This window comes from Lepus europaeus, chromosome 16 (genome assembly GCF_033115175.1).
Source record: "Lepus europaeus isolate LE1 chromosome 16, mLepTim1.pri, whole genome shotgun sequence".
In the NCBI taxonomy this organism is placed as follows: Eukaryota; Metazoa; Chordata; class Mammalia; order Lagomorpha; family Leporidae; genus Lepus; species Lepus europaeus.
The window spans coordinates 91,247,506-91,519,546 of NC_084842.1; the positions used below are offsets into that span (position 1 = coordinate 91,247,506).

General features: G+C 63.2%; 12 protein-coding genes across 27 annotated transcripts in view; 8 read left to right on the forward strand and 4 right to left on the reverse strand.

The window, feature by feature from the left end:
- Nucleotides 1-5,937: 5,937 nt before the first annotated feature.
- Nucleotides 5,938-10,162, forward strand: SPON2 (spondin 2). The gene is made up of 6 exons (XM_062212930.1): nt 5,938-5,960; nt 6,185-6,407; nt 6,710-6,933; nt 7,015-7,206; nt 7,359-7,533; nt 9,168-10,162. The coding sequence occupies exons 2-6, from the start codon at nt 6,188-6,190 to the stop codon at nt 9,350-9,352; spliced, it is 996 nt and encodes a 331-aa protein (XP_062068914.1). The 5' UTR covers nt 5,938-5,960; nt 6,185-6,187; the 3' UTR covers nt 9,353-10,162.
- A 3,784-nt stretch (nt 10,163-13,946) lies between these two features.
- LOC133775126 (transmembrane emp24 domain-containing protein 11-like) lies at nt 13,947-24,306 on the forward strand. Its single transcript, XM_062213193.1, has 5 exons — nt 13,947-14,070; nt 20,016-20,116; nt 22,309-22,434; nt 22,917-23,063; nt 24,157-24,306. The coding sequence occupies exons 1-5, from the start codon at nt 13,947-13,949 to the stop codon at nt 24,304-24,306; spliced, it is 648 nt and encodes a 215-aa protein (XP_062069177.1).
- A 1,159-nt stretch (nt 24,307-25,465) lies between these two features.
- RNF212 (ring finger protein 212) lies at nt 25,466-57,784 on the forward strand. Of its 10 annotated transcripts, XM_062212994.1 has the most exons (13): nt 25,466-25,610; nt 29,008-29,069; nt 35,784-35,858; nt 38,623-38,679; nt 39,470-39,528; nt 42,433-42,485; nt 42,571-42,631; nt 43,911-43,956; nt 47,575-47,644; nt 51,442-51,514; nt 52,684-52,756; nt 53,884-54,047; nt 54,215-56,422. In XM_062212994.1, the coding sequence occupies exons 1-12, from the start codon at nt 25,502-25,504 to the stop codon at nt 54,034-54,036; spliced, it is 891 nt and encodes a 296-aa protein (XP_062068978.1). In that variant the 5' UTR covers nt 25,466-25,501; the 3' UTR covers nt 54,037-54,047; nt 54,215-56,422. The 10 variants fall into 10 exon arrangements, with proteins under 10 accessions (XP_062068978.1, XP_062068982.1, XP_062068986.1 ...); XM_062212998.1 differs by lacking the exon at nt 52,684-52,756; XM_062213002.1 differs by lacking the exons at nt 52,684-52,756; nt 53,884-54,047; nt 54,215-56,422 and adding an exon at nt 57,224-57,784.
- Nucleotides 57,785-66,872: 9,088 nt separating this feature from the next.
- On the reverse strand, nt 66,873-75,300 carry FGFRL1 (fibroblast growth factor receptor like 1). The gene is given in 8 exon segments (XM_062212908.1): nt 66,873-67,166; nt 67,168-67,394; nt 67,510-67,600; nt 67,602-67,864; nt 68,130-68,414; nt 68,496-68,576; nt 69,771-70,043; nt 75,158-75,300. Coding segments are annotated over 8 exon segments (1,509 nt in total). The 5' UTR covers nt 75,252-75,300; the 3' UTR covers nt 66,873-66,971.
- An 8,510-nt stretch (nt 75,301-83,810) lies between these two features.
- Nucleotides 83,811-95,584, reverse strand: IDUA (alpha-L-iduronidase). The gene is made up of 14 exons (XM_062212958.1): nt 95,428-95,584; nt 95,142-95,282; nt 87,004-87,089; nt 86,783-86,890; nt 86,594-86,689; nt 86,310-86,512; nt 86,043-86,222; nt 85,754-85,970; nt 85,163-85,375; nt 84,937-85,058; nt 84,720-84,845; nt 84,567-84,643; nt 84,198-84,298; nt 83,811-84,038 (listed from the first exon to the last, which is right to left on the reverse strand). Exons 1-14 carry the CDS (start codon nt 95,574-95,576, stop codon nt 83,917-83,919), a joined length of 1,941 nt encoding a protein of 646 aa, XP_062068942.1. The 5' UTR covers nt 95,577-95,584; the 3' UTR covers nt 83,811-83,916.
- On the forward strand, nt 91,555-94,917 carry SLC26A1 (solute carrier family 26 member 1). The gene is made up of 3 exons (XM_062212957.1): nt 91,555-91,659; nt 92,455-93,063; nt 93,365-94,917. Exons 2-3 carry the CDS (start codon nt 92,482-92,484, stop codon nt 94,829-94,831), a joined length of 2,049 nt encoding a protein of 682 aa, XP_062068941.1. The 5' UTR covers nt 91,555-91,659; nt 92,455-92,481; the 3' UTR covers nt 94,832-94,917.
- Nucleotides 95,585-102,442: 6,858 nt separating the features above from the next.
- On the forward strand, nt 102,443-112,013 carry DGKQ (diacylglycerol kinase theta). The gene is made up of 23 exons (XM_062213235.1): nt 102,443-102,692; nt 103,670-103,749; nt 105,419-105,518; nt 105,624-105,709; nt 105,778-105,903; nt 106,003-106,150; nt 106,222-106,281; nt 106,375-106,475; nt 106,556-106,761; nt 106,836-106,926; nt 107,006-107,060; nt 107,204-107,265; nt 107,452-107,602; nt 107,830-107,865; nt 108,099-108,214; nt 109,067-109,218; nt 109,346-109,494; nt 109,587-109,765; nt 109,907-110,007; nt 110,227-110,373; nt 110,467-110,578; nt 110,659-110,811; nt 110,938-112,013. Exons 1-23 carry the CDS (start codon nt 102,443-102,445, stop codon nt 111,037-111,039), a joined length of 2,763 nt encoding a protein of 920 aa, XP_062069219.1. The 3' UTR covers nt 111,040-112,013.
- A 302-nt stretch (nt 112,014-112,315) lies between these two features.
- Nucleotides 112,316-133,866, reverse strand: TMEM175 (transmembrane protein 175). 4 transcript variants are annotated; one of them, XM_062212696.1, is made up of 12 exons: nt 133,792-133,866; nt 126,195-126,374; nt 121,552-121,735; nt 121,408-121,446; nt 118,994-119,088; nt 118,245-118,296; nt 117,799-117,834; nt 117,271-117,354; nt 116,859-117,023; nt 114,049-114,127; nt 113,763-113,898; nt 112,318-113,138 (listed from the first exon to the last, which is right to left on the reverse strand). In XM_062212696.1, exons 3-12 carry the CDS (start codon nt 121,702-121,704, stop codon nt 112,454-112,456), a joined length of 1,524 nt encoding a protein of 507 aa, XP_062068680.1. In that variant the 5' UTR covers nt 121,705-121,735; nt 126,195-126,374; nt 133,792-133,866; the 3' UTR covers nt 112,318-112,453. The 4 variants fall into 4 exon arrangements, with proteins under 4 accessions (XP_062068682.1, XP_062068681.1, XP_062068680.1 ...); XM_062212695.1 differs by having other exon boundaries at nt 118,994-119,091; XM_062212697.1 differs by lacking the exon at nt 116,859-117,023 and having other exon boundaries at nt 112,317-113,138; nt 118,994-119,091.
- A 139-nt stretch (nt 133,867-134,005) lies between these two features.
- On the forward strand, nt 134,006-188,597 carry GAK (cyclin G associated kinase). 3 transcript variants are annotated; one of them, XM_062213450.1, is made up of 28 exons: nt 134,006-134,240; nt 150,225-150,286; nt 150,727-150,786; nt 151,249-151,363; nt 159,336-159,478; nt 162,672-162,797; nt 164,995-165,084; nt 165,332-165,467; nt 165,684-165,796; nt 167,531-167,621; nt 168,386-168,509; nt 170,516-170,565; nt 170,962-171,110; nt 171,404-171,526; nt 173,140-173,273; nt 175,349-175,543; nt 175,747-175,864; nt 176,627-176,706; nt 180,757-180,950; nt 181,407-181,553; nt 182,256-182,666; nt 182,868-183,038; nt 183,793-183,915; nt 184,718-184,825; nt 186,792-186,986; nt 187,111-187,259; nt 187,345-187,521; nt 188,272-188,597. In XM_062213450.1, exons 1-28 carry the CDS (start codon nt 134,102-134,104, stop codon nt 188,371-188,373), a joined length of 3,825 nt encoding a protein of 1,274 aa, XP_062069434.1. In that variant the 5' UTR covers nt 134,006-134,101; the 3' UTR covers nt 188,374-188,597. The 3 variants fall into 3 exon arrangements, with proteins under 3 accessions (XP_062069434.1, XP_062069435.1, XP_062069436.1); XM_062213451.1 differs by lacking the exon at nt 134,006-134,240 and adding an exon at nt 141,925-141,929; XM_062213452.1 differs by lacking the exons at nt 134,006-134,240; nt 150,727-150,786 and having other exon boundaries at nt 150,262-150,286; nt 151,295-151,363.
- Nucleotides 188,598-197,081: 8,484 nt separating this feature from the next.
- On the forward strand, nt 197,082-216,234 carry CPLX1 (complexin 1). Its single transcript, XM_062213688.1, has 4 exons — nt 197,082-197,135; nt 198,294-198,390; nt 213,202-213,377; nt 216,037-216,234. Exons 2-4 carry the CDS (start codon nt 198,360-198,362, stop codon nt 216,232-216,234), a joined length of 405 nt encoding a protein of 134 aa, XP_062069672.1. The 5' UTR covers nt 197,082-197,135; nt 198,294-198,359.
- Nucleotides 216,235-222,729: 6,495 nt separating this feature from the next.
- On the reverse strand, nt 222,730-265,310 carry PCGF3 (polycomb group ring finger 3). 2 transcript variants are annotated; one of them, XM_062213681.1, is made up of 12 exons: nt 265,143-265,310; nt 259,748-259,898; nt 254,243-254,280; nt 253,883-254,020; nt 248,005-248,122; nt 246,859-246,955; nt 242,452-242,507; nt 235,874-235,984; nt 234,678-234,766; nt 228,435-228,572; nt 226,977-227,057; nt 222,730-226,507 (listed from the first exon to the last, which is right to left on the reverse strand). In XM_062213681.1, the coding sequence occupies exons 5-12, from the start codon at nt 248,111-248,113 to the stop codon at nt 226,460-226,462; spliced, it is 729 nt and encodes a 242-aa protein (XP_062069665.1). In that variant the 5' UTR covers nt 248,114-248,122; nt 253,883-254,020; nt 254,243-254,280; nt 259,748-259,898; nt 265,143-265,310; the 3' UTR covers nt 222,730-226,459. The 2 variants fall into 2 exon arrangements, with proteins under 2 accessions (XP_062069665.1, XP_062069664.1); XM_062213680.1 differs by lacking the exon at nt 259,748-259,898.
- Nucleotides 265,311-270,228: 4,918 nt separating this feature from the next.
- The window catches only part of SLC49A3 (solute carrier family 49 member 3), a 6,365-nt gene continuing 4,552 nt past the window's right edge, over nt 270,229-272,041 (forward strand). Inside the window, exons 1-2 of the mRNA XM_062213194.1 lie at nt 270,229-270,366; nt 271,599-271,757. Coding sequence (XP_062069178.1) covers nt 270,229-270,366; nt 271,599-271,757 — 297 coding nt within the window. The remainder of the gene's footprint in view (nt 270,367-271,598; nt 271,758-272,041) is intronic.

Sequence of the window (272,041 nt, forward strand, 5' to 3'; positions counted from 1 at the left end):
AGGTTTGTTTGGGGAAGTGGCGAGCTCTTGGAGGCCCCTGCCCTGTGATCCTGGGGTCTGAGGGTGGACAAGAGACCCCGTGGGCCTGCTCCTGAGGGGCCGGGCACTGCTACACGGAGGAGAGAACATCTGTGTCCAGAGCTGGCCCCCCAGCTCACCAGGCACAGCTGGGGCCCCCCTGTGAGTCGGTCAGGGGCAGGCGCTGGGTTTGCTGGCCAGGCCGCAGCGGCCACACTCATGGAGGCCAGGCCAGTGGGCAAGGGCCCCACACTGCTGGGCGAGCTGAGAGCGGGTGGGGACGGGCGCTCGGGACCCTGCTTCCTGCAGCCCGCCAGGCTCGGCTGGAGAGAAGCCTGGGTCCAGCGTGGGGGCAGGGTTGGGGCCGGGGCCTGTGGGGCAGCTGTGGACGTCCCCTGGAAGTGGTCCAGCGCCTGCCCTCAGCCCTGACGGCCCCGTGCACCGCGGCGGCTGTGGCGACTCCCGGCGGCGTCACCCGCAGCCGTAGCTGCCCCATCACAGCCAAAACTAGGACGTGGCAGGGCTGGCGTGGGCTGGGGGCCGGGCCGTGGAGGCTGGGGCCACGAAGCCTTCGAGGGCAGAGGCAGCTTCTGGGGAGCACGCGTGTGTAGCAGCCATGAGGCCACTGAGGCCTGTGGGGTGAGCCGGGGAGCAGAGGGGTGGGTGCCCGTGTGGGCAGCCCCGGGAGGGGCCCCAGAGGGCTGCCTTTGCAGCCGAGCAAGGCTCTGCACCCCCTGGGCTCACATGGACCCCTCGCCCACGCCCTGCTCTGCACCCTGGGCAGCATAAGCCCCAGCACGCCGTCCCCTCTGTGTCCACCCCTGTCCCGTCCGCCACTCATACTGTGCTCGCCCAACAGGGCAGGGGCAGGGACGGGGCTGCAGGCCGGGGCCCCGGGGCAGACGGCGAGCTCAGGGCTGGCAGCCGCCCTTCCCTGGAAACCGCCTGGGCACAGAGGCCAGGGAGTGACCTCCAGGAAGGCCCCGTCCTCAGAGGACCCTGGCAGCAGCGTCGGCGAGTTAAACAACCGCCCATTCAACGGCAGACTCCTGCCTGCAAAGCGCACCCTGCACCGAGTGCTGCCGCTGGGGTGGGGGTGGGGCACGACCTCTCGGCACCCTCAGTGGGGCCGGGCCGTCCTGGCGTACAGAACAGGAGCTGGGGCCATGAAAGCACGGGTCATCCGAGGTCAGCCAGGCTCCTCCCGAGACCCCCAGCTCAGCCCAAGGGACCGCAGACCCCAAAACTAAGCCCACCTGTCCTCACCCCAGGCCTCCCCAGTGCCCCTCTCCGTGGTCCACTTTGCCTAACCACTTGGCAACCCCAGACAGATGGACCCCCTGCATCTGCCAACTCCCTGAGGCCACGCAGGCCGCTGGACACAGGGTGGGCCGGGCCTGGGCAGCCCCCAGTGAGGGATCCCCCATCTCCACTCCAGTGGGGTCCATCTCCTGCCGCCTTTCTCCGGCTGGGGCCCGCACCTCTGTGGCCTCCACGGCCAAGCAGGCACCCGAGGCCCAGCTCAGACAGCTCGGAGCGGCCGGGCTGCGGCCCCTCTCTGGCTCTCCAGAGAGCACCCCTGGCTCTGGGTCTCTGCTGGGCTGCTGTGGGGCTGAGGCCCCCTCCCCGCCCCGCAGGCAAGGGCGGACACCATCTGTCTTCTGTTAAGCGAGACGCCAGGATTCCTAAGACGTGCGGCTGTGCCACTTCTGCCTGCATTTTCATTCTGAAAACAGCTGCTCTGCGCCTGTTGTGAGAGACACGGGGAGACCGAGAGCACGGGGAGCCCCGGGCCCACACCCGGGAGGACTCAGCACACGGGGAGCACGGGGAGCCCTGACCCACACCAGGGAGGGCTCAGCACACGGGGAGCACGGGGAGCCCTGACCCACACCAGGGAGGGCTCAGCACACGGGGAGCACGGGGAGCCCTGACCCACACCCTGGGAGGATTCAGTACGGGGAGCATGGGGAGCCCCGGGCCCACACCCGGGAGGACTCAGCACACGGGGAGCACGGGGAGCCCTGACCCACACCCTGGGAGGACTCAGCACACGGGGAGCACGGGGAGCCCTGACCCACACCAGGGAGGGCTCAGCACACGGGGAGCACGGGGAACCCTGACCCACACCCGGGAGGGCTCAGCACACGGCGAGCACGGGGAACCCTGACCCACACCCGGGAGGACTCAGCACGGGGAGCCCCGGACCCACACCTGGGAGGACTCACACGAGGAGCACGGGGAGCCCCGGACCCACACCCGGGAGGACTCAGCACACGGGGAGCACGGGGAGCCCTGACCCACACCAGGGAGGGCTCAGCACACGGGGAGCCCTGGACCCACACCCGGGAGGACTCAGCACGGGGAGCCCTGACCCACACCCGGGAGGACTCAGCACACGGGGAGCACGGGGAGCCCTGACCCACACCCGGGAGGACTCAGCACGGGGAGCCCCGGACCCACACCTGGGAGGACTCAGCACGGGGAGCCCCGGACCCACACCCGGGAGGACTCAGCACAGGGAGCACGGGGAGCCCCGGACCCACACCCGGGAGGACTCAGCACACGGGGAGCCCCGGACCCACACCCGGGAGGACTCAGCACACGGGGAGCCCTGGACCCACACCTGGGAGGACTCAGCACAGGGAGCACGGGGAGCCCCGGACCCACACCCGGGAGGACTCAGCACACGGGGAGCCCTGGACCCATACCCGGGAGGACTCAGCACAGGGAGCACGGGGAGCCCCGGACCCACACCCGGGAGGACTCACACGGGGAGCCCCAGACCCACACCTGGGAGGACTCAGCACACGGGGAGCCCCGGACCCACACCCGGGAGGACTCAGCATGGGGAGCACGAGGAGCCCCGGACCCACACCCAGGAGGGCTCAGCACGGGGAGCACGAGGAGCCCCGGACCCACACCCTGGGAGGATTCAGTACGGGGAGCATGGGGAGCCCCGGACCAACACCCGGGAGGACTCACACAGGGAGCACGGGGATCCCCGGACCCACACCCGGGAGGACTCAGCACACGGGGAGCATGGGGAGCCCCGGACCCACACCCGGGAGGACTCAGCACACGGGGAGCATGGGGAGCCCCGGACCCACACCTGGGAGGACTCAGCACACGGGGAGCACAGGGAGCCCTGGACCCACACCCGGGAGGACTCACACAGGGAGCACGAGGATCCCCGGACCCACACCCGGGAGGACTCAGCACGGGGAGCACGAGGAGCCCCGGACCCACACCCTGGGAGGATTCAGTACGGGGAGCATGGGGAGCCCCGGACCAACACCCGGGAGGACTCACACAGGGAGCACGGGGATCCCCGGACCCACACCCGGGAGGACTCAGCACACGGGGAGCATGGGGAGCCCCGGACCCACACCCGGGAGGACTCAGCACACGGGGAGCACAGGCACCCACACCCGGGAGGACTCAGCACGCCTGGACTCAGCACGGGGAGCACAGACACCCACACTCCCGGGAGGACTCAGCACACGGGGAGCACAGGCACCCACACCCGGGAGGACTCAGCACGCCTGGACTCAGCACGGGGAGCACAGACACCCACACTCCCGGGAGGACTCAGCACACGGGGAGCCCCGGACCCCCACCTGGGAGGACTCACATGGGGAGCACAGGTGTCCACACTCCCAGGAGGACTCAGCACACGGGGAGCCCCGGACCCCCACCTGGGAGGACTCACATGGGGAGCACAGGTGTCCACACTCCCGGGAGGACTCAGCACACGGGGAGCCCCGGACCCCCACCTGGGAGGACTCACACGGGGAGCCCCGGACCCACTCCCGGGAGGACTCACACGGGGAGCCCCGGACCCACACCCGGGAGGGCTCAGCACGGGGAGCCCCGGACCCACACTCGGGAGGACTCACACAGGGAGCACGGGGAGCCCTGGACCCACACCCGGGAGGACTCACACGGGGAGCCCCGGACCCACACCCCATGAGGACTCAGCACGGGGAGCCCCGGACCCACACCCGGGAGGACTCAGCACACGGGGAGACCCGGACCCACACCCGGGAGGACTCAGCACGGGGAGCCCCGGACCCACACCCGGGAGGACTCAGCACACGGGGAGCCCCGGACCCACACCCGGGAGGACTCACACGGGGAGCCCTGGACCCACACCCGGGAGGACTCACACGGGGAGCCCTGGACCCACACCCGGGAGGACTCACACGGGGAGCCCTGGACCCACACCCGGGAGGACTCACACGGGGAGCCCTGGACCCACACCCGGGAGGACTCACACGGGGAGCCCTGGACCCACACCCGGGAGGACTCACACGGGGAGCCCTGGACCCACACCCCGGGAGGACTCAGCACGAGGAGCCCCGGACCCACACCCGGGAGGACTCAGCACGGGGAGCCCCGGACCCACACCCGGGAGGACTCAGCACGGGGAGCCCCGGACCCACACCCGGGAGGACTCAGCACGGGGAGCCCCGGACCCACACCCGGGAGGACTCAGCACACGGGGAGCACGGGGAGCCCTGACCCACACCCGGGAGGACTCAGCACGGGGAGCCCCGGACCCACACCCGGGAGGACTCAGCACGGGGAGCCCCGGACCCACACCCGGGAGGACTCACACGGGGAGCCCCGGACCCACACCCGGGAGGACTCAGCACGAGGAGCCCCGGACCCACACCCCGGGAGGACTCAGCACGAGGAGCCCCGGACCCACACCCGGGAGGACTCACACAGGGAGCCCTGGACCCACACCCGGGAGGACTCAGCACGGGGAGCACAGGCACCCACACCCGGGAGGACTCACACGGGGAGCCCCGGACCCACACCCGGGAGGACTCAGCACGAGGAGCCCCGGACCCACACCCGGGAGGACTCAGCACGGGGAGCCCCGGACCCACACCCGGGAGGACTCAGCACGGGGAGCCCCGGACCCACACCCGGGAGGACTCACACGGGGAGCCCCGGACCCACACCCGGGAGGACTCAGCACGAGGAGCCCCGGACCCACACCCCGGGAGGACTCAGCACGAGGAGCCCCGGACCCACACCCGGGAGGACTCACACGGGGAGCCCTGGACCCACACCCGGGAGGACTCAGCACGGGGAGCACAGGCACCCACACCCGGGAGGACTCACACGGGGAGCCCTGGACCCACACCCCGGGAGGACTCAGCACGAGGAGCCCCGGACCCACCCCCGGGAGGGCTCAGCACACCTGGAGTGCTCTCCCCAGTCCTCCCGGGCCCATGAGCATGCAGGCTCCAGCTCCGGCCTCGGGTCCTGAGTCTACAAGGGTGTCGTGCGTTTGTTTGCAATACGGGTTAGATCATCTGTGCTGTCTGCGCTCTGCCCTGGCGGCCGCCTCCTCTGAACACACAGAGCACGCACGGTCAGGATGTGCTTTGTTTAGACTTGAAGGGTCTTGGATTGAGCAAGGCTCCCCCACCCGCGCCGGGGACTCCGCCAACTCCAGCCTGGGTCGCCTGACCCAGGGGAGGGGCTGGGGGAGCCGGGCCGGCCTCCCCGCCTGGGCCCTGGGGGCCCTGCCCTCCCATGTGTCCCCCCCCCCCCCCCGTAGCTGCTCCCGCGCTGTAGGTCAGGCCTATAGGCAGAGGTCAAGCAGACACCCAGCGCCCCCCAAGTCCAGGGGGGCGGAGCCGGCGGCCCCGGGCTCAGTGCAGCTCACGGGAGACCCTGGCAGGGCGCGGAGGAGCTGCGGGCGCAAGGGGCGGCGCCGGCAGAGCGGGGTGCGGCGGCGCCCCGGGGCAGTGAGCTCAACCCGAGCGCCTGTCTCCTCCCTTCTCGGCGCTGACAGCTCCGCAGGCCCCGCGGACAGGGCGGGCTGCAGCCTCATTGGCCAGCGCGGGCGGCAGCTCCGGCATATATAGGACCTCCGGGCGCTCGCGGGCCCGCCGCCGCCCTCCGCCCGCCGCTCCTGCCGGGTGAGTACGGCGCCTCCGCCCGCGACGCGCAGGGAGACCCCGCAGGCTGCCCCCGGCGCCCGGGACTTGCAGGCGGTACCGCCTGGGCGGCGCCCATTGGTCCCCGCAGCCTCGCGGGGTCGGCGTCCGGGGAGCCGCTTGGGGAGTGCGGGCGCCTCCCAGCTCCGCAGCCCCAGTGCGCTGGGGGCCCCTGGTTGGTGCCAACCCCGCGCTCTCTGCTGCAGGCGATGGCAACTCCGCGGCCCGCCGCGCTGGGCACGGCTCTCTGGGCGCTTCTCCTGGCCACGCTCGGCCCCACCTCCGGCCAGCCTCTGGGGGCAGAGTCCCTCTGCACTGCCCGGTCACTGGCCAGATACAGCCTCACCTTCACGGGCAAGTGGAGCCAGACAGCGTTCCCCAAGCAGTATCCCCTGTTCCGGCCTCCGGCACAGTGGTCCTCCCTGCTGGGTAAGGGCCGCCCCCCTACCCGACCTCAGGGCATCTGGGCGGTGATTCACGCCCCGGGGGGGCGGGGTAGGGGCTAGATGCTCACAGCACCGTCCCAGCGCGGCACTTCACAGTTTGGAGGTGCTCCTGCTAAGCACCTACTGTGCGCTGGCCCTGAAGGGGTGGACGGCCAGCTGCCAGGCCAGGTGCAGCCGCAGGAGGCCACCCTGGCGGCTCCCCGCCCTGTGGGGGGGGGGAGCCACGGCATCTGGTATGGGCGCTGGGGTAGCCCCGCCTCTGCTCACGGCGCCCCTGTCCCACAGGGGCCGCTCACAGCTCGGACTACAGCATGTGGAGGAAGGGCCAGCACGCCAGCAACGGGCTGCGGGAGTTTGCGGAGCGTGGCGAGGCCTGGGCCCTGATGCGGGAGGTGGAGGCCGCGGGGGAGCGGCTGCAGAGTGTGCACGCCGTGTTCTCGGCCCCCGCCGTCCCCAGCGGCACCGGGCAGAGCACCACGGAACTGGAGGTGCATTCCCGGCACTCGCTGGTGAGCCGCGCCCGGGGGGCTGGGCGGGGGTCGGGGGGCACCCGGGGCCCGCGGGCCTCACCCGGCGCCCACCGCTCCCAGGTGTCTTTCGTGGTACGCATCGTCCCCAGCCCCGACTGGTTCGTGGGCGTCGACAGCCTGGACCTGTGTGAAGGGAGCCGCTGGCGGGAGCAGGTGGCCGTGGACCTGTACCCCTACGACGCCGGCACAGACAGCGGCTTCACCTTCTCCTCCCCCAACTTCGCCACCATCCCCCAGGACGCGGTGACTGAGGCGAGTGACCGGGCGAGGCCCTGAGCCCTCTTCCCAGGGTCCCCTGCACAGGGCCAAGGCCGGGCTCTGTTTTCCGCCCCCATCCCTCGGGCCGCACAGGCTGGCACGAGCCGGCCTCTTGGACCCCGGCCGACGCTCTGCTCTCTCCCCAGATCACGTCCTCCTCGCCCAGCCACCCGGCCAACTCCTTCTACTACCCGCGGCTGAAGGCGCTGCCTCCCATCGCCACAGTGACCCTGGTGCGGCTGCGGCAGAGCCCCAGGGCCTTCGTCCCACCTGCCCCGGACCTGGCCAGCAGGGGCAACGAGATCGTGGACAGCCTGTCAGGTAAGCCCAGGTGCTCGCTGGTGTCACGCAGAGGCCCAGGGCCCCCAGCCCCTGCATCGTCATCCTGGCTCAACCGGAGGGACATGGCACAGGAGCCGGCGCCCAAGCGACCGCCCACGGTGACGCCGGCGCTGGCGGCCAGGTGGCGCTGGCTTTGAAAGGTGTGGTGTTGGGCTGCCCCACCGGAGCCCGAGCCCGAGCAGTCTCCCGAACATGCAGAGGGCCGGCATGTGCCGGGGCAGAGCCCTGCACCCGAGAGTTTGCTGAGCCCAGCGCCAGCCGGGGCCTCGCTGGGGCAGGCATGGTGTCCCCGTCTGCCGGGTGCAGCCATGTCAGGGCTGCTCCCAGGGTTCAGGCTCAGAGTCGATGACAGAGTCCGGTATACCTGGGAGGGGCAGACCCCCATGTTGGCACTGCCGTCTGCACAGCTGCGGAGCCGTGGCTGGCGCCCCCCCCCCCCAAGGAGCACCTGCTGTGCACCTCCTGGACCCTGCCCTGGGTCCTGGGACAGCGCCGGGCAGCGCCGTGTGTGGGGAGGGCAGACGGAGCCATCGGGTGGGTTTGAGGCCCGGTGTGTCAGGAGGGCTGGGCCGGGCCAGGGCTGGGCTCAGTACCCCCCCCCCCCCACCGAGGAGCTGGCTTCCACCAGATCCGGCCTCTCTGGGGGCCTCTGCCTGGCCCTCGAGTCAGGTCAGGGTCCGACGGGAAGGGGGAGCTCATGTGGCTGATGGAAACCTGCTCCTGGCCAGAGGCCGCGCCCAGCCTCCCCTGGCCCAGCCCTTGTCCTGCGGCTCTCACAGGGCAGCCCTGTGGCACTGGGCAGCGGCACCGCCCCCACGCCAGCTCGGGTGGGGCTTGGTGCTCTCGTGTGTTTGCCCGAGTGGACGCCCCATTCCAGATGCCCGGCACAGGCTGTCGCTCAGTGGACGCCACCACAGCAGTCTGGGGTGGAGGTGGGGGACTCAGCAGGGGGCAGGAGGTGCTGTGAGCTGAGCCCGAGGCCTGGGGAGGGGGGCAGGGGGCGGGGGTGTTGCGGGGGACAGGCCGAGGGGGGAGGGGGCAGGAGGCAGATGGAGCGCCATGTTCAGAGTCCCTTCTCCAGCAGACGCCACAGCTGCCTGACCTCCGTGTGCTGACCGCTCGGCTACGGCCACCCCCATCCCCGCCCCCGCCCCAGCCCCTACACTCAGGCCCGGAGCCCTCCAGGCTCTCTGCCGGCTCCCACCGCACTGCCCCACGCTGGCCTCTCCCAAGGCTGGGCCTGCGACCCCAGGCAAGCCCCTGGCTTCCTGCTCCTCTGCTGGCCGCCGCTTGTCACCGGGACCCCAGGTCCATCTGTGAGCCCCGCCCTTGCCGCCCGTGAGTGCGGCCCTGACCCCGGCCAGGGCTGGGGTGGTGTGCGGTGCACCCAGCCGGCACTCGTACAGTCTAGAAGGTGATCTACCCCAAACCGACACCGCTGACTTATGGCACCCGCAATGCTCGCAGCCGCCCGGGTCTGACCCCCTCCGTTCACAGGGCCCCAGGGGCTCCCGCAGCCTTGGGTGGGTGCCTGCTTCTCAGCACCTCGCCCCGAGCTGGGCACCCTGGGGCGGTGCGCCCACGCCTCCGTGTCTCCCCTGTGCTTGGCCCAGTTCCAGAAACGCCGCTGGACTGCGAGGTGTCCCTGTGGTCATCCTGGGGCCTGTGCGGAGGTCCCTGTGGGAAGCTGGGCTCCAAGAACAGAACCCGCTATGTGCGCGTGCAGCCCGCCAACCACGGGGACCCCTGCCCCGAGCTGCAGGAGGAGGCCGACTGTGTCCCCGACAACTGTGTCTAGGACCCTCGACCCGGGTGACAGCTGGCGACCTGCAGGGGCCCCGTCCCTGCCCACAGAGCAGGCCCTCTGCGGGCAGGACTGGGGGTCTGTGGACAGGCCCTCGGCACCCTGGTCCACCCCGGGTTAAGACCCTGTAATTTATTGCTGTCCTGGAGGCTGTCTTGGATGCAGGAGCCCCTGCCAGCACCTGGGCAAGATGACGACCCCCTCGCACCCTGGCCAGGAGCCAGCACCCACATGGTGGTCAAATACCTCAGACCTGGCGCCCACGCCACCCTGGGGCCCACCCCGGGGTGAGGCTTCACCAAGCACGACTGCCGGCATCCAAGCAGGGACAAGAAATGAGCAGTGCCAGAACCTTCCCTCACGTTCTCACGTTCCAGGACCTTGTAGCAGGTCCTCATGTTCCAGCTCTCCTATGTCAATGCCATTAAGAATAAAGATTTTGGAGGCCGGCCTTGTGCTTAGCACGTGAGCCGCCACCTGCAATGCCAGTAACGGGTGCCGGTTCAAGTCCCGGCTGCTCCACTTCCAACCCAGCTCCCTGCTGATGGCCTGGGAAACCAGTGAAAGACGGCCTGGGTCCTTGGGCCCCTGCACCTGTGTGGGGGACCTGGGTGAAGCTCCTGGCTCCTGGCTTCTGCCTGGCCCAGCCCTGGCTGTTGTGGCCATTTGGGGAGTGACCCAGTGGATGGAAGACCTCTCTCTCTGTTACTCTTTCAAATAAATCAATCTTTTTAAAAAAGAATAAAGATCTTTAGCACAGAAGAGATACAGATCTATAATCAAAGGAGTTAAATAAAACTTGAGCCTCACATTTCCATACACATAGAATGTCTGACTTCCAACACGCAAAGGAAGAAGTATTGCCCACCCTGTCCTCCGGGAGCGCTCACGCAGCCGCAGCCCGTGGAGGGGACACCGTGCACTAGTGCCTCCCCACTCAGGGCCAGGGTGCCTTGCCGAAGGGACATGGGGGCCCAGCTAGAGGGGCTGCCGCTGGCCACGGGCATCACAGATCGCCAAATACAGAGCAGGTCATGAAGCATGGAGACACATGAGACGCCAGAGGTGGCTCGAAAGCACAGCCTGGGGGGGCGCACCCTGGGGGACGCGAGACAGGCGCAGCCTGGGGGGGCGCACCCTGGGGGACGAGACAGCAGGGGGAGACAGGTGCAGCCTGGGGGGGCGCACACCCTGGGGGATGAGACAGCAGGGGGAGACAGGCGCAGCCTGGGGGGGCGCACACCCTGGGGGATGAGACAGGCGTAGCCTGGGGGGCGCACACCCTGGGGGACGAGACAGCAGGGGAGACAGGCGCAGCCTGGGGGTGCGCACACCCTGGGGGACGAGACAGGCGTAGCCTGGGGGGCACACACCCTGGGGGACGAGACAGGCGTAGCCTGGGGGGCACACACCCTGGGGGACGAGACAGCAGGGGAGACAGGCGCAGCCTGGGGGTGCGCACACCCTGGGGGACGAGACAGGCGTAGCCTGGGGGGCACACACCCTGGGGGACGAGACAGCAGGGGAGACAGGCGCAGCCTGGGGGGGCGCACACCCTGGGGGACGAGACAGGCGTAGCCTGGGGGGCACACACCCTGGGGGACGAGACAGCAGGGGAGACAGGCGCAGCCTGGGGGGGCGCACACCCTGGGGGACGAGACAGGCGTAGCCTGGGGGGCACACACCCTGGGGGACGAGACAGCAGGGGAGACAGGCGCAGCCTGGGGGGGCGCACACCCTGGGGGACGAGACAGGCGTAGCCTGGGGGGCACACACCCTGGGGGACGAGACAGCAGGGGAGACAGGCGCAGCCTGGGGGGGCGCACACCCTGGGGGACGAGACAGGCGTAGCCTGGGGGGCACACACCCTGGGGGACGAGACAGCAGGGGAGACAGGCGCAGCCTGGGGGGGCGCACACCCTGGGGGACGAGACAGCAGGGGGGAGACAGGCGTAGCCTGGGGGGGCGCACACCCTGGGGGACGAGACAGGCGTAGCCTGGGGGGGCGCACACCCTGGGGGACGAGACAGGCGTAGCCTGGGGGGCGCACACCCTGGGGGACGAGACAGCAGGGGGAGACAGGCGCAGCCTGGGGGGGGCGCACACCCTGGTGGATGAGACAGGCGCAGCCTGGGGGGGCGCACACCCTGGGGGACGAGACAGGCGCAGCCTGGGGGGGCGCACACCCTGGGGGACGAGACAGGCGTAGCCTGGGGGGGCGCACACCCTGGTGGATGAGACAGGCGCAGCCTGGGGGGGCGCACACCCTGGGGGATGAGACAGGCGTAGCCTGGGGGGGCGCACACCCTGGGGGATGAGACAGCAGGGGGAGACAGGCGCAGCCTGGGGGGGGTGCACACCCTGGGGGACGAGACAGGCGTAGCCTGGGGGGGCGCACACCCTGGGGGACGAGACAGGCGTAGCCTGGGGGGGCGCACACCCTGGGGGACGAGACAGGCGTAGCCTGGGGGGCGCACACCCTGGGGGACGAGACAGCAGGGGGAGACAGGCGCAGCCTGGGGGGGGCGCACACCCTGGTGGATGAGACAGGCGCAGCCTGGGGGGGCGCACACCCTGGTGGATGAGACAGGCGCAGCCTGGGGGGGCGCACACCCTGGTGGATGAGACAGGCGCAGCCTGGGGGGGCGCACACCCTGGTGGATGAGACAGGCGCAGCCTGGGGGGGCGCACACCCTGGGGGACGAGACAGGCGTAGCCTGGGGGGGCGCACACCCTGGGGGATGAGACAGCAGGCGGAGACAGGCGCAGCCTGGGGGGCGGGCGCACATGCAGCCCCCGTGTCCTGCATGCGCTCCAGTGCTGGGGGACAAGACTGCAGGCGGAGGACAGGCACGGGCTAGCAGGGGCCCAGCCGTGGGTCTCCTGTCACTCAAAGCAGGACCCCTGGACCCCTGAGCTCTGGGGTGAGCAGCGGCTGCTCCAGCTCAGACGTGTGCACCCAGGGCCAGCCACACTTATTCCTTGCCACTCGGTGGGCCCGGAGCCCCGCAGACCCAGGTGCACCTGCAGGCGCTGACGACCACGCCCGAGGGAGGTCCCTGCAAACCGAGGCACCAGGGACGGTGGGGAGGGGAGACCGGACAGAACAGCAGCAGAGTGAATACCCGCCAGACCAAGCCGCGGGGACAGGCAGGCGGGGCTGTGCAGGGGGCTTGGCGCCAGCCGCCCCTGTCCTGTCGGGCGTCCCTCTGGCACGGCGGCTGTGAGTTGGAGACGCACACTGAGCTGCCCATGGCTTCTCATCTGGGGGTTCCCCCGCACACCCCGGGCGCCGTCTGTGTGTGTCTGTCTGTCTGGGGCTCCGCACACAATCCCTTTGTTTTGCTTGCTTAAAATTCTGCGTGGCACAACGTCTTCTTCAGCAGCGAGCGGCAATGCAGAGGTGCAGCCTCACGCCTGAGCGCCAGCGCCAGGCTGGGCAGCAACGGGGCGGAGGCCAGGCTGTCCCTCGCCCGCCCCTCCAGGCCGCGCACTGCCCCCGCGCCGGCCCACCAGCTCATTGCCCTGACCGCAAGGAGGCCAGCTTCACAGGACGGCTCCGGGGTCAAGGCCGCGGCTCAGCTGTCCGCAGCCTGCGTGTGTACAGCCGAGACGGGGTCGCCGTGCAGTCCCACGGCTCGCCGGAGCGTGTCCATGCATTCCCCTAGACGCGGGGCCCCGCGGTGGGCAGCGAGCCGGGGAGGCGAGCGGGGAGCCCCTCCCGGGAGCCCTGACCCGCGCCCCTGTCCGTGATGCACCGGGAACAAGCCCGGTGTGTGAGGCGCCGAGGCTGCCGTGGCCCCCGGGGCGGCACGGGGGACGCCCTGCCGGCCTTGCCCACTCGCCGGAGTTGCTGTCCCGCATCGGGGGCCGCAGTTACCTCAGCAGAGAGGTTCGGCGCGCACAGGCCCTCCGGACCCTTCGGGGCCTAAAGACGTTTCACAAAGCTTCAAGATGGAAACAGCGGCCGGGGAACTGAAGTGACCGGAGGGGTCGCGAAGCGACTTCCAACTCCTTTAAAAAGATTTATTTATTTATTTGAAAGTCGGAGTTACACAGAGAGAGGAGAGGCAGAGACAGAGAGAGAGAGAGGTCTTCCATCCGCTGGTTCACTCCCCAGATGGCCACAACGGCTGGAGCGTTGCTGATCCGAAGCCAGGAGCCAGGAGCTTCTTCTGGGTCTCCCACATGGGTGCAGGGGCCCAAGCACTTGGGCCATCTTCCACTGCTTTCCCAGGCCACAGCAGAGAGCTGCGTTGGAAGAAGAGCAGCAGGACCCGAACCAGCTCCCTTACGGGATGCCAGCGCTTCAGGCCAGGGCGTGAACCCGCTGTGCCCCAGCGCCGCCCCTTAACTCCTTTATCAAGGAGGAAAGGGAGCCTGGCAGCCCTGGCCTGCGCTGGGCCTCCGCCGCCCCCAACCGCAGCCCGGCTCCTCCCGCCCGGGGCTCCTCCCTCGTCGCCCACCTGCTGGGGCGCTGGGGGTGGAGGTGTGCGGCTCGGCTTCCCTGGGCTCCGCCCCGCCCTGCCGCCCAGGTGCAGGCCCCACTGCGGCTTCTCACGGAAATCGATTCCCCAGAGCCGCCGCCATGCCAGCCGTGGCGCTCCTGCTGTGTCTCTGCGTTCCGCTGTCCACTGCGTTTTATTTCCACGCAGGGGAGCGGGAGGAGAAGTGCATAATAGAGGACATCCCGAGCGACACGCTGATCACAGGTGGGTGAGGCGTGGCCTTCCCGGCCAGCCAGCCCCGGGCTGAGCCGTGCTAACAGCTGGCGGCCCCCTGCCTGCTGCACCAAGTTGTGCAAATCTGGCCGGAAACAGCCTGAGCGGTGGGTTGCATGGCTCCTGGGCAGGCAGCCGGAATCCAGGCGCCTGGGCGGCTGCGGTGGTCCCGCGCCCTTTGTGCCCATGGTGGCCAGGCCTTGAAGCGGCCCAGCAGAGCCGGCCCTCGGTGTGGCGAGGGTGGGGGAGATTCAGCACGCAGGCCGGAACCATCACCGAATGTCCTGGCTGCACGCCGGTGGTCGCGGGGTCTCCCTCCCGTCTGCCCCAGCGTCACAGCTTCATTCTCTGCAGCCTGAGTGGAGGGGCAGAGGGGCCTGTGTGGCCCCCGGGGCCTCGCTGCTGGGGCCGCTGTGGGCAGAAGCCGCGTCTGAACCGGACCCAGGCTCTGCGCCTCACAACCGTGTGCCCGGGGCCAGCTGCTTACTCTCTGTGGTTGTGCATTTGTAAAACGGGACAACGACGGGCATGGTGGCGGCTGTTTCTTTCGGCTGTAATGGTGATGAGGCGAAGTTTACGAAGCTTCAGACCCTGGCCCAGCACCCAGAAGGCACCATCCCCTGCATCCCCTCGGCCCAGCTGGGCCCAGCTGTCTCATCCTGTGCGTGCTCCACCTCCTGGCTGGACAGCCCTGTTTTTCTAGTAACCCGTGAAGGGCAGAGGAGGGGCGGGAGGACACGGTGCCCTTCCTGGCTGCCCCGTGGCATCTGGGGTGGAGGGGCAGAGGCAGCAGGCTGCGTGCCTCCAGGCCCTGTCTCCACCATGCTGGCTCCGAGTGCCGGAGTGGAGAGCCTCTTCAGTCCCGTCCCCCGGGACACCAGCCCGAGCCCCTGCTCCCCGGCTCTGTCGTCCCCCTGGCCGGCCCCACACAGCTGTCTCCGCTCAGAGCTCTGCGGAACACCCAGTGCAGCCACAGGAAGAAGCAGGATCGTGTCAGGTCCCGCGGGGGAACTTGGCCCGAGAGAGACCAGGGAGCCTTTCAGGACAGAACAGGCCCTGAAAGCAGCTGTGGCACTGGCAAGAACGTGAAGCCGAGGGGCTGGGGCTGTGACCATGGAGAAGAGAAGGCAGCAGGTGGCCCGCGGTGAGGGGGGAGCGGCCCCTAGGAAAGGGGGGGAGCGGGACCTGGAAGCCGAAACAGCTGCACAAATCCTCCTGAAGCGCTGGCTGAATTCCTGAGCCCCACGAGTCCAGCGGAGCTCGGAACCAAGACAGCCAGAGCGCCTGTGGCCTGGGCCAGAGCCACGTCCCGGGGAGAGGAGACCAGACTGCCCCGAGCAGCCCGTGTGCTGGGGAAAGCAGCCCGTGGCATTCAGGGCCGAAAGTGACAAGCGTTGGTTAAAACTAGACTGGGAGAAGGCAGCAGAGAGAGGCACACAGGCGCGTGGACAGAGAAACAGGGACAAACTCCCAAAAATGGGTACTTGGGGCCAGTTGTGGTGTGTAAATTCAAGCGGGTGCTCCTGGGAGGCCGCAGCCATGGCTCCAGGGCCTCAGCGGGGCGGGTAGTCAACCACCTTCCCCAGCGTGTCTCCTCCGGGCTCGGCTTGCACTGCCCCATCGTCCCCGGGGGCGGGGGAGAACAGGTGGCAGCCTTGGGGGCAGAGAGACCTGCTCTTGCTTCTCGACCTGCGCCTGGGGAGCAGGCCCTGGCCCGGCCCTGGCGCCAGCTCCATCGCTGCCCCTTCCCACCCGCCTGGCCGCCATTCCAGCCTTGCTGACCGGACTCAAACCCCTCGGTGAGAGGAGGAGAAGCTGCCTGCCCACGGCGCAGGCGTGAGAACCCCGATACTTCTGTGCGTGGTTGCGTCTCTACTGGTTCTAACCAATGTTTTCTCATTGTAAATGCCTAACCTGGAGAGGAGGGGGAGCCCTTGGGGGACCTAGAGGAGAAGCAGAGCAGGGGCTCCTGGTCCCCCGCACTTCTAGATTTCTGCTCATTTCCATTTTATTTGAAACACAGAGACACAGAGCTTCCATGAGCTGGTTCATTCCCCAAATGGCCCCGACAGCGAGGACTGGGCCAGACCTGGCTCAGCTCCAGCCAGGAGCTCGCCCACGTGAGCAGCTGGGGCCCAAGGCCTTAACCCATCGCCTGCTGCCTCCCAGGTCTGCAGTAGTAGGAAGCTGGACTCGGAAGTGGAGCTGGAACTCAAACCAGGCGCTTAGATATGGCTGCATGTGTCCCAAGTGGCATCTAACTGCTGCATTACATGTCTGTCCTGTGTGATCATTTTTTAAAGATTTATTTATTTATTTGAAAGGCAGAGAGTTCTTCCATCAACTGGGTCACTCCCCAGATGGCTGCAATGGCCAGGTCTGGGCCAATCGGAAGCCAGGAGCCAGGAGCTTCTTCTGGGTCTCCCACGCGGGTGCAGGGGCCCAAGGACTTGGGCCATCTTCTACTGCTTTCCCAGGCCACAGCAGGGAGCTGGATTGGAAGTGGAGCAGTTGGGACCTACACCGGCACCCATATGGGATGCCGCCACCAGCCACACCACAGCTCCGGCCCCCTATGTGATCATTTTAAAAATACTGTCCCTCAGGGAGTGACAGTGGAAGTGCTGTGGAGTACGGTGACCAGAATGTGTGAGCCAGTGCTGAAGAGAGAAGACTCGATTCAGCAGGCGAGCGGCACAGTGGTTAAGGCGCCCCGTGGGGCGCCTGCATTCCAGGTGGCTCCAATCCGGGCACCCTGCACGCTCTCTGGTTGCTACACGGGATACTCGGGGAGGGGCCCTGGGGCGAGTTCTGTGCCCACAGGCTCTGCAGGCACTCCGGGGCGCTGGTCTGAAGCGCACAGGCAGGCCCCCAGCCCAGCCAGTGTGGTGAGAGGTGGCGGCCAAGGTGCCTGACACCTGCGAGGTGAGGGGAGTCCCTTCTCGGGGCTCAGGCTTCTGCTTGTGACGCTGAGCTGTTGGACTGGAGGGGACGGCGCTTTGCGCAGTGACACTGCCAGCCACACAAGACAGGGCAGGTGCTACTGCCCTGCAGGCAGCAGCGGTCAGCACCTGTGTCCCGTGCCTGCCAGGACCCCCTTGGCCTCTTGGTCAGGGGAGAAGCCCCACCTGCAGCCGCTCCTCCTGTGGGGGTTCCTGGTCTCCGCCTGTGACCAGTGCTTCTCTTCTGCCATCTGCTGGCAGCCTTGGGGATGACAGCTATCGCTGTCACTTCCTGCCCTGGGGGTGGCGGGGTGGCGGGGGGGGGTTTTGGATGCAGATAGCCCCAAAAGTAAGACCCCCCCTCCCCTGGCCCCTGGTCCAGAGGACCCAGGGCAGGGTTGTCCGAGAGCGCAGCTGGCACTCATCCCTCAGCTCCTGTCGCCAAGCACGTGCTGTGGGCACCTTTCCCAACACACATGCGGGGAACCTTCAAAAAGTTTGTGGAAACCTAAGAAACATCTGTGCATGGATCCCAAATATTTGCACCAAAGTGAAGTATTTGTTTAAAAGATTTGTTTATTTACTTATTTGAAAGGCAGAAAGAATGAGCGAGAGCGAGTGAGCTTTCATCCGCTGGTTCAGTCCTCAGATGGCCACAAACGGCCGGGGCTGGGCCAGGCTGAAGCCAGGAGCCAGCAGCTTCTTCCGGATCTCCCACGGCGGGTGTCAGGAGTGCAAGTACTGGGCCTCCCAGGTGCGCTCGCAGGCACTGGGTCGGACGCAGAGCGAGGATTCGCTCCCGGCACTGTGAGTCCGGACGCCAGCTTAACCTGTGCCACAAGCCAGCCAAACCTGCCTTCTAATTCCATTTTCCACAAACGTTAGCGAGCCCACTCCACCTGCTCCGTTCCTCAGCCAGAGGCAGCGTGTCCCAGGCCCTCCGGACCGACGAGCAGGGGACGGGTCTCCCCTCAGCCAGAGGCAGCGTGTCCCAGGCCCTCCGGACCGACGAGCAGGGGACGGGTCTCCCCTCAGCCAGAGGCAGCGTGTCCCAGGCCCTCCGGACCGACGAGCAGGGGACGGGTCTCCCCTCAGCCAGAGGCAGCGTGTCCCAGGCCCTCCGGACCGACGAGCAGGGGACGGGTCTCCCCTCAGCCAGAGGCAGCGTGTCCCAGGCCCTCCGGACCGACGAGCAGGGGACGGGTCTCCCCTCAGCCAGAGGCAGCGTGTCCCAGGCCCTCCGGACCGACGAGCAGGGGACGGGTCTCCCCTCAGCCAGAGGCAGCGTGTCCCAGGCCCTCCGGACCGACGAGCAGGGGACGGGTCTCCCCTCAGCCAGAGGCAGCGTGTCCCAGGCCCTCCGGACCGACGAGCAGGGGACGGGTCTCCCCTCAGCCAGAGGCAGCGTGTCCCAGGCCCTCCGGACCGACGAGCAGGGGACGGGTCTCCCCTCAGCCAGAGGCAGCGTGTCCCAGGCCCTCCGGACCGACGAGCAGGGGGACGGGTCTCCCCTCAGCCAGAGGCAGCGTGTCCCAGGCCCTCCGGACCGACGAGCAGGGGACGGGTCTCCCCTCAGCCAGAGGCAGCGTGTCCCAGGACCTCCGGACCGACGAGCAGGGGACGGGTCTCCCCTCAGCCAGAGGCAGCGTGTCCCAGGACCTCCGGACCGACGAGCAGGGGGACGGGTCTCCCCTCAGCCAGAGGCAGCGTGTCCCAGGACCTCCGGACCGACGAGCAGGGGACGGGTCTCCCCTCAGCCAGAGGCAGCGTGTCCCAGGACCTCCGGACCGACGAGCAGGGGGACGGGTCTCCCCTCAGCCAGAGGCAGCGTGTCCCAGGCCCTCCGGACCGACGAGCAGGGGACGGGTCTCCCCTCAGCCAGAGCAAACTCCTGTCCCAGGACCTCCGGACCGACGAGCAGGGGACTGGTCTCCCCTCAGCCAGAGGCAGCGTGTCCCAGGCCCTCCGGACCGACGAGCAGGGGGACGGGTCTTCCCTCAGCCAGAGGCAGCGTGTCCCAGCAAGGGGAAGGCACCAGTGTGCCAGTGTGCGTGTGTGCGTGTGGCTGTCAGCTGGGTGTAGCGACTTATGTTAGCGGTGTGGGTGTGATATTTGTATGTTTGTGTGTGATATCTATGTGAGTGTTGCATGTGCTAGCGGTGTGTGTCTATGTTAGTGTGTGTGCTAGTTACATGCTAGTACCTGTGTACATTTATATTTATGTTAGCAATGTGTGTATTTTCATGTTAGCAGTGGGCATTTATATGTTAGTACGGTGTGTATGATATCTACATGTGTCTATGATACGTACATGCGTGTTTGTGTATATTTGTATGTTATATGTGTCTCACCTGTATCTACACACAGCACATTCCCTGCTGTGTGCCAAGCACCCCCCAGGGCAGCGGCCCACACAGGCACGAATCTTCCAGACAACCCCGTGTGGGTGGATACAGTTCTCAGGCAAGACGCCGAAGCCTGGAAGGCCAGCTCGCCCAGCGCCTAGTGGGCTGTGTCCACTGGCCCAGGGGCACTCCCATTCCTCAGATGTGCTCCTTCCTCTGTTCCCCTGCGGGGAGTCCCCTGAGGCCCCCCATACCACGGCACAGCTCCCGGGCCCCTGGCTCGCTCTTAGCCAGCGCGTCCTGCGTGCGCGTGCCCGTTTCCTGCTGCTGCCTGTGAGAAGGAGCCCCGCCTGTCTCGCTGGCTGTGCCCTCGGCCCCCAGGACAGCGCCCAGGGAAGGTGGTCTTGGCGCCCTAGGTAAATTCCTGCTTCGGGGACTCACACGGACGCCGCCAGACGTCATGGCGCCTCGGGGAGAGCCGGCCCTGCGGGTGCTGCCGCCTGGGACAGGCGAGGTGGGCTGCAGCGGGGATCCAGGCTTTGCAAGGGGGTCTCTGGGGACAAGGCTGCTCGGGTGTTGGAGACTCCGTTACCGGCAGACTCGTTCGGCTCCTCGGTTCGGTTGCCTAACAGAAGTCTTGGTTTTCTAGGCACTTTCAAGCTTCAGCTGTGGGACCTGCACAGACAGGCCTTCCTGGAGTCGGCCCCCGGTCTGGGGTTGTTTGTGACTGTCACAACCTACAACGAGGAGGTAGTGTGAGCTCTGGGGTCCCGCTGCTTGGCGATTTCATTTGCTTGAACCTGATGGGCCCCATTTCCCCAAAAAGCAGCGTTTGCCACTTTAACATCTACACAGCACAGGCCACTCACCTGCAGCCTTCCTCACACAGAAGAGGGTCCGGATCTCACTGTGGCAGGCAGTGTGGCCACTCGGGATCCCTGCACCCGAGGGCCTGGGTTCAAGTCCTGATGCTGTTTCCGGCTTCAGGCTGATTCACATCCCTGGAGGCCACAGGTGGTGGCTCAAACATTCAGGCCCCTGCCACCCACAGGGGAGACCTGGATGGAGTTTCTGTTCCCAGCTTTGATACTGGGTGTTCCAGGCATTCGGGCGCGTGACCCAGGAGGTGGCGCGCCTCACACTCGCTCTCTTGCAGAAGGACAGAGAGAAGGGGGTGGTATCTTTCATCCACTGGTTCGCTCCCCAAATGCCTGCAAGAGCCAAGGCTGAGCCAGGCGAAGCCAGGAGCCAGGAACTGCACCGGGTCTCCCACGTGGTGGCAGGAACCCATGTCCTTGGGCCACCTTGCACGGCCTTCCCAGGCGCGCTAGCAGGAAGCTGGGTGGGGAGCAGAGCAGAGCAGCCGGGGCTTGACCCAGCGCTGCAGACCGAGGTGCCGGCAGCAGCCGCGGCGGCTTTCCCCACTGTGCCGCGCTGGCGGCCTCTTCCTGCCGGCGTCGGTGGAGGCCTGTGGAGTCTGTTGCTTCCACTGGCGTTCCTGTGCCCAGCAGTGTCACTGATTCTTGATCATTTCTTTTCCTTCTGATTACTTTGCACTTGACTCGCTCTTCCCCAGTTTCCTAAAGCTGGAGCACAGACTGCTGACTGTGGATCTCTTTTGTACTATGGATGCTGAATGTCTTCACGTTCTCTCTCATCACTGCAGGCCACAAATTTTGATAAACTGTTCTCATTTGTCTAAATATTTTTAAAATTTCTCTTGGGGTTCTTCTCGCCCCATGTGTTAATTAGAATTCTATGTTGTTTTCAAGTATTGGGAGATTTTCCAGCAGCCTCTCCATTATCGATCCTAATTTAATTACACTGTGGTCTAGCAGCATACAATGTATTATTTCATTCTTTTAAATTTTTTTAAAAATTTTTAAAAGATTTTTAAAATGTATTAATTTGAGAGGAATAGTTACAGACAGAGAGAGGGAGAGACAGAGAGAAAGGTCTTCCGTCCACTGGCTCACTGCCCAAATGGCTGCAATGGCCAGAGTTGGGCTGATCCGAAGCCAGGAGCCAGGAGCTTCTTCTGGGTCTCCCACACGGGTGCAGGGGCCCAAGCACTTGGGCCATCTTCTACAGGGAGCTGGACGGGAAGTGGAGCAACCAGGACTAGAACTGGTGCCCATATGGGATGCCGGCACTGCAGGCAGAAGCTTAGCCCACTACACCACAGCGCTAGCCCCTTCACTTATTTTTCACTTTACTTGAAAGCTAGAGACAGATGGACAGAGAGCCCTTCTGCTCAGTCCCCATGCCCAGGAGCCCAGAACTTTGTCCAGGTGTCCCGCCCGAGTCGCTGGGACCCGAGGACTTGGGCCGTCACAGGTGTCCCGCCCGAGTGGCCGGGACCTGAGGACTTGGGCCATCACCTGCTGTCTCCCAGGGTGCACATCAGTAGGGTGCTGGACCCCAGGCGCTCCCCTATGGGGTGTGGGCGTCGCAAGTGGCATCTGCTGCACCCGACACCTGACTGCTGGCACTGAGTCTTCCCCGCCCAGCACGGAATCCACAAAGGAATTTTCTCTGTGACTAGCGAGGCTGAACTCTTCGTGTGTTCATCAACCGCTTGATTTCTTTAGGAACTGCCGCATTTTTGGATAGATCACTAGGGAAGCAGGGTGGGCGCTGTCCCGCAGGCTAAGCCACTGTCGGATGCGCACGGCCACAGATGGGGTCCAATCCAGCTTCCTGCTGTGCGCATCCAAGCACCTGGGGCCTTGCTACCCCTCACCCTAATCTAGACGGAGTTCCCGGCTCCCGGCTTCCTCCTCTGGCTGTTGCCGGCATTTGGAGAGCGAACCAGTGGAATCATTTCTTTCTCTCTCCCACTCTGCCTTTCAAATAAATAAAACATTTTTTTTAAAAAAATTAAAAGCAAAAGCATGAAAACAGAATGTCCTGAGCATGAACGGTGGAAATCCGCGCCCTAGGTGTTGCTGTCCGCGCTCTATGGCCCACAAGGAACGTTCTACTTCACTTCCCACTCGCCTGGGGAACACATCATTTGCTTGGTGTCCAATTCGACACGGCTCCTGTCGTTCGGAGGCAGCAAACTGGTGAGGCCACGCCCCCTGCCCTTGACCGCGGCCGCGGCATCAGCACGCACGGAGCCTGGCATCGGCACGCAGAACCCGCGCGCTCAGCCCGTGCCCAGACCCTGGTGCTGCAGAGAGGCCGCAGGGCTTGGGAGGCGCTCCAAGGAGAGCCCCAAGGTTGCCTGCAGGGCTGCGCGGGAGGGGAGAGAACTGTGCTCCCTCAGGCTTGAAAGCGAAAGCCGCAGGGTGAATTGGTAATGGGATTTAATAAATAAGAAAGCTCTTCACGGCAGGAAGTGGAGACAGACAAGGAGAACTGTACTTCAGCGTGGCCTGCGGGGGCCGTTCAGGCCAGCAGGCCCTCACTTGGTGCGAGTAGAACGGGGACCAGGGCCGCAGTGAGGAGGAGGGGAGGCTGGGAAGGAAGTGCAGAGCTGGGGCGGGCGGTGGGAGCGCACAGAGCCGGCTCACGGCGGGCTCCTCCCTGGTTGCCGTTTGCACAGCGGATCCACCTGGATATTCGAGTAGGGGAACACAACCTGGACGAAGTCATCACTCAAGCAAAGGACCGGGTTAATGAAGTCACCTTCAAGCTGGAGCATCTGATGGAGCAAATCGAGCAGATACTCAAGGAGCAGAACTATCAAAGGGTCAGCCTGCCCCCCGCCAGCTGCCGGCCCAGCCGGCCTCAGAGCTGGGGGTGGGGGAGGGCAACCTCTGCTCCCCACTGCTGCTGGCCAGGAGCTCCTCCAGGACGGGGCGGGGGGTGGCACGTGGCTCCTTCCCGCGTCCAGTGAAGTGCCCAGAGCAGAGGGTGCGCACGGGTGACACGTGTCCAGACGTACCCCGTACGCTGGAGCCTGAGACGTTCATGGAAAGGCACATGATGAAAAAAACTATGCGTGGAGGTCCACTTTTTTGCACAAAAATACTCCTCTCACTTCCATTTCCCACGGATTTTGAGTGCCTGTATTTGCAGAGGCTCAAGTATATCCACTTTCTGAACCACAGAGACGTTCCGTGGATCGTGTTTTCTGAGGCAGTGTCCATGGGCGCTGGCCAGACACGGACGTAGCCCTGTGCAGCCGCTCACCGGCCTGTGTAAAACATGGTGGCAGGTGTGATAGCCAGGGAAGGCAGGCGAGTGCTGGGACAAAGCCAGGACTCAAATCAGCAAATTTTCACTACTAGGTAGTGTTGCTTGCCAGGTAAAACACAAAACACTTTTTTTTTTTAATATGACAGGTAGAGTTATAGACAGAGAGAGACAGAGACAGAGAGAAAGGTCTTCCTTCTGTTGGTTCACCCCCCAGTGGCCACTACGGCCGGCGCTGTGCTGATCCGAAGCCAGGAGCCAGGTGCTTCCTCCTGGTCTCCCATGGGGTGCAGGGCCCAAGCACGTGGGCCATCCTCCACTGCACTCCCGGGCCACAGCAGAGAGCTGGCCTGGAAGAGGAGCAACCGGGACAGAACTGGCGCCCATATGGGATGCCGGCGCCGCAGGCAGGGGATTAACCAAGTGAGCCATGGCGCTGGTCCCACAAAACACTGTAACAGATCAAATTCCTGGTATTTTAAACCAGCATACAAAAATGCGTTTGGTGAGGCCTGGCTGAGCGACTCCAGCTTGGGAAGTCCCATGTTGCCCCTGGAAATCACCGCGGGCGTCCCGGGACCCTTCCCTGAGACCAGCCGCCACCGCTCGGTCCCGCAAGAAACTAAAGCTGCTGCTTCTCCCCGCAGGACCGCGAGGAGAGCTTCCGCGTGACCAGCGAGGGCACACACAGCCACGTGCTGTGGTGGGCCTTCGCGCAGACGCTGGTGCTGCTCTCGGTGGGCGTCTTCCAGATGAAGCACCTGAAGGACTTCTTCATCGCCAAGAAACTGCTGTAAAGTCTTGGCCGAGGGCCGGCACCTGCAGGCGTCCGCGCCAATAAAGCCCCGTGCCTGCGGGAGGGCGTCTGCGGCCTGCGTGAGCCTGCGTGAGCGGCTCCGCCAGACCCGCACCTGCTCTCCCAGCGCAGCCTTTGCTTTTTTAAATACAGGGTTGGGTGTTTTTTTTTTTTTTAAGGTTTATTTATTTGTGATTTGAAAGGCAGAGTTACAGAGAGGCAGAGGCAGAGACGGAGAAGGAGGGAGGGAGAGAGAGACAGCCAGAGAGAGGTCTTCCATCCGCTGGCTCACTGCCCAGATGGCCGCAAGGGCCGGAGCTGTGCCGATCGGAAGCCAGGAGCTCCTTCCGGGCCTCCCACGCGGGTGCAGGGCCCAAGGGCCTGGGCCACGTCCACGGCAGAGCTGCACGGGAAGTGGGGCAGCGCCCGCTGGCCGCTGACACCCCAGGCGGCGGCTCCAGCTCTCACACGTGGGCACGGGGTGTGAGCCCGTGTGGCGCGTTCCCCACGCCGGGCAGCCCTGACCCCGGTGGCTGCTACCCAACACGCCGGGACCTGGGCGGTCCGGGGGGCGAGGCCCGCGTCTGCGCGCTGCTGACCTGGGAGCCCGCGCGGCCTCCCGCGCTCCTCGGAGTCGCGCGGCGTGGCGTGTAGCTTCCCGCGCCCCCCTGCAGTTCTGAAGTCCTCAGAGGAGCCCCTTCCCCGCCAGGACTCCCGTGCACCGCGGACGCGCGTCCACAGCGCCCGCAGGGGGACAGGCTGGGGGCGGGGCGGCCCGGACCCCGCATTTCTGAGGAGGGGGTAGCCCGCTAGGTCCAGCGCCCCTGCCCGCGGGTCTCCGGGCGCCCGCGGCCCTCTCGGTGAGCCTACACCGGGTGGGCCGTCGCCCGGACCACGGAGGACGCCGGAGCCGGCAGCGCCGAGTCGAGGGCGCCCCCACTGCTCCGCGCGGGTCCACCCCGGCGAGGCGGGAAAGCCGGGCAGGCGCCATGTGCGCAGGCGCAGAGTGCTGCCGAGCGCTGAGGGGGCGGCGCCGTGTGCGCAGGCGCAGAGTGCTGCCGAGGGCTGGGGGGGCGGCGCCGTGTGCGCAGGCGCAGAGTGCCGCCGAGCGCTGGGGGGGGCGCGGCGCCGTGTGCGCAGGCGCAGGGCCGCTGCGCCAGGCTCGCGAACGCGCGTGGAGCCGGGCGGCGCGAGGCATGGCCGGGTGGGTGTTCTGTAACCGCTGCTTCCAGCCGCCTCGCAGCAAGTCGCGCTTCAGCCTGACCAACTGCGGCCACGTGTACTGCGACGGCTGCCGGGGCCAAGGTAGGGGCGGGGCGCGGCGGCGCTGACGGCGGGCGGCAGAGGGGGCTGAGGCGCGGGACCGGCGTGCGGGACCGGCGTGCGGGGCTGACGTGCGGGGCTGAGGCGGGGGCGGCCGTGCGGGACCGGCGTGCGGGGCTGACGTGCGGGGGCGGCGTGCGGGGCTGACGTGCGGGACCGGCGTGCGGGGCTGACGTGCGGGACCGGCGTGCGGGGCTGAGGCGCGGGACCGGCGTGCGGGGCTGACGTGCGGGGCTGAGGCGCGGGACCGGCGTGCGGGGCTGACGTGCGGGGCAGACGTGCGGGGCTGAGGCGGGGGCGGCCTGGGGCTGACGTGCGGGACCGGCGTGCGGGGCTGAGGCGCGGGACCGGCGTGCGGGGCTGACGTGCGGGGCCGACGTGCGGGGCTGAGGCGCGGGTCCGGCGTGCGGGGCTGACGTGCGGGGCTGAGGCGGGGGCGGCCGGGGCCGATGTGCGGGGCTGAGGCGCGGACGGCCGGGGGCTGACTTGCAGGGCTGAGGCGGGGGCGGCCGTGCGGGACCGGCGTGCGGGGCTGAGGCGCGGGTCCGGCGTGCGGGGCTGACGTGCGGGGCTGAGGCGGGGGCGGCCGGGGGCTGAGGCGCAGGACCGCGTGCGGGGCTGACGTGCGGGACCGACGTGCGGGGCTGAGGCGCGGGAGCGGCGTGCGGGGCTGACGTGCGGGACCGGCGTGCAGGGCTGAGGCGGGGGCGGCCGGGGCTGACGTGCGGGGCTGAGGCGGGGGCGGCCGGGGCTGACGTGCGGGGCTGAGGCGCGGGGCGGCGGGGCGGGGCTGAGGCGGGGCGGCGGTGCGGGGCTGAGGCTCGGACGGCCGGGGCCGACGTGCGGGGGCCGACGTGCGGGGCTGAGGCGCGGGGCGGCCGTGCGGGGCGGCTGCGGGGGCAGGGGCTTGGCGCCTTCCCGTCCCGCCGAGCGCGTGGCTGCGGCCCCGCTCCCGCGTGGACGTGGCGGGCGCCGCGTGGTGAGAAGCGTGCTTTCTGTCGGTGGGCTCGTGTCTGCCGCGGTGCGCGAGCGAGCCCGGGGGGACGCAGAGAGGGGGTCCGCCGGGGCGGGGACGGGGCGGCGGCGGCGTCTCCACGGCTCGCGGGCGGTGAGCGCCCTGACCGGGGCCGGGGCCGAGGGCGGGAGCGCGGCGGGCCGAGCCCTGGAGGCGGCGGGCCGAGGGCGGGAGCGCACTGAGGAGCGCGGAGGGGAAGGTGCCGCTGCCCGGGAGGGGGCTTTGGCAGCTTCCCCTGGGCCGGCGGCGGCACAGGCACACTGATGGGCCCAGAGTGCCGGGGCTCTTGGCGCCAGCAGCACCCAGCGTTGGCAGGTGCCTGACTGGGGCAGGGGCGGCTTCTCAGATGCTTCTGGCTCTTTTTTTTTTTTTTTTTGGACAGGCAGAGTTAGTGAGAGAGACAGAGAGAAAGGTCTTCTTTCCGTTGGTTCACTCCCCAAATGGCCGTTATGGCTGGCGCTGCGCCGATCCGAAGCCAGGAACCAGGTGCTTCTCCTGGTCTCCCATGCGGGTGCAGGGCCCAAGCACTTGGGCCATCCTCCACTGCCTTCCCGGGCCACAGCAGAGAACTGGACTGGAAGAGGGGCAGCCGGGACAGAACCGGCGCCCCAACTGGGACTAGAATTCAGGGTGCCGGCGCCGCAGGCTGAGCCGCGGCGCCAGGCACTTCTGGCTCTTTAAGCCCGAGTCCAACGTTGACTTCTGTAGCCTGAGGCCACGCCCCCATGATGCCCCAGGTGCTGCATTGGCGGGTGTGTGTGTGTGTGTGTGTGTGTGGTGGATCCAGGAACCGTGGAAGGAGGAAGGAGATGAGGGCTTTGGGAAAACCCTGGCATTAGCTGTTCACAACCCCGCTGTCAAAAGCTGCTGCCCAGTCTGCCCCGGGAGGCCACTGTGTGCTCAGTGCTATAGACCTGGAGGCCGGCTGGCCTTGAGGAGGGAGGCTGAACTGGGCTGCCCTTGTAGTCAAGTCTAGAAGAGAGGGCCAGGCAGTTGTGGCGAGCCACGAAAGGGGCTGCTTTCCTTTGGCAGGCGATAGAGGAAGGCTTTTTTGAACAAACATGGTGGAGAATGGGGGAAGGCTGCCCACAGACTCAGCGGCACCAGATCCTCCATCCGTGGGTGCCTCCTAGGCGGAGGGATTCTCCCCCAGTCTTTGTTGCAGGGTCATAGTGGGCCAGGAAAGGGTTAGGAATGTGGAGACCACAGCACTGGTGCATGGACCCTGGGCTCTGAGCCAGCCCACAAAGGAAAGGGCAGGGCTTGGAGCGAGGGGCTTTGCTGCTCTCAGAAGGTGCTGAAGAGGATGGCAAGGACTTGTGGTTCTTTTTTTTTTTTTTTTTTTACAGGCAGAGTGGATAGTGAGAGAGAGAGACAGAGAGAAAGGTCTTCCTTTTTGCCGTTGGTTCACCCTCCCATGGCCACTGCGGCCGGCGCATCTCGCTGATCCGAAGCCAGGAGCTTCTCCTGGTCTCCCTTGCGGGTGCAGGGCCCAAGGACTTGGGCCATCCTCCACTGCACTCCCGGGCCATAGCAGAGAGCTGGCCTGGAAGAGGGGCAACCGGGATAGAGTCTGGCGCCCCAACCGGGACTAGAACCCGGTGTGCCGGCGCCACGAGGCAGAGGACTAGCCTGTTAAGCCACGGCGCTGGCCCAGGACTTGTGGTTCTTGTGACAACACTCTGGGTGCAGTGAAGTGCAGGTGTGGGGTGGCAGGGGTGCCCACATGGCACAGCACTGTCACTGGGGAGTTTGTGGGAGTGGGGTGGGGGAAGAGCAAGACTGATGCTGAGGCACATGGAGGTATAGGTTTCCAGGTTGGTGACTAGAATCCCACATAGAGGACGATAGTGAGATGGGGTGGAGCCAAGTGAGCCTGGGACATGGCCCAGAGGGTGAGCAGTGAGTTAGCTGGATGCCAGCACCAGACCCACTAACCTGCATTTCTAGAATACAGCGCTGGCTTACAGAGAGCAGGAGCTCAATAAAACATGAGTAGGGGTGGTCTGCCCAGCACCTATGGACACCTGAGTGTGTTGTAGAGGGGAGACTCGGAGAGGCAGAGAAAAACTCATTTCAACTTTTGGATGGGGTGGGAGGTGTTTTCATTTTGAGTAGTTAGAAATTTTAAATTGATTTTACCATAAAATCTAATTATAATAAATATTTGGGGTAGACTTAACCTGGAGTTTTTATTTTTTGGTCCCTATTTTGGAGCAGTTGGTCCAGCAGTGTGCACACCTGCAGCCTTGTAGCCTGTGTGAGCCGTGTGCTGGAGTCCTGTACTTGTTGAAGCACCATTGTCATTTGAAGGCCGCCTTTGTGTGTGTGTGTAATGTAATGAATTCTGTTTTTATTTTATAGGTAAAAAGGATGAATGCTTGATTTGTAAAGTTCCTTGTCGTACAGTTTTTCTTTCAAAAAATGTAAGTTCAAATTTGTAGAATCTGAAAATCGTGATTTCCTTTTAAATTTGAGATTTAATTTTAGTCATCTGTGGTATCTAAACTTTTTATTCATTTTGCTTGGTTAATTAGAGCTTGTAAGAGTTGCAAGTGACAGAAGCACTGTTGGACTTGGCTGTCAGACTGGCGTGACCTCAGCCTTGTGCTGGCCTCGTGCTTAGTGGACTGGAGTGGGCTGTGCTGGAAACAGCGCGGGCTGCTTCAGAGGGTGGTGTAATTTAGTCATCATAGGGGTCACAGGTGAGCCTACTTCAAAGTTGGTGGGAAAATGGAATGAAAAGATAAGCTTATTTTGTTGCCCCAAATTCTGAAATCCATGCATAATCTTTTCAAATACACAGATTTTCATGAACATTTTGAAGGTCCCTGTTATACATTTTTTTAAAGAATTGTTTATTTTTTTATTTGAAAATCACAGCTACAGAGAGGGAGAGACAGAGAGAGATCTTCCATCCACTGGTTCACTCCCCACATGGCTGCAGTGGCCAGGTCTGGGCCAATCAGGAGCCAGGAGATTCGTCCGGGTCGCTCACGTGGGTACAGTGGGCCATCTGCTGCTGCTTTTCCCAGGCACATTAGCAGGGAGCTGGATCGGAAGTAGAGCAGCTGAGGCTTGAACTGGAGCCCATGTGGGGTGCAGGCACGAGGTAGCTTTACCTGCTATGCCACAACTCCGGGCCCCAGTTTTTTTGGGGAAGGAGGCACCAAAATTATCTTAATCTCCTTTTCCACAAACCTTTTGAAATGCTCTCATATACATAATTAAGAGAGTTAAAGTAAGTTTAAAGTTGATGATTGCTGACATTGGCTTAAAACACTACATTTTGTTCTCTCTATAAATATACACATGTAATTTGTTCTTTGGTCTAAACTTAGTTAAGAATGATGATTCTACACCTGTTCTCCAGAATGTTTGTTTAAATATTGCCGTTTTCTTCTGATTACAAATGGGATACAAAGTTACACAGCAATTCAGAGAATTCTGGAAGTCGTAATGGGGGCTGTGAAAGCCTCCATTTCATTTTCCTGAAGCTGACAGTGGTTAAGAGTTGATACCTGTTTTATATGTGCTGTGATGGATCCTCATGCAAAAATGCTGCATTTTGGGCACACCTTCACTTTTTTTTTTTTTTTTTTTTTTTAGAAAAGGTTTATTTATTTAGTTAGTTAGTTACAGACAGAGAGTGGGAGAGACAGAGAGGTCTTCTATCTGCTGGTTCACTCCGCAATGGCCACAACAGCCGGAGCTGGGCCAATCCAAAGCCAGGGACAGGACCTACTTCCGGGCCTCCTGTGTGAGTTAAAGGGCCCAAGCACTTGCGCCATCCTCTCCTGCTTTCCCAGGCCAGCAGCAAGGAGCTGGATTGGAGTTGGACCAGCTGGGACTCAAACCAGCACCCAATTGGGATGCTGGTGCCAGGGGCGGAGGCTTAAACTGCTGTGCTACAGTGCCAGCCCCAACACCCTCACTTTTTTTTTTTTAAACTTTTATTTAATAAATGCAAATTTCATAGGTGGAGCTTTAGGAATATAGTGGTTCTTCCCCTCATACCCTCCCTCCCACCCCCAACACCCTCACTTTTTTTTTTTTAAAGATTTATTTATTTATTTGAAAGGCAGAGGGAGGTCCTCCATCTGCTGGTTCACTCCCCAGACAGTTGCAATGGCTGGAGCTGCGCTGATCTGAAGCCAGGAGCCAGGAGCTTCTTCCAGGTCTCTCACGCGGATGCAGGGGCCCAAGCACTTGGGCCATCCTGTACTGCTTTCCCAGGCCATGAGAGAGCTGGATTGGAAGTGGAGCAGCCGGAACTCTGAACTGGCACCCATATGGGATGCCGGCACTGCAGGTGGCGGCTTTACCTACTGTGTCACAGCGCCAGCCCCATGCTCTCAGTCTTAAGATGACTGCACAAATGTCAGCCTTGGCTTGGTGAAGAGCTTTGGGTTTTGTTCCTTTTCCACTACCGAACAACCTTAGGGGGAATATTTTTAGTAGTAGCTCACAATACTGGTAAGACTGTTTCTGTGGCATAAATTTATAGAAGACTTAACAGAAAGTGCCTTGTTTTTCTCCCTGTGTGTGGCAGTTCACACTCTCAACGACAATGCCTGCTTGTGTTGCTTTCTGTGGCACCGATCCCTGCCCTGTGCTTGGGGTGGGGGTGGCGGGAAGAGCAATTTGCACATCTTGGGTTGAACATTTGGATCCTTTCCTTTTGTGTTTCCTGATGACCATGTCTGAGTGAGTGCTGCTTCTCTATATCAGTTAAAAATAATCTTTATTTTGTTTTTTAATTTTTTTTAATTCAAGAATTATTTGAGTTTTTTTTTTAAATGATATATTCGTTTGAATGTCAGAGTATAGGAAGAGAGAGATGGATAGAGAAAGAGAGCTCTCCTATCCAGTGGTTCATTCCCCGAATGGCTGCATGGCCAGGGCAGGCCAGGCCAAAGTCAGGAGCCTGGAACTCCATCTGGGTCTCCCCCATGGGTGACAGGGGCTCAAGCACTTGAGCCATCATCCACTGCTGTCAGGTACATTAGCAGGAAGCTGGGTCAGAAGCAGAACATGGGGCCAGTGCTGTGGCACAGTAGGTTAAAGCCCCAGCCTGCAGCGCCTGCGTCCCATATGGATACCAGTTTGAGTCCCAGCTGCTCCACTTCCAATCCAGCTTCCTGCTTGTGTGCCTGGGAAAACAGTGGAGGATGGCCCAAGTCCTTGGGTCCTGCACCCACAGCAGGGACCTGGAGGAGGCTCCTGGCTTCAGATCAGCTCAGCTACAGCCATTGCAGCCATCTGGGGAGTGAACCGGCAGATGGAAGACCTCTGTCTGTCTCTACCTCTCTCTGTAACTCTGCTTTTCAAATTATTATTTTTATTATAATTTGAAAGGCAGAGTTACACAGAGAGAGAGGGATCTTCTACCCGCTGGTTCACTCCCCAATTGACCACAACGGCTTGAGCTGTGCCAATTTGAAGCCAGGAGCAAAGAGCTTCTTCTGGGTCTCACGTGGGTGCAGGGGCCCAAGCACTCGGGCCATCTTCTACTGCTATCTCAGGCCATAGCAGGGAGCTGGATTGGAAGTGGAGCAGCTGGGACTCAAACCGGCACCCATTTGGGATGCCGGCACTGCAGGCAGTGACTTACCCACTATACCACAGCGCCAGCCCCTAAAATAAATCTTTAAAAAAAAAAAGAAAAAGAAAAAAGAAATCTTTAAAAAAAAAAAGAAAAAAGAAAGAAAGATCTCATCTAGAGTTATAAAAGCAGCAGCAGCAGAGCAGCTGGAACACGCATCTGCGCTCTGCAGTGGAATGCTAATGGCGCTGTCGGCCCGGCTTCACCCCTGCACCACGATGCCCACACCTGAATGGATTTTGTTTAGTTTTTAAGTGGTTATAGTGTAGATCCACTGTGATTTTCATAGTTGATTTTTAATCTTCGGTGGGTGTCTGAAAAAAATGTGTACAAGGTAACTTCCAAAAGTTCATGGAAAATGGAATTTTGTTTTTAAGATTTATTTTATTTATTTGAAAGGCAGAGTTACAAAGAGAGAGGGAGAGACAGAGAGAGACAGAGAGATCTCCCATCCATTGATTCATTCCTCAGATGGCTGCAAAGGCCAGGGCTAGGCTAGGCCAGGGCCAGGAGCTTCTTCCAGGTCTCCCACATGGATGCAGGGGCCTAAACACTTGGGCCATCTTCCGCTGTTTTCCCAGGCCATAGCAGGGATCTGGATCGGAAGTGGAGCAGCTGGGACTCAAACTGGCACGCATATGGGATGCCGGGGCTTTAACCCACTGAGCCACAGTGCCAGTCCCTGGATTTAATTTTTTTAAAGATGGGGTGTGTAGAGTCAGGTTTCAACCTTTCCTTTCTGATATTTGTGTTGTAGGGTTTATCTTTCAGTTTTGAAATTCTTCTCAGTTTCTCCCGTGACCCTGGTGTTACCTAGAAATATTTTAGTTCCTAAAATCTGGTAATTTCTGGCAATAATTTTTTTTTGACAGGCAGAGTGGACAGTGAGAGAGAGAGAGAGACAGAGAGAAAGGTCTTCCTTTTGCCGTTGGTTCACCCTCCAATGGCCATTGCAGCTGGTGGGCTGCGGCCGGTGCACCGCACTGATCCGAAGGCAGGAGCCAGGTGCTTCTCCTGGTCTCCCATGCGGGTGCAGGGCCCAAGCACTTGGGCCATTCTCCACAGCACTCTCGGGCCACAGCAGAGAGCTGTCCTGGAAGAGGGGCAACCGGGACAGAATCCAGCGCCCCGACCGGGACTAGAACCCAGTGTGCCGGCGCCGCTAGGCGGAGGATTAGCCTGTTGAGCCGCGGAGCCGGCCCACTGGCAATAATTTTAATTAATTTTTTATTGAGGTGTAACACATAGGCCAGTACACAGGTTGTCAGTGTGATTGATGCTCAGTGAGCTTTTCCAGAGGATATAACCGAGGCTCAGGTGAACAGTTGGTTTGTGGTGTGTGCGTGTGTCGCCCAGCAGAGGGCAGCAGTGCTGGAGTTGCTGAGCCTGGAGGGCTGCCCTCCTGCTGCTGACCGGACTGGGGCTGCAGACCCAGGTGCCTCTCCCACTGGGGGACACCTTGATCTTGCACTTCCGAGCCTCTGGAAGTGTGATAAATAAAATCCTTTTTCTCTATAAAAGTTTTCAGTCTATGGTGTCCTGTTACAGCGACACAAGAGAGACTGAGACGGGTCACCCCCGGCACCTTGGCTGTGTAATGTGTACTAGGTTTTCCTGGTGTGGGCGGCACAGGGCACCCTCCCCATGCTCACTGCACTCATTCCGTTCTCTGCTGACCCGCAGTGTGCACAGTGTGCAGTCGGTGTGCATTTAGGTTTTCCCACAGTTCTCTGTCTTCTGGCTCGGGTCTGCTGGCCACGAATTCTCTGTTTTTGCCTGAAAAATGACGCCTCTCCTGAATTTTTGCCTTCATTTTGGAGGCACATTTCAATGGGTTTCGAATTCCTTGTTGGAAATTCATGCTTTTTAGGACTTTGAAAGCATCACTGTCTTGTCTGTTTTTGGTTTTCCACAGCAGCTATTGTGTGTGTGTGTATGTGTGTGTGTGTGATTATATACCAGCTGCTTGTGTGTGTGGTTATCTAGAGGCTGTTGTGTGTGTGGTTATTCAGCGGCTGTGTGTGTGTGTGCATGTGTGGTTATCTAGCGGCTGTTAAGCGGTTATCTAGTGGCTGTGTGTGTGTGTGTGTTTATCTAGAAGCTGTTTGTGTGTGTGGTTATCTACCAGCTGTTGTGTGTGGTTATCTAGCGGCTGGTGTGTGTGTGGCTATCTTTGTAGCCCTCCTGTGCAGGCTTCCTCAGCCAGCCTGTCTCCATGTTAATCTCCTGCCCATGTCTGGGGTCTCTGCTGTGAGTGGAAGGCTGGGATCTGGGTGGTCTGACAGCTCCTTCAGTGGCTGCTGTTCCTGGCACGTGGAGCTGTGTGTCTGTTGTGAGTGCATCTGCGTGTTTGTGTCCTTGGGTGATGTATGTATGTATGTGTATATATATACCATACATATATACACATATATGTATATATATGTGTGTATACACACACACACACACACATACATCATCGTCTCTGCGCTCTGAGCACCCAGCATGTGCCAAGCTCTGCTCAGTGCCCTTTTCGCATATCCTGTTGCCTGTTGCACACTGAGGCCTGGGGCTGGAGACACTGTTTCTACTCCTGTTTTCTACATGGGGAGACCAGGGTGCTGGGGTACGTTGAAGACCGAGTGTGCTGGACCCTGAGCTTCTGACCCTGTCCTGCAGGGCTGTGGTGCCTTTGTAGCATCCATGTATATAGATGGCTCTATGCTGAGCCCCACCTCATCCTGGAGGAGCCACCTCTGTGACTCCCTCCGCTAAACTGGTCTGGACTCTGTCTCCCCCAGTTCTTCAAAGACCCTGGGCCATTCGAGCTACCACTTCCTGTTTTCTCCTGTGAATGTAGGATTTTCCCCCTGGATTTAATTTTACTGTCATTTCTGTGGGGTTTGGGGAGCAAAAGTAGGTGAGTGAGGTGGCCATCATGGCACTGCCCTGCGCATGGCGCTGTCCCTCTCTGCATTGTCCAGGCTACTGTGGGAGGGGAGGTGGGAGGCGGGAGGCAGGTGTGGTGCGGATACAGTACAGCAATGGTTGGGAGTCACAGTGTGCAGACGTGTCTCCTTCACCCCCAGGTCAGCTTTTCAGACTGCTTGGTGTGTCTGGGAGGAGTTGTCGGTTTCATGCCTCTGCCTGTGTCCATCCTCTAATGGTCAAAGGCCAGGCCTTTGCTCGTGGTGACCTTTAACCCTCACCAAGGGCCCTTTGCAGTCGGATGTGTGCTTTTGCCTCAGAGGAGGACATGTGACCCAGGAGGGCTCAGCCCTGCCAGCCCACTCTGCCTCCTAGCTCTTGACCCTGCCCTGCTGGGTCCTTAGAGGGGGCCACACCCCTCACCGGCCTGGATGGCCCAGGGTAGCAGGCTGTGTGGCTGTGGCTGGTGGCTGGTGGCGGCTCCCTCTCGGCACCCTCCTTAGGGCTGCTCTTGACATGCAGGGATTTTATCAGCTGTGATTAGTTCTCGACCTTGGTCCAGTTTCTAGCTGGTGGCCAGAGCATTCTCTGTTAACACAAACGGGAAGCCTTTTGTTTTCTCTTTCAGACCGATGCCGAGATTCAGGCGTTCTTCATGGGCATAGACAGTCTGTGTAGGAAATACTCCCAGGAAACCTCCCAGGTGAGTGGCAGGCCCTGCACAGAGGCTGGCCACAGTGCTCTGCCCTGTGTCCTTGCCTGACGGTGACGGTGACAGTGACTTGCGTGCAGCACAGGAGCCTTAGTTCTGACGGAGTCCGAGTCCAGCTGGTCTGCGGCGGTGTTTGTGTTCTCACTGTCACAGTTCAGCTGGGGGTCAACCCACCTCCCGGAGGCTGTGTCACGTGATACGTTGTGGCACATCACGTATGGTAACATGAACAGTGTGCTTAATGCTGTTTTAAAGTGAATTAATAAAGATCTGAAAATTTCTCTCAGTCTTGATTTCTAGTAGGTGAATACTGACAGACAGTCTGCCTACACAGAGCTCTCTGGGCTCCTCAGGAACTTGCAGCTCTGCTTCCCAGAGCAGGTGCTGTGGTGCAGTGGGTTAGGCTGCCAACGGCGACACTGGCATCCCATATTGGAGCACCAGTTGAATCTTGTCTCTTTCACTTCTGATCCATCTCTCTGCTAATGTTCCTGGGAAGGCAGTAGAAGATGGCCCAGGTGTCTGGGGCCCTGCCACATCTGTGGGGACTTGGATGGAATGCCAGGTTCCTGGGTTCGGCCTGGCAGATTTGGCTGTTATAGCCCTTTGGGGAAGGAACCAGTGGTTGGGATTTATCTCTGCCCTCCCCCTCTGCTTCCCTCCCCCCAACGCCTTCTGTAGCTCTTCCTTTCAAATAGTTAGTTTAAAAGAGAAAAAAATAAAGCTCCCTCTGGCTCTGGCCCAGAAACCTGCCCTAGGGAAGCAGCGGCCCACTCAAGGCCTTCAGGCCTGGTCACCTCACCCCGGTCAGATCACTAACAGCTTCGTTTTCCTGGTGACTACCCAAAGACGCCTCTGTTTCTTAGAGCCTGGTCAGTTCCGTAATCGGTCACAGCCCCAGAACTAACGCCCCTGGCCGCCTGTGCACCTATGAGACTGCCTTTTCCTCCAGGCTGTCCATGTTCACGGCCTGTGCCAGTCTGTAGGCCGCGTACAAGACATGAGAGCGCTGGGTAACCCTCCCCTGGCTCTCTGGGGTCCAGGTCCAGCACAGCCTCTGGTTTTGCAGTCATTTCATTAGCCTGCTCCCACGTCGGGGTGGGAGGTATAACTTCTTTAAGATGAAGACAGTCTTGTTAACAAAACCTGCCCACTTCTTTTTTTTTTTTTTTTTTAAGATTTATTTTATTTATTTGAAAGGCAGAGTTACAGAGAGGCACAGAGAGAGAGAGAGAGAGAGAGAGGGAGGTCTTCCATCCGCTGGTTCACTTCCCATATGGCCAAAATGGCTGGAGCTGTGCTTATCTGAAACCAGGAGCCAGGAGCTTCTTCCAGGTTTCCCAGGTAGGTGCAGGGGCCCAAGTGTCTGGGCCATCTTCTACTGTTTTCCCAGGCCATAGCAGAGAGCTGGATTGGAAGTGGAGCAGCTGGGACTCAAACCAGTGCCCATATGGGATGCCGGCAAGTGGAGGCCTTGCCCGCTACGCCACAGCGTCAGCCCCAGTGCCCACTTCTGAGGCCACAGAGGCGGAATGGCCCCCAGGCCTGGTGCAGAAGACTCCCGGACTCAGGCTCAGCAGGACTGGTCCTCAGCCCCACGCCTCATCTAATCAGGGTCAGCCGTGGGTAGGCCGCTGCCGGCCGCAGAGACCCACACGCTGCTCTCACTGCGGTCCTTCATGCCCTCCACCCACCGCGGGCCTGGCTGGCTGTGAGGCCTCTTCCAACTCTGAGAACCTCTGAACCCCAGGCCCTGCACCGGCAGAGCGTGGGTGTTGTCTTCCAGCTGTGGTTTGGGACCACAAAGGAGATAGGCCAGCCACTGTGCACATCTTTGCCAGCAGGGCTGGGGGCGTGAATTCTGGGTCTGGATGGAGTCTGAGTTGGGAAGGGGTCAGGGGTGCTGTCCCTGCCCTGACCCGGAGCTCTGCTGAAGCTGCAGGACAAAGCGTGGCTGAGAGGAGCTTTGACCTGGTGAGGTGACAGTGGCCGGCTTGGCTGTGTGGGGCTGTCCTTTGAGAGTGGCTGTGGAGTCCCTGGTCCCACTCCTCTCTGTGGTCCTCGTCTCCTAGAGTACAGAGCTCTGGGTTCTGAGTTCATGTAGCTCAGTGGCCGTGAAGTGCCTTTCCTCCTAGCTGGAGTTGGGTTCCTGCCACAGCCCAGTCCCAGACTGTGGGGCTGGGGAGAAGCGGGAGAAGATTCTGAGATGCAGCTCCGTCAGCCCTGTGGTGGGTGGGCCATGGGAGGCTGACACAGGGGTGGGTGGGCCACGGGAGGCGGACACAGGGCAGGCTGGCGTCTGAGGGCTGTGCTGGTGGGAGGGGCATCAACCCCACTTTCTCAGCCGCATTCCAGCCGCACAGCAAGCAGAGTTGGCTCCCGTTGGTCGGAAGGCTGGGGAGGGTTCTGGCCTGGCACTTGGGCGGCTCTGTTGGTCTCCCTGGGCCTCATTCTTCAGGTCAGCCCTGCCCCACCCTCTGCCAGTGTGCACACTGGGTTCTCAGTGCCCACTCCTGGGGTCAGCCCCATTGTCAGTCCCGTCCCGTGAAGACAGTGTCGAGACCTGCGTCGCCTCGTGCCTGTCTGCGGTCCTGGGCAGCGCTGGCCTCAGGCGGCAGCCAGCAGCCCTCAGTCAGTGGAGACCGTGCCTGGAGAGGAGACAGGACTGTGGGAGAGACAGCTCCTGCCCCCGCCCCCCAGCATTGTTTGCTGAGCCCTGGGAAGTATCAGCAGCTGAGATACGTTGTCTTCTCAGATTTCAGAGTTTCAAGAAAAACACAGGAGGAGATTGTTAGCCTTCTACAGAGAAAAGGTAAATCGCACTGATTCATCCCCTCTTGAATTTTCTGACCTTTTGACTTAAATGTCAGACTTGTGAGCCAAGCAGTGCTCTTCAAGGGCATGGGTGCCTGGACGTAAGACCTGTTTTTCCTGGCATTTCCAGCGATGGACACGTTGTCATTGTCCTCCGCCCCTCCCTGCCATCACCTGTTCTGCACTCCTGGCTGTGATTGGCAGAGTAGCCTCTGTAGTACTCAGGACCTCCAGCTTGGGTGTCCATGGTGCCTTCAGGTGGCCTGGGCAAGGTTGGGGACCCCAGAGCAGGCCACACAGAAGACAGGTGGCACAGAGCCTGAGCCTGCTCCACTCCTTGTGTTTAAATAGGAGTTCCTTGTCGAAAAACTAGAGATTGTTGAGCTAACAAAGGGAGAAGTCTAGCTTTAGAGCCAGAGAGACTCCCTTCCCTGAGTCCAAAAGCCAGCCCACCACTGGCAGGTCCTTTCACCTGGACCTCAGGGTTGGGCAGGGGCGGTGGCTCAATTTCCAGGGCCAAGTGCAAATCCCAACTTTTCACAGAGTGCCGCTCTCAGGAAGCACCTGTGGAGGGTGAGCACCTGCAGGGCTGGTGGCCGAGGACTTCTGCTCGCCAGTCTGAGCACCATGCTTGCGTGTGGGTACTGGGCAGAAGTGGGCCTCCGCACTGAGGCCTGCAGTGCCAGTGTCCTGAGTGCCCGCTGGCTTCCCTGGAAGGGTGTGAGGGTCGTCTCTTGGCTGTCACTTGGTGCTGTGTGTCCCACTAGGATGTGTCTGGTTATATCTAGATTTCTAAGCTGGAAGAATCCCTCAGGAAGCTGGTGCTACAGATAGAACAGCTGCAGAGGTGAGGTTCCCCTCAGTGCACAGCAGGGCTGCCTCTGTGGCCGCCGTCTCTCTGCAGGTAGGACCTTGGGCGTACGTACCTGTTCTAGAGACTTCTGTCCAACCAGAAATGGTGAAATGGTGTGGGAAAGCCTTGGGGATGGCAGAGACCAAAAAAAAAAAAAAGGGGGGGGGGGACAAGAGATGAGTGGTTGTCCTGGGACAGGTTGAGGGTGGGGGTGGAGGGGAAGGCGAGTGACCACAGCCTGAGAGCCACTGAAAGGTGAGTCTGCATGTTCTGCTTGGTAGGGCTCCATGGTGTGGAGGCAATGGATTATGGGAAGACACCAAAATTGCCAGAATTAACCTAACACGGTGGCCAACAAAGTATTGCATGTCAGTGCTGGGCAGTATAGCCTGTGGCTCCACTCACCTTGTTCCCGTCCGTTCCAGCTCAGCAAGCTCAGCAGTTGTTTCTCTGGTCCTCCATTCTGGACGTGTCTGTGGTCCTGGACTGTGTGGTCGCTACCACACCACAGCTCAGTCAGCAGTGATGCACAGAGACTGTGTCTGACACCGAGCAGCGTCCTTACGTTGAAGCCACAAACCCCAGCGTGGTGGTTGCACGTGGACACAAAGGCCGAGAGGCCCACGGCCCTGACTGCTGCTGTTCCCCCAGGTTGCACATCAGGGGTGCCTGCTTCCCTGTTCCTCCTGGCCGCTCAGTGTGGCTGGGTTGGTGCTGCAGGCCTGGGCCACGCTGGTTGGTGGCCCTGCTGTTGACATGTCGGGGTGAGAAGGCCCCTTCCGGCTGCCACGTGTCTGTTGTGTGACCAGGTCCTCCAGTAGTCAGTGGGCCCCAGGCCACATCCAGCCTGGGGTACACCCTCTTCTGGGCCCTAGCTCAGCAGGTGTTTACGGTGGTCAGGGACACAGCAGCCACCGAGCATACGTGGTGAGTGGAGCCACAGCACCCACAGGTGCGCAGGGTACGTAGCAGTGTGGAGTTGCTTTTGTGTGTTATTCTTAGTTTGCTCACTTTCTATGGACTCATGTATCTTTCATTTCATTTACCATTTCTAGAATGTTCCTGCTAAATTTCTGCGACAACGCCATTGCTTGTTGTTGTGTCTCCATCTTTATTTAGGCTTTTCACTGGCAGTGTCTCTACTTTCCACATCTGACACCCTTAGGAATCTGGTCTGACTTCTGCCCTCCGCTGTCCCTGAGGAAAGGGTCCTTTCTCATGGGGTCAGCGACCGCGGTGAGGCCCAGGAAGGAGCTCAGTGCACCCCAGTTCTCCTCAGGGGGCCCATGTGCTGTGTGTCCCAGTCACCCAGTCCTCAGGGGCCCATGTGCTGTGTGTCCCAGTCACCCAGTCCTCAGGGGCCCATGTGCTGTGTGTCCCAGTCACCCAGTTCTCCTCGGGGGGCCCATGTGCTATGTGTCCCAGTCACCCAGTTCTCCTCAGGGGGCCCATGTGCTGTGTGTCCCAGTCACCCAGTCCTCAGGGGCCCATGTGCTATGTGTCCCAGTCACCCAGTCCTCAGGGGCCCATGTGCTGTGTGTCCCAGTCACCCAGTTCTCCTCGGGGAGCCCATGTGCTGTGTGTCCCAGTCACCCAGTTCTCCTCGGGGGGCCCATGTGCTGTGTGTCCCAGTCACCCAGTTCTCGGGGGGCCCATGTGCTGTGTGTCCCAGTCACCCAGTCCTCAGGTAGCCCATGTGCTATGTGTCCCACTTACCCAGTTCTCCTCGGGGGGCCCATGTGCTGTATGTCCCAGTCACCCAGTTCTCAGGGGGCCCATGTGCTGTGTGTCCCAGTCAGACACTGTTTCTCTTTGGGGGAACCCATGTACTGTGTGCACCCAGTCAGTCATCCACTTAATCTCGGGGGGCCCACGTGCTCTGTGCACCCAGTTACCCAGTTCTTGGGGGTGACCCTTGTGCTCTGCCCACTGGGCTCACTCACTCTGCACTGTTGTCCACCCCACCCTGTCTTGGTAAGGCTGGGTTTTCAGAGCAGCATTTGCTGTGCTGTGGTCAGTCCCACCCATTTCTCATTGATGTCTTGGAGCAAAAGGGCTTGGAGACTGATGCTGCCCCTGAGCCCAGCGTGGAAGGACATGTGTGCCAACCTGCATGGGCAGGTGTATGTGGCCTCCATGGTCAGCCGCTGGCTCTGGACTCTGGCATGTGGCCAAGTTCCTGTCCTCGGGGAACTTCTGTGTGCTGGGAGACAGATAGAGATTGAGCTTAATGCTGGGCAGGGACACTTGCTGTGGAAGCTGAGGAGAGCCCTGGGAGGGTGGCTTGAGAGCAGGCCTGGATCTCGGAGCTATGGCACAGTCACCTGTGTGCAGCCAGCATGAGCCACCCCAGATATGCTGAGGGCCGGCTCTTTCTGTACTGAGGACACCCGTGTCCACCCCATAGGTGGTGCCCAGCACCGCAGCCCTCACCACACCATCAAGCCCTTCATGTGTGTTGGTGAAAACGGAGATGCTTTGTCCATGTTTGCGTGCCCAGCCCAGCATACCTGTCGTGCCTGTGCTGGGGTCCGGTCCTCAGGCCCTGGGCATTGCCAGCCTGGCTACCTGCTGTTGTAGAGACAATCCTGGGGCTTTGCTGGACCAGGAGAAATGATCAAGCAACGTGTCCCCATCTGTCTTGTCCTTTAATGCCCATGTGTGGTGGCCCCGTCTTCCTGTCTTCATTCCACACCCCGACAGCGCAGCTGTGCTGTGGCTCCAGGAACCACATGCTGTTTCAGAGTCGGGCAGGACAGGGCCATTGCATGCTGGAGGCTTTTGGGAACTGGATGTCAGGGATTGCCCTCTCGTGAACGCAGTAAGGCCATCTCAGGTGGAATGCAATGGGAAGGCTGTTTTTCTGTTTAAGTCAGTACCTTTTCTCCATTCATTTAGTGTGAGATCTTCACAGCAAACAGCTTTCGGCACAGTTAGGACGTCAGTGCCCCGTAAGTAGACCTGTGCTGCCTAGGGGCTGTGGGTGCGGGAGCAGCCACGCCCACACCAGCTCACTAACACCCAGCTCTGTTGCAGCCGCTCCAGCCCGGCCCAGGGGGTGTCTGCTGCTGCCCACGGGCTCATCGGCCCCTGACAGGTGTGTGGGTCTGGGGGTGGCCTAAGGGTGTGAACACCACAGCACCCTCAAGTCCTTCCCTTGCACGTTCCTCCTCCCATCCCGTTCCGCCTCCAGACCCATTTCCCACAATGAAGACCTGGCTCCCTTTGGTGCTTACGTCCCCGTGAGGCGTGGGAGTTTAGGCTGGCAAGCCCGACCAGTCCATTCCCATGGCCACAGTGACTGACTCCGGAATATTATGTGGCCCAGTGTCTCTAGAGCCCCAGCTAAGTTGGGGTTCAAGTGCAGGAGCAGCCAGCAACCCTGCCCTACCAGGGAAGGAAGGACGTGGCACAGGTGTGCACAGTGTGCCTTTCCCAGGGTGTCTCACCTGGCGGCAGCTTACCTGTGTCCTCCCAGCATCCCAGGCTGTGTGAGTGAGCCTGGGGCAGCCCTGCTTGCTCACAGGGAAGCACACATTCACTGAATCCTGCAGCAGGAAACCAGGTCAAGGACTTGGAACCCTCAGGTCCTGGCTGGAGGCTGGACTGAACCCTCAGCAGGACCTGGGGCCAGTGCCTTTGTCAGGCCCCGGTGTTAGCCAGGTGGATTTCCCACAGGGAGTTTTGCTGGTGGGTGCAGAACACGCACAAGTTCCTCGGCCGTGCAAGAGGTGGTCCTTCACACACACGTGCAGTCCACATGGGGATGGGGCCGGGGGCCAGTCCAGCGGCCACTGTGCCTGTCCCATAGGGAGGTCGTGGACAGGAGGCAGTGCTGTAAGACAAGGGCCGAGTCAGTCCCCCCGAGGATCCGGGAGGAGGCAGAACTGTGTCAGAGGGGACTGAGCCTGCTTCTAGTGCAAGAAGGCTGAGCTCATACTCAGAGTGCCAGCTGAGACGGCACAAAGCTGCAGCGTTCTCTGTGCGGTCCCAGAACTGGGGCTCTCCTGTGACGTCCCTGGCACAAGGATGGCCGCCGGGTCCACAAGGTGTTTCCCTGCCAGCTTCTGCTGATGCCCGGGTCAGTGCGTGGGGGCCTTGCTGGTGCCACAGATGTGTGTTGACAGAGCAAGGCATGCCACACTCAGGAGGCGTAGCCCAGCGGCTCCAGGCAGGAGCTAGGAGAGCTGAGCGGTAGCAGGCAGACGGGGTCTGCGGGAGCAGATGGGGCATGGGAACAGCCCTGGGAAGTGGGCAGAGGGAGAAGTGTTTGGGAGGGGAAGTGGCAGTAGCTGGGGCTGAAACCAGGAAGTTCTGACAGTGCCACAGGCAGGCCCAGAGGAGGGCATGACGCAAGTCTCACTTTGTGTTTGCAGGGTGGAGTCCATGGAGGTTGACCTTACTCCTTCTCCAGTGAGAAGAGTAAGTGCTTTTCCATACACTGGGTGCTTGTATGATGGGTGCAGCTCCTGGGGGTGGGGAATGGATCTGAACAAGACTCCATCACTGCCTGATGCTGGGCGAGTGCAAGCAGAGGGCTGGGGAGGGTGTCCTGTGGTGTCCTCTGCCTTGGCTGTGGTTCGGAGAAGGCCCAGAAATGATGCTGTCCCATGAGAGCATTTCAGGCATGGAAAGCAAAGATGTAGTGGCAAAAACTGTTTTGCAGGAGAGATCTCTGTGAGTGAGATTCCATTGGAAATAAGGGGCCATCAGAGAAGGAGGTACCTTTCTCTGAAGGGAGAAGAGAACTTCTACTTTGATTATGGCCCTATCTAAATAAGGTTGGAGTTTGTGAACTCAAGAGGCTTCCAGAGCCTTGGCAGCTCACGACAAGGTGCCTCTGGTGATCACTGACATCATAAATAAGAGTGCCAATTGTTAAATCAACAGCAGGAGTCACTGTGCACTTGCTCCCCATGCAGGACCTCTGTCCTTAATGAGTTGTACTATGAGAATTAATGGTAAAACTAGTCTTCAAACTGTACTTTATACTTTGTGTGTCTGTGCGGGTGTAAACTGTTGAAATCTACTTAGTGTAGAGCTGGTCTTCTGTATATAAAGACAATTAAAAATGAACCTTAATGAAGAATGGAATGGGAGAGTAGGAGGTAGGATGGGAGTGAGGGTGGGAATAGGGGGAAGAACCACTATATTCCTAAAAGCCACTATATTCCTAAAAATACATATGAAATTTGTATTCATTAAATAAAAACCTCCTAAGAAAAAAAGAAACAATACTGAAGAAAGAGCCGGTGGCCCCGGTTAGCCCAGGAAAAGGAACTGGGCAGAGATGGGATGGCAGAGAAACAGCATAATGCCTTCATGTGGGAGAGCACCTGTCCTGGAGGAAGGATGGTCAAAACCCAGGGACCCCAGCCCAGGCCTGGCACCGGCCCAGTGCTCACAGGGTAGAGGGCACCCAGGATGCCCTGGACCCCGGGGAGGGGAGTTCAGAGACTGTGGGAATGTGGTGCCTGTTTGTGTCGGTTATTTAATGAATGGTGCATGTGTCCGTGCGAGTTGAATGTGGTGCGTGTGTGTGTGTCCGTGTGAGTTATATAAGGGGTGTGTTGTACATGTGTGTTTCCATGTTATATAAGGGGTGGTGTGTGTGTGTGTGTGTCCATGTGAGTTGAGGTGTATGCATGTGTGGTGTGTGTGTGTGTGTGTGTGAGTTGAGTGTGGTACAAGTGTATTAAGGAATGTGTGTGTGTGAGTTGAGTGTGGTGCATGTGTGTCCGTGTAAGTTGAGCATGGTACATGTGTAAGAGTTGAGTGTGGTGTGTGAGTTGAGCATGGTACATGTGTGAAAGTTGAGTGTGGTGTGTGAGTTGAGTGTGGTGCATGTGTGTGTGAGTTGAGAGTGGTGCGTGTGAGTTGAGTGTGGTGCGTGTGAGTTGAGTGTGATGTGTGTGTCCGTGTGAGTGTGGTGTGTGTGTGAGTTGAATGTGGGGTGTGTGTGTGAGTTGAGTGTGGTGCGTGTGTGTGAGTTGAGTGTGGTGTGTCCACGGGAGTTGAGTGCGGTGTGTCCATGGGAGTTGAGTGTGGTGTGTGTGTGTGAGTTGAGTGTTTTGTATGTTTGTGAGTTGAGTGTGGTGCGTGTGTGTCCGTGAGTTGATGCTCACACCCTGTAGTGTACCTGTTTGTGAGCTGTGTATGCACTTGGCATTCTTGGCTCAGTCCTTGGGTCCCGATGAGGCAGACCCTGCCCGTGGCTGTGTCAGTGAGGAGCCGTGCCCCCCTCCGGGTTCCCAGGAACCTGGAGTCTGAGATGAGAAGGCAGTGACAGCTGCTCCCCGCTCCCCGGGAGGAGAAACCCGAGTTCTGAGCTCCTCCCCCTGCCCACAGCCCCACGGTGTGGCAGAGGTGGAGATGCTGGGCTGTCAGACCGGGCTGGGTGATTTCTAGAGCAGGGGGCTTCTGTACCAGGTGGGCGCATGGCTCGAAGACAAGGTGTCTGGGGCCTGGCTTGGCCCATCCTCCTGCAGGAGGCCAGGTGACGCAGGGCCAGATGGGTACAGAGTGCTGGTGGCTCCTGACTAGGACCCACCCCGGCCCGCTGCCTTTGGCGTGGTCCCCTGTCCTGGGCAGTCAGCCTCTTGGAATCTTTTTGCTTCGGCTGTTGCTAGATTCTCCTCTAGACAAGGGACTGGAAAACTGACCCAACAAATAAAACCTCTGTGAGAAGCTGGGTTAGAGGTGATTTACCTTGCCCAGCCATGCTTGTTTTCTCCTTCAAGTTTTTTTTTTTTTTTTAAAGATCTATTTATTTGAAAGTCAGAGTTACACAGATAGAGGAGAGGCAGAGAGAGAGAGAGAGAGAGAGAGAGAGAGAGAGAGAGAGAGAGAGAGGTCTTCCATCTGCTGGTTCACTCCCCAGTTGGCCTCAACAGCCAGAGCTGCACCAGTCAGGAGCCAGGAGCCTATTCTGGGTCTCCCACATGGGTGCAGAGGCCCAAGCACTTGGGCCATCTTCCACTGCTTTTCCAGGCCACAGCAGAGAGCTGGATCAGAAGTGGGGCAGCTGGGACTCGAACTGGCACCCATATGGGATGCTGGCACTGCAGGCGGCAGCTTTACCCGTTACGCCACAGCACTAGCCCCACTCCTTCAGGTTTTAAGTAAAGTGTCGACTGGTTGTGGTTCACAGAATCTTATCTGCCCGGCAGTGGTCTCTGGAACAGCAGGAGGTGGGAGTTGGGCTGGAGAGGAGCCGGTCTGAACCCCAGCTTTCCACAGGGGCCTGTAGCTCAAGGCCACCTGTGGTCACTTCCATTGCCATGGTGAACCAACCCCGGCAGGGCAGGGGCACAGGCCAGGGTGCGTGGACGTGGGAGGACTGCCTGCTCTTGAGGTGTGAGACGTGGCTCAGAGGGGAGGGTGCTTCTGGTGAGCTATGTGCAGTGAGGGCTTGTTGGGGAGAGGCAGCTGTGGAACCAGTCCCAGCTGGCGGGGACAGCAGGGGCTGCGGGGTGTGTGAGTGGACGTATCTGTTTCAGGTGGACGGGCAGGAGTTGAGACAGATGGGAAGTGTGCTTGGGCGACCTATAGGGAGCAGCCTTCCTGGCAGCGCCAGGCCGTGTGCATCTCAGCAGCTGCGGGAGTCAACTCGGGAGAGCAGCCCGTCCCTCTGGGGGCAGAGCTGAGGACAGACAGGGCTGGGTCAAGGGCAGCACAGGGGTGCCCTGGAGTGAGTGGAGAGGCCTCAGGGACATGGTCCCATGGTGTGCCCTTCCTGGTGAGCCTGCCCGTGGGAGTGGGGGAAGGGCACTGGGAAGACAGGCCAGTGACGGAAAGGCGAGGCCCAGAGGACTCCAAAAGGGGTGGTGGCCACAGACTCCCGGACCGCACCGAGCAGTGAGAGGAGCGGCCGTGGCCCCGGCCTCATGACCTGGGAGCAGGACAGCTGTGCTGGTCCATCTGGCACTGAGGTGAGGGTTTCCTCGTGACCCCCCGAGGTTCTTAGCCCCTCCGGGGGCCTTCGCCTGTGCATGTTTGGGCCCAGTGGGATCCTGACCCATCTGCTCTTTCTTCTTGCAGCCTCAGCCCGAGGTGGCAGCCGGCCCCACGCGGATGTCTCTGATTAGCCCACCTCAAGATGGACGCATGGGTGAGTTCAGCACACGTTAAATACACCCTCCGAGACAGCCTGTTCCCGAGTGTCCTCCAGCCAGGCCGGGGCAGGAAGCTGCATGGTTACCCAGGGATGCAGCTGGGGTCACAGGTCATGGAGGAAGCAGCCGTTCATTGTGCCCGCCCCCCCCCCCCCCCCCGGCTTTAACAAGGTGATACCGGCTTTGCCGGGGCATTTGCAAAGGGAGTGCCCAGCGCTTGCTGTCCCTGCTGCCTCTCCTGAAGCCCACAGCTTCCAGCTCTCCCCAGGTGGATGTGACAGACTGCTGCCTCGGCCCGAGGTACTCAGAGGGCACAGCCCTGGGGGTGGGTGGGAGCACTGGGAACACCCTGCCGTCCCCCCGCACTCCGCATGTCCTCGCTGGCTCGCCCGGCTGTGTTTCTGGAAGGTCCCAAGACGGTGTGAGCCGTTGACAGGCTCAGTGTGTGCTGATGAGTCCCCCAGGGGCTGTCCTCCCCCACGTGTGTCACAGGCAGAGTGTGTTCTCACCAGCTGGGGGGGAAGGGCGATCACAGACTGTAACCCTATGGCATGTGCATGAGCGTTTTGGCTGTGCCCGTGCCGAGTCTCTCCTTCTCTGTTATTCATCTTTACCTAGCTTTCTTGGTGCTTTGCATTCTTTTCTTTAAAAAAAAGAAAGATTTATTTATTTGAGAGGCAGAGTTACAGAGAGAAAGAGAGAGGGAGAGACAGAGAGGTCTCCATCTGCTGGTTCACGCTTTAAATGGCTGCAACAGCTGGAGCTGGGCAAATCTGAAGCCAGGGGTCAGGAGCGTCTTCCGGGTCTCCCACTCCCTTTGCAGTGGGTTAATCTGTGGGTTAAGACGCCTTCAGCCCACGTGGGAGACGCGCATACAACGGCTCTGGCTCCTGGCACCAGCTCCCTGCTAATGCAGACCCTGGGGGCCGCTCAGTCCAGCCCTGGCCTTCGCAGGCATTGGGGGGCAAGCCAGTGGATGGGGCCTCCTGTGCATGCGTGTGTGCGTCCTCTGTCTCTCTCTCTCTCTCAAATCAGTTTAAATTCTAAGCTCCCATAGCTCCCTCAGCCACCCCCCAAAATAACAAGGTCATGCTCTGCACAGTACTTGGGTTCAGCGTCTGCCAGGGACACAGTCTGCTCCCACCACGCAGAGCCTACGTGTGGACGAGCCATGTCTATGTTGTCCCCCAGTCGCCTTCAGACGGCACTAGCCCCACACACTCTACTTCTCGTCCTTGGGAGTTGTCATGAACATTGACCTTGGGTTCCCAAGAGTGACCCGCAGCCAGAACTCCCGGGCAGAGACACGCTTTGCTCGGTGTGGCTCCGTTCTCTGTTCAGATTGTCCAGATGTGGTCCTGGGTGACGTGCTTTTAAAAACGTCAGCCGTGAGTTCTGTACACAGGGGGTTAGCATTTTAAGATGAGGACAGAGATACTCGCCGAGTCACAGAAGCAGAGCAGTCCCACCCACAAGAGATGCCGCGGGGGACCATGCGGCCGCCACACCCCCGGCCTCGCTGGGAGCGGCCAGTGTGCAGGCCACAGAGCACGGCCACTTACCCTGTCCTCCTCTCTACGTTACGAACGGCTACAGCCCTGTCTGCTCAGGCTGAAAGTTGAGGCGAGCAGGAGCGGGCAGAGGCGTCGCCTCCACTGGAGAGCTTTGCTCTGAGCAGTCGCAGCAGCTGCTCTCCTAAACCTCAGCTGAGAAAACAGGCACTGAACACTCACGCTGACGGACAGGCGTGTGGCGCCACCTGTGACACCCATGCCCCACATTGGAGCATCAGGGCCGGAGTCCTGGTGGCTCTGCTCGCTCCCCGCTCCCTGCTCAGGGCCTGGAAAGCAGCAGAAATGGCCAAGCACTTGGGTCCCTGCACCCACGCGAGAGACCCGGCTGGAGTTTTAGGCTCCTGCTGTGGCCTGGCCCTGCCCTAGCCTTTGAAGCCATGTTGAGTGTGTCTCTCCCCCCAACTCTGCCTCTCTGCCTTTCAAATAAGTAAGTCTTTTTAGATAGGGCCTCTGGAGATACCCAAGTTAAGGCGGCCATGAGGGTGTCCTCCTAAGAGATTTGTGGGGGTGGTTTGCTGGCTTCTGTGTCGTGCCCAGTGGCCTTCTCTCCATAGGTGCTCACTGTCAGGCCACACGCAGCTGCATGGCCCATCGATGGTGGGCTCCCTCTCCCTCTAGGCAGTCTCCTGGGTTGGTAGCCTTTGGGGAAGGAGCTGCTCTGTATTCCAGACCGCAAAACAGACCCCGTGGAAAATCATGATGTTTCCAGGTGGAAGCGTAGCCGATGTGCTGCCCTTACTGAAGGGGTCCTGGCCATTGGCTGCCCTGTCGCCTGCTGCTGACCCGGGCTGGCACAGGGCCCCTGGTCTGTACTACTGCTCTTCAGAATGGTGTCCTCCTGGGACTTGACCCTGCTGTCCGTGGGGCTCAACCTTTGGGTCCGGAGAGCCCTGGGGCACGCTTGGCCTTCAGGCTGCTGCCACCCACATGGGCCTCAGTGACCTCACTCTGCTGTCGGCGGGTCTCACCAAGCTTGAAAGGAGAGCTGGAGAAGCCGCCAGCCGACTCTCCCGGCCCCGGGCCGGCCCTCAGCAGAGCCCTGCCACTGCTGCCACTGTGGGTCTGTGCATTCAGACATGCCTGCGGTTTGGTTTAAGATTTATTAAAGAGACAGGAAAAGATAGAGAGAGAGAAAGATCTTCATCGTCTGCTTCACTCCCCCAAATGGCCAGAACAGCCAGGCCTGGGCCAGGCCAAAGCCAGGAGCCAGGAGCTCCATCTGGGTCTCCCACATGGGTACAGGGGCCCAAGCACGTGGACCTTCTTCCGCTGCTTTTGCAGGTGCATTAGCAGGGAGCTGGATCAAAAGCGGAGCAGCCAGGACTTGCTGGTGCTTGTATGGGACACCGTTGTCGCAGGCGGCTGCTAACCTGCTGGGCCACAGCACCTGCCACGAGAGAGGGCGCTTTCCCCCATGCTTCCCCTGTGGTGGAGGCCAGCTGGGTGGGTGCCAGCTCAGGGCAGAGGGCAGGGGGTCTGTGGAGAGGCAGGTGCGCAGGCCAGTCCTTTGGGATTCTGTGTGTGAACCCCACACCGGTCCTGGGTGATGAGGCAGAGAGTGCTGCCCCCGAAGCCTGAGACGGGTGCATGTGCAGGTACAGCTTGGGGTCAGGATGTGGCAGGCACTGGTTCGCCCCAAAGGCCAGCTCACGGATACCTTGTCTGGGGACAAGCTCTCCCCGGTGGGCAGGACCAGCAAGGCCCTCGCACAACAGTCATCCAGGATTAATGCAGCCTGGGAGCAGGCGCTTGACCCCTCTGCAGTGTCTTCAGAGGGTCCGTGCAGGCTCAGGGCCACACGAGGCTCTGCCCACACCCCACACCAGCACCAGAAGCCCAGGGCTGGGGAAATGCCGTCGGAGTCCCACGTGGAAGGAGCTGGAATAGCTTGTCCAGCCCTCCCAGCGTTCAGGGAAGCCATGCTCCAAGTACAGCGCCTGCTGCTGACCACAGTGCCCAGGGCCGCAGGAGGGTGGCCACAGCTCCAGCACCCTGTGGGGCCGGAACTCAGCCTCCCTGACCCTTCCAGGTGTCCTCCGAGTGGCAGCGATGCACATGGACACCGCTGTGCTCCTTGGGCTGTGGGGGTAGGGGAGTGGACTGGTGGGTCAGGGTCCTCCCTGTCATTGGCTTAGCAGGGGGAGTGCACATAGCAGGTACACTAGGTCGTTCTTAGCACCACAGAGGGTTAATGCAAAGGATGGGTTTGTGCCCCACAGGCAGCGTCTCCTACCGGGGCCCTCAGCATCTTGGCCTGACACCACATCAGACACACCTGTCAAAGGCACTCAGGTAATGTACTGTGTTCACCTTTAAGGAAAGGCAGGGGTGGGGGTGGCCTGAAACGCCCCTGTCCCATGTGGGCCCTGATCTGCTTCTGATCCAGCTCCCTGCTGGTGGCCTGGGAAGGGCAGTGCAGCAGTTGGGGTGTGTGTGGTCTGAGTGTTTGGGCTGCTACCACCCATGTGAGAGACCAGAAAGAAAAGACTTCAGGCCGGCCCAGCCCTGGCTGCTGCAGCCATCTGGGGAGTGGGCCAGTGGATGGAGAATCAGTCAATCAGTCAGTCAATCTCTCGCTCCCTGACTCAAATAGATAAATTATTCTTAGAAAAGAAAATGCCAAGTTCAACCACACTGCAATTTCACATCACAGCCAGCCTTTAAAAACAATTATTGGAAAGAGTCTCAGAGAGCTGTTGGCACCTGCTGCTTCACTCCCCAAATGGCCACAATGACCAGGGCTGGGCCAGGCCAGAGCCAGGAGCCAGGGGCTTTGTGCAGGTATCGCACGTGGGTGCAGGGGCCCAAAGACTGAAGCCCCTGTCTGCTGCCCCGAGGTGCATTGGCAGGGAGCTGGGTCAGAAGTGGAGCTGCCGGGACTCCCTCCCTGGCACTCCATACCCCTGTGCCACAGCCCCTGCCCAGCACAGCGTCAGGACACACCAGCTCACTGGTAACCTGACACCAGAAGCTACCAGTGTGAGCGTGTGGGGGTGTCGCTTCCTCATCCTACTTTTAGGTGTTTAGGTGAGTTCATATAAACCACTTTATATTTTGTTTTTTTGATCCAAAAGTTTCTGCGAACTCTGGAAGAACCTTTCATTGGCTCTGTGGCACCTTAGGACAGGAACAGGTTTCTGTGGAGGTGCTGCTGGGCTGTGCGTGGCACAAAGGAGGCAGGCAGTGTGCCTCACTAGGCAAGCATGGCCCAGCCTCGGCAGCCCTCGCTCGCTGCTCCCCGCTGACCACTGACCGCTGTGCACAGCCAGCAGAGCTCCTCAGCTTTCTCCAGAGCAGAAGGCAGACTCTGCCCCCATGAGCTTCTGCCTGGAGCCAGGTGTGGCCACCCCACTCCACTCACCCAGCCCCTGCCAATCCTACCACCTGCCATGGCCAGGAGCCTTTTCTGGGCCCCCCGGAGGGGACAGCCCCACTCCCTTCACTGCCCTCTCTGGCCCCAGGCACCCTCTGTTTCCTCTGCCAACCGCATGGACCCACACTGGGAGCCTGCGGCTGAGTCTCGGCAAGGCAGAGGTGAGTGGCATGTGCAGGGCTAGGTGCCTGGGGTTGTGCAGTCAGGTACGTGGACCTGAGCTGAGATGGCTGGCATGGGGGGTACAGGAGGGAGGGCCGTGCGGAGGCAGGAACACAGAAGCCTGGGCACAAACCCGCACCTTGCTCCCTGAGGGCAGTGCAGTCACTGCCTCCCTAGGTAGCTCCAAGCCCTGGCTCCAGGGCAGTAGGGGTGGGTGGGGCAGGGGCAGGAACACGGTGTCTGCACGTGGAAGGCATCATCACAGACGGCCGTGGGGAGCAGCGCAGCCAGCATCAGCCAGGCCATTGCAGGACAGAAAAGAAAGACTGGTTTACTGAGGGACGACACAGAGTCCTCGAGGAAGGGAACTGGAGGAACGTCCACTTTGAGGCTGAAGCTGCCGGGTGTTTGCCTGAGCTTCCTTTAGACACCCTTAAGCACATGCACTTGAAAATGATTTTGCACCAGGATAAACCTAGCTTTACTTCCTTTTTACCAGCCCTTTAAGTCCCCTGGTGTAGTGGTCACTGGTGCTGTGGCCCCTGGTGCAGTGGCCCCTGTTGCTGTGGCCCCTGGTGCTGTGGTCCCTGGTGCAGTAGACAAGTTAGCCAGCTGGTGAGCCATGGCCCTGGGTGAGCCTACACCTGGTGGCTTTGTTGCCCGTGGGGGTTGGTGAGGCCACCACACAGTCTCCAGGCCCTTCCTGGTGCCAAGGACAAAGGTAGACCAGCTATGGTTGGAGCAAGGGGCCCTTGGGGTCGGATTAAGCCAAGCAGCAGGTCCCATACACTGGGTCAAAAGGTCAGCAGAGACCCTGGACGCCCCCATTATTCCCCCTCAGCTGCTGCTCAGTGCTGACCCTAGGGAGAGGTGCAGGTGGGAGTCATGGCTTGGTCAGCTCCACACAGAGGCAGGATCCAGCGGGCAGTGCTGACCAGAACAGGCAGCACCCTTGTGGGGTCGTGCTAGCCCCAGTCCCAGCCCAGGGTCGGGCAGCACTGGGCACACAGCTGCTGCCCTCCCTGGCCCTGGGCACTGGGAATGTGCATCTGACTGGACAGGCCCGCAGACCCCACGGGCAGTGTGTGAGCCGTGGGGCCTTTGACTTCCTGTTGTTGCGCCCCAGGATCCCACCATTGCAGATCCCCCAGAAGGGACCCGCACAGACCCCAGCACCCCAGGCAGCAGGCAGAGCAGCGAGAGGAGGCTCCCCTGGCCTCGGTGGCTCCCAGGCGGCAGCGCCCAGGCCGCCCATCAGCATCTCCGGCCTGCTGCATAGGCCGTGCCCAGGCAAGTGTCCGAGGCCCAGCCGCGCGTCCAGTGTCCATACTCGTCTAAGCTAATGAACTCCCCCCGGCGTATGCTTTTAATTTGGCATTTGTGCTCTCACCGTCCTCCCAGTGTGAAATTCTGGAGCCTTCTGGAAGACAGAACTAACACCCCCATGCTTCCCGCAGGGTCTGCTCGCCGTGGGGGAGTCACACACAGATGAGCGGGGCCCGTGGCCCCCACCAGCCCCAGCAGGTGTACCCTGGATGATTTCCTCCAGGTGCCACTAAGTCATGTGACCAAATAGTTACTTCTCGGGTTACCTGGGGCAGCACAAGCGTGATATGCTTGAAACTGCTCCTCTTACTGCCTTACAATGAGTGCCCACACGGAGCTGGCGCTGTGGCCTGCAGCACCTGCATCCCAATGGGTGCCGGTTCAAGTCCTGGCTGTTCCTCTTCCAATCCAGCTCTCTGCTGTGGCCTGGGAAAGCGGTAGAAGCTCCTGGCTTTGGCCTGGCCCAGCACCGGTCATTGTGGCCATTTGGGGAGTGAACCAGCAGGTGGAAGATTCTGTCTCCTGCTCTCTCTCTTTAACTCTGCCTTTCAAATGAATAAGTAAATCGTTTTAAAAAATGAGTGCCAAATGCTGATTCCTGCTGTGGGGGGAGATAGGCCTGTTGCATGGGTGAGCGCTGGCATGACCACCATGGCAGGAGGATTTCCCCCGAGACAGGCTGCACCTGAGCACACCTCACAGGTGTGGAGCGGCTCCTCAGGCAGGAGCATTAGCAGGGAGCAGAGCAGATGGGACCCCCATGGGGGGCACAGGGGCCCCAGGCGGCAGCCTAACCAGCTGCGCTACAGCACTCATCCCTCACCTTGCTTTCTCAAACGGGGTTTATTGGGGCTGGCACTGTGGGATAGTGGGATAAGCCTCCACGTATGGTGCTGGCATCCCATATGGGTGCTGGTTTGTGTCCTGGCTGCTCCACTTCCCATCCAGCTCTCTGCTCTGGCCTGGGAAAGCAGTAGAAGATGTCCCAAGTCCTTGGGCCCCTGCACCCATGTGGGAGACCCGGAAGAAGCTCCTGGCTCCTGGCTTTGGATTGGCCCAGCTCCGGCTGTTGTGGCCATCTGGGGAGTGAACCATTGGATGAAAGACCTCTCTCTCTCTCTGCGTCCGCCTCTTAAATAAATCAATCTTTAGTATATGTGCTGCTGAAGTGAGCACAATAAATCAAGCTTTTGAAAAAAACCGACATTGATTTATTTACTTGAAAAGGCACAGAGAGACATCTTTCATCCACTGGTTCACTCCACAAATGGCCACGACAGCCAGGGCTGGGCCAGGCCGAAGCCAGGCACTCCCATCAGGGTCTCCCACGTGGGTGCAGGTGCGCAGGGAGCCGCACTGGAAGTGGAGCAGCCGAGGGGTTGGGGGGAACTGGCTGATGGGGACGCGGTGTCACAGGTGGTGGCTTAGCCGGGCACGGCACACAGCCCTTGCCTGCCTTCCTAACGTAAGCTTTGATGCCGTGGTTTTCGTATCTCTTGCTCTGAATTTTATTGTTTTTTCACACCTGAGCTTGCCCTTGGCCATGTGTGTGCCGGGCGTCTGGCAGAGCCGGCGTTTGCCGCGCTCGGCCCCTTTTCCAGTGGCTGTGTTGAGCATCCAGGTTGCACAAACCCCGCTCAGCAGAGGCAGCCAGGGCAGAGCTCCCCACCCATCGGTGGTCGCCGGAACCCTGGAGTCAGCCTCAGAACGAGCGCAGGCCCTGGCATGGAGTGGGGTGCAGCGAGGGGTGAGGGCCAGTGGGCAGCAGTCCCCAGTGCCAGGGCACCAGCGGCAGGACCTGCTGCCCTGGGTCAGGAGTGCGCTGAGGGCTGCAGAGTTCACACCCGCTCACTGCACTGGTGGGAGGAGGTGCCGGCCACGGCTGGCAGGGAGAAGTCCCCGCGTGGCCCAGAGGCCAGGGAGTGGACGCGTTCCGCGCGGGAGTTCTGACTTTAGAGGAGGAGCTTTGAGGAGTGGCTGTTGTGGCGCAGGCTGAGCCGCCGCTGGGGTCGCCGGCACTGAGTGCCAGAGCGCCTGGTTCCAGTCCCAGCTCCCTGCTACTGTGCCTGGGAGCCAGCCGTGACGGCTCAAATACGGGGACTCCTGCCACCCACCTGGAGGCCTGGATGGAGTTCTGGCTCCTGGCTGCTGCAGAAGTTTGAGGAAAGAGCCAGAGGATGGCAGCTCCCCTCTCCCCGGCACACAGGGATGGCTGATGCTGATGGACAGCTGTCACTGGGGCGTGTGGGTGGGGAGGGCCGCAGCTCAGCAGTGATGGCTCTCACCACCGAGGCTCCTGTGCGTGTTACTGGAACGTTCTTTGGGAAAGTCATGAAATTCCCTTCCAACTGACAGCACGTGCTTCCTTCGGGACATCTGTGTGGACCTGCAGGGCCAGCAGTGAGGTGTCACGGGCTGGCGGGGAGACATGCTTGGGGTCAGCAGTGGGGCCTCAGACCACGTCCTCCCCTCTCCTGGAGCCCACCGTGGCCCAGTTCCCATCGGGTGCAAAGGAACTGCCGAGGATCCCTGCTGGGCAGTGAAGGCCCTGCCCTTCCCATCTTCCCCTGTGCCATTCCAGTTTCCACTCGCGACCCCCGCCCTCCAGGGGTGCCAAGTGCGGGCCCCTCCTTAGCCTCGCCAGCCCTGCACCCCTGCGTCGGGCAGCAGCTTCGCTGTGGGCTCTGAAGCACCCGGTGTGTGCCTGGCATGGAGGCAGCCTGGGTTCACGGAACTGAAGAGCAGACGCCTGGCGTGAGCTGCTAGACACACAAAACCCAGCCCGGCCGGTGCCCCAGGCCACAGCTGCCCTCCGTCCACTGTTGCTGCCACGGACTCGGCTCCGAGCACCAAGAGCCCTTGAGTCCGGCCTGGGTGCTGGGGAGATGGCAAGGGGGCCCCTATGAGCCCCCCCACACGCCCTTCAGAATGAGCTGGGCCGGAGAATGACCCAGCAAGCCCACAGAACCACGGAGACAAGAAGGAGCCTGACTCAAAGTGGGCAGGTGGATGGAGTGGGGCCACTTCCACTGACCTGTCGCCCCAAGGTGCCCACTGCAGCCCAGGCTGACCTATTCAGCCCTGTCCCTCCCCTGGCCTGAGCCCCCTGACTGTGCCCTGCCTCTGTGTCCATCCCCTAGATGAGAGCATCCAGCCTTGCTGGCCAGGGCCCTGCCGAGCCCACCACCAGGCCCATATCCTGGAGATACCAGCACTTCCTGGGGCCGTGTCCTGGCACCGACCCAACCTGGACCCGACGCAGGGCCGAACCCCGCGAGGCGCCCCCACGGCCTGAGGGCTTGGGGTGAGAGAAAGGGCCACGAAGAGGTGGTGAGAACGGGTGCGTCGGAGAGCCCCCGGTGGGAGCTGGCACCGGCCGGCTCTGCCCGCCTCTGAGCAGGAGAGGGGCACGGGCAGGCCGCCGTCCCCTGTGCAGGCACCCTGCACGTCCGAGTGACTCCTCAGGCCCTGGGCACCCTGGGGACCTGGCGGCAGCAGCGGAACGGGCTTGTCCTTGCTGGGAAAGCAGCTGCTGCCCCGGGAGACCCGCGCCCTCGCAAACGCCGGGCCGGGCCGTGGCAGCTTTGCAGACCAAGAGGAAATTCCTGAGATTCTTAGGTGGTGAACCCCAGACTGCACACCGCCTCCACGCCGTGCTGACGCTGCCAGGTGGGGCACGTCGGGGGAGCGGGGTGCCTGAGAGCCGGCCCCCTACGGGGCTCCCCATGCCAGGCCGAGCCACGCCTGGGCCACGCCTGGGCCGGGGCAAGGTGGGGAGCGTGCGGCCGGCGCCCTGGGGACAGAGGCTCTGTGTGCTGAGGCTGTGGCTCCCGGACAAGGCCACCTGGGCCCCATGGCCCGACCCTTCACACCTGCCGCTGGTGTCAGCAGGAGCTGTCCCTGGGGGTGGCTGTGGCTTCGCAGGCCACACTGGGGTAACGCGGGGTGCATGGTGGACGAGGGCAGGAGATGTGTCTGCCATCAGACCCTCCCAGGGCTTGTCTGCTGGGTTCCTGCTTCATTTGTAAAACTGATTTCACTGGAAACAGTGGTCAGCCCTGAGAGCGCCTCTGGGAGGCCCCCTGCTGCCCAGCCCCCAGGACACGAGGCAGCCGCCGCTGCATCCTGGGCCAGCACCCGTGACTCCCACCGGCTCTGCAAAGGGCCCTTAGCCGGCAACACCGGGCTCCACGGCACAAGGCTGAGAGGCAACCAGAGTCGCCTCAGGCCCACTGTCCCAGGACGCCGGGGCCTGGTGGGAACATGTGTGGCCACCCATGGGGCGGGCAGCTGCAGGTCCGGCACACTCGAGCTGGGCATGGGGATGGTGGACAGCCCTGGACCTGGCTGAGCAGCTCCAGCGGCTGGGGCTGCAGAGCTGCCGAGGGTGTGATGCCCACAGCCACCTTTGTCACCGTGAAATCCTGGCGCCACTGCCACACGCGCGGCACACCCCTCACCCTCATTTGGGGAGCTGCTCCTGGGAGACCCAGCATAGCCGGGGGCCGTGGTGGCCACACAGGGCCCAAGGTGTAGGACTCACCGGCACCTGTGCCTACAGCCGCTGTCCCCTCGCTGAGGACACACGGTGGGGCAGAGGCCTGGTGCTGGCAGCCTGGGGAGGGGCACTTGCTTCCCCAAGGCGAGGGGCTGTGGCGAGAATTCGGTGACTGGCCATCGGCTTGTGGCACAGTGGGATAAACCGCGTCGGCATCCGTGAGGGCGCTGCTTCCAGTCCAGCCCTGCTAATGTGCACCAGAAGATGACCCTGTGCTCGGGGCCCTGCACCCGCGTGGGAGACCTGATGGAGCTCCTGGCTTCAGATCGGTGCAGCGCCAGCCGTTGTGGCCAACTGGGGAGTGAACCAGCGGATGGAAGACTCTCTGCCTCTCCTCTGTGTAACTCTGACTTTCAAATAAATGGATACATCTTTTTTAAAAATGCAGTGATTGGAGTTAGGAACCTCAGGAATCCTTTTGTGGGCCCCAGGAAGCCTCGCGTCTCAGGGCTGCACAGGGCGGGGGCTGTTGGGGAGGGAGGGGCTGGTTCCTGAGGGAGCACAGGGGGCTGGACGCCTCTCCCCGCCCTGCCCACTCCCTCACCACCTGCTCCTCGGTCCCCGCAGCTCAAGGGTGCGCACGGTGCTCAAGCAGGGGCTCCTTCAAGAGGGACCCGGGACAGCCAGGAGCCCCCACCTCGTCTCAGCCCAACACAGACCCCCAGGGATGGACACCCTCAGCCTGTGGCTGCAGTCAGGAAACAGGCCACGGCCATGCAGGGCGCCCCCAGGAAGGCCCCGACCTCTGAGGCAGCTGCACAAGTGGCCATGTCCTAGTGTCCAGCTGTGTGTGTGTTCATGCACACATGTGTACATCGGGGTGGGAGGGGAACTGCTGCCTGGCCCCTGGGGGGGTCCCCAGAGGTGGGGCTGTGCTCTGTCACTCGGCCCTCAGCCCCTGGACATGTCCCACCCCAGGGCCAGCAGGTGGGCGGGCTAGGCCACACCCACACAGGAGGCCAGGACCTCCTCCCCGGTGTCCTCACTGGAGTCCTGACCTCCCTGAGGTCCAAGGGGCACTGGGGTCATGAGCCTGCCCTGACCCCACGCAGTGGGGGAGGTGCACAATCATGCACACATGCACACTGCTCACACACCGCACACACACTGCTCATACATATTGCACACATGCACACTCACACCGCTCTCACTGCACGCACTCACACTGCACACACACACTGCTCACACTGCACACACTCACACTGCACACACACTGCTCTCACACTGCTCATACATACTGCACACATGCACACTCACACCGCTCTCACTGCACGCACTCACACTGCACACATACTGCTCTCACTGCACACACACACTGCTCATACATACTGCACACATGCACACTCACACTGCTCTCACTGCACGCACTCACACTGCACACTCACACCGCTCTCACTGCACGCACTCACACTGCACACACACTGCTCTCACTGCACACACACACTGTTCTCACACACCGCACACACACTGCTCATACATACTGCACACATACACACTCACCGCTCTCACTGCACACACTGCACACACACACTGCTCTCACACACCGCACTCACACTGCTCATACATACTGCACACATGCACACACCACTCACTGCACACTCACACTGCACACACTCACACTGCACACACACTGCTCATACATACTGCACACATGCACACTCACACCGCTCTCACTGCACACACTGCACACACACTGCTCTCACTGCACACACACTGCACACACACTACTCTCACTGCACACACACTGCACACACACTGCTCTCACTGCACACACACTGCTCTCACACTGCTCATACATACTGCACACATGCACACTGCACACACACTGCTCTCACGCTGCACACATGCTCGCATACTGCTCATACATACTGCACACATACACATGTACGCTGCACACATGTACACTTCATACACCATGTGCAAGCACACACATGCACTGCTCACTCACACTGCACACATGCACACACTGCACACACACATACTGCTCTCACACACTGCACACACTGTACACATGCACACTGCTCACACACTGCACACTGCTCACACACCACACACACACTGCTCTCACACTGCACACATGCACACACTGCACACACACATACTGCTCTCACACACTGCACACACTGTACACATGCACACTGCTCACACCACACACACACTGCTCTCACACTGCACCCATGCACACACTGCACACACACGCATACACTGTGCACAGACCAGGGGGTCTGCTGGGGGCTCTGGGCTGACAACGTGGCCATGGCTGCTGCTAGGAGGCTGCCCCTGAGCCCGGCCTCGGGCTGGGGGTGGGACCAGGACCGCACGGTGACAAAGGCGGCTGTGGGCCTCGCCCTTTATCCCCACACAGGCAAGACTGTGGACCTGCTGGGCCTGCTCCGGCCCTGCCCAGTCCTGACCCTGGAGACCTCGGCCTGGGGTGGGGCCCAGGGCACAGACCCCAGGAGCATCAGTGGCCCTGGGCAGACAAGAGGTCCTCCGAGGCCCCCACACACACACTTGAGCACGCACATACGTGACCACATGTGCTCACATCGGCACACACTCACACTGCAGGGCCATGGGCGAGGTGTGTGCCCCCTCCAGGGCCGGGGTGTGATCTGGGAGCGGGGGTGGTGCCTAGGGAGGAGCTTCCTGGGGCTGAGTCTCGGCGTCAGAAGCCTGATGGGAGCTGGAGTGTCCACCGGCGGTTCTATGCTAATGACACCGGAGCAGGCTCTGGGCTGGGTGTGTGTGGCTGGTTCTGGGCTGGGGCTTTGCCACAGCAGGCGATTCAGATGGTGGGAGAGTTGCAGAGGCAGTGGGGGGTGGGAATGCCAGGTGGACCTGCCCCAGGCTCCGTGCTGCACCAGGTGGGTGGTGGCTCCTTCAGGGCGTCTGGGCCCCGGGGAGTGGACAGACCACTGGGCGGGCAGCCCCTGACCTGCCAAACCCATGCTCTGCCAGCAGACTGGGGTGCTGGTCTGGGGCCTCGGCCCCCAGCCCTGCAGGTGCAGCCCAGGGATACGCCTCCCCCTCCACTGTGCACTGGGCGAGGGGGAGGGGCCTGGCCAGGGTGTGGGCGTGCCCTCCAGATGGATCGCACCGCACCCTCGAGGAGGGGCTGGGGAGAGCCCCGGCTTCCAGTCCCAGGACCCTCCCCAGCGCCCCCAGGACCTGGCACCCCTGGGGACGGCAGCCAGGGCGAGCCCTGCTGGGAAGCGGGGCAGCCTCTCCTCCCTGGAGCAGGCCCCTGCGGCTCCTAGGCTGGGCTGGGCCCTGGCAGCCAGGGCCTGCCTGGCCGGCCGTGCTGCTGGCTGGCGCCCCCCCCCCCCATTTCCTCTTGGCCCGCAGGCCCCGGCTGCCCGGGAACAAAGAGTGGATTGTGTCTCGCTCTGGGCCCGCTCACCGGCCCTGGGCCTGAGGCATTCCCAGGCTGGCCGCTGCCCCTGCCAGGGCCTGTGGGCCACGTCTGTGATTCCAGCCAAACACGCCTCGGCTCTGCCCGGGGCCTCCACCTCCAGGGACGGCAGCCGGTCTGCGAGGGACCTACCCTGTGCAGCTACTTCCTGTCCCTTGCCCCAGCCCTGCCCAGCTCCGGCCCCTCTGGTCCCAGACTACCCACTGCCCCCATGGCCCTGCTGGGCCAGGCGCATGGCAGCCCCGACGTCCATCCCTGGCTGGGCCTTCCTGGCCTCAGGCCTCTGGGGCTCCGCGTGGGCACTGGGTGCTGCCAGGAGCCTGAAGTGGCCACAACCCACGCACACTGTGCACCACACTCCCAGAGCTCCTTCCCCGTCCAAGCAAATAATGAGCACCACTGTGTGCACGTCTGCACAAGCCCAGCGTCGCGGACATCTGGCCAACACCACCCTCTTCCCAGCTGGGCACCCACGCTCAGGGCTGTCCCCCAGGGGGGTCAGGGGCACTGCCCAGCTGCTCACATGGGGCCGGGCAGGCTGGGCTCGGGCACCGGGCACCAGACATGAGACCTGGCCCAGGCAGAGCTGGGGGCGGGTTCTGGGTGGGACCAGCGTCCTGGGGGACCCCCGCCTGGTCCTTCCACTATCCCGGCTGAAGCCGCTGCAGGAGACAGCAGAGGCCTGTGCCTCGGGGACTGCCCTCCTGCCAGCCCCTCCCCCCACGGCCTCGCAGTCAAAGGGGCTTTGTGGGCGGCTGAGCCCAGCGGTGCCGACGGTCTTGGAGCGGCTCCAGGAAGGACGCAGAGGACGGCTTTTGGAAGAAAGAGGAAGAAAAGGGAGGGAGGGGAGAACTGTGAACTGGGGGAGGAATTTGCTCTGCGGCCGCCCCCTCCCCCGCTGCTCCCCGGCTCCCGTCCTGTCCCTGCGGTCCAGCCAAGAGTCACAGGGGCTGGTCAGACACCTAGGTTCTCTCGGCTTGTGTACACTGTGTGTGTGTGTGGGGGCTCCCCACCCTCTCCGTGCCCGGCCGGACGCTGTCCAGGCCACACAGAGCCGTGAGGGGAAGGCCCTGGCCAGGAGGTGCTGGGGGAGAGGACCCCACACTGGCATGGACCGTGGGTCACAGGGTTGGCCACCAAGCCCACACCACAGGAGGCTCCCAGGTGGACCTGATGGCTCATCACTGGGTCCTGCCCACGGCCAGGGGCCCTGGAGATGCAGCCCTCCGCCTGGGCAGGGGGAAGGGTACCAGGAAGGCCAAGGAAGCCAGCCGGCAGGGGTCGCTCTGTTCAGCCGCCGTGGCCACGCTGCCTTTGCCGTCTCCCCCCCTCCCCGCCGTGGCTCTGTTCAGCCGCCATGGCCACGCTGCCTTTGCCGTCTCCCCCCCTCCCCGCCTTGGCTCTGTTCAGCCGCCGTGGCCACGCTGCCTTTGCCGTCTCCCGGGGGCCACGTGAGACCCCCCCACATGCTTCCCATGTCCCCTGGATGTCCCCCTTGGGCCCAAGGAGTAGTCACTCAGAGGCCCGTCCTGGGAGCCCCTCAAAGGGAGCTGTGGAGGTTGGGATGTGGCTGCCAGACCCACACCCACCACTAGACAAGTGGCCACTGCTGCCTTGGCCAGCTGTTGGCAGCTGTTACCACCTGCTGGCCTGCGGCCACACGGCCTGCGTGTGGGTGTGTGTGCGTGCAGCCTGGGGGCGTGGCTGCCCCACCCCACCCTCACCTGGGGCTGTGGCCCAGCCAGGTGCCCCCCCCACCCCAACCCGGGCACCTGGTCCCCCTGGGCATGGGGTGGGGGGTGGACATCCCGCCCCAGGCTGGCCTGCTCTGCCCTCCTCAGCTCTCCCACCCCACCCGCCCTGTGTGGTCTGCGTGGTGGGTGCCCCCCACCCTTGCCCCCCAAGCCCTGTGCTGACAGCGGGGCTGGGGGCCGGGGTCCCCGCCCTTGAGAGGTAGGTGCTGGGCCGGGGCTGGCAAGGGGAGGATGAGACACAGGCCAGCAGCTCCTGGGCCCTTTGCTGAGTCCTTGGGGGCCGGTGGGTGCTGGGGGTCCCAGGGTCAGCAGAACCAGAGTGAGCACTGCCCGGGGCTGGGGAGCCCACCCCCCCCCACCCTGAGAGGGTCACCAAGGACGGCACGGAGCCTGTACAGCACCCAGGATGGAGCACCTGGGACCCACAGGGCTGAGCCTCAGGTGCAACCGCCCCTTCCCCCCGCCCTGGGCCCTGGGCCGTGGCGGGACCCGGCTCTGATCTCCAGCCAGACCTCTGAGGCCGCCCCCCCACAGCCAGAACAGCTGTGGGAGGCTCAGAGACACCCTTTGAAGCCAGAAGTGACCCGAGGGTGTCACCCACGGCACACGCTCAGCAGGAGGCGGGCCTGCCCTTCCCAGGCCGGCCCGGGGGTCACCCTGAGGACACAACCCGTCCCCTCCTCACAGAGTGCCCTGTGCATGGCTGGGGACCCGTGGCCACCCTGACCTTCCAGCCGGGCCCACAGGAAGGGCCAGGCCAGGCCCAGAGCGCAGAACCACTCCTCGGGCTCCTCCCCGCCGGCCGCAGCCCCCAGCACCCTCATGCTGGGGTGGGGGGACCTGGAGGCCCGGGCCCTCCCCAAGTAGCTCCCGGAAGCAGGCCTGGGGCCTGGGCCTCCCTCAGCTCTGGGGGTGTGCCGGGGGCCCCCTGCCCCTGCCCACAGCCCCAGACAAGCCCGGCCCGCCTGGCTGGGGACACCCTGGCCAGCTCCACTCTTGGGGCTGCCTCCTTGGGGACAGCATGAGGTCCCCGTCCCCCACGTGGGGCTCCTGCAGCAGGGCCCCCTGGGGGGCCGGATGGGACACGCTGCGACCCAGCCTCTCTCAGGGGGCCCGAGCCCCCGCCCCTCGTAAACGACAGAGGGCGTGGCCATCAGACTCGGGCGGACGCCGGCACACAGCAAGGGACACACGCTGCCTTGTTTAACAAAATAAATTAAATATACGAGGCTTCAGCTCAGACTGTATAGAACGAGGCCCGGGCTGCCGGTGCTGGGCCGCGAGGACCCCGGCCCTCCCATCCTCAATATTATCTTCATTTTTAAATATAAATATCAAGGCCCTGCTCTCTGCCAGGCACCTCCCCACCGCGGCCTGGGCGCTGGCAGGCTCCGGACAGGCTGCGGGCAGGGTGGGGGAGAGCGGCTGCGGGGTGGCGGATTCCTTCATCAACCAGCCGTCTCCACGCCACCCACATGCCACTGCGCGTCACCCACACGCCACTGCAGAGCCTCCAGCAGCTTCTGTCCGTGTGTGTGTCCGTGTGTCCCACAGTGTGTGTGTCCCATGGTGTGTGTGTTCATGTTTCCCATGATGTGTGTACATGTGGATGTGTGTCCCACAGTGTGTGTGTCCATGTGTGTCCCACAGTGTGTGTGCCCGTGTATGTCCCACAGTGTGTGTGCCCGTGTGTGTCCCATGGTGTGTATGTTCATGTTTCCCATGATGTGTGTACAAGTGGATGTGTGTCCCACCGTGTGTGTGCCCGTGTGTGTCCCATGGTATGTGTGTCTGTGTGTGTCTCACAGTGTGTGTGTGCCCGTGTGTGTCCCATGGTGTGTATGTTCATGTTTCCCATGATGTGTGTACATGTGGATGTGTGTCCCACAGTGTGTGTGTCCATGTGTGTCCCACAGTGTGTGTGTCCGTGTGTGTGTCCCATGGTGTGTGTGTTCATGTTTCCCATGATGTGTGTACATGTGGATGTGTGTCCCACAGTGTGTGTGTCCATGTGTGTCCCACAGTGTGTGTGTCCGTGTGTGTGTCCCATGGTGTGTGTGTTCATGTTTCCCATGATGTGTGTACATGTGGATGTGTGTCCCACAGTGTGTGTGTCCATGTGTGTCCCACAGTGTGTGTGTCCGTGTGTGTGTCCCATGGTGTGTGTGTTCATGTTTCCCATGATGTGTGTACATGTGGATGTGTGTCCCACAGTGTGTGTGTCCATGTGTGTCCCATGGTGTGTGTGTCTGTGTGTCTCTCACAGTGTGTGTGTGCCCGTGTGTGTCCCATGGTGTGTATGTTCGTGTTTCCCACAATGTGTGTTCATGTGGATGTGTATCCGTGTGTGTGTCCCACAGTGTGTGTGTGCCCGTGTGTGTCCCATGGTGTGTGTGTTCATGTTTCCCATGATGTGTATACATGTGGATATGTGTCCCACAGTATGTGTGTCCGTGTGTGTCCCACAGTGTGTGTGTGCCCGTGTGTGTCCCATGGTGTGTATGTTCATGTTTTCCATGATGTGTGTACATGTGGGTGTGTGTGCCTGTGTGTGTCCCACAGTGTGTGTGTTCATGTTTCCCATGATGTGTGTACATGTGGATGTATGTCCCACAGTGTGTGTGTGCCCGTGTGTGTGTCCCACAGTGTGTGTGTGCCCGTGTGTGTCCCATGGTGTGTATGTTCATGTTTTCCATGATGTGTGTACATGTGGGTGTGTGTCCCACAGTGTGTGTGTCCATGTGTGTCCCACAGTGTGTGTGTACCCGTGTGTGTCCCATGGTGTGTGTGTGCCCGTGTGTGTCCCACAGTGTGTGTGTTCATGTTTCCCATGATGTGTGTACATGTGGATGTATGTCCCACAGTGTGTGTGTCCGTGTGTGTGTCCCACAGGGTGTGTGTCCCATGGTGTGTATGTTCGTGTGTTTCCCACAATGTGTGTTCATGTGGATGTGTGTCCGTGTGTGTGTCCCACAGGGTGTATGTTCACGTGTGTGTGTTCATGTGGATGAGTTGGTTCCACAGCTTGTGTGTGTGTGTTCCCCACGGTGTGTGTGGCCAGGTGTGGTGCCACACACAGGGTGCCCCAGGGTCCCCGCCCCGCCCCGGGCTGGGCCTGGCACCCACACACCTGCCCATAGCACCTGGCGCCGAGAGGCCACCTAGCACTGATAGTGGACCTTGCCCTCCACGTGGGCGTGCGTGTGGCAGTGGGTGTGTGTGTGTGTGTGCACGTCTGCATATAGCTTGGGGTACAGCTTGGGGCCCGCAGCCGGGCCTGAGCCCAGCAGGTGCTGGGAGGCGGCTGGGGGCCCGAGGTCCTCACACAGCCCCCCAGCAGGGGCTGCACCCAGGGGGGGCCAGCGCGGGCAGGTCCTTGTCCCCGCCGCGGTCCCGGGCAGCGCCGGGCGGGCGCGGGCCGGGGACGGGGCCAGGGGCACAGGGCTTCTTCCTGGCCTGACACAGCCACAGCAGCACGGTGCCCAGGATGAAGACGGCGCCCGCTGGGATGCCGATGACCACGGGCCAGGGCAGGCTTGTGGCCGGGGCCGAGGGCGCCACGTGCGGCCCTGGCGGCTTGGGGTCTGCGAGAGAAAGAGGGAGTGCGAGCGCCCACGGCTCAGAGCCGGCGAGCGCCCGTGGACCCCGCGAGGCGCCCCGCCCCCGCCCGCCCCCGCCCGCCCGCGCGCGCCCACGCACCTGGCCGCACGGTGAGGAAGGCGCTGCGGAAGCTGTAGCCCATGGTGTTGGCGCCCAGACAGATGTACATGCCTGCGTCGTCCTGGCGCGCAGCGCGCGATGAGCAGCTTGTTGAGGTAGGAGCCGTCAGGCCGCGACCACACCTCGCCCGTGGGCAGCACCACGAACTTCTGGCCGCCCACGTCGATGGTGGAGTTGTGGCGGCCCTCGGCGCCGTACTCCACGCGCTTCAGCCACTGGATCACCGGCTTCACGTCGCTGCGCACCTTGCACTGGAACGACGTGGTCCCGCCGAAGTCCACCGTGGTGTTCACGGGGTGCGTGCCCGTCAGCACGGGCTTGGAGCGGGTGCGCTCTGCGGCAGAGTGGCGAGTCGGCAAGGCACCTGCACCCACCGGGCCCCCGCCCCGCCAGGCTCCACCCAGCCCCGCCCTTCCAGGCTCCACCCAGCCCCGCCCCTCCAGGCTCCTGCACCCACCAGGCCCCGCCTCGCCACAACCCTCCTGGACCCTACTCCCACCAGGCCCCACCACACCCCTCCAGATTCCACCCAGCCCCACCAGGCCCTGCCCACCTAGGTCCCTGCGCCCACCAGGCCCTGCCCTGCCCCCCGCACTCACGGATCACATCCACCTTATAGGTGGCGTTGATGGCGCCCACGCGGTTCGACACGCGGCAGGTGTATTTGCCGCTGTCCTCGGGCCGCAGGTTCTTCAGGCTCAGCGTCCACTTCTTCTTCCGGTGCTCGCCAGCCTCCGCGTGCATCAAGGCCTGATCGTCCTTTGTCCACGTGATGTCGGGCCGTGGATGGCCGCTGGCCACGCACTTGAGCCGCACAGAGCTGCCCACGGGCCGCGCAATCACCCGGCGCCTCATCTTGGAGGGCTGTGTGAAGCGGGGCCGTGCTGCGGGTGGGGACGCGGAGGTCAGCGGCCAGGGTCACCTCCGCGGCCCACGGACGGGGCACCCAGCCAGCCCTCACTTACCCCACTGCTGACCAGCTGGATCCTCCGGGCCCCCTGAGGAGCCGTCCAGGCCTGGGCTCTGCTTCTCTGGACCCACGTCATCTGCAGAGACAGGGGCCATGGCGGGCAGTGAGAGGGCCCCAAGAGGGAGGCCATGGGGCTCAGAACCCGGGACAGCTGGGCAGGTGATCCTGACAGGCTTGGGCGGGGGAAGCCCCCTCCCCCGCCCCAGTTCCGGGGTCTCTGCAGCGGCCGGGAGGGGAGGGGCAGGGCCAGCAGCAGCTGCGGTAACCCTAGCCCACATCAAGGGAGCCGCAGGCTTGGCCAGCAGACGGCTCACATGCCTCCCGGTCACCACGCCTGCCTCAGCCGCGGGGCAGCGGGTTCCCTCTGAGACCCAGACCCCGGGGGCAGCTGGGGTTCCCGTCCATGGCCTGGCGTTGTGCTGGACCAGGGAGGAGTGTGGCAGCCAGGCTCCGCCGTGGACCAGGCCGGCCTGGCCCCGGGGCCCCACGCCTGGCAGCAGGCAGCCACGGGCACCGGCGTGCAGAGGGTGTGTTTGAAGGACACCTGTCCACTCCCCAGTGCCCAGGCCCCAGGGGCAGGAGAGAACAGAGAGGCCATTTGCTTCCCGCGGCCCCTCTGAAGTCCGAAACTCGAGCCTCAAGTGGCGCGGCACAGGGCGCCCCAGCCAAGGCCAGCGGGACCCCCTGGGGACCCCCCACTGCCGCTGCCCCTGGGGAAGGGGGGGCGCCATGGGGAGGAGGAGAGGAGGGGTTCCATGCGGCACAGGGTGCCCCAGCCAAGGCCAGCGGGACCCCCCACTGCCGCTGCCCCTGGGGAAGGGGGAGGGGGCACCATGGTGAGGGGAGAGAGGGAGAGCCATGGCAGGGGGAGGGGAGGGGGCGCCATGGGGCGGGGGAGAGGAGGGGTTCCATGCGGCACAGGGTGCCCCAGCCAAGGCCAGCGGGACCCCCCCAAAGCCGCTGCCCCTGGGGAAGGGGGAGGGGGCACCATGGTGAAGGGAGAGAGGGAGAGCCATGGCAAGGGGAGGGGAGGGGGCGCCATGGGGAGGGAGGGGAGGGGGCGCCATGGGGAGGGGAGATGGGTGCCATGGTGAGGGAAGAGGGGGAGCCATGGGGAAGGAGGGGAGGGGGCGCCATGGGGAGGGAGGAGAGGGGTTCCATGGCACAGGGCACCCCAGCCAAGGCCAGCGGGACCCCCTCGGACCCTCCCCACCTACTGGCGCTGCCCGCGGAGGGGAGGGGAGGGCCCAGTGGCCGCTGCCCGACTGACCCAGCACGACGAGCGTGTAGTTGAGGCTGAGGCTGCCGAAGCCGTTGGTGGCCTTGCACACGTACACGCCTGCGTCCTCGGCCTCCACCTCCTTCACCTTCAGCCCCTGGGGCAGCATGCGGAAGCGGCTCCAGCCGCTGTGGATGGTGCGGCCATCCTTGGTCCACATGGTCAGGGGTGGCGGGTCCCCTTCCACCGGGCACTGCAGCCGCACAGTGCGGCCCAGCCGGGCCACCTGCCGGGAGACCACCTTGTCTGCCATCCACGGGGGCCCTGTGGGGGTCGGGAGGAAGCCAGAGGGTGAGGGACCCCCACACACCCAGGAGGACCGCAGAGGAGGCACAGGGCACACAGCAGCCGCCCCCACCAGCAGATACTCAGCACACCTCTGCCCACCCCAGCAGCGGTGACCCCAGGTGGGCGGTGATCTGCTGGCTGGGCAGGCATCAGAGGTTTGGGGGCCACAGGGCCTGAGGGATCAAGGCCACCGCTTCAGCCTCAGGAACCCCCCATCACCCACCCACTGTGCACCAGCCCCCCCCCCCCCCGGTGCCAGGAAGTCCCCCAGGCACTGGAACCCGGCCGCGTGTGCATGGCAACTGTGGGTGACAGCGCTGCCTCGGCAGCTACTTCCACACCAAACCCCATGCTAGGGTCAGGGACCCTCAGAGACCCCACGGGGGCGGCAGCAGTCAGGGAGGGGGCTGGGTGCCGTGTGGGAGGGGCGCCCCCCAGCTCCCAACTGCCCAGGTGTCTGGGACCCTCTCCTCTGTCCAGGGCTGTCCCCTGCAGTGGAGCCCTGCCTCAGGGACCCCTGAGCCTCCCACCCGCCCCCGCCCAGAGTCCTCTCCTCACAGCGTCTCCAGACTGAAGGAGAGGGGCCCCGTGCACCCAGGGGTGGGGGGAGAGCAGTGCCTGTCTTGCACACACATGTGTGTCCACTCACACACATGTGCCGATGGGAGCAGTACTTGTGCTGGGAGGCGTGCCTGGCTCAGCACCCACACCTGCCTGGGCTTCAGGCTGCCCCGCGCCCTGTGGGACAGCAGCTCCGGGCAGCATCCGTGGAGAGGCGGGAGCCTGACAGGGCCACGGAGGCTGAGAGCACACCCCCGACATGAGTGCGGCTGGGGACACGCACCCGCCAGGGCCAGCCTTAGCCAAAAGCAAGCCTGCTCCCACCTCATGGGCTCCACTGAGCCCCACTGCTGTGGGTGCCCCAAGCCCCCAGGCCTGCCCAGAGGGAAACCCACCCTCCAATTCCCGGGAATTCTGGCTGCCGGCCCTGTGTGGGGCCTCAGAACAGAAGCCTTCCCGTTTCTACTGGAAAAGCACCCAGGGAAACTGAGGCAGGACCCAGCATCCATGGGCACTGGTGAGGGACCAGCTGCCCTCGCCCCAGCCAGATGCCCAGAGCAGGCAGCAGCACCTGGACCTCCCCATCTCCCTGGGGCCACCCCATCCAGGAAGCCCCAACCCTGCACACAGGCAGGAGGCAGACAAAGGCTGAGGCTGGGACAGGGTCTCCAGACTCCACAGTGGGGAGCTAGGAACGGGGGAAGGGGCAGGCGTTGTCCAGAGAGGTGGAGCCCAGGCCCGGGGCATGGGCAAGTCACAGTCAGACCCCACCCCCCCTCCGATGGCCAGTGAGAGCAACGCTGACCCCAAGGTGCACAGGTGCACTCTGTCCCCCAGGACCAGGGAACGAGGGCCTGGCATGAGGGTAAGGGACAGCCCCGCTCCGCCCTCAGAGCCCCGCACCTGCCCCAGACGAGAGCGTGGACGTGCATGGTGGTGCAGAAGGCGTGCACACACGCGCACAGCAGCACGGCCACCAGGACAGAGGTCAGGCCCAGGAAATGGGCTGGGGAGGTCCAGTCCCACTCCCCAGAACTGCTCTGCACCACCCCCAGGGTGCCCCGGCCAGCCCAGCTGTATCTGCCCAGTCCTGGCAGAGACCGGGCCCCAGGCACTGTCCCTCCCCGCAGCTGCCCAGTGTCTGGCTCAGGTGCCCCCTCGGGGGCTGGGCAGGGGCTCTCGAAGGGCAGGACCTCACCCCGCCCCACCCCACCCCACCCCGGCCCTGAGCCGCCAAGCCTGAGCTCCACGCCACAGCGGCAGAGGTGTGTGGGGACCTCCCGGCCAGCCCAGGGCCAGTCCCGTCCCCAGGGAGCCCTGCACGGCCTCCAGCAACTTCCCGCCTGGAAGGCCCATCCTGTGGGGGGGCATCCAGGGTGTCAGGCAGGGGGGACACAGCCCCCAACAGCCCCACCCACTTCCCAAGAAGCAGAGGCCCAGGGGAGGGGACACCCCCAGGAGGAAGGCACAGGGACCTCCACAGGCCCCCACTGTTGGCCCTGCCCCAGCCTGGGACGCCCAGACACTTGCACACGCACGCCTGTGTCACACACGTGTGCACAGCTCGTCCAGGGCAGCCCCCAGGGGCGGGACCCTCGAGGCGGAGGGTGAAGGGAGGCCAACATCCTGGCCCAAGATGCCGCCTGGGCACTGGGTCACCGCTTGGTGCCACTGCCTGAGGCCACACCGCAGCAGACGGTGGTCATTAGGGCACCAGCCAGCGGCTCAGCTGGACACCTCTTCCCATGTCCAGAGGTCACCGCTCTCCCAGACACTCCCCGTCCCCAGGACCCCCAGGCCAGAGACCAAGTGTTTAGCTGATGCTGTGTCCACTGTGGGGCTCGGCACCCAGGGGAACAGCTGACCCACTGAGAAGCCCAGCTCAGGGAGCCCCTGGGTCCTGAGAGCACTAGGCAGGGCCAACTACCCAGGCTGGGCCTTCCTGGACCCCTGGAGGCTGCAGGGACAGCCTCCAGCCCCGCGGCCACCCTGGGCAGCCGGCAGGTGAGCTGCGGGACAGCAGAGGGCAGCTGTGGCCATCAACCCAAGCTCCGTGGGGGCCTCCCCAAGCGGACCCTGAGCCCAGGCTAGGGCGGACAGAACCCTGCTCCCGCCCCGACACTGTGCCTGTGCCTCTGTGCCAGCCCCAGGGGTCTTGCTCCCCCACACCACCCACTCTCCCACCCAGAGGCTTGGGCAGGCGGCGTGGGGACGGGGGCAGGACGGGCGTCCGTAGGGGCTGGGGGCAGTGGCCAGGGCAGGACTGTCCCTCCGTGTGCGCTGACCACGCCTGCTGGGCCCTCGTCACCTGGACACGCCAGAGCTGAGTCACAGAACTGGGCAGAGCAGCCCAAAGCCGCGGAGCACAGGGGCGAGCGGCCGGCAGCAGGGGTCCAGTCTGCAGGGCCACGGCCCACCTCCCCTGCACGGCCAGCAGAGCCCGGGCCAAGGGAGGCCTCGGCTGGGGAAAAACCAACATTTCCCCTGGCGAGGGCGGCGGCACCGGCGGCCAGGCCCACGGGCGCCCGCACAATGGATAAAGAGCCGCGGCCCAGCAAAGGCGACTTTGTTCCCGGCCGCCCCCTGCCCGGGGATGGTGATTTATTTTCCCTTCCAGCAGCGGGGGCCCCAGGCCTTGCACGGGGCAGCTGGCCCACATCCTCGGCTCCCGCACACCCACCGGAGGCGGGCGGGAGGAGGCCCCGGAGCCCAGCTGCGACTGCGGCCGGCGTCACGCACACACGAGTGACATGGCACCCTGGGCCATTCCTGCAGAGGTTCGGAAGTGGCACTGGCACTGCCTCTCTCAAGGGGGTCCCTGCAGGAGCCCAGAGCCCCTCTTCCAGGAGACAAACACGGGGCAAAGGGCGCCCGTCGGCAGCCCCGCGGCAGACGCGTCCAGCAGGGGCGCCTCGGCCAGGAGCAACGCCCCTGCCCACCCCCACCCCCACCTGACCACAGAGGCCTGGCCTGGAACGCCAGTCCCTCCCAGCTCCCCAGAGCTGCCAGGGCCGGATACGAGGTGTGGCACCAGGGCTGCTGCCAGAGGAGACAAGGGGGGTGGGCTCCACGGAGCCCCCCGGCGAGGAGCAGGCTCTGCCCGCGCCCAGCCACCCACCCATCGGTCAGTGGCACTGTGGCCAGCGGCTGGGGCAGTAGAGGCCTCCGGGCGTCCCCAGCCAGGCAGGTGGTGGGATGGGGCAGTCCCGGCAGATCAAAGAGGGATCAGAGTCCAAGCTGAAGGCCACCGGGGTCGCCTGGCGTGGCCCAAGTGCCCGCGGTGCCCGGGACACCGCCTGGGCCCTCAGAATGGCCTCCTGGCCCAGCCTGCCTGGACAGCCCCCACGCTCCGGCCAGCCAGTCCCGGGCGGGCACCGGGCGAGGCGGGGGGGTACTGTGGCATAAGGCCCACCTGGGCCGCCGCCCGCTGCCCGCCACCCGCCACCCAACACCCAAACGTGGCCATATAAGGCCAGGCTGGGCTCGGTGCGCCGGCCGGGCGGCGGGGGAGGGGCGCGAGGGCTCACAGGACTGGTGGACAGGGCAGGCACGGGCCTGAGTGGTCGGCCTGGCCATAGGTCCCGCCTAGCCAGGGAAGAGGCCAGCATGGTGCCCTCCTGATCCTGGGACATGGCGGGCAGCAGCCAAGATGCCCTTGCTGGGCTGGACCCGGCGCAGGGCTGCGCTCATGGACACCAGGTGTGACGGGACACACCTAGGCCTCCGCGCGGTGTCGGCCCGAAGCACCTGATCCTTGGGTGTCTGCGCCTCTGGGGACCTGTTTCTTGTTTGTGAGGGTGGGCCCAGGCCCCAGGGCTGGGGTGGGGCTCAGACCCAGAGCATCAGCGATGTCCTCCAAACCACAGCCTGGACCCCGGGGGTGGGGGCTCTGCCCACTGTGCAAAATCCAGGTGAGCTGCCCTGCAGCCTAGGTGTGCAGGAAGCGTGTGTGTGTGTGTGCGTGTGTGTGACGCACATGCATGCCTCAGGTCACAGAAAATCCTGGGGGAGAAGCCGGGCCTGACCCTGTGATGCCAGGAGACCTCAGGGCCTTGGGGATGGTGCGAGGGGCCCCAAGATGACCGCAGACCCCGTGGGAAGGCAGGGGCCCCAGTGGGTGGGCAGGGGCCCTGTGAATGGGGGCCCTGTGGAAGGGCAGGGATGCTGTGGATGGGAGTGGGGGACCCCAGGATGACTGTAAGCCCCCACGGATGGCAGGGAACCCTGTGGAAGGCAGGGACACTGGTGGGAGAGCAGGGACCCTGTGAGTGGGGGCAGGGGACCCCCACAGTTGGGTGCCAGGGATCCTGGGATGACCGCAGACCCCCATGGGTGGGGGTAGGGGACCCCAGGATGACCGCAGACCCCCGTGGAAGGGCAGGGACCCTGCGGGAGGGGGCGAGGTATACCGGGATGATCGCGGGCCCCCGTCGGTGGGCAGGGACCCCACGGAGGCAGGGCCTGGCGCCGCGCTGCCGGGCTCGGGCTGGGGCGGCCCTCCCAGGCCAGGCTGCTGCACCAGGACTCACCTCTGGCGGCGGCGGCTGGCGGGGGGGCCCCCAGCAGCAGCGGCAGCAGCAGCAGCAGCAGCGGCGGCAGCAACAGCGCGGGGCGCGGCGTCATCGCGGCCGTCGGGCCGGGGGCGTGCGTGGGGGGCGCGGTCACCGGCTCGGGGTCCGGCCCTGCCCCGCCCGCCGCGCTCCTCGGGGGCAGCCGCGGGGAGAAGCTGTGCGGGGCGAAGAGACAAAGGCTCCCGCTGAGCGCCGGCCCGGCCCGATCGCCGTCGCCCGCAGCGCCGCCTGCGCCATCGGGCACGGACCTGCGCCGGGGGCCGGCGGGGCGGGGGCGGGGCGGCGCCAGAGGGGCGGCGGCGGCGCGTGCCCGGGCCCCCGATCCCGGCCCCGGCCCCCGGCCCGACCGCTGGGGTTTCGCGCGCGCGCGCGCCGCGGAGCTCACCTCGGCGGGTTCCGGGCCGGGCCCTCGAGGCGCGCTCCGCGGTCACCGTCGCCCCGGGCGCCGCATCCCGGCCCCGCGCCCCCGGGCCCGGCCTCGGGGCGGGGCGGCGCTACCTGGCGCGGGCGGCTCGGGCCGGGGCCGGGGCGGGCGCGGGGCGCGGGGCGCGGCGGGGCGCGCGGCGGCCGGGGCGGGGCCGGGGTCCCGGCGGCGGGGAGGGCCCGGGGCGCCGCGCCGCGAGCCGTCGTTCCCTGCGGGGCTTTGTCAACTCTCCCGGAGCGAGCGCCGAGCCCGCCGCGCGCCCCGCCCCGCGCCGCTGCTGACCAATCCGCTCGCCGCGCTCCGCCCCGGGCCCCGCCCCGTGGGCCCAGCCGGCCAACCCGTGCGCGCCGCCCCGCCCCGCGCCCCGCCCCGCCGCAAAACTTTCCTCCAATTCCCGCGCAGCTCTGGCCTTAACCCTCGCGGCGCGGGCGGCCCCGGCGGGCGGGCGGCTCCCCGGGGTGTGACCCGCCCACCGCCCCTCCCGCGCCCTGCTCCGACCCTGACCCGCCCCGGCCCGCCCTCGCGGGCGCGGGCCCCAGCCTTCACCCTGGCGGTGCCTGCGGCTCGCCCGGGCGCGTCCCGCACGCGCGCACCTGCGCCCGCGCCCGCCCCGCTGCCCAGGCGTGGGCGCCCAGCAGCTCCCCGCCCCGCCACTGGCCAGCCCCCAGGGGCCAGGGACCGCCCGGCGCGCGGCTCACCTGGAGCTCCTGGTGGGGGGCAGGTGAGGTGCTGTTCAAGGCGTCCTGGAGCGCGCCGCCCCGCGCGGGCCCCCCTCCCGCTGGCCGCGGGTGCTCGCGGACTCACGCCGCCCTTCGCGGGCCGCTGCACCTTTCAGGCCCCTGCGCCCGGTGCCCCAGCGCCGCCAGCACAGACCTCGAGGCCTCCAGGCGCAGGGCGCCCCGCCTCGCCGGCCAGGTGGCCGGCCCCCCACTCGACCCTCGCCAGGGCCCTCGGAAGCCTGCCCGGGACGGCCTGGGTCCTCTCTGAGCTCGGAAACCCCTTCTTCCAGGAAACTCTGCAGGGGTCTGGGGACCCCCGGAGCCCACGTGCCCACCTCTGCCAGGCAGGTTCCAGCCCGGAGCCCTCTCCCCGTCCCGCCCCTGTGGGCTCAGGTGCCTGCCCTGCGGGCAAGGCCCGGGTCCCGCGCTCGCCCAGCCTCGGGGCCACCGACAGGCGCTCGGGGCGCGCGCGCTCGGGAAAGCACGGAGGCCACGGCAGCCGCGGGGACAGGTGTGCTGGCGCGCCGGGCTCTGACAGGTGCGCAGGTGCGTCCAGGTGGCCCTGCAGCGCGGGGAGCTTGGAGCAGGAAGTGGGCCGCGGTGGCCCAGTGCTGCAGGCGGGCGAGCCGGGCCCCGGTGCAGACAGCGCCGGCCCGCAGGTGGGCACGGAGGCGTGGTCAGTCGTCCCCTAGCGGCAGGGGCGCAGGTCCCGCACGCGCTGCCCCCTGGCGGGAGCTCGTGACACAACAACTCCCGGGCGCTCCAGGCCGGCGCCGCCCCGCCACGTGGAGCCCGCGGCCCCTCGCCCGTCCCGGTCCCCCGTCGCCGCGGCGACAGCTGGCCCGGAGCGGGTGGACGGTGACGTTGGACGATGACGTCACCCCGCGTCGCGGCGGCCCGAGGTCGGGCGCGCGCGGGGCCGCGGAGGAGCAGGTGCCGGGGCTGCGGGGCTGGAACCCTCACAAGGGATGAGTGCGGTCTGGTGGTTGGTCCACAAGCGGCCAGGAGGACATGGGGGGGCGCAGGACATGTGGACACCATCGAGGCCGGGCGGAGCCTGCGGGCTGCTCGCGGGCACGGGCAGAGTGGCCGTGTGGAATCCCTCCCACGTAGGCCGTATTAGAACTCAGCAGCCGGACGCTGCGTGGGGGCCTCCGCCGGTCCCCACGTATTGAAGAAGAAACCAAAAGGCAAAATACAAATGACTTTGAACTGAGTGAAAATGACAAAAAGATTTAAAAACCAGCGATCTAAAGAAACGGGAAGGGCGCGCAGGCTCAGACCAAGTCCTGGCCCGCGAATGCCCGGGGAGGTAGCAGTGGCGGTGGAGGGCCTGGGTCCTGCACCCACCTGGGAGACCCCGATGGAGCTCCTGGCTCCTGGCTCTGGCCTGGCCCAGCCCTGGCTGCTGTGGCCGTCTGGGGAGTGAACCAGCAGGTGGAAGATCTCCCCGTCTGCCTTTGAAATAAGTGAATCAAGCTAAAAACAAAACCAAAATAGTTGCCGGGTTAGAGACCGAGGGGGAGGAGACCACGTAGAGGAAGCGAATTCTTGTCGCTTTTTATTTGCAACCACAGCGAGAGCTCTCCCTTCGCACTCCCCAGATGCCCAGCCAGAGGGGCTGGGAACTCAGCGCAGGTTTCCCACACAGGCGACAGCCTCACCTGCTGCTCCCAGGTGCCACCAGCGGGAGGCTCGAACCCAGGCCTGCCGTGTGGGCACCGGTGTCCCTGCACCCCTGTAGGTGCCTCGGTGCAGAAGCCCTGCCCCCCAGACCTCCCCTCGTCCTTGCGCCTGCCCGGGGGGCCAGAAGCTGGCCCAGCGCTGTCTTCATGGGGCGCTTGGGCACAGCGAGCCACTCTCGGTCACCGACACGCTAGGGGAATGGGCCTGCTCGGGGGCATGGCCATTTCCAACCCTTGACCCAAAGGCCTGGAGCCCAACCAAACGTTGGAGTCCCCAGTTTCTTGTGTTGAAGCCCTAACCCCCCGTGTGAGGGCCGGTGGGGACCTTGGGAGTCGGCAGGGGGAGGTGAGGTTGCGAGGGCGGGGCCTAGACTGTGGGGATGGGGTCCCTGTGAGTCTGCACCAGCAGGAGCCGGGGTGCCACTGACCGTGGACTGGAGCGCCAGCCGGCTGTGTAGCAGCGGGAGCCCCTCCTGAGCCGCAGAGTGTGGGTGGGCGGCCCCAGCGCCGCCCCACGGCCGGCGTCACTGCCCTGAGCCCTGGCAGTCCTGCCCCAGCGAAGGACCCACACGCCCGAACCCCAGCCCATCCCCGGCCAGTGTGGACACGGGGCTGAGGGTGGACACTGAGCTGAGGGTGGACACTGGGGCTGAGGGTGGACATTAGGGGTGAGAGAGGACACTGGGGGTGAGAGGACACTGGGGCTAAAGTGGACACTGGGGGCTGAGTGTGGACACTGGGGGTGAGGGTGGACATTGGGGGTGAGAGAGGACACTGGGAGTGAGAGGACACTGGGGCTAAAAGTGGACACTGAGGGTCTGAGTGTGGACACTGGGGGCTGAGGGTGGACACTCAGGGGCTGAGTGTAGACACTGAGGCTGAGGGTAGACACTGAGGGTCTGAGTGTAGACAGTTGGGGCTGAGGGAGGAAACTGGGAGCTGAGGGTAGACACTGGGGGCTGAGGGTAGACACTGGGGACTGAGGATGGACACTGGGGGCTAAGTGTGGACACTGGGGGCTGAGGTTGGACACTGGTTGCTGAGGGTGGACACTGGGGGCTGAGGGTAGACACTGGGGACTGAGGGTGGACACTGGGGACTGAGGATGGACATTGGGGCTAAGTGTGGACACTGGGGGCTGAGGTTGGACACTGGGGACTGAGGGTGGACACTGGGGACTGAGGATGGACACTGGGGGCTAAGTGTGGACACTGGGGACTGAGGTTGGACACTGGTTGCTGAGGGTGGACACTGGGGACTGAGGGTAGACACTGGGGACTGAGGATGGACACTGGGGGCTAAGTGTGGACACTGGGGGCTGAGGTTGGACACTGGGGACTGAGGATGGACACTGGGGCTAAGTGTGGACACTGGGGACTGAGGATGGACACTGGGGCTAAGTGTGGACACTGGGGCTAAGTGTGGACACTGGGGGCTGAGGGTGGACACTGGGGCTAAGTGTGGACACTGGGGACTGAGGATGGACACTGGGGCTAAGTGTGGACACTGGGGGCTGAGGTTGGACACTGGTTGCTGAGGGTGGACACTGGGGGCTGAGGGTAGACACTGGGGACTGAGGGTGGACACTGGGGGCTAAGTGTGGACACTGGGGGCTGAGGGTAGACACTGGGGACTGAGGGTGGACACTGGGGGCTAAGTGTGGACACTGGGGGCTGAGGTTGGACACTGGCAGCTGAGGGTGGACACTGGGGACTATGGGTGGGCACTGGCGGCTAAGGGTGTACACTGGGGGCTGAGGGTGAACACTGGGGTCTGGCATTGACACTGAGCTGAGGGTGGGCACTGGGGCTGAGGGTGGACACTGGGGGCTGAGGGTAGACACTGGGGAGTCTGAGGGTGGACACTGGGGGCTGAGCCTGAACACTGGGGGCTGAGAGTGGACACTGGCAGCTGAAGGTGGACACTGGGGTCTGAGTGTGAACACTGGAAGCTGAGGGTGGACACTGGGGGGTGGGAGTGGACACTGGGGGGTCTGAAGGTGGACACTGGGGGGCTGAGCATGGACACTGGCAGCTGAGGGTGGACACGGGCTGAGGGTGACACTGAGTGCTGAGGGTGGACACTGGTGGCTGAGGGTGGACACTAGGGTCTAAGCATGGACACTAGGGCCTAGCATGGACACTGGTAGGGCTGGATCATCTCCACAGTCCCTCTGGATGTGAAAGCCTGGCTGCCTGGCTTGTCATTGTGCCCCACCCCATCTGCTCTCAGCCAGGACAGTGGCCTGGGGCTGGGCCCGGGTGAGTGCTGGGCCCTGTGGCACCCACTGCCTGGCCTTCCCTGGCACGGGAGCTCACCTGCAGGAATCCTGGGCCTCGGGGAGCTGGGGCTGGGGCTGGGAGTGGGGTGGAAGGACATGGGGCCAGGACCCTGGGGCTGCTGGGGGGGGGGGGGAGGTCAGCCTTGGCTTGGCGGGGAGGGGACGTGGGCATCTGGGAGCATTTCTGGCTGGTTCCCCAGTTAGAACCAGCAGGGGTTTCTGCCCTGGGGTTGGGGTGCTTGGGGTGTGCACGTGAAGGCCAGTCTCATGCTGAGTGTGGACGTCGAGGCCAAAGGCCCAGAGAGGGAGCCTGGGCAGGCTGTGCACCCACGTGGCGCCCACTGTCGGACGGTCATGCCAGGGCCGGACCCCATCCACTGCCCAGAAGGTGCCTCTGTGGGCACGGCCAAGGCACGCCGGCCATCTGGAACGTGAGCCCCAGGACACAGGCCCTCCAGAGGGGTTCTGGGACCAGCTGGCTCCAGGTGGAGGCCCCAGGGCAGCTGCAAGAGTGCCAGGGCTGCAGCCCTTGTCCCTGCCCTCAAAGGAAAAGGTGACAAAGGGAGGGGACAGGCAGTGGAGGGCAGGGGCACAGCAGAGGCCAGCTCAGAGGGGCAGCTGAGGCCCAGGATTCCTGGGACCACGGGTAGCAGGTGTGAGGGCGAGCAAGCAGCAGCCCGTGCCCCCATGTGGACGGCCTGTGTGACTGCACCTGGAAAACCCCAGCCAGCTCCCCTCCCCTCAGCCCCCTGCCCGGGACCCCAGCTCCCTGTGGTGTCCCAGGTCTGGACCCGACCTGCAGTCGTCCCTGCTGTGTGCTCCTGGTGAGCAGCCACAGGAAATGCGGAACTTTTACACATTTCTTCACAGATTCGTTCATTTATTTGAAGCACAGAGTGACAAAGAGGTCTTCCATCCGCAGCAGGCTGGACGGGGCCGACTGAAGCCAGGTCCCCCACAGGTGGCAGGGCTCCAGCACTAAGGCCAACACCAACCCCCCCCAGGAGCAGTAGCAGGGAGCTGGGTCAGAAGCGGGTGCCCACATGGGATGCGGCATCAGAAGCAGTAGGTTTAACCTGCTGCACCCCAGCGCTGGCTGCCCCGAAATGGTTTTGCACCAAAGGAGCCCTACCTTTGCATTCCACTTCCCAGGAGCTCATGTGCCAAGACCTGAGCCCGTCTCCAGGAGACACTGGACACTGTCCTGGAGAGGGACGCAGGAACCCTGCATGCTGGGAGGAGACTCTGAACAGCCGCTCGGCCCGACCCTGTGACCTGGGACAGGTCAGGAGGGGCCGGGGGGCTGCAGCTCCTCCCGTGCCCAGCTGGCTCTTGGCCACTGGGTCGACCCCCCATGCTGGGGCCCAGTCCTGCAGACGGGAGCCCCTGGGCCTGCTGCCCGGCACCCCAAACCCACGGCAACACCGCCCTCAGTGGGGAGGAAACCGTGGGGAACCTGGGAGGGGCTCTCAGCCCCGTGCGGGCAGTGGCAGGCACGGTAGTGGGGAGCCTGGCCCGAGCATCCTTCCCGCGCAGCCCCATGACCCCTGCCCCTTGCCTCCAGGACGGCAGCTGCCCGCTGTCAGCATGGCCGAGTGCTGGTTAGACTGGGGGCGCAGGAGATGAGGGCTCTTGGGCGGCAGGAGAAAACCGTGCGCGTGGGGACTGCAGGCTGTCTGGCCACACACCCCCTTCTGGAGGCTCAGCCCACGGGGGAAGCCGCAAGACACAGCTCTGTGGCCGGCAGATGCGGTACAGCAAGGCCACCACACATCTGTGCCGGGGACCCTGCCCCCAGCAGTCTGAGCTCACTCTGGAGCCGCGGCAGGGGCTGAGCGGCCCACCCGCAATGGGGACGGCTGCTGTCACAGCCCGGGGCTGACCCTGGGAGAGGGAGGGGGCCTCCAGCGGGTGGCACAGCTGGGTTCTCCCCTGCAGCCCCGTGCCTTGTGTCACCGTATCCCCCATCAGAGCGCGGCTTCAGGTCCTGGCCTGTGATCGGGCCCCCGGCAATGCACCTGAAGGCGGCCAATGAAGACCTGAACATGGGGCCCTGGGGGAGACCCAGATGCAGCTCCAGGCTCCTGCTCAGCCTGGCCCAGACCTGGCTGTTACGACCACTTGGGGAGTGAACCAGGAGATGGAACACCTCTCGGGGCTGGCCCTGTGGCCGGGTTAAGTCACTGCCTGGTTCACCAGCGTCCCATGTGGGCAACAGTTTGAGTCCCGGCTGCTCCTCTTCCGATCCAGCTCCCTGCTGATGGCCTGGGAAGGCAGCGGAAGATGGCCCACGTGCTTGGGCCCTGCACCCACGTGGGAGACCCACAGGGAGCTCCTGGCTCTGACCCGGCCCAGCCACTGTGGCCACTTTGGGAGCAAAGCAGCAGATGCAAGGTTCTTCTCTGTCTCTCGCCCTCTTTGCTTTGCAAATAAATAAATAAATCTTTTAAGAGAGGAAATTCTTTCCATTCACCCTCAAAGGTGGGGCCCCAGCACCCCAGGCAGCCACGGGGCCATGAGCCCAGGGCTGCTGGTGCTGCCCTGGGGGCCCCCAGGCCCAGTGACGAGGTGCCGGCCTTCAGGGGGTCGCTGGCCCACTCCAACCTCGGCTCGGAACGAGCACAGCTCCTGGTCCACCCCCTCCTTTGAAGCTGAAGTGGCCCAGACCACCGGGGGTCCTCAGGCCAGAGCCAGCTGGTGGGGAAGGGGGACATTCAGCTTGGGTGCACGATCCTGACCCGTGTTCCCCCAAACCCACAGTGCCAGAGGAGTCCACATGTGCGGCTCAGGTCTTCACGGCTTCAGGTCACGAGGGGGTGCGCTCATCCAGTGACGGGCAGTACGAACTCGGCAGGAGGCCGCCCACACCAGACCCGGCCTTGCCACCGCCTCCCGCGCCCAGAGACCCACAGCACCGGCCAGACACCGGAGAACACGAGCCGGCCGGGGGCCAGGTGGAGGTGTGGTGGCACAGCAGGTGCGCTCAGTGGCCTGGGACACAGGCTCTCCCCAGACCAAGGGCCGGCTGGAGGGGGAGTGTGCCGGGCAGTTCTCTGCACCAGCTGCTGGCCCCTCCCCAACCTTCCTGTCTGGACAGGGGTGGGGTGGGGGGGTCCGGTTCCACTTCATCCTGCAGCTCCCCTGGCCCCCTGCATGGAGTCACCACCTGGGCTCATCCAGGCTCCCCCCCAGCCCAGGTTCAGAGCCGAGATGACTGGGCCAAGGGAGCAGGCCACAGTGGACACGCCGGCCTTCTGTCTGCTGCCCACGGTCTGGGCCAGGTGGGGGAGGCCCCGTGCCACCCCCGTGGTGGCATGGCACAGTGCAGAGTGCCACTCTGAGGGGCATGGGGAGGCGGAGCCCCTGGGTGGGCAGTGCCAGGCTGGGATCCCCACGGGGCATGACCGCCCCTCGGCCCTTCCAGCAGGTTCAGCTGGACCCATGCCACCTCCCTCCACATCTGCCCAGGGCCCGTCCACAAAGGCTGACCCCAAGACCGACCTGTGGAAAGGCACTTTAAGGCGGGGTTGGGGATGGGAACCACAGTGTGTGCAGTGCAGCCTGGGCCCTGGCTCCCTGCCTCAGTGGGCGGCACAGGCTTGGGGTCACTAGGCGCCCGGGCCATCACGAGGTGGGGCCTCTAGGTACAGCACAGGGTCGGAGAAGGGGCCTGTCCGGGCCCAGTAGTCCACTGCTCGAACTCGGTACAGGCCGGAGACAACAGCTGTGTCTGGGGACACGTGTGTGTCCTGAGCCCCTCCTGGGCGCCCAGGAGCCCCCTGAGCCCACCCCAGACTCCCGGCTTCACCAGGCCCTGGACCCCCCTGGACCCTACCCTGCCCAGGGCTGTGCTGAGTGGCCAAACCGGGGCAGTGGGTGGTGGGCCTACCTGGGCTGAACACGAAGAGGTTAAAGGTCGATGGCGTCCTGCTGACCGCTGTGTACACCTCACCGTCCCGGGAGAACTGGACCTCGTAAGTCCACAGGCACCTGCAGCGGTCAGTGAGGCCAAGGCTGGGCCGGGGCGCGAAGGCCTGCCCCTTTCCCTGCAGCCCCTCAGGGTTCCCGGGCACCCCAGGGGCGGTGACAGGCCGCACAGAAGGTGCGCGGGGCCGGGGCTGGGGCTGGTGCACACGGCGCCCCAGGGACGCAGGAAGGGAATCCAGAGGCCGCCAAGGGGCGCCCCCAGGAGCCGGCGGCCCAAGAGTGGGAGAGGCGTGGGGGTGCCGCAGGGGGCAGTGCGGCCGCACTCACGCACTTGGAGCCCACACGTTCGTCCGACCAGACCAGAGCCAGCTGACCACGGGTCAGGGGCAGAGCGCGGAGCCGGGTGACCTGGGGAAGGGGCGGCAGTGGGTGAGGGGCTGTGCCCGGGCTTCGGGGGCGAGCGCGCACGCGGGGCAGCACTTGCCTGGCCGGGTGGGACCTCGGGACGCGCGCACACGTGCACCAGCAGCAGCGCGGGCAGCGCGAGCTCCTGGCGGAGCGTCAGGCGTCCGCCGACGGGGAGGGCGCGCGGCGCTGTGACCACTGGGTCCTGCGGGCGATCGAGGGTCCTCAGGGCCTCAGCCCGCCAGGCGACCCCCGCCCCGGGCGCTCCGCAGCCCCCCACCCCCGCGCGCACGCACCTCGGCGGCGCGCATACGCCGGAACTGCTCGGCTGTGGGGAAGACCGGGCGGCCCAGGCGCTGCCACTCGCCGTGGGGGCTGCAGAACTGGTTGTCCAGGTAGCGCGTGACATAGACCAGGCCTGCGGAGCCGGACGCTGGGTCCTCACTGCACCGCAGGCGCCCCGGGGCCCGCCCCGCCAGGGGCCCCGCGGGCACAGAGACCTCCCTGGGACCCCTAGCTTACCGGGGCCAGGGGGCACCCCGCGCAGGCGCAGTGTCACGGGGATGCTGCGGTTGGCGTGGGCGTGGGTGTCGTCGCTGGAGTAGACCAGCACCGTGGCGCGCCAGGCGTCGGCGGGGCCCTTGGGGCGGTGGGCGCTGGCCAAGACGCCCACCGTGTGGTTGCTGTCCAGCACAGCGCCGGCCTGTGACACCTCGGCCCAGAGCTGCTGTCTGTCTGCAGGGGCCAGGGGCGTGGAGGCGGCTGTCGCCACGTGGGGTAGCCGCCCCCCGCCCCACGGTGAGGGGGTCCGGATCACAGGGGGCAGGGACAAGCCCTGGACCAGGTGCAGGTGGAGGGCGTGTCCACGCTGCCCGGCCTGGGGCCTCTGTGTCACCTTCTCCTAGGCCTGGAAGACAGCGCTGCCTGGTTGAGGCCCCGGCCCCTCCCTGGGCCAGGCCGCAGGAGCCCCCAGCTCACCCAGCAGGGCCAGCATCTGCTGAGCCCCGGGCCCACCCGGCAAGGCCAGTATCCGGACCCAGGACACGCAGGAGCCAGCCCCCCCATCACCCGCTGCCCGCAGCCGGGCCGGCTCACGCAGGGCCCTCGGCTCACCCAGCAGGGCCAGCAGCCCCATTGCGGTGAGCACCGGCTTGCGCAGCAGCTGCACGTGCGGCGGGCGGGTGTTGTTGACCTGGAAGCGGGCGGTGAGTGTGCGCTGCGAGAAGGGGTGCGGGTGGTAGCTGAGGAAGGCGTTGTCGTTGCTTAGCAGCGCGTAGTGGACCGAGGAGCTGGCGTTGGCCACCAGCAGGTTCTGGTGCTGCGCGATGACCTGCGGGCGGCGGGGAATGAGAACCCGGCGGCGGCCCGGGGCGGCGCGGGAGCCGGGACGGGGCGTGCGCACCTTCACCACCATGGCCGCGTAGGTGACGTCGGCCCTCCAGGGGCGCGGCAGGGCCCAGCCCACCAGCGGGTCCGCCTCGTCGTTGTACACCGGCGTGTCGGCTAACTCGGGGAAGAGCTGCCGGATCTGCCTCGCGACCGCCGCCTCCCGCTCCAGGATGAAGATGGAGCTGCCCGCGCCCTGCGCGCAGCGCCCGCCTCAGCGCGCCGGGCCGGGCCGGGCCGCGCGGGCCGCGGGCGGGGCGGGCGGGGCGGGCGGGGGCCGCACCTTCTTGTGCAGGGAGATGTAGTCCAGCCGCACGCCCCGCTCGCCCGTGAAGAAGTTGGTGCCGCGGGCGCAGTGTTCCAGGAGGGCCCAGCTCCGCGGGGAGCGCGGCGGCGGCAGGAACGAGTCGCCGGGGCCGCCCAGCCGCAGCGCGGGGCTGGCGGCGCGCAGCCCCTCGGAGCAGGCGTCGTAGTAGTTCAGGAAGCCTGGGGCGGGGCGAGGGCTCGCTGAGGCACCCCGCCCGCCTCCCCCCGCCCCTCGCGGCCCGCGGGGGCCCCGGCGCACACCTTGAGTGGTCATGGACACGTTGTCAAAGTCTTGATGGTCCGGCTCGTTCCACGTCTCGAAGTTCCACCGAGAAACGTGCTCCAGCCCGTAGCGGCCTGGGTGGGACAGCCGCGCCCCGGGTGTCCGGCTCCAGCCGAGCCCCCACCCCCACCCCAGGAGCCCACGGGCAGACCCGCCCAGCTGCCTACCGATGTATCTCCTGGCCAGCAGGGAGACCAGGGCCCTCCAGCCGATCACCTGGTGCTTGTCCTCGAAGTCGGTGAAGCGCCCCGAGGGGCTGCCCATCAGCTCAAAGCCTGCAACACAGGAGCAGGGTGGCTGCCCCGCTGCCCACCTGCACCAGCTGCGCCTGCCCGTCCTGGGCCAACAGCAGGCTGAGGCCTGGAGGCGGACAGGGCCAGCTGCTCACCTGGGAGGAGCTGGTTCTCTCTGAGCAGGTCCAGGTACCTGTCCAGGTACGTGAAGTTGTAGCTCAGGCCCTGCTCCAACGACCCCCTGTGGAAGGAGAGTCAAGTGGAAAAGCTTGGAGGCGTCAGCCCCTGGCTAGACCTGTGGCCACATTCGGGCAGGCAGGAGGAGCCCACAGGGCACCAGGCAGGACCCAGGTCCAGACCCCATGGTGGGCCCACCGGCCGCTCACCACCCGGGGTGAACCAGCATGTCTGCCCGTGGCACCTCCCCCACACCTGGAAGAGATGGAAGACATGGGGTGGGGCCCGGGTGGGGGATGGGCGGGCATGTGCTGACCCCATCTTGCTTTCCCCGCGCCGAGCTCGTGACCTGCTGGAGTGTGTGCCCAGATAAATGGTGCTCACTCATGGGCTCTGGAGACCGGCCTCGGGAAGCCAGCCAAGGTTGCAAAGGAATTGGCTCCCCCTGCTCCACGTGACCAGAGGCTGGACTTCACCAGGGCAGAGGGTAAGGGGTGCAGCAGGCAGGGGCTCCGGGCTGCGGGGGCTTCGTTCTGCCCAACAAACCCTGGACTCCGCTCCCGGCCAACCTGGCTGCACAGAGCACCCGCTGAAGCCACGCCATGGAGCAGGGCTGCCGTCCGAGGCGCTGGCCCTGGCACCTGCCCGTGGCTCCCGACATGCCATCGGTCACCTCCTCAGCGGCCAGGCCCGGCCACGCTCACTGAGCAGGACAGAAGTCTCACTGCCCCCTCGCACTGCTGTGGGTCAGCTTCCTCTTCCCTTCAACCTCACTGTTGACAAGCACCAGGCTTTCGGGAACAAGTGCAACAGGACGCCGGGCACCTGACCCGGCAGCAGAGGGGGGGCCAGTCCGGGAGGGAACGGGCGTCCTCTGGCGGCTAGCCATCAGATGAAGGGGAAGGGGCCGGAATGGTGGGCCTCTCTGAGGAGGTGACGGGGAAGGCCTGCAAGGTTGGCTCGCCCAGGACAGCACAGGCGAGGGCCCGGGGCAGGGCAGCTGGTGGCCCGCCTCGTGGGTCTTGTGATGGTGTGAGGACGATGACGGCCCTGCACGAGCAGCCTCTCTGAGCTCCCTGCGGAAGACCCAGGGCTGGCACCACTGGACGCTGCATCCCATGGAGCGTGGATTCGAGTCCCGCTGCTCTGCCTCCCACCCAGCTTCCTGCTGACGCACTTGGGAAAGCAGCAGATGACACAGGTGCCCGGGCCCTGCCACCACGTGGGACACTCGGATGGCACGCCGGGCCCCTCACTCCAGCCTGGCCCAGCCCTGGCTCTTTTGAGCATTTGGGGAGGGAACCAGGAGATGGAGCTCTGTTTCTGTCAATCTGCCTTTCTTTCCATTTTTCTTTAAGATTGACTCATTTGAGAGGCGGCGTTACAGAGAGGGCGAGAGACAGAGAGATCCTCCATCTGTTGGTTCACTCCTCACATGGCTCCAAGGCTGAAGCCAGGAGCCTGGGGCTCCTCCTGGGTCTCCCACGTGCGTGCAGGGGCCCCAGTACTTGGGTCATTGTCCGCTGCTTTCCCAGGCCACCATTTTAACAGGGAGCTGGAGCAGACGTGGAGCAGCCGGGACTTGAACCAGCACCCACATGGGATGTCGGCATTGCAGGGAGTGGTTTAACCCACTGCACCACAGCACTGGCCCTCATTCTGCCTTTAAATAAACCATATAGGGGCCGGCGCTGTGGTGCAGTGAGTTAAAGCCCCAGCCTGTGGCGCCAACATCCCATGTGGGCACTGGTTCAAGTCCCAGCTGCTCCACTTCTGATCCAGCTCTGTGCTATAGCCTGAGAAAGCAGTAGAAGGTGGCCCAGGGCCGGCGCCGCGGCTTAACAGGCTAATCCTCCGCCTTGTGGCGCCGGCACACTGGGTTCTAGTCTCGGTTGGGGCGCCGGATTCTATCCCGGTTGCCCCTCTTCCAGGCCAGCTCTCTGCTGTGGCCCGAGAAGGCAGTGGAGGATGGCCCAAGTGCTTGGGCCCTGCACCCCATGGGAGACCAGGAGAAGCACCTGGCTCCTAGCTTCGGATCGGCGTGGTATGCTGGCCACAGCGGCCATTGGAGGGTGAACCAACGGCAAAAAGGAAGACCTTTCTCTCTGTCTCTCTCTCTCTCTCTCACTATCCACTCTGCCTGTCAAAAAAAAAAAAAAAAAAAAAAAAAGAAGGTGGCCCAGGCCCCTGGGTCTCTGCACCCACATGGGAGACCTGGAAGAAGCTCCTGGCTGCTGGCTTCGGATCAGCTCAGCTCTGGCCATTGCAGCCATCTGGGGAGTGAACCAGCACATGGAAGAGCGCTCTCTCTCTCTGTAACTTTGTCTTTCAAATAAAATAATTCTTTAAAAAATGAAATAAATCATATATAGTTATATATATATAAATAACATATATATAGGTGGTGTGTTTGGTGTGCTGTGGCACAGTGGGGCCAGCTCTCTGCTCACCACTGCCGCGGCTCCCTGGGAGAGGCAGTGAGTGGGGCCCTGGAGGCCATGGCATTTGCTGATGACCTGGGCTGAGCTGGAGACGGAGGGGTGGCTATCTCTGCGAGAGCAGCTGGTCAGGCTCAGGGAAGGGCAAGCTTGCAGGGGGACTGGACTCAGCTCTGTCCGGGTGGATGGGAGCCTGGTACAGGGGTCTGGGGCTGGGCACGCTGCTACCCCGGGCTCCCAGAGGGTGCACAGCAGCCGTGGGTGTGATGTGGCCAGTGTAGTGACCAGTGCTGCCCCTGGGCCAGCCGGCAGTCTCCCACCTGCCCCACCCTTGCCACCTCCGCTCTTGTACAAAGGCCACAACCAGGAGCAAAGGAAAAAAAAAAAGGATAAAAATTAAACGCGCCGCCCTCGGGGCGCAGGCGCCCTCCGAAGACCCCGGAGGACCCCCGCCCGCACCCTGCACTAGAGTCGGCTACAGAGGCTCGGGCCCGGCTGGGAGGGGAACAAGACCGCACCCGGGGAGGGGCAGAGCCCGCGGTGCGCATCGCAGCCCGAGCCCGCGGAGACGCGGGGGTCGGAACGCGCGGACCCTGGCCGGGGCGGAGCGCGTGCGCGGCGCGGACGGAGGCACCGCTGGCCCGGTGGTGAGTGCGCGGGGCGGCTGGGGGTTGGGCGCCGCGGGGTGCAGACCGCACCAGGGAGAACCTGCCGCCCCTCACCGAGCCCCCGCCCCCGGCCGTGGGCACCGCTTCCCGCCGCTGGCGGCAGGGATGCGGCGTTTCCTTCCCAGATACACGGACTGCCATTCAGGCTGCGGGCTGAACGGGACGATGGGGCCGGAGGCGGCCGGCGAGGTGCCGCGGCACCAGGACCCCAGCCCAGGGGCCCTAGGGGCCGGCCACACCGGCCTCGGCGCGCACGCGCGGAGAAACTGAAGCACGGCAGGAAGTGCCTCTGCCTGAGGCTGGCGCCCCCTAGCCGGGCTCTGCACCCCAGCATCCTCCCAGGAAAACCCTGGCCGCCACCCCCGCCACCCCCAGGGACCAGCGGGCCTTGTGCTGGACCCTCCTGGAGCGGCGGGATTTGGAGAGGGGGAGGGTGCAGGGCGCCTGGCCCTCAGTCCCACTCCCCCCCCGCACTCCGGTGCCCCCAGATCTATGCCAGGAGCCCCGCTGGGGAGAACAGGACGGGGCGGCAGACTGCCCACAGGAGGCCCCAAGCACTGACCCGAATTCCCCTCAGGAGCTGCCATCATCACGGCCCCCAGCACAAGCCTGGCCGTCCCAGGTGCAGGGGACTCCAGGGACCGCCAACAGCCAGCAGGGGAGAGCACAAGTGGGCTGGGTGCACACGGCCTCCCTCTAAAGTCTGCTGCTCCCCTGCCCTCACACCTGGGCCCCAGGGTGGCCCACGCCCCCTCCTGCCAGCCCTGCCAGCCGGCTGCTGGGGCATCAGCGCCGGCCCAGGATCCGGTCCCCAGGTGCCTGTCTTAATGAGTGGCAGCTCCCCACCCCAGTCACGCCAGTGCAGGTGCACACGCTCCAGGGACACACATCCTCCTGACAGCCTCCCGCTGGCCGGCCGCACAAGGACCGGACAGAGGCTGGGGTCGTGGCCATCCAGTGGCCACCTGCCGCAGCCTGGACCGACCTGTCTCCTTGCGGGACCAGGAGGGGAGCTGGTGACTGAACGGGAGACCAGCGCCCTCCTCAGTCCCCTCCTGGGGGTGGGGGTGGGGGTGGGGGCCTCCCGCTTCCCCTGAGCACAGTAATCTTCAGGTCTGGGGTCTGCAGCCCAGCTCCCAGGCCCACTCCTGCACCCCTGTGCACCCCCCGCACCCTGGCAAGGCCACTGTTCCACTGTTCCTGGGAGCTGACCGCGCCCACCCTGGCGAGGCCACTGCTCCCGGGGTGGGGCGGGGGGAGCTGCCTGTGTCTGCATGGCTGTACCCCCCTGTGCGTCTGATTACTGTACAGCTCGCTGGATTAGCCATGCAGGTAGCGCTCACTCGTCCAGGCAAACCCATGACTCAGCTGTCCTGTAAATAATTTAACTGCAGGCCCTGCTCCCCCAGGGTCACCACCAGACCTGTGGCCGCTCCTGCTTTCCTGCCCGCCACCGAAGCCAGCCGGGCCGCACACCCAGCCCCGCCCGGCACCCCGTGGCCTGCCGAGCTCGCAAGGGGCTCCCCAGGTAAGAAGCCGCCCCTGGCCCTGAGCACAGTACAGCCTTGGCGCTGGCCGGCCAGGGACAGAACGGTTTGCTGGGCAATGGGGGCAACAGGAGCTGAGCCTGGCTGGCCACATCGCAATTCCTAGGTTTTCTCTGGGGACCTCAGGCACAGAGCAGGTGACGCTCGTGGGGTCCCCAGGATCCAGGACCAGTGAGGTGGGGTCCTCGCGTGAAGGGAACACCACTCCCGTGTCCCCCAACACAATCCCCCGCAACGGGAAGGGGCTGCAGAAGCAGGTGACGGCCCGGTCAGCCCCACGGCCGCCCGCAGGATCAGCGAGGCTGGCACAGAGCAGCAGCCGAGCCGTGCACCTCCGGTCTGGGAGGCAGTGCCCTCGGCACACACTCAGAACTCCGCGGACACAGGCCTGGGGCTACTGCCCCACAGGAGTGGCGAGGAGGCCCTCTCAGCCCTGGCCTGGGGCACCCACAGAGGGAAAGCAGGCAGTGGTTTGGGTGGGAGGACACGGACAGGGTTCCCACCCCTCCCCCGAGAAGAGAAGCTTCAAGAGCCTCAGGGGGCTCCAGGCAGCTGCCCCTGAGCACCCCTGGCCCGCACGGGAGACACACGCCTGTCACTGTCGCAACCACAGAACTTTGGAGCTTGGGGCTGTCGGCCCACACAGGGCAGCGGCTCTGGGCCCCGGGAGCAGGTGACCTCCGACCTCTGTCCCGGGTGGCAGGCAGCGTCCATCCCCGCCTGGCCCGGACTCTGGGCTGGGGGTGGGGGCTGGGAGTGGGCTCTGCTTCTTGCAGGTTGGCGTGTGGGCCTGGCGCTGCGTGATGGAGACGTGCCCTGAGCCCGGGAAGCGGGGTGCAGGCTCGGGGCTGGTCCGCCGACAGCCCCCTGCGCCCCGGGGCCTGCTGGAGACGCTGAAGGGCAGGCTGGGGCGGAGCTGTGCGTGCAGCATGCCGTGTGCCCGGGCGCTGCTACAGGACCTGGTGCCTGCCACGCGCTGGCTGCGCCACTACCGCCCGCGGGAGGACCTGGCCGGCGATGTCATGTCGGGGCTGGTCATCGGCGTCATCCTGGTCCCGCAGGCCATCGCCTACGCGCTGCTGGCCGGGCTGCAGCCCATCTACAGCCTCTACACCTCCTTCTATGCGAACGTCATCTACTTCCTGCTCGGCACCTCGCACCACGTCTCTGTGGGCATCTTCAGCCTGCTGTGCCTCATGGTGGGGCAGGTGGTGGACCGGGAGCTCCAGCTGGCCGGCTTCGACCCCTCCCAGGACGGCCTGGGGCCCGGGGCCAACAGCAGTGTCCTCAACAGCTCGGCGTCTGTGCTGGGGCGGGACTGTGGGCGGGACTGCCACGCCATCCGTGTTGCCACCGCCCTCACGCTGGTGGCTGGGGTGTACCAGGTGAGGAGCTGGCTGGGCAGGGGCAGCCATGGGGGATGCCTCTTCAGCACTCCCCACCCACGGGGCAGGCGCAGGAGGCGGCGCGGGCAGAGGTGGCCCTGGGGGCGGCTGGACACAGCCCACCTGCGCCCCTGCCCAGGCCCAGCCGCATGGCAGGCTGGGGGCAGCACGGGGCAAGGGGCTGAAATAAAACTGCTTGTGCCCATGAGGGGGTGAGGCGGCACCTGCGGCTGGCCGTGTGAACATGCAAGGGTCATGCGTGTGTCCGAGCTGCGACAGCCCGCCCGCTCTCTGTCCGCAGGTTCTGATGGGTGTCCTCCAGCTGGGCTTCGTGTCCACCTACCTCTCGCAGCCACTGCTGGACGGCTTCGCCATGGGGGCCTCCGTGACCATCCTGACCTCGCAGCTCAGGCACCTGCTGGGCGTGCAGGTCCCTCGGCACCAGGGCCCGGGCATGGTGCTCAGGACCTGGCTGAGCCTGCTGCGCAGCACCGGGCAGGCCAACGTGTGCGACGTGCTCACCAGCGCCGTGTGCCTGGCGGTGCTGCTGGCCGCAAAGGCGCTCTCGGAACGCTGCCGGCACCGGCTGAAGGTGCCGCTGCCCACGGAGCTGCTGGTGATCGTGGCGGCCACGCTGGTGTCCCACTTCGGCCGGCTCCATGAGCGCTTCGGCTCCCGGGTGGCTGGCGACATCCCCACTGGGTTCATGGCCCCACGCGTGCCAGACGCCTGGCTGATGCAGCGCGTGGCCCTGGACGCGGTGCCCCTGGCCCTGGTGAGCTCTGCCTTCTCCCTCTCACTGGCCGAGATGTTCGCCCGCAGCCACGGCTACTCCGTCCGCGCCAACCAGGAGCTGCTGGCCGTGGGCTGCTGCAACGTGCTGCCCGCCTTCTTCCACAGCTTCGCCACCAGCGCCGCCCTGGCCAAAACCCTGGTGAAGACGGCCACCGGCTGCCGGACGCAGCTGTCCAGCGTGGTCAGCGCCGCCGTGGTGCTGCTGGTGCTGCTGGCGCTGGCCCCGCTGTTCCGGGACTTGCAGCGCAGCGTGCTGGCCTGTATCATCGTGGTCAGCTTGCGGGGCGCCCTGGGCAAGGCGAGGGACCTCCCGCGGCTCTGGCGGCTGAGCCCGGCCGACGCGCTGGTCTGGGTGGCCACCGCGGCCACCTGCGTGCTGGTCACCACTGAGGCCGGGCTGCTGGCCGGAGTGCTGCTGTCCCTGCTCAGCCTGGCAGGCCGCACGCGGCAGCCACGGGCCACGCTGCTGGCCCGCATCGGCGACTCCGGCTTCTACGAGGACGCTGCGGAGTTTGAGGGCCTGGTCCCCGAGCCGGGGGTGCAGGTGTTTCGCTTCGGGGGACCGCTGTACTGCGCCAACAAGGACTTCTTCCTGCGCTCCCTGTACAGCCTCACGGGGCTAGACGCCGGGCGCTGGGCCGCCAGGAGAACGCGGCGGGGCGTGGGCCTGGACGCGGGCGCAGGGCTGGTGCCCCAGCCGGCCGGCTTCCACACGGTGGTCATCGACTGCGCCCCGCTGCTGTTCCTGGACGCGGCGGGCTTGGCCACGCTGCAGCAGCTGCGCGGGGACTATGGGGCCCTGGGCGTGGCCCTGCTGCTGGCCTGCTGCAGCCCCTCGGTGCGGGAGACCCTGCGGAGGGGCGGCTTCCTCGGGGAGGCGGCCGAGGACGAGCAGCTGTTCCACAGCGTGCACGCCGCCGTGCAGGCCGCCCTGGCCCGCCACTGCCCCCAGGAGGCCAACTGCAGCGTCTAGCGGGCGGCCCCTCCCGCGTGAGCCCAGCAGGCGAAGGGACTCCCGCTGCCCGAGCTCGGAGGCGCCCGGGGCCCTCCCAAGCAGGCGCGCACGCACACACACACAAGGGCAGCGGCCCCCACTAAGCCGCCCAGGGCAGTCTCCGGGCCACCCGAGTGCTCCCACACCTGTGCCTCACCCCTGCTGGAACTCGCAAGGCCAGGGCAGCAGCCACCAGCCCAGCCTTGGCCTCTAAGGTGTCCTCGGGTGGAGGCAGCCCCGGCACAGCCAGCGGCCCCCCAGGGGCCCCTCCCCGCCGGCACACACCCACCTGGCTGTGACGAGCTCCAGCAGCCAGTGGGTCCGCACCTGCTGGATGCCACCGTGCGGGACGGCGCCCACGTAGGCCAGGTTGAGCTGCTGGTCCCAGCTGAGGTCGAAGCGGGCGGCCTGGCTGTGCGGCAGCGGGGGGCTGGGGCAGACCGGGGCTGCGTGAGGTTGGGCCCGGCGTGCGGCTCAGGGACAATAAAGCGACCCCCGAGGCCAGGACGCCGAGGCCTCGTCTCTAGGGCGGGGGTGGGGTCCGGCCCCCCTCCGCTTCCCCGCGTGGCGCTCACCAGAAGCCGGTGCTCCTCCAGAAAGGCCGCAGGGGCCCCAGCGCGCGGGCCGCGTCCACGCGCACCAGGTGCGGGGCCTCGGCCCGGGCGGCCGGGGCCGCGGCCAGGAGCGCAGCCACGAGCGCGAGCAGAGCGGCTGGGGGGCGCATGGCCGGGCGCTGCGGGGCTCGCCGCTGGCGGAGTCTCCCGGGCGCCCCAGCGTGACCGCCGCCAGAGGCAGGACGCTCCCGGGAGGGGCGGGGCCGGAGGCCTGGGCGGGGCGCGGACGCTCCCGGGAGGGGCGGGGCCGGCGGCCTGGGCGGGGCTCGGGCGCTCCCGGGAGGGGCGGGGCCGGCGGTCTGGGCGGGGCTCGGGCGCTCCCGGGAGGGGCGGGGCCGGCGGCCTGGGCGGGGCGCGGACGCTCCCGGGAGGGGCGGGGCCGGCGGCCTGGGCGGGGCCTGCGGCCGTGGGCGGGACAGGACGCGAGGGAGACGCGTGGGGCCGGAGGCCTGGACGCGCTGCGGCCCCGCCCCTTCCTGCAAGGCCCTCCCGGTGCCCTGCGGTCCCTGCTGGACCCGACGCTCCGCACCCTGGGCTGTTGGGCGGCCCGGGCGGCTGACCTCGCGGGCTTGGAGCGGGCCAGGGTCCGGGATCCGAGCGACCAGAGGTTCCTGCTGGGGGGCTGGACTTGAGGGGGGCACCGGTGTGGCCAAGAGGCCGGTCCGAGGGGGCCGGGCCTGGGTGTCAGGATGTGCACGTACTCTCAGTGGGTTACCACCTCGCGGAGACGATTCCCAGCGGATGGGAAGCCCCCCGGGACCCTCAGCCCCGGGGTCGGCAGCCCCCGAAAGCCCCTCCCTCGCGGGGTCGCCGTCCTGAGGTGGGGGCCGCAGCTAGGCGGCCAGTTTACTGCAGTGGGAGGTGAGCTGTTCGCTCAGGGTTGGGGCCGGCCGGGAGGCGCAGAGGCTGGCCAGCTGCAGCGGCGGCCGGGATAGTGAGGGCCGGAGCCCTGCCGGGCTGCACTTGCTCCACTGGGGGAGTCGTCCTCACCTGCTCCCAGCAGAGACCTCAAGGCGGAGAAACTGGGAACAGTGGGAGCCTCCACTGTGAGCAGAGAAGGGCCCGAAACTAGCACAGGTTTGACAGATGCACGTGCACAACACGGCAGACCCAGGGCCCCCAGGTGAGCAACACGCCCACAAAGCACGGGGTCCCCCAGGTGAACAACACGCCCACACAGCACGGGGTCCCCCAGGTGAGCAACACGCCCACACAGCACGGGGTCCCCCAGGTGAGCAACACGCCCACACTGCACGGGAGAGCTGGGCCCCCAGGTGAGCAACACGCCCACACAGCACGGGAGAGCCGGCCCCCAGGTGAGCAACACGCCCACACTGCACGGGAGAGCTGGGCCCCCAGGTGAGCAACACGCCCACACAGCACGGGGTCCCCCAGGTGAGCAACACGCCCACACTGCACGGGAGAGCTGGGCCCCCAGGTGAGCAACACACCCACACAGCACGGGGTCCCCCAGGTGAGCAACACGCCCACACCGCACGGGAGAGCGGCCCCCAGGCTGCCCACACCAAGGGGACTTCTGAAGCACATTCTTAGAGGCTGGAGCACCCCGGGAAGACCCCACGTGCAGCAGGGGTGAACTCAGAGTCACTGTAAAATCATCCTCACCACCACAGTCGTGCAGAAAGGAACGAGACACTGGGCCGTAGTGGGCTGGAAACTGGGTGCTGGAACTAAATGGTTGATTGGGGGGGGATGTGTTCAGATGCTATTTAAAATTAGGTCCCCTTGTGCTGAAATTGCAAGACAGGGGCCAGCGCTGTGGCGCAGCGGGCAAAGCGGCTGCCTGTGGCACCGGCATCCCGTGTGGGTGCTGGTTCAGGTCCTGGCTGCTCCAGCTCCCTGCTAACGCACCTGGGAAAGCAGCAGAGGATGGCCCAGGGGCTCGGGTCCCTGCACACACGTGGGAGACCTGGAAAAAGCTCCTGGCTCCTGGCTCCGGATAGGCACAGCTCCGGCTGTTGTGGCCGTTTGGGGTGTGAACCAGAGGACATAAGACTGTCTCTTTCTCCCTGTAACTTTGCCTTTCAAGTGAATAAATAAATCTTTAAGCAAAATGGAAACCTAAAGTGGGAAGAAAAGCGTGGGATGCAGGAGAAAACTGCTGACCCTGGGAGTCTCCTCAGGAAGAGCTGGCTGCAACACTCGGCCCGAACGCCCGCGGAAGCCATGGACGAGATGATGCTGGAGAGCCGTCGAGACGTCCGTGGAGCCTCTGTGCCAGGGACGTGGTGCTCAGCGGGGCCAACACTTGGCTGAGAGCACAGGAGCGGGCGTCCCGGCTCCCCGGCCGCTGTGAGGCCCTCGCCGGAGCAGTGCACGCTGGCCATGCCCTTGGGCCTCCCAACTCCTCCTCTGTGCGCCGTCTAGCTTGGGGCATCTGTGTGGCAACAGGACGCTGGAGGGGGAAGGCGGTGAGACCGGCATCCTGAGATCTGACGCAGCTGGCCAGAGTCCTGGTCCTCTTCCTCCGAGCACCGTGGGGCAGGCCTGGCAGAGTTCCCAGTGCAGCGAGGCCGGCGTTCGGACATGGGCTCCGGGCCTGGGGGGGTTTCCCGTTGTTAAGGAAGTGCAGCTCTGTCTGCCTCAGGGGCCCAGACTTCAGGCAGCGGTGCTGGGACCATCTCTGGCTTTCAGCTGTGACCCCAAGGGGCAAGGGTGTGGCAGAAGCAGGGACCTGAGTCACCAGGGCTCAGGTGCACGAATCTGCCCTGGGGGGAGATGACTGAGCAAACATCACCCTGCACAGGTGGCGCAGGCTGGGCTGTGCTCAGCCGCACTCTGGACTATGTGCTACACAGCAAAATTTGGCCTGTGACAAATTCCGAGAACTATTAGATGACAATGACCATGGCCGGGTTGAGTGTAGAGACCCTGGGACCTATGAGGTCCACGCTAAAGCATCCAGAGGAGCCTGTACCCAAAGCAGCTCTGAAAAATAAAAGTACAAGTCCATACTGATCGTGAGATAAAAGTAAGCGGAGTGAAATGTCAACCGTCACTGGCCCCGGGTGGAATGTACATACTCTTCTGTGAGTCTGAAATTCTTCAACATCAAAACAGTAAAAATTGTATAAAAACTTCAAGGAAATATAGTCAGGATTTATAGACGTCCACCTGCTAAATTGGCCCATTCCACTGCATAGGAGCCATTTCTCAATGAAGCTGACAAAACTTAACCCGTGCTCAACAGCAGGGGAGGCCCAACCACAGGGAGACTTGAAGGACTGGGGGGTGGATGGGAACGAGCACAGACCTGGTGAGCGGCTCACACAGCCGGCTCAGCCCAGGTGAGGATGGGGGGCAGAGACTGCGCACACAGGGAGACTTGAAGGACTGGGGGGTGGATGGGAAAGAGCACAGACCTGGTGAGCGGCTCACACAGCCGGCTCAGCCCAGGTGAGGATGGGGGGCAGAGACTGCGCACACAGGGAGACTTGAAGGACTGGGGGGTGGATGGGAAAGAGCACAGACCTGGTGAGCGGCTCACACAGCCGGCTCAGCCCAGGTGAGGATGGGGGGCAGAGACTGCGCACACAGGATGTGAGGCGGGCGGAGTGGGAGGAGACACCCCCCCAGCACACACCACGAACACCAGCCCCACCGCCTGCAGTGCCGGCATCCCACATGGGAGCTACAGTTCCAGTCCCGGAACTTCCCCATCCAGCTCCCTGCTAATGGCTGGGAAGACAGTGGAAGCCGGCCCAGGTGGAGACCCAAATGGAGCTCCTGGCTCTGATTGGGACCAGCCCAGGCTGATGCAGCCATCGGGGGAATGAACCAGCAGCAGATGGAATCTCTCTCTCTCTTTCTGTCACTCTACCTTTCAAATGAATAAATCTCTCTTTTTTTCTCTCTCTCTTTTTAAGATTTATTTATTTATTTTAAAGGCAGAGTTACAGCGAGACAGAGAGAGAGAGGAGAGAGAGAGAGAGGGAGAGAGAGAGAGAGAGAGGGAGGTCTTCCATCTGCAGCTTCACTGTCAAAGTGGCCACAACAGCTGGAGCTGCACCGATCCAAAGCCAGGAGCCAGGAGTTCCTCCAAGTCTCCCATGCAGTTGCAGGGGCCCAAGGACTTGGGCCATCCTCTACTGCTTTCCCAGGCCATAGCAGAGAGCTGAAAGAGGAGCAGCCGGGACTTGAACCGGCACCCATACTGGATGCCAGTGCCAGAAGTGGCAGCTTAACCCGCTACATCACAGTGACAGCCCAAACCTGACTCTGGTTTCTGGAGATCGATTCCAGCCGTGCATGGAGGTGTGCGATTCTGCACGAACACAGAGAGGTGTGGTTTCTGGCTGTACACGGAGATGGCGAGTCTAGAGACGTAACTGTCACCACACGTGGAGACGGATTCCGGCTGTAGGGGCCGAGTCCGTGCGGGGACGGGTTCCGGCTGTGGGGGCCGAGTCCGTGCGGGGACGGGTTCCGGCTGTGGGGGCCGAGTCCGTGCGGGGACGGGTTCCGGCTGTGGGGGCCGAGTCCGTGCGGGGACGGGTTCCGGCTGTGGGGGCCGAGTCCGTGCGGGGACGGGTTCCGGCTGTGGGGGCCGAGTCCGTGTGGGGACGGGTTCCAGCTGCTCCTGGCCGTGATTCCGATGGTACGTGGAGGCGGAATCTGGCCGGTTCTGGCTGCACGTGCGGACGCGTGGTTCTGCTTGTACACAGAGGGGGGCTCCTGCCTGCACACAGGGAGTGTAATTCCATGTGCAGACAAGCGATTCCGCCTTACGTTTTGGGGTGCCTGTGAGGCGGAGGTTCCCAGGGTTCAGGTGTAGGTGGCATCCCAGTCTCCGCACTAAATGGGAAACGGAGCTGTTTGTTGGCCAGGCCTTGGTGCTGAGACAAGTGTGGTGTCTCAAATCCTGCGTGTATCAGGAACAGGCTGACCTGTGGGACGTTCCTGAGTGCCAGCCACGAGGCGAGCAGCAGTGTGTTTGCATGTCCATGAGTTCCCCAGGAAACCCCAGGTCCCAGGAGGCACAGCCTGGCACTTGGCACAGGACTGAGAGCCGGCAGCCACCCTGTATGGGTCGAATACCTGGAGGGCCCAGGGTTGGCTCCACCCCACCTCAGGGAGGCCGCAAGAGCTGAGCGGAGCTGCCGGGGGTGCCAAGTCCAGGACCCAAGGCACAAAGGGCAGCTGGGTACAGGGGTTACAGGCACAGGGTCGATGAGAGCCACGGTCTCCAGGGGGCCCAGCAGGTGACAGGCACTTGTCCTAACGGTTTGTATCGCGAGGGCCTGGGGGAGCCTCGGGGATGCTGGGAAGGGGCTGGTGCAGCCTCCACAGGGGAACGTCACAAAGAGAGGAATGGGCTGCAGGGCCCAGGGAGCTGTCAGACACCGACGGCAGTGTCAGGTAAGCTCCTCAGGAGAGGGAGGCCCTGGGCTCCTGGAGGAGGCAGGTGTGGCTGACGGTGAGGGGGCCCGTGCACAGCTGGGACCCTCTGGGCAGGCTGTAGTTAGTCAGTCAGGAAGGGATGCTTGAGGTAACCATGGGCGGTAACCAGCTTTGGGGCTGTTGGCCGTAGGGTGTGGACGCACTGGTGGGGACTGCCAGCACCTTGATTCTCTCCAGGGAGAGCAGGCTGGGGCAGGCATTTGGCAGAGTGGCTGAGACATGGCTTGGCTGGCGCTGGCGCTGGTGCTGTGGCATAGCGGGTAAAGCCACCACCTGCAGTGCCGGCATCCATATGAGCACCAGTTTGAGTCCTGGCTGCTCCTCTTCTGATCCAGCTCTCTGCTCTGGCCTGGGAAAGCAGCAGAAGATGGCCCAAGTGCTTGGGCCCCTGCACCCACGTGGGAGACCTGGAGGAGACTCCTGGCTCCTGACTGGCCTAGCCCCAGCCATTGCAGCCATTTGGGGAGTGAGCCAGTGGAGGAAGACCTCTCTCTCTCCTGCTGTAACTCTACCTTTGAATAAATTAAATACATTAAAAAAAAAAAAAAAGCTGCGGCTCTGCCTCCTGAGTCCAGCTCCCTGTGACCGTCCCTGGGAGGCAGCAGCGATGCCCAAGTGCTTGGGCCCTGCAACGCTGTGGGAGGCCGGGATGGAGCTCCTGGCTCCTGGTTTTGGCCCAGCCCCAGCTGCTGCAGACATCCGGGGAGTGAACCAGCAGATGGGAGACTTCTCTCTGTGTCACTCTCCCAAATAAACATTTTTTTTAAAGAGCCCGTGGCTGGCTCAGGAGAATGTAAAAGGCACACTTGTCCCCCGCAGGCAGGGAGCGGCTGGCGCCCTGGGAAGCCGCGGGGTCACCGAGGGAGCGGTTCTGGGGGACACAGGCCCACCCCCAACAATGCGGTGAGACCTGCACCGGGCCTGACGGATCCAGAACCGGGAGCACTGGCGTCTGCTGGCCGAGGGCAGGCGCTGCGGGGCCTCGGGAGGCGGGCGCGGCGCGGGACGGAAGCCTGGTCCCGGCCGTCAGGGCGGACGCGCATTTCCCGCGCAGGGCGTTTGCGGCTCGGCTCTCCTTAGGCGCGGCCGGGCGGCAGCGGGCGCTGGCGGACCCCGGGCCTCCCGAGCGAAGGTGCAGGAGAGGGGAGAACGCGGGCTCCCGAGAACCCGGGGTCCGAGCCCTCCCCGCGCCCAGGCGCCAGCCCCGCGGATCCGCCGGCCGCAGACTCCTAGGGCGCGGCCCGGACTTCCGCGGCCGCCGGCGGGAGGGGCCCGGGCGCGGACACCCACGTACTCGCGGCCCCCGGACGTCTCCGGTCGCACCCACTCCTCCACCCGCGCCGGCCGGGGTCCGCAGACACAGCCGCGGGGCGGGGCCACGCGACCGCCCCGCCCCAGTGCCGCAGGCCCCGCCCCCGGCGCTCCGGCCCCGCCCCGCGCCTGCGCAATCGGCGACGGGGTCGGAAGCGCAGCAGCGGCGGCGGCGGCGGCGGCGGCCCCCAGCTCGGACCCGGTCCTGCCCGCCGGGCTGGAGCGCTCTGGCCGTGCGGCCGGGATGGCGGCGGCGGCCGAGCCCGGGGCCCGCGCCTGGCCGGCCGGCGGCCCCCCACGCCCCGGGGCCCCGACCTGCGGCTCCCAGCCGGGCGACGGAGGGAGCGCGTGCGCGCAGTCGGGGCGCGCGGGCGCCGGACCCCCGGGCCCCGCCGCGCCGGGCCACAGCTTCCGGAAGGTGACGCTCACCAAGCCCACCTTCTGCCACCTGTGCTCCGACTTCATCTGGGGGCTGGCCGGATTCCTGTGCGACGGTGAGCGCCGCCGCCCTCGCTGCCGTGGCGCCCCCAGGACGGGCCCGGCGGCGGCGGGGTCTCGGCGCGCCGCACTGCGGAGCTGCGGGCAGGATCCGGCCTCTGCCGGCGCCGCGCCGTAGCCCCGCGCCGGGTCCTCCTGCCTGCGGGTGCTCCCGGGGTGGGCTCTCTTCTGGCCGCTTCCCTCGGGCAGGCAGGCCGGGCCTGGGACCCCTGCCCGCCGCGTGGGCGGGACCGGGCCTGGGACCCCTGCCCGCCGTGTGGGCGGCACCGGCCTGGGACCCCTGCCCGCCGCGTGGACGGGGCTGCAGGCCAGCGCCCGCCGGGGAGGCCGGCCCGTTCCGCAGAGATGAGTGCTGGTCCTGGGCCCCGGGTCGCACCAGCTGTTCTGGGCGGCTGGCGGGAGGGCCACCCTGTGACCGCGTCAGAGCCCTGCCTGCTCCGGACGGGTTGAGCGCGGACCCCGCCAGGGCCGGGTTTGAGGCTGGGCCAGGCACAGGGGGAGAGGGTGAGGGTCAGAGAGCAGCCAGGCTTTCCTGCGGGTGTGGCTCCAGGCGTGGTCCTGGGAGAGGCAGCGGCGCCCAGCAGGGCGTGGAGCACTGTCCCCGGGCAGGGGAGGCTGGGCCGAGCCTGCCGCACCGCCCTCTGGGTGGGGCCCCTCGAGCCCTGAGAGTGAGAACTCCAGCACCTGGGGGGTCAGGACCGGCGAGGGCCCCTGGGGCAGCTACCTGTCTGGACCTGGGCTGCCGTGGGCAGTTTGCACCCCTGGCGATGTGGGGGGTGTGACCCTCCTGTCCCGCAGGGGCTGCCCGCCCTCCTGTGCATCCGCTGATCCACTCATGGGGGACGTGGAGTGCATACCTGGTGCTCAGGGCCACCGTGCGGCAGGTGCAGGGGCACGGATGCAGGGAGAGTGGGCGTGGCCTCTGGTGGGGTGGGCGGGAAGAGGCCGACTAAAGGGGGCTCTGCTTCCGCAGTCTGCAACTTCATGGCCCACGAGAAGTGCGTGAAGCGCGTGAAGACCCCGTGCTCCAGTGTTGCCCCAAGCAGGGTCCGGGTGAGTGGGGGCGGGGTCAGAGGCCTGAGGCCCGGGCTGCCCTGTGAGCGGAGTGGGGCAGGGGTCACCGACCTGCCCTCTGTCCGCGTGGGGTGGCTGCAAGCTGGCAGCAGGAGGATCCTGGGGTGCGCACCCTGGTCCAGCAGACGCTGCCACTGGGGTTGGGGGACGGTGGGCAGAGGGTATGGGTCTCCAGGGTCACGTCCCAGGCTGCCTGTGAGCCTGCAGGTGTCTCGTGTGACACGCCCACTCTTGGGGCCGGGGGGGGGGGCCTTGACCATCAGCCCCTCGGCTGGGCTGTGGGTGCCCAGGCCTTGGGGGGCAGGGCTTCCCTTCTGGGGGTGGTGGCCAGAGTTCTGGGAGGGCTAAGGGAGCCGGGACTGGAGACTTCGGCAGCCCCACCCTCCATGACTGGCCGGCCACACCCATCCTCCCCCGGGGCTGCAGGCAGGGCCCAGGCAGGATGGTGGGAGCGGTGCAGGGTGGGGGTGGGGGATGATGGAGGGGTGAAGGAAGTGAGGCCGGAGGCGCACCTGCTCCTCACCTGCCTCCAAGCCGTCCGCCTCTAAGGCCTGTTCTTCTGTGGACGACCTGACCTGCAGGTGTGTGCAGGAGGACCCAGGACGCCGGCTCCTGGGGTGATCAGCACCACTGGGATGCCGTGTCCACCATGGGGTCCTCCATGGACACGTTCTGGGACTCCAGCTTCTGGAGTTGATTTTAGTGTTCTCTGCTAAAGTTAAAAAACGTGTGTGTGTGTGTGATACACACGTGATGGAAAATGGAGATTATAAATATTTTTGTTTATTTGAGAGGCATAGTTACAGATGGGGTGGGGGGGAGAGGTCTTCCATCTGCTGGTTCACTCCCCAAATGGCTGTAACGGGCCCAGCTGGGCTGATCAGGAGCCAGGAGCTTCTTCCAGGTCTCCCACGTGGGTGCAGGGGCCCAAGGACCTGGGCTACCTTCCACTGCTTTCCCAGGCCATAGCAGAGAGCTGGATTGGAGGTGGAGCAGCCAGACTCTAACCAGCACTCCTATGGGATGCCGGCACTGCATTGAGGCTTAGCCCACTCTGCCACAGCGCCGGGCCCATGAGGCTGTTTAAAAAAGAGAAAACCGTGTCTGTTTCGATGCACCCAGTCACCATCTGCAGTGCACATTTGAAAAAATATTTAATTCATTTAAAAGGCAGAGTGACAAAGTGATAGAGACATGCTAGACATCCACTGCTCCCCAAATGCCTGGAATTTTCTGGCAAAGCCAGGAGAGGGAACCCATCCGGGTCTCACGGTGGGAGGGGCCCAGTGCTCCCAGGCTGCCCTCAGTCAGCAGGAAGGGGGATGGGAAGTGCAGGCGGCTGGGACTTGAACCGGGCACGGTGTGTGTGCGTGTACATGCGCACGCGTGCCCGTGTTCCAAGTGGGGCTTAAAGGCTGGGCCACCAGGCCGCCCCCTGCTGGACACCTGTCACCTCCCTGGTGGCCGTCATGGTGCAGGATGGTGCCTGGGGGTGTGGGTGCTGCCTTGGGTGGCCCGGCTGTCCGCCGGCTCGCGGAGCCTGAGCTGCAGGGTTGCTGTGTGTGTGGGGGGGCGTGGAGAGCTGGGCGCGGGGCGAGGGCACTGCCCCAGCCGCACCTGAGGCCTCGCCACACCCCCGACCCGACAGGTGCCCGTGGCCCACTGCTTCGGCCCCCGCGGACTCTACAAACGCAAGTTCTGCGCTGTGTGCCGCAAGGGCCTGGAGGCGCCCGCGCTGCGCTGTGAAGGTACCGCCGGCGGCGAGCCACGGCTGAGGGTCGGGGGACCCCGGCCCAGGCAGAGGAGGGCGGGGGCAGGGGCGCCGCGAGGCCCTAACCCTGCCCGCCCCCCAGTGTGCGAGCTGCATGTTCACCCCGACTGTGTGCCCTTCGCCTGCAGCGACTGCCGCCAGTGCCACCAGGACGGGCACCTGGACGCCGTGAGTGCCGGTGCCCGGGCCGCGGGGGGGGGGGCCCGGGGCGCGCGCTGACCCAGCCCCCTCCCCAGGACTGGCGCCAGCACCACTGGCGGGAAGGGAACCTATCGCCCGGCGCGCGCTGCGAGGTGTGCAGGAAGACATGTGGCTCCTCGGACGTGCTGACCGGTGTGCGCTGCGAGTGGTGCGGAGTCCAGGTGGGCGCGGCCGAGGGCGGGGCGCGGGGGGGTGGCCCTGAGGGCGGGGCCGCGGCGTGGACTTGGCCCTGAGCCCCCACTCTCGGCTGCGCCCCGCAGGCCCACGCGTCCTGCTCCGCGGCGCTCGGCCCCGAGTGCACCTTCGGGCGCCTGTGCTCCGTGCTGCTGCCGCCCGCCTGCGTGCGCCTGCTGTCCCGCAACTTCCGCAAGACGCACTGCTTCCGCATCGCCGACGCCCCGGAGCCAGGTAGGCGTGGGGTCTGGCGAGGGGTGTGTGGGGGCCTGGCCCCGGCGGTGACAGCTCCTGTGCCTCTGCAGGCGAGGACGCTGGCGCGGATGCGGGCCCCAGCAAGGAGGCGCCGGCGTCGCCGGAGTCTGGTGAGCACCTGCCCCAAAGCCCGGCTTCACTGGCCCCCGGATCCAGCCTCCCGCCCTGGCACCGGCCTCACGGCTGCGCCCCCCCACCCCCAGGCAAACAGACTCTGAGGGTCTTCGATGGCGATGACGCCCTGAGGAGGAACCACTTCCGGGCGGTCACTGTGCCCCGCGGGGCCAGGAGCGAGGAGGTGCTGGTAAGAGGGAGGGGGCTGCCACCCCGGGGCTGCCACCCCAGGAGCCCACGCCCCTCCCCACACCTGCCCGCTCTCCGCAGGGGGCAGCGCTGCGGGCCTACTACCTCAGCGAGGACCTGGGCGACTTCCACCTGCAGCCCCTGCCCCCGGCCCCCCGTGCTGGCGATGCTGGGGCCATGGAGGAGGGGGGCAGCTCAGGGCCCCACGAGGCGGCGCCCGGGGCCTGGGTCATCCGAGCTGTGCCCCGGGCCCAGGAGCTCCTCCACGTCTACCCTGGCTGGCCTTGGTGAGAGGTGGTCCCTGCAGGGGGTCTGCCGGGCTGAGCGGGAGGGGCCCCTGCTGGAGCTCCTGTCCCCGCAGGGCAGGCGTGGCCCACGTGGCCGTGCTGGTGACTGCACAGAGCACAGCCGGGACCGTGACGCGGGAGGCCCTGCAGCTGCTCGGCCGCCAGGTGTGTGCCGGGCCATCCCTGTGCGTCCTGGGGAGCCGGGGCTGGCCGCAGCCCCCGCCTCATGCCCTCTGCCCCGCAGGCCGAGGGTCCTGAGAGCTTCCGGCTGGAGGAGGTGCTCATGGACAGCAGGCACGGTGAGCGGTGGCCTGACCGGGCCCGCAGTCTCAGCCCCCCCGGGGTGGCACCGCTGCTCTTGGCCACTTCTGCCTTGGGCTCTCATGGCGGGTGCGTGCCCTGGGCCGGGAGCCCTGCCCTGAGGGCCGTGCCTCTCTTGCAGTCCAGCGGATGGTGCTGGCCCGTGAGGAGCCCCTGCTTGACCGGCTTCGGGACATCCGGCAGGTCAGTGGCTGTGGACGCTGCCCCCATGCCACAGAGAGCATGTGTGTCGTGGGTCGCGTGTTCCCGATGGGTGGACGGGCCAGCCCCTGGTCTCTTTCTTCTGGTCTGTCTGATCCCAGTCCAGCCTGCGCGGGGGTGCAGGGGCCGTGCCGCAGCCCAGCTCCCGTCGCCCGCCTCTCCCCGCAGACGTCCGTGTGGCAGGGCAGCCAGACGCGGTTCTACGTGAGCGAGAGCAGAGCGGCGGCCCCACGCGTCTCCCTGTTTGTGGGGGGGCTGCCACTTGGCCTGTCCCCCCAGGAGTACAGTGACCTACTGCACGAGGCCATGGCCACCAAAGGTATGACCTGGGTCAGCCGCGGCCCCTCTGTCCCTGCACCACCTGAGCCGGAGCTCTTCCCGCCCCGTCCTCACCCCGGCCCTGCCCACGCACTTCCCCCTGACCATTTCTTGTGGCAGGGACGACCAGGGTGGGGCTGCGGGCGTGGGCGCCCTCGGGACAGGGTTGGGAGCGCGGCCTGGCCCTGCCGGGTGTCCACGTGTCCCGACTGCCACCTCCCTTTGCAGCTGCCGTGTCAGTGAGCCACGTCTACTCCTCCCAAGGTGAGCTGGAGTCGGGCGGGGAGCCCCGTGTGGCCCTGGGGCCTGACCTCCGTGGGGTGGCTCTGCTGTGGGCCTGCGATGGGCCAGAGCCCCTTCCTGCTGGTGGACACGCACCCCAGGCCCCCGGCCACCCTGCACTGCTCCTGGGCCCCACCCCCTCCATGCCCCTCAGTGTGACCGCCGCCCCGGGGGTGCTGCCCCGAGGGGGCCCTGAGCTGCAGCGTCCGTCGCAGGCGCCGTGGTGCTGGACGTGGGCTGCTTTGCCGAGGCCGAGCGGCTGTACATGTTGGTCAGGGACACCGCTGTGCGTGGCCGGCCGCTGACGGCACTGGTGCTCCCGGAAGTGCTGGTGAGTGGACGAGTGGACGGCCCCAGGGGGCTCCTCACAGCCCAGGGTCTGCTTGTGTAAGGCGTCTACCCTGTGAGGAGGACTGGACACGGCGCCCGTGGCATGGCGGGGTCTCTGCCGTGGCCGCGTGTCTGCGCGCTCCTGGACTCTGCCCGTTCCACGCCTGTGGCTGCCTCTGGCCAGGAGCTGAAACTCCTTGACTTTGGACTTCACCCTCGAGACCAGACGGTGCCCTGGTGGACAAGGCGGGGAGGGTGGGGGTCGTTGGTGGGCACCAGGGACCCCGGGGGAGCCCACACCTCTGTCCTTGTCTGCACAGCTGGGCTGTGCCCCCCCTCGGCGCCCCCAGCTCCCTTCCCGCCTGGCCCTGCCCAGGTTAGAACAGGTGGCCATCCCCAAGGATGTGAGGACGCAGCTGCTGCAGCCCTGGCCCAGGACCCCAGCCCCACCTGCTCTGGGCAGGGCAGGGTGCAAGCCGACACCCACTTTGTCCTGGCCGTCATGGGGCTGCGTGTGTCCCGGCACTGAGCCTGCCCTGTGTCTGCACCCCTGGGGAGATGGGGTTTGTGCCACAGCTCCCCTGTGAATCGAGGGCTGCCCCTGGCTGTGTGTGGCACTGGCGGCTTCCGGTGGGGCAGGCGCAGTCTAGCTGGCCATGCCAGGCAGGGCTTCCCAGGGCCTGAGCAGTCATGGTGGGCACTGCTCCGAGCTCCAGCAGCTGGGGGTGCCCCCTAGGGGAAGTGTGAAGCCGTGACAGAGCCCCCCGGGAAGGGGCTGGCCCAGGGTCTGGGGTGGGGAGCTGGGGGAAACAGCTGACCCAGGCCCCGTCCTAACGTGGGCCCTGCCTCGCAGCACACGAAGCTGCCCCCAGACTGCCGCCCCCTCCTGGTATTCGTGAACCCCAAGAGTGGGGGCCTCAAGGGCCGGGACCTGCTCTGTAGCTTCCGGAAGCTGCTGAACCCTCACCAGGTCTTCGACCTGACCAACGGGGGGCCTCTTCCAGGGTGAGTGTGGGGGCCCCACTGCTAGCCAGCAGGGACTTCTCCCCGGCAGGGGTTGGAAAGGAGGGGCCGTAGGGTGGGGCGCACCTGTGGGCGGCCGGCTGGTGGGGACGCTGCTCTCCCGCTGCAGGCTGCACCTCTTCTCCCGGGTGCCAAGCTTCCGGGTGCTGGTGTGCGGTGGAGACGGCACAGTGGGCTGGGTGCTCGCCGCCCTGGAAGAGACGCGGCGCCGGCTGGCCTGCCGGGAGCCTTCCGTGGCCATCTTGCCGCTGGGCACAGGTAGGGGCAGCCGCCAAGCCACTGCTTCCTTGGTGCCCATCCCTGCCCGGGGCTGTGGCATGAAGTGCCGCCTGGCCCCCGCTGTGTTGCAGGGAATGACCTGGGCCGGGTCCTGCGCTGGGGCGCGGGCTACAGCGGCGAAGACCCCCTGTCTGTGCTGGTGTCTGTGGACGAAGCGGACGCCGTACTTGTGGACCGCTGGACCATCCTGCTGGACGCCCAGGAGGCCGGCGGTGGGCAGGACAGCGTGGCGGAGCTGGAGCCCCCCAAGGTACAACCCTCCGCGCTCTCCAGGCCCCGGGCGCCATCCGTCATGGGCGCCTCTGTGCCGTTGGGTGGGGCGGCCCTGGCCACAGTCGGGGAAGCGCCAGGTGCTGGGGCCGGCGGGTCCTGGAGAGTCCCTTGTCCCCAGATTGTACAGATGAGTAACTACTGTGGCATTGGCATCGACGCTGAGCTCAGCCTGGACTTCCACCAGGCGCGGGAGGAGGAGCCGGGCAAGTTCACAAGCAGGTACCAGGGGTGGCCTGTTGAGGGCACGCTCCCCGGGGAGCCGCTGGCTGGGACGGGCAGGGGCCGCCTGGTGATGGCACGCTCCCCGGGGAGCCGCTGGCTGGGATGGGCAGGGGCTGCCACCTGTTGAGGGCACACTCCCCGGGGAGCTGCAGGCTCGGACTGGCAGGGGGCGGGCAGGGGCCACCGCCTGGTGACGGCAGGCGCGTCCCTGGGCAGGTTCCACAACAAGGGCGTGTACGTGCGCGCTGGGCTGCACAAGATGAGTCAGGTGCGCAGCCTGCACAAGGAGATCCGGCTGCAGGTGGAGCAGCAGGAGGTGGAGCTGCCCAGCCTCGAGGGCCTCATCTTCATCAACATCCCCAGGTGGGAGGGGCTGGCTGCCCAGAGTGGCCTGGGGCAGGGTGCAGGTGCCCCGAGGCTGCCTGACCCTCGTGCCTGGCCTTCCTCTTGGGGCAGCTGGGGCTCGGGGGCCGACCTGTGGGGCTCCGACAGCGACTCGAGGTTCGAGAAGCCACGCATGGACGACGGGCTGCTGGAGGTGGTGGGTGTGACGGGAGTAGTGCACATGGTGAGTGCCGAGGGAGCTGGCTGGGTGGCCTTCCTGGTGGCCATGGCCCTGCTCAGCCTGCCCCTCCCGCTGCTGCACAGGGCCAGGTCCAGGGCGGGCTGCGCTCTGGAATACGCATCGCCCAGGGCTCCTACTTCCGCGTCACGCTCCTCAAGGCCACTCCCGTCCAGGTGGATGGTGAGCCCTGGGTCCAGGCTCCCGGGCACATGATCATCTCTGCCGCGAGCCCCAAGGTGTGTGGGTGCAGGTGGTGCTGGGGTTGGCTGGCTGCCCATTTTCACGGCCCATGGGTGGTGCCGGATCCCCAGGCTGGAGGCTTGCCATCTCACCCTGGTCCCCTGACCCCACCCCTGTGACAGGTCCACATGCTGAGGAGGGCCAAGCAGAAGCCCAGGAGGCCGGGGACCTCCAGGGACACCTGCACAGATGCTGGGCCAGCCCCCGAGGGCGGCCCCAAGTAGGGGTGCACACAGGAGCGTCCGCGCCCACCTTGGCTTTCGTCTGCAGGCGGACCACGTGGTGGCCGCCCCTCCCCGGAGTGTGGGGGGTCTCCACCCTCGCCCACTTGGTGTCACGGGGAAGCTGCTGGGCCTAGGGACAGGCGGGCAGATCTGGCCCCAGCTGGTGTCAGGGTTCCGTGGAAGGGAGGTGCCCCTCCTGCTGTGCGGTGCTGCTGCAGGCCGCGCTCTGGCCTGGCACACACCGGCCTCTGCCAGTTCCCAGGCCCTTCCTCCTCACTCCACCCAGAGGGAGGGCCCTCCATGCCTTGTCACTAGACGGGGGCCTGGGCCACGGGTGGCAGTGGTCCTGTGCTTCTGGCCAGGCTCTGCCCACTCTGAGGCCCAGAGGGCCCCATCAGGCCGGGTGGGTCTGGGGACCGAGCGCCCTCAGGCCCCCCGTAGCACTTTGCACATGGGTGTGGCCTCTGCTCACTCCGCCCCCTCCACGCCTTGTGCAGAGACCCACCTCCCACGTGGGGTACACTTACGGGCACCCCGGCTGGATGAGGGCCTTCCTGCCTCAGACTCCGAGGAGCCACCCAGGGGGGGTGTCCCAAGGGCCAAGTGTTTCCTGTCAGTGGGCATGGCCCAGGCTGTGCTGCTGAAGGGGAGGGGGGGCGGCAGCCCTGGGTGCCACTAGGCCCGAGTGCCCTCCCTGCTTCTGCCAAAACTGCAGGCCAGTGCGTCGTGTCGGCTGCGTGGTCTTGGTGTGCACGCCTGGCCTGTTCCATCACCTGCAGTCTTGGGAACAGGTCTGAATGGTGTGCTTCGTTCCGTGCAAGCCCTGGTGTTGGTCTGTAGGCTGCGTCCGGGTGATTCGTCCTCTGTGTTTGCCCTGCTGGGGCTGTGGCCCCGGCGCACTGGTCCCCTCCCTGTGAGTTGTCGTCTACCTGAATGTAACAGTAACTTAAATCCGGGACAGACAGCCGGGTACACCTGCCTGCGGCGTTCTGGCTTTTTGTCCGGCGGCCGACATGGGGAGGGGGCTGGGCACGCAGGGGGACAGCCAGGGTGGGTGGCCACTCATCGCCTTCCTGCCTGAGAGCGGGCCGAGTCTGTCAGGAGCAGGTACCCCGAGGCTGCAGGCTGAGCGTGAGCAGCCTTCGGCCTGCAGGCCCCGGCACGGGCAGGCGCCCCCACCCAGCCCCCTCGCGCCCTGCTGGGGCTCAGACGACACTCGCCCTGGTGGCGGCTGGGTCGGGGAAGAGGGGGTGCCCCGGAACTCCTCTCGCTGCAGACAGTGAACAGTGCGCATGCTCTGACAAGAACATGGTATTTCCACAAAGAAAATACAGCCCAGGCCCTGCCCAAGTGCAGCCTGCAGCCTGCAGCCTGCACTGCCCGGAGCCCCCTTCTGTCCTGGGTGGGCTGGGCGCTAGCAGGGCGCAGGCAGCAGAGGGGACTGCACGTCGGCGCTGGCGGCGGCCTCGCCCGGGGGGCCCCGCTGGGGACGGGCCGGTCGGGCCAGGCCCTGCAGGCCCCGCAGGCCGGCCAGCGCCAGCCGCAGGAGGAGGCGCAGCAGCAGGAAGCCGCAGGGCACGGCGATCTGCGTGAGGTGGAAGATGAAGGTGCTGAAGCGGCTCAGCAGGCAGGTGGCCGCAAAGGCCAGCAGGCTGGTGCAGGGGTACAGCGCCAGCTTGGCCAGCATGAACGTGTGCTCCGGGCCCCCGAAGCGCACGGCCGGCCGCAGCGTCTCGGCCTCGCGCAGCAGGGCCGCCGTCCAGATGGCGACCTGGAAGATGCTGGCCAGGAAGATGATGGCGCAGCTGAGGCGCACGCGCTCCAGCTCGTCGCGCGGCTGCCGGGCGAAGGCGGACGTCTGCTGGTAGGCCAGGGGCAGGCCGCCCACGAAGGCCAGCGAGAGCGCGTTGAGCAGCCCCATGGCACCCGTGGCCTTGCGCACGTGCAGGAACAGCGAGTGGTGGGTGAACCAGAGCAGGCCCACGGTGGCGAAGGAGCCGAAGTAGGCCAGGAAGCGCGGCCCGCGGGCGCCCAGCGCAGCCAGCAGGCTGCCGCCGAAGTCCGAAGCCACGGCCTTGGGGTCCGGGATGCTGTCTGCACTGAGGGTGTGAACACACACGATTGGCTGCGGCCCACACGGCCCGACGGTCTCAGACGCCACTGGGCAGAGTGTCCACATCCAGCCAGAGTTGCTGTGTTCTGTGCTAAGTGACGGCCCTGGGCTGGACCTGACGGGGGAGGGGTGGGGAGACCCTGGGGCAGCTTCCCTGAGCCGAAGCTCTGGGGATGCCCACGGCCTGGTGGATGCAAAGGTAAGCCTTCTAGAGTGATCTAAGCCCAGGCCTTAGGCATCAGGAACTGAGAAGCCTCTGCTTCTGGTTTTGAAACTTCACAAATTAGGAAAGTGCTACAGAGAGAACATTGGGACCCGGGCTCACCCTGCCACATGGGGCAAAGAGCAGCTGAAGTCCAGCCGCGGGCACACACACCCAGAGGGGCTGAAGTCCAGCCGTGGGCGCACAGGGGAACACGTGGATGGGGGACCGTGGCTGCTGTACTCAGAGGAGGTCCTGCTGCAGAGACCCAGTGGGGAAGTGGGGTGCAGCACAGGTCCCAGGAGAGGTGCAGGCTGAGAGGCCGCTCCTGAGAGCTCTGCCTCCTAGGGTGGCACTGAGAGACCACAGACTGAGAGTGCAGTGCTGGTGGACGGGGCGGGGCCTCACCAGATGTCCAGGATGAGGAGGGTGGCCACGATGGCGTAGACGCCGTCGCTGAAGGCTTCCACCCGCTCCTTGCTGAGGGGCTCGTGCAGGTCCAAGGTGAAGAACTCGACACGGTGAGCTGTGGGCTCTGTTCGGCCTGTGGACGAATCAGGGGACGGAGCTGGCCGGCAGAACTGACTGTGCCTTCCCCAGAGGGGCCGGGATGGCAGGCGGGGCCCGCTGTGCTCGTAGCAGGTGCCCCTGCTCTGGCGTCCCAGCCCTGGCCGAGGACCCAGCATCCACCTACCCACGAGCCTGTCTTTGCACCAGCTGGCGGCCTTGCTGACGTAAGGGAGGAAGACGACGGACGCCATCAGCAGATACGACTGTGGGTGGATGTGACAGGTGAGGGTCTACAAGCGGCAGGGGTGCCCAGGACTCCAGCCTGAAGCAGCCTGCCGCAAGGGGGCGGCACGAGCAGCACGAAACGCAGGGCTGCCTCCTGCGCGGGGAGGGCTCGGCCAGCAGGGGCCTTTGCCAGCCGCGTGCCCGAGGACCCGGAATGCAGGAACACTGGCTGGGGAACGACCAGAGCCATGCAGACGGCAAAGCAGCACATGCAGAGAGCCAGGGAAACGCAAGACCCCTCAGGAGGCCCAGGGTCACCCCCGGAGGAAAACCTGTGGCCTGCGTGGGTGGGCAGCGGCTGCAGCTCCTCCTCCAGTTACACACACAGCTGCCACAGGCCCCCACTCTGCCCCTGTGTGCACACTCACAGCAGGGTCACAGCTGCTGCGAGGCAGAACCCACGCGATGACCCGTCGCCGGGCACCCCGGAAGAACACAGTGCCGAGGGCCGCAGCACGTTGTCTTGAAGGCTCAGCGAGTTCAGTGAGCCAGGCACCTGGTGCCACCTTCTCGGCTGTATCTGAAGAGCCACAGCAAGCTGCCCACAGGGGCGGGAGCTACTGCCTGGGACAGGTGGAGTGCAGCAGCTGGGGCTGCATCGCACTGCCAAGGCCCCAAGTGCCACTCATCTGTCCGCTGTCAAAGCCGTCACGATGAAACCAGGGAGGGCAAAGGGCCAGACCAGGTGGGCTTCTGGGTCCTCACTCTGCTCCGGGACTGCCCAGCCCTGCGCCCCACATCCTGCCCATCATCACGGCCCTGCCTACGTGGCCCCAGCCAGGGGTTGCTACGGTCTGAGCATCACAGTGAGGACATCAGGTTCACTGTGCAGAAGGGCAGTGCAAACCCCCAGCTGTGTTTGTAATCTGGTTTTCCATGCCCTGAGCAACCACCACACATGCCGGGGGAGGCATCGCCCTGTGCAGGGCAGGCAGCGTGTGGCCCCACGACAGAGGCAGGAGCCCCGGGGACACTGAAGCAGTACATCCTAGCACAAGGGGGTGGAGGGCCTGGCCCTGGCTGTGCCCACCCCAGGGCGGGAAGGTGAGGGCTGGGGCCAGGGTCACCGTTAGGGGCCAGGCTTGGCTGGGGGGGGGGGGTGCGGCTGTGGAGTCAGCCCTGGTGTACGGTTGAGGAGGAGAGCGGGGAGAGCAGAGCTGGCCGCTGTGCAACAGTGGGCAAGGTGGCCTCTGTGGCCCCGGACTCACTGATCACAGGGCTTTCTCCTCAGTGTACTGGCTACGGGGGACCCTCCCCTGGACGTGCTGACCCAGGGTCCCCCTGCCGTGCCCATTGCCTCCTGTCAGGGAGTCTTGTGCAGGCCAGTGCCACATGCAGGGAGGAGGCGCCTCAGTGACCTGGGACCGTGGTGCCTGCTCACTGTCCGGCCCCAACTCCACCCTGCTGGTGTTGGCCACACTGTGCTGCTTGCCTGTGGGCCTAGTGCAGGGTGTGCCACAGCCCTCCTGCCAGCGGGAGGAGGCACTTTCAGCCCCCCAGGCCTCTTCCTGTCTCTCAAGCACAGAGCCAGCTCCGTGGCCAGAACTGGCCACTGCCCTCAGGCTAACAGTGTGATGCCCACCTTTCTGCCAGGGCTGTGGCCAGATGCTGCCAACGGCGCTCTGCCTGGTGGTGGCCCGGCATGGGGACCCAGAGGCCCGACCCAGCCTCACTGGGCCTCTGCTTCCAGCCAACCCACAGCAGTGGCATACAGGCCCCTGCCACACGTGGCCACCTACTTCTCTTCATTCACTTCCCACAATTCTCACGCTGCTGAGGCTAACCTCTACTCCGGCGGCACGGCAGTGAGTGGGCAGCCTGACCGCGTCCTTGTCAGCTCTGCAGCGGCTGCTCCGGGCTCCCCCCTCCTGGTGGCTACAGTGACATTCTCACTGCTATGGAAACGAGCGGAGGGCCCGTGCTGTGGCACGGCTGGCGTCCTGCACTGGAGCACCAGTTCCAGTCCTAGCTGCTCTGGTTCTGATCCACTCCGCCCGATGCAGCTGGAGGGCAGAAGACGGCCACATCCTTGACCCTCACGTGGCAGACCAGGCCGGAGATGCTGGCTCCCAGCTTTGGCCTGGCCCTGCCCTGGCTGCTGTGGACTTCCAGGGAGTGAACCAGAGGGTGGACGCTCTGTCTCCTGTCACTGTCTTTCCAATCTTTTAAAGAAATGAGCTGCTGGCTGTAGGAAGCCATGTTGGCCTTGGGCTCTGCGGCTGGGCAGAGGTGGGGAAGCCACCTTGGCTTCTCTGGCCCGGTGCTGCTGCCGAGGGTGGGCGCTGGGGCAGCCTCGCTCCCCTGTACCTGCACCCGACGCTGCCTCTCCACGAGCAGCCAGGCTCTCCCGTCTTCTCCACTTCTCGGTTCCTGGTGTGAGTGGGCGAAGTGTTTCTGGAACCTTCTCCCTCTCCAAGCATCCCCTGGGCCTGCTGGCAGTGGCTGCCTGTGGTCCAGGAGATGCTGTGCCCACCCCTGCACCTTGCACCCGTGCAGTTTCCTGCCTGGCAGGGCTTCCGGATTCCCCGTCTGATGGCTGCCACCTCACTGTTCCTCACTTCTGCGACTTCACAGCTTCACCACCATGGTGGCCACGAGTGCTGTTTGTCCATGGCATGCTGGGTCCCTAGGGGCCTCCGTGGGTGCTCCTGGGTGGAGCCCTGCCCGCCCACCCTGTGTGCTGGATCTCGGGGCTGTGCCAGCACTCACCATGGGAAAGAAGAAGAGGGAGAAGACAGCCGCGAGCAGGCAGAGCACTGGGCCACGGAGAATGATGCGCAGGACCTGCCGCCTGCACAGGGCCCTGTGGGCGGAGCACCGGATCTGCGGGCTCAGCAGGTGCGGGAAGTAGAAGGCGTATCCCACAATCAGTGCCTGGGGGAGAGGCAGGCTAGAGGAGGGCCCCTGGGCTGCCTGACAGGTGCCTACAAAGGTGTGGGGACCCCAGGGGTGACAGGACCCCCACTGTGCTCCCGCCACCCCCACCCTGCCTGTGACCAGCACCTCCTGTGTGTGCGTGGGCAGGGCCCAGGCTCCTTGTGAAGGGGGAGGGGGTCAGCACCCAGCACGGCGCCCAGGGCACACGGATGCCCACACACACCCGGGGGATGGGGCTGCACACCTGCACTGCTCCGATGGTGATCACACAGACACAGAACAGGAAGATGCCCAGGGTCACATCAGGGAAGGTCACCATTAGAGCAAACTGTCCAAGAAATCCCAAAACCAAGGAGTCACCAGGGCCCCAGGGCCTGGCAGTGAGTGCACAGTGTGCGGATGGCGGGTCTGTCCATGGCCTGCATGGGGGCCACCTCGGGCCTCTGGAGTCAGAATGTCACCAGCTGCCGGGGCATCCTGACCCCAGTCCTCGGCATGTGTGGGCCAGCGCCTCCATCAGGAGCTGTGAGGATCTGGCACTTACGGCTTCTCTGGCCTAAACAGCGGAGTGAGCAGAGACCAGGCCTGGGGAGCAGCCACGGTGGGTGTGGGAGCCACATGTGGCAATGGGTCGGGGTGCCCTCCTGGTGGTTTCTGCCTCTGGGAGGCCCCTCCTCGGCGGGCCCATGAGTTTCTCCCTCTTTGCTGGGAGCCAGGCCACCCAGCAGGTGTGAGTCTGGCTGGGGCAGTGTGGGTACTGGCCACCACTCACCGTGTACGGCAGGAAGGTGATGGTCATCATGCAGGCCTGGAGGAGAGGGGAAGCCACAGTCACCACATGGGCTGGGAGGAGAAAGGCAGGGAGGCCGCTGCAGGAGAGCCCTGTGGTGCCGCTGCCCCGAGGGCTGGGCTGGCGAGGGTCAGAGTCTGTCCCAGACCTGCTGCCTGGCTGGGGCAGTGGAGGGGGCATGCAGGTGCTGTGCCTGGTGGGGGCAGGTGCTGTCTGGTGGGGTCACTCCTGGGGGGTGAGTGGGTGGGGCAGGTGCTGTGTCTGGTGGGGGTCACTCCTGGGGAGTGGGTGGGTGGGGCAGGTACTGTCTGGAGGAGCTGTGGCAGTCCATGGGAGGCGTCATCGGAGGAGCTATGGCCTCCTTTCTCCCCTCCATGCAGTTGGATCACAGTAAAACCACTTCCCATTGACGACAAGAAAACACTCACCAGGTTGAGCAAAGCAAGTGTGTCGTCTATCTTCCCAACAACCTGGAATAGTCTGACAACCACAGGAGACAGGCGGTCAGCGAGTTCCCGTTTTCTCGTCAGAACACTTGGTGCACACACAGACCTGTGCTCCCGCGCCTTCCTGCCACCTCGCTCCGCTGTGGCACAATGCAGCTGCAGAAGCGACTGCACATGCGTGCAGCCCGCACGGGGCAGCAGGCTCACCCTGCACAGCTGTGAGGGCCGGAGGGCGGGTCTGGCTGGGTTCAGCTGAGCCCTGCACCCAGGCCAGGGAGCGTGAGGGTGGCCCCAGGAGTGGGGATGCTGGGGCTTGCTGTGGGGCCACATTCCCCCAAGGCGGCAGCTCTGCCCTGCAGGCCGTCTCCTGAGCACGGGAATCAATGCAGAGGCACGCGCGTCCCCAGCCCAGGGGCACAGAGCTGATGCAGACGCCACAGGGAGGGCATCTGAGGAGGAACAAACACACCAAGAGGGCTGCGGGGCCAGCTTCTCCCTCCAGCCTGCAGGCCTACTGGGTGTCTCCAAAGTGGGCCACCTGTCACCACAGGAACACTGCTGGAATGGAGTCTGTCCCTACCACACCAGGGACGTGAGCCCTGCACAGCCCCTCTACCTGCCCTGCGCCCGTGTCCTGGGGTCCTGAGGTGGAGCCGTCAGGACACAGCACTAGCGGGGAGGGGCCCGGGACGAGATGTACTCAGCGAGTTCCCAGACGAGCCTGTCCCTACCTGGTGTGCGCGGCCCAGGCACCGGTCACAATGAGAAACGTCATCAGGTACACGGCAATCCTGGTGGCCAGGAGTCGCTGCATACTCCTGTCAAACTGCTGGGGTCAAAGGCCACAGCTCTCAGAGGGAGCCTATGTCCCAGGAAGGCAGCACGCAAGGCAGAGACAGGCCCCCAGGAGGCACCTGGGAGGGGTCCTGGCCTCCCAGAAGACCCCAGGCACCCTGCCTTCCTTCCCTGACCACGGCCAGCCCTGCCCTCGGGCCCTGGGCGCCCACATCCACAGCTGTGGACATGTTCTCATGTTCTCCATGTGGACAGTTCTCAAGGCGCTTCCTCAGCAACAGGCATAGGGCCACGGCAGCAGGCACCACGGGACCCATGCCACACCACCGTGGGCAGTGCATGGATGGGGGCAAGTGCTGCCTGGGGCGGGTCCCTCCCCAGGGAGTGGGTGGGGCGGGTGCAGCATCTGGTGGGGGTCACTCCTGGGGAGTGGGTAGGCAGGTGCTGTGTCTGGCGGGGGTCACTCCTGGGGAGTGGGGGGGGGAGCGACTGCAGTGTCTGGTGGAGTCACTCCTGGGGAGTGACTGGGTGGGTGGGGCAGGTGCAGTGTCTGGTGGAGTCACTCCTGGGGAGTGAGTGGGTGGGCACAGGTGCAGTGTCTGGCGGGGGTCACTCCTGGGGAGTGGGGGGGGAGCAACTGCAGTGTCTGGTGGAGTCACTCCTGGGGAGTGACTGGGTGGGGCAGGTGCTGTGTCTGGCGGGGGTCACTCCTGGGGAGTGGGTAGGCACAGGTGCTGTGTCTGGCGGGGGTCACTCCTGGGGAGTGGGTGGGCACAGGTGCTGTGTCTGGCGGGGGTCACTCCTGGGGAGTGACTGGGTGGGTGGGGCAGGTGCTATCTGGTGGGGGTCACTCCTGGGGAGTGGGTGGGCACAGGTGCAGTGTCTGGTGGGGGTCACTCCTGGGGAGTAGGGGGGGCAGGTGCTATCTGGTGGGGGTCACTCCTGGGGAGTGGGTGGGTGGGCACAGGTGCAGTGTCTGGTGGGGGTCACTCCTGGGGAGCAGGGGGGGCAGGTGCAGTGTCTGGTGGGGGTCACTCCTGGGGAGTGGGTGGGTGGGCACAGGTGCAGTGTCTGGTGGGGGTCACTCCTGGGGAGTAGGGGAGGCAGGTGCAGTGCCTGGTGGGGGTCACGCCAATGGATAGCACCATCCAGGGGTCTTAATGGGGAAGGGACAGGGGTGTAAAAGGCCCAGCCAGTCCCCCCCCCCCCAGGCCCTGTCACTAGGTGAACTTCGAGGGAACACACACTCAGACCACGGCAGGGCCGTCCGTGGTGTCTCCAGGGCAAGTGGCTGTGACACAGCTGTGGGAAAAGGTGGGTGGGAAGCCACATGTCAAGCATGATGCGTGGACAGCCTGTGGGGCCGTGGCAGGGGTGGAGAAGCACGTGGGGCTGGGAACTCTGCCTGGCAGGCTCCTGACCTGGGGACACACGCAGCTCCTCACTTCACTCACACAATGCAGACGGAGCGTGGCCGGCCTCGTGGGGTGCTTCTCCCACAGAGCAGGGCCATGCCTGTTCAGCCAGTGGGTCGTCCGGGTGGTGTTAATTTCTTAACAAAAGCGGCAGCGTGGCCGGTGACTCCTGCCCTGCGGGTCATCAGCCTAGCTCTTTTCTCGGGAGTGGCTGGATTCTCAGGTCCTTCTGGAGCCCATGGGGATGCTGGCCAAATGGTGGCACGAGGTCCATCTCACAGGTCTCTTGCGTATCCACAAACGGGACCCTTCCTTCCGTGACCTCCTGGTCTGGGCACGTCCCACTGAGCCAGCCGCCTCATGGGCGTCCCCAGGAAGGCTGCTGGGAACCTGGCTGGGCTCAGTCCATGCTTCCAGCAAATCCTTGCCAGAACCCCCTGAGAAGTATCACCCCACCTCCTCACAGATGAACAGCCACACTCAGCCAGCATCCCCTGGCTCCAGGAGGGCAGGGAGCCGAGCCCCAGGGCCCAGCAGCACCCCTACCCCGGCCATTCCGCAGGGCCTCATGGTGGCACGAGGTGCTGGGCACATCCACACAGCCCGGGTCTCCGGACATCGGAGCTGGCTCAGCCTCCTGGGGCCTGCTGATTCAGACAGGCCAGGGAGGCTGGCAGCGAGAGACCCTTCCTCTCCACCTCCTGCAGAAACCCCGCAGGCCATGTGCGGCCCTGTCTGGTCAGAGCACCTGCTCTGAGCCACCATGTGCTGGGGCCTGAGTTTCCCTCCAGCGCAGGAAACCGCCTCCTAGCACAGGCCCAGAACCATCCTTCTTCAACCTTGGCCCACTGAGCGGGAGGCAAAGTGGGCCAGGCTCTCTGCTGCCCACCCTGCCCGCCCAGCGAGGCCAGCACAAGGCCATGTGTTCCCATTACCTGCTCTGGAGAGATCTCTGTGTGGGTCACGGGCAGGATCTGAAGAGACAAAGGTGAGAGGAAGTAGCAGACCCTCCTGGGGCTGGGGACCCCAGGGTATGGCAGGAAGCTGGGCTGGGTCTGAGCTGGGCGGCCCACACTGACCATGACAGTGGCGATGATGGATAGCAGTGCGTCGCTAAAGCCGAGCATGCGGTGGGAGCTCTGGGTCCCCTCCCCGGCGTCCTCATCCCTCCTGCCGGGGGGCGAGTCTCCCTGGACACTGGGCTCCTGCTCTGAGGTCCCGGGCCCAGACATGGTGGGGCCACTGCCAGGAGTTCACGGGAGCCTGGGAGGAAGCATGGCTTTGAGGAGGCCAGTGGAGGGCTCCGGGGGGCCAGGCCTGGCCGCAGGGGACAGGGAGAGGGACACTTCCCTGGGCACGCAGCCGGCCCCTGCAGCATCCGGGCTGTGGGCAGCAGTGCACTCTACCCTGGCCCGGTCACCACGGAGGTCTGTGAGCCGGGCACGAGACACACTGTGTCTCTGCGTCCCTCAGAAACAGGAGGTGAGGGAAGGCTCGCTTGGTAGGTGCTCAGGAGATGGTGTCATCGGGCAGGGCCCAAGACCCCAACTCCAGTGGCCGACTTGTGTCCCAAACATGGGAGAGGAAGGGGCTGCCCGGGCCTGCGTTCGGAGGCCTCTCGGTGGCTGTTTCCTACAGGGCTGCACTCTCTCCCTAACGTTGGGGGAAACCAAGACTGGGCAGCCAGCTGTACAGGAAGGCACTCGGGCAATTTCCAGGCAGGAAGCACTCTGAGAATAAACACCTGAGCTGGTAAACTCCACTCACAACCAGGGAGATGCAAAAGGAGACAATGAGAAGCCAGTCAGAACAGGTCAGCCAGGGTCAGGAGCTGAGGGCACCACAGGTGCACCTTCCCCCAGCACTGTCTCAGGAGACACACAGACCAGGGCCTGCGCCACAGCCAAGTTGGTTTTGACAATAAAGGTTAAGAAAAAAGCTAACTGACCAATACAATAATGAACACAAACTACACCATTAAGTAAAGTGCTAGAAAGTAAATGCAGAGCCCAGCGCTGGGGCGTAGCAGGTAAAACCACACCTGCAGTGCAGTGCCCGCACCCCATACGGGTGTCAGTTCAAGTCCCGGCTGCTCCACTTCCAATCCAGCTCTCTGCTATAGCCTGGGAAAGCAGTGGAAGATGGCCCAAGCGCTTGGGCCCCTGCACCCACGTGGGAGACCTGGAAGAAGCTCCAGGCTCCTGGCTTTGGCCTGGCCCAGCCCTGGCTAATTGGGGAGTGAACCAGCGGATGGAAGACCTCTCTCTATCTCTCTGTCTCTCCTTCTCTCTCTGTGTAACTCTGCCTTTCAAATAAATAAATCTTAAAAAAGGAAAAAGAAAGTAAAAGGGGACCTACAGGAATAAAACCAAGCAGCACAAAGTTGAGAGCCGTGAAGATGCAGAGGGCGCACCCTGCCTCCGCCGCCACGTGAGGCCCAGCAAGCGTCGGCACACTCCATGATGGGGGGGGACCCATGGGAGCTGAGGGTGCAGGTGAGGCCCACACCCCAGCACCCGCGCTCGGAGCTGGGCTGGTGCTCACTCAACGTTCACCTTTGAGGGTTCACTTCCAGCAGAGCCACCACTCCTCCTTGTTGTTTTGAGGTGCCAGCCGGCAGGCGAGCATGTGAGAACGGCCACAGGCCCACGAACGGCCCTTCGCTGTGAGGTCAAGCTTCCCCCAGCCCAAGCCTGGGCCCCTGCTTTGCTTTCTGTCCCTGTAACTCTGCCTCTGTCAGGAGCCCTGTCCGTGTCTTGTGCGCCAACATCTTTACCTGGGCCTCTGTCTACTGCTAGGCAGCACTCCCGGCCTGCTCACCCAGCCACTGCCTGAAAACCATCTGTGCTGGGTCCAGGTTGTGGTGACCATGGACACAGCCCCCTGACATGTGCACACCATCGAGGGGTCTGCTAGGTCGTCCGACTTCCTGAGAACCGCAGGCCCCATCCGAACGGCAGAAGCCATCAGCTGCGCCTTGTCCTCCCTGGCACTGGCCCAGTGGGACAGCTTTTATTTGAGCTGTCCTAAGGGAACGCGGGACATCTCACAGGCCGTTTCCCTGTGGACTCGCCACGCATCTGCCACGTGCTTACTTCCCTTGCATGTTATTTTTTTTTTCTTTGACAGGCAGAGTGGACAGTGAGAGAGAGAGAGACAAAGGTCTTCCTTTGCCGTTGGTTCACCCTCCAATGGCCGCCGTGGCTGGTGCACTGCGGTCGGTGCATTGCGCTGATCTGAAGCCAGGAGCCAGGTGCTTCTCCTGGTCTCCCATGCGGGTGCAGGGCCCAAGCACTTGGGCCATCCTCCACTGCACTCCCGGGCCACAGCAGAGAGCTGGCCTGGAAGAGGAGCAACCGGGACAGAATCCGGCGCCCCGACTGGGACTAGAACCTGGTGTGCCGGCGCCACAGGCGGAGGATTAGCCTAGTGAGCCGTGGCGCTGGCCTCCTTCATGCATCTTCTGAAGCATCTGCCATCAACTTCTGTTCACTTCCTGCGGGGCTGCTGGTGTCCTGGCTTTGAGTCCTCCCCGTCTCCTCGGTGGGCAGCCTGGAGACCCTGCTGGCACTCTGCGGGTTCACACTCCCTGGTATTCTGGGGAATCCAGCTCAGAGTGCTGCCTGAGCCGGGACCACACAGTTTTCTGCTTCCAGTGCAAGTTTTCAGGTCTGCCGTCCACGTTGAGCTACTCTCAGATGAGCGACGCCCCACTGCAGCCATGCTGCTTCTCCGTGTGTTTGGGCCACATGAGCGACGCCCCACTGCAGCCACGCCGCTTCTCCGCATGTTTGGGCCACATGAGCGACGCCCCACTGCAGCCACGCCGCTTCTCCGCGTGTTTGGGCCACATGAGCGACGCCCCACTGCAGCCACGCCGCTTCTCCGCGTGTTTGGGCCACATGAGCGACGCCCCACTGCAGCCACGCCGCTTCTCCGCGTGTTTGGGCCACATGAGCGACGCCCCACTGCAGCCACGCCGCTTCTCCGCGTGTTTGGGCCACATGAGCGACGCCCCACTGCAGCCACGCCGCTTCTCCGCATGTTTGGGCCACATGAGCGACGCCCCACTGCAGCCACGCCGCTTCTCCGCGTGTTTGGGCCACATGAGCGACGCCCCACTGCAGCCACGCCGCTTCTCCGCGTGTTTGGGCCACATGTGCGGGGGTCGGGTCTCAGGGTCGCAGGCCCTCTGCTGGCCATGTCCTGCCCTGCCGCCGGCTCCTCAGCTGCTCACAGCTGCACGGTGCGTCTTGGACCTGGCAGAGCAAGTCCTCTGACTGCTCCTTGAACGCCACGCGGTAATTCTATTTCCTTTGTGTTTTCTCCACATGCTCCACTTGCAACCCCTTCCCAAGATTCCTCCATGCAGAAACAAAGGGGTTTCAACGATTTTCCCCTTCCTGGGCAATGACCCCATGGTGGCTGTGCCCCTGAGGGCCAGCGTCAGACAAAGCCGTGACACCTGCTTCCTCAGGTGCTGGCCAGTCATGGGAAAGAGATGTGAGACTGTTTCTGCCACAGTTTTTCTTTAACATTTTCAAATGAAACAAACTTATTTTAAAAAGTCAGTAAATATAGAACTCAGATGGAAAACCCTTAACGAAATGTTAACAAATGGAGTCCAGCAACGTATAAAACCATGAGCAGCCAGGACCTATTCCAAGAAGGCAAGGCTAGTTTAAAACCTGAAAATCCAGTTCTCTGAGGACCCTTTCAAACACAATCATTGCAGCACATGCGGAAAAAGTTAGCAAAACCCAACACCTCTTTGTGATAAGAAAATGAACCAAATTAGGAGCGAAGCCTGGCAAAGGCATCTGAAAACCCAGAGCCAACGTCGCACTCCTCAGACCGACAAGAGGCCGAGGACGCTGCTCCCTTCACCCGCTGCACACGGCTCTGGAGGCTCCGCCAGGGCGGCCCAGCGGGAAGAAGGAAAGGGAAACAGCGCTATCGCACCTGAAGAGGGTGTGACCACCCAGAGACTGCCAGCCTCACCAGCGGGTCTGACAAGGCTGCAGGACACAAGAGCAGCACACACAAGCCAGCACAACTTCCACACGCGCGACACACCACGTCCACTTCCCCAGAGTCAGAGCGCACTCAGGGACAGACGTGACCAGAGAGACGAGGGCCTAAGCAAACAAGAGCAGTCTGTTCCTGGGTGGGGGCTCACGACCTCAGGACTGCAGTATTTCTCCAGTTGCTCTTCCGATTGCAATTCCTATTAAAAGTCCAAGTGCCGTCTCCGTAGGATTCCACATAAGCCATTTGGAACGGAAAGAAGCCCAGAATATCCACAGAGGACGAACGTGGAGGGCTCACACTTCCTGATTTCACAACGCAACAGGAAGCTGCAGCAGCCACGGCAGCACAGTGCTGGCTTGGGGACACAAGCTTGGTGGGACACGGCTGAGCAATCACGGCCGAGTGACTCTGACCAGGGAGCCAAGACTACGCCCTGGGGAGGGAAGAGCCTGCTGAGCCAAGGTGCTGGGAAACCTGGGCCTCCTCCCTCAGAAAACCAGAGGAAAACTAGAAAACTGTTTCAAGAAGAAAGCCCTCATGGCCCTGGGGCACTAAAAGCATAAGCAACAAAGTAACAACGTAAAAGGGACTTGTTCAACATGGAAAGCTTTCAAACCTTAAGACCACCTATGGTTATAGCATACTTTGAAGAAAAAGGAAAGACCCCCGTGGAGAAAATACTTCAACTCACGTTATCTGGTCAGGATCTGGCATCCAGAATAAAGGCAGGACTCTCACAACTCAGCAATAAGAACAAGATATTTCTCCAAAGATGACAACGGCTGGCCAACAAGCACAGGGGACGACGCTCGGCCGCAGGGGCTGCCACAGGGAACCGCATTGGAGCCACAGGAAGTCACCTCCAGGACAGCTGCAACGGGAAAACAAATCCACAGCAAGTGCTGGGAGCGCGTGGAGAAGCTGTGGTCCGCGTGCACCTGAAATGGCGCACAGCTGTGGAAACCAGTATGGCAGTCCCTCCGGAAGCGAGAGGGCGGGCGGGCTGAGTGGTGAAGACGCCTGCGTCTCACGTCAGAGAACCTGGGATCCATGCCACGGACTCAGGCTTCCTGCTAACTCAGACCCCGGAAGGCAGCAGTGCCGGTTCAACTCTGGGCTCCTGCTGCCCCATGTGGGAGGCCTCGGTTTAATTTGGAGCTCTGCACTTTGGCCAGCCCAGTCCAGGCTGTTAGGGGCATTTAAGGAGTAAACCAGGACTCTCTCAAAAAATTTTTTTTCATAAAAACATGGAATAAAAATTTGGTGCAAGCATTTTTGAAACCCATGCTTTTTTCACAGCATGCATTCCCCAGGAGCTTTCTGAAGAGCCCTACTGCACAGGAGTACAGCGACAACACTCAGTCTTGAAAAGGAGGAGATTCTCACACGTGTCATACGCGACACGCAGGCCCCGTGAGGGCACAGCCCAGCTCAGCCAGCCAGGCACTAGGAGATCCTGTGTGCTTCCTGCCCTGAGCCTCGTCCCCACAAAGCAGAGCTTCTGTGGACGGGTGGCGGCGGTGAAAGGTGTGACTGCACGAATGCCCTCGTTCATTTTAACTGTGCCGGCAACTCTGATGTAAACTCACCAGTGAGAAAGAACACAGCTGCGGCCAGCGTGGTGGTGCAGCCACCACCAACCGGCCTCGCCAGGGTGCCATTTCAGAGCGCTGGTTGATCCTGGCTGCTCTGTTCACAACCCAACTCCCGGACAGCCTGGAAAGCAGCAGAGCATAGCCCAGTGCTTGGGCCCTGGCACTCACCGGGGAGACCCAGATGGAGTTCCTGGCTCCTGGCCACTTGGGGGCTAAATCTGCAGATGGAAGCTCTCTCTGCCACTGTGCTTTTAAAATATTTTTTTAAGAATTAGAAGGCCGGTGCTGCGGCTCAATAGGCTAATCCTCCGCCTGCGGTGCCGGCACACTAGGTTCTAGTCCCGGTCGGGGCGCTGGATTCTGTCCTGGTTGCCCCTCTTCCAGGCCAGCTCTCTGCTATGGCCCGGGAAGGCAGTGGAGGCTGGCCCAAGTCCTTGGGCCCTGCACCCGCATGGGAAACCAGGAGAAGCACCTGGCTCCTGGCTTCGGATCAGCGCGGTGCCCTGGCCACAGCACGCCAGCCGCAGCGGCCACTGGGAGGTGAACCATCGGCAAAGGAAGACCTTTCTCTCTCTCTCACTGTCCACTCTGTCAAAAAAAGAATTAGAAAAAAGAACATAACCTAGTGATTAGCATTCAAGCGTTCAAAACATCTCAGATGCACGTTACCTTCCTCATCCATATTTTTTAAGATTTATTTATTTGAAAGTCAGAGTCAGAGAGACAGATGGAGACAGAGAATCTTCTACCTGCTGGTTCACTCCCCAGATGGGTGCAACCACCAGGGCAGGGCCAGGCTGAAGCCAGGAGCTTCCTTCAGGTCTCCCACACAGGTGCAGGGTACCATCTTCTGCTGCTACCCCAGGCCATTAACAGGGAGCTGCAAGGGAAGTGGTGCAGCCAGGACTCGAACCTGCGTCCACATGGGATGCCGGTTTCATGGGCGGTAGCTTTACCCACCACGCCACAACACCGGCCCTGACTCCAAGTTCTTTTTTTTTTTTTTTTTTAAGGATTTACTTATTTGAAAGGCAGAATTAGAGAGAGGCAGATGCAGAGATAGAGAGATCTGGTTCGCTCCCCAGATGGCTGCAACAGCCGGAGCTGATATGTATATATATGATTGATTTTATTTTTTAAGGAATTATTTTATTTATTTGAAAGACAAAGTTACAGAGAGAAGTAGAACCAGAGAGACAGTGAGGTCTTCTATTCTGCTGGTTCACTCCCCAGATGACCACAATGGCCAGAGCTAAGCTGATCCAAAGCCAGGAGTCAGGAGCTTCTTCCAGGTCTTCCATGTGGGTGCAGGGGCCCAAGGACTTGGATCATCTTCTCCTGCTTTCCCAGGTGATAGCAGGGAGCTCGATTAGAAGTAGAGCAGCCAGGTCTCGAACCGGTGCCCATATGGGATGCCAGCGCTTTTGGCCAGGGTGTTAACCCCCTGCACTACAGTGCCACCCCACACCCACCAAATTCTTAACTTTGATGAAGTGCAGCTTATGTAACCCTGCTTTGATGTTATACCTAAATATCTCAGAAAACATAGATTTTCTTTTGCAAGTTTTAGATTTCACATAATTTTTGTATATAGTGCAAGGCATGGATTAATGTTCATTTTAAAAAAGACACATACCTGGGGCCAGCACTGTGGCATGGCAGGTAAAGCCACCGCCTACAGTGCCGGTATCCCATATGGGCACCGGTTCGAGACCCGGCTGCTCCACTTCCGATCCAGCTCTCTGCTATGGCCTGGGAGAGCAGTGGAAGATGGCACAAGTTCTTGGGCCCCTGCACCTGCTTGGGAGGCCCTGAAGAAGCTCCTGGTTCCTGATTGGCACAGCTCCAGCCATTGCAGCCATCTGGGGAGTGAACCATTGGATGGAAGACTCTCTCTCTGCCTCTCCTCTCTCTGTGTAACTCTGACTTTCAAATATATAAATAATTTTTTTTTAAAAAAAAAAGATACATAGCTAGCTTTCCTAACATTGCTGGAGTACTTTTCTCAGCGATACTCTTTAACAAGCAGCAGACCATGCGCCTGTGCAGTAATTTCCAGATTTCTGAGCCCTGCTGTCACCCTGGCTGTCCTCACAGCAGCAGTCACTGCTGTGGCTCCACCCAACGCTGGGTCATGGAGGTCACAGCTCCTCTGGCTGTTCTAGCTCTCTGCAGGCCCAACGTCTGCGAGGCAGTGAGTGTGTTGGTTTACAGGACACAAGTCTGCTGAGAGTCTGCCCGGATCATCAGCAACCTGCAAGCAGAACTGGTTTCTTCGACTACTGAGCCTTCCAGTTTCAAACACGACCTCCCAAGCTTCCAAATTCCTCTCAGCAAAATTTTTTTTTAAAGATTTATATTTTGGGGCTGGTGCTGTGGCTCACTTAGTTAATCTTCCGCACGCAGCGCCAGCATCCTATGTGGGCGCTGGGTTCTAGTCCCAGTTGCCTCTCTTCCAGTCCAGCTCTCTGCTGTGGCCCAAGTGCTTGGGCCCTGCACCAGCGTGGGAGACCAGGAAGAAGTCCCTGGCTCCTGGCTTTGGACTGGCGCAGCTCCGGCCGTAGCGGCCATTTGGAGGGGTGAACCAACAGAAGGAAGACCTCTTTCTGTCAAATAAATAAATTAAAAAAAAAATTTATTGGAAAGGCAGTTACAGAGAAGCAGAGGCAGAGGCAGAGAGAGGTCGTCCATCCGCTGGTTCACTCCCCAGATGGCTGCAAGGGCCAGAGCTACGCTGACCCGAAGCCAGGAGCTTCTTCCAGGTCTCCCACGTGGGTGCAGGGACAAGGACGTGGGCCATCCTCTACTGCCTTCCCAGGCCACAGCAGAGAGCTGGATGCGAAGTGGAGCTCGTGCTGCAGGCGTTGGCTTTACCTGCTGTACCACAGTGCCGGCTCCTCAACAAATTCTTGCAGTTTGTCTGTCTCGAATATCTTTCAGATTTATCCCAACAATGTCTCTTTTTTTGGCTCTATTGCACATGACATCTTTTCAAATTTGAGATACCCACTGGAGTGCCTGAGTCCAACTCCCAGCTGTGCTCCTGGCTCCAGCTTCCCACCAACACAGACCCTGCTGCACTCTCATGGGCCTGGATTGTGTTCCTGGGTCCCAGCGTCAGCCTGGCCTGGCCCTGGCAGGAGCTCTGTCTCTCACAAATAACTTTTAATGCACAAAATTACTTTTGTATTTATATTCAGGAGATACAAGTCGGCAGTCTTCACGTAATGTCTTTGTCAAGGTTTTGTTATCAGGATGAGTTGAGAAATACTTCTTTCCTTCAATTCACTGCAGGAATGTACGGAAAACTGAAGATACTTCTTCACTAAATGTGTGGTGCAGCTCCTAGTGAAGCCATGCAAATCTGGAGTCTTGAGAGAAGAATTTTTTCAATTTGTTTTCACCTCCTTGAAAGGTGGAGTGGCAGGGACCTCTTCCATCTGCTGCCTCCCTCCCCAAGAGCCTGCGGCAGGCAGGGCTGGGCCAGGAGCCCTGGACTCCATCTGGGTCTCCCACGCGAGTGGCAGGGACCCAAGCACTTGAGGGTGCAGCAGCAGGAAGCAGGATCAGAAGCGGAGCTCTTCAGTGTGGGACGTGACGTGTCCCAAGCTGGGGCTTCATGCGCTGCAACAATGCCCGCCCAAGGGCAGATGTTAAACTCCCAATCCCAGCTCCGCAGCGAGCTCTTTAGAGGCCCCACTCCTCAGTGCTTCTGTGGTTGCTGCTTCCCAGCTGTGGCGTCTGCCCTACCAGCAGCGGTGCTGCTGCTCTCGCAATACTGGCCACTGCCCGACCCTTTTCCTTGTTCAGTCCAGCAGAGGCCTTTGCACGTACTGACCTCCTGAACAGGCTTCCAGTCTCACGCTCTCGGGGACCTTTCTGTGTCACCGTGTTCCACTGTGATTCTTACTCGCAGCACTGAGCCACTGGGGCACCCACGATGCTCACTCCCTCCTTCCTTTACCTCTTTGGGTTCATTTGTCATTTTTCTAGTTTCTTGTGATAATGACCGGGGCCACTGAGCTCAGATCTTACAGTAGTGCTTTAGTCACATCCCACTAATTTTAAATTTCCCTGATTTTTACTCTAACCCATGGGTTATTCAAAAGTGAGTTATTTCTAGATATTCAGTGGGTTTTCCAGCTCTAGCAGAGTTCTGATGTCTCATTTGATCAGAGCACACGCTGTTTCCAGGTCAGAACAATCTCGCTCACTAAACGTTCTTCATGGAGCCACGTGAGTGCCCCGTAAATGCTGGTGAGGTCCACGGATTCATGTGTTCAAGCCCACTCCATCTTCAGTGGTTTTCTGGATACTGTCCTCCCATTTTTAAAGGGTCTATTTGAAAAATGGGGGATCAGAGATTGATTTTCTATCCAATGGTTCACTCTCCAGAGGTCTGTATTCTATACGCTGGTTCACCCCCCAGATATCCACAACAGCCAGAGTTGGGCCAGGCTGAAGCCAGGCGCTCCATCTGGTCTCCCACATGGGCTGCAGGGGCCCATGCACTTGAGCCATCAGCGGCTCCGGAGGACACATCAGCAGGAAGCTGGCTCGGAAGTAGAGCAGCTGGGACTAAACTGGTGCTTTGATCCGGGGACGTGGGGGTCACACGCAGCAGCTTTACCTCCTATGCCCACTCTGTCATGAGAAAGGAATATTCTCCACCTGCTTTAGCCTCATCTACAATTATGATTTGCCTCACTCTCCTTGCGGTTCTAGGAACTTCTTTATATTTTTGGAGTTTGTCAATGGGTGCACAAATGTTCAAGATTCTTACGTCCCGTTGACGAATTCACCCCTTGTCCTCGTGAAACGACCCTCAAACTCCAGTGACAGTCTTTCCTCTGAAATCACCACTGGGGAACAGCTTTGGGGAGTAAGACCATAACTGAGTATTTCCTCTCCAACTTGTTGACTTTTCTGTGTGTGTGTATGAAGCAATACCTTAGTTTTCATTTGTTATTCCTTTATCATGTAACACAAGATGTACGGACTCTCTCTCTCTCTCTCACACACACACACACACAGCTCTCCCAGCCACTTTTCACTCCCCAAATGCGTACAACAGCCTGGGCCAGGCCAGGATGAAGTCAAGCCAGCAGCTCAGTCCAGGTCTCCCTTGTGGGTGGAAGGGATCCAAGGACTTGAGCCATCACTTGATGCCTCCCAGGGTGTGCACTGGCAGGAAGCTGGAATGGAAAAGGCGCCATGACTCAGACACAGGTACCCTGACATCCCAAGTGGCCTCTAACCCCACTGTGCCAAACGCCTGACCCAGTGCTGTTAATTTTGTATCACAGCACTCCAGTCCTGGGATATGAGAGGGCAATGTACGCATCACTGAAGGACTACCTCCTCCATGTGACTTTTTTTTTTTTTGAGAATGTTGTCCGGAAAGTAACTTGGTATCTTCCAAAGGCCTGTGTTAGTCTTGATCCCGAGTCTTCCATTAATGGGTTAAGGATGGAACGGCACTGAGTTACGGTGTCTGCAGTGTGGGTTTGATGGAATCACTGTGGCTCCACGGGGACAAAGGGTGGGAAGGAGAGCTGCTCCCAGGCTTGCCACCTGAGCGTCCACCAACCCCAGCATTCCCAGATGACCCAGTCTTGGGGACTGGAATCCAAAACAGACCACCTCCCTTCCTAAGTGATCCTCTGAGGTATTTTAGTTAAATTAATGAAAACCTGGGTTTTCTAACAGGACGATATTTGAAATGTTCGTGGAAAATGAACATTATGAAAAACATGCGTGGGTTTCAAAAAATTCTTTGCACCAAAACTTACCTTTGAATTTCGCTTCCCACACACTTTCTGAAGGGCCCGTGTACACCCATAGGCTATCTGAGGGTTCAGGAGAGGCAGGCGTGTGCAGCCGTGGGAAACGCGGCTTGATAGGCCCTGGCTTCCAAGGCGGCCCTAGGGCCTACCGATGTCCCCCGGAACCGGGTCACCGCACCACGACCAGGGCCTCCACGCTCGGTTCCTCTGTACCGAACTCCCCACCGGGGCTCCTCTGCCAGATCCCTCCACGCTGCAACCCTGGGCTCCTGTCTGCCCCTGCGCTCAGCACGCAGAACTCAACCTGGTTTAGACACACACACGTCTCCTCGCAAGGCGCCCTTCCTGCGTGCACAGTGAACGCCTCCGCCTGTGCCTGGACACGCGAGTCCTCGCTTGCCCACACCGGGCCGAGCAAGCATCGGGGGTCCGCGGCACCGGACGCCGGGGCACCCCGCTCCCGGGACGCAGCGCTGCCCGCGGCCGACGCCCCCCGGGGTACTCAGCACCCGCAGAGGCCGGGCGGACAGAGCGCAGCTTCCCGCCGAGGCCTTCGCCCCTGTCTCCCCGGCCGGGCCGCGCGGTGGCACCGCGGGGCGAGTCGCCGGCCCTCCCTGTCGCCATCCTGAATGACTGGAGTCTCCGGGAGGGCGAGGACGCAGGCGCGTGTGGACGGGCGCCCTCGGGGGCCGGGGCTGCTCCCGCACGGGCCTGGCGTTGCTGCCGACGCGGGGAGCTACGTGTTCAAAGCCGGGCGCCGCGTCCCGAACCCACGGACCCGCCCGCGCCCGTCGGGAACTGCGACCCGGCCCGGGCACGCCGGCCTCGCCCGCCCGAGCACCACCGCGGCGGCCCAGGGGCCGGCTCCTCCACACGCGCCCTGCGGCGCTGGCCGGCGCCGGAATACCTGGCCGCACCGCCGCAGACGCCGCTCCTCCGGCCCGAGCGCGCTGGGCGGCCGGACGTCCGGCTTCGAGCGGCGGCCGGAAGCGCCTCTGCGCCGGGGCGTGTGCGCCTGCGCGGGGCCGGCGCGGCGGAAGTGAGGGCGGCGTCCTTCCGGCCCGGCGCGGCGTCCCCCGCGCTACGTCACGGCGCCCCCGCGCTACGTCACGGCGCCGGGCGGAAGATGGCGGAGCTGGCGGCTGGTGGTTGCTGAGCTACGGCCGGAGCGAGAGCCCGAGCGCGGCCGTCCGGCTGCGCGGGAGCCGGCTGCCGCCATGTCTCTGCTGCAGTCCGCGCTGGACTTTCTGGCGGGCCCAGGCTCCGGCGCCGCAGGCCGCGATCAGAGCGACTTCGTGGGGCAGACGGTGGAGCTGGGCGAGCTGCGGCTGCGGGTGCGGCGAGTCCTGGCCGAGGGTGAGACCCGGGGCTGGCGCCGACCCGGCGCGGAGGTCGCGGCCGAGGCCACTGGGGGCGGGGCTGGCGGGCGAAGTGACGCGGGGCAGGGCCGGGGTCGGGCCCGGGGAGGCCCAGCGCCCCGGGAGCGTGGGGCAGGGGCAGGCAGGGCTGGAGGTCGGGTTGTCTTCGCGCCCAGGGCCAGGGGTCAGGGCCAGGCCGGGCGGGGCGTGGACCCGGGCCTGGCCCTGCCCCGGGAGGCTCAGCACCCTGGGGCTGGCGTCAAGGCCGGGGCGGGGCGGGGCGGGGCGGGGCTGGGCCCCCCGGAAGGCCGCAGTTGCAGTCACGGGTCAGGGCTCCCCTGGCCTGGGGGCGTTTCCTCGCCCGGGGGACCTCCTCAGAGGTGGGGCTGGGAGGTGAGCTGCGGGGTCGTGGCCGGCCGGGTGTTTGGGTGAGGGTCCACAGTGGAGCGGAGGGAGGTGTCAGCCAGGCCTGCTTGTACCCGAGAGAGGCTGGACGTCAGCGCTGGCCCTCGTGAGCCCCGGGGCGTCTGTGAGTTGCAGGGGCGCTGGTGGGGGATAGGGAGCCGCGGAAGTCGGGTGGACGGGTCTGCCTGCGTCTTGGGCTCGTGCTCAGCTTCCTGTGGCCACGCACGCCTGGGCCATCTCCTGTGGCTTCCCTAGGGCCCGAGCCGCGGTCACGCACGCCTGGGCCATCTCCTGTGGCTTCCCTAGGGCCCGAGCCGCGGTCACGCACGCCTGGGCCATCTCCTGTGGCTTCCCTAGGGCCCGAGCCGCGGTCACGCACGCCTGGGCCATCTCCTGTGGCTTCCCTAGGGCCCGAGCCGCGGTCACGCACGCCTGGGCCATCTCCTGTGGCTTCCCTAGGGCCGTGCCGCGGTCACGCACGCCTGGGCCATCTCCTGTGGCTTCCCTAGGGCCCGAGCCGCGGTCACGCACGCCTGGGCCATCTCCTGTGGCTTCCCTAGGGCCCGAGCCGCGGTCACGCACGCCTGGGCCATCTCCTGTGGCTTCCCTAGGGCCCGAGCCGCGGTCACGCACGCCTGGGCCATCTCCTGTGGCTTCCCTAGGGCCGTGCCGCGGTCACGCACGCCTGGGCCATCTCCTGTGGCTTCCCTAGGGCCCGAGCCGCGGCCACGCACGCCTGGGCCATCTCCTGTGGCTTCCCTAGGGCCCTGCCGCGGTCACGCACGCCTGGGCCATCTCCTGTGGCTTCCCTAGGGCCGTGCCGCGGTGCCCAGGGCTGTGCCGGTCTTGCTGGTTTGCAGGCTGTCCGGGCGGTAGGTGCGCAGTGCCGTGGCTTCGGCCCGGGCGGGAGGGCCAGCCTGTCTCAGGCGGTCCTGGGCACACTTCCTGAGAGTGCGCTGGTGAGGAGCCCTCAGGCTCTCCAGGTAAATGCCTGCGTTGTGCACGTGCTGGGCAGTTGCCTTCATTCTTTCAGAAGTGTGCAGCAAGCAGGACCTGGTTTCTGCCATTGAGGAGCTCAAGTTGCCGGTTCTGGTGGTGGACGGTCAAGGCCAGCCAGGGTCTGACCCTCAGGTGGTGCCCATGGCTGGGAACTGCAGCCTGCGGGGGCGGGGCCCGAGGGGAGGTGGCTCCAGCAAAGCAGGAAGCTGCCCTCCGCAGAACGAGGAAGTGTGCGAACCAGGAAGTGGCAGCTGCCGCGTTGTGGGTGCCCGGGGGATCCGTGTGTTCAGGAGCCACGGGTCCTGCCTCTTACACGTGCAGCCTCTGAGGCGTCTTGAGAGCTTTTCTTTTCAGACTTACTTATTAGACAGGCAGAGTGACCGAGAAAGCGAGCGAGCGAGCTTCCATCCACTGATTCACTCCCCAAGTGGCCGCAATGGCCAGGGCTGGCACTGGCCCGCCCAAAGCCAGGAACCAGGAGTTCCACCTGGGTCTCCTGTGTGGGTGGCAGGAGCTCAAGTACTGGGGCCAGCACTGCCGCCTCCCACGGCATCAGCAGGAAGGTTTGATCTTGCGCTCGGATCTGGACACAGGCAGCCTGGTGGGGCCTGAGCCCCCAGGCCAAGCCTGTCCCCATGGCTTTTCTGAGCTGACAAGCCCGCGTCACGCTCTGTGCCGAGCAGGCTTCAGTGAATTTGGGAGCCTGTGCCATGGGAATCCAGGCTGTCCTGTGTGACTGTGAGGATGGCCCATGGTTCCGCAGCCTGGGGTGCGGGAGCTTTAGGACAGTGGAGAGCGTGCGCTGTGTACCGGGGGCACCCTGCAGGAGCTGGGGAAGCCGTATGTGTTCGTAATGAAAGAACTGTAGGGCGAAGCCTGCACGTTGTTCCGGTCAGCTCGTGGCAGGTTTTTCTTCAGTGAGTTTCCAGTGGGCCAGGTTTTCCTGTCAAATGAGTTAGGAGGAACAGTTTTCATAACTTCTCGGAATGTGGACCTGGGTTTTGGAAATAGGTTGTTGGACACACCTGGGGCAAGATTGTTTCCTAATGTTCACAGTTTGTTCTAAGACTTTTTTTATTTTTGTTTTTAAGATTTATTTTTATTTATTTGAAAGAATTACAGAGAATTAGAGAGAGAGAGGTCCTCCACCTGCTGGTTCACTCCCCAATGGCCACAACGGCCAGAGCTGAGCTGATCCGAAGCCAGGAACCAGGAGCTTCCTCCGGTCTCCCACACAGGTGCAGGGGCCCAAGGACCTGGGCCATCTTCCACTGCTTTCCCAGGCCACCACAGAGAGCTGGATTGGAAGAGGAGCAGCTGGGAGTAGAACTGGTACCCATATGGATGCTGGTGCTTCAGGCTGGGCTTTTAACCCATTGCGCCACAGCGCTGGCCCCTATTCTAAGACTTTAAAAAAAGTTTAGTTTCAGTTTTCATTTGCTAGTTCACTCCCCAAATGCCTACAAAGGCCTGTGCTAGGCCTGGCCGAAAGCCTGGTGCCTGCAGCTCAGTCTGGATCGCAGGTGGGTAGCAGGCAGTCAGCCGCCCTCTGCCTCTCAGTGTGTGCGTTTGCAGGAAGCTGGAGTGAAGCAGAGGTGCTGGGTCTGGAGCCTGGCACTCTGCTGTGGGGTGGGGGTGGGGCTTGGGGCCGCCCCAGGGGGAAGTTAACCACATGGGGACTTAACCAAATGCCCCATCCCCTCTTTTTTTTTTTTTTTTTTAAGTGCATTATTGAGAGCAACAACGGCAGGCACACTGAGAACGTCAGTTCTCTCTGTTTTGTGCTCATAAATGGGTTCCTCTTGCTGAGGCCGTGTGTCCTGTTCTGACCATGGGAGAGGTGGACAGAGGAAGTGGTGCCCTGCGGCTGCCCTGCAGTGCACTAGGCGAGGCATCATGGGGGATTTCTGCTTGGTTGCATGTGCTGGGCACAGTGTGGGCGGTTCTCACCAGCGTGTGGTGGTCCCTGCTTGGGAATCCGCTCTCTTGGCCTCAGGTTCTGGCTGAAACCTGTGAGGGCCCCTAGGACACTGGTCATAGTTCTCACTCTCTCCCTCTCTGCCCCTGGGTGCTGCTTTGGGTGGGCTCCTCCCTTCATTTCTGTGGAGGCTTCTGGACCATGTGAGGGCACAGCAGGCACTTTGTGTTGATTGATAGGTGCAGGTTTGGCTGCAGGTTTCAGAGACCCCTGAGATGAGCTAGGTAGTGGGGAGAAACTCTACTGGGCCAGATCCCCTCTGCCTGGGTGAGCAGGCCACAGTACAGATGGGTCCCGGAGGGTAGACCTGGGTGGTGGTAGCAGCCGCCATGTGGGGAACGCGACGACAGCCCGGCACCCGGGATTCTGTGCAGATTCTCGGCGGTCACGTCTCAACCTAGTTTCTCTGCTTGAGCTGCAGGGCACTCTCACCGAGGACACGTGGGCCTGGCCAGCTGGCTCTAGTTGCCAGGAACGTGTGGCAGGTGTCTTGACACCAGATCAACTGCCTCTCCCAGCCCTCTTCACCCTTCCCCCTTCACTTCTGGAGGTGGGGAGTAGGGAGTGAAGAGTGGGGTAAAGCCTCAGATTTTGTCCAAACTGATTAACACCCAGAGTGACAGAGCCACCCCACCACAGCACTGACACAGTGTGACAGAGCCACCCCACCACAGCACTGACACAGTGTGACAGAGCCACCCCCACCACAGCACACAGTGTGACAGAGCCACCCCACCACAGCACACAGTGTGACAGAGCCACCCCCACCACAGCACACAGTGTGACAGAGCCACCCCCACCACAGCACTGACACAGTGTGACAGAGCCACCCCCACCACAGCACACAGTGTGACAGAGCCACCCCCACCACAGCACACAGTGTGACAGAGCAACCCCACCACAGCACTGACACAGTGTGACAGAGCCACCCCCACCACAGCACACAGTGTGACAGAGCCACCCCCACCACAGCACACAGTGTGACAGAGCCACCCCCACCACAGCACACAGTGTGACAGAGCCACCCCCACCACAGCACACAGTGTGACAGAGCCACCCCCACCACAGCACACAGTGTGACAGAGCCACCCCACCACAGCACTGACACAGTGTGACAGAGCCACCCCACCACAGCACACAGTGTGACAGAGCCACCCCCACCACAGCACACAGTGTGACAGAGCCACCCCCACCACAGCACTGACACAGTGTGACAGAGCCACCCCCACCACAGCACACAGTGTGACAGAGCCACCCCCACCACAGCACTGACACAGTGTGACAGAGCCACCCCACCACAGCACTGACACAGTGTGACAGAGCCACCCCACCACAGCACTGACAGTGTGACAGAGCCACCCCACCACAGCACACAGTGTGACAGAGCCACCCCCACCACAGCACACAGTGTGACAGAGCCACCCCCACCACAGCACACAGTGTGACAGAGCCACCCCCACCACAGCACTGACACAGTGTGACAGAGCCACCCCCACCACAGCACACAGTGTGACAGAGCCACCCCACCACAGCACACAGTGTGACAGAGCCACCCCCACCACAGCACACAGTGTGACAGAGCCACCCCACCACAGCACACAGTGTGACAGAGCCACCCCACCACAGCACTGACAGTGTGACAGAGCCACCCCCACCACAGCACACAGTGTGACAGAGCCACCCCCACCACAGCACACAGTGTGACAGAGCCACCCCACCACAGCACTGACAGTGTGACAGCGCCACCCCCACCACAGCACACAGTGTGACAGAGCCACCCCACCACAGCACACAGTGTGACAGAGCCACCCCCACCACAGCACACAGTGTGACAGAGCCACCCCCACCACAGCACACAGTGTGACAGAGCCACCCCCACCACAGCACTGACACAGTGTGACAGAGCCACCCCACCACAGCACACAGTGTGACAGAGCCACCCCCACCACAGCACACAGTGTGACAGAGCCACCCCCACCACAGCACACAGTGTGACAGAGCCACCCCCACCACAGCACACAGTGTGACAGCGCCACCCCCACCACAGCACTGACACAGTGTGACAGAGCCACCCCACCACAGCACACAGTGTGACAGAGCCACCCCCACCACAGCACTGACACAGTGTGACAGAGCCACCCCACCACAGCACACAGTGTGACAGCGCCACCCCCACCACAGCACACAGTGTGACAGAGCCACCCCCACCACAGCACTGACACAGTGTGACAGAGCCACCCCACCACAGCACACAGTGTGACAGAGCCACCCCCACCACAGCACACAGTGTGACAGAGCCACCCCCACCACAGCACACAGTGTGACAGAGCCACCCCACCACAGCACACAGTGTGACAGAGCCACCCCCACCACAGCACACAGTGTGACAGAGCCACCCCCACCACAGCACACAGTGTGACAGAGCCACCCCCACCACAGCACTGACACAGTGTGACAGAGCCACCCCACCACAGCACTGACAGTGTGACAGAGCCACCCCACCACAGCACACAGTGTGACAGAGCCACCCCACCACAGCACACAGTGTGACAGAGCCACCCCCACCACAGCACACAGTGTGACAGAGCCACCCCCACCACAGCACACAGTGTGACAGAGCCACCCCCACCACAGCACACAGTGTGACAGAGCCACCCCACCACAGCACACAGTGTGACAGAGCCACCCCACCACAGCACACAGTGTGACAGAGCCACCCCACCACAGCACTGACACAGTGTGACAGAGCCACCCCCACCACAGCACACAGTGTGACAGAGCCACCCCACCACAGCACACAGTGTGACAGAGCCACCCCACCACAGCACTGACACAGTGTGACAGAGCCACCCCCACCACAGCACACAGTGTGACAGAGCCACCCCACCACAGCACACAGTGTGACAGCGCCACCCCCACCACAGCACACAGTGTGACAGAGCCACCCCACCACAGCACTGACACAGTGTGACAGCGCCACCCCCACCACAGCACACAGTGTGACAGAGCCACCCCCACCACAGCACACAGTGTGACAGAGCCACCCCACCACAGCACTGACAGTGTGACAGAGCCACCCCACCACAGCAGTCCTAGGCTCTTGGCAGTGGCTGGGCGCAGTCCCTGGTGCCTCTGAGGATGGTTGAACCCTGGTTGGTCCTAGGTAGCATTCTGTGGGAGCTGAGGTTAGCTCTTTGCTGAGCTCCAGCGGGTGAGAGAGTTGTCTCACTCATCTGGGTCTGGAGGCCTCGTGGTGTCTTGTGGACCCTGCCCAGCCCGGTTGACCTGATGGGGGTCTGGAGGCCTCGTGGTCTTGTGGACCCTGCCCAGCCCGTTGACCTGATGGGGGTCTGGAGGCCTCGTGGTGTCTTGTGGACCCTGCCCAGCCCGGTTGACCTGATGGGGGTCTGGAGGCCTCGTGGTCTTGTGGACCCTGCCCAGCCCGTTGACCTGATGGGGGTCTGGAGGCCTCGTGGTGTCTTGTGGACCCTGCCCAGCCCGTTGACCTAATGGGGGTCTGGAGGCCTCGTGGTCTTGTGGACCCTGCCCAGCCCGGTTGTCCTGATCGGGGTCTGGAGGCCTCGTGGTGTCTTGTGGACCCTGCCCAGCCCGGTTGTCCTGATCGGGGTCTGGAGGCCTCGTGGTGTCTTGTGGACCCTGCCCAGCCCGGTTGACCTGATGGGGGTCTGGAGGCCTCGTGGTCTTGTGGACCCTGCCCAGCCCGTTGACCTGATGGGGGTCTGGAGGCCTCGTGGTGTCTTGTGGACCCTGCCCAGCCCGGTTGACCTGATGGGGGTCTGGAGGCCTCGTGGTCTTGTGGACCCTGCCCAGCCCGTTGACCTGATGGGGGTCTGGAGGCCTCGTGGTGTCTTGTGGACCCTGCCCAGCCCGTTGACCTAATGGGGGTCTGGAGGCCTCGTGGTCTTGTGGACCCTGCCCAGCCCGGTTGTCCTGATCGGGGTCTGGAGGCCTCGTGGTGTCTTGTGGACCCTGCCCAGCCCGGTTGACGTGATCCGGGTCTGGAGGCCTCGTGGTCTTGTGGACCCTGCCCAGCCCGGTTGACGTGATCCGGGTCTGGAGGCCTCGTGGTCTTGTGGACCCTGCCCAGCCCGGTTGTCCTGATCGGGGTCTGGAGGCCTCGAGGTGTCTTGTGGACCCTGCCCAGCCCGGTTGTCCTGATCGGGGTCTGGAGGCCTCGAGGTGTCTTGTGGACCCTGCCCAGCCCGGTTGACGTGATCCGGGTCTGGAGGCAGAGCTACCTAGCATTAGGAAGGCGGCAGGATCCTGCTGACACCCTGGCCGAGGGTGGCCTGGGGCTGAGCTGCAGCTGCCCCTTGGTTTGAGCCTTTTGCTGTTTCTGTTGAGGGACAGGGAGGTGTCGGGAGGAGGTCGTGGGGTAGGGGTGCTGCTCTCCGTCCCCCTCCTGCACCCCTGCCTGTTGTGCAGCAGACGCGTCCTGCCCGGGTTTTGGAGGTTGAAGGGCTGGACCAGGAGCCTCAGTTGTCCTGCACTGTGGGTGGGGCCTCCTTGCTGTGTCCCCACGTGGTGGAAGGGGCGAGGGAGCTCTTGGGCCTCTGGGGTGCTCCAGCCTCGTCACCTCCCCAAGGCCACACCTCGTAAACCTATCACGTTAGATGTTAGGATTTGATACAGGGGTTTTGGGAAGGACACCAGCGTTGATTCTAAGGAATTGTGAACTTAAAATGTAGATAACTATTTTGCTTCCTAAAAGTGTTTTTAAGACATGTATTTATTTGAAAGGCACAGTGTCAGAGAGAATTTTCCGACCACTGTTTCACTCCCCAGATGAGCACAACAGCCAGGGCTGGGGTAGGCTGAAGGCAGAAGCCAAGAACTCCATGCAAGTCTCCCAGATGGGGGGCAGGGACCCAAGTACCTGGGCCTTCCCATGTTGCCTCTCAGGGTGTGCTAGCAGGAAGCTGGTTTGGAAGTGGAGGAACTGGGACTCCACCAGTACCCCGACATGGGACGCAGGTGTCCTGGGCAGCAGCCTGTGTCAGGGGCATGACTCACTTGATGGTGGGCGTTTCGGAGGCTGCTGAGAGCCGAGCTGCCAAGAACAAGTGTATTTTTTTTTTATAGATTATGTATTTGAAAGTCAGAGTTGCACAGATGGAGAAGGAGGGCAGAGAGAGAGAGAGAGAGGCCTTGCATCCACTGGTTCACTCCCCAATTGGCCTCCATGGCTGGAGCTGCACCCATCAGAGGCCAGGAGCTTCTTCTGGCTCTCCTTCAGGGGTGCAGGGGCCCAAGGACTTGGGCCATCTTCTGCTGCTTTCCTAGGCCATAGCAGAGAGCCGGATCGGAAGTGGTGCAGCTGGGACTCGAACCGGTGCCCATATGGGATGCCAGCACTGCAAACAGCAGCTTTACCTGCTAAGCCACAGCGCCGGCCCTGAACAAGTGTAATTTTACAAGCGTTCCATGGACCTGTGCTTCCTTTCCCCTAGGAGTGGGATTGCCGACAGGCCGGACACAGTGGGCCTTTTAGACAGCTGGTGTACACTTGGCCCCCAGAGCACCGGCAGCGTCTGAGAGTGTGTGCTTGTCCACCTCCCTGCCATGGCGCTGCTGTTGCCTGCCGTGTGGTTGCTTCTGCTCCCAGGGGTGTCCGCGCTGATGATAAGCACGGGACACTTTCTCACTCGTTAGCTAGTTGCATGCCTGTTTTCATGGAACATGTGTGAATCTCATCTGCTTTTGTTGAACGGGAGTTGTGGGATTTTGTTCTCATCCTGGGGACCAGCGTGGGAAAGAGAAGGGGACCTGCAGGGTGGCTGTGGAGTGGCTGCTGAGGCCCCAGGACCAAGGGCTTTGGGACCAGGCTGGGCTGAGGAACCACATGGCTGTGCCTGTGTTCTGCCTGCCAGAACACCAGCCGTGCAGCAGCTGGGACCATGGGGACGTTGTTCCGGCCTCTGTTGCGTGCTTACCTGCCTGACCGTTCTGAGGCAGCTGTCATGTGCAGTTGCACCAGCATGCTCCAGGGGCCACGTCCTGCAGGACTGTGGTCAGAGGCATGGCCCTTCCCTGGCCACCCCTGGAGCCACTCAGTTGGCTCGCTCTCTGGTTTTGTGTTTGGAGAGTGCTGTGGTGTTGGTCAGGTGGTTGTGTGTAGGTGATGTGTCCACGTGTGGGGACCCCTTGTGTAGGTGTGCCACAGTGTGTGAGACCTTCACTTCCCTGGGCTGTGTGCAGCCTTGGCCATGATGGCGAAGCTGCTGTCACGGAGTATGCAGGTCCAGTGACCTGCAATTTTCACCCTGGAGTAGATGCCCACAAGTGCAGTTGCCAGTTCAAGGTCGGCACACATGTGGTTTTTTTAACTCCGTGCTGTGTTACTGTCCCACCAGCATGAGTGTGTCCACTGGCTCCACCTGCCGTGACAAACGTGGCGGCTCAGTCCAGGCCCAGGCGCCTTCACCGTGCCTTCCTGGGTGCAGTGACACCTCGCTGGTTTCTTCTGTTACTGTCTTTTTTTTTTTTTTTTTCCTTAAGATTGATTTATTTGAAAATCAGAGTTACAGGGGCCAGCGCTGTGGCTCACTTGGTTGATCCTCCCCCTTTGGCGCTGGCATCCCATATGGGTGCCGGGTTCTAGTCCCGGTTGCTCCTCTTCCAGTCCAGCTCTCTGCTGTGGCCTGGGAAGGCAGTGGAGGATGGCCCAAGTGCTTGGGTTCCTGCACCCACGTGGGAGACCGGGAGGAAGCGCCTGACTCCTGGCTTCGGATCGGCGTAGCTCCGGCCAGAGCGGCCATTTGGGGGGTGAACCAACGGAAGGAAGACCTTTCTCTCTGTCTCTCTCTCTCACTGTCAGGGTAACTCTATCTGTCAAATAAAAAAAGAAAAAGAAAAAGAAAATCAGAGTTACAGAGAAAGAGGGGCAAAGAAACAGAGAGATCTTTCATTGACTGGTTCACTCCCCAGATGGCCACACGGCCAGAGCTGGGCCAGGCTGGAGCCAGCAGCTTCATTCAGGTCTCCCACGTGGGCGCAGGGGCCCAAGCACTCAGGCCATCCTCTGCTGTTTTTTCCAGGCTGTTATTAGGAGCTGGATTGGAAGAGGAGCAGACTCGAACTGGCACCCATATGGGATGCCAGCGTCGCGAGCAGCGGCACAATTTGTCCCTTCTACAGTCTTGATTAATTTGAGAGGGAAAGTGCGCTCCCATCCGTCAGTTCGCTCCCCGACATGCCCGCAGCTGCTGGGGCTGGGCTGGGCTGAGAACTCAGTCTAAGTGGCCTGTGTAGGTGTCAGGAACCCTAGTACTCGAGCCATTGCCACAGCCTCGCAGGGTCTGCACGGCAAAAAGCTGGAGCCGAGAGTGGAAGCCAGGCACTCCGACGCGGGCGCCGTGAGCGCCGTGAGCTCTCTGGTGGATGCCTGCCCCTCGCTGTGCCTGTCTGCACCGTGGTGCCACTTGTTGCCTGTTCTTTGTCTTGTTGTGTTGTGGGTGACTTAGAGTTCTCTAGATACTCTAGATAGAAGGCTTCTGTAGATACAGATGATTCTCAACATAGGGAAGGGGTTAGTCCCAAAATGTGTTCAGTACCAGCTGTGGGCTCCTAGCTTAGCAGTGCGGCGCCATCCAGCACCGTCGGGGGACCCACGTCCTGCGTCAGACACCTGAGGAAGGACCAGGACTCTCAGTTTGAAGCCTGGTGTCCACCACGTGAAGGCATGAAGCTGTCATTGTGACGAAGCCTGGCTTATTCTGTCTTCCTTTTATGAGTTGTGCTTGTGATGCCTTGGCTGTCCACGCCTTGGAAGTTCCGGGGTCTTCCTCGGGCTTCTCCTAGGGTTCCGGGGTCTTCCTCGGGCTTCTCCTGGGGTTCCAGGGTCTTCCTCGGGCTTCCTGGAGTTCTGGGGTCTTCCTCGGGCTTCCTGGAGTTCCGTGGTCTTCCTGGGGTTCCGTGGTCTTCCTTGGGCTTCCTGGAGTTCTGGGGTCTTCCTCGGGCTTCTCCTAGGGTTCCGGGGTCTTCCTTGGGCTTCTCCTGGAGTTCCGGGGTCTTCCTCGGGCTTCTCCTGGAGTTCCGGGGTCTTCCTCGGGCTTCCTGGGGTTCCATGGTCTTCCTCGGGCTTCCTGGAGTTCCGTGGTCTTCCTCTGGCTTCTCCTGGGGTTCCGTGGTCTTCCTCAGGCTTCCTGGAGTTCCGGGGTCTTCCTCGGGCTTCCTGGAGTTCCGGGGTCTTCCTCGGGCTTCTCCTAGGGTTCCGGGGTCTTCCTTGGGCTTCTCCTGGAGTTCCGGGGTCTTCCTCGGGCTTCTCCTGGAGTTCCGGGGTCTTCCTCGGGCTTCCTGGGGTTCCGTGGTCTTCCTCGGGCTTCCTGGAGTTCCGTGGTCTTCCTCTGGCTTCTCCTGGGGTTCCGTGGTCTTCCTCAGGCTTCCTGGAGTTCCGGGGTCTTCCTCGGGCTTCCTGGAGTTCCGTGGTCTTCCTCGGGCTTCCTGGGGTTCCGTGGTCTTCCTCTGGCTTCTCCTGGGGTTCCGTGGTCTTCCTCGGGCTTCCTGGGGTTCCGGGGTCTTCCTCAGGCTTCTCCTAGGGTTCCGGGGTCTTCCTCGGGCTTCCTGGGGTTTCGTGGTCTTCCTTGGGCTTCTCCTGGAGTTCCGTGGCTTTCCAGGGCATGTTTGTGCCCATCACTGGCTCTGCATGTACCTTTGTCAGAACCGTAGGTCTCTGCTCTGTTCCCTGATGGGGCCTGTCCCTCCACCAGTCCCACACAGCATGGGTTAATTTAATAAGGCGAGTACAGCAAGCCCTGGAATCGTGTGTTACTATCTTAGTAATTATGAAGAGACTTTTTTAAATGCAGAAACATAGAATGAGCAATATAGCAGATAGCTACATCCAGGACAGGCCTCATGGTGCAGCGGGGAGAGCCGCTGCCTGGGACACCTGCATCCCATGTGGATATGAGCTCCCACCTGCGCTGCTGACTGCCGGCTGGGAGGCAGCAGGGATGTCTCAAGTGGTTGGGAGACCTGGATGGAGTTCTGCCTCCTAGCTTTGGCCTGGCCCAGTTTGGGGAGGGAACCAGTGGATAGAAGATACCTCTCTCTCCCTCTCTCTCTCTCTCACTCACTCACTCTACTTTTCAAATAAGTAAAGATAACAAAAAAAATTTTTTTTTTGTATTTTGACAGGCAGAGTGGACAGTGAGAGAGAGACAGAGAGAAAGGTCTTCCTTTGCCGTTGGTTCACCCTCTAATGGCCGCCGCGGCCGGCACGCTGCGGCCGAGCACCGCGCTGATCCGATGGCAGGAGCCAAGTGCTTCTCCTGGTCTCCCATGCGGGTGCAGGGCCCAAGCACTTGGGCCATCCTCCACTGCACTCCCGGGCCATAGCAGAGAGCTGGCCTGGAAGAGGGGCAACCGGGACAGGATCCGGCGCCTCGACCGGGACTAGAGCCCAGTGTGCCGGCGCCACAAGGCGGAGGATTAGCCTGTTGAGCCACGGCGCTGGCCGATAACCAAAATTTTTAAAAACTCATCTGTGTCCTGCTATATAGGTAAATGTTCACCTTTTAGAAAACATCTTTGGGCTGGTGCTGTGGCATAGCGGGTAAAGCCGCTGCCTGCATTGCCGGCATCCTATTTGGGCGCTGGTTCCAGTCTCGGCTGCTCCACTTCTGATCTAGCTCTCTGCTGTGGCCTGGGAAAGCAGTAGAAGATGGCCCAAGTCCCTGGGCCCCTGCACCCACATGGGAGACCCAGAGGAAGCTCCTGGCTCCTAGTCTTGGATCAGTGTAGCTCCGGCCGTTGCTGCCAACTGGGGAGTGAACCAGTGGGTGGAAGACTCACTCTCTCTCTCTCTCTCTCTCTCTCTCTCTTTCTTTCTGGCTCTCCTTCTCTCTCTGTGTAACTTGACTTTCAAATAAATAAATAAATCTTTAAAAAAATTTTAAAAAATCTTATGACTTGTTAAATTTTTGCTTTTGCTTTCATTTTTAAAAAAGATTTATTTTATTTGAAAGGCAAAGTTAGAGAGAGACAGAGACAGAGATCTTCCATCCACTGGTCTTCTCAAAATGGCTGCAAAAACCAGTCTGGACCAGGCTAAAACCAGGATCCTGGAACGCCATCCAGGTCTCCCACGTGGGTGCAGGGCCTGAGTACCTGGGCCGTCCTCTGCTGCTTTCTCAGGCACATTAGCAGGGAGCTGTACAGGAAGTGGAGCAGCCGGGACTCCAGCTGGCTCCCACATGGGATGCTGGCATCGCAGGCAACAGCTTAGCCCACTGCCACGACCTCAGCCCCTCTGAGACGCCTCACTTGCACGCCACAGGGCACGTGCACTCTGCTCTCTGAGCCCCTCTTGCCTGCCGCCTGGGGTTGAGGGTGGGATGTGGTGCTGGGCTTTGTTTTCAGGACCTGCAATAGTGCAGACCTCTGCCTCAGGGAGCTTCAGTCTCGTGGAGAGACGGGCGTCCCAGTGAGCACTGCCCAGAGAGGGAGGATGGGTGGCAGGTGCGTCAGGGCCAGCCTCAGCTGACGAGAGCAGAGCCTGGGAGACACGAGCGGGAGTCAGACGCTGGCCCGGGCCCGGGCCGAGGCCCAGCACAGCACGACGCAGGGGGCTGAGGAGCAGCAGCAGTGTCCAAGGGCGGCTGCCCCCTGGCCAGTCCTGCACTGGAGGGGTCTTGGTTCTTCTGCCCGGTGTAGCCCAGGGCTAGTAGTTGTACGTGACCTAGGGGCAGTGCTGTGGAGGGCTGGCTCGGTCGGGCTGCATGGGCTCCGGAGGATGCTGTTTGCTGTCTGGAGCCCCAGCCTTGACCTTGGTGCCCTCTGCTGAAACATTGTATCCAGTGTCAGGTGCTGGGGGAGTGCTGGGTTGTTAGCTTCTCCTTTGCATATTGTTTTTAACTTTCATTTTTTATTTGAAAGGCAGAGAGAAAAGTTGTCCATCTCTGGTTCCTTCACCAAATGCCTGCAGCAGGCAGAGCTGAGCCAGGCCAGAGCTCCATCCAGGCCTCGTGTGTGGGTGGCAGAGACCCGAGTTCTTGGGCCGTCACCTGCTGCTTTGGGTGCATTCAGGAGGAGACTGGCTGGAACGTGAGGCAGGGCCTGAACCGGGCCGTCTGACGTGGGGCCCAGCTGCTTCCCGCAGCATCTTGACTGCTGCACCCAGCTCCTGCCCCATGTGCTGCCTTTAAAACAAAATTATTTATCTGTTTTTACTTATTCACTTATGTTTGTTTATTTAATGCCTGCCACAGGCAGGGCTGGGTCAGGCTGGAGCCATGAACCCAGTCCTCCATCTGGGCCTCCCTCCTAGCTGGCAGGGCTGCTGCCTCCCAGGGTCTGCGTGGACAGGAAGCTGGGCTAGGAGCGGAGCCACGACCTGCTCCCGGCGCTGTGGTGTGGGATCCCGCACCGCGCAGATGCCCACCAGCTCTGCCCTTCTCTCACACGGAGAGACCAGAGGGCAGTGTTGCGAGCAGGTGCTCTGCTTCTTCCTAGTCTGCATGGAAATGCTACAGTTAGGGTTTTTTGTTTTTTGTTTTTTTGTTTTTTTTTTTTTTACAGTGAGAGAGACAGAGAGAAAGGTCTTCCTTCCGTTGGTTCACTCCCCTAATGGCTGCTACTGCCAGTGCTGTGCCGATCCGAAGCCAGGAGCCAGGTGCTTCCTCCTGGTCTCCCATGCGGGTGCAGGGCCCAAGCGCTTGGGCCATCCTCCACTGCCTTCCCGGGCCACAGCAGAGAGCTGGACTGGAAGAGGAGCAACTGAGACTAGTACCTGGTGCCCCAACCGGGACTAGAACCCAGAGAGCTGGCACCGCAGGTGGAGGATTAGCCTAGTGAGCCGCGGTGCTGGCCAAGATTTATTTACTTTCTTTGAAAAGCAAGTAACAGAGAGAGAATGAATCAACCTTCTTCCATTCACTGGTTCACTCCCCAGATGATTGTAGCAGCTGGGGCTGGCCCAGGCACGCTTCAGGTGAGTGGGATCCAGCAGGGAGCTGGATCAGAAGTAGTGCGGAGGCTGGCGCTGTGGCATGTGAGTAAAGCCGCCGCCTGCAGTGCCAGCATCCCATATGGGTCCTGGTGGTTCCACTTCCAATCCAGCTCTCTGCTGTGGCCTGGGAAAGCAGTGGAGGATGGCCCAAGTCCTTGGGCACCTGCACCCGTGTGGGAGACCCAGAAGAAGCTCCTGGCTCCTGGCTTCAAGTTGGTCCAGTTCTGGTCATTGCGGCCATCTGGGTAGCGAGCCAGCGGATGGAAGACCTCTCTCTGCCTCTTCCTCTCTATAATTTGCCTTTCAAATAAATAAGTAAATCTTAATTAAAAAAAAAAAAAAGAAGAAGAAGAAGCAGAAAAGAGAAACAGTAGAGCAGCTGGGACTTGGTGCCAGGCACACGTTTGGGATGCAGGCATCCCAGGGGACAGCTTGGCCGCTGTGCCGCACGCCTGCCTTCCCGGCTGTGTGTGTGAAGCGTCTGTCAGCTGAGGAGACGGAGGCCATTGTCCTGGGGGGGGGGGGTGCCGGCACCCCCACAGGTGCACTTTGTGTTCCGTGGTGGAGGCCTGTGTAACGTGGATGCCGAGTGTGGCCGCAGCTGAACTGACGAGCGCTCTGTCTTTCAGGAGGGTTTGCGTTTGTGTATGAAGCTCAGGACCTGGGAAGTGGCAGAGAATATGCCTTGAAGGTAACGACACCGTTCATTTCCTTTTGCTCACAGTCTGTCCCGTCTGCCGCTTTGTTCGGAGCGCACGCCTGGAAGCCAGGCCCCCAGCTTTGGGGTGGCTCTTGGGGGCTGCCTGCCCTCTGGGACTGGCCCCCGTCTGCCAACATAAGCACTGGAGGAACACGGGCCTGCCAGCTGCCTGTGGGACGAGGCGTCCCCGCGTGGGGCTGTGGCTCTGGGTTTGTTCTCGGCTGCGAGGGCCCCACGCCTGTGCCACACGCCTCCTTTCCCTCGTTTCTCTCGTTTGACCCTGGCTTGTCTGGGGGCAGCCTCCAGCGCGCTGCCCCTTCCTCCTTATGACCTGAAGGTCAGGCCGGGGTGAGGGCTCGCAGGCGCCCCTGGGGTCTGGGCGGGGGGACGGGAGGCGAGCAGCCCTAACCGCTGTGTCTGTGCTGGTGCAGAGGCTGCTGTCTGACGAGGAGGAGAGGAATAGGGCCATCATCCAGGAGGTCTGCTTCATGGTATCCTTTGCCAGGCCCAGGCCACGCAGTGCCCAGCCCTCAGTCTGCATGCCCAGAGGCTGGGCTGGTCCCTGCCGGGAGGCCCCTCACTCCTGCCCACCCTCCTGCTCGTCCCCGCTCACCCTGTCCAGGCCACGTGTCCACCTGGACTGTCCCTGCCTTGTCCTCTGCTGGAACATGTGTCCTGGGCCTGGGCCTCCACCCGTGCTGCTGTCAGGATCCGCCTTTCTCCTCTCTAAGCTCTGTCTGCTCTGAGAAACCCTGGCTGCCTGAGCGGTGGCCAGGGTGGACATGGCCCCCCTGGCGTGGGATGGACGCTGGCATCACCGTGGCCAGCGTGGCCTGCTCCCATCCTCCTCACACCTGTCTCCTGGGATGCGCTGGGGTGCTGGCTCAGGGGGTGCTGGCGCGTGTCTCTGGTGGGCCGTGTCTGCTCGTTCTCCTTTAACGAGACTCCTGCAGAAGAAGCTCTCCGGCCACCCCAACATTGTCCAGTTTTGTTCTGCAGCATCAATAGGGAAAGAAGAGTCGGACACCGGGCAGGCCGAGTTCCTCCTGCTCACGGAGCTCTGCAAAGGTGAGACCCCCTGCGTGCTCCCTCGGGGCAGGAGGGGCAAAGGTGAGACCCCTGCGTGCTCCCTTGGGACGGGAGGGGCAAAGGTGAGACCCCTGCGTGCTCCCTCGGGGCGGGAGGGGCAAAGGTGAGACCCCCTGCGTGCTCCCTCGGGGCAGGAGGGGCAAAGGTGAGACCCCTGCGTGCTCCCTTGGGACGGGAGGGGCAAAGGTGAGACCCCTGCGTGCTCCCTCGGGATGGGAGGGGCAAAGGTGAGACCCCTGCGTGCTCCCTCGGGGTCGGAGGGGCAAAGGTGAGACCCCTGCGTGCTCCCTCGGGGCGGGAGGGGCAAAGGTGAGACCCCTGCGTGCTCCCTCGGGACGGGAGGGGCAAAGGTGAGACCCCTGCGTGCTCCCTCGGGATGGGAGGGGCAAAGGTGAGACCCCTGCGTGCTCCCTCAGGACGGGAGGGGCAAAGGTGAGACCCCTGCGTGCTCCCTCGGGGCGGGAGGGGCAAAGGTGAGACCCCTGCGTGCTCCCTCGGGGCGGGAGGGGCAAAGGTGAGACTCCTGTGTGCTCCCTCGGGGCGGGAGGGGCAAAGGTGAGACCCCTGTGTGCTCCCTCGGGGCGGGAGGGGCAAAGGTGAGACCCCTGCGTGCTCCCTCGGGACGGGAGGGGCAAAGGTGAGACCCCTGTGTGCTCCCTCGGGGCGGGAGGGGCAAAGGTGAGACCCCTGCGTGCTCCCTCGGGGCGGGAGGGGCAAAGGTGAGACCCCTGCGTGCTCCCTCGGGACGGGAGGGGCAAAGGTGAGACCCCTGCGTGCTCCCTCGGGGCGGGAGGGGCAAAGGTGAGACCCCTGCGTGCTCCCTCAGGATGGGAGGGGCAAAGGTGAGACCCCTGCGTGCTCCCTCAGGACGGGAGGGGCAAAGGTGAGACCCCTGCGTGCTCCCTCGGGGCAGGAGGGGCAAAGGTGAGACCCCTGCGTGCTCCCTCGGGACGGGAGGGGCAAAGGTGAGACCCCTGCGTGCTCCCTCAGGACGGGAGGGGCAAAGGTGAGACCCCTGTGTGCTCCCTCAGGACGGGAGGGGCAAAGGTGAGACCCCTGCGTGCTCCCTCGGGGCGGGAGGGGCAAAGGTGAGACCCCTGTGTGCTCCCTCGGGGTCGGAGGGGCAAAGGTGAGACCCCTGTGTGCTCCCTCAGGACGGGAGGGGCAAAGGTGAGACCCCTGCGTGCTCCCTCGGGACGGGAGGGGCAAAGGTGAGACCCCTGCGTGCTCCCTCGGGGCGGGAGGGGCAAAGGTGAGACCCCTGCGTGCTCCCTCGGGGCGGGAGGGGCAAAGGTGAGACCCCTGCGTGCTCCCTCGGGACGGGAGGGGCAAAGGTGAGACCCCTGCGTGCTCCCTCGGGGCGGGAGGGGCAAAGGTAAGACCCCTGCGTGCTCCCTCAGGACGGGAGGGGCAAAGGTGAGACCCCTGCGTGCTCCCTCGGGGCGGGAGGGGCAAAGGTGAGACCCCTGCGTGCTCCCTCGGGGCAGGAGGGGCAAAGGTGAGACCCCTGCGTGCTCCCTCAGGACGGGAGGGGCAAAGGTGAGACCCCTGCGTGCTCCCTCGGGATGGGAGGGGCAAAGGTGAGACCCCTGCGTGCTCCCTCGGGGCAGGAGGGGCAAAGGTGAGACCCCTGTGTGCTCCCTCAGGATGGGAGGGGCAAACGTGAGACCCCTGTGTGCTCCCTCGGGGTCGGAGGGGCAAAGGTGAGACCCCTGCGTGCTCCCTCGGGGTGGGAGCAGCAGCTGTGTACGGACCTCTGGGGTCTTCTGTGGGGCAGCACCGTCTCTGGTCCGCCTCTGGCGACAGGCTCCATGATGGTGTGTGGCCTGGAGTGGGGGACGCTGGGAGCTGCCCTGGCTCTGGGGTAGTTGGACACAGGGGTAGTCGGCCGACGCTGGCCACCTGACCTCTTAGCAGGTGCACAACCTGATCGAGGCGAGGCTCTGTGGTTACTGGCAGGACCAGGAGACACCTGTGCACTGGGGAGGGGTCTTCTGGAGAACTCCATGTTGGAGTCGCTGGAGCCCAGGCTGACTGGCTCCTCAGGCAGTGTGTGAACTGGACACAGGGTCTGCCTCTAGCTGCTGGAACATGCGATGCTGTGGTGAGGGCAGCGCCTCCAAGAGGGTGCACCTGCCTGTCTGGGAGGACCCATCCAGGGGTAGGGACACAGCGGCTGTTGTGCGTCTGTCGCCCAGATCCTGAGGGTGCAGAGAGGATGGAGCATTGTGAGAGCTGGGCCCACAGGTGCGTGTTGACGGCTGCAGTGGCCCCTGCCTGGTGGGGCCGGGCAGACAGAGCAGGTGGGGAGAAGAGAGTGTGCAGTGGCAGCTGCCAGGGAGCCCGTCGGGGGCCTCTGTGCCGAGGGACAGGAGAGATGCAGCCCCTCAGGGTCTGGGCAAGGGTGGGGTGGGGTCCTGTCAACTGTAGGGGTAGGAGTGGAAACGTGGGCACAGGCTGCCTGACTCGGCCCATGTGGGAGCCCCTGAACCAGGCTGGTGTCCCTGTCAGGGTAGGACCACTCCCCACCAACTCCAGGCCGGCAGCTGCTGCCCCGCCCCTCCCTGCTCTTTGATCTGAGGCCCCTTGGGCTCTGTCCACTCTTCGGGCTCTTTCTCTGTCCACTCTCCGTGCTCTCTATCCATTCTCCAGGCCCTCTGTCCACTCTCGGTGCTCTCCCCCCGCCCCCGGCTCGCTCTCCCTCCCGCCGGGCTCTCTGTCCACTCCCCAGGCTCTTTCCACTCTCCGTGCTCTCTATCCATTCTCCAGGCCCTCTGTCCCCTCCCCGGGCTCTCTGTGCTCTCTCTCCCACCCTGGGCTCTCTGTCCACTCCCCAGACTTGCTCTATCCACCCTCTGGGCCCTCTATCCCCTCCCCAGGCTCTGTCCACTCTCGGTGCTCTCTCCCCCCTCCCCGGGCTCTCTGTCCACTCCCCAGGCTTTGTCCACTCCCCAGGCTCTGTCCACTCTCTGTGCTCTCCCTGCCCCCCCCCCCCCGCCCCAGCTCTCTGTCCACTTGCAGGCCCTCTGTCCGCTCTCCTTGCTCGCTCTCCCCCTCTAGGCTCTCTGTCCACGCTGAGCTCTGCAGTGCGCGGGTGGTAGGCTGGGAGTACTGAGGGAACGCTGGCGTGTGCAGGGGAAGTCGGCGTTTTGTTCTGAACGTGGAAGCCTGGGGACGGCGGGAAGCAGTGCGGTGGTGCCTCCTTGCTGTGCACGAGGTGCTGCTCACGCTTCCCCACACACAGCCACCGTCCCACCCCCACCTTTCTGCTGAGGTGCACACATGCTCTGTCTGACTCGAGGGTGTCCTCACACGTGGCTCCCACGGCATCTCCCCCCGCCCAGGACCCCGCCAGGCTGCCTGCATCGCAGTCGGCTGTGAGGGCGCCTCAGTGCCTGGTTTTCCTGACGTCTCGGTGCTCCTGGCTGTGTCTGCTGCCAGGGCTCTTCATGGAGCTGGGACGAGACCAGAGCGCTCGGTGCTGCTGGCTCATGGCACAAGCCTGTCCCTTGTGGGTGTTGATTACCATGATCTGTCACGGTAAAGGGCATGTGTTCATTGAAAAATATGCAGACGATGACAGGGGTATAGATGCTTATAAAAAAAGGATTTTACTGTGCATGCTTTTAAAAATGTACTTTGTCGATCTGGGCCCTAGTTTTTTTTTTTTAAAGATTGTTTATGTATTAGAGAGGCAGAGGCAGAGAGAGAGGTCTTCCATCCATTGGTTCACTTCCCAGATGGCTGCAACGGCTGGAACTGGGCCAGTCAGAATCCAGAACCAGGCACCAGGCGCTTCCTCCAGGTCTCCCATATGGGTGCAGGGCCCAAGGACCTGGGCCATCTTCCACTGCTTTCCCAGGCCTTTAGCAGAGAGCTGGATTGGAAGTGGGACAGCTGGACTTGAACCAGTGCTGCAAGCCGAGGCCCAACCTGCTACGCCACAGTGCGCGAGCTGTTTCTGCCTCCAGCTTCTCTGGCTTCCTAGTAATGTACCCCGGGAGGTGGCAGGTGATGGCCCAAGTCAATCCCCAGGTGACCTCAATGGCAGGTGTGGGCCAGGCTGATCCTAGGAACCAGGAACCCCATCCGGCTTTCCCACATGTCAGTAACCCCAGGACTCGGGCCATCTTTTGCAAAAAACAGGTGCATGAACAGGGAGCTGGGTTGGAAGTGGAGCAGCCCAGACTGGAACAGGTCCTCGGATCAGGGACGCCAGAGTCACCAGTGGAGGCTTAACCTATGCTCGATGCCGGCCCTAAGCCGTCAAGATTACAGGTGCGGCCATCTCTGTGCCTACACGTCGTCCCCTGACACGAGGGGCACACGGCCCTGCAGTGGGTGTCTGAAGCCTCACGTTGTCACGGAGCCCGTGCCAGCCTGCTGTGAGCACCGTGGTCCGAGAGCCTCTCCTGGCTGCTGGGCAAGTGGTGCCCACTCAGTGTGCACATAGGAAGGGTCATGTCCCTGGTGGGGAGGGCCTGCGCACAGCATTGGTCTCCTGGCCCGGAACTGTTCTCTGGAATTTTCCGTTAGATATTTTCAGTTTGTGATTGACGGCCGGTAACTGCTCCCCTTGAGGTGTGCCTGTTTTCTTCAGTTCTGAGGCACCACGAGATACCGGGCTCGCTCTGAGGGGCCTGCCACCTGGGAGGGGAACTGTCAGAGAGAGTGTGTTTGCAGCTTGGGAAGTCCGGCAGCTGCCGTGGGTGAGAGCCTGCCCTGGGGGCTCCTGGTGGGGACCTGTGTGGCAGCAGGTGCGCTGTCTGCTGGAGGGGTTGGGGGTGGCGGCCCCTTCTGGCAGACAGGTCCTGTCTGTCACCCCCGGGGATCACCCTCACCAGGAATCTCCACTCACTCTGGGCACTGTCCAGGTGGAGCTTGTGCCCGGGCTGTCGTTCCAAGTGCCGGGTAGACTGAGTAGTATCAGGTGGGATGGGCAGAGACGGCTCCCTGGGTGAGCTGGGCGGGGGACTGCAGGAGATGGACCTCGGGGTGCCTCAGGGAGTGGGGGAGCTGCTGTGGGCGGGGCCTGTGTTTTGTGGCTGTGGCTCGGGAATGGCCTGCAGGAGTTGAGGTCAGTGGTCTCACTGGCCCTCTCGGGTCACACAGACTGCACAATGGAGCTACAGAGTGCTACCTCAGCAGGTCAATAGCCATCTGTTCCAGAGACACTGGGTCGTTACACTCCACAGCTGAGTTCACGTATGTGTAGTGATGGCTCTGTCAGCGCCGTGAGACACATGCCTCGGTTGTCACAGGCAGCCTGTCACTCTGCCAGCACACACGCTGTGTCATGGGCAGCCTGGTGTCACTGTCCGCACACACGCTGTGTCATGGGCAGCCTCGTATCACTGTGTCCGCACACACGCTGTGTCATGGGCAGCCTTGTATCATTGTGTCAGCACACACGCTGTGTCACGGGCAGCCTGGTGTCACTGTCCGCACACACGCTGTGTCACGGGCAGCCTGGTGTCACTGTCCGCACACACGCTGTGTCATGGGCAGCCTGGTGTCACTGTCTGCACACACGCTGTGTCACGGGCAGCCTGTCACTCTGAGGGGCCTTTCTCCCTCCATAGCCGTTGTCTGGCTCAGCAAGTAGTGCTGTCCCTTCGGGCTCTGTGGCCTGCTCACATTGGCTGCCTGTGGTGACCTGGGCTGGGGGCCCCATGCAGTCTGTAGTGACCTGGGTTATGCTTGCACCTACAAACTTCGTGCAGCACTGGAGCGAATGGCAACTGGGTTGTGCGGATGGGGCCTGCTCCTGCTGTGGTCTTGGCTGGGCGATGTATGTTCTGGGGTTGGCTGTGATCTCGGGCCAGGTGTCATGTATCCCAGGGTTGGCCATAGTCTTGGGCTGGGTGCTGTATGTTCTGGGGTCGGCTGTGGTCTTGAGCTGGGTGGTGTGTGTCCCAGGGTCAGCCGTGGTCTTGAGCCAGGCTGTGTGTGTCCCAGGTTTGGCCGTGGTCTCGGCTGGGCTGTGTGTGTCCTGGAGTCGGCTGTGGTCTTGGCTGGGTGGTGTGTATCCTGGGGTTAACCGTGGTCTTGTGCCTGGTGGTGTGTGTCCCAGGGTCAGCAGTGGTCGTGAGCTGGGTGGTGTGTGTCCCAGGGTCAGCCGTGGTCTTGAGCCAGGCTGTGTGTGTCCCAGGTTTGGCCGTGGTCTCGGCTGGGCTGTGTGTGTCCTGGAGTCGGCTGTGGTCTTGGCTGGGTGGTGTGTATCCCGGGGTTAACCGTGGTCTTGTGCCTGGTGGTGTGTGTCCCAGGGTCAGCAGTGGTCGTGAGCTGGGTGGTGTGTGTCCCAGGGTCAGCCGTGGTCTTGAGCCAGGCTGTGTGTGTCCCAGGTTTGGCCGTGGTCTCGGCTGGGCACACACAGTGTCCTGGAGTCGGCTGTGGTCTTGGCTGGGTGGTATGTGTCCCAGGGTCATTTGTGGTCTCAGCTGGCCTTTGTGTGTCCCAGGGTCAGCCGCGGTCTCAGGCCAGGTGGTGTGTGTCCCGGGGTTGGCCGTGGTCTCAGGCCAGGTGGTGTGTGTCCCAGGGTGAGCCATGGTCTCGGCCAGGTGGTGTGTGTCCCGGGGTTGGCCGTGGTCTCGGCCAGGTGGTGTGTGTCCCGGGGTTGGCCATGGCCTCAGGCCAGGTGGTGTGTGTCCCGGGGTTGGCCATGGCCTCAGGCCAGGTGGTGTGTGTCCCAGGGTGAGCCGTGGTCTCAGGCCAGGTGGTGTGTGTCCCGGGGTTGGCCATGGCCTCAGGCCAGGTGGTGTGTGTCCCGGGGTTGGCCATGGCCTCAGGCCAGGTGGTGTGTGTCCCGGGGTCGGCCGTGGCCTCAGGCCAGGTGGTGTATGTCCCGGGGTTGGCCGTGGTCTCAGGCCAGGTGGTGTGTGTCCCGGGGTCGGCTGTGGTCTCAGGCCAGGTGGTGTGTGTCCCAGGGTGAGCCATGGTCTTGGCCAGGTGGTGTGTGTCCCGGGGTTGGCCGTGGTCTCAGGCCAGGTGGTGTGTGTCCCGGGGTGAGCCATGGTCTTGGCCAGGTGGTGTGTGTCCCGGGGTTGGCTGTGGTCTCAGGCCAGGTGGTGTGTGTCCCGGGGTTGGCCGTGGTCTCAGGCCAGGTGGTGTGTGTCCCAGGGTGAGCCGTGGTCTCAGGCCAGGTGGTGTGTGTCCCGGGGTTGGCCATGGCCTCAGGCCAGGTGGTGTGTGTCCCGGGGTTGGCCATGGCCTCAGGCCAGGTGGTGTGTGTCCCGGGGTCGGCCGTGGCCTCAGGCCAGGTGGTGTATGTCCCGGGGTTGGCCGTGGTCTCAGGCCAGGTGGTGTGTGTCCCGGGGTCGGCTGTGGTCTCAGGCCAGGTGGTGTGTGTCCCGGGGTTGGCCGTGGACTCAGGCCAGGTGGTGTGTGTCCCGGGGTTGGCTGTGGTCTCAGGCCAGGTGGTGTGTGTCCCAGGGTCAGCCGCGGTCTCAGGCCAGGTGGTGTGTGTCCCGGGGTCGGCCGCGGTCTCAGGCCAGGTGGTGTGTGTCCCGGGGTTGGCCATGGCCTCAGGCCAGGTGGTGTGTGTCCCGGGGTTGGCCGTGGTCTCAGGCCAGGTGGTGTGTGTCCCGGGGTGAGCCATGGTCTTGGCCAGGTGGTGTGTGTCCCGGGGTCGGCCGTGGTCTCGGCCAGGTGGTGTGTGTCCCGGGGTCGGCCGTGGTCTCAGGCCAGGTGGTGTGTGTCCCGGGGTCGGCTGTGGTCTCAGGCCAGGTGGTGTGTGTCCCGGGGTGAGCCATGGTCTTGGCCAGGTGGTGTGTGTCCCGGGGTCGGCCGTGGCCTCAGGCCAGGTGGTGTGTGTCCCGGGGTCGGCCGTGGCCTCAGGCCAGGTGGTGTGTGTCCGGGGTCCGGTTTCCTGAGATCAGGACCTGGGCTGTGGCCAGGAGGGCGCAGCTGCAGCCCTGTGGTGATGTGAATGTAATACAGGTGTCTCTTTCAGGGCAGCTGGTGGAGTTTCTAAAGAAAGTTGAGTCGAAAGGTCCTGTGTCGTGCGACACGGTTCTGAAGATTTTCTACCAGACGTGCAGAGCAGTGCAGCACATGCACAAGCAGAAGCCGCCCATCATCCACAGGGACCTCAAGGTACATCCCTCCCCAGCCTGGTCCGGGTGTGGGGCTTGTTCGTAAGCGAGGCTGGGCCGTTTACCTGTGCGTAGGAGCTTGCTGGCATCAGGAACGGTTTTCTGGATGTTTCCCTTGGGAGCCGTAGAAGACAACGTTTCCCATCCCACAGGACTTGGTGACACGGAGGCCCTCCCCTCCCAGGCAAGGGCACCCGCTGGTCCTCCCGGGGCATCTACCCTGGGTCCCTGTCCCAGCCCGTGTGCTCTGCCTCTGTCACTGCAGGGCCCAGGCCCTGCTCTCTTGCCTGTCGTCAGTCCCTGGGAAGGCAGAGCTCCCTTGGTGTAGCATCTTGGAAGTGGGAGGTTGGCGGGTGGTCCAGGGGTGGGCTGAGCGTGGTCTTGCTGACTGGCCTTGCCCTGGAGCCCACGTGCCCCGTTCCATGCCCGTCTGTGTTCTGGATGGATCGCCTGCATGAACACTGGGCTTTGTGGTGGCCTGTGCTTCCCGGTTCTCGAGCCATGTGAAAAGGCAACTGTGTCGTCACACCCTGTGGGCTTCTGACTGTAGTCTTTCCTGTGGCCATGGCCCAGGACGCCACCCTCCGTGGCTCTGGGTTCCTGTGCTCAGGTAGCCTGGCGGGGCAGGAGCCTCGGGGGCACTGGCCTTCTCTTAGAGTCGGTGCAGTTGAGTGTTGCGTGTCTTCGTTCTTACTGCCTTCTTGCTGTCTCTCCCTTGGCTTTTGTGTTTGATCCCACGGAGACGCTGGTCTGTTAAGGTGCCCTCTGCGGAAGTGCTGCCTTTTTTTTTTTTTTTTTTTTTTTTTGACAGGCAGAGTGGACAGAGAGAGAGACAGAGAGAAAGGTCTTCCTTTGCCGTTGGTTCACCCTCCAATGGCCGCCGCACCGCGCTGATCCGAAGCTAGGAGCCAGGTGCTTCTCCTGGTCTCCCATGGGGTGCAGGGCCCAAGCACTTGGGCCATCCTCCACTGCACTCCTGGGCCATAGCAGAGGGCTGGCCTGGAAGAGGGGCAACCAGGACAGAATCCGGCGCCCCGGGAGTGCTGCTTTGAGAGCCACTGCACTCCTGAGCAGCTCCCTGCCACCCGCATGGGAGACCTGGGTGGAGCTGCTGGTTCCTGGCTTCAGCCTGGTCCAGCTCTGGCTGTTGGAAGCCGTTTGGGAAGTGAACCAGTGGCTGGAAGACGTCTCTCTCCCTCTCTCCCTCTCTCTCTGTTTCTTCTTACCTGCAAATAAATGAATAATCTTTTCTTTAAAAACGTTTCATGTGTTGTCGGGTCTTCTGGCTTTTGGTCTAGGTTTTGCTCCTCTTTTGTGTCTCATGAGATCCAAGAGTAACCGAATCCACAGAACTTGGATGCTGCCCCCACGGTGGCTCTGTCCCATAGGCAGGCGGTCTGTGCTGGAGAATCCTGCAGCTGCTGCGGCCCCAGGTGCTGCGGGCATGTCTGGGGAGCCAGCGTATTCCTCAGCGAGTCCGTGCACCACTGTCACTGTTGTGTCCGATTCCGGCACCGCTGCTACCCTGCCTGACCCCAGCACTGCCGCCACCCAGTGGTGCCTGCGCATGGCCTCTGTTTCCAGCGTTGGTGGAGTGGGAGAATCCTGAGTGTGGCTGCTGACCGGGGCAGGCTCAGCTGAAGCCCACGAGCAGGCCTGTCTGTGGCCCAGGGCCCTCCGGTGGCTTGTGCTGGCTTTGCCCCGCGTGAGGGCGTCGGCATGTGCACGTCGCAGGGCTGCGGGATGCCTTTGCTGTTTTCTCCCTCTCTGCACGGTCGGTCTTGTGCACCTGGGTCCTCTGTTGCCCCTGGGGGCTGTGCATCCCAGCAGCTCCCCCAGCAGCTCCCCCAGCAGAATGTGGGGTGTGCATGGCCGCTGTCCGGCCTCCCTCTGTTATGGCGGCCGCCTCCGTTGCCTGTGTTTGCCGAGACTCAGTTGCCTTCTCAGGAGAAGTACCTTTCAGGGCATTTTTGGCTGTTTTCTCTCTTTTTTTTAATTTTTATTTATTTGACAGAACTAGACAGTGAGAGAGGGAGACAGAGAGAAAGGTCTTCCTTCCGTTGGTTCACCCCCCAAATGGCTGCTATGGCCGGCGCTGCGCTGATCAGGAGCCAGGTGCTTCTTCCTGGTCTCCCACACGGGTGCAGGGCCCAAGCACTTGGGCCATCCTCCACTGCCTTCCCGGGCCACAGCAGAGAGCTGGACTGGAAGAGGAGCAGCCGGGACATAATCCAGCACCCGTATGGGATGCCGGCGCCGCAGGTGGAGGATTAACCAAGTGAGCCACGGCGCCGGCCCCCCGTTTTCTCTTGAACCATCTCTGGCCTGTTGGTTCTGTGGCTTGTGCTGCTGCTCTGAGTGTCCATCTGTACCCTGCGTTCTCCCCGGCTGGCCCTTCCCTCTGGGCAGGTCTGCAGTGTCTCGTGGAGGCCACACCTCTGCCTTGCTGTGGTGGGGAGTGGAGGGGGGGTGCCCAGAGCCACCACCTGGCTCCATCTCTCGGTGCATTTGAAAGCTGCGCGGGAGGCGGAGCACAGCTCATTGTCAGGGCCCCCCAGAAGGGCACTGCGACTGGGTGGGGATCGCTGGAGCCCCTGGTCTTGCTGCGCCTCCTCGCCGCTCCTGTGGACCTGGGCCAGTGGGGCTCCGTCTGCTTTAGCTGTCTCCCAGCCATTGGCAGCGGAGGACTTTTCCCTGCGGTGGGCCCTGTCCACTTCCCGGAGTCTGTTGCAGTTCATTTTGGGTTAGAAGTTCTGGTTGTTTTGCAGTGCTTGGTGTCCGAGCTGCTGTCTGTGTGTGTGTGTGTGTGGGGGGTGTTCAGCCTGGGTGAGGACAGCACCTGACGTGGCTACAGTCGACCCTGACTTCCAGTGACTTCATTGTGTGCACGGCCGTGTAGATTGGGGTGCGGTTTCATGTGGTTTCAGTGGCCTTCACATGGTGTTCTGGATTCGGCATTTGATAGGAACATACGCACGTGGATGCTGGACAGCAAGGGTCTGAGGTGCTGCCCCCGCGGTGGGTGGGGCCTCGGCTGGCCTGTGAGGTGCGGCGTGTTCCGGGCAGCCCCGCAGTCGTGGCCGGGGCTCGCAGGGGCTGTCCAGTGAGCTGCTGGCGAGTCTCACGCTCCTCTTGCTTTCCTGGGCGCCGGTCCGGTCTGCACCCAGGCTCACGGCTGTCTTTGGATTTTGCAGGTTGAAAACTTGCTGCTGAGTAACCAGGGGACCATTAAGCTGTGTGACTTTGGCAGCGCCACGACCATCTCGCATTACCCCGACTACAGCTGGAGCGCCCAGAAGCGGGCCCTGGTGGAGGAGGAGGTGAGGCCCAGCCCCTGCGGTATGTCCACCACCAGAGTGGCGCAGGGTCTGTCCTGGCCCAGCCCCTCAGCCCTGGCTGGGACCTCCACGTGGATTTCTCCCCGGATGTCTTCTTGTGGCATGAACCTTCTCCGGTGCTGTTTGCCGGTGCACGGTGCTGTGGTGGTAGGCGTGGCTGCCATGTTTCACTGCTGTCCTTGTCCCGGGCTCGCAGCATTCTGAATACAGCTGTTTAAAAAACCATTAGAAGTAAACCTCTGTGGGAAACCCCCGGCGGGCAGTGCGGGCCACCTGGACATGAGCCAGCAGGAAGGGCGACCAAAGGCACCACAGGGCATGGAACGTTAGCCGTGCCCGAGCCATCCACTTGCAGCCTGTGGTCAGGCTACTCACCTCCTGGAATGGTGCCCATGCATTGTCCAGCAGCCCAGTGCAACGTGGGGCAGCAGAGACGGGGCAGGCAGCCTGGGCACGCGGCTGCTGAGAGGATGAGCGAGGGGCAGTGCCTGTGTGTCCTGCAGAGGGTGCCCCTGTGCGGCCTGCTGTGAAGCCAGCAGGCCTGTGGCCATGAAGGATGCCACCATTTGTGCCAAACCAGCTCAGAGCATGTGGCTCGGCCCATTTCTGATCCAGAATCCTCACCTCCACGCTCATGGGGCCCAAAGCCAGGCTTCTCTCTAAGTTATTTGGCAAGCTTAAGGGACAGATAGGGCTCTGTGAGCCAGAGAGTCCCCCGACAGAGGGGACGCACGCCGCACGGGACACGCACGTCGCACAGGAGACGCACACCGCACAGGGGACGCACACCACACAGGGGACGCACACCACACAGGACACGCGCACTGCAGAGGACACACACTGCACAGGACACGCACACCGCACAGGACACACACACCACACAGGGGACGCACACCACACAGGACACGCGCACTGCAGAGGACACACACACTGCACAGGACACGCACACCACACAGGACACTCACACCACACAGGACACACTCCCGCCAGCACGGGGCCCCACGCCTCCCCCCTTGCTATTGCAGAAGGACTCTGTCCTCCTGTGGAATCCATCTGGAAGCTTCTAGAGCAGTGCTGTCTGTGCCTCCCACAGGCCAGAGTGTGAGCTGCTCTGTGAGGGACACCTCACCTGAATGAGCGGTGTGCACCAGGCAGGTGGTCCCTGGCCATCTGGCTTGACATGGGGGCTGCTGTGGAGGGGAAGATGGCTCGAGTGCAGTGGCATGGGCACCGCCTGTGAGATGGGCGCTGACATGGCAGCGTCTGAGCAGTGGGGGTGGGACGTGGCAGCGCCTGAGCAGCGGGGGTGTGGGACGTGGCAGCGTATGAGCAGTGGGGTATAGGACGTGGCAGCATCGGAGAAGGGTATAGGACATGGCAGCGTCTGAGCAGCGGGGGTGTGGGACGTGGCAGGATGTGGCAGCGTCTGAGTAGTGGGGTGTGAGACATGGCAGGACGTGGCAGTGTCTGAGCAGTGGGGTGGGACGTGGCAGCGTGTGAGCAGTGGGGGTGGGACGTGGCAGACGTGGCAGCGTGTGAGCAGCGGGGGTGGGACGTGGCAGTGTCTGAGCAGTGGGGGTGGGACGTGGCAGGATGTGGCAGCGTGTGAGCAGCGGGGGTGGGACGTGGCAGCGTGTGAGCAGCGGGGGTGGGACGTGGCAGCGTGTGAGCAGCGGGGGTGGGACGTGGCAGCGTGTGAGCAGCGGGGGTGGGACGTGGCAGCGTGTGAGCAGCGGGGGTGGGACGTGGCAGCGTGTGAGCAGCGGGGGTGGGACGTGGCAGCGTGTGAGCAGCGGGGGTGGGACGTGGCAGCGTGTGAGCAGCGGGGGTGGGACGTGGCAGCGTGTGAGCAGCGGGGGTGGGACGTGGCAGCGTGTGAGCAGCGGGGGTGGGACGTGGCAGCGTGTGAGCAGCGGGGGTGGGACGTGGCAGCGTGTGAGCAGCGGGGGTGGGACGTGGCAGCGTGTGAGCAGCGGGGGTGGGACGTGGCAGCGTGTGAGCAGCGGGGGTGGGACGTGGCAGCGTGTGAGCAGCGGGGGTGGGACGTGGCAGCGTGTGAGCAGTGGGGTGTGGGACGTGGCAGTGTCTGAGCAGCGGGGGTGTGGGACGTGGCAGGACGTGGCAGTGTCTGAGCAGTGGGGGCACTGGCCACCAGCAGCCTCCCCTCTGTCCCCTGCAGATCACGAGGAACACAACACCCATGTACAGGACGCCAGAGATCGTAGACTTGTACTCCAACTTCCCCATCGGCGAGAAGCAGGACATCTGGGTGAGGGCTGCAGCCCCAGTGCACGGCCGCCGACCTCCATGCCCAGGCTCTCGGTGCTGCAAGGCCTCGGCCTTCCTCGGCCTCCCGTCCTGGCCGACGGGGTCGCCTGTGCCTGTTCTTGTTGGTGTGAACTGTGGGTCCTCCTGCGTTGAGTTGGCTAGGGTGTGGCCAAACCACAGGCAGGCGCCGCCCACCCTGCCCTGCTGCCCCTGCCTGCCTTGGACCCTCAGCCTCTGTCCTCCCGCAGGCTCTGGGCTGCATCCTGTACCTGCTGTGTTTCCGGCAGCATCCTTTTGAAGATGGAGCAAAGCTTCGAATTGTGAATGGGAAGTACTCCATCCCCGCAGACGACACGCAGTACACGGTGTTCCACGGCCTCATCCGTGAGTCCTGATGCCGTTGGCCAGTGGGGCCCCGGAGCACTGGCCTCTGGGGGGCGTTCAGCTCACTGCCACGCAGCCCCCTCTCTGGGGCCTCCCACGCAGCCCCCTCCCAGGAGCCCAGTGTCTGAGTGGTAGGGCGGGGCGGGGCAGTCAGTGGCTGCTGGCTCCGGACCCCCAGGAGCAGGCTGAGCTCCCAGGGCCATGCTTGTGCCACAGGTGCCATGCTGAGGGTGAACCCCGAGGAACGACTGTCCATCGCCGAGGTGGTGCACCGGCTGCAGGAGATCGCGGCTGCCAGGAACGTGAACCCCAAGTCACCCATCACGGAGGTGCAGACCGCGGTGGGGGTGTTGCTGGGGATGCCCCAGGGGCTCAGACCCAGGGGCTGCCCTGGGGCGTGGCTTCCGGGGGGCCCTGCTCTCTGGCCTGCGGCAGCCAGCCTGTCTTGCCCTGGCTCTGGGCCTTGTGAGGGTCCATCTTTGTCCTGCAGTGTTTGGGAGTCGGGGCTGCAGGCAGAGCCCAGAGCCTGGCTGTCTTCGACTGGGGCCCCTGTGCAGCCCATGTGTGGGAAAGGGCCGGCGAGGAGGTGCCTCCCAGTCTCCCCTGACCCGTGTTTGAGAGAAGCCTCATGCCAGAATGGGGACCAAAGGTGCACGCTGTGGAGAGAAGAGATGCAGCGCGGACCAGCCCAGGCGTGGGCGGAGTGGGTCTCGGGCTCTGCTCCAAGAGGCGGAGGAGGAAGGAGTTTGTAGACCGGTGGCCCGCGGCTGGCCTCACTGCCACTGGACGTGTGTAAGGCAGGAAGCATGGGCCATGGCCTCCGTCATGTGTGACAGCGGCAGGTCCTCGTCACCACTCTGTGTGCCCCATGGGCGTGGCCCTCAGGGTCCCCCACCGCGAGGTGGCCACAGGCAGGCCGGGCTGCAGCAGCAGCCACGCGGTCCCGGGCTTTGTGGGGTCCATGTGGGTGTCAGTGGGCTTCTCGTCACTGTAGCTGAGATAGCTGACAGGAGCCCCCGAGGGCAAGGAGCTGCATGTCAGCTTGCCGTTGGGGACGGTCCTGGTCTGCCATTGGGCAGCCACAGGGCTGTGGACATGGGGAGGCAGTGGGGAGGGTCACGGGGGAGCCAGGAGGCTGTGGCCATCTGAGCCCCCTCCTTCTCAGCCCACCCCATGTGATGGCCACACGGTGTGCAGCACAGTGCTCTGGTCAGGCCGTGAGGGCCCCAGGGCCTCTGCACTGGTCCCCGTCCCAAGTTCCTGCCCTCCTGGTCTGCCCTGGAGGGGGCCTGCTCTTCTGGACCCCCCTTCCTACGTCTTGTCCGCTTGTCAGCTGGGGTCGGCTGCCGAAGGGGTGTACAGTGGCAGAGCAGTCGGTGTGACTGGCCGGTGTCCTCACCCAAGAGAGACCCACGCCAGGAGGTCAGCAGTGGCAGGAGGCGGAGGGCACCCCTCCCCCGCAGCCCAGGCCAGAGGCCCCCTGCAGGGTGGTGGGAGCTGGAGCGTGCTGAGTGCCGGAGGGGCACTGGCGTCATCTGTGACCTCAGGGATTCCTGTGGGTGTGGGGTCACTGCTGGGGCGAGGGTGGCTTCCAAGAGAAGGGGCCGCTCCTGGACGTGGACCCTGCAGCAGGGCGCCTCTGCTCCCTGTGACAGGAGCCGTCTGCCAGCTGCCCTCAGGTCATGGACAGAGTGGGACAGGGGAGGTCTGGGGCCTTGCCCTCAGGATGTACTGCTGGGGCCCTCGACAGAGGGGCCACTGGTCAGTGGGACCACCAGGGGTGTGGATGCAGCAGCAAACCCCCGCGGGCTGCGTGGCTCCCACACAGGGCCCAGCTAGCCGCAGCACTCGTTCACGGCCCTGGAGAGGCAGCTGGCCAGGAGCCAGAGCCCAAGACTGCCCCGGGCCCACCGGGAGGGGGAAGAGGAGTCTAGCCAAGAACAGGGGCCCTGGGCTGTGAGCCCACAGGGCACTCGCGGCGAGGTCGCTGCCTGCTCGTCCACAGCGCCTCCTGGCCACAGGAGAGGGGAGAGCCGACGTGTGCCGTGCTTCCCTTGTTACAGCTCCTGGAGCAGAATGGAGGCTATGGGAACGTGGCGCTGTCCCGAGCTCCACCCCATCCCAGGGGCCCCATGAGCAGCGGCTACGGTGGAGGTGAGTGCAGGGCCAGGGTCTGCAGCCAGGACAGACAGACAGCCTGCCCAGACCAGGTGAGACCAGCCGCAGGAAGAGCTCGGGCAGGCTCCCGTGTCTGGGTCCTCCCCTAGGGCATCGGCACTGCCCTGTGCGGAGTTACTGCTGACAACCAGAGCTGCACAGGGGCTGTCCTGGGGCCTGACTCACCTCCATCTCTGGCCAGCCCCCACCCCCCGGAGTTAAGCCATGATGTAGACGACCTCCTGGGGCAGTCTTGCTTGCAGGACAGGGACCCTGAGGGGCCTGGGGTGTACGGAGAGGGTCTGGGCTGTAGGGAAGAGGGGCCTGGGGCTGGCCCTAGTTGGCTTCGGTGGCGGCCTTGTGCAGTGGGCACCTGTGAAGAGGCTGAGTGTCCTCAAGGGAGTGTGGAGGGCCTGGTGCAGGATGGGGAGGTGCAGCAGGCCCCCACCCTGACCCTGAAGCCTGGGACCCAGCATGGGTGCCGTGGCTGCCGTGGCCTCTGCTGGTGGCAGGGGTGTGACCGAGTGGGGTGATGCTGTGAGCATGGGGTGCAGGTCGGCCCTGTCTCTTCCTGCACCAGCTCCCACCACCAAGGTTGTCCTCAGTCCCTGCACTGCTCACACCCAAGCTGGTGGTGGCCAGGGGCTCAGGGGCTTCCTGTGACCATGTGGGCCCCTGTCTGGGTCTCCACAAGGGCTGAGGGTGGTGGTCTGACCGGCTGGGCTCACGAGGGGCCCCGATGACTGCGTTCCTCCACACAGGCCTGGCGCTGGCCGAGTACGACCAGTCCTCTGGAGGGTTCCTGGACATCCTGTGGGGTGGGACCGAGCGGCTCTTCAGTAACCTCAAGGACACCTCCTCCAGGGTCATCCAGTCTGTGGCCAAGTGAGTGCGGAGAAGCCCTCGGGGCTGCGGGCCTCGGAGCCCCCACGTGCTCGCTCTCTGCGGCCACTGCCCCGAGGCGTGAGCTCCAGGTGGCCCGGACGCCGAGCTGTGGGTGTGCAGGCGGCTGCTGGCCTGTCTTGGGCGATGAGAGATGGAAGCCGGGGCTGGCAGAGCAGCCATTCCTGCCGGGCAGGGGTCCATGACTGAGGCGTGCAGGGTTGGCGTGGCCCCTGCGGGAGGAAGGCGGCTGCCCTGTCGCTCAGCAGGGCTTCCTGGGAAGGGATGCAGAGGGGAGGGGCACCGTGGGTGGACACTGTGGCTGACCCCCAAGCTGGGCAGTGGAGCAGTGAAGGCAAGGAGGAGTGGGGACGCAAATGGGCACACGTGTGTTCTCAGAAGGCAGCAAGTGCGTGTGTATGAGCACACACTGGTCCCTGTGACCGTGCACACGTGAGCACACACTGGAGCCATGGCATGGCCAGAGGAGGGGTGCAGGATGTGCCGCTGATGTTGGGGTCGAGACAGCAGGGCCTAATGCAGCTGAGCGTGGTGTGGGGCCTATCGGGCACCAGGGTCCTTCAGGGGTCAGCAGTGAACTGTGACACCTCATGGGAAGGTCGTGGTCATTGCCAGGGCTGTGCCACGATGCTGCCGCGCACCACTGCTTCCCGCTGGGGGTGGTGATGTGGGGCGCAGGCAGCAGTCCACTCAGCTCCGCTGCTTCCCGCTGGGGGTGGTGATGTGGGGCGCAGGCAGCAGTCCACTCAGCTCCGCTGCTTCCCACTGGGGGTGGTGATGGGGGGCGCAGGCAGCAGTCCACTCAGCTCCGCTGCTTCCCACTGGGGGTGGTGATGGGGGGCGCAGGCAGCAGTCCACTCAGCTCCGCTGCTTCCCGCTGGGGGTGGTGATGTGGGGCGCAGGCAGCAGTCCACTCAGCTCCGCTGCTTCCCGCTGGGGGTGGTGATGGGGGGCGCAGGCAGCAGTCCACTCAGCTCCGCTGCTTCCCACTGGGTGTTTGTTTTGTTTCTCTTGCTGATGGATTATATGTTCTGTGGCGAAAAATCTACACAGCGCCGGCGCCGTGGCTCAATAGGCTAATCCTCCACCTAGTGGCGCCGGCACACCGGGTTCTAGTCCCAGTCGGGGCACCGGATTCTGTCCCGGCTGCCCCTCTTCCAGGCCAGCTCTCTGCTGTGGCCCGGGAGTGCAGTGGAGGATGACCCAAGTGCTTGGGCCCTGTACCTACATGGGAGACCAGGAGAAGCACCTGGCTCCTGGCTTCGGATCGGCACGGTACGCCAGCCACAGTGCGCCGGCCACAGCAGCGGCCATTGGAGGGTGAACCAATGACACAGGAATGCCTTTCTCTGTCTCTCTCACTATCCACTCTGCCTGTCAAAAAAAAAAAAAAAAAAAAATCTCACAGTGATGCTGCCTGGGCCCTGTGTGCCTGGGGTGTGTGGGGCATTGGGCTCCCCTGTGTCACGCGTCTGCCCTTGTTTGGGGAGGCCCTCGCCTCCCCGAGTTCCCATGTTCCCCTGTTTACATTATCGTGCGGTGTCTTCTGTGATGGGTTTGTAGTGTGTTGGGGGGCCTTAGTCTGTCTGAGCCTCACTTTGGGAGTTCTGCTTCGCTCTGCCAAGGGCGGGTGGTGCCCCTGAGCCCTGTACCCTGCCGGCAGCCTCCTGTGCCTGTCCCAGGGTCAGCTCCTCCCGCACAGCTGCTCTCTCACGTGAACTTAGGCTGCGTCTGCAGGCCCCGTGGGTCAGGCTGTGTTGTCGACTCTGCGCCCGGCTCAGGGGACGGTAGATTGCTGTGAGTGGGCTGTAGCCACCAGTGTGTGTCCGGGCGTTCGGGGCCTTCCTTGTGCTGCTGGCCTCCGTGCCCAGCCAGCACCTGGCGCTGTCTGCAGGGGCCTTGTGCCCCGGCCCTGCAGCCTGTGTGGCTGAGGCACTCCGGTGCCAGCCGTGCTGCTTAGCTCCCAGTGTTCCTCTTTCTCATTGCAGCTATGCCAAGGGCGACCTGGACATCTCCTACGTCACCTCGCGCATAGCCGGTATGCCTCAGCACAGCTCCAGACCTTGGCCTTGTGGACAGCCACAGACTTACCAAGAAGTGCCCTGCGGCGTTATCCCAGAGGCTCAGCCTGTGTCCAGTGCAGTGGACCAAAGTCTGGCACCCTCTGAGTTCAGGGAGGGAGGTGACACACAGCCAGGCCTATAGCACCTGGTCTCCTGTGGGTGTCAGGCTGAAGTGGCCTGTGCTCACAAGCTCTCCCCTGGAGTCTTGGCGACTGCTTTGACCCGAGCTGGTCAGCCTGGTGACAGCTAACTCGTCTGTGTGCCTGGCCAGTGGTGCAGGCTGGTGTCCATGGAGAGGGGGGGCATGGGAGGCTGCCTTGCTGGTGCCCTTGGTGTGGCCCAGCTGAGCTGGCACTGCTTACTTTGTTCAGTGATGTCATTCCCGGCGGAAGGTGTGGAGTCGGCCATCAAAAACAACATAGAGGATGTGCGGCTATTCCTGGACGCCAAGCATGCGGGCCACTACGCTGTCTACAACCTGTCCCCCAGGACGTACCGGGCCTCCAAGTTCCACAACCGCGTGAGTGCTGGGCTTTGTCTCGCTGCAGTAGTGGTGTGGCCTCTCCACCTCAGCTGGGGGCTCTGGTGGCTGGGGCTGCGACAGGAGCCTTGGAGGAGCAGCGGGCCTGGGAGGCCAGGGGGCGGAGTAGACTGGGGGCGGTGGCAACACTGAAGGCTTCCCTGCACCCCGAGGCTTCCGTGGCAGACAGACGTGGTCTGGGTTGTGCCTGCAGCTGTCGGGAGCCCCAGTGCCAGGGGCTCAGGGAAGACTGCTCTGTGTGGGGGCGCCGGGCTGAGCAGAGCCTCCCACAGGTCTCTGAGTGCGGCTGGGCTGCCAGGCGGGCGCCTCTGCTGCACAACCTGTACAGCATCTGCAGGGACATGCATGGCTGGCTCCGGCGGGACCCCAAGAACGTCTGTGTGGTGCACTGCACGGTGAGTGTGGGCGGCCATGCCGCGCGGGACTCCCTGCATGTGTTGGGCCCCACTAGATGTTCTTAACCTGGGACATGGTGTGGAGGAAGGCGTCACCAGAGGACAGCCTGCCTCGGGGAGCCCAGGGCCTGTGTCCAGGCCACAGCTGGGGGCCCCATCCCTCCGGGCAGAGCCACTGTGTGCGGAACTCCCATGGGGAGGGACGGCCCTGTGTGGCCTCATGGGGCTGCTCGGCCGTGTCAGACCCTGCCCCTGCCCCTGCCCCTGCTTGCCTGGGGCCAGGCTAAGCCCTTCCCTCCAGATTTCCTTCTGCAGGCCAGGGTCAGGAGTGAGCCCCGGTGCTGGTGGAGTCGCGGCCGTCAGTCGAGTGTGAAGAGACCTGAGGTGGCTTCCTGGAGCAAGCGTGGAGGCTGAGGCTGAAGCAGCCTTGTGCACGCGCGCACACACACACATACACACGTACATACACGCGCACACACACATACATACATACATGCGCACACATACATACACACATACATATACACATACATACACATACACGCGCGCACACACGTACATACATACATGCGCACACACATACATACACACATACACACATACATACACATACACGCGCGCACACATACATACACACACATACACACACGCGCGCACACACGTACACACACATACACACGCACACACATACATACACACATGCACACATACACGCGCACACATACATACATACATACACGCGCGCACACACATACATGCGTGCACACAAACACACACATACGTGCATACACACACGCATACACGTGCACACACACGCATACACGTGCACACACACATACACGCGCACGCACACACGCAGGAGGAAGGACTGCGTGGCAAGGGCTGGGGCCTGGTGGCCCCTCAAAACCACTCTCTTGTGAGAGCTGACTCAGTCCCCCAGGAAGAGCCTTCCTCCAGGACTCCCCGGCTCCACTCCGTGTGGCCACAGTGGCTGGGCCCCCAGGAAGTGCCTTCCTCCAGGACTCCCCGGCTCCACTCCGTGTGGCCACAGTGGCTGGGCCCCAGGAAGAGCCTTCCTCCAGGACTCCCCGGCTCCACTCCGTGTGGCCACAGTGGCTGGGCCCCAGGAAGTGCCTTCCTCCAGGACTCCCCGGCTCCACTCCGTGTGGCCACAGTGGCTGGGCCCCCAGGAAGTGCCTTCCTCCAGGACTCCCCGGCTCCACTCCGTGTGGCCACAGTGGCTGGGCCCCAGGAAGAGCCTTCCTCCAGGACTCCCCGGCTCCACTCCGTGTGGCCACAGTGGCTGGGCCCCAGGAAGAGCCTTCCTCCAGGACTCCCCGGCTCCACTCCGTGTGGCCACAGTGGCTGGGCCCCAGGAAGTGCCTTCCTCCAGGACTCCCCGGCTCCACTCCATGTGGCCACAGTGGCTGGGCCCCAGCTTCCAGCGTGTGGCTGGTGGCTGTGGTGCAGCGGAGCCAGTGGGGGCTGGTGGGCTGTGCTCCTTGCTGAGGTCGCGTTCTCTGTGGGCTTGGCCCGTGGGAGCCCCACGTGGCTGGTGAGGAAGTCTGCAGGGGGCATGCTGAGCCCGCGCCCACCGCCTGTCTGTCCACCAGGACGGGAGAGCTGCGTCCGCCGTGGTCGTCTGCGCTTTCCTGTGCTTCTGCCGCCTCTTCAGCACCGCGGAGGCCGCCGTGTACATGTTCAGCATGAAGCGCTGTCCCCCGGGCATCTGGCCATCCCACAAAAGGTAGCGTGTGGCCCCCAGCGCCGTGGCCTGAGCTGCTGCCCTCTGCAGGCCGAGTCTGCGCCACAGCAGTGCCGACTCAGCTGTAGACTGGAGCCTGGAGGGGCCCGGCAGGAGTGGGCTACACGTGGCAGTCGGCTGGGGTGGCCAGCCTCAGGTGGGCAGCTGCCCGGCTAGCTCCTAGGCCTGAAGTTTTCCAGCAAGCATTTGAGCTCGGCGTGGCTGCTGTCTGTCCCACAGAGCCCACGTGGCCTGGGAGATGCTGTGTGAGGCTGTGCCATGGACCCTGTGTGCACAGATCACCTTGGATCTGTCCACAGCTGCTGGAGGCAGGGGTGTGTGCCACAGGGAGCGCGTCTTCCCAGTGGGTCCTGTGTCAGGCTGGGTTAACAGGCGGTGCTCCCCACGTTCCACAGCCACCCCAAGTCGTGTCTGCCCGGAGGGTCTCCCACAGCGGCCTGGCTCCTTCCCGCAGGGACACGTGGTATCACTCCCACCCTGACAGCTGGCGCGGCCTCCCGCTGCCCAGGCCCCAGGGGCAGACACGGCCAGGCGCTGCAGTGCGGGCTGAGTGTGCTGCCTGGGGCTGCAGCAGGCGGGCGCGGCGGCGTCCTGCTGAAGGCACTGAGTGCAGCTTCCACAGAGGGCGCTGTCCGCACAGTGTGAGGTCAGGGCCCCTGGGCAGGACTGGGAGCTAGAATCCAGTGGAGGTGTTTGACGTGAAGGCGTGCTCACGCATGAGGAGCGCCTTCGCGGGGCTCCTGGGACAGTCGGGCACTGCTAGGGAGCGAGCCAGGGGCGTGCAGTGCAGCGACGCACCCCTCGCCGGGATCCAGTGAGAGCTGCCTCCAGCGGCCACACGCGCAGCTGCAGCCAGGAGATGCACGAGATGGAGCAGAAGAAATAATGGCCGGAAGGCTTCCCAGATGAACCACAAGCCCAGGAAGCCGAGCGGACGTCACGAGGACCGGGAGGAGGTGGTGCGGGTTCACGCCCAGCACAGAGCCGAGCCCTGGCACGGCCGGTCCGCGGTCCCAGGCAGGGCCTTGGGGGAGAGATCAGGAGACAGCAAGCACTGGACGTCAGGAAAGGCTGAAAGGGGCCGGGCCGGGCAGGTCGGTGGCACGATGGCGTTCCCAGCCAGCTGCGTCGGTCTCCAGAGCAGACATGGTGGCCGTGGTCTGCTCGCATAGGAAGGCGAGACCTGGCTATGTGTTGTCCCAGAGGTGAGGCAGACGAGTTAAAGGTAAAACGCCAGGGAGCAGTTGCTACGCACTCGCCATCTGTTCTCAGTCTTGGTGGGTCGGGGTCCTGTGGCTGCGCCGCGCTGTCAGGCTTGGCCGGCAGGATCCGTGCTGTGCTGGCAGCATTCTGTCCTGGCTTCTTGCTCACGTCCTGGGGCATGGAGGCCTCAGGGCAGGTCTGCAGCCCTCCCCGTGTGCTGTTGGGGTGAGTGCGCCTGCCCAGTCCCCCAGAGCGGGCATGGGCAGGTCAGGAGCCCCGTGAGTGGAGACTCAGTGGCTCTGTTGGCGTTAGACAGACTCCGAATGCAGCGAGCGAATCCTGAGAGCACTGGGGCAGACGTTAAGGGCAGCGGGCGAAGTGGCTCCTGGTCCTGGCTCTGGCCTGGTCCAGCCCCAGCTGTTGCAGGCACTGGGGGAGTGAACCAGTGAATGGAAGAGCTCTGTCTTGTTTTGCCTTTCAAATAAACATTTAAAAAGCAACACCTGGTGGAACCAGACGGTGGCGCCATAAGCTCGTGGCTGCAGCGTGAGCCTGGGCTCCCCTCTCGGCTGTCCGCTGTGGCTCAATGGACAGAAGGCAGCAGGGGTGTAGACTTCACCGCACCACCAGCCACCTGACCGACCACAGGGCCACTTTTGGGGCCATTAAACCGGCCTCACACTGAAAATGTCAACACTGTATGTACAAAGCGTGTTCTCAGGCCACAGTGGAATAGAACTAGGAGCCAGGGACACAGGTACTGAGTCACCCAGGGCGTCAGCAAGTCCCCAGGGAAGCCAGATCTGTGAGGAAGAGGTCAGGCCGGTGGGTGACGGGCCCACGTGTGCCCGCAGGTACATCGAGTATGTGTGTGACATGGTGGCAGAGGAGCCCGTCACACCCCACAGCAAGCCGGTGCTGGTGCGGGCCGTGGCCATGACGCCCGTGCCGCTGTTCAGCAAGCAGAGGAACGGCTGCAGGCCCTTCTGCGAGGTGTACGTGGGAGACGAGCGCGTGGCCACCACGTCCCAGGAGTACGACAAGATGAAGTGAGTACTGCCCCTCACGTGCTCTCTGAGGAGGATCGTGGGCGTGTCTGGGCAGGCATGTGACCCTGAGTGCAGGCACGGGGGGTGTCCACGCAGTCGTCAGGTGCACCCTTCGTGGGAACAGTCCACGGGTGGGAGGGCCGTGTGGAATGGAGGTTGAGACGCTGCCGCTGTGAGTGGTTGGTTCTCCGCTTCTGTTCCAGGGATTTTAGAATTGAGGATGGGAAAGCGGTCATTCCCCTGGGCATCACTGTGCAGGGCGACGTGCTCATCGTCATCTACCACGCCAGGTCCACCCTGGGAGGACGGCTGCAGGCCAAGGTGGGTGCCAGCGGCCTCCACTCCCGCCAGTGCGGCTGCCCACGCTGCCCGCTCGGCGCTGCCCACTCCACTGCTTGCTGTCCCTGGGGTTCTGGAGAGTTCTGCATCGGGCGGCTGAGTGAGCCCGCGGCTTCTCTTCAGCACCTGCTGTGGTCCGCCCAGCGCACCCTCCACCTCAGCCCACACAGCCGCGTGCTGTGACCCTGCAGGCGCCAGCCCGCCTTGGCCGAGGAGCCCCCGTGCTTGCTCGCTCTCTCTCTCCGGCCGCTGCTCCCCTCGGCCGAGGAAGCCCCGTGTGTGCTCACTCGCTCGCTCGCTCTCTTTCTCTCTCTGCGGCCCCCGTTCCCCTCGGCCAGGAGCCCGTGTCCTCTGCAGCCGCCGCTCCCCTCGGCCAGGAACCCCCGTGTGCATGTGCTCGCTCGCTCGCTCTCTCTTTCTCTCTCTCTCTGCAGCCGGAATCCCTGTGTCCTCTCTCTGCGGCCCCCACTCCCCTTGGCCAAGGAGCCCCCGTGTGCGCGTGCGCTCTGTCTCTCTCTCTCTCTCTCTCTCTGCGGCCGGAATCCCCGTGTCCTCTCTCTGCGGCCCCCACTCCCCTTGGCCAAGGAGCCCCCGTGTGCGTGTGCGCTCGCTTGCTCGCTCTCGCTCTCTCTCTGTAGCCACCGCTCCCCTCGGCCAGGAACCCCCGTGTGCGCGCGCTTGCTCGCTCTCTGTCTGCGGCTGCCGCTCCCCTCGGCCAGGAGCCCCTGTGTCCTCTCTCTGCAGATGGCGTCCATGAAGATGTTCCAGATCCAGTTCCACACTGGCTTTGTGCCTCGGAATGCAACCACCGTGAAGTTTGCCAAGTACGTGGGTGTCGGGCTGTGCTGCGGGGAGGCACGGGGCGAGCTGGGTGCGTGCGTGCGGGAGGTGCCGGGCTGGATCTGAGCCTGCCGCAGCCCTCGTGCGCTGTTGCTGAGTCCCCTGTGCCTCAGTGACGTGGGGCTGCACCTGGCTGTGGCGAAAGCCTGGTACAGTGAGCGCTGCTGCCTTAGCGTCCGCCTGAAAGGCAGAGTGACAGCGAGCGCGTCTCCGGGCCGTCCCTGCTGCCTTCTGTGCTATGTTCCTGGGGAGCTGGATGAGGAGCAGCAGCTAGGACCCGGTCCCCGTCTGCGGCTGCGCCAGCGTCACGAGCAGTGGCTCGGCCCCTGTGCTGCGGGGCCCGCGCCGTCCGTTCCCTGCGTTCCCCGTGTTCTGTGTTTCCCACACCAGCGCCGTCCGTTCCCTGCGTTCCCCGTGTTCTGTCTTTCCCTCACCAGCGCCGTCCGTTCCCTGCGTTCCCCGTGTTCTGTCTTTCTCACACCAGCGCCGTCTGTTTTTCCTCTCTTGGAAAGTAACACCGAGGGCTCGTGTGGGGTTTCAGACACGGGTGGGTGCTGAAAGTTTAGACTAAAGGCCAAGATGCTGGCGTCTGTGGTGTGGACGGCATTGCTGTGACCGGCACGGTTCGAAGGCTCGTGTTGGCTCAGACACCCCGGAAAGGGGTTAAGAGGGTTAGAGGCTAGCCCTTTAGGGGTACCTGGGGTTAGATGAGGTGGGCTCCAAACCAGGGCAAGTCCTGAGCTCGGCTGTGCCATCTCCATGCACTGGCCTGCCCTGGCCACCATATGGCCAGAGGAGCCTGTCCCTTCACACAGCCCAAGACGATGAGGAGGAGGCCAGTGTCTGTGCCAGAGCCGGGAGTAGACGTGTTCGAGAGCAGAGGCAGCCTGGGCAGGCGGCGAGTCTGGGTTGCAGCTGCGAATTGCGAGGGGGACCACGCCGTTCAGAGTGCTCCAAAGACGATGCAGCAGAAATAATGCTTGCAAAATTCTGCCTCACATTTCCTAAGCCGAGGAAAAACGTCGGGACTGCAGAATCAGAAGTTGTGCAGGGCATTTTTAACACAAAGGAGACCTCTGTGGAGCATTGCTGATAACGAGCTGGGAGCCAGAGGAGCTGCAGAGGGACAGGGCACGGAAGAGGGACCTTGAGCAAGGGTGGGCAGCGGACATGCATTCAGGCACACGAGAGGCTGCGTGTCGGGAAACACTGCAGCCGGGGGAGGAGGACCCGGAGGCCAGCGTGTGGCCTGCAGGCAGAGGAGGAGGCCTGAGAGGCCAGCCGGCTCTAGGAGCATCGGGGACGGGGAGCCACGGTCGCCACGGTCGCCACGTGCTGTGCGTTGAAGCCCTGTTTGCTGTAAAAATGTGCACCAGCCAGCAGGACAGGGTTGGGGTTCAGTCATGACTGTGGCCAGAGAGCTGATGAACAGGATGGGCAGTCTGTCCGTGGTCCCGCATGCGGCCACGGGAACACTCGGCGCCCAGTGGGGAGACCGTGGGGCTGGGTCAGAAACGAAGGCAGCCTCAGCCGGTGCAGCAGCTCACTTGGCTAAAACTCCGCCTGCGGCACTGGCACCCTGGGTTCTAGTCCCGGTTGGGGCGCTGAATACTGTCCCGGTTGCTCCTCTTCCAGTCCAGCTCTCTGCTGTGGCTCAGGAAGGCAGTGGAGCACGGCCCAAGTGGTTGGGCCCTGCACCCGCATGGGAGACCAGGAGGAAGCACCTGGCTTCTGGCTTCAGATCGGCACGCCGCGCCAGCCGTAGCAGCCATTTGGGGGGTGAACCAATGGAAGGAAGACCTTTCTCTCTCTCTCTCTCTCTCTCTCTCACTGTCTAACTCTGCCTGACCAAAAAAAAAGAAAAAAGAAAAAAAGAAAAGAAAAAGAAACGAAGGCAGCCTTGATGCTGCTGCTGTGGGAGTCAGCGAGGCAGCCAGGATGCAGCGTGAGCTGGCGGAGAGAGCTGAGGTCCTGGAGTTGCTGCCACAGAGCGGTGCCTGGAAGCAGTGCCAAGGGCTGTTCCTCGGCTGGCAGACCAAGGGCCAGGCCCGCTCGCGGGCTCGCCCTCCGCAACCTGAGTGCTGCACGCCCAGCAGGCACCTGTAGCATGGCGTCGGTGCGGGGGTGGGTTTGGGTGGAATCAGTGGCTACATCGTGGGTGAGCCACGTGCGTGGTCATCACAGCTGAGATGCGGAGGTTGGCAGTGACCTGAGCTCACCTGGCGGGGATCGGGAGAGCTGACCGCAGTGGGAAGCAGCACACTGCGGGCCAGGGCAGACCCAGAGCACCCTTGTGGTTCTCTGAGAAGATGGGCGAGCAGGCTGGCACCGAGAGCCAGCCCCAGGGGTCACAGGCCTGTGTGGCCGCTGTGCCGAGGCCCTCAACATGGTGAGGGAGAGGGGTGTCCTGTGTTGACATGAAAACTTGGACAAAGCCAGACCACGTCTGCGGTTGTGTCTGGAAGATGGCAGTGCTTCTGACGCCTGGGAGCCGGTGTAGCGCTGTGCGCAGGGCCTGGTGAGGACGCTGTCGGAAATGGCATCTCGGGAGTGGAGCCATGAAGACCCCAAACGGCGCTGGCTGCCAAGATCCAGGCTTGGCGCCGTGTTACCGGGGTGGAGTCCTCCCCATATCCACGTCCTTCCTGGGAGCCCTGACCTAGAAGTGGGGTTCAGGTGAGGAGCAGCACACGGGAGTCGGCCCTGGGGAGGCCTCGCGAGTGAGGGACAGGTGTCAGGACAGTGAGCAGGCCGAGGCAGCAGTGGGCGTGTGTGTCGGGCAGAAGTGGGGTTTGCAGGTTGGAGAGAGGCTGCCATGGAAGACGCGCGGAAGACTTGACTGAGCCCCTGGTCCCTGAGTGTGTGTGGCGAGAGCCCACTCCCCATCCTGGCCGTCGGGGGGCTGACAGTGTGGGCAGCACCTGTACCACAGCTGCTGGGAGTGTTTCCAGGAGACGTGCGTGTGCTGGACCAGAAATAAGGCCGGGTAGCGGACAGGGGTGCCGGCATCCCGACCCGTCTGCCTCTGTGGTTGGTGTCTGAGACAGGGGTGCCCTGCCGCGGACGTGTGCACAGTCCTGGTGAGGGCCCTGATGTGTGCAGTGGCCTGGCAGAAAGGAAGCTGCCAGGGTACCAGCCTCTGCCGCATGGCGGCACCCGCCCGCCCGGAGGCAGGAGCAGACACAGCCCTCGGGCGAGCCCTGCATATGCTGTGGCCCAGGGGGTCCCCCTGCGTGCAGGGGCCACCCATTGTTCCCTCACTGCCCACTGTGATGGGCTGCAGCCTGGGGCCATCCCAGTGGGGCTTGCCTCTGCATGTTCGCCTGGCCTGCCTGGCCGTGCGCAGGGCACAGGCCTCCAGGGGCATGCCTTCATGCTACCCACACTTTTCTGTCCTGTTCCCTCCCCACGTTCAGAGGTGAGAGAGCTGGGGGGGGGGCAGGGCAGGGTCCCCACACTATTGGCCCTGGCCTGACCACCAGTGGGCAGTGGGCCCCTGGAGCACGTGGCCTCCCGAGGTCTAGCTGCCCTTCTTAGAGGTAAGGTTTGGTTTGTTTTTGTGAAACTTGAGTGTGACGCGCAGAGAGCATGGGGCTGCCGGCATGGGCTGTGTGGTCTGTGCAGTCCTGGTAGAGGTGCTGAGCCTTGGCTTGGGACGTTCGTGCAGTGGCCTCCCGGGCTGCCTCACTGCCAACCTAGGCCAGGCTCCAGCCAGGGCTGCTGCTGCCAGCCCCCCCAGGAGCCTCCAATCCTGTTCCCACTCTGCCAGCTGACACCATCGTTTTCATGGGAAAATGCACGTAAGGTCCCAAGGTGTCTGTTCTGACCAACGTCACGGCCACAGCCTGTAGCCGAGTCCTGAGGCCAGAGGGCTCCCCTGAACAGTCCTTGACCCATGGTGCTGCAGCCCGTTGTTCTCCAAGTCCAGGGTGCTGCTCCCACGGCCGTGAGCCAGCCGGGCACACATTTCCCGGTGACTGCTGGGATGCGTGCTCCGTGGGCCCCCCTGACTGCTGTCCCCTCGGTCACTGCAGGTATGACTTGGATGCGTGCGACATTCAGGAGAAATACCCAGACTTATTCCAAGTGAGTCTGGACGTGGAGGTGGAGCCCAGAGACCGGCCGAGCCGGGAGGCCCTGCCCTGGGAGAGTGCGCGCACCAGGGGGCTGACCCCCAAGGTCCTCTTCTCCAGCCGGGAGGAGCAGCAGGAGACACTGAGCATGTTTGGTGAGGCCCTGAGCTGATGGCCGTGGCTCTGGAGAGGGGCTGGTGCCGCTGTGTGGGCTGCAGGTTTCAGCGCTGCTGGGTTTCTGCGTCACATCGAGGGAGCGGGTAGCAGGGCAGGGAGGCCCCCAGTGAGGTGGTCCCCACCCTGCAGGCCTGGCCACCCTCCCTCAGGCAGAACCCTCCCAGCCACCGCAGGCCTGGCTCCCTGGAGCACATCACGGCCCTGGGGCCTGCAACCTGCAGGGGGGATCTGCCGCCAGGGTCTGAGCCCTCCCCTGACCTCGGGTCACGTTCTGGGCACAGAATGGTTTCCAGCGCCACCTGGGGCACAGGGCCCCGGCACAGCCAAGCGCACTGCTCCCCTGCTCTGTCCGTGGCGCACACTCTGCAGAGAACAGCAGACCCTGTGCCAGCCGAGGATGCTGGCTGAGCGGGGACTGACCCCTCTGCCCCCAGGGAAGCCTGAGCTCCCCCGGCAGCCCGGCTCCACCGCTCGGTACGAGGCTGACGTGGAGTCTCCGGAAGCTGAGCCCACGGAGTCAGACTCACCTCAGAGCAGCAGCACGGATGCCAATCACTTCCTGCACACGCTGGACTGGCAGGGTAGGCCCCACCTGCGTCCCCTGGTGTGCAGCCACCCTCTTCTGATGGCTCACTAAGAGGAGTCCCAATTTTTATTTTATTTTGTTTTGAGGAGTTATTTATTTTGAAAGAGTTACAGAGAGAAGGAAAGACAAGAATCTCCCATCGCTGGTTCACTCCCCAGATGGCTGTAACAGTCAGGGCTGGGCCGGGCCAAAGTCAAGAGCCAGGAGCTTCTTCCAGGTCTCCCACGGGCCCAAGCACTTGGGCCATCTTCCACAGCAGGGAGCTGGAAGGAAGTGGAGCAGCCGGGACTCAATCCAGTGTCCCCACGGGATGCCGGCACTGCAGGCACGGCTTCACCCACTGTGCCACGTGCCAGCCCCCCAAGTATCCACACCCATGCTGTGGCTCTGGTCGTCCAGGGGGGCGGGGGCTTGGAGGGGTCCTAGCAGAGTGGGCTTACCTCCCCAGATGGGAGTTCCCACCCCTACTCTGCCCCCAGCCCTCACGGCCCCAGAATACTGGGGATACTTGCCTTGACCTCTCACCATAGACCCTCCCTGGCAGACGCCCCAGGGCCAGGGCGCCCTCTCCAGCCCACGGCCTGGCCCAGCAAGGCGCTGTGGGGTCCCCTTGTGGTAACGAGGGCCCCCAGGCTGGGGCTGAGGCCCCTGTGCTGAGTGTGGGTCTGCAGATCCAGGCCCGCTATTCTCTTCCCAGAGGAGGGAGAGCCAGCGCTGGGCGTGGCGGAGGCCGCCCCGGGCACAGACGAGGATGACAGCGAGGCGTCCACCGAGGAGGAGCCGCCCTTCCCCGGCGCCAGCAGGGACCCTGGGCCCCCCGAGGAGGAAGCAGTCGCTGTGGGCGAACCGCAGGGGCCCCCGCGAGAGGACGCTGTGGACCTGCTGGGGCTGCACTCTGAGAGGGGCCCGGGGCCTGCTGCCCCCTCACAGGCCTGTGGGGTCTCCTCCAGCAACGCCGAGCTGCTCAGCGGCCTCCTTGGGCTCCCGGAGGCCATCACAGAAGGGCCCCCTGGTGACCTGCTTGGCAGCGAGGCACCCCTGCTCCTGGCCAGCCCGGCCCCTCCCCTCAGCGCACGGAGCACCCCGCAGGGGGGTCCCCCCACCGCTGGTACGCACGGTCTCAGAGATGGGGCAGGGAGCACCCCTGGGCGCATGGGCACTGCTGTCTGACACTGGCTGTGGCCTGCTGTGGCCTGCAGAGCTGGCCTCTGGTGGGAGAGGCAGGGGCAGTGGGCCTGGAGCCCCTGGCTGGGTGTCGGGCAGGTGCTGGGGCGCGAGGTGCTCTGCCTACCCCTGCCTGTCTCCACAGCCGACCCCTTCGACCCGTTGCTGCCAGCGTCTGATGCCTGCTCCCAGCCCCACTCCAAGCCTGACCTTTTCGGCGAGTTCCTGGCTTCAGATCCCATGGCCACGTCACCCCTTTTCCCCTCCACCCACAGCGCCCCGCCCCCATCCTGCAGCACCGACTTCCTGCACCTGGGTGAGTGTCCCGTGGCCAGGCTGTCAGCCAGTGGGACATGGGCTCAGCGCTACGTGGACTGTGTGACTTAATGCTCTGGATGCCTTGCAAGGCCTCCCCACCCCCACCCTTGTGCCTCTCCAGGGTCCTGGAAGCATTTTCCTTGTCCTCAAGTGTGCCCAAACCTGGGCAGGTGGGCAGGTATCCAGGGCCCTGTCCACGCCATAACCCCGTCCATGCACCCTTCAGCCCGTTTCTCTGCTGTGAGCAGGGCTGGGCTGTGGGGCAGAGCGGTCCTAGAAGCCGATGCTGGGGAGAATCACAATACGCCCATGTGCTTGTGGCCGGGCCCTGTGATGGGCCAGTGCGGACAGGAGAGGACGGGGCTAGGCCACAGTCCTGGGACATGGAGGAGCCAGGAGCAGTGTGTCCCGTGGTGGGCTCTGGGGTGGCTCCAAGTGCTGCAGGGCAGCTTGTGAGTGGGCAGTGTGGAGCAAGGCTTCACTGGACCCTAGATGGGCGCAGGGCCAGAGCCAGGGCCCAGCTCACCTGGGACATGGGTGGGTTTCAGGAGGGAGCAGGTGCAGACAAGGGCCTGGGAGCCTTTCCTCCTGCTGGCCCTCGGAGTCACACAGGACCTGGCAGGGAGAGAGGCTGGGCAGAGGCAGCCGCCGCCCTGCTGTACAGTCCCCGGGCTCGGCCCCCAGCACAGACGGCTGCGTCGCAGGCAGGGGAGGGGTGGGGCTGCAGGTGTCAGGTGTGTGCTTCTTCCCAGGGGATCTGCCAGCAGAGCCCGGCAAGATGACCAGCTCCTCCAGCCACCCGGACCTGCTGGGGGGCTGGGATGCCTGGGCCGAGGCCTCCGTGCCTGGGCCAGCCCCTGCACCAGCTGCAGAAGGTAGGAGCCCGCTCCCAGCACCAGCCACAGCCTCGCACCCTCCCCAGGTGCTGCGGGTCCCCGCGGTGGACACGCTGTCCGTCGTGCAGGTCCTGCCTCACCTGTGACATGGCTTTGTGTGTTTTGTGTCCATGGCTCTGAGGGCGGCCGAGAGACGGAGGCTGTGAGGGGACAACCAGACCTCTCTGTACCTGCCCAAGAACCCGCCCTCGGCTCCCACCATCGCTGCCGGCAACTAAAAATACCTCGGCAGCCCGATAGGCGCAGGCCTGTGCTGCCGATTTGCATCTCGGTGCAGTGGGGCTGGCAGTTATTTTTGGCGATTGTTTTTCTTGTGAGAATCAGGTCGTGTTGTTGGCAGTGGGTGCAGGATGGAGGAGGCCCCGGCGCCGTGGGCTTTGGCCTGCAGGGCAGCTCTTTTCTGCTTGGTGGCTCTGTCCGTGAGCAAGGCGGTCAATGTCCAGATGCCCTTGGCAGCCGGAGATCCCCACCCCTGCCACGGAGGACTCGTGGTCTGTTAGTGCCGAGCGCTCTGTGAGGCGGCTCGTGTGGCACTCGATGGCTGGTACCTGCGGTGGTGGCTGTGTGGGAATCCAGCCCTGCACTTAGAACGTGGCTAACGCCGCCCCACTCCAGGGGGGCGTCGGCAGCGGTCAGGGGGTCAGGGTGATTGCTGTCAGGCACTCACTCGCCTTGGCCACTGGGGCTGCGTGGCTGAGCTCAGAGTGAGGCCTGAGGGGCACGGGGACAGTGGTTTGACCTCAGGTGCTGCCTGCCCTGACGCCCTGTGTCCCCGTCCCAGGCCCCCTCTTCTCTGCAGGGGGTCAGCCTGGCCCCCAGGCCACTCGGACCAAACCTCAGAACCTGGACCCATTTGCTGACCTGGGCGACCTCAGCTCCGGCCTCCAAGGTAACAGGAGCGTGCGTGGAGTGGGTGGCAGCTTCCTGTTGTCTGCTGCTCTGGATTGCCAAGGTCTGTCCTCCAAGACCCTCCCCGCCACAGCCCAGAGCAGTGACCCCAGGGGACTGGGGTTGGCGCCCACTCTGACAAGACTGGAAGGATCATGTGGTCGGGTCCCTCCTGAGGGGGGTTCCTGTGACCCAGCACAGCACACGGGGCCCCAGGCGGGGTGGGCATGACCACAGGCGTCCCTGGCGCCCCGATGTCCTCGGCCCTGGGGGTGTGTCCCCTAGCTGACTCCTCCACGGCTCTCTGCTCTACCCGAATCTTGAGTTCCCAGAGGGCTGTGGCCAGGCTGTTGCGGGAGCCCCTCTGTTGGTTTGTGGTCGCTGTGGGGACAGTTGTCTGGCTTTTCCAGGCCGTGGTCTCTGAGGACACCAGGAGCTTGTCCACCTCCTCCTGTGGGCTGGGGGTGGGGAGGGCAGTCTCCCGGGGACGGCGTCTGAGGCCTTGCATCCTCCTGGGGACCAGGGTCCTCCCTGGATGGAGCGTGGTGTCTGCCCGCCCACAGCAGGCCGGCGGCCCCCAGGAGGAATCAGCGCTGACAGTGGTAGGAGAGATGGAGGACCCAGCTGAGCTGCACGCATCCACCCTGCTCTGCACGGCCGGGGCGCTGGGGGCCGCAGCTGGGACACAGCGGCTGGCGCAGCAGGAAGGCTGCACGGCAATGGCAGCGCTGCCCAGGGCCCGGCCGGGCAGCGAGGCCACAGCCAGGCACGCGCGGAGGACCCCGGAGCAGGCAGAGGGAGGCCGTGGGCCGCCAGCTGCCTCAGACTGGGCAGGAGCGGTGGGACTGGCCGCAGCGGCAGGAGACCAGGGCGGGCGCTGCTGGCCGGGGCGGCAGAGGGGACAGGCGAGCTGGCTGTTTCTCAGGACGGCTACGGCAGATGCGCCCACGTGAAGCCCTCGCTCGGAGTCTGGCTGCAGAGGGCTGGGGCTCAGTGAGGTACAGGACGCGCTTGCGTTCTCTGGAGGTTACTGCCAGGGCGGGGGGGGGGGGGGCTTCACAGCCCCAGAAGCCAACGAAGCAGCAGGTGGAGCTGGAGTGGCAGGACGGGGTCTGCCGGTGCCACCAGGGAGAGGGCGATGACCCCTGGCTGGGCTGACCCTGAAGGACTGAGCGCTCCATCAGAGGAGGCGTTCCCGCCCTCGTGTTGGGTGGCACTTGGATCCAGAACATGGAAACAGCACAACACGAAGGAAGCGACCCAGCAGCCGGGACCCATGGGCGGCTCGTAGCACACAGGAAGTGCAGCTACATACACTGGGTTCACCCGCCAACCACAGGAGCTGACAGGATGACACATGGGACACAGGAGACGGGACACAGGAGCTATGACACAGTAACACGGACACAGGAGATGGGACACGGGAGCGGTGACACAGGACACAGGAGCTGTGTCCCTAGAATGACCCACGGACACAGGAGCTGTGCCCACGGGGACACTGCACAGGAGCTGCGGTGACACGTGAGACACAGGATCTTGTGCCCACGGTGGCCCACAGCATGCACGTGCACAGCCTGTGTGGAGCAGTGGGGGCCACCCACACATCTGCACTGCATAGAGTGCACCCTGGCACATGCTGCCCGGGTGGACGCTGGCCTGCATGGGAAGAGCCCATTTCTAGAATGTTCCTGAAGTGACAGAACTATGGAGAACAGGTGGTATCCTACAGGGTCGTGTACACCTGGCGAGACCATGGCACATGGGTGCCCAGGCCCTGGGGACCCTGGGCAGGGTCCCACCCTGGCTGCTTCCTGTTTCTCAGAAATCAACGGTCACAGGGTCCTGGTGCCCACAGCTGTGGGTAGAGGCGGGTGGCTAGGGTGTGGCCAGCGCCGTGCTGTGTGTAGCAGGTGGTGGTGGCTGGTTTTGTCACTGCTGCACCTTGAGTGCCCCCTGTGTCTCCCCAGGTGCACCTGCTGGACTCCCCCCCGGGGGCTTCATCCCCAGAGCAGCCCCCTCTCCCAGAGGTGCCTGGCAGACAAGCCGGCCGCCGGCCCCAGGCCCCTCCCAGCACCCCCAGGCCAAGCCCAGGCCTCCCTATGCCGCCAACTTCAGCGTCATCGGGGGGCGGGAGGAGCGGGGCATCCGAGCCCCCGGTTTTGGTGAGTCCCAGGCCCATCGGCCGGAGCCCGTCGGCTGCTGGCCCCAGTTCCCCTGCTGAGACCCAGCGAGGGTGGGAGTGGGCGCAGGAGGCAGGCCTGCGTCTCCAGAAAGTTCTCTCTGCAGCCCAGAAGCCGAAAGTCTCAGAGAGCGACTTTGAAGACCTGCTGTCCGACCAAGGCTTTGCCTCCAAGGCCGACAGGAAGGGGCCCAAGACCATGGCAGAGATGAGGAAGCAGGGCCTGGCCAGAGACGCGGACCCCTTGAAGCTGAAGGTGGGCAGTGGGCACGGGGCCAGAGGCCAGGGCCCTGCCCCGCGGACGGTGGGCGGTGCTCAGTGCGCACTGGTGCCGCCCACAGCTCCTGGACTGGGTGGAAGGCAAGGAGAGGAACATCCGGGCCCTGCTGTCCACGCTGCACACGGTGCTGTGGGACGGCGAGAGCCGCTGGACGCCCCTGAGCATGGCCGAGCTGGTGACGCCGGCGCAGGTGAAGAAGCAGTATCGCCGTGCGGTGCTGGTGGTGCACCCCGACAAGGTGCGTGTGTGTGCGTGTCCACATGTGTCCGTGTGTGTGCCTGCATGCCATGTCCATGTCCACGCATGTCCATGCGTGTGCCTGCATGCCATGACCGTGTGTGCTCTGTGTGGTGTGTATTTGTTTTTTTGTTTTTTTTTTTTTTTTAATTTTTGACAGAGTGGACAGTGAGAGAGAGACAGAGAGAAAGGTCTTCCTTTTGCCGTTGGTTCACCCTCCAATGGCCGCCGCGGTAGCGCGCTGCGGCCGGCGCACCGCGCTGTTCCGATGGCAGGAGCCAGGTGCTTCTCCTGGTCTCCCATGGGGTGCAGAGCCCAAACACTTGGGCCATCCTCCACTGCACTCCCTGGCCACAGCAGAGAGCTGGCCTGGAAGAGGGGCAACCGGGACAGGATCGGTGCCCCGACCGGGACTAGAACCCGGTGTGCCGGTGCCGCAAGGCGGAGGATTAGCCTGTTGAGCCACGGCGCCGGCCTGTGTGGTGTGTATTTGTGTCTGTGTGTTCCTGTACCTCATGTCTGTGTCCGTGTGCATCTGCGTGTCCATGTGTGTTTCTGTGTGTGTCCAGATCCGTGTGCATCCATGTGGGTCCCGTGGTGGTGCGCTCTCTCCATCTGTGTCTGTGTATGTCCTTGCATGTCCATGTCTGTGTCCGGCTTCGTGTGGGTCCCGTGGAGCTCTCTGTGTGAGTCCGTGTGGGTCCCGTGGTGCCCTCTGGTCGCAGCAGCTTGGCCCTGTCTCTGCCTGCAGGCCACGGGGCAGCCGTACGAACAGCTGGCCAAGATGATCTTCATGGAGCTGAACGACGCCTGGTCCGAGTTCGAGAGCCAGGGCTCCCGGCCCCTCTTCTGAGGCCCATGACGGTCCCAGCTGCCCCGTGGCCTGAGGGCTGCTGGCCTGGCTGCACCGGGCGGACAAGGCTTGTCCCCCCTCAGCCAGGGACGGAGGTCGCTCCACAGCGTGTGGAGCCCCTCGTCCTGTCTCTCGTGTTGTCCCAGGTGGAGGTGCTGGCCACCCTGGTGTCGCCCCGCGAGCCAAATCACAGTCCTGTACATAATTAAACTATTTTCTGACGACCCCTGCCCCATGCTCTGTGGCCGTGTCCTGCCTCCTGACCTGGGCCTGGGGCGCCCCTGCCCCCGGATGGGGACCTGAGACTTCCCTTGGGTGCTGGGCCCAGGGTGCTGCCGGGGGAGCCTCCACTCCCCAGCTCCTGTACCCACCCATGACCCAGCTCTGGACCCCGCATGCTGGCTCCCCCACCCCCTCACCTTGCAGGGTGGGGCCGCAGGAAGGCTGTGCGTGAGCTGAGGCCACTGCCGCCTGTGGTCACTGTGGCCGAGGCAGAGCTGAGAGCAGGTGCCGGACGCTGCCATCTGCTCCAGCCGCTGGGCTGTCCTGGGTCCCCTTGGTCCAGGCAGGACAGGGCACACGTGTGTGACACACAGGGAGGTGGGGTGTTCTGTCAGAATCCCAGCAGCAAATGTCCTGGAATAAATGTTTTCCCTCCGTGGCGTCTTGGGGCTGACCTGAGCCCCAGACCTGCCTTCGCAGGAGCTGAGGCCGGGGCAGAGACAGAGTGGGCCCGGGGGCTCCACAGGCGGGCAGTCTGGGCCAGAGCAGCTGTGTCGTGTCCTGGGAGCCACTCTGGCCTGGCCTTAAAGGAGAGGGGGCTTCCAGATACCCGCGGGCACGGTCAGGCTCTGGTCCCCGGGGGGGGGGGGGGGCTGGCACTCATAAAACGGACTCCTTGGGCTGGCGCTGTGGTACAGTAGGTGAAGCCTCTGCCTGCAGTGCTGGCACCCCATATGGGTGGTGGTTTGAGTCCCGGCTGCTCCTCTTCTGATCCAGCTCTCTGCTATGGGCTGGGAAAGCAGTGGAAGATGGCCCGGGTCCTCGGGCCCCTGCACCCGTGTGGGAGACCTGGAAGAAGCTCCTGGCTTTGGCCTGGCCCAGCCCTGGCTGTTGCAGCCATTTGAGAAGTGAACCAGTGGACGGAAGACCTCCCTCTCCCTCTCTCTCCCTCCCTACCTCTCCCTCCCTCTCCCCCTCTCTCCCTCTGCCTGTCTGTATCACTGCCTTTCATAGAAATAAATAAATCTTGAAAAAATAAGCAGTGAGAGCTCCAAAGGCACAGCCCAGCAGCTCCCGGCAGAGTCCGCTTCACCCCCTCGTCCACCGCCGGCCATGCGGACAAACTCCGCCCGGTGTGGATCAGTCCCAAGACCATTAAGCCCTGTTGAGAAAGTGATCCAGGAAGACCATGGAGTGCCCCTGGCTGTGGGGCCCGAGGTGCAGAGGCTCCCTGCCAGCTGCAGAGGGCGCTGCAGGCTCGGCGAGCTGGTTCCGACTCCACTGTCCCGGTGGCTGGAGAGGTTGGTGCCCCTGTGTGCTCCCCAGGCCCCCCGTGTGCTCCCCCAGGCCCCCGTGTGCTCCCCAGGCCCCCGTGTTCTCTCCCCCAGGCCCCCGTATGCTCTCTCAGGCCCCGTGTGCTCCCCCAGGCCCCCGTGTTCTCTCCCCAGGCCCCCGTGTGCTCCCTCAGGCCCCGTGTGCTCCCCCAGGCCCCCGTGTGCTCCCCAGGCCCCCGTGTGCTCCCCCAGGCCCTGTGTGCTCCCCCAAGCCCCTGTGTGCTCCCTCAGGCTACGTGAACTCCCCCAGGCCCCCGTGTTCTCTCCCCAGGCCCCCGTGTGCTTCCTCAGGCCCCGTGTGCCCCCTAGGCCTCCGTGTTCTCTCCCCCAGGCCCCCGTGTGCTCCCTCAGGCCCTGTGTGCTCCCCAGGCCCCCGTGTGCTCCCTCAGGCCACGTGTGCTCCCCCAGGCCCCCGTGTGCTCCCCCAGGCCCCGTGTTCTCTCCCCCAGGCCCCCGTGTGCTTCCTCAGGCCACGTGTACTCCCCCAGGTCCCGTGTTCTCTCCCCAGGCCTCCGTGTGCTCCCCCAGACCCCCGTGTACTCCCCCAGGTCCCGTGTTCTCTCCCCCAGGCCTCCGTGTGCTCCCCCAGACCCCCGTGTGCTCCCCCAGGCCCCCGTGTTCTCTCCCCCAGGCCCCCGTGTGCTTCCTCAGGCCCCCGTGTGCTCCCCAGGCCCCCGTGTTCTCTCCCCCAGGCCCCGTGTGCTCCCTCAGGCCCTGTGTGCTCCCCAGGCTCCCGTGTGCTCACCCAGGTCCCGTGTTCTCTCCCCAGGCCCCCGTGTGCTCCCCCATACCGCCATGTGCACCCCCAGGCCCCCGTGTTCTCTCCCCAGGCCCCCGTGTGCTCTCCCCAGGCCCCCGTGTGCTCCCCCAGGCCCCCGTGTGCTCCCCCAGGCCCCGTGTGCTCCCTCAGGCCCTGTGTGCTCCCCCAGGCCCCGTGTTCTCTCCCCAGGCCCCCGTGTGCTCCCCCAGGCCCCCGTGTGCTCTCTCAGGTCCTGTGTGCTCCCCCAGGCCCCGTGTACTCTCCCAGGCCCTGTGTGCTCCCCCAGGCCCCCGTGTGCTCCCCCAGGCCTCATGTGCTCCCCCAGGCCCAAGTGTTCTCTCCCCAGGCCCCCGTGTGCTCCCCCAGGCCCCGTGTGCTCCCCCAGGCCCCCGTGTGCTCCCCCAGGCCCCCGTTTGCTCCCCCAGGCCCCGTGTACTCTCCCAGGCCCTGTGTGCTCCCCCAGGCCCTGTGTGCTCCCCAGGCCCCCGTGTTCTCTCCCCCAGGCCCCGTGTGCTCCCTCAGGCCCTGTGTGCTCCCCAGGCTCCCGTGTGCTCACCCAGGTCCCGTGTGCTCTCCCCAGGCCCCCGTGTGCTCCCCCAGGCCCCCGTGTGCTCCCCCAGGCCCCGTGTGCTCCCTCAGGCCCTGTGTGCTCCCCCAGGCCCCGTGTTCTCTCCCCAGGCCCCCGTGTGCTCCCCCAGGCCCCCGTGTGCTCTCTCAGGTCCTGTGTGCTCCCCCAGGCCCCGTGTACTCTCCCAGGCCCTGTGTGCTCCCCCAGGCCCCCGTGTGCTCCCCCAGGCCTCATGTGCTCCCCCAGGCCCAAGTGTTCTCTCCCCAGGCCCCCGTGTGCTCCCCCAGGCCCCGTGTGCTCCCCCAGGCCCCCGTGTGCTCCCCCAGGCCCCCGTTTGCTCCCCCAGGCCCCGTGTACTCTCCCAGGCCCTGTGTGCTCCCCCAGGCCCTGTGTGCTCCCCAGGCCCCCGTGTGCTCCCTCAGGCCACGTGTACTCCCCCAGGTCCCGTGTTCTCTCCCCAGGCCTCCGTGTGCTCCCCCAGACCCCCGTTTGCTCCCCCAGGCCCCGTGTGCTCTCCCCAGGCCCCATGTGCTCTCCCCAGGCCCCCGTGTGCTCCCCCCAGGCCCCCGTGTGCTCCCCCAGGCCCCGTGTGCTCCCTCAGGCCCTGTGTGCTCCCCCAGGCCCCCGTGTGCTCCCCCAGGCCCCCGTGTGCTCCCCCAGGCCCCGTGTGCTCCCTCAGGCCCTGTGTGCTCCCCCAGGCCCCCGTGTGCTCCCCCAGGCCCCCGTGTGCTCCCCCAGGCCCCGTGTGCTCCCTCAGGCCCTGTGTGCTCCCCCAGGCCCCCGTGTGCTCCCCCAGGCCCCCGTGTGCTCCCCCAGGCCCCCATGTGCTCCCCCAGGCCCCGTGTGCTCCCTCAGGCCCCCGTGTGCTCCCTCAGGCCACGTTTGCTCCCTCAGGCCCCATGTGCTCTCCCCAGGCCCCCGTGTGCTCCCCCAGGCCCCCGTGTGCTCTCCCAGGCCCCGTTTTCTCTCCCCCAGGCCCCCGTGTGCTCCCCCAGGCCCCCGTGTGCTCTCCCAGGCCCCGTTTTCTCTCCCCCAAGCCCTGTGTGCTCCCCCAGGCCCCCGTGTGCTCCCCAGGCCACGTTTGCTCCCTCAGGCCTCGTGTGCTCCCCAGGCCCCCGTGTGCTCCCTCAGGCCACGTTTGCTCCCTCAGGCCCCATGTGCTCTCCCCAGGCCCCCGTGTGCTCCCCCAGGCCCCCGTGTGCTCTCCCAGGCCCCGTTTTCTCTCCCCCAGGCCCCCGTGTGCTCCCCCAGGCCCCCGTGTGCTCTCCCAGGCCCCGTTTTCTCTCCCCCAAGCCCTGTGTGCTCCCCCAGGGCCCATGTGCTCCCTCAGGCCCCCGTGTGCTCCCCAGGCCCCCGTGTGCTCCCCCAGGCCCCGTGTGCTCCCCCAGGCCCTGTGTGCTCCCCAGGCAGCCGTGTGCATCTTCCTCCTGCACCCGTGTTTTCCCCTTTGGGGCCACCAGCATGGACTCCCTGGGTAGGTTCGTCTGAGCTGAAGCCCAGGCTGGGTGACACCTGTTGCAGTGCCTCCCAAAGTGGTTTCCCCAGGGCCACCTGTTGAGGGGTCTGGGGCTCTCCTGGGTGCAGAATCCGAGTGAGGGGCAGGTTCATGTGTGTCCAGGTTCGCTTGCAGCCTACTGAGTGGGTGCAGGTACTGGTCATGCTGCACCCAGGTCCCCCCGCATCAGCCTGGGTGCCAGCTCTCAGCCACCCCAAGCTGGAGACCCCTGCGTCCTGGGGGTCCATCCTGGAGCTGGAGGCAGCAATGGGGATGTGTGCTGGCCAGTCAGGTACCGAGTGTCCTGCCAGGGAGGTGGCCACAGTGGGGCAGCGGTGACACAGCAGGGCGTCCCCCACCTTTCCTGGGCTCACAGGGGCCCCCGTCACTTCTTTCCAGCTCACGTGGGCAGAAGGGATGCCCCAGAAATGGGGTGGGCAGCCGTGCTGGGCGCTCACCACTTGGCCACTGTTTGTGACTCAAGGACTTGGTGGTTCCCAGGGAGGGGCTCCCGCAGGCAGCACTGCCCAGCCGTGTCCAGGGAACAGAAAATGCTGCCGGCCATTCGGCCCACAGGGGACCCCCAAACTCCCTGGCGGTGAAGAACAAAACCTCTCCTTGGTGGCAGGGGTGGGGGCTGCCCTGTTTCCTCACCTGGGGTTGTCAGGGTGACCCCCTGGCCCTTGACACGGGGGGTGGGCCCTCAGCAGCCCCCAGGCCTCATCTGCCCTTGTCAAAGGCCTTAGGGTCAGAGGGGTCCCTGCTGGTCTGGTGATGTGGCAGGGCACATGGGAGATGGGCTTGTGCAGGCACCCCGAGCTGCCACACGCATGCAGCTGCCACATGCGTGGCCCCAGCTCAGACCCAGCAGCGGGTGGACGGCACAGCAGGACGGTGGTCCTGGCCACGGCCTGGGCCCCACAGCCCCCAGAGCTGCCCTGGGCCCTGGCTTCCTAGGGAAATCACTGTGCTCCCTGCCTCTCTGAAGGGGGTCACAGTGAGGAGCGGATGGCAGCGCCCGCACTCCTCGCCGGACAGCTGAAGCCGCAGCCCCTCGGGGCAGAGCCAGACCCCAGGACCCCTAGAGCAGGAGGCTCAGCCTGGGGTCGAGCAGGGTCAGACACTGGCCCTGTCCATGAGACGGCCGGACAGCTGGGGGCGAGGAAGTGGGGTGGGTACGAAAGACCCTTCTCTTGTTCTCGGAGTCCTTTTTTTCCTAAGATTTATTTTACTTATTTGAAAGGAGAGAGAGAGACCTTCCACCTGCTGGTTCACTCCCCAGACACTGCATCAGCCAGGGCTGGACCAGGCCATGGCCAGGGCCAGGAGCTTCACCCGGGCCTCCATGGCCCCAGGACCTGGGCCATCTGCTGCTGCTGTTCTCAAGAGCATCAGCAGGAAGCTAGACGGGAAGTGGAACAGCCGGGACTTGAACCAGTACCCAACGTGGGATGCCAGTGTGGCAGGCGGCGGCTTTACCTGCTGCGCCGTGGCTCCTCACGAGTATGTCTGCAGTAGCAGTTACACAAGGACAGTGGCCGTTGCAGCCATCTGGGGAGTGACCCAGCAGATGGAAGACCTCTCTCTCTCTCTCTCTCTAACTCTGCCTGTCAAATAATTTAAAAAAATAAATGTTTAAGAAAATACCAGTCAATGTAAAGTACTATTTTGCCAGAAACGGTAAGATCAATGACAAAATAAAACACGCAGATGCCAAAGGCAAAAAGTCGCTGTAATCACCGGGGTTAACAGAAGCCAGGCGTGGAACCACAGGACCAGCGCAGGAGGCACAGGTCAGCCACTGTGAGGACCGGCTCCACCACAGCTCACCGCCCTCGGCTCTGGGCCCGCCGGTCGTGGTCCCAGCTGCGCGAGGCGTGGGGTGTGTCAGGACATGGGCCGGCACCAAAGCCCTGGCTCCTGTCCAGAGTGGTGCTGGACAGCTTGAGGCGGGCACCCCATCCCCATGGGTGCTGGTTCAGGTTCCCTATGCTCCTCTTCCGATCCAGCTCCCTGCTAACGGCGCCTGGGAGGGCAGTGGAGGGCAGACCAAGCGCTTGGGCCCTGCACCCACATGGGAGACCCGGATGGGGCTCCCGGCTCCTGGCTTTGGGCTGGCCCAGCCCTAGGCATTGCAGCCACTTGGGAAGTGAGCCAGTAGATGGAAGATCTCTCTTTCTCTCTGGCTTGCCTTTCAAATATATAAAATGAATGTTACAAAATTGAAATTTAAAGTACTATTTACAATATCAAAACCATGAATTACTTTTTGATAAACTCACAAATTTCTACAAACTGTATATATTCGTAAAATCATTGCTGCAGAAAATAAAACCAAGTTTGTAGGTGTGGCAGAATTAAGTTCCCAACCAGTGGCCCCGAGCTTGTAGGCTGCCAGCTCCTGCATACAGCCTGGGTTCACTGAACACAGCAACCAGTGTCGACGGAACAGAACCAACCTGGAAAAGCTGGAGAAAATTTTACAAATAATTTTAATTCTCATTTTCTGTGAACTTTATCTTTTTAATAAGATTTTGTTTTCTCTATTTGAAAGGTAGAGTGACAGAGAGTGGTTGTCCGAGCCTGGTTCACTCCCCGGATGGCCACAATGTTCTAAGCTGGGCCAGGCCAAAGCCAGGAGCCAGGAGCTTCTTCCAGGTCTCCCATGTGGGTGCAGGGGCCCAAGCACTGGCCATCTTCCACTGCTTTCCCAGGTGCATTAGCAGGGAGCTGAATTGGAAGTGGAATAGTTGGGACTTGAACCAGTGCCGCAGGCTGAGGCCCAACCTGCTACGCCACAGCGCCTGGCTCTATTTCTGCCTCCAGCTCTGCCCCAGGAGCTCCAAGGCCGAGCTCCCAGGCCCCAGAGGGCTGGGACAGGAGGACCGGACACCAGCCACATGGGGACCCACTGTGTCCCCAGGGGTGTCACACGCTGTCCCCCTCCAGAGGGTCAGCTTCAGGTGCCACTGCTGGAGTGGGGGTGGGGCCTACCTGCAAGACCCCACCCCACCACACAGGGCTTGGGGGCATGTGGGTGGGCGGGGCTTCAACCCGGCCCCTGGAGTCCTTGCCTGGCCCTGCTTTGTCCTCCTGGAGCTCCTGGCCTCCTGGGCCACTCCTGTGCCCACACGGCCGGCCAAGGGTCCCACAGCTGGGGCTCGGCATCTGGACCTCACCTGGTGGGACCCTCGTGGAGCTCCGTCCCCCAGCCCCCGTGGCCACCCCAGCTGGCCCCATCAAACACTTCTTGGCTTCCACACAGAGACCGTGCCCGGTCCCGGTGTGGCCACGTGGCCAGGTGAGGTCTCTGCCGCTGCCAGCAACCTGGCCCAGGCTCTGCCTCCAGCTGGGCGGCTGTGCCCGGCCTGCCTCCCACTCTGCGGGCACTGCCACCAGCCACACTGTGTCCCCTGGGGTGGTCTGAGTCCTGCCTGGCCCCCACTCCCAGCTGAGAGCTGGGAAAGGCGTGGGTGGACACAATCGGAGTAAGAAAGAGAGAGAGAGAGTCAGAGAGAGCGAGGGAGGGAGAGAGAGAGAGGGCACTGAGAAGTAGGGGCCCCCGTCCAGGCTGGCAGAGGGGTCTCTGTGCTCCGGGCAAGGCTGTGGCTCCAGGCTGTGTGTGCACCCCTAGGCCCGGGGTTTAGGCCCCAGCCTGGGCTGCTCCGTGCTGGGCCGCTGCTCACTGCCCGGGGCCTCCGCACAGGCTCCTTGTGAGGTCACTGGGGGAGCCACAGGCCCTAGGGGTCACCCTTGCGGTAACTGGTGGTGCTGTCCAAGGCAGGCCACTGTGGGGCCATCACCAGGTCCCGTGGAGAGGAGGGACCGCTCTCTCGCCTGCACCGAAGCTGTTCCCGGTCCAGGCCTCTGAAGCAGCCCGGCTGGGGCTGAGGCGGGGGTCTCCTAGTGTTACCAGGAATCTACCCGGGTGGGAGCCGGATCTGCGGGCGAGGGAACGGGGCGGGGGGGGGGGCCGCTGGGGGTTGGGGTCCTCTCCCTAGACCCGCGCTGCAAGGACCCCGAGAACAGGGGGTGTCCGGGTTCCCGTAGAGGGGCCCGGGCCTGGCCTGGCGGGGGGTGAGGTCGAGGTCTGGGTCGGAGTCTCGCCGGGGCTGGGGCTGGGGGCGGAGTCCGGGTCTGGCTGGGGCCAGGGTCTGCAGCCAGCGCTCCCCACCGCACCGCACCGCACCCTGGCTCCGCCCCCCGCCCCGACCGCGCGGCCCCGCCCTCCCCGTCACGCCCGACGCGGGGGGGCGGCCCCAAGTGACGCGCGCGCCCCGCGCCCCGCGCCCCGATCCCGCGCCCCGCCGTGCCCTTCAGCGCCGCAGTCGCTGCCGCCACATGGACCGGGCCGGCCCGAGCACGCCGCGCTGACGCCCGCAGGTGAGGGCTCCCAGCCCCGGCCTCTCCCCCTGCCCCGCGGCCCCGGCCCCGGCCCTGAGTCCCGGACCCGCTCCCCGCTCCCCGCTCCGCGTACCCCGGCCCCGAGCGCCGGCCCCGCTCCCCGCACCCCGCGCCGGGCTCTCCCGCGCTCCAGTCCCGAGCCCCGGGCCCGCACCCGGGCTGCAGCCGCGAGCCGGGCTCTCTCCCGCTCCCCAGTCCCGAGCCCCGGCCCCGCACCTCGCACCCCGGCCCCTGCTCTGGTCCTGGCGCCCGCACCCGGCGCCCCGCACCCCGGCCCCGCCCAGGTCCGCTGAGCTCCCGCGCTCCCCACCCGGCGGCCGCTGTCCCCGCCGCGGTGCTGAAGCGGCCCCGCGCCCGCTCCTTCTCCGCCTCCGTCCCCTCTTCCCGCCGTTCCGTCCCGGCCCCGGCCCCCCCACCCCGCCAACCTGCCCCCGGCCCCCTCCTCCCTCTGTCCTTTCGTCTTCGCGCTTCCGCCCAGGGCGCCTCGCCAGCCCGCACAGCCGTGCGGCAGCGGGGCAGGCGGTGGGCCTGGGTCTTCAGTCTGTGGGCTCTCAGCCCGGGCAGAACTTGGGCAGAGCCGGGGGCGGCAGCGAAGGTGCCCTTGGGGCCAGCCCTGCAGGAGGCGTTCCCTGCCCAGCCCCCTCCCCGCCCCCTGGGGGGAAGGAGGTCAACCCGGGACCCCCGGGGCTGGGTCTCCCACACAGGGGCTCTGCGGCACTGGGTTCACAGGAAGCCTGCAGATGGGGGGTGCCCAGCCCCTGTCTGCCCCCCAGGCCGCCCCCGTGGCTTGGCACCACGGTGGCTCCTGGTCGGAAGGCACAGCCCCCCCCCCCCCCCCCCCCAGCCCCAGGAGCTGCAAGGCAGAGCAGTCACCTTCAAACGCCCCTGGGCCGCCGCTCTGCGGCTGTGCCAGACTCCTGGAGCCGGGCCCCTCCCTGCAGGCGCCTGCCCGCTGCCCTGGCCGGTGCAGGGGCCAGTGCGCTCCAGCCCACCCCGGGGCCCTCCCTCCCCACGGCCGCCTTCCTGTCCCGTGCAGGGGCCAGCCCACGAGGCATCGGGACCCCAGACCTCGCCAGGGGAGGCCGCGCAGGGGACAGGGAGGAGCCCCCGGGCCTCTGACCACTCCGTCTCCCCCAGGAAGAGAACTCGCGGCCACACTCGCATGTGAATTCTGACCCTCGCTGAGGCGCTGAGACCTTGGTCATGGAGTTCGTGATGAAGCAGGCCCTGGGAGGTAGGGAGTGGGGGCCGGGGCCAGGGAGGGGCGTGGGGCTGCCCCACGGGGAGCAGGTCCAGACGGATGCACCGGCTGTGGCAGCGAGGGGCCACTGCGCACCTTGTGGACACCCCAAGGGGACGAGCCGAGGAGACAGGGGCAGGCGGGCAGGGCAAAGCTCAGTTGGAGGACCCTAGGGTAGGTCCCAGCCAGGCCTGACGGGCACGGCATCTGCAGGCCGGCAGAGCTGTGGGAAGCCCGGTGGGTTTCACCCAGGTGGTGGCGGCACTGTCCCCAGGACCCGGGCAAAAGAAGAGGCCCAGGCAGCTTGTGGGGCCCAGGCCCCCTCCACCAGAGCGGTGCCACCTGCTGCCTGACCACTTGCTGGAGACCCGTGGCTGGGTCCCTGGCCAGGAGGTGGCGGGCAGTGGTCTGAGGGGCTGTGAGGCTTTGGGGCTGTCTGGGTGGGTGTGGGGTCTGCGCAGGGCAGCCTGTCCTGGGCACCCAGCTCCCCCGGGGCAGCTCCTGGGATGGGGCCTGTGCCAATGCCTGCGTCTGTGCCGGGTGGCTCTCAGGGTGGCCCTTGTCTGACCCGGAAGCCTCTGTCCGGGAGGGCTCTGCTCAGAGGCAGCAGGAAACGCTTGAGCCCGGCCCAGGCCGCGCTCCCGGGGCTGTCAGGGTCCAGGGTGGGCTGCAGCTGAGTCCAGCTGTGATGCTGACGTCACCGGGACCAGGCTCAGGGACCAGGCAGGGCCCAAGCTCCATGACACGTGTTGTGGGCAGTTGGCCAGCGGCTGGCTTGGGCCCTGAGGTGGGCCTCTGGAAACCACTGTCTACACAGGTGAAGTTAGCCAGGGAATCTCCAGCCTGGATTCGCTCTTTGTGCCCCTGCAGTGGCTGTGAGCAGCCAGGGGTGGCCCCTGGGGGACCCCGCTCTCCGATGGCTACACAGGGCGCCTGGACACTGAGCGCGGCTGCTGGGCGGTGTCTGGCGTCCTTGAGCCCCGGGCGAAGGCTTCCTCTCCGAGTGGTGACGTTTCTGGGTCTCTGGTGAGGGCGAGGGCGAGGGCGAGGGGCAGGTCCCAGCCGGAGGTCGGCAGAGGCACTGAGGGAAAGAGAGCCTGGACGCAGGACCCTGGCAGGAGCAGGAGCAGGAGGGCTCCAGGAAGCCACCCAGGGAGGACAGGCGGGGGCGGGGACAGAGACCCTGGCCTGGGCGCTGTGGGTGTCCCGGGGAGGAAGGGCAGACGCCGGGCCCCCACAGGACAAAGTCCGGGGAAGATGCCAGCTGAGACCCAGGCACTAGGAGGAAAGTGACTGCAGGGCAGGGGTGGAGACAGACACGCACCCCCGCGCACACACGTGCACGCGCTCACAGACACGCAGGAGGGAGAGGCACTGGGCGGCCACACACACACGTTCACGTGCGCAGCACCCCCGCGCACACACGTGCACACGCTCACAGACACGCAGGAGGGAGAGGCACTGGGCGGCCACACACACACGTTCATGTGCGCAGCACACGTGTGCACACACGTGCACCACTCACAGAGACGGAGCAGACACGAGGGGAGGGTGGCCCCCTTACCCTGTGGCATTCACCGCCGTCTCCAGCTCCCTGGGCTGCCAGCTCCCCTGCAGGGGGCAGAGGCCCAGGACCTTCCCGTCTGCCCGGCTGGGGTGTCAGGCAAGCCGTGCTGGGGACACAGCTGTGGGAGCTGTGGGAGCTGTGGACGCAGGACCTGCAGCAGACGGACGGCGCCCCTGTGCCGGGCTTGCCCACTCGGGCCGGTGTCACGCAGGCTCCCTGGCAGGGGCGCTGTGGACAGGTGCATGCTCCTGGCCCTCGATGTCCAGGCAGCTGGCCTGCGGGCCTCTCGATGCGGAGAGCCGGAGGGAGCCTGGTGTGGATGGTGGTGAAGTCCAGGAGGCTCCAGGACTTCCTCCTGGTTGCTGAGTGAGTAGCAGACGCTGCTGGTCCTACCATGCCCTGTCCCTCTCGGCCACCCTGCTGGACACGGAGTCCCATGATGTCACCTGGGAGCAAGAGGGCGGGGCTTGGGGTCAGTGCTGCTGGACAGAGAGGCGAGCATGGTCCCCGCCCAGGGCGGGCTCCCGTGTGCCCAGCTCAGCAGTGGTGCCCTGGCGCTGTGTCTCAGGCCCCGCTCCCTCACCTGGCTCCCTCTGACCTCCTGTCCACCCCCTACCTGTGCTCTCCCTGGGCAGCCCGAGGCCTGCTGCCCGGATGGTGCCCTGCTCTTCCCGACCTGTGACCTCACAGCTCAGCCTCGGGCCGCACTGTCCTGGGGTTGTTTGTATGACATCTAGCCACTGACTGCCGGGCCGGTCTCCCTCGGCCAGCGTGGTGTCCCCAGGGATCTGAGCAAGGCCCCACTGGGCAGGGCTGGCATCAGTCTCTGCTTGTCCCCCACTGTGGTCAGGAGTAGCCTGGCCCCACAGCACAGCCCACCCTGCTGCCACCCTGGCACTGGGACGTGGTCCAGGCAGGGATGGTGGAGCTGGTGCAGGGGAAGCAGCGATCTGGAGGAAGACTCTAGAACGTTCCGGGCTCGGGGCTTCCAGTGGAGAACCAGAGCAGAAGTGGCTTGGGTCAGAAGAGCAGGGGTCAGGAGTGACTGAGCAGGGCTGTCGTGTGCCACCTTCATCCTCAGGGTGCGTCTAGGCCTGGCCTGGTCCTCCCAGCCTCCCAGTGGCTGCTGCTGCTCCAGCATCACACCCACAGTCAGGAAGGGAGGGAGGGAGACGCCAGCGCACAGACCCTCTATCTGTTGAGTGAACGCATTTGTCCCCAGCAAGAGAGTAAGGTGCTGGATGTGCCCAGCTCACACCGGCTCGGGAGCGGGGCTGGTCCTCCACAGACAGGCGCCTGCCGAGTGCGTGTCCCGGAGGCTGCGTGCGTTGCTGGAGGGCCCGGCTCGTTCTGCAGGCCTCTCACCCGGCTCTCCTGGAGGCAGCAAGGACCCTTCAGAGACGCGGCCACGAGTGCTTTGGCGCCGGCCGCGTCCGCGTCCTCGGGCTTGGCGGCGCGGAGAAAGCTTTTGTATTGATGGCCCCGGCGACGGCGCTCTCCCTAATCCTCTGCTGACATCCGACGCTGGGAGTTGGGCTTGGGGACTCGCAGTGAAGGCTGCGGTGCCAAGGGGACGGGACGGGTGACAGGTGGCAGGTTCCGGATGAGCCACGGTCCCGGCAAAGCGCAGTGCCAGACTCGTCAAAGGTACACCTGCACTGGCTCACCCCTCCCCCACTCCTGCTGCTGCAGGGGCTTGGCTGGGGGAGGGGCGGCTTGGGCAGGGCAGCCCCCTGCTCTGCCTGTGCCGGTGGGGGCCTCCGTGACCTCCAGCGTCCCCTCTGCTCTGCACTCTCCCCCCTCCCAGTCCCTGGGGGCTGGGACCCTGACTTCCGGTTGGGGGGCAGGTCGTGGTCTCGGGCAGAGCTGCAGGCAGGGGCTTCCCCTGGCCTCCGTGCTGCTGGGCGGACGGCCGACACTGGCCTCACTGTCCTGGGCCCCGCTGGACGGCAGCTGTCCCCTCCCCACTGCGGCCCCGGCTGCACCGCCAGCTCCGGGGAGCGGCTGAATGGAGGGACGAGGATTACAACCGTCCCCAGAGCCGGGCACCATCTGTCACTGAGCTTGGCTCTGTTTGGGTCACTAATTGGCATTTTCATCTCGCCTCTGTCTCCGTTTGTCCTCTCCCGGAAGCCAAGATCAGACGCCACCCGGCGCTCACTTCCCAGGGCGGGGACAGCAGGGCCGGCCCCAGAGCTGCCTGGGGGGGGGGGTGCCCTGGAGACCGGGGGACCCCGCCAGCACCTCCAGCAGAGCCTCTGCCTCCAGTGGCGGCTGCCGCGTGGGGCTCGGCTGGACCCCCCAGTGAGCCGGTGCAAGTTGCCCTGGCTCCAGCAGGGGTTCACCAGATTCGCCTGTGGTGGTTTTCCTGACCTCGGCCAGGGCAGGGGCTGAAGCCAGCCCTGGGACAGCAGGTTCTGCCCTGCGCCCTCCGACAGGCCAGGCGCTGCAGAGCGGCGTCCAGGGAGGGCCCTTGCAGAGGGGAAGCCCAGGGCCAGCGGGCCAGCCAGCCTCCGTCCTCGTGCGTCCGTGCCCTGCGTGGACCGTGACCTGAAGCCGCGCCAAGCAGACATCGAGGTCTCGCCCGGCCTCTTGTGTTTTCTTCCTGCGTTTGCCCAACATGGCCCGCTGTGCCTGTTGCTGGCGCTTTGCTCTTTTACCAGATCAGACCCTTGGCTTTAAGGCGCTGTGTCACCGTAAGTGTATTTGATCTAACCCTTCCCAAGGTGCATTTTGCCTTCTTAAAAAATATTTATTTATTTGAAATGCAGAGTGACAGAGAGAGAGGGAGAGACAGATTTTCCATCCGCTGGTTCACTCCCCCAAAAGGCCACAATGGCCAGGGCTGGGCCAGGCCAAAGCCAGGAGCCAGGAGCTCCGTCCAGGTCTCCCACGTGGGTGCCAGGGCCCCAGCACTTGGGCTGTTGCCGCTGTCTCCCAGGTCCGCATCGTCACAGAGCTGGAGTTGGGCTTGAACCCAGGTACGCCGAGTGGGCCACAGGCGTCTCCGCCGCTGGTCTCCGTGCCGGCTCCTGCGCCATGTTTTTTTTTTTTAATCCTCCGCGGTGTTTTGGAACATGCACACCCTGTGAAGAGCCTCACAGAGGCTCCGGTTGAGTTCCGCCGACGTTCCTGGTGCTCCCTGCCCTGCCCTGCCCCCGCCGTCTGTGCCTTGTGCTTGGGGTGACATCCTCTGTTTTCCTAACACTTAAATCTTTAATATCTGCATCCAATGTTATATTTGCAAACAATTATTTTTAGCATGAAATTAGATTCTTCCCCTTGTCGTTAAAATGGTGCCTGCTCGTGGCTGGGAGAGGCGCACAGGGCGTGTAAAGCCGTGGGCAGGACGGCTGAGGGGCCGCGTTTGAGTGGCTCACTCCCTGTGTGAACACGCTTGGAGGCGGTGCGTGGGGTCGAGACCTCGCAGGCTGCGGCAGGAAACAGCTTCCTGCTGTGCCTTACGGTAGCCCAGCTGGGCGGCCTCTGCTCGGCGTGAGTACCCTGACGCCCACATTGGCGTGCCCGGGTTCGAGTCCCGGCTCCAGTCCTGACTCCAGCTCCCTGCTCCTGCACCTGGGAGGCAGCGGTGGTGGCTCAGGTCCCTGTGCACCTGCCACCCACACGGGAGACCTGGGTGCAGCTCCTGGCTGCCAGCCTCCACCTGGCCCAGCCCCGTTTTGGGCACTTGGGGGCGAGCCAGCGGGTGGAAGGTCTCTGTGTCTGCGGGTCTTGGCATTTCCTGTGGCAGGTGCCAGCTGAGCCAGACCTTGCCTCCTGGCAGTGACCAGGTCAAGGGTGTAGCCGCGTGTCTGCGGGGTTGGCTGGGCGGGCTTCGGCCCATGCTCCCTAAGGCCCGGCACCTCCACTGCCCACCATCCCCCTCGACCACGAGGCTCGGAATGTCCAGTCCGTGCCTCGCTGGGGGCCATCCGCCACCCGCCCACTGCGCTCTGCCCAGGAGCCTCTCTTCTGCTGACTGCTCCAGGACAGCGGCTCCCCTGTCAGGAGCAGGGGCTTCTTCCCGGTCTCCCCCGTGGGTGCAGGGCCCAGCACTCCGGCCGTCTTCTGCTGATTTCTAGGATGCGTGAGCAGGGAGCTGGATCCGAAGTGGAGCCGCTGGGATGTGCACTGGTGCTCTGGTGGAATGCGGCGGCGTCACGGGCTGCAGCTTCACCCGCTAGGCCACAGCACCAGCACCAGCAACATCTTTTTATTATTATTATTATTATTAAGAATCATTGTATTTGTTTGAAAGACAGAGTTACAGAGAGAGGTAGAGCCAGAGAGAGAGGTCTTCCATCTGCTGGTTCACTCCCCAGATGGCCACAATGGCTGGAGCTGCGTCAATCTGAAGCCAGGAGCCAGGAGCTTCTTCTGGGTCTCCCACGCGGGTGCAGGAGCCCAAGGACTTGGCCCGTCTCCCACTGCTTTCCCAGGCCATAGCAGAGACCTGGGTTGGTAGTGGAGCAGCCAGGTCTCGAAACTGGTGCCCACATGGGATGCTGGCACTGCAGGTGGCGGCTTTACCTGCTGCACCAGAGCGCCGGCCCAACAGACTCTGTAATACCTGGTGGTTGTGCCTTGCATTCACTGATGATCTGCATGATTTGCTGGCCCTTAACTCGGGGATCCCAGCGACACGCTCGGCACCGGTGTTGTGGGCTGGACCTGCCAGGCCTTGGCTCCGCGCCTTTGTGTTCTGATCTAGTCTGGCTTTGGTTCTGGGCGGCTCACTCAGAAGCTTGTGTCTCCGTGAGAGTGCTCAGAGCAGCGTCTGTGCAGGCTCGTTTTCCCCAGTCAAGCCCGCGCCCTTCTTGCTACTCTGACACCTACAATTGGGAAGACGCCGCTGAATAACAAATCAAGACCCAGCTCTGGCTACCTGGAAGAAACCTAGCTGTGCTAACCCACCACAAGCCAGCAGGACTGTGTTAGTATCAGAGCAGATTGCAGAGCAGACGTTCCTGGGATAAGGAAGGCCACGCCTGGGGAAAAGGGAGTCGGGCAGGCCAGCGGTCACGGCGGCCGCAGCTTGTCCAGCTCCGGAGCGCCCTCGGGAGACAGCAGAAGCGGACAAGTGCAGACTCTGAGGTGGAAATGCCCACGACCGGGTAAAGCAGTGGACAGACGGCTCGGCAGGACGGCAGGACCTGGATGCCACCGTCAACCAGGCTGAGGTGGGCATGGGACGAGCACGCTCTGACACACGGGACGGGACAGCACGCGCTCTGACACACGGGACGGGACAGCACACTCTGACACACGGGACGGGACAGCACGCGCTCTGACCACACGGGACGGGACAGCACGCGCTCTGATCACACGGGACGGGACAGCACACGCTCTGACACACGGGACGGGACAGCACGCGCTCTGACACACGGGACGGGACAGCACACGCTCTGACACACGGGACGGGACAGCACGCGCTCTGACACACGGGACGGGACAGCACGCGCTCTGACACACGGGACGGGACAGCACGCTCTGATCACACGGGACGGGACAGCACACTCTGACACACGGGACGGGACAGCACGCGCTCTGATCACACGGGACGGGACAGCACACTCTGACACACGGGACGGGACAGCACGCGCTCTGACCACACGGGACGGGACAGCACACTCTGACACACGGGACGGGACAGCACGCGCTCTGATCACACGGGACGGGACAGCACGCGCTCTGACCACACGGGACGGGACAGCACACTCTGACACACGGGACGGGACAGCACGCGCTCTGACCACACGGGACGGGACAGCACACTCTGACACACGGGACGGGACAGCACGCGCTCTGATCACACGGGACGGGACAGCACACTCTGACACACGGGACGGGACAGCACGCGCTCTGACCACACGGGACGGGACAGCACACTCTGACACACGGGACGGGACAGCACGCGCTCTGACCACACGGGACGGGACAGCACACTCTGACACACGGGACGGGACAGCACGCGCTCTGACCACACGGGACGGGACAGCACACTCTGACACACGGGACGGGACAGCACGCGCTCTGACCACACGGGACGGGACAGCACACTCTGACACACGGGATGGGACAGCACGCGCTCTGACCACACGGGACGGGACAGCACGCGCTCTGACCACACGGGACGGGACAGCACACTCTGACACACGGGACGGGACAGCACGCGCTCTGACCACACGGGACGGGACAGCACACTCTGACACACGGGACGGGACAGCACGCGCTCTGACCACACGGGACGGGACAGCACGCGCTCTGACCACACGGGACGGGACAGCACGCGCTCTGACACACGGGACGGGACAGCACGCGCTCTGACCACAGGGGACGGGACAGCACGCGCTCTGATCACACGGGACGGGACAGCACACGCTCTGACACACGGGACGGGACAGCACGCGCTCTGACACACGGGACGGGACAGCACGCGCTCTGACACACGGGACGGGACAGCACGCTCTGACACACGGGACGGGACAGCACGCGCTCTGACACACGGGACGGGACAGCACGCGCTGACACACGGGACGGGACAGCACGCTCTGACACATGGGACGGGACAGCACACTCTGACACACGGGACGGGACAGCACGCTCTGACACACGGGACGGGACAGCACGCGCTCTGACCACACGGGACGGGACAGCACGCGCTCTGACCAAACGGGACGGGACAGCACGCGCTCTGATCACACGGGACGGGACAGCACGCGCTCTGACACACGGGACGGGACAGCACGCGCTCTGATCACACGGGACGGGACAGCACGCGCTCTGACCACACGGGACGGGACAGCACGCGCTCTGACCACACGGGACGGGACAGCACGCGCTCTGATCACACGGGACGGGACAGCACGCGCTGACACACGGGACGGGACAGCACACGCTCTGACACACGGGACGGGACAGCACGCTCTGACACACGGGACGGGACAGCACACGCTCTGACACACGGGACGGGACAGCACACGCTCTGACACACGGGACGGGACAGCACGCTCTGACACACGGGACGGGACAGCACGCGCTCTGACACACGGGACGGGACAGCACGCGCTGACACACGGGACGGGACAGCACGCTCTGACACATGGGACGGGACAGCACACTCTGACACACGGGACGGGACAGCACGCTCTGACACACGGGACGGGACAGCACGCGCTGACACACGGGACGGGACAGCACGCGCTCTGACACACGGGACGGGACAGCACGCGCTCTGATCACACGGGACGGGACAGCACACTCTGACACACGGGACGGGACAGCACGCGCTCTGACACACGGGACGGGACAGCATGCGCTCTGATCACATGGATGGAATGGGAAATGAGCAGCAGGAAGAGACGTGGGAAACTCCAAATGTTCTGGAAATTGGACAGCACCCTTCTGGATAACCTGTGTGCACGAGGAGGGGAGGGGCGGGAGGGGAGGAGCCACGAGCAGGCAGAGCCGTGCACTGTGAGGACCGGGCTCGCAGATGCTTTGCCGTTAACATGGAAAGAAGAGCAAGTGAAGCCCCAGGAAGCAGAAATCAGCAGAACGATTAAAATGGGGAGAAAGGACCCAAAACTTCTCTTTAAGATGATCAATAAAATGGAAAGATTCGTAGCTGGAGTGGGTAAGCTGGCGTTACTACAGACTTACAGAGAGGAAAAGAGTGTTGTGGCACAGCGGATTAGCCAAAGTCTATGATGGCTGCACCCTGCATCGGGACGCCAATTCCCAGCTGCTGTGCCTGCCATCCGGCTTCCTGCCAATGGCCTGGGAAAGCAGTGGAGGACGGCACATGGACCTGGATGGAGCTCCTGGCGTCTGGCTTCAGCCCAGCTCAGCCCTGGCTGTTGTGGCCAGTTAGGGAGTGAACCAGCAGATGGAAGACCACCCCTCTCTCTCTCTCTCTCTCTCTCTCTCTGTGTAACTGTGACTTTCCAGTAAAATAAATGAATATTTAAAAAGACATCACTTGTTCACTTGAGAGGCAGGTGCACACACACAGTGAGAGGTGGTCAGCCCCCAGACGTCTGTGGCCCGGAGCAGGAGCTCGATCCAGGCCTCCCACGCGGTGGCAGAGCCCAGCTCTGTGAGCCACTCCCGCTGCCTCCTAGGTCGGCGTCAGCAGGAAGCTGGAGTCAGAGCAGGCGTCCGGGTGTGGGAGGGCCGTGTCTCTGACCTCCAGGCTGAACGCCTGCTCCACGTAACTCCCAGTCGGACTCCTGAGGCGGTGCCACGCTGTGTTCCACAGCGGCTGAACCACGTCTCGTTCCCACCACCAGGGCACAGGGGTGAGAGCAGCCACGCTGATGGCTGTGAGACGTGTCCCGCTGTGGTGCGGACGGACACTTGACTCATCTTGTGAGTGCGTGCTCCGTGGAGCTTCAGAGAACCCGTGCTGTTTCAGGGCTCAGGTTCAGCGGGAGCCTGGGGCGCAGCCCCCCAGGCCTCTTCCTGTCTCCAGAGCAGAGACGCTCACGCACGCTCATCCTCGGGCTTCTGGCTCCACTTCCAGCATGCGTCTGGGAGGCACGGCCGCGGTGCACTGCTGGCCCCGCCTTTCTCCAGGCCACCAGGGGCTGCTCCCCGTGGCTGTGGTCACCCTCTGGGGACACCGTCTGCCTCCAGCAGAGTGTCAGCAGGCTCAGAAGGGTGACCATTCCTCGGGGCTTGTCCATGCCCAGCTGGAGCCACCGGAGACGCGTCCTGTCCTCGCAGGGTTCCACGGATGCCCCTCCAGCGGAGCTGTTCATAGTTTCTGGCTTGTTATGGACACCGTAAGGCAACGTTACGGCTAAGTGTTGGGCATCGGTGCTGGCTCTGGCATTCTGCTGTAGTGCACACTTGGTCTGGTGGGTTTTGACTTCAGAGATGTCTCAGCTAGAGAGCTGGGAGAGGCGGGAGCCGAGGGCCGGCTGGCTTCTGTGGTTTTATTTCCTTGGGGAATGCCCACGCGAGCACGGCCGCGCCCCGGCTGACGAGAGCTCAGGTCTGCAGCTGTTGTCTGGGTGCCCTCTGCTTCTGCTTTTCTCCACCAACTCTTTTCCTTTTTTTAATTCTTGGCCTTCAGTTATGTAGATATATATTGTAGTTGTTTACGTATTTCAAAGAGTTAAGCAGAGAGAAAGGTCTTCCATCTGCTGGTTCACTCCCCAATTGTGAGTGAACCCAGTTGTTCGCTCCCCAGCTCCACAACGGCCGGAGCAGCACCGATCCTTAGCCAGGAGCCAGGAGCTTCTTCCAGGTCTCCCACGTGGGTGCAGGGGCCCAAGCACTTGGGCCATCTTGTACCGCTTTCCCAGGCCACAGCAGGGAGCTGGGTGGGAAGCAGAGCAGCCCAAACCTGTGCTCCAAGGTAGAACGCCAGCCAGCCCCCCAATGTAGTCTTGGTTCTGCTTGAGCTCAGTTGTGCTGGCTGGCTCTGCCCACTCCTAGGGCCGATTGCACTGCGATCACCAGCACCTGGCCAGGCGGTTCCCGGGGCGCCAGCTCTGCGGGTGCTCCGTGTGTCTGTGTGCACGGTCAAATCGTGCGTTCGAGTCTGGCTTCTTCGCCTCGCACAGCTGTGGGGATTCTTCCCCGCTTGTCTTCATCGCTGTGGGTGCACCGCGGCCCACCCATCGTGGGCTGCAGCCTCTGGTGCTGCAGAGAACTCTGGGAACATTCAAGTTCCTGCCGATATGTGGACATCAGTTTTCGTTTGTCTTGGGTAAGAGAAACTGCGGCGCCGTTTCTGGGTCATACTGCGGGCGTGTTTAACTTGATGACCTGAGCTGTTTCCAGAGTGACTGTGCCCCCGGCAGTGTGCAGGCCTCGGTTCTCCCATGTCCCTGCCGACACTTACTGTGCTCAGTCTCCTAGACACGTGAGTGGGCACAGGGTGGCATCTCAGTGGTCTGCGGCTGAGCTTCCTGGCGGAGTCGGGCAGCTGTGTCTGTGACATCCAGGTTTAGCAGCGTCTCGTGTTCTTTGTGAAACGCCTGCTCAGATCCTCCTCAGCTGTGTTCTTGCTCTGAGTCTGCGAGTTCTCTATGCATTCTGCCTGTAGGACTTTCATCAGACGTGACTATGGTTCTCAAGTGTATTCTCTTAAAAATGGATTTGAGGGGCTGGCGCGTGGCGTAGCTGGTAAAGCCATTGCCTGCAGGGCGGATATCCCATGTGGGCACCGGTTCAAGTTCCGGCTGCTCCACTTCTGATCCAGCTCACTGCTCTGGCCTGGGAAAGCAATGGAAGATGGCCCAGGTCCTTGGGCCCCTGCACCCGCGTGGGAGACCTAGAGGAGGCGCCTGGCTCCTGACTTCAGATCAGTGCAGCTCCAGCCATCGCGGCCAATTGGAAAGTGAACCAGCGGATGGAAGACCTCTCTCTCTCTCTCTCTGCCTCTCCTCTCTCTGTGTAACTCTGACTTTCAAATAAATAAATAAATATTTAAAAAAAGTATTTGAGAGGAAGAGGGACAAAGACACAGAGTGAGAGACAAAGAGCTCCCATCCCCCGATTCACCCTCGGAATGCCCCCAGCGGCACTGGGCCAGGCTGACGCCGGGAGCCAAGAGCCACGACCTGATCCCCCACGTGGCAGCAGGGACCCAAGTGCTTGAGCACCACAGCTGCTTCCCAGGTTCACGTCAACAGGAAGCTGGGTCCGGAGCCAGAGCTGGGAACGCAGCTGTCACCACGGATGCTAGCCTCAGCTGTCTGTGGCTGCATACACAATGGTATCTCTTAGGTTTTAAACATTCATCGTCCACCAAATATTTCCCGAGTGGCTGCCATGTGGGGGGCTCTGTTTAGGTGCCGAGCTAAACAGATAGCTAAACAGATAGCTAAACAGATAGCTAAACAGATAGCCGTGAGCTGTCAGCAACTCCTGTGAATATAAAGCAGTTCTGAAATCAACCCTGTCTTCTTCCAGCGCATACACTGTGTGTCAGTGTGGCTGACAACAGGTGGGCCAGAGCACTGTGGCCACACCGGGGGCCAGGGCTACACGTCACCTTTCGTGCTGGGGCAGTGTGGGACAGGGCTGTCTCTTGCCGCCTTCGGGATTCTGCACCTCCCCACACTGTGAGGTGGACAGGTGTCCACCGCGTCTTCCCAGCCCCGTCTGCGCCTCCCCCTCCCTGAGCGCCAGTGCCCACTTCTCCGGGCAGGAGCAGAAGCTCTGGGAGGAGTGCAGGAGGGGTGGGGTCAGAGGCCAGGGAGACCCGGCTGGAGGGGTGCCCCCATCCAGGGTGCGGCGTGGAGCCGCTTCACACCCCAGCTTCCTCGTCTGCCACTGGGTGATGTCATGGCACCTGCCTCCTGGGGCAAGGGGCGGGGGGCTCTGGGCGGGGACAGCAGGCACCGAGTACAGGATGGGGAGCTCAGGGTAGGGGTGGGGGCAAGGGCACGGAGTGAGACGCAGCCCCACCCCACCCAGCAGCTCTGGTGTCTGCGCCAAGAGAGCAAATGGCGATTCCGGCTCAGGAGCCAGGAACAAGCTTCCCGCGGAGCGGCCCTGGCGCCTCCCTCCCAGCGTTTGGAAGCGTTCCGGAGGCCGTTCCTGCACACTGGGGGTGGGAGGAGGCACGGGGGCTGCTTGTGGCTCCCTGGTCCCCTCTGACAGTGTGGGTGGCGGGGCTGCCGGCCTCCCTGCTCCTCCTCTCCTAAAGGTGGGGTTTCCCTCCCCGGAGCTCAAGTGGGGCCGCCGAAGTCCCTGCAGGACACCCACAGAGCTCAGCACACAGTTGGTGCTCAATAAATGCAGCTGTCTTGACTGGAACCGAGCCTGTGTGGTGGTGGGGGCAGGCCTTGGGGTGCAGCCCACCTCCGCGCTGCTCAGGAGAGGAAAGTGGGCGAGGAGAGAGACGGGATGAAGCCGCTCTCGCTGAGTGCGAACCAGCGCAGAGCAGGCAGGCTGTGCGGTGTGTCCTGGCCTCCTCTGCCCCTGCCGGAGACCACGGCTCGGCAGCAGAGGCCCGGGCACGCGTGGGAACCGTGGGAGGGGGCGTGGCCCGGCTCCCTCTCTGACCCAGTTTCCCGCCAACCCGTGCCCTAAAATCGGCTTTGCAGAATTTCGCAGAAGCAGCTGAGAACTGACTAAAGGCTCTCGGTTCTCTGGCGCGGCCGGGTCTGTGCCATCGGCAAGTTCCTGACACAGGCTGGCTCCAGGGCCCTGCAGTGACAAGGGCAACAAGATGGCCAGAGGAAGTCGGGAGGCCCTCGTGGCGCGGAACGGCTCAGCCCCAGGCGTCCAGTTTTCAGTCCAGAACACTCCACCAGAACCCTGTTCTCGTCCCGCCAACAGGTGGCGGCACACGCTCCGCCCTCGGAGGCTGGAGAGGGCCCTCGGGGTCTGCGGCTGGGACCAGGGCGGGGGGCAGAGCGCTCTTTTCAGCCCGGAGTCTCTGGATTCAGAGCAGGGAGACGCACCTCCGGACACGGGTGGAGGAGGCACGGGTGCAAGGCGCTCACACTCAGCGGGTGGTTTCCACCTGAGGCATGGACTCAGGTAGCTGGGGTGGTGCTCAGGAGGTCCTGCCTCAGGGGAACCAGAGCACACACGCAGGGGAGGCTGAGTCCCAGAGAGGGCGTGGGTGTCACTGGTCCCGCCTGTGCGAGGGGGGGCAGCCCGTGCCTCCAGTCTGCATACACAGCAGGTGGGAGTGGCGCTCTGCTCCTGCCGGTTGAGGGCCATGGTGGGACGTGGCTGTGACTGTGGCAGGGGCCCTGGAGCCTGGGCAATGGGTGCCTAGCCCAGCCAGGCCCTGACACCCCGTGGCCCTGCAGGGTGTGGTGAGCTACCTCCTGGGCAACACCGCACGACTCAGTGCAGGGGCTGCTGTGCCGAGGCTATAATCATTCCTGTTCCATGGGCCGAACCACAGACAGCATGGTGGGGTGGGGAGGGGAGGGGGCCGAGTCAGGAGCTCCTGAGCAAACAAACAGCAGAGAAGTCGGGGCCTTGGTGCCTGAGCCTGACCAGAGCACTGACTGCTGGCGTCAGGCCTGGTGCCCTTCCTGCTCCTGCCCAGGCCTGCCGATCTGGAGAGTCTGCCAGCCCCGCTGAAGGTTGACCCTCGACTAGGCACAGGCCCAGAGATGGCACAGACCATACACTGGGAGCCCCGTCCCCAGCCACCCCTGCACAGAGTCCCACCTGCAACCCTGCCGCCCTCCAACCCGCGGGTCCTGCACGCGCTCCCTCCCGCACAGCTGCCTGACTGCTTGCCCTCCTGCCCCCAGGGGCCACCAAGGACATGGGGAAGATGCTTGGGGGTGACGAGGAGAAGGACCCCGATGCTGCCAAGAAGGAGGAGGAGCGGCAGGAGGCGCTGAGGCAGGAGGAGGAGGAACGCAAGGCCAAGTATGCCAAGATGGAGGCCGAGCGAGAGGCCATGCGCCAGGGCATCCGTGACAAGGTGGGCACAGGACGGGACTCGCCCCAGGGAGACGCTGGCCTGGTCTGGGCGCAGCAGGGGCCCGCATGGGGTCTTTCTCTGTGGACACCTGTGCACAGGACAGGTGCCGGGACATGGTCCAATGGGGGCAGCTGTCACATCTGGGCCGGGGGTTCCCCGTGAGGCCGGTCTGTCCTGGGGGAGGCCCTGTGGATGGGGCAGGGGCCTGCTGTTGGGGCCAGGGATCCTCGGAGCCTGGGTTTGAGGTCAGACCTCTCTAGGCAGGGAGCTCCCTGCCTTCCTGGATTCACAAAGTTGGGGGCTGGAACCAGCAAGGCGGGCAGGGTGGGCATGTGAGGGGGTGGGTGTCCAGCTGACAGTGGCCCCTGTTCTAGTCATCTGAGTGACCTCCTGGGAGTGAGACCCAAAGGGTGCTGTGGCCAGAGCGGGCACCTGGATGAGGGCCTGGGTCCTGCTGAGAGCCGAGTCTAGCACAGCCACATGCAGCTACCTGTTCAGCTGGGGAGGAGGCGGCTCCGGAGAGCCCGGGGGGGGGGGGGTAGGGGGCAGTCAGCGCCTGTTGGGTGCAGGGAACAGCAGTGGGAACGGGGCCTCCAGTCCTGGGGCTCAGGACCGAGAGGCTGTCGGGGGGGCCTGTGCCTTCCCTCACTCCTCCAGTGCCCTGGGACTGTGCAGGGGGAAGGCTCGGACCCGGGGCCCCTCCTTGCCTCATCCGACCCCTGAGAGGACAAAGCCGCCTCTCCTGGCCCCTTTGGGAGCTGGGCTTCTGAGGTGGATGGGGGCACAGGCAGCATGGCGCTCGTGTGTCCAGGACGCAGCCTCCTCCAGACGTGTCTCACCTCCTGCCTCTGGGTTCTTGCCCCTGCCACCAGCCCCACAGGCTGTGAGTTCCAGGGGTCCATGTGCTGGCCGGGCGCCCTCTCTGGTCATCTCCGTGGGTTATTGTCCTGGGGACTGGCGGGCATCTGGCCTGGGTATCTGTAGCTCAAGAGCCTCAGTGCCCGTCCAAGTAGGGCAGCCTGGACACTTCGTGGAGTGACTGGCCCTTCAGGCAAGCTCAGAGTGACCACGCAGTCCTGGTGGGGCCTGGGGCCTCCCTGGGCCCCGAGGGGAGGACCCGACTTCCTCCACGCTGCCACATCTCCTGTGTTTCCGAGCACTCGTGCTCCCAAGTCCCTCTGCCGTGTGTGCCCCACACCGGTAAACAGGCGCCATCCTGTAGGAGCCCGCCTGCCCGAGCCCCTGGCTGGGGGAAGTGCTCTCTGGCCTGACCTAGTTTCCCTCTCCCAGCCCACGCGTGGCCCTGCAGGACACTGAGCACACACTGCTGCCCTTGCGGAGTGAGGCAGGCCGCTGGGGAGGCCCAGTGCGCCTGGTTCCCTCGCCCTGGCTGACCGGTCAGTGAGGTGTGGGCGCCAGATGTTCGGGCCTGGCGACCATGGCACTCCCAGCTGTGCCGAGGGAAGAGGGGCTGAGGACGCTCGGGGAGGCCCTGCTGGGGGTGGGGACCAGAGCAGCCTCTGCTCAGATCCCAGCTGGACATGGCCCTTGCAGCCCCAGGTCCGAGGCTACCCACAGCTGTAGGGGAGGGGACAAGGACACAGACAGCCCCCATCTGGGAGTAGGGGGAGGGGCAGGGGGAGGGGGCAATAAGGCAGACATGGCCCAGGGCCTCCACCTGGGCGGAAAGGCCCCCTTCCCGAGGCAGGTGACCTAGCATGTGTGTGTGACCTGGTCCTGCCTAGCACTGCCCCTGCTGGCGCCCACCTCATCCCCCCTTGGAGCTGGAGGTCAGCCCTGGCTCAGGGGAGACCCTGAGCCCCCAGCCTGGGTGGACCCACTCCTGCCCTGTGCCCGCCACTTGTTTGGTGGTTCGTGGCCTCACCAAGACTGCAGTGTCCACGCTGCTCTGGGGTGTTGGCAGGGGTGTATTGTCACTGAGGCCACCCCAGGGTTATCACAAAGCCTCTTGAGAGAAAAGAAGGACCCACGAGTGGCCTTCCTGCCTGGCGCAGCTGCTGGGGCCCTCAGGCCGCTACCCCACGTGTCACGTGTGCCCGAAGTCCATCCTCGGTGGCCTCGCCTCTGTGTGCCTGTCCTGCTGCTCATGAAGACCCTTCCTGGAGTTGGGGCCCCCTAGAGCCAGGATGGCCTCATCTCAGCAGTAATTACCTTGACCAAGGTCCTGTGCAAACACACCCCAGATGACGTGGGTTTTGGGGTGACACGATCCAGCCTACCACAAGGGGGGACAGGACATACACAGGGGATGGGAAAGCTGGATGGGAGCAGAGAGTGACCAGGTGTCGGCTGAGGCCCCACGGGGCTGGGGCGCCAGGACATCTGATGGCTGGAAGCAACCAGCGAGCCAGCCCTTCTTTGAACTTTTCGCCGGGGTGGATGTGGGGGGCTGGGGTCACTGCTGCATCAGGGAGCCTCCGTCAGGCCTGAGGGTGTGACCAGCAGAGACCAGAGGTAGGCAAACCGGTGGCCCACAGAACAGCTGGCTCTCTGGCTGCCCCTGCTGGCGCAAGGCTTCCTGGGGCGGGGGTCTCCCCAGGTCTCCAGCAGCCTTGGGGCAGAGGCTTTTCCTCCTTGGCCGGGTGGGCTGGGTGCTTCGGGGAGACTCGCTGATGCGGACCCTGCCCTGTGCCCTCAGTACGGCATCAAGAAGAAGGAGGAGCGCGAGGCCGAGGCGCAGGCGGCTATGGAGGCCAGCTCCGAGGGCAGCCTGACAAGGCCCAAGAAGGCCATCCCGCCGGGGTGCGGGGACGAGCCGGAGGAGGAGGACGAGAGCATCCTGGACACGGTCATCAAGTACCTGCCCGGGCCGCTGCAGGACATGTTCAAGAAGTAAGGCCCCGCCGCGCCGCGCGCGCGAGCCCGGACCCTCCGCCCCTGTACAGACCCGGCGGAGGGGCCGCGGGCGGCCGCGCGCCGCGCGCAGCCCCGACGCGACACAAGCCATAGTCCTAGGCCGCCCTCCCGCGCCCTCCCCGCACTGCCGTCGCCGCGCCGCGCCCACACTCAGGAGCACAGCCATAGCGAGGCCGGGGGCCCGGGGCCCTCGCGCCCCCGCCTCCGCTCGTCTCCTCCGAGGGCCACCAAGCAATAGGCTCCGAGTCCCGCCGCCCACGTGCGCTGAGCGCCGCGGGCCCGGCCCGGCTCTCCCGGCGGGCGGACCCGGCCCCTGGCCCGTCCTCGTGCCGTCCGCTTCACAACATGTCGAATCTCAGGTAAATGAGCCCCCCGTGTTTGCCGAGTTTATCGTGACAGCGGAGCCGCTGTGTCCACGCTGCGGGCCAGGGCGCGGCCCCGCGGCGACCTTCGCGCCCGCCCGCAGCTCTCAGCGAAGCCATAGTGCGGCTGCAGCCCCGCCCCGGCCGAGCTTGGCCCCCGCTCGCTCTGCGCCCGCCCGCCCGCCCGCCCGCCCGCGTCCGCGTCCTCCGGAAACGCCCGTTCCACGCGCTAAGCCCGCTCCGAGCGGAAGCCCCGCACCCCGTTCCCGCGCGGGGCGCCGGCCGCCAGCTTAGCGTGGACCGTGGATGTCGTGTCCGTCCGCCCCGCCGCGCCTCCCCCTGCATGTCGGGGCCCTCGCGTGTGTCCTCCCCATGGGATCACAGCCAATAAACTCCGCAGCGATTTCGCACCGCGTGTGTTCCTTGCAGCCTGCTGGGCAGCCGCGGCGCGTGGCGAGGCCCTGACCCGCAGGGCTGCCCCCCAAGTCCTCAGTCGCAGGCACCCCGAAATCTGCTCGGCGGGGGCCTTGTCCACGGGGGCTGGGGTCCCTGCCTGGCCCGCGTCTGCCCCGCGCCCCCACCCTTGTGTCCGCAGAAGGGGCCCGGCGCCCTCGGAGGGGGTCCCTGCACGGACCCGGGGCGCCCTCGGACGAAGCCCCCGCCCTGACACGGCTCCAGGGGAACCCGCGATGGCGGCGAGGCAGTAGCAAGGGCGGGGCGTGGCAGGCCAGGGACGCCGGGCGGGGGAGGCCTCCCCGCCGGATGGAGGGACCCCCGGCTGAAGAGGACCCGCCCACCCGATGGATTTCCCACCCCAGCTGAGAACCCCCTAGCCCAAGGGACCCGCCCCCTGGAGAACCCCCCAACCCGAGGGACCCGCCCCCCCAGAACCCCCTAGCCCGAGGGACCCGCCCCCCCCAGAACCTCCTAGCCAGAGGGACCCCCCCCAGGAGAACCTCCTAGCCCGAGGGACCCACCCCCCCCAGAACCCCCTAGCCCGAGGAACCCGCCCCCGCCCCCCCCAGAAGCCGCCCGCTCGGCCTGAGGGAGCCCCCCCCAGGAGAACCCCCCAACCCGAGGGACCCGCCCCCCAGGAGAACCTCCTAACCCGAGGGACCCGCCCCCCCAGAAGAACCTCCTAGCCCGAGGGACCCGCCCCCCCAGAACCCCCTAGCCCGAGGGACCCGCCCCCCCAGGAGAACCCCCTAGCCCGAGGGACCCGCCCCCCCCAGAACCTCCTAGCCCAAGGGACCCGCCCCCTGGAGAACCCCCCAACCCGAGGGACCCGCCCCCCCCAGAACCCCCTAGCCCAAGGGACCCCCCCCCAGGAGAACCTCCTAGCCCGAGGGGCCCGCCCCCCCCCAGAACCCTCTAGCCCGAGGGACCCGCCCCCGCCCCCAACCTCCTAGCCCGAGGGACCCGCCCCCCCAGGAGAACCCCCTAGCCCGAGGGACCCGCCCCCCCCAGAACCTCCTAGCCCGAGGGACCCGCCCCCCCAGGAGAACCCCCTAGCCCGAGGGACCCGCCCCCGCCCCCCCAGAAGCCGCCCGCTCGGCCTGAGGCCCCCCCCATCCCCGGCCTGGTCCTAGGGAGCCCGGGGGCCCACGCTGCAGGCGACAACAGCGTCCTCGGGCCTTCGCGCTGGGCCGCCCCCGGGGCCTCCTCTGGGAGCTCTTGGTGGACACAGCCTGCTGAGGGGGCCGTCGGAGCCACTGCCCACGCGACGTGGGTTCGCAGGGGCCGGACGACGCCGTGGCGGGGCGCGGGGACCACGCTGCGGCGCGGGAGGACACACGCGCGCTGAGGCACGCGGGCGCGCGGCGGGGCCGGGCCGGGCCGCGGCGATTGGCCCTGAGAGTCACGAGTGGAAGCCTGGCCAGTCAGGAGGCGCCTGCGGCCCCGTTGTGCTCCTGGCGCGTCCGACGGCTCTGCTCCTGACGTCCCGGGGGAAAACCAACGCGCTGCCTTGCGCGAGGCAGGGGACGTGGGACGGGAGATGGGGACAGGGGAGAGGGGGTGGGTGGTGATGGAGAGACCGGGGAGGCGGGAACAGGAGTGGGAAGCGACACGCGGCGACAGGAGGGGCTGACTGTCCAGCTGTGGGACCAGGGCTCTGGCCTGTGGGGGTCATTTCTCGCCCTGCTACCCTCACCCTACCCTTGGGTGGTGGACCCCAAGGCCAGGGCCTGCTGCGCGGCTCTGGTGTCTGAAGGGACCATGCCGTGGGCAGGACACAGGGTGGAGGGAGCAGGTGTGACAGGTGGGAAAAGGCTGGGTGCAGGACCGGGAACCCACCTCCCATCCCCCCAGCCTGGCTGTCCCCACACCGCAGCGCCGCCATGGCCTCGGGTGCCGGGACAGCGCAGGGACATGGCTCAGAAGGTACCTGCTGCTGTCTGTGGGTGTGGGTGGTGACCCAGGTGGAGGTGTGATGCTCTGGTGTGGGCCCAGTTAGCTGAGTGGCGCGGTCCAGGGGGGCTGGAGGAAGGCCTAGAGTGGGGACCACAGAGCAGGGTGTGGCCGAAGTGCAGGGCCGGGGCAGGTAGCAGGACAGGATTGGAGGCGGACAGCAGGTGTTTCGCGTCATTAGCAGACCTCGGCCCTAAGAACTGGCCTCTGTTGTGAGTTCTGTGGGCAGCTGCAGACCGCCCCCTGGGAGGGTCCTACACTGTCCAGTGACCAGCCTTTGATCCTCCTGGAGGAGCCCCCAGTGCCAGGCTCAGCTTGTTGACAGATGCCCGCCAGGCCCTGCGAGGAGCCCAGGCAGAGCACTTCCTGGATCCCCACACCCGCTGAGAGGGCAGGCCTGGCTGGGGCTCCCGCCTGTCCTCCCGGTTCTGTACGGCTCACAGCCTGGCGTGAGCCTGGAAGTGAGGGGATGCTACAAACCAAAACCAGCCCACAGGGAGGGCAGTGCCCAGCGGCTGAGGCCTAGTGGCAGAGCACAGAGTCCCGTGGACAAGGGCTGTGGCTGAATACAGGGATGAATGGGAGGTGAAGCCCACCAGCCCGGTGAGATCTTCCCGTGACGGGGGAGCTGCTCTGGCCTCCACCTGTCCTGTCAAGGGCTGTGACCAGAGCAAGACTCAAATGTCAGCACGACGGGCCGGAGCCACGGCACTGGAGGCCACGCTAGGCCTGCGATGATGGCATCCCACATGAGCGCTGGTTCAAGTCCTGGCTGCTCTGCTTCCAACCCAGCTCCCTACTGACGCGCCCGGGAAGGCAGCAGACAGCCCGAGTGCTCGATCCCCTGCCCCCACGGAGGAGACCTGGTGGAGTTCCTGGCCTTGGCCTGGCCCAGCCCTAGTGTTGTGGCCACTTCAGTGAGCCAGCAGATGGCAGGTCTCCGTCTGTGCCTTTCAAAGCAAGCCCGACGTGAAAAGGATTTTGCTGCAGCCGAACAAGTCATGCGTGGCAGGCCCCAAAGTGGATTCTCTCCAGGGCTGGCTGCTCCTGCGTGCTGGTCTAGGATTCGGGCCTGAGCTGTGAGCCACATCTGGGCTTGCGAAGAGTCCCAGAATCACTGGCTCTCAGGGGCACGGACCGGTGATGGCTGAAGTCAGGGAGTGCGGTCAGGGAAGGGGGAGCTGGGCCTCTCCCGTGCCACCTTGGGGGACCAGCGGCAGCTTCTGAGGTCAACCCCCAGTGCCCGGTGGTCCCTCTCAGGCACTCACTCTGAAAAGCAAAACTTACGGCCACACAGAAACTCAGCAGCAATGCTCAGATCGTCAAAACTGGAAAAGCCAATGCCTGTCAGGCACACGGGGGACCACGTCCAGCCTGGGCGGCTCGCCAGGGCGGGTGCTGCAAACGGAACCAGTCTTGGAGGGGTACACACACAGCGATTTACTTGAGGTTCCCGAGAATCCCAGGAGTCCGAGGCTGCCAAGGCTCACGGGAGGGGCGGATGGGGGCAGCGCGCGTTTTCCGTGACAGCCTCTCGTCTCCTGCCGCGTGTTCGTGCCGTGAATCTGTACCCACTTCAAAACCAAACCAAGGCACAAAGAACACAAGGGTCAAGCTTTTTAATTTAAGTTAAAAACAATATCCTTCTCTCTCTCTCACTATCCACTCTGCCTGTCAAACAAACAAACAATATCCCTGGTTAAAATATTTCATAAGCTATAACAGAAGGAAATCTCTCAAGTTGGTAAATACTACTTACCGAAACCTCCCAATGGTTGAAACAAGACACAGAAAGACCCCATGGACATGAGAAAAGCACAGGCCTGCTTGCTGTTGGTGCTCTCGGCTTCTATGGTGGTCCAGTGTGTACTGACCATGGCCATCTGTGTGGACATCCCAGACTTAAGCAGGGAGCCGCCAGGGGCAGACATTCACCACCCTGAGCCTGCACATCCTCAAGTGGAGTCCTCCAGCCCTGAAGGGCATGCACCCCACTGCTCCGTGGTGGGGGCGGACACCTTGAAGACAAGGACCCCTGGGGTCCGGGAGGGTGTGGCAGGGACCCTCACCCCTGCGTCGAGAGGGGCTTGTAGCGGTGCCTCCCTCCACAGCACGGCCCACTCGGAAAGGTGACCTTTCCACTTTCAAAGAGTTTGATTAAAAATGTTCTTGGAGCAGCAGCCTTGCAGTCACGTGACACCAATGCTGTTAAAAACAGGAATAAGTCACCGTCACATTGCTGTTTCTTAGCCCAGTAACATGCAAAGGCAAGCTGACGGAGTATTACCCTTGGAGCAGGGACACCGTGCCCTCTAAAACGGTCTAGATGAACGCTCACACCTGTCGGAGCAAAGGGACCCGGAGCACAACAGAGGTGCTCCGAGCACAGCTGCATTCTGTCTCCCTCTCCCACCGTGGCAGGGGCCTTGGTGGCCCCTTAAGAGGGACCTAGGCACCTGCAGGGGTTCATCCTTAAGAAGCCAGGCTTAGACTGTGCACCCTGCAGCAGAAAGCTGCGCCCTGACCACGCCAAGCCACGCTCCAGGATGGTTCCGCTTGCTCCAGCATCTCGGGGCGTGGCTGGACCGCCTGCCAGCAGGAAGCAGAAGCGCCTCAAGCCAAGCTCGGCGGAAGGCTGTGTTCTCCTTCCTCCAACTCTGGTTCCTGATACTGAAGTAACCTTTCAAAAGTTCTGGCCACTGCTCTGCTTTCTTCCCGTTTTGGGTGGGTGGTGGTGATGGGGACAGACTGTCTAGTACCCCACCTGCAGGAATCTGTGGGCTACTTTAACAGTATCTTCGTTGGCTCCCAACTACAGCAAATTTTCTTTGAGCAAACATGAGCTTTACAAAGTTTCTGTCAACCCCCCAGTGCCAGATGTAGGACCACTTTAAGTGAAATCTTGCATCCAGGCTGACAATTTGCAAATGTCATGTGGAGCAAAGCAAGATGATGGTGAGCCTGGGCAGGGTGCGTGCGCGTGTGCTTACACGGGGATCGTGTGTGGGTGTGCGGCAAGTGTGAGACTTACCTGCAGGGTCTGTATCAACACCTGTGGTACTTTCCTTTTCACACAATATTATTTGAGAGGGGGACAGTGGTGGCAGAGGGTAGAGAGAGACAATGAACCTTCCATGTACTGGTTCACTCCCCAGATGCCAACAGCTAGGGCTGGGCCAGGTCAAAGCCAGGAGCCAAGAACTCCATCTGGTTCTCCCAGGTAACTGGACCATCACTGCTCCCTGCAGGGGTACACGCTAGCAGGAAGCTGGAATCCTAAGTGCAGGTTTCCAATCATGTGGCTGCAGCTGTACCAGACACCTGCCATTTGCATTCCGCATCACTCGCACTCTGTCCTCAGTGTGCGTGTGACTGCTCACCCCCACGGACACAGAACACAGACGCCCAGGTCATATTTGCCTGTAACCCACACACTTCTTCCCATGTACTTTAAATCATTTCCAGACTACTTGTATCACTGAACATAATATAAATGCTATGCAAACAGCTGTTATAATGTGCTCTTTAGAAAACAAATCCCACACATTTTCAGTAGAAATGGAATTCCTTTTTTGGAGTATTTTTGATCTGGGGTTGGTTGAATTGACACGTGTGGAACCCACGGACAGGGCTGACTGTATCCCTAACAGATCATCTATCTTATGCACTTGCAAATGCTTTCTATAATAAATCTCCAGCTGGAAGATGTTTAGTTGTTTTCTCTTGCTTTTATTACAAGCATATAATATTAATTGGCAAAACACTGAATACAAGCTTCACTGTCAGGAAAACCAAAACATTTAAGCAATATTCCAAAAAAGATCTTAGACAAAAACTAGCCACCAATAGTACAAAAATTACACACCAACACAAAGCATAAAAAATGTAAACTTTCAAATTAAACAGTCAAAAATATGTATCTGCATTATCATTTCCATACACTGTACGGTTTCCTCTGCTGCCGTCCATGCTGATAAAGGCTTAGTGGCTGAACTATGTCCCTTCACCATCTACTACTTTCATTTCTGGTTTCCAGCGAGGTTCCTGGAACAGACACCTACACTAAGGCTACACACACATCTTCGGGGACGCCCAGACTTCAGTGCGCTCTTGGATGGGAGTGGACTATGCTGGATGGGATGGAGGCGGCGGCCCAGCCCTTCCCCTCCACAGGAGCCTCTGCCTGCCCCATCCCGTCGACGGGGGACACGATTTCTGTAAAGATCACAGTACAGTCCGCACTGATTCCCTAACCCATTTATCCCAATTTCCTTAGTTTGCTGAAGCATCAAGGCAGAGAACCACAGCTGTTCCTCACCAGAGGTCAGCTGGTTCCTGAAGAAACACAGAAACTGGATCTTTTTGATTTAGCCATCTGTACCAAATTTCAGTATTTTGAGAGCACGTTAAATATTCACGTACAACACAGAATCAGCTGGCTCACTCAACCCAGCACCACCTTTCCAACCACGGCAGAGGGCAACCCTGGGCACGGTTACGGACTAACCAAACGGGCACCCGAGGGCAGACCCCAGGGCCCACTTCATCCCCACGCCCAGGGCAGCTTGGCTGAGGGCACCCGGCCCAAGGGCACCAGATCCCAGGTTGGCGAGCCCAGCGTGGGGCCACCTTGCCCGCCTCCTGCTGCCTGCCCAGCCACTTGGTTTTGAATACTGCCGACAGGTACACACGCGTGCACGCCCGTGATCCAATGACAGCGGAAAGGGAAAATCCAAATCCCTGATGTATCGATTTAGAGATTCCACTCGTGCTCCCTTTCAGGTGAGCAGGATAGATGCTACGTTACGATTAAACAGGTGTCTAATGAATGCACGCTGGAGCCTATTGCACAAAAGCATAGAGAAATGCTCTTCATCCATAAAAAACATACAAATTCAAAGCTACTCAAAGTAAAAAGAAGCTTGCAAAACATGTCACAATTTCATCTTATATGCCTGTAAATAAAGCCGGGCCACGGGAACGACGACTGGATGGGAAAATACGATAGAAGGCTTAAAATAGAATAAATAATTTTATAAAGTTAAGTTTTCTTTTTTTAACCCCCCAAATCTTAAATTCAATATTATATACTCTATCTGAATTTTCTATTTCCATGAAAATGGTGTCTAGTGAGACCACGTGCTGGTACTGAGTCCCACTGCTGTCGGAGACGACGCAGGAAGGTAGCCTGACAGCATCTGCAGTGCCAGCAAACACATTGTGAAAACCACTTCACAGTAACTCCATCTGTTAAAAAAAACTCACTAGGAGCCAATCAGTAACTGATCCTAGCTTTCATGCTGGAGAGAATGAAATTCGGCCTTGTGGTGGTAAAGGAGAGCTTGAGAGAAATGAAGCCAGACCCCTGGAAGCTTCCGTCAGACGGCAGGACAGGTGCAGCACGCTCCAGTCACAACTGCGTAAGGCTACAAAGTCAGGCCAGGAAGAGGCGGACGGTCGCCAGGGACGTGGTCCTGTAGTGGAGACAGTCTGCATGATGAAATCTTAGAAAAATAGGTACTTTTGCTGCTGAGGTTTTATCAGGTTAACACGGTTACAAAAGCAGGAGAGCCTAGCCGACTTCCCCATCTCTCTGTGTATTTAAATGTATCAACTTAGCACCATAGCAAAGTCAAGTGATTCCAAAGGTAGCTACAAAGTTACAAATATACACCATGAGATTATGACCGGAACAGAGTTAATTTTACTTGAATTTGGAGGCTGGCACCTGTTTAACCCTTTAGTTTCATCACACAGGAAAATACCTAAGTTCTAGTGTTACACTTAGACGGACGCGTTCACAGGATGCTTCGCGGTGGGTGTTTTGAGGTAGACAGGTAATATTTACTCATACACACTTACTCATAAACCCTCGTACAGCAACTCTGAGAAGCGATTTGGATGGACAGCGAACGGACGGGACAACCTGGGAGTTCATGGACTTAAACAAAGAGGTGAATGTTGACCAATTCCTAAAAAAGAACTTTTATGGTTTACAAAGGCCTCACATTAAAAATCACTTGAATGGGACTAATTTGAATCCTTTTCTCATCACTAAGGTTGGGACTCAGGGGCAGCTGCTTCTGCACTTCCGTGTAGGAAACAGGAAGCAGAACAGGGGTGTTCTCCTCCAGGAGCCCAGGAAACATCCAGTCAGGAGGTCAAAGGTGAATCCTACAGCACTGCTGGGTCGTGGTCACCCGGAGCTCACCCCATGCCCTACAGGAGGAAGGAGGGAGGGGCAGCGACCCAGCAGTTCAAGAACGGAACAGGACCGTGGCGGGGGCGACAACACACTCAACCGAGCGCCCTCCTAATTTCAAGGAACAAATATGTGTGTGTGCTGGCAAGGACCTGAAAGTGACAAAAACTAAGACCTTGGAGGAGAGAGACGTCACCAAGGCGCGTGCTGCCTGTGACCAAGCAGGCAGCTCGTATGAGGAGACCACTTCCCTCTGGAGCCCTCAGCCTGCCCGCCCCAGTGCCCACGCCCTCAGCCGGAAGACAGCAGTGGTTTCCACCGAGCGAGAGGGAGGGAGCGGCTGCTGCAGCTCCTACAGCCCAGCTGCCTGCAGGTGGCACCCACACAACCCACTTCTCTCTTCAGACAACGACGGGAAAGAATGACAGGAAAATAAACGCTGGCACTGAGCAGTGTGTGCCCTCGTTAGCAAGCAATTCTTACAAACAAGAATTGTTCTGCAAACCAGCATGAAGCCAGTGAAGCCAGCTCTGGTCTACCCTGTGAGTATGCGGAGTCACCACGGGAGGCCTGGGCCACCGCTGTCATGACAGGGTGGCCGGGGAGGACCCAGTGCACGGGGCCCTGCAGAGAGCGTCTGTCCCAGGCCTTGGACGTCACACGCCACAGAGGCCGAGGGCCAGGGCAGCGGCTGCTGTGCTGTCTTGAAAGGCAGAGAATCAAATACCACGGTTATCAGAGTATCAACGGAAACCCCTTTTGGTTTGCTTTTAAATTAAACTCTCACACATCTTCTAAATCTTCAGGAAGCTAAAGGCAACATAAATATTGTCATTCACCATGAAAAGATTTTTTTTTCAATAACTTAGAGAGGATTCAAGAAACGTAAGAGTACTTTTGAGGCTTATCGTGAAACCTAATTTATAAACTGAACCGAAGAGGACCTGGAAATCAAGCGGAGGTGCCCGCAGGGCTCGTGGCCCCACCTCGAGGCTCTGGCCCGGGAGTCGGAAGCAAAGGCAGGTGCGACTGGGCTGCGTGAGACTGTGAAGTGTTTTCATCCTGGTCAGCGTGGTGCTGGTTGCGTCTTGCTGAGTGTGAATTCTCTCATACAAAAGTTATAAATATTCTCTATTCAGAAATCAGGTCCACACCACACGCAGAGGCAACTTTCAGAGCGGTGGCACGGTCCGCGTGCGGCACCTGGGGTGCTGGGCCGAGGCCGAGGCCGCTCACAGCAGGTCCATCTTGGGCCTGTAGTGCAGCAGGAGGGGCGCCTTCTGCAAGACAGAAGAGCAAGGCGGCCGCTCAGCAGAGGCCACAGGTCCTTGTGGGAGGAAGGGGCCCCCGTCCCTGGGTCCCAGGGAAGCTGGAGACTCCTAGGCAGGACCTCCTCCTGTCAACACCTGCTCTGGCCTGGGCCCTGGTCAGTCCTGGCCACCTCACTTCCCCTTCCCACGGGCAGCAGGAGGTACGGGGAACTACCGGCCCGGGGACAGCAACCCACCAGTGTCCCCTGCTTCAGGGAGAGATGCCCACAGGCACGAGGGTTTGCTCTGACGGAGCCCACGCTGCACCTGTCCCCGGGGGCCCTGGCCTGGGAGGGACGGGGCCTCCAGCTCACACCTGGCGGCACAAGCTCTTCTATGCTGCAGCCATCGCCGCTCAGCTCTTAGTAAGAGACCCACAGGAGGCAGCCCCTGCGTGCAGGGCCTGGAAGTCAAACGCTTGCACACAGCCAGGTCTCACCTTGAATCTCCACCTCGTGACAACCACGAACTTGAGCGTGTGGTCCTTGCCCAGGATCTCCTCATTGCATAAAATGTCCAGCTGGCGGGAGAAGGGGCCAGGTTAGGGAGCTGAGGGCAACCTGAGAGTGAAGAACCTGCCCTTCCGACCATGCAGGAACGAAGGATGCCACAGGAAACAGTTATTCATCTGACACGTCTCCTCCCAAACTCCCTAAAAGGAACGCCAGGGCAGAGACAGGCGAGGCTGCCTCCCTCCAGCATCACAGACGGTCTCCAACCTCTCCCTCGGGCTGGAGGGAGACCTGGCTGAGAGCACAGGGCACATCTGAGGCAGCTAGGGACACTCAGCCTGCGAGACCACCCCCTGCCCCAGCCCCCCGACAGGTGGTGAGGCCGCAGAGCTGTCCTCGGCGGCCCATCCCTCGTTCTGCTGCCACAGCTCCCAGAACTTTCCAGAAATGTAAATATTCATCTACATTGTTTGTAGCCACTAAAATAACAGAAATGGAACTTATAATAGGAAGCCGCTTGCCCCCTCCCCAAACAGCCTCAGGGACCTGAGGTCTCTGGGATGCACAGGAGCCCCAGCCGTGAGCCATGCCCCTGGGACCCTGCGTGCTGGGCCACGGAGTGGGAAGAACGCCCCCTGCCCCACCCCAGCAGCCAGAGCCCCTCGGCCCGCCGGGCCCCTCTGCCCTGCGCAGCAGCTCAGCAAAAATCTCTTTCTTCTCCTTCTCCCCTTGGCACACATCCTACCTGTTTCTCCTGGGGCTCCCAACATCCACTGGTTGAGGGCCACTCAAGGCTGGAAGCAGGCCCCGTGCTGTCCCCGCGGAGCCCCTGGGAGTGTCAGCGTCCATCTGTGTGCCGACGGGGCAGGAACTCGCCCATGCGGGGCTGGGGCTGTGTCCTCCCTGCTGCCCGCAGGCCCCACCCGGCCCCAAGTGTCTCCGGTCTTCCTGCTCCTTGCCCTCAGCTCTAGGGTCTGTAACCTGATGACATCAGCGAAGTTCCCTCCAAAGGTTCTGGGACCCTGGACACTGGCTCCCCTGCTGGGGGCCCATCCCACCCACCCTCCTGCCTCTGCGGCTGCACCTGCCCCCTCTCCTGCCCCCAGAAGCCATCACCCGTGCAGCCCGAGGGTCTTTAGCTCCACCTCACACCAGGCCCCTGGGCAAGGCCCCAGGCCTCCTCCGAGCGCAGAGCCGGCGCCTGCTGCCCATCCCTGCCTTCCCACGGGCACAGCACCGGCCACCAGGTTCTGCTTCATCTCCGTGTGTTCAGCAAGCCAAGGGCGCCACATCTGCCTACCCACGCACTCGGTCCCTAACCCCCACCCTTTGGTGAAATCGGCGATCCTTCAGCCTGTGTTAGAGTAACTGACAGTGGGCTTCCCCTCCCCCGCCACCTCTGCCCCCCGAGTACCTCACACACACCCCTGCCGGCCGGCTGTTACCTCGTTGAAGGAGGACAGGTTCAGCTTCTTGGCGATGAACTTCTTCAGATGCAGCACGGTGGCCTGGGCGGAGCAGCGGATCCACTTGCGCTTGAGGCCCCGCAGCTTGCTGCTGTTGCACTCCAGGCAGATGCTCACCTGCGGGAGAGGCAGGGCTGGCTCTGGGGAACCCCTCAGGCACCCCCGATCCCCAGATCAGAAATCTCTGTGATCTCTGAGATTCCCTTCAGATCTCCCCTCTGCTCAGTAGCCTGGCCCTGTGACGTGAACCCTTCAGAGAGGAGCCGGGGTCACGTCTCCAGCGCAAGCCCGGGGCCCTGCCTTGTGCCGGGGCCACCTCGCACCTCCTGCCGACACCGCAGGCACACGCGTGTGTATGCACGCAGCCAGAGACACACGCAATGCGAGGCCCTGACCCAGGCCTGCTCCCGCTCAGAGAAACGGAACAAGCAGGTCCTGAAAACTCAGATAAACACACCAACGAGAATGATAATACACATCTAGAATCACGAGATCCAAGACCACGGAAACCGGGCAAGAAAGAAACATAACCAAGCACTCCTACAAACGAAAACGTCATGGAAACTACAAACCCAGCAGGTGCGGAACCTGAGACGTCTGAGCCGACAGACTGATCCTCTCGAAGAACATCTGGAGAAGTTACCCCCAAGGAGTACAGAGACAGAGCACCAATAACCTAACGAGGGAAGCAAACGGACTGAGGGGCCACCATCCGTGCAACAGGAGCCCCAGAGAGAACAGGGGAGACGGCGAGGGGCACAGCCCAGGAGGCAGGGCTAAAGCTTCCCCAGAACGACAAAAGACGTCCATCTTCCGACTTGGGCAGCAAGAGAAGCCCCTCCAAAAAGGCAAGGCAGGAACAGCCAACACGGGGTGCAGACGTGCAGCTGCCTCCCTGGGACTCTCGCCATGGCAAGAGGGGGCAGGTCCTGCCGGGGGGACCTGCCTGGAGGGCTGGCCATTATCTCCCCTTAGTAGGCGACCCAGTGGGGGCACCTGCACGCAGCTGTAAAGAACTCTGGGAGGGAAGACCCTGGATCTAGAGGAGGCTGGGAGGCCAGGCCATGCCCTCAGGGCCACGCTCCCAGGGCCACACTCTCAGAACTTTTCAGAAATGTAAATATTCATCTAAATATGTTGTAGCCACTAAAATAACAGAAATGGAACTTAAAACTTTCAGGCAAGTAGAAGCAAAAACAAGACACAGAAAATTTACTGCCAATAAAAGACAGGGAAGGGACACACAGGAAAGGCACAAACGGGTCTCAGAGCAGGGCAGCAGACACCCTGGGAATGTCAATGGGCCGGCAAAGCACTCTTCTGATTTGACCTTTTAAGAAATCCGGCTCTGAAGTGTGACACCTGAATATAGGGACAGCTGGCAGAGCCAGATCACTAGCAAAGTGGACTTGGAGGAACAAGCTACAGCGAGAATCTCCACAGGACAGGAACCGCACCAGTCCCCACACGACCCAGTGATGCCTGGGTGCACCTGTGTGGAGGCTCTGTGTTGGGGCTCCCTGCCTCCCACAATGAGCAGAGCGTGGGCCCCCCGCCCTCATAGCACAAGCAGGCAGCACCCAGCGCCATCCACCACAGCCCTGGCTGGAAGGAGCCAGGTGCCAGATGGGAAGGTGTGGACAAGGGTGCACGGCCCCACACATGGTCTGAGTGCAGTGCCTGGACCGTGGCGGCTCTGCCACTGCATGAAGCTGGAGGGCTCCAGCGGTGCAGACGGCGTCTCTCGTGGAAGGAGCGGGGAGACACCGACATCAACACAGGTGGCCTCTGTGGGGCTGGGCTCTCACACAACAGCAAACTCTGCATGTGAATCCATCGTCCACAGAAATACATGACTCACTCCAGGCTTCGCAGGCTGTGACACACACACCTCTCACAACCCAACAGTGCACAGCAGACACACAGGGCCAGGGGCTGCTCACTCGTGGCTGGGAATCATCTCTACCTGCTCCCACCCTGCCCCCTGAACACCCACAGGCCATTTGCCACCTGCAGGCCCACCCCTTCTGGGAGAGCAGAAGGGCCCCTCCCTGCCCAGTGGCGACCCTGGGTCTGCTGTTCAGTCACTGTGCAGAGACCCCTGCCTGAACACACGTGCGTTTCCACTCCCCAGAGGGCTGGACCTCACGGAAAGTCTTCATTCCCTCTCAGCAGGTGCAGCACCAGTGATGTGTGGAGGTCCCACCCCGTCAGCTTTGGCGGTGGCCATCCCGGAGTGGGAGTCCCGCCGAGGACTGACCATACGGCACTGCTCCAGGTTACCGCCCTCCGGGTGCACAATTTGAGAAACACGGCCCCTCTCTGGGCGTCCCTCCTGGGGTCCAACGACTGGCCCCGAAGAGCCCCCACGTCTTCCTGTAGGTTTTGCAGCTATAGCTCCTATTTTCTGGGTTACTTTTCCACACCTTAGGAGACGTAACTAATCTTGTCTTTGTTGGAAACACAGTTCTTCCCCAGTGAACTGCCTTGGTGGGAATCCACTGACCCTACAGCTGCAGGCTCTTGGGTTTGCTGCTGTGGTCTGGATGCAGAAGTCCCCGGAGGCCACGCAGTACAGTCGTGGTTCTGGGGCCAGCACTGTGGCATGGCAGGTAAAGCCAACACCTGTGATGCCAGCATCCCACATGGGCACCAGTTAGAGACCTGGATGCTCCACTTCCGATCCAGCTCCCTGCTGGCAGCCTAGGAAAAGCAACGGAAGCTGACCCAGTGGTCTGGTCCCCTGCCATCCACATGGGAAACCTGGATGGAGCTCCTGGCTCCTGGCACTGGCCTGGCCCAACACCGGCTGTTACAGCCATCTGGGGGAATGAGCCAAGAGATGGGAGATCTTTTTTGTTGTTGTTGTTAAATATCTACTTATTTGTTTGAAAGACAAAGTTACAGAGAGGCAGAGAGAGAGAAAGAGAGAGACAGAGAAAGAGGTTTTCCATCTGCTGGTTCACTCCCTAAATGGCCACAATGGCTGGAGCTGAGCCAATCTGAAGCCAGGAGCTTCTTCTAGGTCTCTCACGTGGGTGCAGGGCCTCTTCCACTGCTTTCCCAGACCACAGCAGGGAGCTGGATCAGAAGTGGAGCAGCTGGGACACAAACTGGCACCCATAAGGGATGCTGGTGCTGCAGGTGGTGGCTTTACCCACTATGCCACAGAGTCAGCCCCAGGATGGAAGATCTTAAACTCTGAGCTTGAAATAAAGAAATAAATCTTTAATAATAAAAATAAAATGGTGTGGCTTCCAAGGCGCTGCTTGGGAGGTGGGCACAGGTCACCAGGAGCCCTGCCAGGGAGGGTGAGTCTGGAGAAAGTCTCTCACAAAAGCCTGAGTCTGGGCCCAGCCCGGCTCTGCTTCCTCACTTGCTGGGCTCCTTCCTCCGCACCTGCTCCAAGGGGCCGAGACAGAAACAAAGCCTGGCCCAGGCGGTCTGGTCCCGGAGCTTCCAAAACTGAGCTGGTTCCAGCTGTCTTCTCTGCCCACGTGGCTCGTCACGCTGGCTACAGTGCGTGGGCTGTAAGTATCTCCATGCCTGCAACACGACGTCTAAATGAACATGCTCTGGGAGCAAGTTTCCATGTTTGAATTTCCAATACACATTTTAAAAACAACCCATGGATAACTCATTAACAACAAAAGAAACAACCTGACTCAAAGATGGGCAGTTTCTCCCTAGGCGGCCTACAAATGGCCAGAAACCCCGCAAAAATGGTCAACATCTCAGATCCGAGAAGAGGCTGCTCACAGGGGCCGGCGCTGTGGTGCAGCGATGAAGCTGCCGCCTGCAGTGCCGGCATCCCATATGGGTGCCAGTGCTTGGGCCCCTGCACCTGTGTGGGAGACCCGGAAGACGCTCCTGGTTCCTGGCTTTGGAATGGCCAAGCTTGAGCTGTTGCAGCCATCTGGGGAGTGAGCCAGTGGACGGAAGGCACCGTGTGTGGTGCTGGCGCGACCATGGCGTGCAGCTGCTGAGGCCCCTCAAAAGGCAAGGAGCAGCGACGGACGCGGGGCACTGGATGGAAACAGCTCCAGCAGGCACCTGCACGCCACACTCCTGGAAGCCAAGATGTGGGAGCAACCCACGTGGCTGCCGGCGGACGAATGGGCACAGCACACACAGCACCCAGGGGTGCTTTAGACGTGTGACCCTGACTTGGGAGTCGGGCTACTTCAGTGCAAAGAAGAAAACAAACCCAGGCAGTGCTTTCATGGCACTCACTGTCCACATGCGTTCTGAAGACTCCGCAGCCCTGAGGAGCAGGGAGACACAGGCCGGACCTTGAAGCATCTGGCAGAGAGGACGGATCCTGTGGGCCACCGCCGCCATGAGGGCCCCAGAGGCGGGGTGAAGCGCAGGTGCCAGCGCGGGGTGGAGTGGGAGAGGAGCAGACTTTCTAAAACAGGATTTAGTCATCTGTGTATTTATTTGAAAGGCATCTGCTGGTTCACTCCTCAAATGGCCACAATGACCAGGCCAGGCCAAAGCCAGGAGCCAGGAACCTCTTCCAGGTCTCTACGTGGGTGCAGGGGCCCAAGCACTTGGGCCAGCTTCTACTGCTTTCCCAGGCCACAGCAGAGAGCTGGATGGGAAGTGGAACAGCCGGGTCGTGAACTGGTGCCATCGCAAAGCCTACCTTGGGAGCTGGCGTTTTATGGGGACAGAAATCAGTCTGGGGGGATGAGAAAGATGGATGGTAGTGACGGCTGCACAAGGATGGAACACACCTCATACTACCTAGTGCACACTGAAAAATGTCTGAAATGGCAGGTTTTATGTGTATTTTAACCCAATTAAAAAATTAAAAAACAGATCCACAGGTCAAGATGGAAATCACGAAAAACTGAAGCTGTTTAGAACCAAACTACGTGGACGTTCAACTCCAAAGGTCAGGAAGGGAATCAGGACAAATCCCAGAGAGAAAGGGGAGTGCAGGCCTTGGGTACACGGATGGGGGAACAGAACCCACCAAGGAGAGAAAGGCTAAATCCTCCAAGTGCAATAAAACAGCAACAAACTCCACCCAAACCATGACACTTCTTGTTCACTCTAAACAGTTGCTAACATGTGTCAAAACTTCTCAAATTCAGAGATAATTCCTAGCATAAAAGGGGGACATAGGGGGCTGTGGGAGGGGGCTAAGCCACGACCCATGCTGGAGTGCCTGGTGCGAGTCCTGGCTGCCTACTTCCTGCTAACGCACCCTGGGGGCAGCAGTGGCGCCCACGTGCTCGGGCCCCTGCACCCAAGTGGGAGGTCTGCATGGAGTCCCGGATCTGGCCTGGCCCAGCCCCGGCTGCTGCAGGCATTTGGTGGATGAAGCAGCGGATGGGAGAACGCTCTCTCCCTCTCCCTACCTCGCTCCCTCCTCCTGTTTTCAAACACAAGAAGTTCTGCGACACAGAATTGGGTCGACAGTGCTGTGGGACAGAACGAGAAGACGCTGACACGCTCTGGAGGTGGCCGGCAGTGACGGGTCAGGGGGCACCAGCCTTGCTCTGGGAAGGGACCGATGCTAATCTCACAAACTGACAGGAAATCCACGCTTAAGCCCCGACACCGAGCCAGAGAGAGGAAGCCGGGAAAACAGCGGCAGCCAGGGTTGGCGCTAACAGCGAGAGGCCCCTGTGGTCGAGGCCCAGCGGACGATCCCAGCTCACCATCCGAGACCAGAAGCAGACGGGCTGAGGGCTGAGTGCCACTCGTGTGTCAGGACCAGGGGCAGACGGCTCTGCTCCAGCGCGTCGGGAATCCACACCCAGACTGACTGTCCTGGGACAGGGGGTCAGGGCGCAGCGTGGCAGGAGGAGACCCTGCATCTGCCCCCCGCCCGCACCTCAGGGCTGGGACGGACTGAGGCAGGTGGACTGACAGCCGAGGACAGACCTCATTTCTGGTCTTCAGAGACGCGGCAGGCTCCTCAGGTGCTCTGACAGCTCGCAGAGAACGAGCCTCAGGCTGCGGTCGGACTTGCCTTTCGCCGAGAGGCAGCAGCAGAGGCGGCACCGAATCACCAACGGCCAGGAGCAGGGGCCGGCAGAGCCGAGGGGTACTCTGCTCGGCCTGCTGCCACGCCCACGGCACAGTGAGGAGCCGGCAGAGGCACCGCGCAGACGCCAACGGCAGGCCGTGCAGGGCGAGGCTGTCCCGGCGTGCCCACCGGGGGCCCTGCTAGTTTCACGAGACCCACAGGAACGGAGCGCCCCCCACCTGCTCGTCGCTTCGGTGGTAATCATTGTCCTCTTCCTGCTTCTCCTCCGCCGTCTCTCGGTTTGAACTGTCATCTGCTTTGGTTTCACCTTTTGGCATAAACACAGACTGTGTGTTAATCCAGAAACATGAAGGCCAAATGCTCCAAAATCGAACCTTTTTGAGTGCCAACATGAACCGGGGCAGACCTCACACCTGCGCTCTGCGACGCTGCCGACGGCAGGTGCATTCCAAATGTCAAGGCGGTGCTGTCACCTCATGCTATGGGTGCAATGTGCACACAACACATATGTGGGTGTCACGCCTAGAGCTGGGCCTCGTCCCCCAACACCTGATATCCCAAAACACGGCCAGTCCCATTTCAGACACGAGATACTCAACCTGCTAAGAAATCCAAAACAGCAGTCTATCCAGAATCACCTTACAAGGGGCCAGCGTGGTGGCGTGGCGGGTAGAGTCGCCACTCACGACACCAGCATCCCATACGGGTGCCAGTGTGAGTTCTGGCTGCTCCACTTCCAAACCAGCTCCCTGCTAACGGCCTGGGAAAGCAGCAGAGAATGGCTGAAGTGCTTGGGCCCCCGCACCCCCGTGGGAGACCTGGCAGAATTCCCAGCTCCTGACTGCCCAGCCAGGTCCTGGTCATTGCGGGCATTTGGGAGCAAATCAGCAGGCACACAGGAGTTCCCCCTCTCCCCCAACAAAAACAAAATCCCGTCCCTAGGCTCCAGCTGTCCACAATGCGCCTGTCAGAGCACAGGCCCCGCATGGCAGGATCCCCACAGAGGTGGAGGCCAGGTGCCCGTGGCTGTGTAGCTGCGTGGGCAGCTGCAGAAGGCAGGGCCCTGGGGTGGGGACAGAGACAGGCCCAGGCTTCAGAGGCCCTCAGAGCTCGCCACACCCGCAGTCAAACCTGCTCTTACTGGTTGACACAGCCACAAAGGGATCGAGTGCGAGGACACGGCTCCTCCTTGCTTCCCCCTCAGGTCACCAGGAGCCACAGAGGCTGGGGAGGGCCTGTGCCCAGCAGGAGAGCGCCCAGCCTGGCAGACTTGGTGCTGACCCGGGTGCACGGCAAACATTGCAGCTCTGCCTGTGCATTTGTCAGGGAACCCACTCCTGCTACTCCTGCCACAGGCCCTGCCATCTGCACCCCGGGGAGCCCCCACCCCCGCCCTCAGCTCCACCTCACTCACCATTGCGGTGGGGATCCGAGTGCTGCTTGGCAGAGCACGCCTCGCCCTTGGTGTCGCCCGGCACTTCCATGCCCAGTTTGTGATAGAATTCCCTCTGTTTCCTCATTTCCGCTGTTAAAAATTAACACAGTCTTTAATCTTGAGGGAATCCTGCAAAGGCCACAGGTGGGGTTGTGAGTGAGACAGCTGCTGCCACAGCAGGATTCAGCCTCTGCCGCCGTGACCCCAGGGGCTGTGTGAGAACCTTGTGGAGGGGCTGGCACGGTGGCGTGGCGGGTAAAGCCACCTGTGGCACCGGCATCACATATGGGTGCCGGTTCAAGTCCCGGCTGCTCCACTTCTGATCCAGTGTCCTGCTAATGGCCTGGGAGAGCAGCAGAAAATGGTCCAGGTGTTTTGACTCCTGCCACCCATGTGGGAGACCTGGAAGAAGCTCCTGGCTTCAGCCTGGCTCTGGCTGTGTGGTTATTTGGAGAGCAAACCAGTGGGCTGAAGATCTCTCTCTCACTCTCTCTCTGTAACTCTTGCCTTTCAAATAAATAAATCTTAAAAAAAAAAACAAAAAACAAAAGACAAGCCGGCACCGCGGCTCACTAGGCTAATCCTCCACCTTGCGGCGCCGGCACACCGGGTTCTAGGCCCGGTCGGGGCGCCGGATTCTGTCCCGGTTGCCCCTCTTCCAGGCCAGCTCTCTGCTATGGCCAGGGAGTGCAGTGGAGGATGGCCCAAGTCCTTGGGCCCTGCACCCCATGGGAGACCAGGAGAAGCACCTGGCTCCTGCCATCGGATCAGCACGGTGCGCCGGCCGCAGCGCACCAACCGCGGCGGCCACTGGAGGGTGAACCAACGGCAAAAGAAGACCTTTCTCTCTGTCTGTCTCTCTCTCTCTCACTATCCACTCTGCCTGTCAAAAAAAACAAAAACAAAAACAAAAAACACCCACACAGAGCCCAGTGGAGTGGAGGTAGGACCAGGGCCACTGGAAGCCCAGACCCAGGCTGTGACTCCAATCTGCTTCATGCTGCAACGCCGCTTCAAGTCCCAGCACCTCCGGTTCCTGCTAATGCCCCAGGGAAGGCAGCGGGTAATGGTCCAAGTGCTTGGGCCCCTGCACCCATGTGGGAGACCTGGATGGAGCTACTGGCTCCTGGCACAGGGCTGGCACAGGCATGGCTGTTGTGGGCATTTGGGGAGTGAACCAGAGGATGGCACACTCTCTCCGTCACCATGCCATTCAAGTACATGAAAACAAAACACATTTTTAGAAGGTCAGGGAAGAACCCTAACGCCCAAGTCCACCTTTCTCTGCTGCCCACAAGTGGTCTAGGTGCAGCAGCAGCTCAGTGCCCTCCAAGGCTTCCAGGCTGCAGCTGTGTGCCCACGTGGCCATCCTTGGACAAACATGGCTCACGGCATGCTCGCTGGCCACACAGGTCTGCTGGAGACTCCCCCCAGGGTCTGTGTGAACCCATAAAGCCAGGCTACCAGGTGAAGCTTCAGAGGGGATCAAGGTTAGATCAGGACCCTGGGGTGCGACCTCACGCCTGGAAAGAGTAGATGCACCTGTTCCCTTGTGATGCCAGGCTCTGTCACCATGACAGCGTGTGCCTGTCATTCACAACGCCCGGCTCCCGTCACTCTGGACGCCAGGCTCCCGTCACTCTGGACGCCAGGCTCCCGTCACGACGTCAGGCTCCCGTCACAACACCAGGCTCCTGTCACAACACTAGGCTCCTGTCACTCTGGACGCCAGGCTCCCGTCACTCTGGACGCCAGGCTCCCGTCACTCATGACGCCAGGCTCCCGTCACTCACGTCAGGCTCCCGTCACTCACAACACCAGGCTCCTGTCACAACACTAGGCTCCTGTCACTCTGGACGCCAGGCTCCTGTCACTCAGACGCCAGGCTCCTGTCACTCTGGACACCAGGCTCCTGTCACGACGCAGGCTCCTGTCACTCTCGACGCCAGGCTCCCGTCACTCATGACGCCAGGCTCCCGTCACTCAGACGTCAGGCTCCCGTCACTCAGACGTCAGGCTCCCGTCACGACGCCAGGCTCCCGTCACTCACGACGCCAGGCGCCTGTCACAACACTAGGCTCCTGTCACTCTGGACACCAGGCTCCTGTCACTCTGGACGCCAGGCTCCTGTCACTCTGGACGCCAGGCTCCCGTCACTCTGGACGCCAGGCTCCCGTCACTCAGACGCCAGGCTCCCGTCACTCAGACATCAGGCTCCCGTCACTCACGACGCCAGGCTCCCGTCACTCACGACGCCAGGCTCCCGTCACTCTGGACGCCAGGCTCCCGTCACTCACGACGCCAGGCGCCTGTCACAACACCAGGCTCCTGTCACAACACTAGGCTCCCGTCACTCTGGACGCCAGGCTCCTGTCACTCAGACGCCAGGCTCCTGTCACTCATGACGCCAGGCTCCCGTCACTCTGGGCGCCAGGCTCCCGTCACTCTGGACTCCAGGCTCCTGTCACTCAGACACCAGGCTCCTGGCTCTCGCGATGTCAGGCGCCTGTCACAACACCAGGCTCCTGTCACAACACTAGGCTCCCGTCACTCTGGACGCCAGGCTCCTGTCACTCAGACGCCAGGCTCCTGTCACTCAGACGCCAGGCTCCTGTCACTCACGACGCCAGGCTCCCGTCACTCTGGGCGCCAGGCTCCCGTCACTCTGGACGCCAGGCTCCCGTCACTCACGACGCCAGGCGCCTGTCACAACACCAGGCTCCTGTCACAACACTAGGCTCCCGTCACTCTGGACGCCAGGCTCCTGTCACTCAGACGCCAGGCTCCTGTCACTCAGACGCCAGGCTCCTGTCACTCACGACGCCAGGCTCCCGTCACTCTGGGCGCCAGGCTCCCGTCACTCATGACGCCAGGCTCCCGTCACTCACGACGTCAGGCTCCCGTCACTCTGGACGCCAGGCTCCCGTCACTCTGGACGCCAGGCTCCCGTCACTCACGACGCCAGGCGCCTGTCACAACACCAGGCTCCTGTCACAACACTAGGCTCCCGTCACTCTGGACGCCAGGCTCCTGTCACTCAGACGCCAGGCTCCTGTCACTCAGACGCCAGGCTCCTGTCACTCACGACGCCAGGCTCCCGTCACTCTGGGCGCCAGGCTCCCGTCACTCTGGACGCCAGGCTCCTGTCACTCACGACGCCAGGCGCCTGTCACAACACCAGGCTCCTGTCACAACACTAGGCTCCTGTCACTCTGGACACCAGGCTCCTGTCACGACGCAGGCTCCTGTCACTCTGGACGCCAGGCTCCTGTCACTCTGGACGCCAGGCTCCCGTCACTCTGGACTCCAGGCTCCTGTCACTCAGACACCAGGCTCCTGGCTCTCGCGATGTCAGGCGCCTGTCACAACACCAGGCTCCTGTCACAACACTAGGCTCCTGTCACTCTGGACGCCAGGCTCCTGTCACTCAGACGCCAGGCTCCCGTCACTCACGACGCCAGGCTCCCGTCACTCACGACGCCAGGCTCCCGTCACTCACGACGCCAGGCTCCCGTCACTCTGGACGCCAGGCTCCTGTCACTCAGACGCCAGGCTCCCGTCACTCACGACGCCAGGCTCCCGTCACTCTGGGCGCCAGGCTCCCGTCACTCTGGACGCCAGGCTCCCGTCACTCACGACGCCAGGCGCCTGTCACAACACCAGGCTCCTGTCACAACACTAGGCTCCCGTCACTCTGGACGCCAGGCTCCTGTCACTCTGGACGCCAGGCTCCTGTCACTCACGACGCCAGGCTCCCGTCACTCTGGGCGCCAGGCTCCCGTCACTCATGACGCCAGGCTCCCGTCACTCACGACGTCAGGCTCCCGTCACTCTGGACGCCAGGCTCCCGTCACTCTGGACGCCAGGCTCCCGTCACTCACGACGCCAGGCGCCTGTCACGACACTAGGCTCCCGTCACTCTGGACGCCAGGCTCCTGTCACTCAGACGCCAGGCTCCTGTCACTCACGACGCCAGGCTCCCGTCACTCTGGGCGCCAGGCTCCCGTCACTCTGGACGCCAGGCTCCTGTCACTCACGACGCCAGGCGCCTGTCACAACACCAGGCTCCTGTCACAACACTAGGCTCCTGTCACTCTGGACACCAGGCTCCTGTCACGACGCAGGCTCCTGTCACTCTGGACGCCAGGCTCCTGTCACTCTGGACGCCAGGCTCCCGTCACTCTGGACTCCAGGCTCCTGTCACTCAGACACCAGGCTCCTGGCTCTCGCGATGTCAGGCGCCTGTCACAACACCAGGCTCCTGTCACAACACTAGGCTCCTGTCACTCTGGACGCCAGGCTCCTGTCACTCAGACGCCAGGCTCCTGTCACTCAGACGCCAGGCTCCTGTCACTCACGACGCCAGGCTCCTGGCTCTCGCGATGTCAGGTGTGTGCTGCTCCAGGCCTCTGCCAGCAAGGCCAACACCGGAGAAAAGCTTCCGCCATGCAGGCTCAGCACCTCCTTCCTCTGCTACGTTCCCAGTGTGCGACAGCCTTACTAACTGGAATGGGACCACGGCGTCTCAGCCCAGGCCGCACACCGATGGGCTGCAGTGAGGACGCGAGAGAGCCTACGGCCCAGAAGCTTTCAGCCCAGCGACTCTACTCCAGAGAGCAGCAGCAGGTGTCTCACCATGCCACTGAAGCACGCAACGCGCTGATCAACGCGCCTTCCTCCCAAAGCAAAGAGCAGCAGGACAAGGCACAAGGAACGTACGCACGGACGGAGTGGAGGCAGGGCTGCCGGCCATGGGGGTGGGGGCCACAGCCACGTCCACACAGCAAGCGTCCTATAGATGAAGACACTGCCTCTGGGAGCGCAGGCCTTAACAGTGTACAGACAGACCGGGCCGGCGCGGCAGGGAGGCAGGCAGAGCTGCTGCCTGCAGCACTAAGGCCGGTGAATCGGGCTGCTCCACGGATCGATGAAAGAATAAATAAGCAAAATAAAAAGCTCGTTAACAAAGGTGCTATGGAGCACCCACACACCCGGGCTCTCAGCCTCAAGACACCACAGGCCCCAGGAGACGGCGAAGTGGCCCCTAGCCCTCCTGCACAGGGGTGGGAGCGTGTGATGGGCTTGGGTGCACCTTGCTGGCGGCAGCCAGAAGACACAGGAAGGGATGCTGCTGCCTCGGGCCTGCTTCTCCTACACGGGGGGGCTCGGCTCAGCACCGTGGAAGGAGCAGAACTGGTACGGTGTGATGGCTGCCTGAACCAAGTGAAAATGACCCACAGGTGGGCTTTGCCAAAAACTGGGCATGGGGTGGCGCTGTGGCATAACAGCCGAAGTCTCAGCCTGCAGTGCCGGCATCCCGTACGGGCACCAGTTCTAGTCCAGCTCCCTGCCAATGCACCTGGGAAAGCAGCAGAAGATGGCCCAGGTCCTTGGATCCCTGCACCATGTGGGAGACCCGGAAGAAGCTCCTGGCTTCAGATCAGCTCAGCTCCAGCTATTGCAGCCATTTGGGGAGTGAACCAGCAGATGGAAGACCTCTCTCTCTCTCTCTCTCTCTCTCCCTCTGTAACTCTACCTCTCGAATAAATAAATACATTTTTAGGAAAAAGAAAAAAACTGGGCACAAACCCTGATGCAGTCCCACTGCAAGTTATGCCGATTCAGAGGATGCTGGGCCACCACGTCAAGTGTGGACGTGAGGACGCCCAGCGTGGGAGACAGGGAGGAGGGGCACGGAGCCACGGGTCTGTCTCAAGCACAGCCCTGTCTGGATCCTGCCTGAAATCAACAAGAACCCCAGTGCTGAGACAACCAGAAACGCCTTCGCGAGGGGCCTGCATGGCCACCCTGACGTGCACAGTGCCGCCGGAGCCTCTGCCGCCGCGGACGCGTGGGGCTGCCCGTGGTCCCACCATCCCTGCCACTCACAGAGCTCTGTCGTGAACATGTCTGGCATTTCACTGCGGTGCACTCTGCCTTCATCCAGGACTCCACTTCCATTCACGTTCTGCTGGCCTGAGTGACGGTGTGGCCAGTGAAGGACTCAACGTGACTCCCTGGGTTTAAGGCCAGAGTCGACATCCACTGGCTGAACACATGGAGCTGCGCTCAAACTATGGCCCTGTCCTGAAATCAACAGCCCAGTGTGTCCGGGGAAGGACAGGTGCCCAGAGCCCAGGCACCGCCGTGCCGGCCGCCCCAGACTCTGAGGGGAAGCTCTGTCTCCCGCCCTGTGACACGGACAACAGCAGCATTGGAACCGGGGGCTGGGGGACCGCTCCCACTCAGGCCGGTTCCCACTAAACCTGGCAGACGGGACTTCGCAAGCTGTTCAGCTTTCCTTAACGCGGCCTCTCAGAGCCCCTGCCCTGGTGGGGGCTGCCAGGGACAAAGAAGGCGGAGCCTTCAGGTCAGGGGGCCACCAAACGTCCAGTCGAGCCCTGCTGATAGGTACCACTGAGACTGCAGAGGGCTCCAACGTCAGACACCCTGCAGTGAGGCCAGGGTGGCGCAGGTGAGCCAGGGGCAGCTGAGTATGTCCGAAGAGGCCTCGGACAAGGGCCAGGGCCTGGGGCCCCAGAGGGCTGGGAACTCACCTTCCTGGAGGCCTGGCACCAGCTTGTACACAATGTCCTGCATGGTTCTGTCATGGCTGCAGAAGAACAGAGGACAGTCAGCTGGGAATGGCGACTCTGGGCTCTCACACACCACCCACTCAGCACCAGCACTCCCGGGTCAGCACCCACTGAGCACCAGCACTCCCGGGTCAGCACCCACTCAGCACCAGCACTCCCAGTCAGCACCCACTCAGCACCAGCACTCCCAGTCACCACCCACTCAGCACCAGCACTCCCAGGTCAGCACCCACTGAGCACCAGCACTCCCGGTCACCACCCACTCAGCACCAGCACTCCCGGGTCAGCACCCACTCAGCACCAGCACTCCCGGGTCAGCACCCACTCAGCACCAGCACTCCCGGTCAGCACCCACTCAGCACCAGCACTCCCGGTCACCACCCACTCAGCACCAGCACTCCCGGGTCAGCATCCACTGAGCACCAGCACTCCCGGGTCAGCACCCACTCAGCACCAGCACTCCCGGGTCAGCATCCACTCAGCACCAGCACTCCCGGTCAGCACCCACTCAGCACCAGCACTCCCGGTCACCACCCACTGAGCACCAGCACTCCCGGGTCACCACCCACTGAGCACCAGCACTCCCGGTCACCACCCACTCAGCACCAGCACTCCCGGGTCAGCATCCACTGAGCACCAGCACTCCCGGGTCAGCACCCACTCAGCACCAGCACTCCCGGTCAGCACCCACTGAGCACCAGCACTCCCGGGTCAGCACCCACTCAGCACCAGCATTCCCGGTCAGCATCCACTCAGCACCAGCACTCCCGGTCAGCACCCACTCAGCACCAGCATTCCCGGTCAGCACCCACTCAGCACCAGCACTGCTGGGTCAGCACCCACTCAGCACCAGCATTCCCGGTCAGCACCCACTCAGCACCAGCACTCCCGGTCACCACCCACTCAGCACCAGCACTCCCGGTCACCACCCACTCAGCACCAGCACTCCCGGTCAGCACCCACTCAGCACCAGCACTCCCGGTCAGCACCCACTCAGCACCAGCACTCCCGCATCAGCACCCACTCAGCACCAGCACTCCCGGTCAGCACCCACTGAGCACCAGCACTCCCGGTCACCACCCACTGAGCACCAGCACTGCTGGGTCACTGCCCTTCAAGTTCTGCTGGGGTCACTCCCAGGCTGTGGCTGTCACATGCCCACAGCCTCAATCATGCGCCACCTGATTCAAGTTCTGACCATCGGGACAACGGCCACAGGGGAGAAGGGACCTCCAGGGGCCACACCTGGGGCCAGCACACGCCCTGGCATTTCCCTGGGACGTGCACTGCATACCAAGCTTTTCTTCAGCGTTCCGGAACAATCAAGGCACCCTGGGATGGCCACTTGTGGTCTGGGCTGACCAGGAAGGCCTGTACAGGGCCTGTGGCCGCTGACCCACTCCAGTTTGCTGTCTTAAATGTGAATGTGCAAGGGACTATTTTCTTTTTTGGAGTAGAAGTGTTAGTGAATTTAATTTTGAAATCATTGTAATTTCCAAACCTCATGCTATCAAGAGAAAACCATACATGCCCAGTGAGTAACATCGAAGTAAGCCACAATGATGGTCTCACAGACCGTAAGAGGCCCTACTGCACAGGCGCTGGGGAGCCGCACACCACAGCACAGCCGTGCTCCAGGGGCTCTCGCTCTGAGTTCTCCCAGAACCAGGGGGCATCCCCAGGCCAGCGCGGGGCTCCAGCAGTCCTGGCATGACCCACAGGGACACACATCCCACCGCGTGACGGGCATGCAGGCCAGGGCACGTGTGACAACCACATGTATGTGGGGCCCTCGCGTGCCAACACCCTCAGCGCCTCACCAGGGGACCCACCCTGACCTCCTCAAGGCTCAGCACCCACCCTGCGCGGTGTCTCCAGCCCTGCTCAGCGCCCAGCAGGTGGGATCTGGACCTCTCCAGAGAGAACACGGGGCAGACAGGGCAGGTGGCCCCGGGACATGAAGCCACGTCAGCTGCGGCCTCCCTCCCTTCTCCACCTGCTCCAGGTGCTCCCCAGCACCCATGGGCCCGTGGCTGGCACCCGCACCAGGCCAGCCAAGCCCCGCCCCCGGAGCAGCAGAATCCTACAGGAGGCAGAGGTGGGGACAGGTGTGCTTGGGTGAGGCCCGTGGACAGCAGGCGGTGTCAGGTGTGTGCAGCATGCATCCCGGGCAGAGCCCTCCACACCGCTGGGGTGGAGCAGAGCAGAGCCCCCAGAGGCTAAGAGTCCAGAGCTGGCCGTGTGTCCTCCTCCCGCTCATAGCCACCACACGGTCACCCACACGGCTGAGCTCCAAGGACCCAACATGAGGGGCAGGACCTGGCCACCTGCCCCCGCCCCTCACCAGGCGGCTCCCCCCTCCTGCCTCCTTCCTGCTGCTCCCTCTCCCTCCTAGAGTGCGGTGGGGGGTCAGTGGGACCCTCGTGGGGGCAGTTTCCCAGGCTCCCGCTCCTCACCACCACCCACATTAAAGTCCAAGTGGAAGCCCCAGTCCCTCAAGTTCTGAGGCCTGCAGCCCAGGACAGAGTGCAGGTGCTCACATCACCGGCACCACGAGGAACCAGACAAGACCTGTGGAGGGAGGCACCCAAGGGCCAGGAGGAGGAGACGGGCAGACCCCGCCGTGGACAGAACTAGACACCAGCAAAGCCGGGCGCTGGCCACAGTGTAGAGCTCAGGAGCTGCACGCAGGCAGTTCTCCAAGCTAGACACTGCTCCTGGACAGGGACACCAGGACGTCCAGGGGCACTCAGGCCAGCACTGATCGAGGACAGCCCACAGCACACAGCCAGCACCACTGGACGTCACTCAGGCCAGCACTGACCGAGGACAGCCCACGGCACACAGCCAGCACCACTGGACGTCACTCAGGCCAGCACTGACCGAGGACAGCCCACGGCACACAGCCAGCACCACTGGACGTCACTCAGGCCAGCCCACAGCACACAGCCAGCACCACTGGACGTCACTCAGGCCAGCACTGACCGAGGACAGCCCACAGCACACAGCCAGCACCACTGGACGTCACTCAGGCCAGCCCACAGCACACAGCCAGCACCACTGGACGTCACTCAGGCCAGCACTGACCGAGGACAGCCCACGGCACACAGCCAGCACCACTGGACGTCACTCAGGCCAGCACTGCCGAGGACAGCCCACGGCACACAGCCAGCACCACTGGACGTCACTCAGGCCAGCACTGACCGAGGACAGCCCACGGCACACAGCCAGCACCACTGGACGTCACTCAGGCCAGCACTGACCGAGGACAGCCCACGGCACACAGCCAGCACCACTGGACGTCACTCAGGCCAGCACTGACCGAGGACAGCCCACAGCACACAGCCAGTACCACTGGACGTCACTCAGGCCAGCACTGACCGAGGACAGCCCACAGCACACAGCCAGCACCACTGGACGTCACTCAGGCCAGCACTGACCGAGGACAGCCCACGGCACACAGCCAGTACCACTGGACGTCACTCAGGCCAGCCCACAGCACACAGCCAGCACCACTGGACGTCACTCAGGCCAGCACTGACCGAGGACAGCACACAGCCAGCACCACCAGTCTCCAACCACTAGCATGCACCAACTGCGGGGCCTGCTCCTCGGGCAGCCGTGAGTGGCGTGACACACGTGGCAGGGATCCAAGGGAGTGGGGCACATGCATGCCTTGGTGGCCAGGCGGACAGCTGGGGAGGGCTCCTGAGAAGTGGCCGCTTCTCCCCGTGACTATACGCTGCCCTCATGCCAAGGCTGACAGTGGAAAGCAAACACGCTCTTCCTTCCACACCGGCTCTCTGACGTGTCTCCTGCCCGTGTGGCGGGCGTGTGTGTACGTGTGTGTGTGTGTGTGTGTCTCGTTTCTTTTATGGAAAGCAAACACGCTCTTCCTTCCACACCGGCTCTCTGACGTGTCTCCTGCCCGTGTGGCGGGCGTGTGTGTGTGTGTGTGTGTGTGTCGTTTCTTTTATGGAAAGCAAACACGCTCTTCCTTCCACACCGACTCTCTGATGCGTCTCCTGCCCATGTGGCGGGCGTGTGTGTACACGCGCGTGTGTGTGTGTCTCGTTTCTTTTACGGAAAGCAAACACGCTCTTCCTTCCACACTGGCTCTCTGACATGTCTCCTACCCGTGTGTGTGTGTGTGTGTGTGGTTTCTTTTACGGTGGCCCCCAACCGGAAGCTGCTTCCCTCAGAAACGGCGACCAGCTGGGGCACGTGCAGCCTCCCAGACTGGGGAAGCTGCCCAGGGCAGGACAGCCACCAGCACGCAGGCCGGGGCAGCCCTCCCCTTCCAAGCCCACTGTACTCAGTCCTAGCCTGGAACCCGAGGCCTCCCCGGGAGGCACATGGGGCACTCACCCGATGTACTGCAGAGGGTGGCTCTGGTGGATCACGATCCTGCAGGTGGGGCAGGTGTTGTTCTCCTCCAGGTACTTCACCAGGCAGCTCCTGCAGACTGTGCAGAGGGCACCTCAGCACCCAGAGCCACGCGCCCTCCCCCACCACGCTCGGCAGCCCCAGGGGGCTGACGCGACTTTCGTGAGCTCACCCCTGGGGACTGCTCAAGAGGTGCCCTGATCTGCATTCCAGAAAGAAAAGACTTTGCCTTTCAGGCTAACAGGGCCACGCCCGACAGCTCTGTTCTCACTCCTGACACCAGGGTCAGGAGTTAAGTGGGAAGAAAAACCCAAAATAAGAAGACAGTTACCAAATGTGAAAAACCAGAATACGGGCCAACATGTACAATTTCTACAAGTTGTTCTAAGAGATCACCTACTTTCTTTGTACCACAAAACTAGGTAAAATTCAATGAAAATTACCTACTGCGCAAAACGATGCCCGGCAATCTCTAATACAAGTCACTTTAGGACAGAAGTTCCAGTGACAGGTGTCTGGTACAGCGGCTACGCTTCCAATCCAGTTTCCGGCCAACGTGCCTGGGAAGTAGCAGATTATGGCCCAAGGACTTGGGTTCCTGACACCTGAACGGGGTTCCTAGTCCTGTTTTGGCCTAGCACAGCTCTGGCTGTTGCAGGCATCTGGGGAGGAACCAGCAGTTAGAAGATCTCTCTCGTTCTCTCTGTCTGCCTCTATGTCTGCATCTCTTCGAGCCTTTCAAATAAAATGAAAATAAAACACCTGTACAGACATCCTGACCCCCCTGCAGGCAGCGCTCAAACCAGTGGCCTCTGGAGCCACCATGAAGCCTGTCAGATGTGACGAGCAAGCCAGCAGGCTCCTCTGCTTGGAAAATTTAAGGAATTCACTTGAAAATGTAAAAGTAAGCATTTCTCCCTGCCAGCAGTGAGCATTCTGTCGCTCTCCCGGATACCCAGGGACACCCGATCTGCGCTGCCGAGCCCCCGAGCGATGTCTCCCTACCACTGATGCCACCACGGCACCCAGGTGGTCTCAGAGCCTCTGAAGCTCCAGCCCTGCTCCTGGCCTGGGCTCAGAGCGCATGGTATCAGGCTGACCGAGCACCCCCGGAAGGCCCACACGTACACGTGTGCAGACACTCCGTCACTGTGGTCGCGTCGATGAGGTACCCGCTGCACAGGCGGCAGGTGATGTGGGCGTTTATGTCCCAGAGCTTAATCTTTCTGGTCAGCATCTTTGGCTTCTGCAAGAGAAAAACCATTTGTTCATTAACATCTTGGACGCTCCCAAGTGCTTCACGGGGGTCAGGGTCACTACAGGAAGGGACGGAGACTGCCCCACCACCCTAGTCTGAAAGACATGGCCTTGTTTCCTCCCTAGCTTCCCTCATGATATGCAGCGCACCTCTCGCTAAGTGCCCAGCCCACGGAAGGCAGCCGAGCCCCAGCCCGGCAGCTGACGAGGAGCAGTCAGCAGCCACCAACCTCCGTCAGTCCCTGCGGCCGTCAGGAGGGAGGCCAAGCTGCTGATGTCACTGGGACCTTTGAGCTGACGAACCCTGGGCCCAGGCCCTCTGTGCTGGGCTCAGGCTCGGGCGTGTGGAACTCACCTCCTTGTCTCCACCCTGAGCAGGGGCAGGAGTGAACCCCAGGCTACAGCACTCAAGTCACCACCAGCAATAAGCACGTTGCACACAGAACTCGCTGAGACAGGCCTGACCAGACACAGCACCTGAGCTGGCTTGCCCAGGGGTCCTTCCAGACCACTCCACTCACGAACCATCTCACTCGCAGCTCCTACCAGCCAGCTACGGCCTTCCCACCCACAGGCCCACTCAGTCCTCACTGTCCAGAGACCACGTAGGAACACACAGGAGCTACTCATTCTTCTGGGGCTGGACGCTGCACTGGGCATGGCACAGCCAGGCGGCAGCGCTGCCAAGGTAATGTCTGTAAGCACTGCACTGTGCAGCCTGGCCACGCACCTGCCAGGCTCCAGCCATGCCTCGGCAGCACAGGGCGTGCACAGACCCAGGTCCTGTTCATGCACGTGGAGAACCCCACTGTGTGAAGGCCGCAGACAGCAGAAGCAGGGTCTGTAGTGGCCACAGCTGGGACAACCATGGCCCAGGAGCTGCTGAGTACAAACTGGGGCAACAGTGGCCAGCGAGGTACACGAGAACAGCATTTCCAAAAAACCCATTCGGTGAGCATGGGAGAGGGTGGACGACTCACACACATTCAAACACCCAAACACCCAGAAGAAATATCCTGTCCTGAGAGCACAAGGGCCAAATGAGAATCCTGACAGACAGATACCCCGGTCCCTCAGACACAGGGTACACTGGGAATCCTGACAGACACAGATACACCTGTCCATAGACACAGGGTACACTGGGAATCCTGACAGACACAGATACCCCGGTCCCTCAGACACAGGGTACACTGGGAATCCTGACAGACACAGATACACCTGTCCATAGACACAGGGTACACTGGGAATCCTGATAGACACAGATACCCCTGTCCATAGACACAGGGTACACTGGGAATCCTGATAGACACAGATACCCCCGTCCCTCAGACACAGGGTACACTGGGAATCCTGACAGACACAGATACCCCGGTCCATAGACACAGGGTACACTGGGAATCCTGACAGACACAGATACCCCAGTCCATAGACACAGGGTACACTGGGAATCCTGATAGACACAGATACCCCCGTCCCTCAGACACAGGGTACACTGGGAATCCTGATAGACACAGATACCCCCGTCCCTCAGACACAGGGTACACTGGGAATCCTGATAGACACAGATACCCCTGTCCATAGACACAGGGTACACTAGGAATCCTGACAGACAGATACCCCGGTCCATAGACACAGGTACACTGGGAATCCTGACAGACACAGATACCCCCATCCCTCAGACACAGGGTACACTGGGAATCCTGACAGACACAGATACCCCAGTCCATAGACACAGGGTACACTGGGAATCCTGACAGACACAGATACCCCGGTCCCTCAGACACAGGGTACACTGGGAATCCTGACAGACACAGATACACCTGTCCATAGACACAGGGTACACTGGGAATCCTGACAGACACAGATACCCCCGTCCATAGACACAGGGTACACTGGGAATCCTGATAGACACAGATACCCCCGTCCCTCAGACACAGGGTACACTGGGAATCCTGACAGACACAGATACCCCCGGTCCATAGACACAGGTACACTGGGAATCCTGACAGACACAGATACCCCCGTCCATAGACACAGGGTACACTGGGAATCCTGATAGACACAGATACCCCCGTCCCTCAGACACAGGGTACACTGGGAATCCTGACAGACACAGATACCCCCGGTCCATAGACACAGGGTACACTGGGAATCCTGACAGACACAGATACCCCGGTCCCTCAGACACAGGGTACACTGGGAATCCTGACAGACACAGATACCCCCGGTCCATAGACACAGGGTACACTGGGAATCCTGACAGACACAGATACCCCAGTCCATAGACACAGAGTACACTAGGAATCCTGACAGACAGATACCCCGGTCCATAGACACAGGGAATCCTGACAGACACAGATACCCCTGTACCTCAGACACAGGGTACACTAGGAATCCTGACAGACACAGATACCCCCGTCCATAGACACAGGGTACACTGGGAATCCTGACAGACACAGATACCCCGTCCCTCAGACACAGGGTACACTGGGAATCCTGACAGACACAGATACCCCGGTCCATAGACACAGGGTACACTGGGAATCCTGACAGACACAGATACCCCAGTCCATAGACACAGGGTACACTGGGAATCCTGACAGACACAGATACCCCAGTCCATAGACACAGGGTACACTAGGAATCCTGACAGACACAGATACCCCGGTCCATAGACACAGGGTACACTGGGAATCCTGACAGACACAGATACCCCGGTCCATAGACACAGGGTACACTGGGAATCCTGACAGACACAGATACCCCCGTCCCTCAGACACAGGGTACACTGGGAATCCTGACAGACACAGATACCCCGGTCCATAGACACAGGGTACACTGGGAATCCTGACAGACACAGATACCCCCGTCCCTCAGACACAGGGTACACTGGGAATCCTGACAGACACAGATACCCCGGTCCATAGACACAGGGTACACTGGGAATCCTGACAGACACAGATACCCCAGTCCATAGACACAGGGTACACTGGGAATCCTGACAGACACAGATACCCCGGTCCATAGACACAGAGCACACTGGGAATCCTGACAGACACAGATACCCCGGTCCATAGACACAGAGTACACTGGGAATCCTGACAGACACAGATACCCCTGTCCTCAGACACAGGGTACACTGGGAATCCTGACAGACACAGATACCCCGTCCCTCAGACACAGGGTACACTGGGAATCCTGACAGACACAGATACCCCGGTCCATAGACACAGGGTACACTGGGAATCCTGACAGACACAGATACCCCGGTCCATAGACACAGGTACACTGGGAATCCTTACAGACACAGATACCCCGGTCCCTCAGACACAGGGTGTTCAGGTGAAGCCTTGCTGTAGCCAGCAACACTGCCAGGAAGCAGTGGCTACACATGCCCTTGAGATGCCTGCTGGCAGGGGGGCCTTAGTTCTACTGGGCCATGCTGGCTTGCTACCTGTGTGGGACGCCTGCCCTCCAGCCAGGAGGCTCTGTCTCTGAGTGTGTTCTGCAAAGCAACACTGAGGTTACCAGAATCCCTGCACAGTGATGCCTCCTGTTATACTGCCCGGGGTCCCACACACAGCAGCCTTCTTGAACACCCTGTACTTGAACAACTGAACCAGGGGACAATCTTGGTCCTCTGTGAACCAACGACTGAGGACTTCAGCTTCATCCGAGTTGGACAGCAGTGGGGTCACCAGGGAGTTTAGGGCAGAGCTCTAGACAAGACTACACTCCCCTCCCACCCATCAACACAGGCACACAGGACAGCAGGACCCCAGGACGCAGCCCACCCATCAACACAGGTACACAGGACAGCAGGACCCCGGGACAAAGCCCACCCATCAACACAGGCACACAGGACAGCAGGACCCCGGGACAGAGCCCACCCATCAACACAGGCACACAGGACAGCAGGGCCCCGGGACAGAGCCCACCCATCAACACAGGCACACAGGACAGCAGGGCCCCGGGACAGAGCCCACCCATCAACACAGGCACACAGGACAGCAGGACCCCAGGACAGAGCCCGGCCTCACCTCCTGGAGTGCAGCCCACCCATCAACACAGGCACACAGGACAGCAGGACCCCGGGACAGAGCCCACCCATCAACACAGGCACACAGGACAGCAGGACCCCGGGACAGAGCCCACCCATCAACACAGGCACACAGGACAGCAGGACCCCGGGACAGAGCCCACCCATCAACACAGGCACACAGGACAGCAGGACCCCGGGACAGAGCCCACCCATCAACACAGGCACACAGCACAGCAGGACCCCGGGACAGAGCCCACCCATCAACACAGGCACACAGCACAGCAGGACCCCAGGACGCAGCCCACCCATCAACACAGGCACACAGCACAGCAGGACCCCGGGACAGAGCCCACCCATCAACACAGGCACACAGGACAGCAGGACCCCGGGACAGAGCCCGGCCTCACCTCCTGGAGTGCAGCCCACCCATCAACACAGGCACACAGGACAGCATGACCCCGGGACAGAGCCCACCCATCAACACAGGCACACAGGACAGCAGGACCCCGGGACAGAGCCCACCCATCAACACAGGCACACAGGACAGCAGGGCCCCGGGACAGAGCCCACCCATCAACACAGGCACACAGGACAGCAGGGCCCCGGGACAGAGCCCACCCATCAACACAGGCACACAGGACAGCAGGACCCCGGGACAGAGCCCACCCATCAACACAGGCACACAGGACAGCAGGACCCCGGGACAGAGCCCACCCATCAACACAGGCACACAGCACAGCAGGACCCCGGGACAGAGCCCACCCATCAACACAGGCACACAGCACAGCAGGACCCCGGGACAGAGCCCACCCATCAACACAGGCACACAGGACAGCAGGACCCTGGGACAGAGCCTGGCCTCACCTCCTGGAGTGCAGCCCACCCATCAACACAGGCACACAGGACAGCAGGACCCCGGGACAGAGCCCACCCATCAACACAGGCACACAGGACAGCAGGACCCCGGGACAGAGCCCACCCATCAACACAGGCACACAGCACAGCAGGACCCCGGGACAGAGCCCACCCATCAACACAGGCACACAGGACAGCAGGACCCTGGGACAGAGCCTGGCCTCACCTCCTGGAGTGCAGCCCACCCATCAACACAGGCACACAGGACAGCAGGACCCCGGGACAGAGCCCACCCATCAACACAGGCACACAGGACAGCAGGACCCCGGGACGGAGCCCACCCATCAACACAGGCACACAGGACAGCAGGACCCCGGGACAGAGCCCACCCATCAACACAGGCACACAGGACAGCAGGACCCCGGGACAGAGCCCACCCATCAACACAGGCACACAGCACAGCAGGACCCCGGGACAGAGCCCACCCATCAACACAGGCACACAGGACAGCAGGACCCCGGGACAGAGCCTGGCCTCACCTCCTGGAGTGCAGCCCACCCATCAACACAGGCACACAGGACAGCAGGACCCCGGGACAGAGCCCACCCATCAACACAGGCACACAGGACAGCAGGACCCCGGGACAGAGCCCACCCATCAACACAGGCACACAGGACAGCAGGGCCCCGGGACAGAGCCCACCCATCAACACAGGCACACAGGACAGCAGGACCCCGGGACGGAGCCCACCCATCAACACAGGCACACAGCACAGCAGGACCCCGGGACAGAGCCCACCCATCAACACAGGCACACAGGACAGCAGGACCCCGGGACAGAGCCCGGCCTCACCTCCTGGAGACGCCGCGCGTCCTTCCTCCCGCCAGGGCATGGAGCCTAGGCCAGCTCTGGGACGCGGCCGTTCCTCCGCACTCCGCACCCTGGTTCGTGTCTGCACCTTCCTCCTGGGCCTTGATCTTTTTCCATTTTCTAGACAGAAATGGGCACCTGTCACTTGGCATCAGCTCCATATGTGCGACTGCAAATACCCCCCTCTTTGAGTTCTTACAAACAGCGGATCACGTCAGTGGGCACCGCCACTCCTGTGAGGACCCGCAGGACCATGGGGCTGATCTGTCTGTAGCCATGGCACACCCCCAAGCACGGTCCACAGCACTCAAAGGGGTGGTCAATCATCCTCATTGGAGTTACCTGTGAGAGAGCCCGGACTCCGTGCTACATCGTGAGGCCTGTGGAGAAGGACAACAGTGTCACTGGAGGGCAAGAGGGCCACGGGCAGACCCCACCCCGAGAACAGCTCTGCGCCCTCTTGGTTACAGTTTGGGCTCTGCCACAAACAAGAGGCAGGTCTGGAGGGCACATGATGTCCCCAAGGCTCTGGAAATCTTCAGGAATCAATGGACACTCTCAGGAGGCATAAGTGCCAGGGTGACCGGAGGTCAAGGGGTCGGGGGGGACCGTGCAGCACACGTGAGCGTGAGTCGCGGGTGTCCACGCTTCCCTCGCCCTGTGCTGCGCAGTGCCCAGGCAGGACTCAGACTTGAGGGCATGCCCTTTTGTGGCAAGACGGTGAGCACACAGGGACCACAGCACCCACAGCACAGAGCAGGGAGGACTAGGGTGCACCTGTGTGGACCTGGGCCTCACTGAGGAGGGGCCAGGTGAGCAGAGGGACCTGGTGTAACCAGCAGGAGGCAACAAAGGGGCCTCGGGGCCTGGCGGTCACCGAGCCTTGAGGGGTGCCCAGCACCCCAGCGAGGCCTTGCCCGCGCCCACGCACATGTCACTGGAAAACATCTATGGCACAGTGGGTTCCTAACCAACACTCACCCCGAGTCCAGTTTACATTATTTTATTTTTCAAGTGTTTCCACAACTGCATTTTTTATTGAGCAATATCAGTCAGCTGTTACAAAACGAGGGAGGGAGGGAGGGAGGGTACTTCCAGGGAGATACAAGGCAGTGCGGGCAGGCACCTGAGGCCCGGAGGAGACCAGAGTGAAGCCCTTGGCACGGGCTCCCTGGGCCCTTCCTTGTGCGCTGCCCCGTGTGGCGGCCACTGGCCACATATGCTAGGGACACATGAAATGTGGCTCAAGTGCATTTAAATTTAACTAGACTGTGCAGCCATAGCCCAGTGAACAAAAGACTCAAGTCCTCAGCCCATACCCCAGGAACAGTGAATTGTGTGCAACGCCCCCTCCCCGCCAGGGAGTGACCAGAGGAGGGTGGAGGCCAAATCCCTCCTGAGCACGTGGCGTGTCAGGAAGAGAGAGAGAACCAGCTGGAGAGAGAACCAGCAGGGACAACCCACAGCTCTGTGACCACCCAGGAAGCCAGGTCAGCAGCCAAAAGCTTCCCTCCAAGAAAAGGTCAGGCCTGGACGGGCTTCGAACATGGGTCTCACAACCCCAGCTCTCTCTGGGGCAAGGAGACAGAGTCCTGGGGGATGCCCACACGGCAGGGCCCGCACTCAGGCCGACAGTGGCACGGCCCCTCCCCTGAGCACAGGAGGGCCTCTTCCCAGCAGTGTTCACGACGGCCAGTCACTCCGAGCACATTCCAGGTGAGCTCATCCAACACGAGGGAAATTCAGATGCACGTCCCCAGAGAGGCACGAAAATCACTTGATAAAATTAAAAACACGGCTCATGATTTAACACAGCCCTTACAATTCTGAAAGAACATCTTTAACCAAGTAAGTTTTCTTTTTTTTTTAGAAAGTCAGAGTTACACAGATAGAGAAGGAGAGGCAGAGAGAGGGAGAGGGGGTCTTCCATCTGATGGCTCACTCCCCAGTTGGCCACAACCGCCAGAGCAGCGCACCCGAAGCCAGGAGCCAGGAGCTTCCCTCCAGGTCTCCCACATGGGTGCAGGAGCCCAAGGACTTGGGCCATTCTCCAATGCTTTCCTAGGCCACAGCAGAGAGCTAGATTGGAAGTGGAGCAGCCTGGACTCCAACTGGTGTCCATATGGGATATCGGCATTGCAGGCAGCGGCCTTACCTGTACGCCACAGCACCAGCCCCTAACCAAGTAAGTTTTCTAAGAGACATTCACACATGGTTCTGCTGCAGGACTCACACAGTGTCACTCACAGGGCCCAGACGCCGGCCCTCGCAGGGTCTCTCAGCACACAAGCATGGAAGGGTGCCCATGGCAGTACAGGGGCTCCTGGGCACGGAGGACACTCTGTGCATGTGGCCCTAGACACAGAACCCCTGCCACAGGCAGAACGGGGGCGAGGGCAGGTTGGCTGCCACGGCCTGATGCCTGCAGGCCACAGAGGCACTGCTGAGACGTGCCGGAAGCCACGCTGCACAGCTCCACCAGAGACTTCCACTTGTAACCTTCACCTCCACAGGAGCACATCTGACAACAGAAACCCAGGCAAGCGGCGCAGCAGGGCCCTGACAGTTTCCACACTGGTCCCTTTGAGGAAAAGCTCCCACACCCTGTTCCACACAATAGCTTTACTGGGAGAATTCCCAGCAACCATGACCTGAATGCAAACAGAGATGCAACCAGGATCCAGGAACCAAGGCCCTGCCCAGCACCTGTGGGTGAGGCCAAGAGGCACCGCTCCTAGAAGGTGGGTGGGCATCCATCTGAAGCCGACATGACACCCAGTGTGCCCCTCACACCACCAACCCCCTGACTCCGGCAGCACCGACCATGCGCACACACCCTCCTGCCTGGTGCACCTCTGGCCAGCAGCACTTCTCCATGTCCCTGGCCACGACAGCTGCAGTCATCGCTGACTGTGAAGACTGGCCTGAGGGGTCCAGGAGCGGCCAGCGGGATGCTGGGGTGCGGACTGCCCAGCACAGGCGGTCCCATACGCCTGCACGCCAGGTGGCATGTCCTCGGGAATGCACACCACCTGCACATTCCCTGGGTGGAGGGTCTGGGGGAGAGGAGAATGGACCCCACGCCTCCTGCGGCTAAGTCTGAGCAAAGCACCCAACTTCCGCCCAGAGCTCTGCACCCACCCCGTCACACTGGCCAGCGGTAGGGACCCCACCACCTCTCCTCTCAGCAGCCACCGAGCACCCCAAATCCACCAACACTGCTTCACTGCCTTAACGGCCTCCTATGCAACTTCAAGAGGATTTTTTTTTTTTGACAGGCAGAGTGGACAGTGAGAGAGAGAGGGAGAAAGGTCCTCCTCTGCCGTTGGTTCACTCTCCAATGGCTGCTGCGGCCGGCGCGCTGCGGCAGGCGCATCGCGCTGATCCGAAGGCAGGAGCCAGGTGCTTCTCCTGGTCTCCCATGGGGTGCAGGGCCCAAGCACCTGGGCCATCCTCCACTGCACTCCCGGGCCATAGCAGAGAGCTGGACAGGAAGAGGGGCAACCGGGACAGAATCTGGTGCCCTGACCGGGACTAGAACCTGGGGTGCCAGCGCCGCAGGCAGAGGATTAGCCTATTGAGCCGCAGCACCGGCCAAGAGGAGATTTGAAAACTAGAAAACTGAACTCACTATGACAACCTGGTTCTCACCCGCCGATGGCCACAGCCACATCACCCAGCTTTGTAACCTGGGTGGACAAGAAGCGCAGCCGCACGAGTGCTCTGGAACACGGCGGGGGCTGTGCTATCAGCTCTGTGAGCCTCCAGTTCTGCTGTGTGCTGGTCCCCAGCGGACGGGGCCCCTGTGGGTGTGGACCCCGTGCGCTGGCTCAGTCCGGGTTTGTGGTACAACAGACCTCGCACAAATGGAACGAATGTCCTGTGACTTTTCCAGCTGGCATACGGAACAGGTCACGTCAGGAGAAAACAGTGAGCAGGCTTCTACGTGACCACACTGCGCTGTGACAAACACCGGCATCACCGTGGGAATGCTCTGGGCTCAGAGGGCTCCTGACTCAGGAGACAGTCCCTGCAGGACCTGAGCCTGGCCGGCAGAGCCCACAGCCACAGGGCTCCTTCTCGGCCACCCCGACACTGGCCCCAGCCCTGCCGTCCACCGTCCAGCGTAGCCCTGGCCAGTAGCAGGGACTGAACGAGCATTTGCAGAGGGACACCAGTGCTAGGGACACAGAGCGCACCGTGACAGGTCCTGACTGCCTGACACCTGGGCGCGTCTGTGGGGCAGCTTTTAAAGAAAACCACAGTCCCAAATACGCAGACTCAGAGGTGCACTGACCTAACCATAGGGCCTTCAAAAGGGGTGTCCTACCAAGAACAGAGAGGTGGACAGTGGACACAGGGCACCGGTCAGACAGCAGCAGGTTCGGAGCAGAGCCTCAGTCCAGGCAAGTAGCAGGGTGGCCTCCAGGGCCGACAGCAGCCGCAGCCACAGCCACAGCCACAGCCAGCAAAACCGTGGGGCCTCCCCCACCCCCAAGAGCAGATTCCACCAAGAGCCAAGGCGCTCGCGGAGGGCCAGGGCCCCAAGCAGGAGATGCCGCCTCGGCTGGCACAGCAGGACGCCCGGTGCCGGGCCTCTGAGTCCCAGAGCTGGGGGCTGAGAACTGAGAGTCCTTTGGAGCCATGGAGTTTGTGACCCACGCTGTGGATAACACAGCAGGGTGAGCACGTAACCCTGCGGCTGAGACCCCCACGTCCCACACGGTGCCTGGGCCCTGGCTTTGGCTCCTGACTCCAGCTTCCTGCTACACAGACCCTGAGTGACGGCTCCAACAGCAGGGTCCCTGCCAGCCCCGTGGGAGCCCTGGATTGAGCTCCCAGCTCCTGACCTCAGCCTGACCCAGCTGTGGCTGTTGTGGGCATTCAGGGAATGAGCCTGCGGATGGGAGATCTGTCTGCATCCCTGCAAGACTGAAACATGAAAACTAACACAACTCAGCTGGAAAGGCCGGCTTCCAAACACCTCAAACAGCGGCTGCAGCTCCGGCAGCACTTGTGTAAGGCGACTACGCTCCCAGCGTTAAGGCAGGAAGTTAGCCAAGTGACTGAGGCCAGGCCTGCTCTGGACCCAGATCAGTGACCCAACGTGACAGTGTGGGGCCTCAGGGTGCGCTCGGGGGCCCTGGGAGCACCAGCAAGGGCCCCGCCAGGAGCCCACCCTGCTGGTGCTGGGTGCTGACCTCCAGACGGCACAGTGGACGTGAACACCTGACGTCTACACCCAGGCCCACGGCACTTGGTCCTGGCCGCTGTGCTGACCGAGGGACCCCTCGGGTGCCACACGGTCTTCTGGGCAGGGCTAAACGAGCTGCCCCAGCCCTGCCTTCCCAGGGCAGAACACATCAACAGTGTGCTCGCGCCACCCTTTAGCCTGCGCCTCTGTGAGAGGCGACGTGTGAGAGGGACACCTTGGGATAAGTCACAAAGAAAAGGGCCTCTGGGGCCGGCGCTGTGGCATGGCAGGTAAAGCCACCGCCTACAGTGCCGGTATCCCATATGGGCACCGGTTCGAGACCCGGCTGCTCCACTTCCGATCCAGCTCTCTGCTATGGCCTGGGAGAGCAGTGGAAGATGGCACAAGTTCTTGGGCCCCTGCACCTGCTTGGGAGGCCCTGAAGAAGCTCCTGGCTCCTGGCTTCGGGTCAGCACAGCTCTGGCTGTTGCAGCCATCTGGGGAGTTAACTAGTGGACAGAAGACTTCTCTCTCTTTCTGCTTCTCCTTCTCTCTGCATGTAACTGTGACTTTCAAGTAAAATAAATAAATCTTTAAAAAAAAAAAAAAAAAGGAAGAAGAAAAAGAAAGAAAAGAAAAGGCCCTGGACCCACCTGGGTAGTGTGGCCCACAGAGCGCCTGTGACCTGGCTGCAAGTCCCCAGGGGCAGGAGAGCGGCTCACGGCTCGCAGCTCACGGTCGCCTCTTGCTAACCTCCTGATCTGTCATCACCAGGAAGCATCAGACGGCCCCGCTGTCAGCAGCCTGGGGGAGAGAGGCGGGCCCAGTGCCAGGACCTGAGTGTGGCCAGGGGCTCAGGGAAAACAGTGGGAACACCCCCAGGACAAGTGGGAGGCTCCCAGCAGCCCGGATGCAGGGGTCGGTGGAACCCTGGGCTGTAAACTCCCACACAGAGGAAAGGAAGCAGCCATGCAGGAGCTGGCATCTGGCTACGGGGACAAAAATGCCTCAGCCTGGCAGTCTACTCACGGCAGCCGCGCGGCTCTCGGCTCTGGAGCCGGGACGGCGGAGGCCAGGGTGCCGCAGGGGTGCTGTGAGCTCAGGGTCTGCAAAGCAGAAGGGGGGGGCTTCCTGGCCCCACAAGGGCCATCACCTCAGGGCGGAGATGGCCGCGGAAGCCCTGGAACACGCTCAGGCGTGGCAGGTGCTCACTGCGCGATCCTCCCAGTTTCTCTGCAGTGGGCGCAGGGCCTCTGCCCTTGCTTCCCGAGCGTATCCGTGCCCCAGCCCCTGCTCGCCAGAGGGCCACAGCCGGCTTGCAGCCCTGGTGTGCTCAGCACTCGGGAAGGCCGTGAGGAGGCCTACAGTCAGCACAAGGCCTGTGTCGGCCTGTTTCATCTGCTGTTCATGTAGCAAAGCCAAGCCCACCAAAAATCAACGAATTTGGGAAAAAACACAACTAAGCTCTACTCCCTAAATTCATTTAGATGGTGTAACTTCTGTTCCCCCAGAAGAAGCGAATGTGTCAGCGTTCCCGCTGACGGGAGCTTCTGCTTGGTGCAGTGGGCAATTCCACAAGGCACAGTGCGCAGCGCTCAGCCCTGAGCCTGGTCGGTCTGGCTTCGAGGCTCAGGAAAGATGGTTCTGTTGTGATTCCAAAAGGCCCACGTTTTGAAACTTGATGACAAACCCCCAGCTTGCAGAATGGGAGAATCATCATCCCACCTTCTGAAACACAATGAACTGTGCAGCATTTTTGCAAAAAATAATAGCAAATATCACACAGGCAGCAAGAAACTGTCCCCAAACTTCAGCAGTGTCAACAGCGAAAGCAGAACTGCATTCTCAACCTTCAGCTCAGTTCTAACCACCAACCAGCTCAGGCTGCAGAGGCAGAGACCGACGCTGCCCCTCTAATGACTCAGAGCAAGAGTCTAGACCCAAACAAGCCTGGGTTCCGACCCACATCCAGCAAGCCAAGTGGACAATCTCAGCGGGCCCGGGGCTCCTTACTCACCAGTGGCGCTGGACGCTGCAGCCGACCCGGTTAGGGCAGGTGAGCTGGAGGTGGCACCTCTGATAGGCTCCCACATGGGTGCCCTTTCCAGCCCTGGGATACCCCCAGCCCAGAACACCAGCAAAGTGCAGACAGGGGTCCAGGCTGCCCTGGAGGAAAAGCCAGGGCCAGGGGCAGAGGCTTCTGCCCACGGCAGCTGCCTGGAGCACCTCAGGACCTCACGTCTTAGATAGCAGCATGGGGACAGATAAAAACATGCTCCCCATGGAGCCAGCATTGTGGCAAAGCAGGTTAAGCCACTGCCTGTGACACAGTATCTCATACGTGCTCTGGCTGATCTGCTTCTGATCCAGCTCCCTGTTAATGCACCTGGGAAAGCAGCAGAGGATGGCCCAAGTACCTGGCCTCCACACCCACGTGGGATGAAGATCTTGGCTCCAGGCTTCAGCCTGGCCCAGCCCTGGCCACTGCAGCTATTTGGGGAGTGAACCAGTATATGGAAGAGCTTGCTCTCTGTCTCTCTTTCTCTCTGTATTTTTAAAAAAATATATGGGGGCTGGCGCTGTGGCGCAGTGGGTAAAGTTGCTGCCTGCAGTGCCGGCATCCCATATGGGCACTGGTTCAGTCTCAGTTGCTCTACTTCTGATCCAGCTCTCTGCTATGGCCTGGGAAAGCAGTACAAAATGGCCCAAGTCCTTGGGCCCCTGCACCAGTGTGGGAGACCTGGAAGAAGCTTCTGGCTCCTGGCTTCGGATCAGCACAGCTCCAGCCACCGCGGCCAATTGGGGATTGAACCAGCAGATCGAAGATCTCTCTCTCTCTCTCTCTGCCTAACTCTGACTTCCAAATAAATAAGTAAATAAATAATAAAATATATGCACCCCACGTGTTTAATATGGTCATGAAAAACTCTATTACAGTCAGTTTACAGTTTCTGCAAAGAAGTCATTAGCAGGAATAAAAACGACAAGACTGGGGACAGGGGGACCAGTGCTATGGTGCAGCAGGTAAAGCTGTCACCTACAGCGCCGACATCCCATATGGGTGCTGGTTCATGTCCCAGTTGCTCCACTTCCCATCCAACTCTCTGCCATGGCCTAGGAAAGCAGAAGATGACCCAAGTCCTTGGGCCGCTGCACCCACATGGGAGACCTGGAAGAAGCTCCTGGCTTAGGATAGGGGCAACTCTGGCTGTGACAGCCATTTGGGGAGTGAACTAGCAGATGGAAGACCTCTCTCTCTCTCTGCCTCTGCCTCTCTGTAACTCTGCCTTTCAAAGAAATAAATTGTTTAAAAAAAAAAAAAAAAAAAAAAGCAAGCCTGGGGAATAAGCAAAACCCTCATGTTTGTAGGGATCAAAGAATTCACGCGCCCAACACACACCCTGCACCCTACAGGGGCCCTTCAGTTTGGGGGGTCAGCACCTAGAATCCTCTCAGCTTGGTGTGCACCTCCCTCTGCTAACGTCCATGACCCACGGTAGCCCCGGTCACCTTTGTGGAACCAAGGAGACAGCTGCACATCACACCTCATCCCGACCCCACAGCTGCACACGCAACTGCTCGCTCACTGGTGACACGTCTCAGAAAGGGCCCCACCTGACCTGAGAGGAGACAGCCGACTGCCCCCCGATGCCCCTCACCCCCTGGGGCCACCCCACACCCCTAGACATGCATGGGCCCTAGTGACTCACTTCCACAGGGGAAGTCACTTCTGAAGCCAAGCTGTCTTATCGTTCCCTGGCTTTGTGGCTGTCAGCCTGCAGGGAGAGACAGCCCTGGGGGCCGGCCAAAGGGCCCAGCTGAGCCACACCTGGATTTCTGACCCACATGACTTACAGACAGTAAGCGATTTGTTGCACAAATAATACAAGACCGCAGGACCACTCCTGTAAAATCCAGAAACAAGAACCTCAACAGCCCAGCCAAACCTGAGTGCTCTGTTTTGCAAGCCTTTTCCAAAATTTCACAAAGCAAAGTAAGTTTTAAAACAGTAGCGCCCAAGGCCAAAGCACCATGGCAGCGTAAGGGTCCCTGGGCGTGGCCAGCACAGCCTCTGAGCTGGACCAGGAACCCTCACCCTGGAATCCAAGTGATAAGCAGACAGCAAAATCCACCACCGACACGGGCGTCCCACGGGAGCCCCCCCCACCCCGATCTTTCCAGGTGTGTGCGACCTGCATTCACCTCACCACTCACTCCCCCAATAAACCTGCAGAGGGTCCACGCCAGGCAGCTGCCCGGACGCCCAGCTCACAGCACTGGCCGGCTCACACCCGTGCGGCACGGCAGTCATCCAGCTTCAGGGTCACCAACAGAAGGCAATCCGGGGTCCCGGGGCAAGACTCCCAAGACCCCTCCGCACCTTTTCTTGCAGAGCTGAGCCCTAGTGTGGCCCACAGCCTCACCTGCCCTAACTGTCCTGTCCAGGGCTGGGCTGCCCGCCCCCCCTCCCCCCGACACATCCAGGCACCTTCTCCTGGCTTGGATCCCACCCTCTGCCTGCTCCTGGACCCTGGGCACCACCCTAGACTTAGGACGGGGGTGCACACAAACTCTGAGCAGGAAGAGGAGCAGTAGTGGCCAAAGGTGACTCTGACCACAGGGCCAAGGCCGGGAGAGGACAGCAGCCCGCAGTGGCAGCAGGTAGGAGGCAGCTTCCTGGGCCCAGCGCACACCAAGGGTGCACAGCCAGCATGCAACAGCAACCCCAGCCAAGACAGTGCCTTTGAAGATGGTGGGGTACAGGGACCTTGTGCCTAGAGGGGAACAAGTGACCAGGACCCCAGTGCCCGAGCCCTCAGCTGGCGGGCAGAGCCCAGCGGCCCCACAGTCCCGTCTGGGGACTGCGTGCCCTCAGTGGCTTGCCCTGGTCCAGCTCCCATCCGGATCCTGCTGGAGAGGGCAGCCCTCACACCCAGCCGAGCACCTGACCCAAGTGGCCAATCTGGGGTCCTCGCCATCCAGTCCCGAGCGCTCCTCAGGGTGGCCCCAGGGTTCCAGGCTCCCAGGGCTCTCCAGGTCCTCCGTGGGGCCAGTCTTGCTGTCTGAGTCCTCCTCAGGGGACTTGTCCCATGGGCCTGTCCTAGGTCCTGGCCCTCCTCAGTGACCTGCTGCAGCCCTGCACCCTCCTGGGGTCCCAGCGTTCTGGCACTGCCCAATGTCTAGATCTTCTCCTGGACCTGTCCTGGGGCCCTGGACTCCTCAGTGACCTGTCCCAGGGCTGGACCCTCCTGGCTGACCTGGCCTCAGGGGCCGGTTCTCTGTGGATTCCCGTCTCAGGCACGGCCCTCTTGATGACTGGTCCTTCCTGGGCCCGAGCCCTGCCCGGGGGTCCCAGCCCTCCCAGCTCCTGCCCTGCCCAGGGTCCCGGCCTCCCCGGCTCCTGCCCTGCCGGGGGACCCAGCCCTCCCCGGCTCCTGCCCTGCCGGGGGTCCCAGCCCTGACCGAGGTCCCGGCCCTCCCCGCTCCTGCCCTGCCGGGGGGTCCCAGCCCTGACCGAGGTCCCAGCCCTCCCGGCTCCTGCCCTGCCGGGGGTCCCAGCCCTGACCGAGGTCCCAGCCCTCCCGGCTCCTGCCCTGCCGGGGGTCCCAGCCCTGACCGAGGTCCCAGCCCTCCCGGCTCCTGCCCTGCCGGGGGTCCCAGCCCTGACCGAGGTCCCAGCCCTCCCAGCTCCTGCCCTGCCCGGGGGTCTCAGTTCTGCCCGAGGTCCCGGCCCTCCCGGCTCCTGCCCTGCCCGGGGGTCCCAGCCCTGACCGAGGTCCCAGCCCTCCCGGCTCCTGCCCTGCCCGGGGGTCTCAGTTCTGCCCGAGGTCCCGGCCCTCCCGGCTCCTGCCCTGCCCGGGGTCCCGGCCCTCCCAGCTCCTGCCCTGCCCGGGGTCCCGGCCCTCCCGGGCCTGCCGAGCCATGCCGGGACTCTGGGAACAGGCGAGGGGGCGTCCGGGGCGCGGAGCCTGCGGGCCAGACTCGAGCCGAGGCCGCGGCCTGGGGAGCGGGCGCCGCGGGCCTGGCCGGACGGGCGGACTCACTGACCTGCAGGTTCGGGCGGGGGCGAGCGGGGCGCACGCGGGGCCTCGCCGGAAGGGGGAGGGGGCGCCGCTCCTCAGGGTCCCCCCCAAGAGGAGGAGAAAAAAAACCCGTCCGGAGTTTAAAACAAAGAGGCGGAAATGCCCGAGCCCAGCCGAGCGCCGAGTCGGGGGCGCCGCGTTCCGAGCATGCGCGGAGTGCGGCGCAGCTCCCACCCGCGGCCTGGACGGGGGCGGAGTTTCTCGGGGGCGGGACTCAGGGCGGGGCCGGGGCGTGGTGAGAGGGCGCAGGCGCGTGCGAGGCCGAGGGGCGGGGCCGGGCGTTGTCCTGGGCCACGGGCGGGGCGGGGCTCCGCCGCCCCGGCTTTTCCGGTTGCGGCCCCGCCCTGCCCGAGGGCCGGCCCGGACCCTCAGCCCGCCTTCGGGGCCTATAGCGTGGCCCGGCCCCTGGCCCCTGGGCCCCAGCCCTGCCTCCCACGCAAGAAAAGAATGCGTGGGGGGCGCAGGAAGGGTCAGCAGAGCTTCGAGACTCACTGCCCCTCATGGTGGACGCGCGGGTGGACCCGCAGGAGCCTGGGGCGGGGCGGGGCTTAAGTGCCACCCTCTGTTTTTTTGGGACCTCAGCGCTGTCGCGGGGTCAGATGCGTGAGGGGAACAGCGTGCCAGCCGCAGCCATCTTAGCCTGAGCTAAGGTCGTCGTGGGGAAGCAGCCGTCCTGGGTGCCTGCAGCGGGGAGGCTCACGGGGGGGCTGCCCAAAGCCGAGCCCACCAAGCCACCTAGAACAGTAGGCCAGCGGTCATGGTCACGGTCATGGTCACGGGAGCCGACCCAGCTGCTGGTGAGCACACCCAGGGCCTTCCTGCCGCTCGGCTGCAGACTCACACAGCCGCGGCAGCTGATCCTCGTGCCGCACCTGCAACATCACCGGAAACCGGTGGGGTGGGCGGCTGCCTTGTTCCTGGCAATGCAGGCCACCAGGAGTGGGATGCACCCACTCCCACGGTGACATGCCGCTCAGGAGCTGTGTGTTCCTACTGGGACACCCAGAGTCACCCAGGCCCGCACAGCGTGTTGAGGGGGCACTGTCGGGCCCCCAGGGACTGAGCCCAGACTCTCCGATTCCTCTGACAAGTGGGCAGGACAGGACCATGTGCGGGTCAGGCGACCTCCACGGCTTTGGTGGAGGAAGCGCTGTGTGCTCTGGGTGTCCCAGCAGCTCTGCTGGCCTGCAAGCATGGTGGCACCAGGTGGAGGCCGAGGGGGGCAGGAGGTGTGAGAACCAGGGCCCGGGGGGCCAGGTAACCCTGGGCACCAGCATCCCGCGTGGGCACAGTCTGAGTCCCGGCTGCTCCAGCTCCCTGCTGATGCACCTGGGAAAGAAGCAGACGACAGCCCGAGTACCCGGGCCCCTGTACCCACCTGGGAGACCAGTCAGCCCTGGCCACTGTGGCCATCTGGGGAGTGAGCCAGCAGTGGAAGGTCTCTTTCTCTTTAACTTGCCTTTCAAATACATAAGTAAATTTTTTTGAAAGGGAGAATCCAGGCCTGGGATGGAAGGGCGCCCTCCACCGCCCCCGGCTTGCTCCTATGGGCGGCAGGGACTTGGCGTGAGCACTGGGAGGGAATCGCAGGTGTCTGTGAAGAGAGCCAGCTGGAGGTCCCCAGGTGAAGGCCCCGGGGGTGCCGGTCTCCCCGTCCTCTGGCTATGCGGTGCCAAACGGTGCTGTGAGGGTGTCCTTGGGCGGGACAGAGTTACCCAGGGCTGCCTGGGTCTCTTCCTGACCTCGGCAGCCAGGAGCTGGCGCCCAGCACCCCAGCTGCGTCCTGCAGGGACTCCTTGTGGATGCATCTGGACCTGCATCCCAGGGCTCATCCTCCCCGGGTGTCAGGGACGACCTGAGGCTCAGAGCTGGTGTTTCAGCAGGCGGGCAGCCAGCCCAGCCAGTGGCGGCCCGGCGTCGCTGTCACCATGGCCCAGCGCTTAGGTCCAGCCAGTGGCGGCCCGGCGTCGCTGTCACCATGGCCCTGAAAGCTGTCAAAGGGTGGGAGGGGGAGTCCCTTTCAGAGAATACGGAGAAGCTTCAGCTGGTCTCAGAGCCCCCAGGTCTGCACCCCAACCCTTTGGGCTGTGCGTGGCAGTGGTTATAGGAGGTGACAGCACCATGACAAGCAGCAGAGAAAGCAGGGCTGCAGGGTTGTGTGGGGTTGGAGCCAGAAGTGCGAGGTTGGCCCCATGTCCAGGTGCCATACAGAAGCAGAAGCCAGCTCCACGGGAACCACACACCTCACTGGTGAGGGAAACAGAACACTCTGCCCAAAGGAGTGACAAGGCCGGAGGCATGGAAGGAGTGGGGAGGGGCTCAGGCAGTGTGGAGCATCCATAGCCAGAGGCGATGGACATGGAGACCCTCCCACAACCATGGCCTGGGAGAATGTTCCAGCCACTCTCTGTGTTTTCTAAAGATTTATTTACTTATTTGAAAGGCAGAGTGACAAGGATCTGTCCTCTGGTTCACTCCCCAAATGCCCACAACTGCTGGGGCTGGGCCAAGCCAAAGCCAGGAGCCTGGAACGCCATCTGGGTCTCCCATGTGAGTGGCAGGGGCCCAGCATGTGCTCCTGGGAAAGCAACAGAGGATGGCCCAAGTCCTTGGGCCCCTGCACCCATGTGGGAAGAGGAAGCTCCTGGCTCCTGGCTTTGGCTTGGCCCAGCCCTGGTCATTGCGGCCAGTGTGGGAGTGAACCAACAGATGGAAAACTTCTCTCTCTCTGCTCTCCCTGTCCTTCTCTCTCTGTAGCTGTGTCTTTCAAATAAATTTTTAAAAATCTTTCAAAAGAATTAGAGGCGAGGCATCGGGAAGGGTGGGCAGAGAAGCGAGATCTGGCTCCCGGCAAGCTGAAGGTGCACATCCAGCACAGAGCTGCACCCAGCCGGGCTCTGGTCCTCCCTGTACTGGAGGCAGGAGTAGGGGTGGGGCCGGCTTGAGGGCCAGCACTCCCTTGCCCTCGTGTGTAGTCTTTGACTTGTGTCTCCCGGGTTTCATTGTCATGATGTTAACAGATCTCTAAGGCTCAGGACACAGCTGGCAGCCGTGTGAGTTACTTTTAGCAGCGCTTGTTATAAGCAGAGAAACTGTGGAAGCTGCAGTTTTTCACTGCGTGAAAGTTGGGGGTGGGCATGGGTGTGAGGTGACTCGGCTCCCCCGGCTCAGCGCCTGCCTCCCTGCCAGCAGCCAGGGCCCCCTCAGGATCTGGCCACGTCTCGTCTGTGCACCTGCTCCAACTCCTTGGCTTAACACAGGCCTCCTCTCCTTGTTTCTTTCCTGGGCCCACAGATTTGTTTTCAACACAAAGTTGTGATTCCTACAAAAGGGCCAGGCCATGTCCTCTGCTAGCAATGTTCCAGCAGCTTCCTTCAGAGCAGGAACCTGTGGGTGGGGGTCCCAGGGAGCTGGAGAGACCATGGGTCCAGGCTCACCCAGGTGCAGTGCCCTGGGGCTGCAGGATGCCAGAGCGGGAGCCCCTGCCACGGGCAGGTGAGCTGTCCTCACTGCTAACCTGGACCCCTGTCCCTGGGGCGCTGGCCCTGCCTGATAGTTCGTTTCTGCCGCTCACTCATGGTGACACTGCCCATCTTCACCTGGGACACAAAGGAGTGACCCCTCAAACCTGCCAGGCTTCTGCTCCCTGGCCCAGGTCCCCGGGGACTGGGTGAGGCTAAGTCCAGTGGCCACTGCCCACCCCATACCCTGCCTGCAGCATCTGTGCATCTCAGCAGCAAGTCACATGACAATCAGGGGACCACACGTACAACACATGAAGTAAAGAATTCAGGGCCAGAGCTGTGACCCAGCAAGGTAAGCTGCCGCCTGCAGTGCTGGCATCCCATATGGGCACCTGTTCCAGTCCTGGCCGATCCACTTCGGATCCAGTTCCCCGCTGATGCACTGGGAAAGCAGCAGCAGATGGCACAAGTCCTTGGGCCCCTGCACCCACACGGAAGACTCAGAAGTTCCTTGTTCCTGGCATTGAATCGGCCCAGCTCTGGCAGCCATTAGGGGACGTGAACTAGCGATGGAAGACCTCTCTCTGCATTTCCCTCTCTGTAACTCTGCCTTTCAAACGAATAAATAAATCTTTAAAAAAACGCAGTTGAGAGGTACACGGAGCTTCAGAGAGCCGAGTCACCACAGTGACGATTCCACAGAAAAGTGACAGATACAGATACAAACAAGCACTCTGAGAGACACAGAGGAGGCAGCTGTGGGCTATGGAGCACAGTGGGATGTGGAGCACACAGGGCAGGGTCGCACGTGGTGGAGAAACACACAGACATTAGCCCTGCGGGGCCTCCGGGAGACAGCCCCTGGAGGCAAGGGAGGCATGCACCCAGGCAGCCTAAGGGGCACACTTGGGTAACCCCAGGTGGGCCCAGCCTGGGGCCTGCGGGGAGGAACTTCACCGACTGCGCGCACAGCAAGCTACTGTCCCCGGGAGAAGTGGCGAGAAGACCTGGAGCCCCCCCCCCCCCCGCCGCCCCCAAAGCCCCCGTCTGAGCGCAGACTGGGAGCTCTGCCCCATTAAACCCGCAAGCTGCGTCCTCGGAGCCGGCGGCCTTGCCCGGTCAGGCTGACCGCGCCCACCGCCCACTGCGGCCCGTCTGAATCCTCTGCTGGCCGGAAGGTGCGGGAGGACGCGGACTGCGGCTCTCAGGGGGTGGGCTCAGGGCTGCTCCCCGCACACGGGCCCCATTTTCTACTTTCTACTACTGGACGGGACGGCACACAAGCAATCCCAGCACCCAAGTGAGTGCCGGGCCGAACGGTCGGGACAAAGAAGCGCCAGGGTCGCGGCGGAGAGGGCGCCTTGGCTCCGGGGGTCCCGCCTCGCGCACACTCGGGGCCCCCGCGCCAGCCGGATCCTGCAGCTGAGCCCGGCCCCTCCTCTCAGCCTCCCACGCCGAGGGCTTTCCCCGCCCCGCCCCGCCGGCCGAGTAGGAGGGGTCCGAGGGCTCCCGGAGCCCCGCCCCAGGCCCGGGCCCACGCGCCGAGACCAGCTTAGGCCGCCGTGGGCGCGGGGCGGGCGTGCGGCGATGGCGGGGCCGGCGAGGGCCGGGGAAGCGCGCGGCGACTGCGGGGCCGAGGCCGCCACGCGGGGCTTCCACGCGCCCACCCCACGCCGCTGGCTCTTCCTGGGCGCGCTCAGCCTGCTCAGCGGCTCCAACGCCACGGTAGGGCGCCGTGGGGTGCGTGCGGGCCGCTTCGGGTGCTGCTGTGCTTCCGGGACGCTGGGCAGCCGGCGCCTGTGTCCAGCCCGGCCCGCGCTGGCGGACTCGCAGGCACAGCCTGAGGCCTGTCTCCATCCCTGCTGGCCGGGCTGGAGGCTGCCGCTGCGGGGCTGGGCTGTGCGGTCCCCTGGCGGAGGCGCGGGCAGAGCGGGGTGTCGGCCTGGGAGCTGTGCCCAGGAGGCTGAGAAACCCTCTGGACACGCCGATGCTGCCAGGTGTCTGGAGGGGACGAGAGTCTCACTGTGACCCCTGGTGGCCCTGAGCCCCGGGTCACTCGGCCTGGGCTGCATCTGGTGGACAGCAGAGAAGGCTGGGGCAGGTGCGGGGCTGCAACAGACTGTCCATCCAGGGAGCTGCAGCTCTGGGAAGGAGCCCGAGGAGCCACGGCCCTTCTGTGCTAGGGGAAGCCCGGAGGAGGCAGCTGGGCCCGCGGGCGGGCTCTGAGCCTGGTCCTGAAGGAGGAAGAGGAGTCCTGGGAGGGTGTGGCCCCTTCCTGGGAGATGGACTCCTCTGAACTTGGATTGGCACCTGTCCAGGAGATGACTCACCTGAACTTTGATGGGCAGCACACCCACAACGCTCCTGCAGCCTGGGGGCCACACCTCTCCTCCAGGAAGCCCTCTGCAGAGGCAATGCACCTGTAGTTTGCTGAATGCCTGGGACGTGAGGGTGCCTACGGCTGGGGAAGGTGCTGGGGATGCTGCCACCTGCCCGCTGCCCACTCAGAGGGCGACAGCTGCGTGTGGGCGAGGCCTGACCCCACTCCAGCAGCCCTCCCTGAGGGGTCACAGGTGCAGGGCAGCCTCACGGGGACCCCGGGTCCAGGCCACACCCACGGGGTCAAGACCACACCTACAGTCTCATGGGACCCCGGGTCCAGGCCACACCCATGGGGTCAAGACCACACCTACAGTCTCATGGAACCCCGGGTCCAGGCCACACCCATGGCCTCACGAGGACCCTGGGTCCACACCACAGCCTCACAGGGACCCTGGTCCAGGCTGTGCTGTGCACCCACAGTCTTCCGGGACCCCAGGTCCAGGCCACACTGTGCGCACATGAGCCTGCACACCTGTTGACCCCCACACTCCCTGGCTGGCTGGCCAGGCAGGGGCAGCAGGTGGCAGGGACAGGGCTGGGTGGGCGGTGACTCCCCTCCACCCTATCTCCTGCAGCTGTGGCTCAGCTTTGCACCCGTGGCGGACACCATCGCCGCGCACTTCCTCCTGACCGTGGAGCAGATCAACTGGCTCTCAATGGTCTTCCTCGTGGTGTCCATCCCGGCCAGCGTGGTAGCCATCTGGGTTCTGGACTCTGTCGGGCTCCGTGAGGCAGTGAGTTGGCCCCCACCACAGCCCGCGTGGCACAGGCCAGGTCCCCAGCACATGGGTGCCAGAGCCATGGTGCAGTCGGACCGGTGGGCAGCAGGGCAGGCAGTGGGGCAGTTGGAGGTAGGGATACCCTGGTGGGCTGGGCAGCTGTGCAGGTTGTGGGGGAGGGGAGGCACCCAGTGGGCTGGGCAGCTGTGCAGGTTGTGGGGGAGGGTGGAGTGTTGGGCACCAGTGCGCTGGGAGCTGTGCTGGTTGTGCGGGAGGGGAGGCACCCAGTGGGCTGGGCA

Excerpts from the sequence above, each read along its gene's own strand:
- SPON2 (XM_062212930.1), top strand. The coding sequence starts at position 6,188 with ATGGCAACTCCGCGGCCCGCCGCGCTGGGCACGGCTCTCTGGGCGCTT. Across the intron at positions 7,207-7,358 it reads CCCAGGACGCGGTGACTGAG|ATCACGTCCTCCTCGCCCAG; the intron begins GCGAGTGACCGG and ends CTCTCTCCCCAG. Across the intron at positions 7,534-9,167 it reads GATCGTGGACAGCCTGTCAG|TTCCAGAAACGCCGCTGGAC; the intron begins GTAAGCCCAGGT and ends TGCTTGGCCCAG.
- RNF212 (XM_062212992.1), top strand. The coding sequence starts at position 25,502 with ATGGCCGGGTGGGTGTTCTGTAACCGCTGCTTCCAGCCGCCTCGCAGC. Across the intron at positions 29,070-35,783 it reads CAGTTTTTCTTTCAAAAAAT|ACCGATGCCGAGATTCAGGC; the intron begins GTAAGTTCAAAT and ends TTTCTCTTTCAG. Across the intron at positions 51,515-52,683 it reads CACCTGTCAAAGGCACTCAG|GCACCCTCTGTTTCCTCTGC; the intron begins GTAATGTACTGT and ends CTCTGGCCCCAG.
- GAK (XM_062213450.1), top strand. The coding sequence starts at position 134,102 with ATGTCTCTGCTGCAGTCCGCGCTGGACTTTCTGGCGGGCCCAGGCTCC. Across the intron at positions 150,287-150,726 it reads GCAGAGAATATGCCTTGAAG|AGGCTGCTGTCTGACGAGGA; the intron begins GTAACGACACCG and ends GTGCTGGTGCAG. Across the intron at positions 183,916-184,717 it reads CCCTGCACCAGCTGCAGAAG|GCCCCCTCTTCTCTGCAGGG; the intron begins GTAGGAGCCCGC and ends TCCCCGTCCCAG.
- PCGF3 (XM_062213680.1), bottom strand. The coding sequence starts at position 248,113 with ATGCTGACCAGAAAGATTAAGCTCTGGGACATAAACGCCCACATCACC. Across the intron at positions 246,956-248,004 it reads GACGGAGTGTCTGCACACGT|TCTGCAGGAGCTGCCTGGTG; the intron begins GTACGTGTGGGC and ends CCCTCTGCACAG. Across the intron at positions 227,058-228,434 it reads ACCTGTCCTCCTTCAACGAG|CTGGACATTTTATGCAATGA; the intron begins GTAACAGCCGGC and ends TTCTCCCGCCAG.
- LOC133775126 (XM_062213193.1), top strand. The coding sequence starts at position 13,947 with ATGCCAGCCGTGGCGCTCCTGCTGTGTCTCTGCGTTCCGCTGTCCACT. Across the intron at positions 22,435-22,916 it reads CGTTCGGAGGCAGCAAACTG|CGGATCCACCTGGATATTCG; the intron begins GTGAGGCCACGC and ends CCGTTTGCACAG. Across the intron at positions 23,064-24,156 it reads AGGAGCAGAACTATCAAAGG|GACCGCGAGGAGAGCTTCCG; the intron begins GTCAGCCTGCCC and ends TTCTCCCCGCAG.
- CPLX1 (XM_062213688.1), top strand. The coding sequence starts at position 198,360 with ATGGAGTTCGTGATGAAGCAGGCCCTGGGAG. Across the intron at positions 198,391-213,201 it reads GATGAAGCAGGCCCTGGGAG|GGGCCACCAAGGACATGGGG; the intron begins GTAGGGAGTGGG and ends TCCTGCCCCCAG. Across the intron at positions 213,378-216,036 it reads GCCAGGGCATCCGTGACAAG|TACGGCATCAAGAAGAAGGA; the intron begins GTGGGCACAGGA and ends CTGTGCCCTCAG.
- DGKQ (XM_062213235.1), top strand. The coding sequence starts at position 102,443 with ATGGCGGCGGCGGCCGAGCCCGGGGCCCGCGCCTGGCCGGCCGGCGGC. Across the intron at positions 106,476-106,555 it reads CCAGGAGCGAGGAGGTGCTG|GGGGCAGCGCTGCGGGCCTA; the intron begins GTAAGAGGGAGG and ends CGCTCTCCGCAG. Across the intron at positions 110,374-110,466 it reads ATCTTCATCAACATCCCCAG|CTGGGGCTCGGGGGCCGACC; the intron begins GTGGGAGGGGCT and ends CTCTTGGGGCAG.
- IDUA (XM_062212958.1), bottom strand. The coding sequence starts at position 95,576 with ATGCGCCCCCCAGCCGCTCTGCTCGCGCTCGTGGCTGCGCTCCTGGCC. Across the intron at positions 85,376-85,753 it reads GGGGCTGCTGGCCCTGCTGG|ACAGACAGCAGCTCTGGGCC; the intron begins GTGAGCCGAGGG and ends TGGCCCCTGCAG. Across the intron at positions 84,644-84,719 it reads CCGAGGTCCCACCCGGCCAG|GTCACCCGGCTCCGCGCTCT; the intron begins GCAAGTGCTGCC and ends CCCCTTCCCCAG.
- TMEM175 (XM_062212695.1), bottom strand. The coding sequence starts at position 121,704 with ATGTCTGGGCCCGGGACCTCAGAGCAGGAGCCCAGTGTCCAGGGAGAC. Across the intron at positions 117,355-117,798 it reads TCACCTTCCTGCCGTACACG|TTTGCTCTAATGGTGACCTT; the intron begins GTGAGTGGTGGC and ends TTTCTTGGACAG. Across the intron at positions 113,139-113,762 it reads CTCCTCATCCTGGACATCTG|TGCAGACAGCATCCCGGACC; the intron begins GTGAGGCCCCGC and ends TCACACCCTCAG.
- SLC26A1 (XM_062212957.1), top strand. The coding sequence starts at position 92,482 with ATGGAGACGTGCCCTGAGCCCGGGAAGCGGGGTGCAGGCTCGGGGCTG. Across the intron at positions 93,064-93,364 it reads TGGTGGCTGGGGTGTACCAG|GTTCTGATGGGTGTCCTCCA; the intron begins GTGAGGAGCTGG and ends CTCTGTCCGCAG.